A 288358-nucleotide genomic window follows, 5' to 3' on the forward strand; every position below is an offset into this window, starting at 1 on the left:
TTGCCCTCAAAGTAAAGAAGTCTTCTTCCAGTTGAAGGCAGTTACCTGTGTTCCAGTTTGTGCCTGTTGCCCCTTGTCCTGTTGCTGAGAACCACTGAACAGTCTGGCCCCATCCTCTTGCCACCTGCCCTTTAGATATTTATAACCATTGATGAGATCCCCTCTCAGTCTTCTCTAGGCTAAACAGACCCAGCTCTCTCAGCCTTTCCTCATAAGAGAGGTGCTCCAGTCCCTTGATCACCTTAGTAGCCCTCAGCTGGACTCTCTCCAGCATTTCTCTGTCTTTTTTGAACCGGGGAGCCCAGAACTGGACACAGTACTCCAGATGCAACTTCACTAGAGCAGAGTAGGGGGAGAAGATGACCTCCCTCTTGACCTGCTGGCCATGCTCTTTTTAATGCACCCCAGGAGACGGTTGGCCGCCTTGGCCACAAGGCGATGTTGCTGGCTCATGGTCAACTTGTCCACCAGGACTCCTACGTCCCTCTCTGCAGAAGGATTCTTTAATAAAGAATCAACTTTCTTTTAAAGAATCAACCATCTTTTTACCTTGAATAGCTGATAACTCTGCCAACTACTGTAACTGCTAAGAAATTGTTGAGTATCTAGACCTCTGACCTGGAATGTATTTTGGGAAGCTTTTAAAGACATTGCCAGCCAAAAATACACAGGTTCTAAATACCATCACTGAGTTCAGCACTGCATTCTCTCTTCTCCTACCACAGCCATAGGTATGTAGGAGCAATTTGTTTCCTGACAGTGATAAGTGTGAATTGCCGGTGTTTGTGTGGTGGGGTTTGGTTTTGTTTTGGCATTGGTTTGCTGGGGGGTTGTCTGGTGTCGGTTTGTTTGTTTTCAGTTTCCCCACTGTGATTGAAAGATACTTTCTTTAGCTACTAGCCATTTTTTTTTTTTTATTATTTCCTCCATCTTGCTGTTCTAATAAATGAATTAAACTGACTTTTTCCTTCAGAAGGGGGGGAACAAGGTGTATATAGATCTACCTCTTTTATATAAAATTTCAGGGGTTTTTTTGTTAGTTATTGCTTGCTTGGAACATTTCTGGATTTGGAGAGTTTTCTGGTGATTGAGCTGAAAAACAGGAACCCATTGCAACAGGTCTGTGTCTGAATTCAGTACACAAAAGATTAGGGACAGAAGGATAAATGCTTTTAGAAAACCTGGTCGTTAAAGATTTTGTTTGGTGGAGAGCTGACTTACAAAGTCTTAGAAAGCTATCATAGTTTCGCAGAAAGACAAGATGAAATTAATATTAATGAACTTTGTGTACGTGTGGCCCAGTCTACCCACAGAAATGGCTTTTCTGAGGAAAATGTGCCCAATGAAGCTCAGGCAGGACTCAATTCTTAAAGCGTGCTATCAGGGTAGGTCTGGTGTGAGCTTGTAACTAATTTGTCTTAGAATTTTCCAGTCTGATGATATTAACTCTGCCTTAACAAATGTACGTTAAACCACTAGGTACAAAAAGAAAAGGTAAGTTGGTAAATCACTGGTGTAACCAAAAAAAAAAAAAAAAAACCAAAAAAACAACCCAACCAAAAAGAACAAAATATATCATGCAAGTATTCAAGCATTGTCCTAGTTTGGAATTTGATAGCTTATATTGTTAAAGAGAGATTGCTTGGAAAAAACATCTTTGTGGCCTTTCTGGTGGGAATCCTGTTGATTTCTTGATTTTTCTTACAGAGAATGCACAGCTAATGCTGGTGATCCTTTTTTTGTCCTTCCTGTGCAGGAGAAAATCAAACTTTTAAAATCCTGAGTTTCACTAGATGGCAGCATCTCAATGTTTCAACAGGAAATTACGTTCATACAGAGAAATTTACCAGTCAGACTACAAATCCCACAAGCACAGCAAAAAAAGTATAAAACTTCCTTTTGTACGAAGGTCAGTAAACACAACAAGCTGTTTGAGATCTCTTGGTGAGTGACGATTTTAATATTAATTTTTAAATGCTTCATAGAATCTGTGTAGCAAACATTCATAAAAACTGGTTGTTAGATTGAAAAATGTATTTATAGTGCATTTTGCTTCTAAAGCGTTAAGGTGAATTGGGGAAGTACTTGGACTAATCAGTTTTTTTCCCCCCACTGAAAAGATGTTAAGTGACCATAAAGAATAAGAAAGAGCTTCCTCTGCCTGGAGTGAGCACTTTGAGCTCGTTGTTGAGATACTCGGGACTTGCTACAGTTTACTTGCTCAGACTTTCACAGAATTTTGTGTTTGAGGAGTTGCATTTTTTTAAAAGCTCAGTACGTTAGAGAGACAGTGCAACCTAGTTGTGTGTGTAATCTCATTGTTCTTGGTTAACTTTGTATTTTTCACCTGTCAATGCAAAAAGGTTATGCTAAGACAGGCCCGGTCTCATATAACCTTATATAGCCAACCATCAGAGGCATCCAGAAACATCTTTTTACTTGCCAACCTAAAAAGTGATTTGAAGATATTGTGCTTTCCCCTAATTTGGAAGGTGCATCTCAGTTACTGTTTGCTTAGGAGACTGTTCCTTTGGTTTGTGCTTTGTTTCTTGGTGTGTGTCCCAGTTAAGGGGGAGTAAAATGTATAGTGAAACATTTCAACGTCTTGAAACATAGTCTGTAACTCAGTCCGACTTTAAATCAAAAGGGATAATGTTTTCTATATTAGAACGGAAAGAATTTTTCACTTAAATTGCCTCATAAGGAGTCTGAATTTTTTTTTTTTTCTACCTGTAACCTTCAGGGTTTTGCTGCAACTTTTGTCAGCAAAAGCTGCTGAAAAAACAGAATTTCTGGTCAAAATCAGAGAAAATAATAATCTGGTTTAAGATGTAACACACTAAATTCGACTCAGTAATCTGAGTCATAGCACAGATTTGAGCATCTTTAGGTGACAGCGTTGGCTGCCAACCTGGGGAGATTATGGCATCTTTAACTTCTCAGTGAAGTACTCGGTATGTTGGATTCATGTATACATTTAAAGATTTTGGGTTCTCAGGACACCTTTCTACGTTCATAGCTACATAAACAAATTTTGGTCTACGGATTATAAAAGTGCAGGAAGTTTTGCTTCTTGGGAACCCAGCTAACAACCACCAGATATTACACTCTGTCTGGAACACAGTGACCTTACTTTTTAGGCAGTTCTTTGAAACTTGACCTTTTTTTTTTCTGTCTAAGGAAAAATAAAGTCCAGTTTCTGTTATAATAAAGACTGGCTTTTGAACTCAAATACCTTTTGATCTTTTTGAGGTCTTCACTTATGGAGGAAAAAAAAAAAAGAAAAAAAAAAGTTCAGGTAGTGCCCCCCTCAGAACCTGGATGACTCGGGGTCACACCAGAGCTAAACAGGACAGTCCGTGATATGATTTGATGGCAGAGGTACTCTGAATCACGTCTAGTTTTTGGAATGCATTTGCATGTGACTTGCAGGGAGCGTTGCTGGCTCATCTTTTTGTTAAAGGTTCTGTGACATCTGTCCGCACAGGTCAGCAGCATGGGTCGGCTTGATGGGAAGATCATACTGCTGTCTGCAGCAGCACAGGGCATTGGACGAGCAGCTGCTATAGTGAGTTGGAAAATGTTTGTTCTCCTGTACCTGAGCTGGGTCTCTAATGCAGGCTTGTCCAACGACACGTGCACCAAACAAGTTCCTGAATTAGTAAACCACAGATGAAGCCAAAATTACTCAATATAAAACTCAGGGAATAACATAGTCACTGTACTGTATCATCCATGCTTTGTGCTGTTTGAGTTTCTGAAAGCCTTCAGCTCTGAGGGGTGACGTTAGGCAAGGATAAGGGTGAGATCCGCTTTTCCAACAATATATGCTTGTACTTCTGTACCTTTCATTGTTCTGGGAGAAGATAAGGAGGATAGGTGGAATATTTCCTGTTGTAAGGCTGAATACTGCAAAGATTCCCTACAGTAGAGCCAAGATGTTTTATCTACATTAATACGTGATGTAACCAAGTCTACATGATACTAACAGCACAGCTACAATGTTCTTCACAATGAGCAACTGTGAGATATCCTTTACAAATTTTATTTAATTACTTTGAAACAGAATTCAACATATGTATTAACTCTCTGGTTAACTTTTAATTCCTTTTGACTTGTTCTTCCCCTGCTATTTCCTTCTTCCATAGCAGATAGTGAAACTAATAGAGCTATCTCAGTATCTCTGTAATGTAATCAGTGAGCCAGGAAAAGCTCCTGTAAGTAGGATTTTTGCCGCACTAGTTAGTTTCTTATGCATACGGTTAAGAATGCAGAAAACTGCTATCATGGCACTTACTTTAAAACACTCAGTCAAAGGAGTAGGTAATTTTCCTGATGATTTCACTTTTTAAATACCCAACAAGCCATGGAAGGCTGGCATGTTTGATGCCACTGCCCTCTTAAGCTGCACTTGAGACACTTATTTTGAAGATTAGGGGCTACAGTCTGAGATGTCAGGATACTTTTGACATGGAGGTTACTTTGTTAGCATAGCTGTCGATTTATCAATCATTACAGTGCAGAGAAAACAGGTTTTGAGGGGAGCATCAAGAATGAGGGAAAATCTCTGAAGTATCAAAGTCGTGCTTCTTTTAATATTGCTTTATTCCAATGATTCGGATGCAGAGGATTTTCTTAAAGTTTATATAGCACTGTTCCTTTTTTATGACTCATACCTTTACCTGTCAAATACCATAACTTCATTTAAATCCAACAATACAGACAATTCTAGCCCTACGTGTTTGTAACGTGCTTGCTAGCGCACCCGCAGCTAATGAGGGCAATAATAACACCAGTTGTCTTAGTGTGGTTACTGTTCTCATACATTCCTTACTTTAAGGAAAAGATCTTAAATCTGTCTTATATCAACTATAGTTACTTAGTTGTCCCCAGGATGTGTGGTAATTGATGGCCATTACCTTCTGACATGCCCAGAATGAAAAGTGAGAGATCAACTGCCTTCAGCCAACATCTATTTCAAGCCAAAAAGGAAACGAGAAGAAAACAGGTTTTATTTCTGGTAAGATCTGGAATACCTAACTATGAACTGCTTTTCCTACTTGTATTCTTCAGGCTTTTGCTAAAGAAGGAGCCAAAGTCATTGCTACAGACATCAATGAGTCTAAGCTGCAAGAACTGGAGAAATATCCAGGTAAATGGCCTACAGTAGACATTAGTTCAGCTCTTGGGAGTTTTATTGTAGATTGGCTGAAATATAATTTGAGTGTAGGGCACACTTCAAAAGGCCAGGAAAAAAAAAAAGGAAAATATCCAGGCTAATTCTTTAGATGTTGGCTTTGCTTTCTGTGATGTGGAATAGCAGAAATTTAGTATGTAAAATACTGCAACATCAGCACATCAGACAGAATATTATTCTAGGCATGTGGAATAACTCTGAGATTCTTGTGTGACAGAAGCAGTTATCTCTGCTGCCCAGAATAGCACCCATTTCAATTACCTTTTGAGATCACTCGGCTAATTGTCAAACATATCACTCTAAAAGGCATGGAATGCTTTACTCTGATCACAAGAACTAACATCCAGCTATACAAAAAGTATGTTTAGTGTCTTGCGTTTCCATGGTCCGTACTTACTAAGGAATGCATTAAAAGGATAGCTGTCTAGGAGACTGCATATGTCTTCAGAAACTAATTCCACAAACACTAGATAAGCCTGTTCTGTTTGTACAAATGCTCAGGCCTGAAAGTTCTTTCTTACTGATACCACAGGAACATCCTTCAAGGAGCAGGTTTTGCCTAGCTGTGTTTCTTAATCATGTGACACAAGTGTGGGACATTACGTTAAAAATTTATTTTTTCAATCTTGAAGTAAAAAATAAAACTTGGATATCTTTGACAACTGAAAATGCTAACAGCTTAATTTGGTGGAAGGAAGTGGATTTAATTAATTCCTACTACAGCGGGACACTCAAATATGCAAAAACAATTTTTTCTGGCACAGCTTTTAGAGTGAACTTTTAGAGTCTCTACTGACTGGAGTTCACCACAAGCAATCCCTTTGTAATTCTTTAGGAACTTTAGTACTTTCCAGGTTCATTCTGAGGGTGTTTAGAAAAGTGTTATGTTTTGAACTGTTATATGGACAGAGCCATTTCTGTCCCTTTGACACACGATTAGTTAAGCTATAATTCATCAAGGCTTGGCACATTGTAGTCTTTGAATTTTATCCAGAAGAGGTAATTCCAGTGCTGATGTTAATCACCAGCCTGTAATCTAATTGCATCGTTAGACACAAGTCTCTTCAAAAGTGTCTGTATCATTTAACTAAGGCATATAAAGCCTGTTCGTGGACTTGTCAGTTTGGCTTCAAAAGAAACAGGTTTTCATCCATTTCAAATCGAATTCTCCCATAATTTAGACATCACTCAGATGCTTTACAGCCAGCTTTACAGTCTTTCATAGAATCACGTATGCTGGATGAGACCTCTAGAGGCCATTTAGTCCTGCATACTGCTCAAAGTGCCTCTGGCTACAGCAGGTTGCTCAGGGCTGTGTTGAGTCAATTTCTGAACATCTCCAAGGATGCAATTTCCTCAGCAACCTCTGTAGGCCCCTGTTCCAGTGTGACTGCCCTTGTGGTTTTAAAATAATAATGATATTTTAAAAACACGCACACACACAAACAAACATACAAACCCCATGAAACCCCAAACACACCTTATATTCAGTCAGACTTTCCCATATTCCAACTTCTTTCTGTTGCCTTTCATCCTTCCACTGTGGGCCTCTGAGAAGTCTGACTCTGTCTTCTCTACAGTCTCTCAATAGGTAGTTGTAGACATTTATTAGACTGCGTGTCACTGATTACACATGACTGAATTGTAAAATAAACAAACCCAAAAAAATGTTTTGGGGCACAAGTATGTTCTCCACTAGGTGTCCCTTCACCTGAGATGCAGGATATGCTGTGACCAGGCTGTGGCAAAAGGGTGATCAGCAGCAAGTCTTAGTGCCCTGGGAGCCTGATTGTACCCACTCAGGGAACTACTGGCGTACACCCTGACTCCATTTTTTCCACTCATCCAGGTTTCCTTTGGATGAAAAATTCATGTATTTGAGAAGAGGGCCCAGCTCAATCTTTACACACAGTATGGAGCAAGGGTGCAGGCAAAGCGTATCATGAGGTACGCCTATTCCATAGTAAGCATTCGGCCTTGACGTGGGTGAGGGAAACTAGTTGTGTTAGATTACTGGAAGCTACTTAAGTAAAATGAGATAAAATAACATGTAGATTGCATCGTATCATATTACAGCTCATCTGGAAGAGTAACTCTCTTACTTTGCTCTTTTTGCTTCCATCCAGGGGATGGCACAGCTGTGATTGGCCCTAAAGCAGTTCTATTAGAGTTCTGTTAGAGGGGCTGATTCTATTGAAAAGCGTTTGGAAGAGTTAAGCCTGACCCCGTTTTGCAGTAATTATGTTTCTCAGTCTTTCAGAGATAACTTCTCCAAATAAAATAGAAGGGTTAGTTTTTTGGTTGTGGGTTGGGGTTGTTTTTGTTATTAGTGGCTTTCTTGAAGGTATGGCACAGACACAGTCGGTGCTATAAGCATTGACAGTGACAGCTGTCAGAAGCTGAAATACATAGAAGCTTTTAGTGAAAAGTAACGTGTTTTCAGGCCTCTTCTGTTTGATTATAAACAAATAATTGCAAAAATATAAGCATCATATTTTTCAACGAACCTTTGTGATAGAAGCCATCAATTTGTTACGCTTCCTCTTCACTTCTGTTATCGTGGCTATCACATCATTCCGGGTTATGTAAGATTTTGGCTTATGCAAAATTACTTTTTCTCATTAATTAAATGGTATAAAGCTGATTCATCATATCCTCAACTACACATGGATAGATGACATGTAATGTGACTGTGAGTACACGCGAGATGTGTAACTAGTTTCGTTTAATTATTATTCTATAATAGTGGGCATGAAAGCTTGTTATGATTATACAGGCTCTGTAATTCTTCAGTTTGAGAGCACTGTGGAATTCAAATTGATTTGAAATGTTTTTATGGTAAATGACATTAGCTTATCTGTTTGTGTGATGCTGTATGACAATCAAATCAGTTGATCTTTTTTTAATTCCCTTCTGAAATTTTCAATAGCATACTATGCTGTCTATTGCTGTCCTGCTTTAACTATTGCAGTAATTTAATCATCGAGAATAGCTCTTGCTCAGTGAGTCTCTATGTCGTGGTGAACCACGGAGAGGGGACTGTTCCTGGCAAGCCACTGACTTGAGCCATAGATGCAGTCCTCAGCGCTTCAGAAAAATAAACTGCTGATCCTTAGGTAAATACACTGAAATAAATACCGTGTTTTTCTAGGCATTCAAATACGGGTGCTGGATGTCACCAAAAAGGAGCAGATAGAAAATCTGGCCAAGGACATCGAAAGGATTGATGTCCTCTGTAACATTGCAGGGTAACCAGCTTCTATCGTACTTTTTTTTTTCCAGTTTTCCCTGTCCTTCAGAAGTAGTTTCTTTTACTTAAGTGCATTTTATTTGTTTTATTTTGATAGATTTTTGTATGTTTAATATAATCTTGCATGTGTTTTCATCAGCACTCAGCTCTTTGTGCATAGCTGTGTAACCCAGGCCAAGATAGAACACCTCTGGAATTTGTTTTCCTTCCTCTATGAGCGCCTTATAATGATGGCTTTGGCCCTCCTGGCAAAACAGTGAGCGAAGCTGATGGTCCGCCAGTGCTGCTTTTTTTTTTTTTTTTTTTAGTTTCCCTATTACCAAACACTTATTTGCACATATCAGATCTGTCTTGTCTCATCAGAAGAAATAGTATTGCTTGCTTTCTTCAAAAGAGCTCTTGTCCCTTCTTTTCAAGGTTGGAAGGGTTAGCTATTACGAAATATCAATGAAAAAATATGCATAAAAAGTCATAGAAATGTAAATTACTGACAGTAATTCACTTCATGGACTTATTCTAGGTTTGTTCATCATGGAACCATTCTGGAGTGTGAAGAGCAAGACTGGAACTTCACTATGAACCTCAATGTTCGCAGCATGTATCTAATGATCAAGACATTTCTTCCTAAGGTAAGGCTTGGTTGCTCATGATTTTTAGTCTCTGCTGGGTTTTGTTTAAAGTGTGTGAGGACTAAGTTGTTGCCACCATGACAGCGTGGGGTTTGAGATAAAAAGGCAAGTATGCTGCTTTGTACAGGGAGGCCCTTAGATTATAGCAATCCTACTCTAAAACATTCTCTGCACTGTGTAATCCTCCAAGTAGGAAAGGTTGTGGTACAGAAGATTAATTCAGGGGTTTTGCCCTATGTGATTTGTTAACTAAAATCCTTCAAACGCAGAGCAGTGAGGGAGCCATTGCACTAGTGTTACTGTGTTGTACTATAGCACACAGCTGAACAATACTACTGCTAGAAAGTATTTATAAAATATGTATATTAATAGGAACTTTATGCAAATCTGGAAACTATCTTGTGAAGCAATTCAGTGCCACTGATGCCAACACGCTGGTTGTATCAGAACAACAATCCAATTAGCGTAGCAGCTTGAGGACACTAGCGTTTGACACAGTAACTGGCTTCAGGACTACAAAAATTCGTGGACTGAATAAGGTGTTTGTATTCCTGTAAATGCAAAGGCCAGAAGTGGAAGCTGCGACCACGACTGGATGACAACTACTCTTTTCAGTGTTGTTACAGTCCTTTTTTGTTTGGGTTGTTTGCTGGGGTTTTTTTAGCTGATCTTAATTTTCAAAGATGGTTTGAGATGCCTAAAAAGGTTATAACTTAAAGAAATTTAGCTACAATTCAAAGATGCTAGAAAGCTGGGGTTTAGTCTTCTCCAAAGCAATGAAGAAGTGCATTGGTAGATGGCATGAACAGATGTCTATGTAGAGTAACTTACTGTGGTGACAAGAGGACAGTGATTCAGAGGTGGCTATCTAGGAAAAAAATCCTTTCCTGTCACAGTCTTCACCTCTTCACCCCGGGGATGACTTAGGAGAACCTAGTGAAAATTTCAGATTCTGTTTTACTACTTCAGTCAATAGATCAAAAAGTGATAAGCACCTATTCATGCCAGTTGAGCTTTGTTAGGCTGCATATCAATTGCATGTAGGGCTGTTCTTCAGGTTGTTATGGGCTATTTTGCTGGACCTGCAGAGGGCAAAGTAGTTTGCATTTGAATGACATAAGTATTCTTTTGCAGATGCTTAAACAGAAATCTGGAAATATTATAAATATGTCTTCTGTGGCATCCAGCATTAAAGGTCAGTAGCTTGCTAGAGAGTTCCTTATATAAATCTTTAAAATGATGGAAATGCAAAATAAATATTGCACAGCATCGAATTTAGAGGACACTGCTGATCCTGTGGAGAGACGCAATTAAAAAAAAGTGAACGCATCAACTCATATATTCCTGCAAAGACACAGATGGGAAATTGCAGAAACACTAAGATCCTTGCCTTTGAGCTTTTGAATCTGTCCTGAACTTTTTTGGCACCTTTTTTACCAGTTTGTACTAACTAAAAAGGCATTACTGCCAGTGATATCTTGCTACATACATTCCTCAGAGAAACAATGAAGAAATGACAGGTAAGCGCTGTAGCGGTGCTTCCCAAGGAAACCTGATGGTGACTAATAGATGGGTCTCTGCTATTCCTATATCTTTGGTTGCTTTGTTAACTTTTCTAGGCTACTCCCCAAACTTAAACTATCAAAAGATTGTATGCTTTGCTCTGGTGTGTGCCTGGGTAGAATTCCAGCAGTCAGCATTCTAGTTAGCCCTTATGGAGAGACTACAGATGCTACAGGAATTGCTGGAGTCCAGAAGCAGGTGCATATCAAACAAACTTGGGTGTCTCTTTTTTTTCTTTAATATGTTTCTACGCTCCTTTCACACTGACCTTCTGTTAGGAGTTGTGAACAGATGTGTATATAGTACTTCAAAGGCAGCGGTTATTGGTCTAACAAAGTCTGTGGCTGCTGATTTCATTGAGCAAGGCATCAGATGTAACTGCATATGTCCTGGTAAGTATCCTTACATTATTTTGTAAACTAGGAGCAGATGCTAGAATGCCTGATTTAGTTTGATATTATTAACAAAGAGTAGACTTGCAAGTGGCAACTAAAGTTACCGGCAATCAAAAAGAACAGGACATGCTTGAAATGCTTCTGAGATTTAAAACGGAAAAGCTGTTACTTTTATAGTAAAGCTGTATGTTTAGTCTGTTAACCCAGCATGTGCACACTATTATACACATTATTTTCAAATACATAATCTGGAAGTTCGAAACAGGCAAGGGCTAGCTAACAGGCTAGCCATTGTTCAACCATCTGAAAGGTACTGAATCTAATTCTCAAAAGTCTTGCCTTCTGTTGAAATTGAGAGTCCTATGCTGTGTTGATAGTTTTGCAGTCTTTCCCCTCAATGATATGATGAAGTTACACGTAAGTGTTAAGACATACAAACAGAACCAATGAACTGCATTTTTTTTCCATGATTGTTGATGCAGTTGATTTCTAACATTGAATTTAAAATTTTGCTTAGGAACTGTTGACACACCATCTTTACAGGAAAGAATCCAAGCCCGGCCTAACCCAGAACAGGTAAGAAAGCAGTTTATTAGTTTCATGTGCATACGTATATTTAACTCCCTCTAAAAAATAAAAAAGCAGCATTTCTACCCAGATTCAAGATTGTCCCCTATTTCGGAGTACCAATGACAACATAACAGTAGTGTCTCTTTGTGATAGTTTGGTCAGTTTGTAGTCAAGACAGAAGTCTTAAAATGCCTCAGAAGGATACTATTGATCAGTGAATACAAAGGGTCTGTCATCTAATGGCAGTATTTGAAATCATTGGTTAAAGTATCTACTGCAAAAGCAGAGGCATTTTCTACTTTGGCATGTGGAGGTCACAAACTAGTGCAAAACCATGACAGAAAGGGCATTCTGGCCTATGTGTTTCAAAATTATTTGGGATCCTTAACCATACTGAGTAGAAAACTGTGAGCCTTCAGTTGAAGGGCCTGGGAATATCCACCACCAAAGGGAAGAAGGACTTAATTGGCTTTACTCTGGAACCAGAGATTTAGGTCCAGTCTCCTAGTATTTTTCAATCCGAAATTCATACCGCTGTTAATCTTGCAATTTCTTTTTCTAGCATAAATTCCTTCCTACTAATGGAAGTTATGACTCATGGCCTGTTTCCAGTATTGCTTTCTACACGTCAGTCTAATTGGATTAAAATAATTGTTTGGGGTTTTTTTTATATACTAAACGCTCTTGTATATCTAGGCATTGAAAGACTTTCTGGACAGACAGAAGACTGGTAGGATGGCTACTGCTGAAGAAGTGGCCCATCTCTTTGTGTACTTGGCCTCTGATGAAGTAAGTATGGAACGATTAAAATTCCCTATAACAGAATCCCATGCTACTTTGCTGCACCACAACAGAAAGAATTTGTTTTAGGAGGATTTATATTGTCTTTGAGTTGGATTATTACAAAAATAGAAAACTGATGATCTTTTACTGAGTTCAACCTGTGATACAAAAAGTACTCTGAATGTTGACAGTGATTGTTAAGGCATTATGTATTTGGTACCACAGTCTGGTGGCTTCATGTCATCTGAGAAAATTGACCAGATTTCTGAATGATGGGAGAAATGGGGGCTTGTCCAAGTTTCACCATGGCTAGATCGTGTTTTAAAGAGGCAGAATTAGTCGTCATCACCTCCCTTCACTATTCAAGAGCAAATGTTTGTGTAGAACTGCCGGAGATTTTAGCTAAAAAGGCAAATGCTCAGAGTGAATCTGCCCTTTCAGCAGAAGGAAAACAATAGACCCACTGAGGTTGTTATAGACCAAACTCTTAATGACCACTACAAATATCACCAACACTAATGAGCACACAGCAAGGTTATTTCAGATGCCATAAACTTACTATGAATCTAAATTGGGACTAGATTCCTCTGGACTTGTCCAGCAGCCCTACTGAGCATAACAGAATATTTCAATGGAATTAATTCAGTCTTAATGTTGCTATCTATCAGTAATCTGTTTCTCATTTTCATCTTAGCTTTAGTGTTTCTGTAAAGCTACTGATTTATTATTTTTCTCCCCAGTCTGGCTATAGAATTTTCAACCATGTCTAGACAGAATTCCATTTTTCCAAAATATTCCAGTGTGCTTCAGTACTGGTATACAGAGAAGAATGTCAACAGCTCAGTTGCTTACCGCACTTTCCGCAGCATCTAAATTTTCAGTTCGGTTCTCTTATAATTATTGGCTGACCTGGTCGGGTTTTGCTCAGCTGAACAGCTAATAACATCATAATGTGAGGTTTTATTCCTGCAGGTGAGGTATCTGAAGTCTACCTTATGTGAATTTGTACACTCAGGATGCATTCTCATCTTAATGCCTCTAACAAAACTTTTGCTACAGTCCCCTGACTTAGCAGGAAGTCTTCCATTTCTAAGTTTGTTTATATTCTATTTATTCAGATATTTTTGTAAAAGAAAGTGTTTGTATAAGAAGAAAGCAGTTTTTTGAATTGAAAAAAAATTTTCCTTGTACTTAATAGCCATGAAAAATTAATTAAAATTATTGGGTTTTTTATGTAATTTCAGTCTGCCTATGTGACTGGTAATGAACTAATCATCGATGGAGGATGGAGCTTGTGACTGACCCTACAGGCAAACGGAAATTCATACTATGAAAGGCAAAAGTGAGATTCATGTTTTTGAGTTAAGATAGTTTACAAAGATTTAGGTCACTCACCTGATGCCTTTCAAAACAAATTTGGTGCACTTTTACTGCTACGTGATCTCTTTCTAGATTGATGTTACTGATTCACTTTTCCCTAAATAAAAACATACTTCATGTGGTTACATTTTATGGTAACTCCAGAAACGTGAAAGAAAAGCAATTTAACATTTAATATTTTAGAGGGCAAAAAATATTATTTAAGGTACAAAATCTGAGTGAAAGGAATTAAATACTACCTTTGTTCTCATCCTGCAAAGTATTTGTAAGTTAAATATTCACAATTAGATTTCCTACTAGCATTGACAGACTATCTAGAGAAAAGGGAGTAACTACTATTAAATCGGCCAAATGGGTCCTGAACCAAGTGCAGTTTAAAGAGACAGTGGCAGAAATAATAGCAAATTAGAAGATTTCAATATCTGAATAATTTTGTTACTGGTAATAGGTGTTTCTGTATTAGAGAACATACTATTTGCAAATTGTACTTGAAACCACATTCTGCTCTGCAAGTTACTTTAAGTTCTCTCTGCTCTACTATCACTAGCAAAATATTTTAGAACTGCAATAGCTGTAGAAAAACAGTCTAAATTGTTGAAAAGAATATGTCCCAAGCCTGACAACACTTACAGATCTGAAGTGAACAGTGCAAGACAGTCAAAGACACTGTATATACATGGTGTATGGGCACATGAAAGTTCCTGCACATATAGTAAAGAGTTAGTGTACACGCATAGCTGGTTTGTGCAACTGCAACATCCATTTTGCAGGTCCTGGGCAAGTTAGACTGTTAGAATCTGGAAAAACAGTGGATCAGCACAAAAGGTAGGGCAACAGATTACCAATAGAAGCAGTAGGATTGGCCACTTTCTGGAATTTGGGTGGCTTTTTTTTAAGCACTTAACGATTACAGACACTGTCTTCATGAAGGAGAGGAGCCTGCTCTACTGGCTGTTAAGACTAAAGCTTGTAGCATGTAGAGATCATAGAGAATCACACGTACTTTTACAATCAGCTAGAAAATGAGTACATTAACTAGTACAAAAGAGGCCCTAGTGGGAGAAATAGAGGCCAGAACTGTTTCATTAATGGAATAGATCACTCCTAAAATGGTCTTGGAAGTATCATTACTATGTATATTTATTTTTTTTCCCCTTCCACGTACAGAAAGTATTATGCAAGGACATCACTCTGGAAGGCATGGATGGGGGGATATGTGGGAAAAGTATTATTAAATACACAGGCGGATCTTCATGAGTATGCTTGACTTCTAGCACACAAGCAAAAGGAGTGGATTTTACCACTTGAGACAGAGCCAATATATTCCTTTTCAAAAGGATGTACTAATATCGAACAAATATTGTCAAATCTGTATGCTAGTTTTTATTGTGATATAGCACATGGTAGGTCTGATTTATGAATCATAAACCTATTATTATGAAGTCTCATAGTCTGGAAAAAAAGAGGTGCTGAACCAGAGATGTGAGGCAATGAATAACCCGAGTTCCAAAACTATTTGTTTTGCTAACATACTGCTAGATTTTATATGAATGACGTGGGCTGACGGCCTATAAATATGGTAGCTTTAAAAAACTGCACACAGCTTATTTTATCCAGTTTGTGAATGAAGCTGTATGCAATTTCACATATATTAAATACATATATAAGTGGGGGAGGAATTAAAGAATAAATGCTACTGAGTATGATTGATCAGTAATCAGCACAGGAAAAAAGGCTACAATATTATTTTGTTTGTGTTTCTGTAACAACTGCCATGTTTTTAAATTTATTGCTTAGGCTTTTCAATATTAGCTGAAGCAGTAATATTAATTACTTGATTTCAAAGATAATGGAACACGTCTAGTTAAGATCAGGCTTCTTATTTGTAAAAGTTACATTTACTTACTATTTTAAAATGATATTGTGGATATGGATAAAATGATATTGTGGATATTAGAATCATAGAATGGTTCAGGTTAGAAGGGACCTTAAACACCATCTAGTTCCAAACCCCTTCCATGGGCAGGGACACCTCCCACTAGACCAGGCTGCTCAAAGCCCCATCCAGCCTGGCCTTGAACACTTCCAGGGATGAGGCATTCCAGGATATTGTCTTCCTTAGGCTCACTGTGAGTTTAACTTTTACTTTTAATCATGGTTGGAGCATTCTGATCTTGTGTAGTTTGTTTACAGGTTTTTGCGTATCTAGTATTTTAATGAAGCGACCCTGGCAGCCAAGCAGGATCAAGTTGAGGCAGGAATACAAAGTTATCGAAACAGCTCCACCACTGTTGACTGACATAAAGCCAAATGTTAAAAGTTCAGGCTGGCAAGATACTGTTTCAATGCTTTTAGAGTTTAATATGAAGGCCAAAGTCCTTCCTCTATAGTAGGTGTAGCAGGCTTATGTTGAAAAGAGAATCTCCCCACTGCAGCAACATGGGAAATTCAGTGTGTATTCTGAAAATATACTTAAGAATCTGAGAGAATAATCATTATACATATTGCATATTGAACTTTATTCATTAACACTTCTAAGCTCGCTGGTGACTCTAATATACAGGTGCTACTCAAATGTTTTTTGAGTTGCAAGAAAAGGAGATACCTACCACCCGCTTTTTCCAAAAGCGCAGAGATATGGATTTTTCAGTGGCAGTCTGAGAAGCTGGTGGACAAAAAAAAAAAATCAGTGGAGATTGTCTCTTGCGTTATTAGCAATGCTATTAGCAATGGGTGTGTTAACAGCTACAACTCTGAAATGTGTTCTAATGCCTAGGGGTTTTCCAGCAGACTTGCTGGAATTATTAAAGGAGAATGCTTCTTAATGCTCTTGCAACCTCTTAATTCTCTGCTCTGTTTTTAATGGAACTGGGTAATTTTTATTTTTTTTTCCTTCCACCCCAGTGATAACACAAGGAGTTATTTGACTTTTCAGATTCTAGGTCAAACTTTTCTCTTGTGTGGTTGGGGGGAAGAAACTTCCCTGATCCAGAGTCCTTCTGGAAAATTTAATCTGATCAAAAAACAGTGGTGTGGTGGCTTTTATTTTCCCTCAGATTTGTAGCCAGCTTAATTCTTTGTAATGCTACAAGAACAAAGTAGCAACATGTTGCATTTGAATCTGTTTTCACATGCAGCTAGTGGAGCTCGCAAAATGAGGTCGAGACAGAAGGTCTGTCTCATTCCCTGATGCGCACTTGCAGATGAAGTGGACACACACTTGTTTCTTCTTTTAAGGCGTAGAAAAGTCTTGATGGGAACACCACAAATATGCAGGTTGGTTTTTTTTTTGTTTTTTTTTTTTTTTATCCTGCTGCCTGCCCTAATGCAGTTCTTCTGCATGCATCCAGAGCAGAATTGTGTAGAGATCCTTATACTTTTTTCACATCCTTATCCTTTCTTCGCCCCTAACCTCCACTTGCGGTGCTGCAGTCTGGGTAAGAGGATTGTGTTTAGCTTCCCCACAGCCACGGGAAAGGCAGGGTATAAAGCAACCTTTTTAATGTGTACAGGTTACAATGAAATGACGTGGGAAGCGGAGGGCTGGCTGTATGAGACACACAAAGGTACCCCGCCTCCCGGGGGCTGTGGGCTCAGGGCTGGTCCATTTGGTGGCCCTGACACCTGTGTGACAGCTCGGACACGGCCACCCCCTCACTCGCCCCCACCGTCCTGCCGCCTGCCCGGCGGGGACCGACTCACGGTGCACAGGACGGCATCCGGGGAGCCCTTTACGGTCTTCCCAAGCTCCAGACGGAGGTTTTTGCTGCTGGGCTAGCAAAGCTGTGGCTTTGGAGGAGGAACCGTGGCGTTAGCGGCAGCAGCGGGGAGGAGGAGCCAGAGCTGGCACAGAGCTGCCGCTGCCGCTTGCGGGGAGCGGATTATCGCCTCCAGGAGGGACCGGAGCCGTGCGAGAGGGGCTGCACGGGCAGCGGCTCCTTCTCTCTGATCCCTGCCGTTCCCCAGGTAAATTTTCTGCCCCTCTGTCTCGTCCTATCTCCATCCCCTGCGGCCGGAGAGGCAACGTGGGGGACTATTAGCTGGCTTTGCAGGCAGGAAGCCGCGGGGGGAAGCGGGGAAGGAGGTTGCATCAGGGTTCGGTTTCTTGTGGGTGATGACGATGCGAGGTTTTTTCCTTTCCTGCCTCTGAATATTAGTTGCTGTGGCAGTGGCTGTGGTATTTTATTTGTATTCCTTTCTGTACTCTGCGTGTACAAAGCAGAAGGTTGACAGTTGCCAGGGCACTAGAGCTAATAATATAAGCACGCACATGCTGCCCTGTCAGTCATCTCTTCAGTTCAGCTCTCCCTTTCCTCCTCCCTACCAACTAAAAACAAGTAAAATGAGAGGATCTAATAATAACCTATAGTAAAAACTTTTCTCATTTCAAAATAAGGAAAGTATATTTTACAGGGCGGTACTGAAATAAGTCTGTCACTGGCTGGTTTCCATGGTACAGGCCTTAACCCTGTGGTATGAATTCTGCTCTATGATTTCTCAATCGCTGATTTTGTTTGTATAGGGGGTGAAGTTTAAAATACAAAACAAACCCACCAACAAAACAAAACAAAAAAACCCCACACAAACAAATACCATGAACTCAAAAAAACCCCCATTCTGATATGACTGAGGTAACTACTCCCTTTGGTCTCATTAATCTAACCGGCTGCTGCTTTAAAATAGGAGTATCAAGAACCTGAGAGGGTGAAGGCCTGTCACAAAACAGGTAAGGACAGTACATCCACTATCAGACAACTCATTCACACCTTGAAACCATTCCTGCTAAGCAGAACTTCCAACATCTTTGCTTAGTCAATATTTTCCTCCCTATATGCTACTGGGAACAATACATTCAGGAGATGAAGCTGTTGCGAGGTGGACCTGGGTTTCTCAGAAGTATTAATGCGTTTCGTGCCAACAACTACACGACCCCCAAGAACTGGGATGTCAGCCATGCAAAGCTGGATGGAGAGCAATATCCTTCTGTTCCTCACCCACACCCATCCCTTTCAAAATTACAAAAATAAGTACCTGTGCCCTGGGAAAGTGGTCAGTGAAGGGAAGGAAAGAGACACTGGTAGGTCACCGATACTTTCTATTCCCATTAGTAGACTGGCATTTGTGGATTTCCATCCTCAATGAAAGAATGAATAATCCTACGAAAAAACCTAAAAGTATCACTTATTTCATTAAAAAACTTTGAGACCACAACTATTTGGTTCCAAAAGTAGTCGTTAAAAATATAGAAAAGGACTGCAATTTGAGTAAATTAACACTTTACATTTTAAAAGGAAAGAAAGAAAAACTATTATCTTAGAACATATTGAAAGTGCTTCCCTATGGCTCTATATTCTTCCTCTATGCCTTGGCCATGGCTCAAGCCAGTTTCATATCAGAACAGCTCAAACAAAACCACCCAGGTGTTAAAATAGCCTCTATCTTTGTTCATGGCATCAATCGTTCGCAAATACCAAACATATCATTACACACTGAAGGCTTGATAATTGTGAGAATCAGCGCTCTGACTTGCTTCCAGCAATTTAGCAAGGAATTCCTTGGCTCAGAACTTCTGGCTTAACTTGAGTGGTGTTTTAGATGGCCAGAGCCATGTAAAAGACTTCAAGAAAATGCTGTTAGCACTGAAATGTAGTTGGAGGAGAATATAGGCACACATTTGCTGTAACAAAGAAGAACACTAGCAAGCCGTGTCTTCAGATATGTGCATGCGACTCTCGCTGGCTCAGACTTGTGAAACCACAGTAAATATTTGCACAAAGAAAATTCGGACGTACGGAACCGTGCACTGCCATATCTTTTGTTAGCATCTATGGGACAAGAAGTCGACCAGTTAGACTGAGTAAATCCGATGACCATTACTCACTTGGACCTTACTTCCTGCTCTGAGAAGTATCTCCATGGGATATAAGCAATAAAAAAAAGTCATGTTTTATCAGCCTCACCCGAATATAGATTGCAAGTTGTGCATGGTCCTGATCTTTATTCAAACAGGCATCTTCTGTTTCTTAAATATTCAGTCAATGTGTTTGTGAATAGCGATATCTAACAGAACCATGTTCTTGAAAATTCCCCTGAAAATCATAACTGGATCTGGTCAGGTTTAAGTTCAGGAAAAAGCGTCCCCTTGTGTGTATGCTTTAGAAACTGTAGTTGTTGTTCTTAACTTTATGAAATAGTCACTTCCACTGCCATGCACACAGGACCTGTGACACTTTCAGAACTAATGGTCCTGGTAAGTGATGTTGATGGCAAATAACCTTTATCTTGTGCTGATAGGAGGCACAATATTCATATTACAGCCATGCTTTTAAGCAGGAAATAACAGGTTAGCACACATCAACGTGATTCTACAACTCAGATTTTTTCATTTTGTTTTTTGTTAATCTATAACTTGGTAAGTTTAATACTGTTCTTCTGTTAGTGTCTGTCGTTCTTATGTACAGCATACACAAGCATGCAAAAAACATTAAATTCCAAATTGGGCTGTGAGGGTTTTTTCACCTGATCTATGGGAAAAGAAACAACATCACTGACAAGTCTTCTATCTGGAAAATAATATTATTTGTTTCTCTCCAACTTTTCTATCTTTATTGCTTTCCTTAGGTTTGTAACAATGGTAAAGGCGGATATTGTAAATGACAATGAAAATCCTGAGCCATCAGTATGTGACAGAAGTGGTACGATTCCCATGCTTGAGCAAAGCGAGGTAATTAAATAGGATCTCAAAGAACAATTTTAGTTAGAGGTAACCCTCCTTTTCCTTTCCATTTTCTTCCCTCATCTGTTAAAATCTCTATATCTGAAGGGAATAGAAAGAGAAATCTCCTCAGTGGGAATTTCTTACAATTAACAAATGTTCAGTTTTTAAAAGTCTGTTGTATGTTGGATTGCTGGAAATCAGTGGCTGCAATTTCAGCTGGAAGCGGGAAATGCATCAGCATACATTTTATAATCAGCTATGGAAGAGAATTACATGGACTTATGATTGCTTCTTTGCTTTTGAATTGCGCCTATCAGTCCACTTGCTGAAAGGTGTTCATGCATGTCTTCCTTTTCATATCTAATAAAAATAAAAAACCCCAAACCATTATTTTAAACTTCTCTATGCATATTTCCAGTGTTCTTGGAAATGCCTATGGCTTTAAAAAAGATTTGCAGTAAATGCAAGTAAGAATAAAATTCTTAACATAAAAGGCACTTTAGAGTAAACATATAATACTAACTGTAAAGATACTGTGTGGTGTATATTTATACACATGGGTAGCTGGTGATCGCAGAATCACAGGGTAGAGAAACAATTCCCTGCTGAAAGCTCACAAGATTTGTGTTCCAACTGTGACTTTGAGTAAGGGAGATATATATATATACACGAATATCTAGAGAGAGAGATGAGACAGAAAATAATGGGAAATGTGGAACTGTTACTGGAGGAGGGCCAAACCACAGCATAGACAAGAATTCCATGTCCATGCTGTGACAATGAGCTGACATGAAGGTGAATAATCATAAGGGAAGGTAGATGATTAACTTGTCAAAAAAAAGGACCCTAAAATGAAATGAGACACATATCCAAAAATGGTCAAAAGGTGCTTTGGTTATGAATATGGATAAGGAGATGAATCAGTATAAGAGAGCAGCTTCAAGGAACTATTCTTCAAGGAATTAACTCCCAGAGTAGTATCTCTCCATCTCTACCTTGACTTACCAGCTTGAGCCTTCCAGCAATGGATCATGTGAGTAAGGCTTACACTGGCCAGCTGTTCTTTGTGTAATCACAAGTTGGTTTTCTTATTTGGTTCAAGGCTTTGCAACAGAAGTTATTTAGGAGTTATATTAAAGACCCTGCCTCACTGGAATGATGCTAATTGTTAACTGTATTGTGGAATCCAATCTGGAAGCAGAACCCTATCAAATTGCAGAAAATATTGATAAATATTTAGCTCGTATTATGAGATAAGCTGAACCTGGCCTATTAATATTGTTTCTTCATCAAATATGATGATATTGCTGCTGAACAGGTACAATTTTATTGAGAACAGGAGTCCTGTCAGTTGCAGATAAAAAGGCAAATGTCTCACAGTCTCTCATATGCAGCTCGCTGTGCCATGCAAAACCAAACAGGTAAACAAAAATCCTAAATACACTACAAAGCTGGACCATTCCTACAGCAATTGTGTCGTTAACGTAGCCATCTATAGATAGTGTGGATCTAGTGCATCACAGCTGATTTCATGTCTTATACGCTACTTCAAGTGCCACATCTGAAAGAGTCTCATTGTTTTTATTCAGGAGGGTCCAACAGCAGATGCCAAAGGTGGCGATGGGAATATACAAACAGAAGAAACTGCTCTCTTGAATCATTGTGCTCAGCCACCGCCGGAACCAATAGCAGGGTCTTCAATACCTGCGAGAACATGGAGGCAAATATTTAGTTGTCCTCCTCAGGGTTTACTGGCCCAAACAGTGACAAATGGTATGTAAGGACAGAGTTTAATTAAACTGAGAAACGGCAAACGAGGTACTAGTTTCTCTGGATGTGATGATACCTGTCCATTGTCCTTGAAAACAATGAAGGGAGATAGCTATGTTTTATACATCCCACTTTTGTTTCAACGTTTCAGTAGGAAACAAAAAAATGAAGCAAAGAAAATATTTGAATGTATAGTTTTTCTTCCTCCATCCTCTCTTCTGTGTTTAACATGGTAGGTATGCTTTTGCATTGCAAATTGTTTTCATCAGAGGAAAGACCTCCTAATTCTCATCTTGATAGTTCATTTTGGTGTGACAGCATTAAGATTATTATAAACACAGTGGCATTTTTGGCACACTGGATGGCTTTTTGTTGAATTAAGGTAACAAAGATGAGGCTTTGCAGTGATACTTTCTTTTGTTTCTTAACACCCCAGGCTTGCGAAGCCACGAATCCTAACTACAAGGCAAAGTGACCCATTCTGTTTAAGATTTACCATGCACTGAAGGCTCACAGAAGAGAATGCCTGCCTAACCAGTTATTTCAGACTTTTCCTAACAAAAGACACTTCCTGTGGCTTTGACTGTTTCAACAGCCTCCATTCTTTCTCATTTGGGATTCTTAGGCTTTTATGTTTGGAAATCTACTGGTCTTCCCTTCGCTACCTGTCACCCTCAAATAAGATTAAGAAAAATCCAATCTGAAAATGCAGTACATTTTCTTATAATTATGAGAAGGGGGATTTATTCAACACATTTTTTCCACTCCTTCGGCCTTCTGCTTTTATATCTATGCATGCCTGTTCTTGTTGGATAACTGTAGGAACAGATTTGGGAGCCTGAAAAGAGCGTAATATTTCCACATGTTTTATAATATTTTCATTTAATGTCCTCATAATATTTTTCAGGAAATTTTTTCCTGTGTGTTATCTCTCTTTGACTGCTGTATCAAGGGTAACATCTGTACTACTTCAGGCTATCCAGAGACACAACCTTCTTCAGATTATTTTTTTTTTTTTTTTGGTAGAGATAGCGATGTATTGCACAAGCACATCCAGCTAAAAAACTATACTGAAATTCTTTTAAAAATTAGACTGGAGCTGCAGTCATTAGCTTGAAGATGTGCCAGTCTATACAGCAGAAGGTTCTTACTGCAGTTCTGGAGTAGCTGAAGGAAGATAAGCAAATGCAAGATAAGTTAGTGAAACTCTTTGCTTTAAGTTTGGGACTTGTTAAGTGCTTTCCAGAGTGACCCAAGGCTCACTCAGTACGTTTTGGATCCCTGATGATGTTCCTGTTACCATCTTAGGATCTATAAAATCAGAACATCAGTTTAGGGATCATCAAAGACTAAAGACATTGTTATAATTAAACTAATTTTTAAGGTAAATGATTTTATTTCTGAAAGTCATGGTACCTTTTTCCTTAGTAGAAAAACAAATGTGATCTAAGAGCAAACAAAGTTGTGCCAGGGAGATGATTAAACATGAGTATTTCTTGTTTTGTTCCAGTTGCAATTGTGGTCCTGGTTTGGGCTGTGGTTTGGTCGATCACTGGGGCTGAGTGTCTCCCAGGTGGAAACCTGTTTGGAATTCTGTTCCTTTATTTTTTTGCTGTCATCGGAGGTAAAATTTTTGGATTCATTAAAATACGAACACTTCCTCCTCTCCCTGCTCTTCTGGGTAAGATATCTTTCCTTCTTTTCTTCCTGCATATTTGTGTTGTTTAAACTGTACAGTAATATCTGCATGCCAGATATATTTGGATTGGGAGCAAACAAACTGTGTCACGCTCAAAATCTGCAGCTTTTCCAAGTGACTTTTATCTGGTCCTCTCTGAGAAGGTGCAAAATTCTCCAAACTGGCTCAGATAAAATTGCCTGTATGTTACTGAGGCTCTCCTCTTCATTCTTTGGGGCCAGAGAATTGTATACCTACAGATTCAAGGGTTATTATCCTTCAGTGCCCTCTCTCAAAGTTACTCAAAATTTGGTTTTAACATCATTAAACAGGAGTCTTAATCTGGACCTCCTATTACAATGGAATAATTAATTCATAAGGAAATTATTGCTGGGCTGTTTCACATGTATCTTGCACAATGAACATGTTTTCCAAAGAAAACACTACAGGAATTCCCTATTACTGGTAATCCAAAGCAATTTCTTTCTTCTCCTTCCTTTCTCTCAAGATAATTGAAACCTGAGAAAATAAATTCACTACCAGGAATAATTGTTCTAAAGAGAGATCTTTTGAATCAATCATAATACTGTTTTTCGTATCAACATCTTATTTTATTTTACACAAAAATGAAAATGACGTTTATTCTGACACCATCAGAACCTTTTCAGACTTTTTTCCTAGAGGAGGTTTTGGTTAGATCAGTACAATATTGTGAAGTGCTGTGATGTCACCGAAGCTGAAAAATGAAGCTCCAGGTTCTTCTCACCAGCTGTATACTGCCCCCTTACTATGCTTAGTGCATAAATGAGTAAAGCTGTTGACAGACAGTAAAACTTCATGGCAGAGTGGGCTACAAATATCTGCCTGTAGTGCACGGATGTGATTTTGTAACCTGCATAGTTGGTGTTGTGCCTCACAGAGGAGCGCTGCTTACAGAAGGGCCCTACAGCTTCGAATACAGCTCTGTCCAGGCAGCGCACGCCTTCTTGCACTACTTAGTTTCACCAGCGAGAAAAAATTCAAATGAGAGGGAGGGAAGTTTTGCATACAGCATGCATATCTGCGATAATATGAACACAGAACATAACACACAGGGAGTCTGTCCTTTCTAAGTAAACACTCCCCCCTTAAAAAAAAAGTTTCTGACCATTTGGATTCTGCTTTTTTAATTACATCTGTACCTAAAAGTTAACACTTGAGCATGAAACTGCTTTGTCAGACAGGTCATACTGAACAACAGAAACTTAAGCATGACAGCACATGTCTGTTGAGTTGCTTAGGACGGAGTTCGTTACTCAGATCCCCAGTCTGAGGAAAGCTGGAGAAATCTATGAGTCAGAAGAAGAGATAGACAATGTCTTTGAATATTCTTTTCAACACAAAAAATACAAATCTTGTACTCTTACGTGCCTTAATCTACTTGTGCCAGGTGTAGTTGAGTGTAATGTGGCTGGGTGAGTACTTATGCAGCTTATAGTGAGCCTCAGAGGAAAGAAGGAGTGAAATTGCTACAGAAACGGTCACACGGTATATTTTAGGTATACATTGCAGAGAGGTTTCTGCAGCAGGAAACATACAGCAGAACAATGAAAATATGCTTTGAGGTGCAGCTTTCTTTGCTTTAAGCAGATTTCTAGATTGGGGTAGCTTTCGTGACTTGGACCTCAAGCAAACACTGCAAAAAGCATGTGATCATTATGCTAGCCTGATATAATTGTCATGAGGTACCACAGATTAATTATGCCACAGTTTTTTTCCGGGAGGTGGTGGGAAGAACAATGACCGAAAGTTTAGCGTGCTCCAGGACAAATCAAGTCCACAGCCAAGGCTCACACCAAGCTGACACAAACCTAAGTGCAGTGTTTGTTTACTTTTTGTCTTTTTTTATTTCCTGTTTCTTAACATGGCTAATATAAATTTACGGCACAAAGATGTACCTTTAAATCATCAGGACCTACAATGCATCTCCGCAGATCTATATTTAAAGTCATCCTTTCCTGCACTTGTTTGTGTCCTTCCAGAACTACAGTTCCAATAGCTTCGAAGGAAGTCTATGATTAAACAGTTTTACTAATATTTGCAAAAGGTTGGATCTTGCAAGCTCAAATAGAGAATAAGAGCAAGTTCCTGATTTTTTTTTTTTCCCTCTTTGCATGAGTCATGTTGCCCAAGCGTTTTAAAATATCTAAGTTAGTCCATGATTAGCTGTTCTAGATTAGATTTCCCAATGAACTCAGCATTACGGTTCCTGTGATACCTGCATTTCTTAGGTCTAAGAGGATTTTTAAAGATTTCTAACTTCTGAGATAAACACGCAGCACTAGACGATCTTCCTCTTCTCATGTTAAAATAAGCTAACATGAAAAATATCTTTAAGGATGCAGAAGTGTCTTTTCTTATGGTAAGTATCACCTGCACCTAATGAACAAAGCTGAATCCTGTTGACTCACATTAAAGCTACGTGTCAGCATCCTGCGGATTTATTCATTGGTGACCTGATGTATCCTTAGGCCACTTTCATTGCTTTAAACATCTCTCTCTTTCCACACCTCAGTCCCCATTGTTAAAACATGACTAATAATTCAGAACATTAATTGTTCCTTTGTCTTTCATAAATACGGTGTCTATTTTTAAGAACGCTATGCAAGCTTCTTTTGTGCAACAAAACCAGATCATTTGACAGGAGCTTATTTTCTTTCACTTAAGGGATGCTACTTGCTGGTTTCCTAATCCGAAATACTCCATTCATTAGTGACATCGTCCAGATAAACCTACGCTGGTCTGCAGCACTGAGGAATGTCGCTCTTTCAATTATCTTGACCCGAGCAGGACTTGGCCTGGATCCAAAGGTATGGCATCAGCCATTTGTGTGAGGCAAAGTATACAACAGCCCTCCAAAAAAATTGAATAATTTGTTCTGTTAAAAATATTGAACGGTTCAGCCTTAGAGGATCTGCAAATTAGAGCACTAAAGAAAGCATAGTTTCTATTGTATAGTCATATGTTAATATTGGCAGTTGGATTTGTAGAGTAGGCAAACAACCCAAAAAATAACTGAAGAAAACTGATTTTATTTTCCCCCTTGCCTTAAAGAAATTTCCTGAATTTTGTGAGCAGAACATCTTGACGATGTGCTCAATCATGGTCTGTCTGGAAGAGTTTACATACCCTGACAAACTCCCTGTCAGTTTACACTGACAGACTAAAACAAGTAATGGAAGAGATCCCCAGTCCTTGAAAGAAAATGTTGCTTGTGTTGACACCAATCAAAAAAACCCCAACCAACCAAAAAATCCAAACCTATGTGTCTTTTTTACTTTTTTTTTTTCTTTTCTTTTAGTTTTTGGTTTGTTTTTTTTTGGAATCATTGCCATTTTAATGCAAATATATTGGTTGCAAAGATGAGTCCTGCTGTACTACAGAAACAATGCTTCACATCACAATAAAGCCCATAAAGCTTCTGTGAACAAAAAAATAGTCTTGCTCTGCACACTATGAAACATGAGGTTCCCAGGTTGCCCAGAGAGGTGGTGGAGGCCCCATCCCTGGAGACATTCAGGGCCAGGCTTGATGAGGCTCTGAGCAACGTGATCTAGTCGAAGATGTCCCTGCTTACTGCAGGAGGGTTGGACTAGATGACCTTTAAAGGTCCCTTCCAACCTAACAGATTCTATGATTCCATAAATTAATGAAGGCAAGGATCTGCTTGACCTAAATCAGCTGGCTGAAATAAAGCTGTACCATATTGGCCCCTCTTTATTTAAGTTTAAGGGACTGCTTAAAGTTTATATAGAACTTAAGTCAAGTATAGCTAGTTCAGAACAACTAAACTGATTTTCTTAACCAAGATGAAAACCAGGGAGTTGCCAATGCTTCAGATATTTACAAAAACAGGGGTTTGTCGTTCTTGAAAAATGTCTGGTTTCCTAGATTATTATCATCCATTTTTCTAAGACATTCAATCTTGTATGAGCATGGACTGTGTGTTGTTACACACAGCTTGGATGCTCAGTTCTGTGAGATATTGCTTTTCTGTCTACTCTGTGACAACTTTTTTTGCCAAAGGAGCTTCATCTTTGACTCATTTTTCTCCCATGTGGCAATCGAAACTGTCATTTGGACTCTGTATGTAACAATGCTTTGATGCAGTTACAATTGTTCCTCATGTAATCGAAGCTGTGAAGACAAAGATGTCGGTTGCTCTGGTGATTCTCAGCCCTAATTATGCTGGGATAAACTGCGCTGGTAAAAATTGCAACTCATTGTGGTGTTTTTTTCCATGTCAAAATTAGGGACCTGTCCTAACAGAGTCATGTTTGTGACTAACTATTAATAAAAGTAAATACTCTGTTTTAGGGATTTTTTTTAATAGAAGTTGCTGAGCCAAATGGAACTTAATCTGCTCTGAATATCAAGTGAGAGCTGAAAGAGATGCTTGGCTCCTTTCAGGGACTCTATGTAGTTCTACAACTTTTCATTATTTGTTCATGGATTTGGGGATAACTTTTTGGGGGTGCTAACACAACTTGTGGGATTATAGCAAAATCTTTTGTGGATGGAGCAAATGACCCCAAGTAACTGTGGGTAAGTCAGCTGTGTTGAGGATGCACTTTTCAAATGGATTCCAGATAGTCCAGCCTTTCACATTTAGTCTGCTCTGCACAAGAAGCCAAACAGAATTTTCTGCCTCTCCTTCCTGTGACCTGCAGGAGCCTTGTTGAACCTGGATTCAGTGGGTTTCACTACCACGCTTGGAATTTTATATCCAAATCTGGTTGTGCTTGAGCCTATCTCTGGCTTAGGCCACATAAAGCTGTCACATCCTGTACTGTGACTCAGGGGGGATTCTTTCAATAAATCATATCAGATCATAAATGTATTTCCTCTCCATAAAGCCAAGGGTATTGATACTAATGTCTGAATGTGCTTGTATATTGCAGGCTCTTAAGAAGCTCAAAGCAGTCTGTTTGCGGCTTTCTTTCGGACCGTGCATCTCAGAAACATGCACAGCTGCTGTTCTTGCCTACTTGTTCATGCATTTGCCGTGGCAATGGGGATTTATACTAGGGTAACGTGCTCTCTTTTCTCCTGTGTGACAAAGTGTCTGCTTTCATGCTACAGTTAAATGACTCAAGTGCAGTTAGTTCTCTGTGCCAAGCAGAGACCTCAATTAATGACAGTTAGGAAGCTGTGCTTAGCCCCTGTGGTTGTTTGCTTACCATTCATGTCTGGCTCTCTGGTTAATTTAAAGGTCAAATTTCCAGGCTGTGGAGGAGTACTTGCAATATTACTTTTCTGTGTTTGTGGTCTGGGCACTTGAAGAGGGATGGTGCAATCCCTGAGTCTTTAACCACAACACAAGGGGCTTTGAGGGACAGAAAATGATACCACAATTTGGAGAATCTTCATGCTGGAATTCAGAATTTCCCCATAGAGGAATGCACGTGGGACAGCCTTCTTGTCACAAGTCAAGGATAAGGATATAGCATGTTGTATTCTGGAGTAATATCCTTGAAGAGGAAACTTTTTCCATTTAGTTCTGCTGAAGTGGTGAACTTGGTCTGGACCCATATACTGGAGCAAGATGGATGAACTCCTACTCTGCCACACACTGATTTTTATGACGAGGAACTGGGCTGCTGAGTCATAAGGACATCTAGACCAGGTCCTAAATGGGACAATCAAGGCATGTATCAGGGAGTATAACTGGCCTGCAGTGTAGACTCAAGTCGTAGTTGTCGGAGCCCTTTACTTTTCATACTATTGAGTGGGGCAAAATGTAAATGCTGATTGCAAACCTGCATAGAAATACCCCTGCTTGTAATTAGCAGGGAAAGGTAAAGAAAACACCTTATGTAAAGGTCTGTTTATTTACACTTTAAAAGAATTGGGGTGAGAACGTTTTGAGTTTTTTTAGTTCAGTGCTTTCTTTTTAAGAGAGGCTGAACCTATGTGCTTTCAGTTTTGTTTTAGGTGCGGTCTCCCCTGCTGTGGTGGTTCCCTCAATGCTGATTTTACAGGCTGGGGGATATGGGGTAGAGAAAGGTATCCCAACTTTGCTAATGGCAGCTGGCAGCATTGACGACATTCTGGCTATCACAGGCTTCAACACTTGCCTTGGGATGGCTTTCTCTTCCGGTATGTGGTTAATCTGTATGTAGTGAAATCCAGAACAAAAAGTGGCATTTTGAAGAACGTGTGCTCTGTTATGACTGACTGGTTTGTAACTTAATGACACCTCCTTATAAAGTTCATGTATGTCATGTAAGGACTTGAATATTGAGAGGAAAACTACCCATGATCAAAAGTCTTAGTGTAACATTGTCTGCTCTGAGTACTGGGTCACAACAACTTTCAGAGAACATTTTTCCCTGTCTGCTCCCTTAGCTGCCAAGTCTGGTCCCTGCAGGCCCAACATAAGTGCTTTCAAATTTCCCTGGGTTTGGCAATGCTCTTGCAGTGGCTCTTTCTCTGGCTTCTCTGGCACACTTTCTTGGCATGAGGTTTCAGAGAGAGAAAGTTGCACTATCCAGTTCTTTCAGGATCATAGTTTGCCTCCTGAACCCCTTTGCCCCAAAGTAATTTAAAGCAGGCGCTGTCCTGGAATCACCCCCGTAGGTCCATGGTGTGGTCTGTGGGTGAAGGATCTGTGTATGGCTTACTGAACCCGTTTTTCTTTTGCCACATAGGTTCTACTCTTTACAATGTGCTCCGTGGAGTGCTGGAGGTTGCTGTTGGCATAGCAGCTGGGGGGATTCTGGGAATGTTTGTTCGATATTTCCCAAGCCATGATCAGGTAAAAAAAAAAAAAAACAGTAAAAAATATTTTTAGAAAATAGAGATGATTTGCTAAGGGATGATGTTCCTAAGTTATTAATTTTCAAGCCTCATGTGAAGCTGTTTTGGGGGAAAGCTGTGAGCAGCACTAACAGCTTCCAGGATGCAAAGCCTATCAAGTGAAGATGTTTTTTAGGTGATTACTTGTTTACTGCAACAATAAAAATGTATGATCTCATAGTCCTTCCTGATCCAGAGTTTGGAACTCAGCTCATCATCCTGCTCTCATTGAAGGTGGTGGAAATGCCCACACGTAAAGTAGGAAGTGTCTGATATCCATTTCAGACAGTAAAATAATCATCAATTAGATTGGTGCGTGGCACATTTACTTCTATAAGATGTTTCCACTAGGCCTAAGATTAAAAACAAGTAAAGTGGACAGATTGTAGGCTTTAAGTGATTGGGCATATCATTAGTGCCAATTAGAATGTGTTACTTTCAATAAAAATTAAGCTTATGTAACGTGGTAGATGAATTTACTATCAAGGGGCAATTAAGTGAACAAAAAATTGTGGAAGAAAGTAGATAGGTTCTGGATTACTGAAGTCAATTTGCAAAGCATCTATTGCCCTCAGTGTGACAAAATTTTCTTATTAAATGACATAAGAAGTGTGATACAGGAACTAAACAGATAAACAGAAATGGGGACCAGTGGCAGAGATATAACTGTCTGCTGTGAGACTGGATCAGACAAAACAAGACTGTCCCTGGCAAATGTTTGTTTAACTTGTCCTTAAAAACATCTAGTGGCAAGGATTTCACCTCTCCTTGGATAAACTGTTTTACTACTTGACTGCACAGGTAGAAAATCCTGTTATCAGAGTTGAAGCAGGGCTCTTAAAATAGAGCATCGTGTTCCTTGTGATACAAAAAGCCTACTGGAAATAAGATTTTGAATGTGCAGGAGAAAGAAAATATTACATTTCCAAAACTTAAATTTCTTAGGAATTAAAGTAAGAAAAAATACCCTCAACTCAACTGAACAGTTGAAGTCTCACTTGAAAGCTTTGATTCTTTCACAATGGTTAATAGCAATTGTTATTTTCAAAATTAACAGAAGTAAAATTTCTCCTCCATTTCTAAAAAAAATTTACTTTTTTGTTTGTCTCTTTCCTGGCTGCAGGCATCTCTGGCATGGAAGAGGTCGTATTTTGTACTTGGGCTGTCCATGTTTGCTGTTTTTGGCAGCATTTACTTTGGCTTCCCTGGATCAGGAGGGCTCTGCACATTAGTCTTAGCTTTTGTTGCAGGTGTGGGTTGGTCTGATGAAAAGGTAAATGTCTACATAAAGAAGTATACCATACCAAAACTCCTTTGAATATACAGCTTGACAGGATTTTGAATTTCTGTCAGGGGTGGTAATATGGTGCATTTATGAATCTCTAGGAAGTGTATGGATTAAACAAAGCATTCTACTTTTATTGTGGAAGTCTTTAACATTTAGCATGACAGAAAGTTACCTTGTATGTGAATACGCATCGATGCAGAGCCTAACATACTGACAGAGAAATGCTCACAAGCTTTTCTTAGACATCTTAAGCCATGTAAAGGAGATTTACTTATCAAGGCACTTGCCTAGGAATCTAAAGCTTTATGTCTCGGCTCTGTGACAGTGTCTGTAACCTTACACAGTCACTTTATGGTAAGATTTACAAACAGGTGTCCAAATGCAGTTGTGCACATGGCCTGAATACCCTGAGGTTTTGTCCCCTGTGGTTTTGCAGGGTGAAATGGAAAACAGTAATTAACCACCCTTTCTCATCTTTCCCAGTCTCATCTTTGCCATCAAATTCCAGTCAGTGTGTTCTGGATAAATTAGAGAGCAGGGTGCCCACAATAAATGGTGATATAAGGCCATACAAAAACCATACAAAAGACTGCTTTTTAGTCACTTTCTCTTAGCTGCTAAGCCTGCTTCCTCTTACTGTTGCTGCCCCGCTGCATTTCTGTACCTTGGCATGTCTCACTGCCTCTTTTGCTTGATACCATCTACACTTAATGTTCTTAGGGCGTCTTTCTCTTCTGCAGCTGTAGCCTTGTGACATGCAGTAGGAGAAGGGGAGAAGAAGAGAAAGGAAAGGGGATCAGATATAGCAGAGTCCATATTATTATCCCCATCTAGACCCTGACTTCGTTAAGATCTCAAGGTTTGTTAAAACAACGAAAAAGAAACCATGGTTTCTATTTAAATTATTACATTGTTGTCCGATTTTAAGAGACAAAGAACGCATCTTGGGACTTAACTACTTAAGGACATTACAACTGATAAAGATCTCCATTGAAAAGCTTTTAAAGAATTTCAAAAGGACCTTAAAAGAGTGTATGCAGTCTATAAATGCTGTTTAAATTATTCTGATCCATGAATGAAGCTTCTTGGCCTTAAGGATGCTGATTTCAAATGCCTCTAGCTCTTTTTTATCAGATACAGCCAGAGATGTCTGCATACTGTATACTCAATATACTACCAAGGTTTTCCTGCTGAGCTTCTCAAAGGCCACTGCCTCATACTGTCCCCGGTGGAAGTCACTTGGCAAATACTGTCCACAGACAACAAGGAACATTGTACCTATTGCTGAAACAGTTAAAAAGGCAGTAAACAGACTGAAATAATGCTAATGTCTGTAAAGAGGATTGTGGTTTTTTGCCAAAAAAGAAAAGGGTGAGATAACAGGGAGAAATGAGGCAAATAAAGAAAAATATTGAGAGGTCTGTATATTTTCACCTTGTTCTCTTTAAGGTTACAGAAGTTCTTGTATTGCAGTTATCTACCATTCCGTTGACTGAAGAGCAAGAGATGTTGCAGGATGAGTCCCAGACAGTACACCAAGAACAGGACACATGTATCCCCAGACTGATTATTAAGAGACAGAGCACTGCATTTATATTTTCCGCACATGCCAGCCTGAAGGTTCATTTGCTATTGTAGAACTCACTTAATTAGAAAAGAAGTGCTATTAGATATGCTACATGTACTACTTCATGTAAGTGAAAGATTCCCGTTTATCCTGGCAGCAGCTGTTTTAGAAAACTTGTTAGGTATAAAGTTCAAACACAAGGAGAAAAGATGGCTTTGTCCTTATACAGTACATCGCACTGGAAAGTTCAACACTTTTTGCTAATATGGGATTTCAGACTTGCTCAGTCTAACTTTGGTCCTGCCCACATGGAGACAGGCCTCTGATGGAGTACAGCACGAGTGGAGTTAGGTCAGGACTGAAACTTTTGAGGTTCTGTCTCTGCTCAGATACAAATGGAAGAACACATTTAAGTATGCAGTTCCCAAGGGCTCAGAAACTTCATGGCAAAACTGTTCAAATTATGCCTTCCTAAATATTGAAAATCAACTATGCTTTATTTTCCTCCTCTTGTCTGCAAACTGCTCTGTTACTGTTCAAACATCAGTGATTTTTGCTTCTCTTCTTGAGATAGCAAGCATTTATTTACCAGCAGAGCAAGACACATTCTGACCTTTGAAAGGTGCACAACTGATTTTGAATCTTTTAGTATTAGGTCAAAGAAGTAGGAGCAATTCTGGACAATCTTTATGATACATTTTCAGTTTGTCCTTTGATAAATTAAATGTTGTGTCTCCTTGGCCATATTTTTGTGACTTTACAAATGTACAGTTTATTTTTGTTTTGATTGCAGAGGGAAGTAGAAAAAATTGTTGCAGTTGCATGGAATATCTTTCAACCTTTTCTTTTTGGTTTAATTGGAGCAGAAGTATCTGTTACATCTCTTAGGCCTGAAACTGTTGGTAAGATCATTCACTGATTATCCAGCTTTCATTACTACCTTCCAAAGTATCTCTATAAAGAAAGAGATGCTATATAAAAGCAAAATACATTATGACTGCTCCCTACCCCAAAAAAATCCCACCAAAAACCAAACCAAAAAACCAACACCACTGTAAAGCAACAGTTTTAGGAGGCTTTTTCCACTCAGACAGCTATGCACAAAAGTACTGAGAAATGTTTGTCTTTGTTTCAGGGCTCTGTGTTGCTACATTAGCCATTGCCCTAGTTGTGCGAATCATAGCAACGTTCCTGATGGTGTGTTTTGCTGGGTTTAATTTTAAGGAGAAAGTATTCGTCTCATTGGCATGGATGCCCAAAGCCACTGTCCAGGTAAACAGTCCAACATCACTTTCATTCTAGGTTAAATCTATTGTCTTTGGCAAATCTCCTCGTAACTAGCACAGCAGTAAACGGGGAGAGGATCAGGCTGAACAACAGCACAGCATAGCATATGGACAGTTTATCTTCTGAACTGCCCCTAAGTCTGCTTGAAAAGTGCATGGAGAGCCTTCTGTGGGAAGGTGTATTGCTTGCATCCTGGGTTGTACTCTTAATAATGACAGAGAATTGTACATTATCGTAGGAAGTTTAACTATTTCTCAGCTATTGCAGGTTACTGTGCCTTTGCATACAGCTTCCGAGAACTCTCAAAACAAAGGTAAAAACGTTTCCCTCTTACAGCACATGAAGTGTATGCAGGGACAGTCACACCAGAGGCTCAGAATGGGTTTTCAGTTTGTGGTCATTTTAGTAAGGGGTAGTCTGACAGCTGTATTGCTGCGGAAGCCTCAGGCTCACTGCATTCCTACTCCTTTATTTCAGTGATCATTAAGTCATTTAGACTTTGCCTCAATAGCATGATTACTTGCAAACAAAAGTAAATAATCAGAACAGGCGAGGGTTATTGCAAGATTTGTGAACTAAATTTTCAGAAGCTGCTACTAGTTGACTGCTTTCAGGATGCATTCTCAAGGTGTGGCATTTTAATAGCTGCAATATTCTGGCCTGTTTCAATAATCACACATTCTCCAAAAATGTGGATAAAATGGTAGCTAAGCAATGTTCTTCACAGGAGGGAACCACCCAGATAAGCTCATGAGCTTAGGAAATTCAAAGTGTAGCCAAGTGAAAATTGTTCTCATAGGTGTAACATAACACCTATGTACTCCCTAAAAATGAATGGGTTGAATCTACTAAAAATGTCAAATTTATGTTAAATGTTGACTGATGATTAGTCCCTTTCTTTCCTCTTTTAATGCTAAAGGTTACTTGATCCATCTCAGCAACGTTTGCTTTCCTGCAGGCTGCAATAGGTTCCCTTGCCCTGGATACAGCGAGAAGTCATCAGGATGAGCAACTGGAAAAATATGGAATGGATGTACTGACAGTAGCTTTCTTGGCTATCTTGATCACTGCTCCAATTGGAGCCCTGGCTATTGGCTTGGCAGGGCCCAGACTTTTGCAGAAGGCTCAGACAAATAGCCAGGACGATGAGAAAGGTGCTGAGGCTGCAGAAGAGGCAGAGGCCTGTGAACCTTCGTAAGAGACAACTACAGGAATATGGTCCTTCAGCCCTTACACTTCTGTTGAGTAAACACAGCGTGTCTGTAATCTTTCTGGAGGAAACCAAAACAAGTGTCAGTTATGTCTGCTATTTTAAAAGCAGTCCTGGTAGAGTTTTATAAAATATTCTTATGTGTTGATGGTGCCTTAAGAGATGAAATAGCTGAACATACAGTGAATAGGCTCGTCAGGCAGTGAGTCACTGAGAAGTTAGCATTCAACAGTTACTTGAAATGTGTGGGTGTGAGGCCAGGGAGAAGATCAGAATTTTTCAGCCATGGAGTGGAGTCATGAGGTGGAATATAAACAGAAGAAAATGGAGACAAATGTGAGTAGCTTCTTGACAGTTGAAACTGGGCTATGAGATGACAAGTTCAACAGCTCAAAGAATGCAACTTGTGAATTAGAGACTGCTGACATACAGTGAACAAGTCCTGCCATGGGTTGGTGATTCCCTCTCCTTCGTCATTTGGGTTCCAAAACTTGCCTTTTCCTATTGCTGTTCTTCCTCACAGCTCACGCACCCCTTTGTACCTTCAAGGGTCTGTCAGCTTTGGTCATAGCAAGAAACAGCAGGTGGTGCTTATGTGCTGAGAGACAGTTGGGTCTGTCAGAGACTGTGGCAATACAGGCGTTGCTGGTGCTGGTAGAAAAAAGGACAGAGCTTGAAAATGGGATGAGGGTTGTGAGGAGGCTATAAAGACTGGGAAAGGGTTGTATGTTGTATGGGATTGGGATGGCTGCTTCTTCACCTGCGTACCTCAGCCGTTGCACAACACAATGTCAAGGGAGGGAAAGCCAGCTCTTCAGCCACTGAGAGTGGCTACATTCTGGTGATGGCCACTGCAGGACAGAGGGCAGAGCTCCTCTTGGGTGGGGTTTGCTGACAGGGCAATGTTGTCCCTTTCTTCCTCAGCTCCTTTTGGGGAACTTGGCAACAGCAGCAGACCTCTTCTCAAATCAAGATTCATGGGTCAGCTGGATGCCCTGTTGCTTTGTCCTAAGTTAATACTCATCTGGCTGAGAAAATGCCACGATGAGGTCCTCACATCTACATCTCCTAACTACAGCAAAGAAAACCAGGTATTTGCTAAAAATATAACCAGTTAGTGCTCATTTTTCCAAGAAGTGGCTGGCTGTATTGGCTGCGGAAAGTGAAGGCCTCTTAGATTTGCCAAGGTGTTTTTTTACCTATGATGCAGAAAACCAATAGACTTTAGCTGAACAGCCTTAAGAATGCAGTGCTGAGAGGGATGGTACAAAGCGAAAGGAAGGCTGCTGTGTGAAGACAGGTGTCGGGAGGAAGCGGTGTTCCTGGCAGTGCTGGTACCCTCAGCATGTACCCTCAGGTCCTCTGGGTCTTCCCAGAAACAGAAGTTGGGTGCGGCTGTGGATCACGTTAATGACTGGCAATGCTTGTGTCAAATATCTTGCCAAAACTTTTCACCAGGGGGAGCAAAAAGCTCAAATGTGGTTTTCTTCATTTTATTTAATATAGATGCCTCCTGCACAGTCAGTTGCAATATAGCTCACATTTGATTTTCCCATTCCCAGAAGACTTTCCTTTCTCTTCTCCTTGACTATCCTAAAGCCAGGAGTAAACCACTTCTGTGGATCAAAATCCTGCTCTTGCCTTTAGCTTTGGTATCAGTCAGGGTTTAGTATTGACCTGTTACAGGTACTAGCAAATCTTTCTTATTCTGCCATGTTTTGTGCAAGTAATTAGCTGTGAGTAGGTCATTCTAAGCCCCATTCTGAGGTAAGGAGTCAATACAGCATCACTCAGAAACTGGAAGTTTTGTTTTGTTATTTTTTAGTAAGAGTGTTAGACTGTGCCTATAATCAAGGTGGACAATTCCTCCTTGCAGATTTCTATGCTGCAGTTCATGGAACTTGTTTTACAGGATACTCTATAGAATATAGTTGCTGTGTCTAGATATTTTTGGCATTAGTAAGAATTAATCAATTCTATTTTAGCTTTTACACTTTTAATATGCAACTCAAAAATGTACAAAAATACTTTTTAAAGAAAACTGAAACTGTATTATTTGCAGAGTGTCCATATATGCCTCTGTATACAGATTAATTATAGCTCAGTATGTATGCATTTGTATACGCCTTCCTCTCCAAGCCAAAAAGAAAGCTTACTGAGAAATATTTAAGGTTCATAGCCTGCAATTCCAGACCAGGGATAAAAATATCAGGAAATTCTTTGGCAAGCTTTCCCCCAACAGTTGTGAAGTACGTTGACATTTTTCTTGCTATACACACTGCTGTTCTCTCCGTTTCCTGAGGGAATGTACAATATTTAGTTCAGTTCATGTTTGTCCCCTGACCAGAAAGGAACATGCTTTCAAACTGTGCACTGATTAACAGTTTGGGTGCTGCACTTCGTGGTTCTTGTGTCAGCCATTGACTTCTGTGCCTGTTCTGCCTTCTTTGTGTGGATAGTTTTAATAGGAGTTTATTGTGTTTGGAAACTGTAATGTCTGTAAATCTAATTGATAAAATGAGGGACTATGGTATTCGGTTCATCAGTGACTGTCTATAAAATAATTGTACTTGAGCAAAACTTACAGGAGTAGAAACTTTATATAGTTCACTTTTTCATAAAGTTTTATAAAAAGTAGAATCCCCCTGCAGGGAAGGATCACTATGCCAAATTTGGCACCTATTCAATAACAGAACATGTAAGGATTACAGCCCTTCAAATTTGAACACAACCTTAAGTATGCAAGCAAACCTCTGACAAACAGCCCTTGTTCATGATAGCCTCTAATACTTGCTCACCATCATAACAGCACCTCATAAACTGGATTTCTCTTTTTCCCTTAACCTCAGTGCGCTCTCAATTTATTCATTAGATCACTCCCACCGTTCCAAGTGCCTGAATAGCTATACCAAAAAAAAGCATCATCTTGTTCCTAATCTAAATGAAATTGAATCAATCTTCCTTTCCTCGCCACCATATGTGGATGTTTCTCAAAAGACCCCCTTCCCCCAGCTTTATTAAATCTTCAAAAAGAATCAGGTTGAAGCTATTATATAGACCTGCAGATCTGAAATGAAAAGCATTAATGTTTTATAATGCTCCTCTCCTTGCCTTCCAGAAAGGAATAAAAAACACTCGCATCTTGTCATGAAAAGAAATGTTATATCGGGGCTTTTTATCAGAGTTTGTGTAGGTGAAGTCATGACATTTAAGACCACCTCCCTTTCAACGAAGTCCCATGAAATCATTCATGAATAATGCATGACTTCAAGCCAATAAAATCTTTATGCCATGCCAGCATCTTATTTGCAGGAAATAAAATTAGAGCACAATGTGCAGTAAACCATAACCAGAGGAGTCCCGCTGTCATGCAGATATAATCACAGGCATAATGTGAGAGAGCACTGAGCATAGTACGTGTGTGCAGTTCCAGAAGGTTCACAAGAACCTCTGCAGCAGAAGGGTCTGACAGCACTGCACAGTCCTGGCGGCAAGCAGCGGGCAGAGTTACAGCACTCAGCATATGGAAAAAGACAGAAATTGACCATCTGGAAGCAGGGAGTTGCACAGGCCAGGGGATGCAGTGATAATGTAATTATCATCACTGCTTTCTCTCTCTTTTCCAGCCAAACTGAGCTTTTTAGGGAATTTAAACTGAAGTCTAAAATTAACTGTGAAACACAGTGTAATACAGCTACAAAACAATGAATGATACAGGTTTTGCATTTTGCTTTTTAAATAAATGGAGTGCAAGAGATCAAAATTTATGCTTCAATTACATTTACTTTGTCTAGTAGTTGCCACAAGCCAGATGCCTTTCTCTAAACATATTTGTTTTACAAGTTTATTTGTAATCTATTATAACTATTGTTCAAATTCATAATCAAAAGAAAGGTAAACATTATTATTCTTGTAGAGTAAAAAGTCCTGTCATGACATGCCAAGTTCAGCTTCCGCTGATTTTGCATCAAGACTGTGACCTGGTCTACTGCCTTAGTCCTGGTCTTTATTAGCATCCCTTTGTGTGGAGCTTCCAAATTAGGTTAAGGAAGTCATTCAGTAGCAAGACATGACCAACCACATCTTAGCAGGTAATTAGTTCCGCTCTCTCAATCGCTGGTGAGATACAGGGCTCATCAGTTCTTAGCTACCTATCCCTGTAGGCTTTAGGTAGGTAAATTGAACCAATTAATAAATTCGTTGAGATTTTCTACAGAAAATTCCTCGGCCACGAGAGACAGTATTACCTTGACAGATTTTGAAATGCAAGGAAATGGTTATTTATGTTGCTTGTGATCTTCATTTTCTTATTATCTTGTGGAAATTACTAAAATGTGCTTTCTACAAAGGAACTGTGACTGAATGCTGCTATTGCAGGCCCATACTACAAATGTGTTCCATTCCCCTATAGACATAAGCAAAAACAAAAGAAAAAACACCCATGTTTGTTCCATAGCTACATTCTTAGATAGTTTAGCAGCAATCTCATCTAACCGCAAGCAGGGAGAAAAAATTAATTACAAAATCAAGCCGTGCTAGAGATGGATTCTAGAGGTTAAACCTTTGTTGTGGTTTAACCCCAGCTGGCAGCCAGGACCATGCAGCTGCTCGCTCACTTCTCCCAGTTGGGGTGTGGGAGAGAATTGAAAGAGTAGAAGTGAGAAAACTCATGGGTTGAGATAAAGACAGTTTAGTAGGTAGAGCAAAAGCCACGCACAAGCAAAGAAAACCAGGAATTCATCCACTGCTTCTCATCAGCAGGCAGGTGTTCAGCCATCTCCAGGAAAGCAGGGCTCCATCACATGTAATGGTTACTTGGGAAGACAAATGCCATCAGCTGTCCCAGCTGTGTCCCCTCCCAACTTCTGGTGCAACCCCAGCCTACTCACTGGCAGGGCAGTGTGAGGAGCAGAAAAGGCCTTGACTGATTAGCAAGAACTAAAACCATCAGTGTTTTCGCAACACTACTTTCATCCCAAATCCAAAACATAGCAGTATACCAGCTGCTAGAAACAAAGTCAACTCTATCCCAGCTGAAACCATGACAACCTTACACTGTTGTTCTCCTTTTAGAGGAGATTTGTTGGAGAAAAAAAACCCAGTTTTGCTCTATTACTTACTCTAACAGGGTTCGTCTGAGTAGAGCAACAGAAGCAAGAACAGGATTGATTTATGTTGTTTATGGATTGATTTATGTTGTTTACTTCTCAGACTTCATGGGAAATCAAACTATTTGAATGCAAAAATATCCTGATAAAAGCTGTAAGCACATACAGACTTGTATATAACAACAGCCTGCTACAATAGGCTGTGGATTTTAAAGCCTGGGAAAAAAAAGTCTGAAGATAGGCTTTTGGATTTCACACAGTAATTTCTTCACCAAACCCAAGACTTGGGGCTTGGTGTTCAATATACAGCATCTGTAAGTGAAAACTGAGTAACATTATGGCTTTTCCTTTATTATAAATGTTATATCCTAATATGTCTATGGTTTGCTCATCCATTAAGGTAAGACCACCGAGAAGCATTTAAGCATTTAGACATTAAAGATTGTACCCTGGTTCTGTTACACGCTTTGTAAAAGCAGGCTTTTACCATACAATCGCATCCTAATCTGCCATCTTTTGCTGCAAGGCAAGAGGTTTAGGTACCCAAAACTACAACTGTTACAAATGCAGGAGGAATGATCTACCTTAGTTCTACTGCTGCTGCAAGAGCCATTATGTGAGAACTGCTTTCTGACTTGCTTACTGTTTCAGCACTGCGGTGATCAGCTTTGGCAATGGCACACCGCTCCGGGGCTTCTCACCTGCCTAACAACGGGTCAAATAAAACACTGTTAAGGAACAGTTGAAATCTGCCTTAGTACAATTGCCTAAAATTCTAGCATGGATCAAATTTTTTATTTTTAAACTGATGGATACAGACTTTCAGTGGAGAATAAAGCACTTTAGAAGAATTAAGTAGAAGTCTAGCAGTTAGTAGCAATTATTTACCTGCATCTGAAATTAAGCCATCCCACAGCAAAGTTCTGACTTGCCCAAATAACCATTCTGAATGGGTAACAAGCCAAGAATACAGTCAGCTCTGCTTTCTTGGTTCTGTCATTTAATCAATTCCTCCTATGAAAGTTACCGCTACAAAAAGCGGCAGCTACAGTGCAAGTGAACTTGCTAGAAGCACATTTGTGTTTCCTTACAAGAGCTATAAATGATCAACACAGGGGCCCAAAATAAAGGGATGTTAATGGCTGACCTGCTCAATAGTTTACATGGTCTGGACCTGCAGCACTCCACCTAGGATGCTGTATGAGACTTTCCAGCTGTGTGGGGTTTGTCTAAGCTGGGCTGCTTTGCATGAGACTAACAAGCTGCCCACTTAGGCACTGCACAGGCCAGACCTGCACCTAGCATAACTTAACATCGCTATTTTGCCTGCCCTCAGTGGTACACTTAGGTATGTTCACAAAGGATGAATTTAGCATCTTTTCTCTCCCCGACTTAAATGCACTTAAATTTGTTCCTGAAAAGCAGAATAAAACATGGTTTCTCAGCAGAACAAAATCAACAAAAAGGGGCACTTCTGTCACTTGGAAATAGTGACAGCTCTATAATTGAATGCTCACACAAAAAAGGCTTAATTGTAGGAAGTCATTTTACTGTTGAAATAAACGACTTATTTACAAGGATAGTTACTTTACAGTTTTACAAAGCAGATATAATTCTTCTCAGAATAAAGTATCAAAACAGTGACAGATTTACCACTGTCTAAGTGAAGTTTATTCCAAAAAGAAATCTACAGCAATCATTAGACTAAATCATACCAATCACATAATAAAATGCTGTCCCTTGCAACTACAACAGTATAAAAAGACTTTTTATCAGTCATGATCTACTGGATTAAGCATCTGCTATACTTCTTTCTTCTTGAGTATTAGCGGACCTACATTATCTCCTGTTAATTCATTGTGCTTGTTGTGGGAGCCATCACAGACAGGGAACTGGAAGAAAACATACACGAGGAATTAGTATAACTCTGTACATCAACTGCATGGCGATTTTTATACTTCCTCCTATGCCAAGAGCACTTTGATAATCTTGCTAGTTCCTCCTACTATGTCCCATTTCAACATCAAACCCCATCTCCTATCAGACACAGGACACATGGTAGTGAGGAAAAAAAAAGCACTGCTAACAGGTAACTAAGTTTGTGAGGTCCTAAAATAGCTGTTTTAGACACAAAGTTAGGGACAAAGCCTGTTCTATGAAAGAACAGAGAGCAAAGCGGCCACCATAGACACAAACAGTTTAAGGTTTATTGTGGAACTAGCAGAAGTGCTCTTAATAGATTTAATCATTTGCAACCAGAAAGGATGGTTTTAAGGAGAACTGAAATACTGTGCTGAAGTGATTAGTTGACAGGCTTTCTTAGGTCCAGAGCAGATTTTTTTGTTAAAACAGGAAAGCATTTGATCCAGAGAGGACAGAACCAGAACGCAGTCAGGAAATTCCAAAGAAATTGAGGGTAGAGGAAAAATACTTATGCACATCTAGTTGATTTGGGGGATATGGACTATCCAAACCAGTCATCTACCGGCTGCTCTGGACCAGATGGGGATATGCTCTCCCTCACCAACACAGGTCCAGCCTTGCTTTCATTCTAATATGAACAACTTTCTAAGCATTGTTTTTGAAAAACAGAGTAGTTATCTTCTAATTAGTTGCAATGTATTTCCAAATATTAAACAAGGCTTGCTTGGTTTTAATCTACTCACAGATGGTCACTCTGTGTTTCTAGAAAAACCCTACTGTGTTTCTACAGTTTCCTTCTGCATGTAGATAGGTTTAGAATGGAGAAAAATAAGAACTGTGCCATTCTCAAAAACCAGGAACATGTTCCACCTCCAAAGAAAAGCAACAGGTCAACATGTTGCAATTTACCACCGAAGCACGGATAAAAAGATGCAAGTTTCAATCTCTAATCCTACAGTAGCACAAAGTGTCTTACCGTTTTAGAACGCCAACATCTGCAGTAAGCTTTAGTGAGGCACAGATCTTCAATGTTTATTTCATTCACTACTTTTGGATTTTCCTTCTGGATCTTGAGGTTAATCAAGCTATCCTTTTGCTGTTTCTTCTTGGGGAGGAATGGACGAACAGCGAGGTAACCGAGCAAGGCCAGCACGCCCAGGAAAGGCAATAACCGCAGCCATTCTGAAACTAAAGACAGGTGGAATTTAGATTGGCTCTTGACACCACTTCAGTATGGTGCAGCATCAGCTACTCTCAAATGATTTAGGCTTACGGCAGGGAACAGAGTTGGCTCAGTCAGCAAGGCTCTGAGGGCAAACAAGACTGCGTGGGTAAATCTTAAGCAGAAAAAAGAGCCAGATTAAAACCTGGGTATTACTGTAGCCAAAGTAAAAATTTGACTCCTAGAATTTCATCTGAAGTTTAATTTTAACACACTAGAAGATGACTCAATGGAAGGGAATAAATCCAAAACAAATGAAAGATGTACTGAAATGAGGAACCCTAAAATTACAGAGGTTCTGCTTACTCAAGGTAAACCAGCACTGCATACTAGCAAACTGGGCATGATTACACGGGGTAAGTATATTCAACGCCAGTACCTTATCATTCTGCATATGAAAAACAATTCAATATGTTTTATAATGCCATTTTTCATTATTTATTTCAGATTTGTAGCTTCAAGTTTTCTTGATTTTTTTTTTTTTTTTTTTTTTTTAGAAACTTTTGATAGAAATTATACCGATTACTAGATAAGCACTAGCAAAACCTTCACTAATTTTTTGGTTTTATTTTTCAGAGCTCTGTTTGCTCAGGGATCTGTAACCAGTTTCTACAATACACAGAGAAAGAAAGAGCCCTGAGATCAGGTAAGTCAAACCACAGAAAACTGCTTTTTACCAAGCTGAGGAACTTAACTTCTAAGTTCAGGTAAGAGATTCAAGTACCTTCTGCAGATTTAGCTGCCTTGCTACATTATTATAAATTTTCTAGACATACTGATGAGAGAAAGACTTACTGGACTTCTTAAGAAATTCATCAGCACCTGGCATAAGATCCATATATACTGAAGGTCAATCCCCTTTTCCAGCAAAAGATGCTGTGACAATACTCCAGTGTAATTTAAATACCACATTGCAATAAAGGACAGAGCATTCTTCTAAATTTCTGGAAAATACATTAAATCTAAACACTCCTATAGAAATGGAAGAGAGTTTAAAAATACTTTAAAGTGACAAACAAGTGTAATGACCTGGAGCATTCCAACACGTGCAGCGTAATCAGAAGCAGGGTGCACCTATCAATTGTGCGACGAATACAAGTGGGCTAAGATTGACACATAAAAAGGAAATGTCTCACATCAGAATTAAACCTCTTTAAAAGAGACTGGCAAATAAACAGCAGGAGGCATCTCAATACAACTTGAAACTCCCTGATATGACAAAAAAACCCAAAAAACTGGAACAGCAGTCATGCCTATGGGAGACTCATGACCACTTGGGTTCATCCAAATGAAACAGGAACATAATAGCTGTAACCTCTGAAAAAGGAAATCAGAAACAAACAAGATTAGGAAGTACAAGGATATTATTTATCATGGTTATTATTTAATATTTGTATCATGCTAACTGCTGATAAAGAGTTTTGTCCTCACTAGCCAATGATTTCTTTACAGATTTCTAATCTGGGAGTCTCTGGAAGGCCCCCAATTACACCAATGTGTACACGAATAAAACTGACTTGTTATTGCCAAAGACTACTTTTAGATTGGAAAATCAACATGACCATGCTTCTGGGGCATGAGAGACAAGATACTCTCACAAAGTAAAAAAAGTCACAGATCTTTGGGCTGGTGGGCGGGAACAGGTACCCAAACTAATGCAGTGATATCTTCCTACAACTGTAAGCTGCTCTGTGTTCTTGAAGCCGTTCATACCTTTCTGAAGCAGATGTAAGGCAATTCACAAGACTTTATTTTCACAGCTGATAACTCAGAATTCTGCAATTACATTGATTCTGGAGATTCTTTATCAGTTCAGCTGCACAGGAAGATGCAGTCTTTGGAGCCAGAAATGGAGAGTAGAGTATCGAAGAAGTTAGTCTTCAAACTTGACTTGTGTTAGATAGAGACCAATCCCAAAGATAAGTCCTGGAAAGTATCAGGAACATCACTGAAACAGGAATGCCCAGAGAATACCAAGAAGCTGAGGCCACAGACCATAGGCCACAGTTACATTTTCAAAAAGAGGTTGTCTTAACTTTTAGTCCAACAGTAACAAGTCCAAAAAACCAAGAAACACAAAAACTGTGAACAGAAAGGCACTGGCTGGCCACTGAGAGTCAAATAAAAGCAAGTGGTCCCTGCTTGATTTCACCAACTATTCCTTTTGGTATCTTTCACTTTGAATTATGTTTTAGCTAATTTCTGTGGAAATGACCCTGTGCAGACCCAAAAGCAGCTTCTCCCCATAACAGCTCAACTGCAAGCCAAAATTTTAACAAGTATTAGCTACCAGTCAAAATGAAGATTGGAACTGTGATTGTGTATATTCTCTAAACTGATGAAATTCTTAACGCAAATTGAAATTACTTATTCAATTACATTCTCTTCAGAACTAATAAGCAGTTCTGTTTTCTGTTGTTTGCTTGGGTCTCTTAAGGGTGTTCTCATTGCTACACAAACTAAACACAAAGGACTCCACACACCACTTACTTTAGTATGTCTATTAGCTTATTCAGCAGGTATGAAGTTAGAGAGGTGACAGTCCTTTTAGTGACACAGCACACTTTAAATAAACTAAAAGCCAAAGCTACGGGTAGGTTAGCAAGCCACTCTGCGAATGACAAATTCATTGTTCTAATGGGTTCTGAAGACCCCGTTATCATGGTATCACGCTTCTTTCCCTCAGTCCTGTAAAAGATGATCCACAAAACTGTCCTCTTCCTGGACGGCAGCTTGTTAAAGTCCCTCTTAACATGTAGGCCAAGTGTAAGACAGCCCACATAGGACTGTGTCATGGTTATGGCAAGAAGACTAGGACCTAGATTCTTACATAAACCTTGAAATTCTGACCACATGCTATTTTGAGGTGAACATCTATGCTGTTTTACTGACGTCTACCAGAATAAAAAGCAACACCAGCATGAGACAACACTGTTCATTGCAGCAAACTTGAGAAGGGAAGGGTAAAGCAGCTATGACAAGAAACTGAAAGAGGCTTCTGAGCAGCAGCGTGACAATTTAGATATCCACTTTCAAACCCAAGGTCAAACATTCTTTCCTTCCTCCCTCATTGCTTTTACCTTCAGGAGTTTTGCACTGGATGTTAACAGTCTTCCTCTCTCCAAACAAGCAGTTTTCCATGGTGATTTGGTGAGGTCATGACAGACAACAGGTGTCTCAAGACTTTTAATCAGTACACTATACAATATCCTATACAAAAGGATCCTGCCTATGCTTTCGTTCTGTTGTTTCTACAACTGATGCACTACAGGAACTGAACCTGCATCTGCCTGGAGGGCATCTGCCTGGAGGCTTATGAAGGTTTACAGAAGCAATGAAAGAGCTAACAAGCAAAGGACTGCACTCTTACAGATTTGGGTTCTGGTCTGCCTTTGCAGACAAGGTCTATGCTAGCGAGTGTTTATAGTGCTGGTCCCTGACTAAGTTCAGCAGATGCCACCAAAGGATAAATACTAATGCACTTTAAATGTTTTAAGATCACTATTTTTTCTCACCTCCCAAAAAGAAGCAAAGAAGAATGCTTGACATGTTTGATATGTCATTTGACAAACAACATGCTCCTCTGTAATTTGTAATAAACACAAGACAGATGTTAATCTCATCTTCTCTATTATCTAATAATCTTTCACTAACAGTAAATTCAACAGATATGATCCTGTAAATTGCTGATGCAAAATAACTGCCAGAATTGGGAATCCTCTGCTTTTAGAGGCTTATGACTTTAGGACAGGAGAGACTAAGACCACAACAACAATACAGAAGAGGCACTTGCTGAAGCAATCCGATTTTCTCAGATGAAATTTTAGACTGACAGCAGCTCTGAGGGCAGATAAGGACAAGACTCTTCAATGAGCAATGAGGTTTCAGTGACTTTCAATAACTTTTAAGCACTAAGACAGGGATCATTTTTTAATTTAGGTGCCTAGGATGTGGCATCCTATGATCTCCTACTGAAAAACCTCACCATATTACATTTACCGTATGCCATAGCTTTAAGTACCTCATACAGTTTTGGTTTTTCCTCCATATTCACCTTAAGAGGAAGATACATAACAGCAGATATTAGTCTAGCCCTACTGTTCAAAAAAACGCGAAAAGTGTCAAAATGTTACCTCTGTTGCTCTTTTTGGAGTGTTTAGCACAAGAGGAGTAAAAAAAAAAATCACCAAGAACTAGAGGCAGTGGATGTTTTAATTAAATCTTCAAAACAATTTCTGACTCGGTTGTTTCTTTTACCTTTGTTTAATATTTTTGGGACTGACATTTCACGTGTTTGGTCTCCACTTAAAGTTTTAGTTGTTTGCTTCTTGCCCTCCCTCCAAATTCAAGGAAGTACTGGTCAATGGGGTAAATAACATGACAGCAAACCAGTTCTCCCCCACTGATCATTCTATTAAAAAAAAAAAAAAGAAGTTCTGACCAGAGGTTTTCAGAATAATTTATATTACTGCTAGGTAACGTGAATAAATACAGAGACTGCACAAATAATCCTGTCACAGAAATGTATGTTTGGACAAGCAAAGCAAGAAGAGATTAAACTCAAGCATTATTAAGGTTAAGAAATTTTAAATATAATTTGTGGCTAAAAGGGCAATGACTTAAGCAGGAAACTGCCAACTGCTAGGAATGTGAGAAGCTGCACTGTTCTGTAGCTTATTGTATCCCCTTTCTCCCAACTTTGTAGCAGCTGAATTTCTCTATTTGGTAAATAGAGAATCACAGAATGGTTTGGGTTGGAAGGGAACCTTAAAGGTCATCTAGTTCCCTGCAGTGAGCAGGGAAATATAATTAACAGTATTTTCAGATGACAGTGTAGTTGTGGGAAAAGAAGAAGGGTTCATTTAAAATGGGCTTCCTTGTCATGGGAAAAATAATGGGGCTTTAAGTTCACAAGTAGCATAAATATGTTGGGAAAAAAAAGTACTCAAATCTGGTTTTAAATAAATTGTGCCTGTTCTAAATGAAATCATTTTCCAGCGCTATTAAAGTCATATAGCTTAGTGCTGCAAGATAAACGTAAAAGGTTGATTCTACACCTTGAAGACTTTTTCTATTCCCAGAGAGTTTCCGTTACAGCATTCCTCTTACTATTGCCAAACTAATCTTGTCATTTGAGACTACTCGAGGTTCTGCCTGTATTATCACAGCTGAGTCTGGGCTCTGATAGTTCCAGTTTGCCAAGCACTGAAATGCACTGCACACCTAAAGAATTTGCTCGTATCTAGTTTTCTTTCTTGTTCGCCCTATGATAGGGCTATAATTAATGAATAGGTTTTTTCACTCCCTCGTCCAGAAAAATTCTTATAAACGTGATTAAATAAAAAAACCTCTGACTTTGTAAATGTAGCAGGCTCCCAGAAACTGATTTATTTTTTTTTTATGAGTACAGACGCTCCCTTTAACCTTTTAATCAAATGAAGAGGCAGTGTTTTAGGCCTTCAGCTAAAATCCCATTTTCCTTATGTGTGCGGCCTCTGACTTGCTGGTACTTGCACAGAGAGGAATTTTAAGTACAGTGCAAACGAGCTGGGGCCGAGAAGCCTGGTACGTTTTACTCTATCCTCACGTTTTACACTATCACCATTTACCCCACAGGGTTGGATAATTTTCCTGATGAAACAGTTGAACGGCGATTTAACCGATTAACGGCTCCCTCCCGCCTGTAACAGGTGATTTGTTTAGCAGGGCCGGGAGAAAGGGAGCGATGCCTGGAAGCGGCAGCCCGACACGGGGCAGGCCCGGGGGACGCGCCGGAGCCCAGGCAGAAGCGCTCGGCCGAACCCGGCCCCGCCGCTCCCCTCACGCCACCCGCGGCCGACGGCGGACCGGGAAGGGGTCGAGGCCCCCCCCGCTCCCCCCACCTACCTGTGAGGCGGATGAAGCCGCCGACGCTCTCGGGCAGCGGCAGGCGCTTGAGGTACGCGGGCAGCTGGACCTTGATGATGCGGGCCAGGCTCTCCAGCACCATGGCAGCGGCCGTGAGGGGATGGGAGGAAAGGGTGTAGTGCTCCGCGGCCACCCGCCGCCGCGACCCGCGCGCTTCCTCGGGCTGCTCCCGCCGCGCACGCGCCGGAGAGCGGGGCGGGGCGACGCCGGTACCGGCCCCTCCGGCGCATGCTCCCAGAGGTACGGCCGGTGTCCCTCCGCTCCGGCCGCGCTTCCGGCGGGCGCCGCGCGGGGGCGATGCTACCGCTCGGGGCGGTGCAGAGGGGCGCTGCCTCCGCCAGGCGGCGCGCGGGCGGCGCCGGCCGTTGCAGCCTGGAGGGAGCGGCCGGGAGAGCGGAGCCCGGTGGGCAACGGGGCGGCGGCGGGCAGGGCCGGGGCGGGGCGGGGCGGGGCGGCTGGGCCAGCCGTCGGCCGTCGGCCGTTGGCAGCCAGCAGGGCGCCCCCTTAGTCAGCCGCTGTCCTGAGGCGATCGCGGGGGGTGGGGGCAGCGCCCGGCCTGTGGTGAGATCCGGCCGGTGGTGATGTCTGGCCGGTGGCTTGGGCCTCGTTTCGCCCGGGCAGGCCTCGCTTGAAGGTACAGCTAGGGAGGTGAGGGAGCGCGACTTTAATAATGTGTGGCTTATGATTTATGAGGCTATATATTACCTGTCGTCACCCTGCTCTCTTATAGTGGGATCTCGTGTCGGCAGTCTCAAAAAAGCTGAAGTAAAAGACTGAAAATTTTTTCTTCATATGGGTGATGTTTTTCATATGGTATCGTAACTCTTCTGAGGTGGGATAAAGTGAGTGCTGAGGGGTTTAATATTTCAGGGAGAGGCCCATCTGCCTCATGTTTGGCAGTAGTTTGTGCAGAACAAGCTCTATCTCCGAGCATGGTACTTAATTTTATTTAATTTTATGGCAAGGAGACTGGTCATTTTGGCATAGAAAATTGCCCCTGTATATCCAGGTGAACAAATGAGAAATATGCAGCTATTCTGGGCCAATTTAGACAATCCAGCCAGACTTGAAATCTTGCATTAGTCTCTTGGTCATGAGTCCAGTGCTATTTGGTTCAAGATGCTTTGCTACTGTGAGTGAATCCATCAAGTGCCAGCAGCATATAGCACAGAGCGCAAGCATCTTCAGGAGAGCTGAAGCAGCACAATCCTCCTAGATGTATCTCATTCCTTATGTAATCCTTACTGGAGCACAGTTCTCGCTTCTCCCTCAGTGTATGGATCTGACCGTATCAACTGTGCACTTCCCTGTCAGCCCAGAATTTGCAATTAAGAAGTTTTGGGGTAAGTTAATAGGGTTGAGCAAAGCAATGAAAGAGTAATTATAGGTATTTCTTGAGTCAGATGAACCCACTGGTCTGTCTTTAGCTGAATCTACTCTGTAGTCCTGTTTGCCTTGTATTGACTAAGATATACAAGTCCAGTGCTAGATCTCTCTGTTTCACTAGTTTGCTTTAAGGATCAATTCAGAGCAATCTTAACCAAAAGTTAAAATTACCATAAAGAACTAAGACAAAAAAAACAAATAGTGGAAGCTAGGTTTAAGACGAAGAAATCCAGCCTGTTTGTGCTTCTGGCCTGAATATTACTTTTCTACCTGTCACTCTACATTAACATTTCCTGATGAATCATCTTTAGCTAGTGAGAATATTCCTGTGATCTCAGAGTATCTTAGTTCCCTACCTCACCTAAGTTTACCCTTGTAATGACTGACTGATGTCCTAAGATGATTCCTTCTTATGTAGGCAAATGCCTGCTATTAGACAAGATAATGAAAGAGCAAAATGCTTGGTTATTCTGTAAAGATTACACATCAGATGTCATGATCTAACTTTGTTTGTGAAACTTTCTGAGGGAAGAATACATAAAGCTGAAGATACATACAGTAAATCCTCCATCTCTGAATCAAACAACTTCACATGGCTGTCCTTCTCTCTTCTTCCCTTTCTTCTGCTATTCCAGCCTTCTCTGGGTGCTAGCTGTGATACTGGGAGCACAGCTGACGTTTCACTGAAGCTTCTGCGCCCCGCTGTGCTGCCTTTGATCAGTGCTCCACTCAGCACACTGCTAGACAATCTGCACATATTGCAGAGAGGAACCGTTCTCACTGCGCCTCGCCTGTCTGCATAGGTATCAATTGACATGAGTCATAAACAGTTTTGGTATATGAAAGGCTGAAGTCATAGATTGTGGAAAAACTATAAAGAAAATGAAGCCTGAATGAGATTCTTAACTGAAGGGGAGGCAAAAGATGGTTTTTAGAAATCCAGTTTGAACTGGAGCTCAGGAGATGCGTGTTCACTCTCCAACTTCGCTGCAGGCTTCCTCTTTGAGTTAAGGGGAAAATGTAAGTTGCAGGCTTTGTCAGTCCTTTAGAAAAGAACCGGGTTTTACACAGTAGTCCATCTTTAGGGACCACGTTACGGGGTCAGAACTTAAGATCAGTCAACACCAGGAGGTTTACCAGGCAGGTGTGACATCTTCCTCCTTTTACACGTTTAACACCCTACATGGATGTTCTTATTCCACAGACAGGTTGCTTCTTCAGGATTTTATCAGCATCCTTTTCAACGTTGCCTCAAATCACAATACTGTTGGGTATCTGGAAAATTTTCTAGCTTTTTGGGGGAGTAATATGCAACAATTCATTCTTGCATATTTAGCTTCAGTTTGTGAACTGTTAAAAAGTAGAGGTTGCCTCTGCTTATGTGTTTCATGCTGAATATGGCCACGGAAACCCTGGTATTGGGTAGGATACATAGGAGTTGCCGTAATAAAAATAACAGCACAAAAAGCCCAAGCATAGATACTTCAACAGAACCTAGGTCACCGATACTGAAATGTTATTGCTTTCAGCAGTAAGTATCCTCTATCACTGGGATTTTTCATCTAGCAAGAACATTACAGATAAGATGGAGCATGGAGCCCACATCAAGAGATCTACATAGTTAGTGCTAGCTCAGGTCTTTTACATGGAATTCCCAAAACACAGCCCAAAAGAGAACCAGCCCAATTAACTACTACTATGCATGCTTTGATGAGAATGGTAGAAAAGTTTGTGGTGCAGATGCAGGTAAAGTTTGGCAGAATTTATTCTGCCAAGCATAATGTCACTACAACACAGCTGCATTGGTCCAGCTTGCAGTAGAAATAAGAGTTGCCTTCAGCATCCACAGCTGGTTGGTCCTGGTCCAACAGACTGAGCATAGGTGAAAAGCAGCCAGTTGTGTTCCTCCTCTTGTTACCCTTCAAAAATTGCTTAATTTCCCTGTGCCTTTAATTCAGCTGTAAAATGAGATAATACTTAACCGGTCTGTCTAGAACACTAAGATTTGCAAAGGAAAATAACATTTATAAATTATAATTATTTGTTTTATTTTACCAAGTACGCACCAGTAAGGATAAAAGATGAAAGGTTCTGAGGTAGCAGACACACAGTACTTCCATCTCTAAAATAAGCCTAAGTAGCACAGCAATTTGCTCAGCGCTCTTTCATGCTAATGAGCTTTTCTATCAACAGGCTGTCTTGTGTTGTTAAAACCATTTTCTTGGAATTGGCATTGCCATTTTCCATACTGAGTGCCTGGAATAATCTCTGCAGCAGGCAAAAGTACTATTGTCAACTAAAAATTATCCTGTCACCAAAGGGCTGGCTTCTGTGATCAGCAAACACAAGCCTCTGTCTAGGAGGAAGCTAGATCTCTCCCTTTGTATTTGAATCATTTCACAATAGGGTTTGATTAGGTGCTGTTCCTGCTGTATGCAAAGATCTCTCTCTCTTCCACTTCCTCAAAAGTGAGCAAAATCATTACACCCAGAAGGGCCATAGGAACTGTGATTCATTTCATGCGACATCTCCATCAGTTAGTTATGCAGCACTGTCAACACACAACTATTAAATAATTGAATCTCAAAAAATAAGGAGACTGGCTTAAAAATGTAAACCATAAGACTGTATATATATATTTTATGCATATGAACTTTCCCCTATTTTATGCATATGAACATTGCAAGCAAGTTGCAATTGCATTGCATGCAGGTTAGGTTTTAATTTCTTGTTTTTACATCCAGAGGCTGAAATGCCTTTAGAGGAAAGCTGAGGTTGTCATGCTTTCCCTTGACTCAAATTTGGCACCTTCAGTGGCTTCTGCTGCTGTTTATTGAAAATATCTACTATTCTGTGGTGGGAAAGCGTTCAAGACAAAAATGAGTTAAGGAGAGAAATCACATAATAGAATCAATAGGGTAATTTTGTGGTAGCATAATTCTCATATTATAAAATTAGTACTAAATTAGCATGATATTACTTTTATAATCTAACTAACGTCCAAGAATTTTACAATGGAACTATTACATTTTGAAAGCAGGTGCTGTTGTAATTGCCTAAGGAACTGCAGTGTCCTACTAATAGCATGTATTATTGTTGAATTTTAAAATTCCCTGTGGCTTAGAATGCTATTTGTTGTCGCAGATTGTAGCGAATTGATTTGTGAAAAGAATGAAATCAGGAATGTAAAGAAAAATGGCAAGATTTCTAAGAATAGGATCAAGTTTCAATGTGGCAACTTTGTGCGTGAGACAACAGAGCAGTAGACACTCTTTTTATTTATTCAAGAAAAATACCATGCTTTGATCTCTCAGCCACAGGTTTAACATTTTAATTTCTTCTTCTGACTACTACTGCTGGGGAATGGGAAAGTTTGCCCATGAGTTGGGTATGAAACAAAGTTGAAGAAAACACGAACTCAAGAAAGGATAGGTGTATTCAGTACTGATTTCCTAGATATCCCCAGATAAAGTTCAGTTACTTTCTACTTGCATTGTATGTTTTTTCCAAGCTGGAAAATTGCTTTTATGCAATGGTTAGCACTGGTCCACGGTAGTGGTTTCTACAGCTACTAATATTTGCAGAAATAGCACAAGATGAAACTATGAATATCCACTTGGTTACACTAAGTTACTGACTTCAACTGCCTTTATTTAAAGCATAGAAAGTAACAAGTTGTATGACATCATAAGTCATGCATAACTATTGTAAATAACATCAGTCAAGTAACACTAACGATACACAGGACAGAACATAGTAAATATGATATTGCAATGAGTTTTATATTTTGATGCATTACATGAATCATCCAGTCTTTCCATCCCCATTACGTAGCTGATCCGGTATGTGCTGCTCATGAGGATCCAGACTGATCTGATCGCTGGTCGCATACAGACTTGCAGAGATTTGGAACTTCATTGGCGTCCGCGAAGTTGCTAATTCACAACAGTTTTACTCAAATCAGAACAAGTATCCTTAGGATTCACTAATATGTTTGTAAAAGACCAAAAACATTGCTGATTTGTGGCAGGTTCTGCCTGGTTTGTTGCAATAAACGAGGCTGCAAAATCCACAGATTGTCCCCTGGGAGGAAGCTGCAATGATGGAAAACAGATATATCCTCCTCTACGCTAAAGGACCTACAGAGGACAAAACCGACATAATCTGGGAAGTACGTGCTGGTAAATGAACAGATGTGAAGTAAAACCACTATCAAAACACTACAAGCTGTTCTCTTATGGTGGGAATTCCAGGGAAAAGAAGCTATATATATGTCAACATATTCTCAGCAGGGGACCACTGGCCATTCCCTTTTAAACTGCATTGATCTTTGCTATCAGTGATGACTGTATATCCTTGACCAGGCAACTAAGGGTATATTTGTTTCCTTAGTACTTTAATCCTGTGGCATAATAGCTGTCACTGAAAGATACTTCCTTAATTTTGGAAGGCAAAGGTGAGAATGCCACAAGACTAATTCCTGTGATGCAATGTGCATTCGTTGGCAGGGGCTAATTATAGCACAGAAAAACTACCAGCTTCCCCTGCTGAGGACAGAGCGTATGATCTCTGTAATACGACTGCACTCCGCTCTTAAGTTCTTCCTGTGTCATGATGCCCACTGACACTGCAGTAAAACAGCAGTTTATCATTCCTTCTCAGGCTGCTGTGTAACAGCAGCGCTGCGGAGATTTCTGAGCCTGTCTCCCCTTTTCAAGGTTAGCCAGGTCTGGCATTGACAGTAACTCGTACTCTGTCATCTCACAAGAATAATGAGGAGCAAGGCGAAAAACTAACCCAGAACACCATGCCTCTTCAATTTCAGACAACAAATACACGTATAACGGATGGAGCTGAAAGCAGGGAAAAAGTGGCTATCTTGATTCCAAGGCGATGACATGGAATAGTACTACAGCAGGTAAATATAGCCTCTTTTCTGCCTATCTTAGTAACGCTTTTTTTCTACTTTTTCCAGGCACTCCCTGTCCTCTGGACTGCAGGTCAGCTATAGCACAGCGCACTTCCGGATCTAGGTAGTTGGCTATTCCCTAGAAGATCTGTAAGTTACTTCCTCACTTACTTCTCAAGATAATGCCAGAGTTTTATATAAATTCTGTGCTTCACCACAGTACAGGGAGCTGTAAGGTCTGTAAATACATTTTTAAAAAAAATTGTTTCTTTTTTCCCTTTGAATCAGCTGAGAAAGCAACCAACACAAGAAGTAGAATACAAACATTACCTCAAAGTTTTCAAAACTTACTTTACAGGAATGTAAGCCTAATGACTGTGAGAGACAAAACTTAAATGAAAAATAAATACATGGTAATTAAGTGGCATTCATCTTGAACAACATGCTAGGAGAGTACTTTTGGAAAGCAGGAAAAGATCCTAGTGTCCCTTTTTTTTTTTAGAGCACAAAGTCTTCTATTGAAAACTAGTCTTGTCATAGGTCTCTACAGTTAATTTATTAAGACACTTGAAAACGTTTTAAATGGCTTCCCCAAGAGGAATTAAATTATTTTTATTCTTTTTTTTTTTACACTTTTATGTGAGTTGTTTTGATGGCTTCTGGGACAGAAATGTTATAAGTATTCAGAAAACAGGTATGGTAGAAATGGATGCCAGATGCCGCACAGAGTCCCTCAAATTGCCTGTCCAATATGATTTGATACTGTCAAATATTGTGAACAATATAAGGGTAAGCATGTCATTTAGTTTCAGAGTACCTGAGTGCTCCATGCCTAATTGCAGCAGTGTGTGTTTTTCTAATATGGGAGCTAAACAGCGATCATAAAATCACTTAACATAGGCCACCAAATAGTCAGGAAGGACTAAGAAATTCTCTTTTTCCCCGTTAAGCTGAATTTAAATCACTATGACTGAGAAAACTAGTATCTTGGATCCCACTATCAACTCCTTAAGCCAGTATTTTTCCGTGTTTTTTTTTTTTTAAGATGATGTCCCATTATCCAAACAAAAAAAAAATTGCAGCCCTCATTGTCTGTATAAAAACGAATTAACATCTATTGCTCGTATAAGTGACAAATCTATGTCATATTTCTTGAAAGGCTGAAAAGCATGCTTGACCTTGAAGAGTAAAGTCACCAGGAGTGCAGAAGCTAGGTTGCCTTTGCTTTATAATTTGCAAAATTTTCAACGACTTGCCAACACCTGACCATGTTTCATGACTACCATGTGTGTCACAACCCATCCTCTCAGAAGTGCTGCCCTGATCCATCCCCCTAACCGTAATGACGAACAGTGTAATAACTGGCTAATTTCAGTATTAGTGGTTTAGAGTCATTAACAATATTTCCCGAATTACAATATGACAGCAAACAAGAATAATATTCCTTCCTTCTAAGAGATATATTTGGCTGTAATTACCTGGATATTTGAGGTCTAAGCAAGCTCTTGGACATCTTATGGTTAACTGCAACATAGCAAAAACTGAAAAGATCAGCCAAATCTTTAAAGATGAGGTTGCTCTAAAGGACAAAAAGTTAAGTTCAATGACTCCTAGTACCAAATGATAGTTGGCTAGTTAAAGCCATTATCTAAATACATGGCATATACTCAGTTCAAAGACAAACACAACAAACAAAAGAAACCCTGAAGTATTTCTGAGGACTTTCTTATTTACTTAAATCATTATTTTAAATTAAGTCAATACAGCATCAAACAACTAAAACACTGCAGTCTACAAGACTATGTAATAATATCCCCAGGGAAACAGCATTATTTTGTTTAAAACAGAATGGGGAAAAAAAAAAGAACGTTCTACAAGGGAGAAAAAATTCTAAATGAAGAGTGACAAAAAGTCAACCTGCTACCTCTCCTGAAGCGTAATGTTTATTTAGCTACTCATATGTGACCGATTCACCATCAGGACTGCCTCAGAAGAAGGGGGAATGGCCAAGAAACTTAGTTTACTGCAGGCCATTTGAGAAGTCAATGGTACTAGGGTTCCTAACTCGGAGATGGTGCCTGCCGCAGGTCTTCTGGAAACACTGGCTGATCTCTGTGAGGAAACCTCCTAAGATAAAAGGTGGTTTATGTTTCAGTATAAAGTACACCATCAGCGTCCTGATTAGCTCAGGCTAACTAATTCCCTGAACTCTAATCAAACAATGAAAATTGTACTTAGCACGTAGCAAGCCGGATGAGTGGAAGCCTACACTTCAAATAAATGAACACAGCATGTTGTGAAGTCTGAACAGCCTTGACTGTACTAGGGAGCCTGTGAAATACGTTAGCTAGCCTGTTTGAATAATTAACTTTAACCCTTAACATTTTATCCAGATGAGCAGCTTTTATAGTGTATTAGGTACACTCATCAAATCATTTGTTCAACCCAGAAACTCCTCAAAGGTTGTGGTTTGCTTAGTACATTTGCAGCCTGGAACAAGCATTGGAGGGGCAACCAAATTAAGATGGTCCAAATCTGACTAGTAATCAATTATGTCAAAGTAATAAAAATAGACGTATCTTGAAAGCACTTCAGAGAGTTCTTTGATGTCTCCTTTACTAAACACAATAGGCCAAATTAAGTACTGGTGAAAACTGCCATAAGAGCTTGGTCATTTTCGGTAACCGTGTAACTCCTACAGACTTAGCATGCAGTCTGAAGGCAGCCTGAGGGGTCAAAAAACAGGTATAACAAGGAAAAGTAACCACCTCCAAAGGGATGGGGTAAAGTAGGTCACCATTAAACACCTTCTTGAAGAGATCTCCAACTGATGCACCCTGGCCTACTGAAATTGATAAAACTGATTTCCTCCATAGAGGGGTTTCACCTGCTCAGCCTGTGTTACCTTATCTTAGCAACTGTGACTTATTGCTCAGCCCTTCACACCCCTCTTTTAAGATGCTATTTTGCCATGCATGTATATATTATCTATGTTTATTCAGGAATGCAAAGAATTCATACGAAAGAAGAAAACAAAGGTAGTTAGTAACTGCACGACAACAAAACTTTTCAGTTTTCAAAATTGGCATCCTAATGACGCCATGCACGTGCTCATCTGAGTTTCATGCTTCAGTATCCATAGAGTTGAATCAGCACAGAAAATTAACATTCTTGTTGACACAAACTGCTACTGACTTGAAAGGAGTAATCTTTCATTTAGATAAAATGGTAGTTTTGCTGGGAAAAAAATGAATATTCTGCATGAATACTAATAAATATCCTGTAGCAATTTTCAGAGATTTTATTGTTTAGGTCTGTGAAAATAACATAATGAATTTTATGTCATCAAAACTGTCTTCTTGTAAAATAGCTCTTAATTTCTGCAAGGATTTCAAGAGACAAGAAAAATCTTCAACTGAAAGAATACTATGTTGTCACTATGAGGCTAAAAAGTGCTAAACAATGAAGTGCTAAACAAAATCCTGAAGACAGGAAGATTTTGGGGAGAAACGTGGCCTGTTAATCTCAGCATAAGTTACTGAAGTATTTTATATTCTTGTGAATCCCACAAGACCTTGTGCAAGCCACAAAACCTTAGCATGCCGTTATTCAACAAAGCACTCAGGCTTTTCACTGGGACTCATATGTGGACATTAGATCTTACAACTGCCTACATAGAGCAGCAACAACTTAAAATGGAGCAACATAGGGACTCGGTGTTTTGCCCCATGACCCAGCAGTGAGACAAAAAGCACTACTATACAAAGGAAACATGTGGAATAGCCTGGAAATTGTTTCAGTGAGAATGTCAGAGAAGCTGTTGAAGAAACAATGGGAGATGAAGAATTGCCAAGCTGGAATATAAGACAAAAAGTTACCTTTTATCTCATATTCCTTAGAAAGCTAACTGCTGCCTAACACATTGACCTTGGGCTGGACTCCAGATGTGAAAGGGGTTTTTGCTACCTCTTCTTCCTAACAGAAGGAGAAGTAATGGTCCCAGATGTAACAGCCAGGGAACTGAGCATGCGCTACAAAGGTTTTGACTATGACCTTGCTGTCCTTCTTGAAGGGCAGAAGCCCCCAGCTGCACAGGAAGGGCTGCTGGCCTTCGGTGTTTCAAACATGGATCAGGTGGAAACCAATGACATCCCCAAACCTGTTTTTCTTTCACTGTCAGGAAATGGCACTTGGGTTGGCAAATTCATCCTTTTTATTTGTTGCGTTAAAAAAAGCCAATGGAAGAATTTTATTTTACCAGCTTTCTTCTGTGATCTTATTCTTTGTGGTCTCCACTGAATTAGAAGGGTCCCCAATAAGGTGAGTTTTGCTCAGATTAAAGAGGTATTTGACTGCAAGCTTGATTTATGATAATTAAGGGAAAAACAAGTTGGACAGGATGCTGAAGAGAAAATTGAGGCCTGGTAATACATGCAGACAGGGAGAAGCTGTTGTTGTTGTTCATCTTTTTAGCACTTTGTTTTCCAGCAGCAGGAGCTGTTGTGTTTTGTTTCCTCCAAACAGGAACTAATAATGATGATCTACTGGATGGACTAATAAGAAGGACGTCTTGCTTTTGTTGAAGTAATTTTTTTTCTTTCCTAAAAAAAGCGGATCTTTTTGGAAACATTTTGCATCTTTTTTCCTCTTTTCCTTTACGATATATGAAGTGTGCTGTATGGAATGCTGCTTGGTGTCCAGGGTGCTTGGTTGCTCCACCTGTTTTGAAGACAGGTAGGACAGCACACTCAAAATGTAAAAATGGCTGGTCTCAGGCAAGCAGAAGCGAAAAACCGACACTGATGTGCAAGCCACACTAACCTTTCAACTAAGGCTGGGCTGCTTTTCCCTCAAGTCCCCTTTGTGTTGAGGGGAAGTTCTAGAACAATATATCGAGGCAATCTCCATTCATGCTTGCTCTGCTGGACCATCACAAAGCAGCTGAAATGGACTGGCAGGTTCAGCCTTTGGAGGTTGTTGACCACTTGGCTGCAGAGGGCTCTGTAACGCCGTACTTGAAAAAGCAAACAAAATTCAAAGATGGACTTCAAGTAAGCCGGTCTGTCCTCAGTGTTTTTGTGCAAACTGTTTATTACCGTGCCACATCTAGTGAGCTGTTTTGCATAATAAACCTCTGAAAATCTAACCCGACTCCACTACCATATGAGGATTATGGTATGGTAATACCTCGCTTCAGCCACTTCTGAGGATTAGCTTCAAAAATCAAATTAAAATGAAGCAAACCCAAATAGACTGGGTAGTTCCACAATAAGTTGCAAAGCCCGTATTCAGTAACCATCATCTGTGCCTCCTGCATTTTATTTATGAGGTATTTGTGCAAATACCATTACAGTACCCCTGTACTACATATGGTAAAGGTGAGAAACTCTTTGTGCATGGCACATCAGTATTCTAAGACTACGAGGCCTTACTTGCCTGAGTATTCCTACTGAAGCAAAAAAAATAAATCTATTTGTTTATTTCCAAATGCTGAAGGGAAAATATGTGATGTTTACCTCACAATTTGAGGAAAAAGAGCGAGGGTGAGAAGTATAATGCCCTCCAAGCAGGACTGTGTGCTGTGACTTGAAGAAATGGCCACAGAACTGTGAGTATGCATCTTGTTTTTCATTCCTACACAAGTCATTGTTTTTTATTCTTTTCCTCAAGTGTATGTATTTGTTTAAAAAAAATGAACGGTGAGTGTAATGAACTGTTTGTCTAAACAGGTATACTAAAACAAAATATGCAAACCTGTTTCTGAGCAGTCACTGTAAACAAGAGCTATCCAATACATTTTAAATTCTATTTGGGGTCAAATGCTAATAGAGATATTAACACGTAACTGGTGAAAGGCACACAAACAAAACTTGATCTACCAGATTAACAATTCTGTTGTCTTAAATTAGCAGGGAAAATTACACACTGTCAACAGTATGTTTGTGCTGTTCTTCATTCCTTTCATTATACAGTAAAATGTGAATCGCGAGCCAGATCAAAACTCTTACAGAGTGATGTTAGAGGTCAGTAATCTCAAATAATAATTAAAAATGTAGAACTGGAATACTGTTAACTACCTAAATCTCCTGAGATGACAAACAATAATGAAAAAATTCAGGAAGTCTGTAAGCAATTTATAAGGCAGAGGCAGATGTCTGTGACAGACACGCTGCTGATCTGAAGCAGTTTGATAGCATCCGTAATCCAGAACTGGCAAGGAACAACAAGGTGTTTTTCAGCAATAGTCTTGATTAAGACAGTAAGAACATTAACGAAATAGTTTGAGACGACACTTCCTGAATATGCTGTTCAGTACAATTAAAATGATAAGCAGAAAATGAAGACTACACAAGGAAGTTGCTAGGAATGGTTTAGGTGATCACAGAGAGATAACTGGACTTTACAAGTACGAGGCAGTTTTCTCTCCAGCCTGTGCATGATCTGAACACTAAAAAAATATGGCAGTCCTGTATTTAATAAACAGAACTACTTACCTACAGTACTGTTTTTAAAATAAAAAAGAGCATTGCTCCCCTAATTCACTGCTGTCTATTCTCAAACTTCATACTGAAAACTTCGTTACACAACCAGGTTTACTGAATATGCTGCCTTCTCCAGCCAAGTAATAATTAGCATCCTAGATAGCAAGAAAACTAACAGTAGTGCAATAAAGGCACTGTAATGAACGTGAACTTGGTTCAGTGCAATGGATTTAGCTAATTACGTATCCATACTCCCTGGACAGCAAATGACACGTTTATTAATATGATACATCCCCTCATTACAGCAGAAAGGCAGTCTGGCAACCCTTCTCTGCTTGTTAATTCGCAGCAGTGGAGTAGGAGTCCCACAAACGCAACTGTGTGTAAATCTACACAATTTATTACTGTGAGAAAAAAGACCCTGGCAGAGAGTGGTTTATTGACCTGTGCTGCACAAAATAAAAAGCCTCCAAGCACCTGGACATGTCGCAAAAGGTATCACTGCAAATTAAAAAAAATTACTTGATGACCCTGTGCTGACAGTTTGTGCTACTATATCTTCCCTTCGGTGGTGGTCTTTAAACTCGGGGTTTGGTGCAGTCGTCTGTGCGCCACAGTAACTGAGACGGAGTCCCCAGGCCCATCGCTCTCACTCCGGGCCTGCGCTCCTTGTCGAGGCTGCTGCTCTCCCGGGCGAAGGCAGGCTTTCAGCGGTATCACCAGCACCGGTGCAACCCCCTTTGCGTTCAGGCCCCCGGGATCCCGCTCCCCCGCCGAGCCGCCCTCCCCGCTCCGCTTCCAGGCGCTCCGCGTCCCGCCGGGCCCCGCGGCTTCGGTGTCATGTCTTCGAGGCGTAAGAACGCCTGAGCCGCGCTCCTCGCCGCGCCGCCACACGGACACGCGGCCAGGCGAGGGAACGAGGGGCGGAAAGCGGCTCCGACGCCGAGCCGGGGGCAGGCGATGGCCGGCCCCCAGAGCGGCCCGACGGTAGACAGGCCGCGGACAGGCCAGCCCCTCCTCCCGCGTCAGTCGCTGACAGACAGCTGGGGAGACCGGTTAACGCGCGGAAGGATACCGCTCCGCCGCGTCAGCGCGGATATGTAGACCCGGCCGCCGCCGCCGCCATTTCGTGGGAGGGCGGTAGCAGCTCATCGCCAGCGTTGTGTGCTGCTGGCCCGCGCCCCACTCCTGGGCAGCCCCGCTCGAGCCGGCGGCGGCGGGAAGCGGCGCGGCGAGCGCGCCCCAGAACCGTCCTGCCCCGCCCTCTGCGCCTACCGCTCGCGAGTCAGCGGCTCATGCCTCAACGCGCGCAGGCGCCCGGCGGCGCTTGCCCCGCCCCTTTCCCCCCCTCGCTACCGGGGGGGGAGTGCGGGCGGTGGCGGTGTGTCCCGCCCCGCCGGCTCCGCCTCCTGCCCTCCCGCCGCGTCGGGGCCTGGCCAGTGGCGGCGGCTGCGCGGGGTTCTCTCCCGTGTCTCTCTCTTTCTCTGGGGCGGGCGGTGCCTCTCGGCTTTGCACCCCCCCACACACACCCTTCCTCCTCCCGGCCGCGACGGGAGGCGGCGAAGCGTCGCGGCGGGTGGAGCGCTCCCCCGGCAGCCTCCCAGGCGCACGGCCTCGCTGCCCGCAGGCAGGCAGGACTCCGGTCGGGCGCCCCCCTCGGCTGTTTCCGGAGGAAGGAGAAGCGCAGCTGCCCCCTCCCCCCTCTCCGCCTTCCTCCCCCACCTCCTCCTCCTCCTCCTCCTCCTCCTCCTCGCTTGCGCCCTCCCTCCCGGCCCCCCCTCGGCGCGAGCGGAGCGCGGAGTCACCGCGGCGCACAGACGGGCCCGGCGGCGGCGGCACTCGCACACACAATGGCGCTGAAACGCATCAACAAGGTGAGCGCCGCGGCTCCTCCTCCGCCTGCCCCCCGCTCCCCTCACCCTTCCCCACTTTCCTCTTTTTTTTAATTTTTTCGTGGTTTTTTTTTTTTTTTTTTTCCTTTTCTCCCCCCTCACCCCCGCCGCGGGAGGAGAGGGGCACGGCTTCGGGGGCGGGAAGGGGGAGGCGGGAGACCAGGGGAGCGAGGCCGGGCAGCGGCCGGCTCCTTCCGGCGAGGCCGCGGCCCGGCCCGGCCCGGCCTGGCCGGGGCGGTGAGGCCGCTCTCCTCGGGCCTAGGCCTGGCACCTCGGAGGTCCGCCACAGCCCCTGGGGTGGGGGGGGCTTGGTGGGGACCGGGACGGGGAGCGGCAGCTCTTGGGGACGCTCAAATGTCAGCGCAGCCCGGAGCCACCCCGGCGCGGCGGTGGCGTCGCCGCCGCTGCCCCTTCGCCGCCGGCCGGCCCGGATGGTGCCGGTCCGTGTGTGCCGGAGAGGCTTTCGGTCCGATGGCGGCCCTCCCCGGGGCAGGCAGCCGGCCTCCCGGGCCGGTCTCTCCCTTCTGGCGTGCAACTTCTTTCCCGCATTGTAAGATGGCGGCGGGTTCGCCTAGTTCGGGCTCTTTCCGGGATCTCTCGCTTTCTGCAATAACATGACACACACACACACACGCATGTCCGCGCTCCCGTCGACTCTGGAGCAGCTGCCGCCGTGCCATCCTCTCCCCGCGTTCCCCCTCCCCACCCCCCCATACCCCTCCGCCCCGGGGCCGGCTGGGCCCTCCCGCCGCCCGGCCATCGCCTGCCGGCCTGGCCTCGCCTCGCCCCCCGCGCCGGGCGGGAGCGCGCACCGCGCCGCCGCCTCCCCGTTGCACAATCGGAGCCGGGTGGAGTAACTTCGCGGCTAACTCGGAAAAAATGCTGAGGTGATGAAAGGGTTTTTTGGTTTGGTGTGGGTTTTTTTTTTTCTTTAAAAAAAAAACGCAACACAAAACAAACAAACAACCTCTCTCCCAGGGAAGAAGGCTCCCGTCGTGAGGTTGCGCTTGGGCAGCTTTATTTAGGGTTTCTCGGCGGCAGCGCTTGGTGTTTGGGGGTTGCTGAGATGTAATTTGCAAACGCGATGGGAGCGCAGCGGCGTTACCGGGAAGTCGCTGTTGATCTGTGCCGCTACGCGAGCTACGTGGAGCGGTTACGTATTTGAAGAGCAGGAGGGGAGTTTCTTGGTCATCTCCGTAGCCTGCCAAGATGGCAGAAAGTCAGTGTGTCCTGAAATCGATGAACTAAACTTCGGTGCACAAAACACCTTTTATAGGCGGTGTGGAAAGTTTGCTGCCTATTAGTGTCCCTGTAATTTCAGATCTCTTCAGTAGTGCTTGTGAGCATGTTTTAGTCAAAATGAGGTTACTTACGATGTATTAGTGAAAGGATAGTTCTGTTATCCCTGAAAATTTAAAATCTGTTCTGGATTAGTGATAGCTAAATGAATTGTGTTCGAATTACGACTACGCTCTCACAAGAGTTTCAAAACAATTCCTTTTGAATCTGCCATCAAAAGTTGTTCCCCTGTATTAGTGGATGATATCACTTGAGTTGAAACACAGCTAGGATACTCCCTGGTATGCTTTGTCATCAACTTATGCTTATGAAACACATTCAGGCGCTGCAGGTAAAAATTTATTGTCAAATATAAACCAAGGCAAACCCCCACTTACATAGTAATCTGGTGGTCAAAACCTTAAAAATGCTTCTAGCATGACTCTTGAATGAGTAAGTCATCTCTTTGACTTCAAGGTTTGGGCCTGTTATGTGCAGTCTCTTGTGCTGTATTGGTCCTTGTGCTCTGTGGCACTGTGTAGTAGCAAGCTTCTTCCTTTACCCAGTGCTGGATTTCAGGGTTGGTGAGATGGTTAGGCTAGGTTTTTTTGTTGTTGTTTTGGTTTGGTTTGGCTTTTTGTTTGAGGGTTGTTTTTTTTAAGGTGCTGTTTTTAATCAATTTAATCACACTGTCCTACAAGATATGCTTCCAAAGTCACATAAGGTCTACAGTTTTGATTTTGTATTTGCCAGCCTGGAAAGTCAAAATGCTGATGTTTTGCTAGAGTGAAACCATTGCTTGCAAGTTGCTTTCTTCCTATGCATGGCTTCCAATATGGATATTTACTGGGATTGAGGCTGAAATACAAAAATAGCAGGGCCAATTTTCTAACAAGGTGGTTGTGAATTTAGATTTCAGTCTTGCCAACTGGTAAAGCCAGAGAATGGCACTCCGTCACCAGTGAGCTGGGATCTTGTGCCTTCTAATCGTAAGGTCACAGATCAGACCTTGAAACGCTCTGCTTCCTTGTAGTACGTTGTTGGCACTAGATCAGAACAGGCTAAAGAGAGAGCAGGACCTCAGAACATTGTAGTCACACGTAGCTGATTTGGTCTGACTTGTGGTATTACCTGTCAGGGCTAAGATTCATTGTCTCCTGCAGCAGATGACATCCCAGATGCACTAACGAAGCTATTTACAGTCTGTTTGGTCGACTCCATCTTTGTGGACTTGACATATCAAGCAAAATAAAATCTTTTATTATGTTGGGTAAATCAGACTTTCAGACTGTGTTAGTGTGTGTAAATTTAATCTGAAGTTACGTTACACATTCAGAATACGAAACCCCCTACTTAACACATAACTGGCAAATTCTACTTTTGGTTTGGAAATGAAAGCACATGAGTATTCATGTGTTATGTGTTGGGTTATCTACTTCTGGAACACTCTTTATAAAGCTGTCTTCAAACTGAAGTAGTTGTCAGGTATATAGCCAGTCCTACAGTGATTATGTTATGCTGGAATTCATCATCACATCTGTGCCATCTGCCCTGAGGGTAGGCTGCATTCGATTGGCAAAACTCTGCTTTTATTGATAAGGCTTGCTCTGCACAAGAGTGGCAGTTGTTTTATTATGACAAGCAAGTGCTTTTGCCATGGAATAATGTGAACCTACATTGTGATTTTAATTGTTTCTTTTCCTGAAGATGAATTTTTTCCCAAATTATCATAAAGGCAATGGAACAAATTCATGTCGATTTATGAGCTTGCATCGAAATGCTTGATACATGCCTCTGGCATGTCGTCTTGGTCTGAAGTGTTGAGTGGTACCCACTAAACGCATGTTCTGTAATTGCTGCGGCATGTTTACGCTTCCGGTTCAAACGATGATGATCTGGTAGTAGGGAAACATTTATGTAGGAGTAGGGAATTGTGAATGTGTAAAATTGAGACAATTTGGGAAGTTACATCATTGATATACATCCATTTTATGACTGATATACACATTCATTAAAGCGAGGTAGTATAAAAGACCTAAGTGGTGATCTTGATACGCTAAAAATAGAATTAACACAGGAGATGTATGTATGAAATGTTTTGTCTGTGAAATCCTTAAGAAAACTTGTGCCTGCTGTGCTTATGTCCATTTGGTTAAGCATAGCACAAGCCAGCGTCATTATGTCGGGGTATTTTATTAGTAAATGTTAAGTGGAGTTGGCATCCTGGAAGCTAAAGGCTGAAGGTGGCAAAACCATTTATCACTACTTATGTACAGATAGAAGGCTTCCGTTGACAGTGGTGGAGACTAAATAACTATTTTGCTAAAGGCAATACCCTGCAGCACTATTCCTAGATGTGTAATTAGTTGCAACTTTAACCCCACTCCACCAGATCCTCCTAATAGGAAATGCTACTAACCGTGGAGATGTCCATAATATTTTTCAGAGACAGGTGTAATATGCAGCACTGAAGGCAGCATGAAAATCTGCATTAGTTTAACCAAAGGTGTAGCTTTTGTAGAGGTGATTGAGTTACAGTGTTATAAAGCCTGCATATTACTTTTGTTTTAAGCTGATACTCTTTTCTTTTGAACTTAATATGAAATTTTTTAAAAATAGCTTAACTAGAAAAAGCTGTTTGGAATTAACTTTTCTTCTCTGGATGAAACATACAATATTTTTGCAGGCAGTCTTGGATTTAGTTTGCTGGGCTTATTCAAAATAGTTAAATAACTTGAAGTTACGTGATTGATCTTATGCTTTGAAACAAGTCTGGATTTGTCTGTTTAGGGGCTCAGAAAGTTAAGATTAACTAGCTAATGAAATGCAGTTGATGTAAGCTTAGTTAAAATGCTTTCAACCTTTGTGAATGCTCTCTGTATGTATTGAATTACCTTTTTTACTTTAATTCACCTTAACTATTGATGGTTAGAAGGGTCATGTTGAGCCACAAGGCAGTGGTTGACTTTTAAACCATGAGATTTCGGTAGTGGAGTTTGGGAGGCACTAGTCTTGAAGAACTTTAGTGTTGTGTTTGGATTTTTTTTAAAGTAAGAATAAAATTATTCAGCATCAGTTGAAAGCTGTCATCACTTAAATTCTGTTTAAGATTTAGCTTATATGAATAGTCAAAAGTTACGTTTATACTATGAAATGGTTATCATTAAAATGGAACTAATGCTTCTTAATTGGGTAAGTTTGCCTGTATTCAAGTCCAGCATTTACTTACTATTAAGGTCTTGGACATGTTTTAAGAACTAGTCATTTTTTATGTGAGAAGAAAATTGATGCTTCCTTAACTAGAAAATTTGGACTGCAATAACGTAAAGATTTCTCCTGTTAATTGGGTAGTGTGCTTATGAAACAAGTTCCCAGTCAGCGTAGATCTTTAAATGTGTGCATTGGAATGGGGGGAGAAGGGGATCATAATCTCACTTAAGTAATTTACAGAACTTCAGAGATCAATATTCCATTAGATGGGTACTTCTTGCAGACCTTAAAAACAGCGTTGTCCAGTATGTTAAGGATTCGTGTGGGGTAATGTACAGGGTAAAAAGGTTGTCCAGCCAACATTTTCTTTACAATCATTCCAGCTTTTAAAGATCTGTTTTTGAAAGTGAGCCAGTGCTTTTGCTGTTACTCCCTGTGTGAGTTTCTTCTACAGAAGAGCTGATGTAGAACTCCACAGAATGAGCTCCCTTCAACCACCTCCCCAGTCTGTAACCAGCTCTGAAGCACTAATGCCTTTCTTTGTGCTCTCCGGAATTAATGGGTAAAGGGCAGGGGAAGGATGTAAACAGCTGTAAGTAGCAGCTGTTGAATACAGGGCACTTAAAACTGTGGAGGCTACCTCTAGCCTGGCATCATCCTCTACCATGGATGTTTTCTGTGTGTCCACTGGGTTGAACTGTAGAAGGAGAGAGAGGATGGAGGTTCTTAACCTTGTCTGAGATGTCAAGTGACAGCTGGTAAGGAGGAGTGGAAAAGGGTAGAGCTTTTGTCTAATTCAGATTAGAGTATTGATACATGATCTCCGATAAATCTTTCTGTTGCAAATACGAAGGTTTTGCTACTTTAACTGTCTGCCCTGTGTTCTTGTGTAGGTCCCTCCCCTGTGCGTCAGAGCTGGCAGATGGGAATGTGTTGTCTACACTTCAGCATTAGGTCGGATGTCTCAGTATAAGCTGACTTTTGTTGGTGGTTTAGGCTAAGATGCTATAGCTTACATTGAGAAAGCTGAGGTACAGGCATGCATTTTCTCTAGTGACTGATGTAATGTAGTAATCTGCTGGTATAATATGCAGAAAAAAATAAATTAGGGTAAGAAATAAAAGCAGTGAGAATGTGTATATGATTGCAATCAGTAGCGTATTTTTATATGCAGTTCCTTTTGTCAAGTTGGCTTTATCAGAAAAAAGTCTTAAACTGTGTTGAGTTGCATATGATGGACAGTTTTGTAAACTTCTTGAATCTCAATTTAACACCTCCAACTCTAAATGTAAAGTACTGGAACTTTTTTTTTTTAAAAAAAAGACCAGACCTTTCTATTCAGTGGCTTTTTTGTGGGGCACTGATCTGATACATTAAATGTGGTAGGGTTGTGTTGGGAAAGCCTTGCAAAAAAAAAAAATCAGCTAAAATTACATTCAGAAGTTTAAATTGGCACTTATGCCTTTGGCAACTCTTCATAAAACACTTGGATGTAGACAAGGTTTGATATCGAAAAATGAGCCAAATAGAGCATTGCAGGATTCAGGACTGAAATCTAAATAGATAGAGGGGATTTCTTTTTATTTTGTTTAAACGTTGTTCAGAGCCTTCTTACCAACAGTAAACTTCAGTATTAAAATTTTGTGTAAACAAAGCCTTTGTTCTGAACCTCATCCCTTTGAGATGCATGATATACTAGACATCTTCAAGATCTCCTGCAGCTTTTTGCTGTGTAATTGCGATGATGTATTTTATTTTATTCTGGTTTTAAGAAGGCGAGATGGGACTACTGCCGACTGCTTTGCAAATGTTAGGGCCCAGTAAACAAAGGAGGAGACAAATGTTTAATCCTTTCCACAAGCATCTGGACACCAGAGTTGCAAGCTGAACTGAGTGCAGATGCTACAGTGCTTTAGGTCTTCCTAATAGAGGGAGTGAGGATTGTGTTAAGCACTCAGTTAACTTTATAGTGAGTTTTCTCTGTAACCTGGAGTTACGTTGGCTAGGTGCTGATCACTTCTGTGAGCTCTTCTAGGTTTCTAGTAAATATGAGTGTGCTGCTATAAAGAAATATTTCCCAACCTTTGCTGGCCTGTTTGAGTAATAATGCCAGATAATTCTCTAAATCAAATAACTGCAAACTTTGTTTTTCCTTTTAGACTTAGTTTTAGTTTCTTTTTGCCTTGAATAATATAGCAAAATCTCCTGAATGACAACTTGCCAGATGAGCAATGTCCGCTTTCCATTGCCATAATTTAGGTTGCAGTCTGTTCATAAATATGCTTTTAAACACTTTCCTTCATCTGTTTTTTTTAAGCTTTTTAGAGACCCTTGTGGATATCATTGTTCTCTGGATAGGTGAGGTGGAACTCAACTGTAAGAGCAGCTGCACTCCAGAAACAGTTTTTGATTTTATTTTTTTTTATGCTCTTTTGGCTCGGTGTGAGCTGATTTTCTGTGTAACTACCTAATCCTATAGGCAGGCCCTTAGTTTTGCATCTCTACCACTAGCAGTTCAAAACACAGAACTATTATGAAGGGTATTATACGCAATAGCATAATATGATAGGGTAATTGTACAGCTGTAGATAAGCTAGTGTAATTATCCCCACATAGTTGTATTCATAGAATATACCCCTATGGTATATTGCAGTAGCTTTCACGTGCATCTTTGGATTCATACAAAACATGGGCTGATAAAAGTCAAGGCAACTTTTTAAAAGGAGAACTGATTTTCATAGTTCATTAGGTTAAATAATTAAGTTTCAGAATAATATATCAGCCTTCATTCATAAACAATGAATTCACCACACTGATTACAGATGTGGTGTTATTTGTTAGAATAGTACTTTGGTAACTTTCTGTTATATGATCCTCCTTTCAATACATTTCCTGGAGAACTTGGAGAATTCTTGTGCCTTTACTCAGAAAATGCAGACTTACTGAGGTTGTGCCCCATTGAGGTCACTTGTGATTTCTACAAAAACTTGTCTTGTATGCTACAGGATTTGTATAGTGTGTGTATAATGTGCATGTGTCACATCGAGTCCAGGGCAGCGTGTGTACAGATGCTGCATCTGGTTGATGTGTCAAATGCTGGTGGCTGAGGTTCTGCTGTACACTACTGTGTCCTTCACAAGCTGCGGGGCAGTGTTTTGGAAGGCTTTCATCTAACGCTGCCAAACCCCAGCATCTAATGAGTGTTGAGTTAGCATTTGTGTGAAATTGTCTATCACAATGCCAAAATCTCATTCCTAAGTGATAGCCATCGGGTCAGAGTGTCTTTGAATATAAACTTCTTTCCAGGTGCATCACTTCACATTTGTCTGTATTGAATATAATCTGTCCCTTCATTTCCTGCTCATTCTGTTTCATTTAGCTAGGTGCATCTTGCTGCTTCTCTTGTGGCCTGTTTACACCAGTTGCCACGTTCTCTGAGGGCTGCATGTAGTCCTGGGTTACAGAACCAAAGGTCAGTGTGGTTCTTACAGGAAAAAACTCCCAAGTGAAAAGTATGCTAAATTTCAGGGTCCAATATTCAAAAGCTTGGAAACGCCACAATTAAAATAACCAGTTATCATTGAAAGGGTAGGTAGTTAACCAGTGCTTCACTTCCTTTTTACCTTCGATGTACTTTAGTCAATGTGCACAGCCCTCACCCTACACTGAGCATGTGTTTTAATAGCTCTCTTATTTTCAGGGAATGGTAGTTGTTGTAATACCTCAGAATTGATGTGTGTAAAGCAGTCAAATTTTCTTCACCTTGAGTAAGACGGCTGCTGTGTGTTTTGGTTACTTTGGGAGAAACAAGCCATGCCTCTGAGTTCAAAGCACAACTATAGGTGTGTCATTGCCACCTTTTTTCTAAGTTTGTTCTGAATGCCTTTTGTGAGTGACCAGGAAAGCAAAGTTGGTAACTGAGCTCCTTTTCCAGTTGTATCTGTCCAGCTACAGAGGTGAACTTTGCAAAAGGTTGGAATACAGCAGAGAACCGTATTAGTTACAGTAACTCTTAAATTTGCTGAAAACCATGACCTACATTGTACGTCTTCCAAATTTCAGAACAGATGAGAAGGACTGTAGACAATAGTCTCATTCACAAAGGGCTTGTGTATGAAAGGTAGCTTCTTTGAAAAGATACCATGTAGTCATCTGAGTAGTTTGTATCACAGTCCCAAGCGCACAAAGTGACTTAATTACAGTTGCGCAGCACTCTGGCATTTCCTTCCTTCAGTGTGAGGCTTAAAACATGAATATTTCTATGTTTGTCTTTTAATATACCATTATGATATTGTTGCTAGACATTGTACAAACAATATGCAGTGTGTAGCCTGAAAAAATCTAGTACTAAAGGCTTGAGAAAGGAGAACCATGAAAACCAGACCAAGCAGAATAATCAGAATGGGGACAATCACAACTGTTACATTCCTCATCGTGTTTTGGGTTTCTTAAAAACCGTCCTGCGCGCATTGTCCCTTGCTATTTTCTGCGACTGGTCTTCATGTGTTTTCTCTGCATATTTGCTCTAATGCCTCTTTTTAAATGGCAGGAACCTACATCTTTCTGTACTGTGCACTGTCACTGTACATTGTTTTTATCCATTTATTAAGTGTTAGCCAAAAGGCCAGCTTGTTTGAAACCGATAATTTTCTGCTGGTTACACTTGTCTTGTGATGTGCATTGTGCTTTCTTATTCAGCTTAGAAATCCACATTCATCGTTCTTTCAAACTGTTATTTTCTGCTTCCAGGGGTAGTTAATTTTTATGCTGAAATGAATGTTGCAGATACAGGTGTGTGGGATGAGGCAGTAGTTCTTTGCTGGTTGACACTTCTTAATCTTCAAACAGGCTTAAATGTTCTTCCCCTCCCTTTATAGCTGCTTCCAGTCCTTCCTTCTTTTTTTAAAGCCCTTTTCAGCTGTGAGCTAATGAGTAAGACCAATGCAGTGGTGAATTTTTGGATGCTTAGAGTTTGAAATACCCTCTTTGACATGGACAACATTAGACAAGCACTCAAACTAATAAATGTTGATTTTTGTTTGGCTTAAGTGTTGGGGTTTTTACTTTTCTTTTTTTTTTATTTAAACTTCTGATTTAACTGCATATTGTCTTTCATGCCCTCCAAGGTAGAACAAGTTATTGTCTGGAAACCTAAAATTAACCCCATTTTTTTCCATTTTGCTTTCTTGACTACAAACCAGAAAGCTGCAATTTATAACTTTAACAAATAGTTCTGTTACAAACCTATATTAAATCTTTACAAACCAGTATCAAATCTAACTGTGAGTTCATGCCTGTGGGGGAAAATGGGTGATCTTCTGTCACTCTGTATTCAAGTCAGCTGCTGCTATCATTAAAAATAAACCCTGGGTATTTCCAGCTTAAACTTGAAAAACGTAGCAGTTGTGCCACAGGGAGTATGAATTCTGACAAATGGGAAGAAAAGGAGCCAACAGCGATGCTGCTCTACTTGGTACCTTGCAAGAAGGCAGCTTGGTAGGCATCATGCTGTCATTTCTTGCTGAATTTGCTGAGACCTGAAAACTTCTGTGAGAAAAGCAACTAATTCCCTTAAATATTTTCCTTTACTGTCTTGCTCATGCATATTTGAATGAGGTTTTCCTTTGTCATTCTTTTAAGTTTTCTTCATCCTTTCAGTGACTCCTGTAATCTTTTAAATAGCTGATAAAGAGGAGTTATTTGAGGGGGTTTTAGCAGCTTTTCTATCAAAAAAAAGACACTTTTGTGGTTTATAATAAGAATGTAGTCCTGCATTCACACTCACATGTCAATGTTTTGGATCATCATTTGAAGTGTAAGCCATATTTCTGATGTTAGTTATGATTATATTTGTGCAAAACAAGCAGATTAGTTAGCTTTTATAAACACTTTTCTTGAGAATAGTGATTTGGTTCTTGGTTAGCTTTTTGATGAATTTATAGAGAAGGAGAAGATTAAGAATGGGACTGTTTCATCAAAAAACCTACATCTTGCTACAGGCTTAATGTGAAACTGGCAGAAGACCATGGTGCTGGATTCCTGTTAAAGCAGGTCTATCTGTTGCAATGACGGTGGTACTGTTGCGGAATTTCCAGTTTTCTCTCAGTTTTCCAAAACTCTGTTGCAAAATTGTAGGTGTATTGCCACTTTTATGTGCTACATTGCAGTTGTCCTCTACCAGTAGCATTGGTGCTTGCTCCTTAAACAATGTTTTAAATCTGTAAAATGCTAAGTGACTAATCATCCTTGTGGAGAGGTAGGAACTATCACAACTTTATATTTGGAAACTGGGACGCACGGTGATATGCTGGAGCTATACCGGAAACCTCTGGCAGTGCCAGAGACTACTAGTCATGGTTGTAATTCAAGACTAATCCTTTCCGATAGGCATATAACACATCAATCTGAACCAAATTTGGCTTATTGTTTCTATATAAAGTCCTTGGAATTTGCTTCTTCGGAATTGATATTTTTTTTCTTAAGCCACGTGTAAAGTGAAAAGCTGTAGCAGCTGACTCCAGGAAAACGCGGGTTCTACTTGGGGGATTTTTAAGAAGGTTTGGGATGTAGCTTAGTACCCCTTGACAAAGGACGGCACTGCTGAAACAATGTAAATAAAAAGAAGCAAAGTTGGAGATAGTATTGCAGCAGAAGGAATATTAGAAGCATAAAGCCCTTATAGGTAGAAATTTTACAGAACAATGCTTGGTAACATTTTTAAATTCTAAAATACTAGTTAAACTCTGCTTTGTAAAGTGAAAATGTGGTCTTCACATTCTTGGTGAGAAATAGGTGAAAGCAGGGGAACAATTATGAGCTGATTTCTTAAAAATTATTTTTCTAATCATCTCATGGAAATGATGAAACTTAGTTTTGATGTCAGAAATATTTTCAGATTAAATATTTTCCTGTTACAGAGTAGTTGCTGTTGATAGCTAAGCTGAGAAGGAAGGTCAGTTTGTGTTTCTGCTGCTGAGTGGGAAGCTTAAAAAAAAAAAAAAAAGCTCCCCACTTTCCTTAAATGAAAAAAAGAAATGCTTCAACTGTGCTCCAGAATATCCCAGCCCATGTGCCTCTGCTTGTTTAGTTTCTTGTTATTCCAGTTTGCCTGATGGATTCAGTTGTAGCTTTCAGAAGGAGGCACTTCTAAAGTTACACAGAGAGAACTTTCTGCTCCCTTGTTGCAGAAAAGCCTTCCTCCTTTTGCATAGATGTGAAGTGTCACACACTTCACTGGGAGGTGAAATAGGTCTGGTGCTAACTGTAGGCAGGCAAAGCTTGCCAGTGGTTGTTCCATGTTTGCCGAGTTCTTCCACAACATTTCACACTCTGCTGAGGCAAACAGCTTTGCTACAGACTTTACTCTTCTGACCATAGTACCTAAGAGAAGCAAATACAAGAAGTGTATGCCACCTCAGCTTTGTTTCTTTCTGAATTTAGTAGGTAAATTACTTGTTCTGTGGTTGAAATGCTAAATGGTGTGTCAAGTGTTCCTAACCTTATCTGTATTTTGGACTACTTTGTTTAGCACAGTTAGTTTTTTTTTTTTACTGAAGTGTTTTGGGACGGATAAAACTTTAGTCCTTTACTAGTGAAAAATCACTGCTTATTTGTTCTCTAGAGCAGTTCCAGTGGTTAAAAGGGGTAACTCTGTATGGACATGTATTTTGAAACGACTGGAGACTGCAATATTAAAACTTATGTGTTTCAGCCTGTAAATTATTCCTAATTTACTGGAGGGTTGTTTTTTCCCAAATTTTTCACCAAAGTTATTAAATGTAATATTTGTTTCACATTTGCAATCCTACTTATATTTGCTTTTCCTGGTTGGATTATTGATAGACTCTAATTTTCCTTCTGTATTAAAATACTTTATTCTCATCTTGAGTACTGATTTCTTGTTTTTCTGAAGATCATAGTACCTTTTGAAGAGCTCTCTAGTCTAATGCATACATCTCCGACTGTCCACTTTACGCTGATCTTTTCTTGTCCTTCATGCTACTCATTTTTATAATCTTCATAAACCGCATGAAGAGCCTTTTCATAGTTGTTAGTCCCTGCGAAAGTTTTTTCAACTCAAATAATCCAGTATTTCAAAAAGTATTTCCATTTTTTTCAAATCAAATAATCCAGTAATAACTACACACCTATTTTAATATAGTTAACACTTGTGTCTTTCTGCTTATTCTATTGCTACAACTTACTTAAGGGGGAAAATATCTCTTTTTTTCTCTCAGATTTTGGATATAATTATTTTTAGAACTGGAGAATGTATTTAGATGAGAAATAAGCCTGATAAACAAAACATGCTATATTTGTTAAGTGGAAAAAACCCCACCCTGAATATTAGAAAAACTTTCTATCTGAAGGTTCTTTTACACTTCTTGTTTGTCTTTGCACAGATAATATAAATCTAACTTAGTAAGTTTTTCTGGAGACTGCTGAAGAATATACAGACCTAATAAGTGATATTTCGTGACAGAAATAAGTCTATCACAGGGACCCCCAGTAATAACTAGGGAGTGTAGAGAAGTGCACTGGAAATGGATTTACTGGGATGATCTGGGAAGAGCTGTTGCCCATGCTTCTAAATAACAGTAGCAGTGAAATGAGCAGTAAGATTCGCTTCATTGTGCTATTGCTTATGAAAACTGATACAATTCAATTTTACAAAACAGTCTGATTCCAGTGCAAAACTGAAATCTGGTTAATTGCAAAGTTCGTCAAAATTAGCAAGCATAGGGAGGGGGAATGCAGGAATAAGTTACCTTGGTGTTGGTTTTGGTGTGAGTTTGGGGTTTTTTGAACATATGGACTTCAACATGTTGAAATAATGTTACTCTCTTGGTGTTTGCAGTAGCTATTGCCTTACCAAAGAACAAGGTGTTTAAGTTACAGGGAATGTCATTTTTTTCCCTCATTTTCTATTGGCTTACACTTACTAAATTTTTATCAAGTGCAGAATTTGTGAAACTTAAAGGATGTACATTAGGATCATTCCAGGCAAAACAGTTAGCTGTCTGGTCCAAATACGCATGTGTTTCAAGCATAATAGGTATGTCTGGGTTTCTTAAATGTCTGACAAAGTAATGGAAATGGCTTGTATAGACTTATAGCAAAATCACTTGGGTGCAACTGTTAATGCATGGGGGAAGGACCAAAGGTTTTATCTTTTCTCGTGACTTCTAGATGCCTTGACAAGTGCAGATTTATAGAAGTTCCTGAAGCCGTTTTTTAGATTCAAAAGAGAACAGGGAAGAGGCAAGGTGTCTGTTACACACTTCAACTGAAAGTGTAAATTTAATTTTAAGAGACACTGTTCTAACAAGTAACTTGCAGAGCGTTTAGATAAATTAATGCTGAGCTTCTTTGATTCATCACAGCAGTCTTGATACTACACAAGGAGTCCTCTGTCCGAAGTTTCTGTTTTCATTCCCTCTGTAATGGGGGAGGGAGGGAACTGTTTCTGCAGCTCAGTCATTCAGAATTTTAAAGGCATAATTGTCTTAAATGTGAAGTTTGAGCAAAAGATGTAGTTATTTTGCCTGATTACAACACTTATCAGCTTCATTAATTTTCCTGTGTACTTCAATCTGTGCAAGATATATCCCTGCTGGAGGTAGAGGGGAAAACAAAACTGAGTTTCTAGGTTGGTTGGTTTGTTTTTTCCTTTCTGTTCTGAGTTTTAATGTCAGATGTTACATATGTAGTGTTTTTTGCTTCATGAAGACTCATCAATAGCTTTCTCTCTTCCTGCTTTTCTGACTAAGACTAAATCCTTGATCAGAAAGTGGACTTTTCCTGCTTTGGGCTCTTTCTCCTGCCCCTCTTTCTGTCCTTCAGCAGGGCTGTCCTTAAGGTAGTGATACTTGTTTGGAAAAGCAGTCATTGTAGCTGTTTACCTTCATAGCCTGTTTTGGTGGTCGTCTTTTGTAAAGACAATTTTGGTACTGGTCTAGTGGTTCTAGTAGTTGTTATTGCGCATTCTTCTGTGTTTGTATATGGAAAGCTGTTAAAGGTTTTTGATGGACGTGAAGTGAAAATGACTGAGTTCATTAGTGTTCCTTCTCTGAACAGTTTTTTTGTTGTTATTCTTTTTTTCCTAAAGGAACTTAGTGACTTAGCCCGTGATCCTCCAGCACAGTGTTCAGCAGGTCCCGTTGGAGATGACAGTAAGTAACCCTTAAGTTTTGTGTTTTCCTCTGCTAACTCAAAGCATATCATGCATAGATAATAATGCGGAGTTTTTCTTTTGTAGTGTTTCATTGGCAAGCCACAATTATGGGACCTGTAAGTATTCTAATTCTTGTGATGTAATATTAAGCTAGTAGTTCTTATTCCAGAGGAAGCTGTGGGGTTTTTTGGTTTACCTTTTTTAACTCCTCTTATCAGACTTAAATTCTAGAGGTACTCCATATAGTAACAGAAAATGAAGGGGGGGAGGGGGGAGGGAAATCAATCTGATTATTTTATTGCTGAATGTTTTATGAGGACATGTATTTCAGCTGAAATGATCTCTAGAGCAATGTTAGGCATTATCACCTAATACCTACAAACTTTGTTTGCATTTAGCTTTAGAAAAGGTTTGAATCTAGCATGAACGTTGTAGTAGGAGCTGCTCCCAGTGTCAGAAATTAGTTGGGATGCTTTTGTGTGGAACTTGTAACAGAACAGGGAATCCTTATTTGGTCTGGTGTCATGTACTGAGATCTTGAATACTTTTAGGAATAGAAGGGAAAAAGCCACTGAAATGTGAGGTTCCTGTTATGACTGGGGGTGGGGGGTAAGTGTGTGTTAAATGTACAGTAAGCATCTGAAACCGGAATGTGACTTTTTCCTTGTTAAAGAAGGCGAATGTTTGCCTTCACTGAAAATGTAACCTGCAAACACCTGACATCTGTAGTTCTCAGGACTGGTTACCTATATTTAGAAAACAAAACCTTCTGTAACTTGAGAAGACAAATATTGGATGCCAGTAGACCTGCAGCCACAATGCGATGCTTCTGGTGAGGCTACAGAGTAGGAATTAAGTATCAGTGATGCTGAATTGCCCTGACTTTAGACACAGCTACAAGTGTGGTTTTAGGAGATCGCTACAGAAAATGTGCTTATTACCAGTTCACCTGACTGGAAAAATGGCTCTCCATTCCGAAGTATCTGGTCCTCATTGACTGTAACTAGGTGCCTCAAAAAGATAAAATTATTTAATAGCTATATTCATGTTTAAAAGGCAAATAATGTTTTGTGCTATGCCGAGTATGATTTTACATGCCTGGTGTCTGCATGGTCATAAGGTATTAAACATCAATTGAATTTAAATTGGGGTCATTATTTTTAGCTTCCCATTCTAGTTTAATAATGTACAGATCCTTTTTTTCCCCATATGTGTTTTATGGTGTCAAAAGGTCTGCATTCCTGTTTCAAGACTGGGCAGTATGCTGTCAGAAGCGTGGTGTTAGTAGTTGCAGTGCTCCCGTGGTGTTGCTTAGTGCCTTTAATAACAGATGAGGATTGTAGAATCAATTATCTGCCCTTCCACCTTTGCAATGTGATGTTATACAGGCTGTGATTTTCTTAGATAGATGTAAGACAGCTTGCATTGGTTTAGCACACTGTAAGAGGGGTTTCTGTAATAGCTAAAACGTATTCCCAGAATATGTGCAGTTAAAGGGGTGCTTTCTGGTTCCTCAAGGCCTCGCATAGTGCCTATTGATCAAATACGAGAGGTTATATCTTAACTGCTAGGTTTTCAGCAGAGATTGGACAGGGTATAACCTATATGTTTTCATGTTTGAGTCCTTTGTCTTGTGTTGCAGAATTTAATTTTCTGGTATTTAAGAAAGAAAGATGTAGTTACTTCCTTACATTGGTGAAATGTTTTTGCAATTAATATGCAAATTCAATTTGCAAATAATTCAGAAGGGTACTCAGTGTATCTCAACTTCATTTTCCCTAGCCCTTAGTTTGGAATTAAAAGTATTGTAGTCTTCAGTTTAAACAATGTAGTTGTTTCGAGTAATAACTTACATCTTTCTTCTCATAACTAGGAACTTACACGATCCCTATTTAGTCACTCCATTTATTTGCTGCTTTCTATCAGCTTTTTTGCTTCCAAATGTTGCTTTACTGCTAATAGTTCACGCCTGAATGAATTATCCCCGTAATTGTTTCCTTGGAGCAGGGAAATGTAAAGTACTCTTGCAGACCAGATTACAGTGAATTTCTAATACAGAAAGGGAGGAAGGATTCATTTTAATCTTGATGAGGGTGTTTTTGTTTGGTGGTGCTGGTGGGGTGAGGGTTTTGGTTTGGGTTTTTTTGCAAGGAACAAGGAGTTGGCTATATATTTGTAGGTTTTCTGCAGGGCTGAGCAACCCCTAAGCCAAAGATAACACTTACAGGGGATGGAAGGCCCTTAGAGCTGACTGTTGCCACTGTGAGCTTGGGTGGTCATACCAAATAAGCTCCAAACACAGAGTTTTGGGTTTTAGGGCCTGACAGCACCCCTGCTTTAACATTGCTTCTTGGAGCTGTCTCAGAGGCATTTGGATGCTTTTGACAAGCTGTCCTGAGTGGATTGTCAGAGCAGCCATTTTCTATGAAGCATTAGCTCAGAGAGGGCCATCCGGACAATGACCCGTGTGTGTTCTGTGTCACTTACCTTAGGAAGTAGTAACTGAAGTTTCATTGTATCTCTCTTGTATTGGTGGATTAAACAGTTCAGTTGTTAAAATTAATTTCCTCTCATTTATTTAAAACAACATCTTCAGTGATATTTAGTCCTAAAGATAATAATAGGAGAATTATTTGTTTGCTTTGACAGAATGACAGTCCGTATCAGGGTGGCGTATTCTTCTTGACAATTCACTTTCCTACAGATTACCCTTTCAAACCACCTAAGGTAAGTAATGCTTTCTCATTTGTGAAATTAGTGCTCTTCAAAGAACCAAGTATAGGACAGAAACTGTCAGCATCTATGGTGTAATATTGTAAAGTTCTCACTGCTTTTACACATTCTTACAGCATCTTAGGTGGCTAGGTCCCTCTGACTACCACAGGAATGAGTGCGTTAGCATATACTTGAGGAGCAAATTCATATATGTGAATTCTGAATGTCTTGGTTTTATTTATGTTTTTCTTGATTGATAGGAAAACTCATTAGCTTTGTGTTACTGTAATAGAATTATTGTTGTGGGGACTGAGTCTTACAGTGTAGCTGTTTGGGTTGGTCTATAGGAATGTGACACTATGGATTGGAATTAACTTGCTGAGTGACTAAAATCAGTGAAGATGATTTCTGTTAGAATTTGGTAGTTATTGTGAAATACGCTTTTTTTTTTTTTGTAGCTTTATCAGTCACTAGCATTGTCTTCCAATTTTCAGTCAGTATGAAAGCGCACGCTTGGAGTCACCACAATCTCTGAAGTGTTTTAGCTCTGTGACAGCAGTGTTACCGTGGTTCAGGCACTTCTGTTGAGTGTATTTGTCATGATGTGGGCACCTTTTATTATAACACAGCCTCATACTTTCCCTCTCTCTGTTTGAAATAGAGTGCCTGGTAATTGGAAACTGAGAGGTTGTGGCTTGGGTGCATTTGCATGAATTTGATATAGTTTAACTGCTTAATCCTTTTCTTTTAGAGTAAATTGAGTTGACTAATAGCTTGACTGAGAAGAAAGGGTGACATCATTGTCATCATAGACCAAAACACACTCTTCATATTTTTTTTGTTGCAGGTTGCATTTACAACAAGAATCTATCATCCAAATATTAACAGTAATGGCAGCATTTGTCTTGATATTCTAAGATCACAGTGGTCTCCTGCTTTAACTATTTCTAAAGGTAACTTTCATGAAGGAGAAATGTTTCCATCTTGTGTTGAATACTGTGCTTATAGCTTTGGTTGTCTTGAGTTCTTACCCATCTCTTGTTTTTTCCCTTACTCGTTCTAGCCTATGTTTTGCCAATTTGATAATGATATCTTACTGTGGGTTTAATGGATATTTGTTGGGTTTTTTTTCTAACACCTTCTGCTACATGGCTGTTTGAGGCCTTGTCAGGCCACTTATTTGTTTCACTACTCTTAGCAGAGCTTACTAGCTTGGTCCCAGAGGAATCTGCCAGCGTTTGGGTTGAAACAGGCCTATGGCGGTGTATTTGAGCTAAGGCTGAGAAATTGCTTGTTTGCAGCTGTCCATGTAGATACACACTTGCATATTAAATTAAAGTCAGTTTTTAGTAATGAAATCTGCATAGCTTTTTGTCTGAGTCTGTCTAGAATTGCATGCAGTGTTATATTGGCATATCTCTGGTAGCTGAATAAAGAAAACTGTTATTCATAGGTATTGCTTTCTGACACTGTGCACGGGCATTGTATTACATCATGAACTAAGCTTACTGATTCTACTTCAGGATAAATTGATGTTGTGCTGCAATAGAAGCTTTGTAGCTTTCCTCATTTTACTATAGTAAGTAACAGTTAACTCGCAAATTTTTGTATGATGATAAAATTTTGTTTTGCTTCACAGCCACTGGTCACTGTGGCTTCAAAAGATCTATCAAAGTGCTCCTTTGTCTAAAGAACTTGTGATTCCTGTCTGTCCAAGGAGTAGGTTTGTCATTTGAATATGGATTCCCTACATTTTAATGCTGTCACTATTGTTTTTCTTTCAAAGCTGCTGTGAGAGTGGAGGATGAAGTCCTCATAGCTGCCTACAACAGTGTTACTCCTTTATTTTACAACATATGTGTAGTTTTATCAGTGCAGACCAGGGTGTTGCTACCTTACATACAACAGAGAAAGAATTCAGTCTGTTTGGGTTTTTTGAATAATAATTTGAAGTTCCAGTGATTAAAACCATGGAACATGCTGGTCATCAGAATACATAATAAGATGCTTTTGTTGGCTCCTACGTTGCATCATAGTGCAGGGAACAACAGTGCTGTTATCGTGTGTGCTTACTGACAGCTGTAAGTATTGGGAAATAGGAAATAAAACATTCTCACAAACTTTTAAATCTTCCTGGGCTTTTTATTTAGAGTGAGTTACAAAGTTATTTTGGCTGTATATCATGAAAAAGCTTGCTAGCTTCTCTCCTATGCCAGCATTGTGCTAATGCAAAGATCTCTGATCCATTGTTTCTGAGATTGTTGCTCCTGTTTTGCTATTGAGAATCCTTTTTTTTTTTTTTACAGTTCTCTTATCCATTTGTTCACTGTTATGTGATCCAAATCCAGATGACCCACTAGTGCCAGAGATTGCACGTATCTATAAAACAGACAGAGACAAGTAAGTACAGAGTTGCGTAAGGCTAATATTTTAACAAACTTTGTGAAGAGTGCATTGTCAGACAGGAATTCTGTTGAGTGAGCCTTTTGTGAAAATCTGGGATGGAGAGAATTTGTGTGTCAAAGTAGTACCTATTCTTCGTAGTGCATAATTTAAAACCAAAGGGGCTTCATATCTTTGAAGTTGTGGGTGAAGGAGACTACCTTTTTCTCACATGCGTGTCAGTATTCTAAAGTATGCATTGCCCACTTTTTTGCTTGCTGCACATAAATGGGATATAGTTAGATCTTAATTTTGAGGAAAAGATAGCTTTGTTATTTTGGTGCTTTCTTTTGGTAGCAGCTTGGTCTTTAATTTTGGTGCTCCCCTTAGAAAAAAAGTTATCAAGCCATTTTACATCTGTGTTGAAACAACTTTTTTTTCCTTATGTGTTTTTTAACATTATCCACAGGTAGAATTATATGAAATAGACTTTGCTTGGTTTATATATATATATATATAATAATGCTAAATATACTTGTCCAATTAGGTACAATAGGTTAGCAAGAGAGTGGACAGAGAAATACGCTATGCTGTAGGGTAAGAATATCTGCACAATACGGTGCATTTAACAAAATGGAAACTTGTCAGCACTTGAGTGCTGCATGCTCTAAGGCACTGGATTAACTAACAGATAATGGATGCACCAGTTACTGGACTTGGATATTTAACAGCTTGATCTGTGGTTAGTGTGAAATGTATTGGCTAGTCACTATTTCTCACAGATACTGCTCTTGCATGGCCAAAAAAAAAATATAAAAAAGATAGTATGAAATAATTATCAAGTTTTGAGCCAGCTTGTCAACTTTTTCTGGTAAGTATTTACCCAGATTTTGTCAGAATTTCGTTAAAAGTGATGCCCTGTATCAAGACCTCATACATTGACATGGGTGAATTTAGACAATCCAAGTTTCAACTTTTTATTGTTTAGCAGTGTCTGTCTTCTACATATAAACTAGGAAAACAAATGAGGATTATTTTCTGCTTGTATAATTGAAAATTAACTTCTTACTGACAAGCATGGAGTTAAGTATAAACTAATTGTCAGCTCAATTCCTGTGGAACTAGTGTACTTAAATATTCTTTTAATGTCCTTTTTAAAAATTGTTTGAGCAGTATATTCATATGGAGAGAATATTAAGTGTGAAGAAATGCTTAGTGCTGTTTTACTCTAAAATGGGAAATGACATTCTTTATCCAATTATATTATTAACCAAGTAATCTTTACTTATGGCATGTGATACTCTGTAATCTTTACCTAAGGACAATATTTAAACAAAACGCTCCCCTAGCCTCTCCCACCCCAAGTGGTCTCTATTCCTTTCCCATCAGTAGTTTTTCACAACAGCCTTTTAGCAAATCTGCTTGTTTTGAATTTGAAGTGTTTCATATAAATTAGAGAATATCCTAGTTACTCTAGGGAGGGATTTGTTAACTTTTTTCAGTTCAAGTATATCTTAGTATAGAAAGAGACTTCTCTTAGTGTGAAGAGAATAGGGAGATGGGAATAAAATGATACGTAATCATTAACTGTTTAGGAGATTGTAATTTTCTTGCTGCCATTAATTCAATACCTGTTTTTGTTTGCAGGTACAACAGAATATCTCGGGAATGGACTCAGAAGTATGCCATGTGATGCTACCTTAAAGTCAGAATAACCTGCATTATAGCTGGAATAAACTTTAAATTACTGTTCCTTTTTTGATTTTCTTATCCGGCTGCTCCCCTATCAGACCTCATCTTTTTTATTTTTTTGTTTACCTCCTTCCATTCATGCACATGCTCATCTGAGAAGACTTTAGTTCTTCCAGCTTTGGACAATAACTGCTTTTAGAATCTGTAAAGTAGTTACACAAGAACAATTGCCCAAGATTCAGAATTTTTTTTAATGGAGCATGTGTATTATGTGGCCAATGTCTTCATTCTAACTTGGTTATGAGATTAAAAACAAACAAACATTCCTCACTGCTCTAACAGATACTGAAGATATCACCTGAAGGGGGGAGGGGAGATGGATGTTCAGTTTTCTCCCATCAAAGAAGTAACATTGCTGTAGCAACATCCATCTTGTTCCAAACCTTCCAGTGTTAGAGAACTGAGGTTTTTATTATATGCTTTTGCTCATAACTGATGTGTCTGGAGAATTGGTACTGAATCTATAGCATCAGCAGAACAGAAAATGTGATGTATCTTATGCATGTCAATAAAGGAATGACCAGTTCTTGTTTTACAGAGAATGGAAATTGGAAGTCAAACATCCCTTGTATTCCAAAATAGGGTCTAAGAACATTTTTGTAATTCATTTAAATTTTGTTAGGAGGCTTGGAGCTATTAGTTAATCTGTCTTCCAAAACACTGTTTAATATAGCACTGAATAAATGATGCAAGTTGTCAATGGATGAGTGATCAACTAATAGCTCTACTAGTAATTGATTTATTTTCTTCAATAAAGTTGCATAAACCAATGAGTTAGCTGCCTGGATTAATCAATATGGGAAACAAAATCTTTTGTAAAAGCAAAGCTGGTTTTTGTATATACTGTTGGGATTTGCCTCATTGTTTAACATCAAATAATGATGTAAAGTTCAATAGAGTGAATCTTTTGCCATTTTCAGTTATAATGCTCAGTCTGTTGCAGGTTGACACATTGTTCGGCCTGATGTATGCAGAATTAATAAGCTAACATAGTAGTGTAGCCTTAGTAGTGTGCTACACGTGGTGCTGGGAGCCCAGCGTTCAAGGATGGACTTGGGACCCAGCAGATCTGAAGTGGTGTATTTGTGGATATCCTTCCTGATGCACCTGTGTTTGCTGACTGAGAACCTTTTTCTTCACCCTGTACACTTGACAGCTGAAAGATCTTAATGTGGGAGTAATGATGAGGCAAAAAAAAATATAAAATAAAGTACTGTTTTGATGTGGGAATTGTCATGAGGCTGTGTTGAAGTGACTTTACTATGTGGGATGTTCGTTACCATTGAAAAGGACTTGTTCAGCCATGCTGCCATTTACATTGATGACTATTTTAATGCAACAGACACTTTCCTCATGTCAGGTGACTAGACGTGAATAAAGACTCATTGCTATTGGATTTCTGTTCTACAAGAAACATTGTCTTGTGCCATTAGTTTATCTTTGCAGCCACAAGGGCATTATTAAACATCGGGCTCTCCTCTTTCCTGCCCTCTTCCTTCATATTTTTCCTTGTTTGATTATTATTATTTTTTTGGTCTCCATTCTTAACATCCATAGCTTCATTTTCTCTAGTCTTGTACCATCAGTTTATTGTGCATCTGTGACTTCGCACTGGCACCACTTTTGCACTGCTTATAGTTATGTACATTCTGATTCCTTGTCCCCACATGGATGTGGAAAGCTAGATGTAAAATAAATGTTAAACCTTAATTTTTATAAAAATTTGAGTATGTAGTTTGGACATGGTTTGTTCTGGTTCTAATCTATGAAAGTGAACTTATTTTAAAGTCTAGTTGGCTTGAAATTTAGAAACCTGGGCTTTCTTCAACAGCGCATGCCTCATGAAATGACATTCTGAAATTTGTTAATGAAGTTGCAGTTCGTGCAGTATTTCTGCTTTGCTAACCAAAGATTTTTTGCTTACACCATTTTGCTGGAAAGTGGAAATACTTAAAATGCAGCTGCCAGTAGCATTACATCTGAGGTAAAAATTTATATTTCCAAGCTTGCGAACGTGTTGCGCTCACCTCTGTGGTAATTGTGTTAATTTGATGCTTATTACTTTGTCTTGGACTCTTACCCACTAAAATCACTTACATGGTAAACTAAGAAGATGTCTTGTGAGATGTAAGGCACCAGGCTTTATAAAACTCAAGGAGGTTTGGATGAGGGAAGGTCAGTGAAAGAGAAGATAGTAAAATATTATATGGAAGATGGAAATCTTGTTTGGAGCACTCTATAGTTCTCTTGTACATCTGTAATGGTACTTCTGTGATAATTTTCTGTAATTAGAAGGTATCTATTTTGGTGAATGGTGGGTGAATTGTAGACGTACATATGCATGCTGGAGGTCATGCTGAGACTTAAAATCATATCTTTTGTAGTGGGAAATGGCAGGTGTTTTGACCTTGAGACAGTCTCAGTAGTGCCTTGTGCAGGCTTCCTGTGGAAGTTGTATTTGGGCTTGCTGTTCAAGCAGGGGGGCAAAAGGAGGAGCTGGTTAACGTGAGCTAGTAAATTGATGAAAGAATTTAGGAACTCTTACCAAAACAAAAAGCTGAATTAGTGATTACCTCTTAGTAATCTGCCTACCAAAACCACAGATGTCTAAAAAGCACATAATAGATCTTGATTACTATGAAACACGTGGAGGGGAAAAAAGACTTTCCATTTTTTTAACTTCATGTGAAAACTGAAGGTTTTAGAAAACACTGAAGTGAGTTTTTCTGTCCAGCTCTGTGAAAAGACTTATTTCAGGATGATAAATACAATAATAGCTTCAGAACATAGGTGCCAGCTCTATCCTGAGTCTTGCATTGAACAAAATATCTTCTTTTTTTCATTTATTTTTTAAATGGCTGTGTTTATAGAGAACAGTGTCAAGCCAAGGCACTGAGATTTAACAAACTTGTAACAACGAAAGAAACTTAAAATTCAGTGTTGCTTCTGGAATAATTTTTTTTTAAGGTTGCATGCTATGTTTAAATGGGGTTTGAATTGGTCAATGTGATTCTAGTCAGCTTACTCAAATTTCACTCGAAAAACTCAGTAATTTTAAGCACACTTTTGAGTCTTTTCAGGATGCAGGAAAAACTTGATCTGTAGCATAGGCTGGAGCTTGTTTTTTGGGTTTTTTTACGTGTGTGTAAAAACATTCTACTCAGCTGCGCTGTGCATAATTTTGGTATGAAGATTGTAGGTGCTAACTCTGAAACAGAAGTCTGGCTTCACGCACACCCACAGCAGTAAGGTCTGATAGTTATGGAGGGATGGAACTACGGTCTGACAAATGATTGGAAGACAACTAGTTAGTAACACTAGTTAGGGGCGCAGACATACTGTACCAGTTCTGTTAGATTTGATAATTGGTTATGCAAAAAGGAATTAGCATTAATTAACAGAAAACTTAATGGTTTAAACGTGCACAGCCAGAAATGTCCTAATTAACTTTTTTATTGTGTTCTTATCTGCAGCCTCCCCTCGATTGTTCTCTCTAGCCATTTTATTTCAAATCCTTTATTGTTATAAAAAATAGGTTTTTACAGGTGTTATCATCTGAAGCAGATAACATAGGTCCATCAGATGTGGCTAGCAATTCAGAAGAAATCTTCCGTCTGCAAGTTTCTAATAAAACTTAAAAGCATAGTAGAATTTGCAGTTCAGCTGAAGATTTATTGCTATGTTTATAGGTGTCCAAAAAAATCTAAATTGACTTTCTTTCCCTGGCTTGTGTGTAGTTTTGTATATGAAAACTAGGCTTAGACGACTGTCTGTGTTAGAGCTAAATGAAACAAATTAGCACTAGAACAATGGAATGAGATAAATAATCCATGTTCAGTAAAAGATCTTAAGGTGTAAAGGTTATTTCACTAAAACACAGACTACGCTAATTCCTTAAAGGCTGAAAACCAAAAAACTGCTACTCATAGGAATAATTTGCTTTATGCTGTTCAGTTCTCTATGTCATTGAAGGTATGCTGTTTTACCCCAGTCAGTGCCTTCAACGTTAATATAAAATGGGCATAAACTGGAGAACTGTTGGATTCTTATCTTGATGGCCAACAGTGCAGGACCAATGCAGAGAACACATGGTAACACAGGAAACAAAACTGGGTTAAATGTATGATGTAAAGAGAAGGTACAGAAGGTCAAGAGCAGCTGCCCATATTACTGTGAAGTGAAAATGTCTTGCTGTCAATTCATGCAAACTGTGAAACCAGCTGGCTTCAAAATAATCTGGAATAAGATATCTGATAAATTGTGATTTTAGGTGTCCAGGTTAGCCTGTTGAAGAATAGCAGTTCAGATGTAGCCTTAGGAAGAGCAATTCAGAGTGTAGATCAATGCGCTTTTGGAGGCGTGTATAGAACGGTTCATAATTGGTGTCTGATTGTTTAGCCAGTGCCCATAAATTGTGACTTAGCTGTTCTCCCATGTTAATGCTGCAGTAACTTTGGTCTTCTGTGTCATTTAGAAGCAAGCACTCAGTCTTCTGCAGGCATAGTTCAAAGTTGTCAGCTTTTTCTGTACTGCAGTGAGGTGACACATGGTTTGTTTAATGTGAATCAGTTGTGGGGGAAAGAGATAAGTAGCTTCCAGGTGAGCAGCAGTAACTGCTGTAACTATTTCTAGAGCAGCGGTCTGTCTCGGTTAGGTTAGAAGAGGTGACAAGCGTAATCTTTACAGCGACAGGTGCCAGAAAAGGAACAGTGGATTTGATAGGACATCTCTGCATAAAGGAATATTGAGAATTTTTTTAAGGATGTCTGGTAAACATCCCTGTTTGCCCGAAATAGTGGATTTTGTCTGTTTGTTGGAAATATTTGTGAGATTCAGTATCTTCTTCAAACAGTTAAGGTTTTTAGTTTGTGAGGGCAGGAAGCTTTGTCAGGAGACATACAGTGTTGATCAGAACGTGTGTTTCAACAGCTTTGATCTGGGCTTGTACCTGGTTGACTCTGGGAGGGTAGGCTGCTGTCTTTAAATGACGGCTGTTGATATTCGTTCCCCTTCAGGAGCTTCAAGCAGAAGTACTTAAGCTCTGTACTTAAGAATGTTAGGTTTTGCAAATCATCTAGGTAATTGTGGCTTTTGCCACTTCATTAATCTTCCTATTAACTGTATGTTGTGCCATCGCAGACTTAACATGTCCCGAGTATGATCAGTTGCTTAGAAGACTGTGATATTACTTTGTCCCCATGGGAGGAATGGTAGCTGGAGGGCTGGGCTTGCTCCAGCTGCTTTGGCATACTAGGTTTGTGGAGACCAAACTTGGAAATGCCTTCATGTTTATCTGGGATGGGAATTTTGACTCAAGTTTAGTCACTCAGATGTGATGTCACGATTCATTAGAGAGAATGCATGAATTAAGCTATTTCCTATGTTCTTGAAGAGCTGCCTTAACTGGTGATGTTCTTGTCTTAGAAAATATTGATAGGCACTGAATGTGATAGTTTAATTTATGCTGAGGAAAGGAGAAGCCTTATGTTGTTTTTAAATCAAGCTTATTTTTTTCCCCTCTGGCCAGGTAAACCACAGCACTTCCTATCTGACAGTATTTGATGCAAGTCTGAAAAGGAACCACGTTCATATAGTCATAAATCCTGTCTTATTTTTTGTCTTTTTTTTTTTAAAGGGAAATTTCTGGAACACAACTTTTTACTGACCATGCAACTCAGATCCTCTTGGCATCTAAGAGAGGAACTGCAGTTTGCAACCGTGTGTACAGAGCTTAGTGTGAGTCTATAACATCTTCCTCCTCACAAATTTGTGAAGGTAAATAGTAAAGATTTGTGATAGCTCTGGCAAAGACCACTGTTCAGTATGAAGTTATTAGTTCTTCGGTGAAGAATACCCTTGCTAAAATAAGGTTTACATATTCTTCGCCGTGGTATTAATCCTGCTCTGACAGTCAATGCAGAAAAGTTAATTAATTCACAGATATCTTAGAAATTGAAGGATCTATTCAATATAACCATTATTTTATTCTTTTTCTTATTGCAAGGTTTGGGATGTTACTGGAGTAAGAGGTCCAGATCTCTTCATAAGGTACTAGATTTTTGTCTCTAAACTCGGAAGAGTATTGAAGAAAGTATCACTGTTTGTTACCGTAGTAGTTCTCAGGTAACAAACTTAGTGGAGATCAAGGCAGTTTCTGGAACATGGCACTGATCCATGCTTTTATAAATTGGATTAGTGCTGGCTGGAGAATTGAATTTAGTATTTGGTACCGAGTGTTGTTCAGTCTCTATGTCTGTGAAAAGTCCCGTAAAGTCTTGCATCTCTTAAGCATATCTGTCTGGTCTAATTGACATACGTGCCTTGACAAACTTAGAAGTACGGATTTTACTGGTGTTTTTGTTCATGTGTTTTGCTCAGCTTTTGTATACCTACATTCTTCCACTCCATTCTTTCTTCAGTTCTTACTGTGAAGCCCAGTGAGGGTTTCATTCCTTAAAGTTTCAGGAGACTTCTATTAGATCCCACAGTACTGACCTCTGAGAGGTTTGGGATTTTTATTGAAAGGCCAGAGGACAAACCATATGGAAATACATTAGCCATTTCAATTAAAATAGGTGCAAGTGAGATGCATGATGTTTGGTGAAGGCTTTCTTGCTTCAGTGATGCTATAATGAGTAGAAAATCTTACCACATAAGCTTTTAAAGGCAGCATGCCATTAGTGTGTATTAAGCCACTGTGTGATTCTGCAAGAGAATGAATGTGGCTTTGCATAGACTTACTTTGCAAACTATTACGGTTTTTTTTTTTTAATGTAGTAGTAACGCTATAACAAGCTGCCATGGGACTAGTGCAGATAGTGTCTCTAACCAGCATAAGAGGTAGAACTTTCTTGTGTAAATGAATCATGACCCCTTGTTTCTGTTGTTGACTGTACTAACAGCTTCTTATGTTCTTACAGTTTGAGTTTTATTTCATGAGGGTATCTCTTAAGTCTTGTTTATGTAATGATTTATGTTTCCTGAGAATCCATTCCAAATCCATTGAAAGCTGCACTTCAAGGTATCATCGTACAATCACAAGCAATTGAATTGGAGCAGAGGTAGGTAGGTGGCTGTTACTTAATTTAGCTAGGCTTTTTTCCGCTCCTTCGTATGTGCTGCACTTCACACTCAGAATTACTGTTTCAGTGCAAAGGATGTGGATTTTCATAGCCTCAGCTTTTTATTTATAATTCGGGAGAGAAGTAAAAGCACATTCTGTTTGGATTAATTGTAAATCATATGAGAAAACTCAAGCTTTAAAATGCAGGTAACCCTGAAGCATATTTTTTCACATTAATATTATTTCTGATACTGATATGACTGATGTAGAAGAATATTCCAACTTTTCATAACAAAAAATGTGAAAAGACAGGCTTGTGGAGTGCCATTGACTAGTTACCTTGAAACTTTTGGATGTAAAACTATTTCCTTGAACAGCTGTTTTTTAACATGGTTGATGTGGCATCTTACTGGGCACACGTGCATTATGTTGTACTTTATGGCGGCGAGCGGGGAGAAGGGAGGAAGATGAAGAGAGAAGTTGCCATTTGCTGTTTAACTGATGCTAGAACATACCTGGTTCCCAGGGCAGGAGACCCAATACAGAGATTGGTTGTAGTTGACCATTCAGCCCTCTTAACCTTGTTTTCCTTCCCACAGCCACCAGGCAATGTTTGTCTGCACCCTTTAGAGACTGGAACTTCTTTTTACCCATTTCTTGCACGTACAACTACCCTCTGGATACCCTGCTTTCTGCTGCCTTCCCTGATCTGATAGGGAATCTCTTTTGTGTAACTTAGCTAGGCAATGCCTGGGGACTCTTGAGTGCTTCTAAATTATAGAGCAGTATTTTATGCAATTGCTAGGGCAAGTAATGCCTCTTAAGGTGCAAAGCATGAAAAAGGTGGAAGGAGTAACTTAGAAAATAATCTTTTTACTGTATTAATTGCTGCAGTGGTTCTCGTTGGGAGAAGAGCTTGTAAAAATACTGAAGAAAAATAAAAAGGTTCAGGATCTTTATGAAGTTCTTAGGTTAGATGAGTATAGGTGAAACAACTGCCATGTATTAGGGTTAGGAATCTAGAATGCAGATACGTGGGGACAAGGAGTGAAGGGGAAGAGCTCAATGTTAGTCTCCCTGAATTTTAAAGAGCATGTAGCATATGCTGACACATACATCATGAATAATTTAGGGTGTGGACAGTGCAGAGGGCAGCCAGCTGTACCTTCTGCGCCAGCTGCAGCTAACTGATAAGCTCTTCTAGAAGAGTTGTGTTAGGAGGAAGTAGCAGTAATCATAGTTTGTGGTTACAAGATAATGGGTCATTGCCGGGAAGCTGGAAGGATAAACAGCAGATCAGCATCCTTGGTATTAAGAGAACACAACAAAAGGTCTTGAAAAATCTCCAAGTTCAAATTGCCACCAAGATGCTCACTAAACAATGAGTGACTCTTTCTAGTCATGCAGTGGCTTTCTCTGTCCACTGTTAACTGTCAAAGCAGGAGGTGGCAGAAGAAAGCTTAGTTGTACCCTTCTGTCCTTCCAAGTAAACCTTCATGGCTGTGACCAGGTATGGAGGACTCCAACGTGAATATTGAGGAAAAATTGCTGTTTGTCAACTATTGAACTACATCATCAAAGTTGCCTACATTATTATTTTTAAATAGTTTCAAGTATCTTTTTAGTGTGATTGAAATTACTCAGGGCATAGTTCTAGGCCTTTAAAACTGTATTTGTCAATGCGACCACTGCTGATAAACTGTATTCAAAAAATGCTGAGAGAATCTACATAATGGAACTTGTATTGACAGATAAGTTTTCAAGATGATTTTGCATCTTAAACCTTGTAAGTGCTTAATAACTTTTTGGAGTCATGACAGCTTTCTGTGGTGAAAAAGCCCTTTTAACTGAGAGCCATAGAGCCATACCTTTGGAAATGATTGTTTGCTGAATGCTGTTTATTTTGCTAGTATGTAAAAAAACAAACAAACAAACAAACAAAAAAGCCAAAAACTTAGATGGCTGTTCACTTTTTAACTCACTAATTAAAACTTTAAATACCTTCAGAATATTGTGGCACTTTATGAAATACTCCATAGACATCAAAATACATGCTGAATATTTACATACAAAGTGTTAATTTAAGTTATAGTATAGCTTCTCTCCTTGCAGAAGATCTATACCAATTTAGACAAGCTGATGAACTTTGCACTTGCTGAAACAATCTTACAGGATTCCAGGCAGTGATCTCTTGTGTTTTTCAGATCCGTTCTTATAGGCTGCCATTTGCCTCTGCCTATCTGTAGCCCTAGTGGTGAGAATACAGAGCTCTTCCATGGAACTCTGACACTTGTAGCAGCTATCAAAGATACAGGCAATAATTTGAGCACCAGATTATTTGGATCCACTGGGCTGAGAATTTAACTGTAAACAAAGTGAATGGGAGTAGTATCTTAACATAGCTGCTCCCTGAAGAGGTTGGGGCCCTTTCATCAAGGACTGAGCTGAAGAGACAAGCTTCTTTTCACATTCCTAAGGCTCTTTACTATGTTTCTAGCCATAAAACTACTGCCTGCCTTCCCTGCTTCCAGTGCAAGTATCCAAATACTAAAATTTTGACTAATACCAAAACAAGAAATTTGTAATCAGGCAGTACGAGAGTATGACAGGAGACGAGGAAATGGAATGAAGCTGCGTCAGAGGAAGTTCAGATTGGACGTTAGGAAAAGGCTCTTCACTAAGAGGGTGGTTGGTCACTGGAACAGGCTCCCCAGGGAAGTGGTCACGGCACCAAGCCTGTCAAGTTCAAGTTCGAGTTCAAGGAGTGTCTGGACAACACATTTAGTCATATGGTTTAGTTTTGGGTAGTCCTGCAAGGAGCATGTAGTTGGACTTGATGATCCTTATGGGTCCCTTCCAACTTGAGATATTCTGTGATCCTTCTAGTACTCTTTATTTTCTTTATTTGCTGCAGTAGTCTTTCCTTTTTGTTACAATGAGAATCAAATGTGTAATGCTTTATTTTTACAGATGGGTATGTATAAAGTAGTATTTTTAATGCTGTTTATGTACTAACTCACTTGGAAAAACAAAAAATAGAGCCCATATTAAAGTATGTCTGCTTGATGAATGTGCATGAGTCAGTTTCTGTAACTCTTAGTTCTCGGACATTTGTACCAGTGCAGTGAGCAATGTTGCTTGTAGCATCCTGGACTGTAGCATGAAGATACAGTTCCATTACATAAAGGGTTTGCACTGGAATCATTTAGACAAGTGATGATTTTTTTTTTCGTATGTAGGCAGGGTCTTGGCTTATGCTGTTGCATAGGTGGGCCTTGAGTCAATTCAGTGGGGGCTTCATTGATTAAGAATTCTGGCAATTCTTGTAGGTTCTGCAATAATCATTAATCTTTCAGGAGCAGGGAAAAAAGTGTCTCTTGAGTACCCACCGTTTTCAGTAAAGTTATTCTGAATATTCCCTGGTGCTTGCATCAGGGTCACTTTTGCAGGAAATGAATGGACAGAGTTTGTCCTAGTGCTGAAGCCAGGTGCATCACCCCCACTAAAAGTCTGAGAAATGGAGGTCCTGACTTGCCCCAGTAGTTTGTCTGGAGTGACTGAGCTAGAAGAAGAAATGCAGCTCCCAGCTATTTTGGCAACTCCAAATCCATTCAAGTTTACTCATCCAATTTATCAGCTATAAATTTTTGTTGACATTCTCATAATACTCACCTGCACAGAAAACATTAATTAAAACACTAGGCTGGGTATATGTTTCATATTTAGCATAATCTCTTTGGTATGTCCTGCACTCAGCTGGCAAAACACCAAGAGAAGTATGCAGTAAGACTCAGCAATGCCTCTCAAACCTCTGTCATGGGAGAAGCAGTTTGTTACCTGCGATACCCACATTTTGAAGGATTTAATTTTAGGTGTTTAGGGACGAATCATACATTGTATTGTGGTCACAGGTGACTGTCTAGTTTTAGACCTTTAAGAACGGCTAAGCAAGCTGTTTTGTAATGTCTCCATATGCATTACTGGTTTCCTGTAAGTGCCAGAGAATCAGTTCTGATTCTAGATAAGTTTTAATCAGACTTCACAGGGAGCTTGGACAGCACCATACCTAGTCTTAAGAGAGTGACTTTGCTCAGGAGACAAAGGGTAAATGACAATGGTCAGTGTTACATAATCTTATAAATAGACTAGTTTTGTTTCAAAATTGTTTATAAATTGAAGAGAATAAAAGCTATGGGAATTCATCTTCTAAAGAACTTACCTTTAGAAATCTGGTCATGCTGGCTTTTAACATCTTCAGGCTTTTTGTGTCTGTGCTATGCAAGGTGGTGACCTGAAACCTTAAATCCTGTGGTTTGAGCCCATCTCAAAACAAGCTGTTACATAGAGGTATAAATACAGGCTTTTGCCCTGGCATACCTGATGAAGTTTAAGAGTATGCTCAAGGTATCACCTGCCTTTCTGCTTATGCAATTTAAAAATTATTATTACCTATTTTTTGCCCTTTCCCCTCCGTATAGCATTTGCCTGGAGCAGTAGCTTCCCTTCCACATACTTATTTTTAATTACTCATGATTGTTAGTGTTGAGTGATTTTTGTTTGCTAAGGAAATCCCCTTGCAATGACCTACAGACTTTACAAAAATTATGAAAGAAACTTTAGGCCTACCACTTATATTGTCATTTTGTATTTTGCTCATGATAACCTAGTACAACGTTCTCTTCTAGTGATGTATTAATAGCGTCCTCATCTAAAAGCAATGTTAATTTATTTCCTCATTTTATTTCTGACATCCTTTTTGGATGGAATTCAAGATTATAAAATAATGCCTGAAATGTGTTCTTTCTGTCTGTCCTTTACAAATCCATAGCTGGAGGGCTCCCTGCACCATATTGCCTTTACACCAGCCCAGAGGGTAACTATTTTGCACAGCAGTTCTATGTTTTGCAGAGGTGGACATGAAACAGAAGACAGGCATTATGTTGAGGAGCTGTGGGGCTTTCATACAGATGTGCTGTACTGTCTGAAGGTATCTGCAGTCATGCAAACCCTAGTCCAGTTTTACACCAGTGTTTATCCAACATGTCTGCATCGATACCACTGCATCTATGCAAAACTCCCAAAAGCAGGCGATTCTTTAGTTGTTTTGTGTCTTTGATAAATGGTCTGTGGTGGTGGTATCTACAGGGGTGTACAGTTACCAAAAGAGAGAGCAAGCCCCAATATGGACTGGTGTGAACACGAGTCCTGTTTTGCTTCAGAGGTGGTAACCTTCAGCAGAAGAATGGTACAGGGTGGACAGGTGGGGGCAGTAATATCTTAAAGTACTGCAGCCAAATCTGTGAGAACCTGTTTGCTTAAAACCTTTGCATGAACTTATTGAGCATGAATTTGAAAGAGAAAACAGCAGCAGCCTGTCGCGATGATAGAGATTGTGAAGCAATTGGAAACAAAAGACTTCTGGATTAACACAGCAGAATTTGGGCAGCTTCAATGGAACTACTCTGAATTTGTTCTAATAGAGCCAAAGGCATGGTTTTGCCTTCAGCTTTTTTGTCTTACTGCAAATGGATATTCTTTATCAAGTATTATAAAGTAAGAATTGTAGTAAACTCCTAAATTTGTGGTATTACAGAAATTAAATGTGGTACACAGCAAAAGAAAGCTACACAAAAGATCTTGCTTTGCGTCTTAAGATTTTAAAAGATAAAACCATAGCCTTTAAGACTTTAGTATCTTTAAACGGTAAAATATCATTTATTTAAAAATACTCTCAAACAAAAAACAAACCCTAAAACTGGGACATGAAAATGAGACATGATTTAACTTAATTATAAGCCTCGAACAAGGAAACAGCATGTTCTCAGAATACTTAATTACAGCATTGTTTTTAGGTTGGTGTGTGTGTGTTGCTCCAGTCAGTCTTCAGCTGAGAGAATAAAAGGCAAAGAAAACACGGAAGTACAGTAAACATCTTGAAATGCAGTTTCCTTCTTACTGGGAAGCTATCATGTGACTTGCTGAAAAAGATTTATTAAAAAAAGCCAGCTTGCAGTATTTCTTTGGTAGCATTAAAACTTAATTCTCTGTAAATCTGCTTCTTGAGAAATAATATCCTACAAGATCTCTCAAGTAGCACTACAATGTTAAATGCTTTTAGTGTTGTATGAGTGAATTTAAGGAAAATACACTGAATTGTTTGATTGTCCTCATTGAAAGCATTACTCATTGACAAATGAGGGCAGAAACAGAACAAGGCTTCCTATTATTAATGTGTAATGATTTTACAGTCTGAACTTGTAAAGGTGAGAAGATACTAATTTTGACTGAATTCTACAACATGCAAAGCCAGTTGGGGTAACTCAGTCTTCAACGATGATAGTCTTTTCTGCCAATCTCACTAAAAGATGTCTGGGAGTTGAACTGAAATGGGATTTGCATTTCAGTTAGTCAATATATTGAATGTGGGTTGTTCAGTCTTAAAAATACACACACAGTAACTGTTCCAACAGCTAAATTTCTGCATGACTTTTGCTGCCAAACAGTATGGGTCCCAGCCATCCCTTTTTGAAGTTGGTAGCAGAGATTTTTTTCAGAGTGACAAAAAGAAGATCAGCTGCTGTTTCTGCCCTTGGACCAGTATTTCTCAGAACTGTGCCCCCCTCTGCTCTCACAGGTGAAAAAATCACCTGTGGTTATATTGTGTAGTTTTTCTTTAAATGGTAGATGAATGGAAGGACTGGGATTTTTATGTTGTATTGAAATGAAGGGTTGTCAGCTCAGAAGGATTTGGATCAAAAATATAAAGGCATGTTGACCATGTTCAATAATCTTCTAAAGATACATCTAAGGTGGATTCTTATAGTGTGTTGAATTAGGTGTGTGAAAGCAAGAGGCTAAAACAAAACTCTGGTGTCCTTTTTCTTGTCTGCAGTTCACTCTTGCACTCTATGCTGCATACCAGGAGCAGCAGCATGTTTTTGTGTCAGTCACACTCTATTCTTAGATGATTTGGTGTATGAATTGTATTTATGCTGTTAAAGTAATTAACTCTTTAGCATCCCAAGGTGCTTTATGTATTCTTTCCTCCTCTAATTTTACAGTCTATAATTACAGACAATAAGAAAACATAAGGACAGAAATGGAAAAACTGAATAAAGTTCTGCAGTTAATTGGGGCTTCTTTGAATGCTATTGGTTGGTTGCATTTCTATACAGAATCATGCGTACGGACCTACATGCAGTTAGTAGTTTGCTTTCTTTGTATGCACAGTGACCTGACTCTTCTGTTAAGAGAAAAAAAATTATATAGTAACACTACTGCTAGCATTACTTCTTTAAAGGACTTTGCAAGATTTTCTGGTTTTAAAGCATATTTCACCTTCTCACTTAAGCATATTCTGAGACAGACCAAGATTTTCACCTGCTTCATAAATGAAGTAAAAATGACACAAATCCAAACAGAACGTTCACTTAGTCAACTATTCTTTAAGAATAAGCAACACCACCCTTCCCCCCAACACAAAAGCCAAAACCCACCCCAAAATGCTACGAACCATCATCTAAGGTCACAGAGTAGCTGCTGAAATTAGCATTTTCAATTTCAGGTTGAGCTGTGTGAGGGAATAGCATCACTTGTATTTGAAGAAAAGCAAACCAACTGCTTTCTAATCTGCTCACAGCTGAGCAGGCATACAAGGCATCTAGACTTGAAAGTTCTTGGATACTCTTCTGTTTTGTGCTGTCACAACCCTCACAAGGTACATGGGCTAGTCACTCTTACAACTGCGAGAGTCTTTGAAGTCTGAGCACTTACACTGTGAAATAAGATGCAGTAGATTGCACAGCTGTTTTCCACCTTTTGTACAGCTTCAGCTGGAGGAACAGCTAGATGAAGTTGCTACCATGCTGTGGTGTGAAACATCTGCAAGTGGTAGAGGTGGTCTAGGCCTCTCTGCACCAGGGTTCAGCGGAAGCAGAGCATGAAGCAGGGCGGCTGGCTACCCCAAGAATAGCTCAGGCCACTGGTTGCCTTTTGCTCCTTCCACTGGGCCATTTAATTCCTGCTTTAGGGCTGTGCATGAAGGGATTAAGCGAGCAAAGGCATGCAGGAAAGCTACAGTGTGATTTAGAAACCATACTTCAGGTTGTTTCCTTGGAGCTGACCCTTCTGCTCCTTTACAGATGACCATACTCAATTTTTACAAACAAAACCCACAGCAACAGTGCTAGCACTGCTTTATAAGAAACCAGAGTACTTTTTTAATGAGATGTTCATGACATCTGTTCTGGTTTTACACACCTCTAATTTTATGGGAAAAAGGCGGTGGAAGTTTGAGGCCATGTAAAATCATGACTTGAGGGCGCCGATACTGAAAGTTACCTGTTGCAGTGTTGTCACAGCTCTTCCTCATTCCTCCCACTTCACTGCAGTTTTCTAGAGCTCGAAGTAAATGCCCTACATCTGAAAGATTTGTAACCTTACACTGCTCCTATTATCCATGTTCCACTGTGCCTCTTCTTAGAGCAAAAAAAACACGCTTTTTTTTTTTTTCTCTTTCTTTCTTTTGCTGGTAACGTGTATGCCCTGCTCCGTAAGCCTGTTTCTCCTCAGGTTGTGCCGCCTTGCTTGAAAAGTCGCTCGGACGGGGGTGTGTGGTGCAAGCGCCCATCGCTGCTTTGCTCGGAGAGAGGGCGGCAAAGCGGGGGCGGCCCCTCGCTTGCTGTCAGGGACGCCCGAGGCGGGGGAAAACCCCTCCCCAGCTGACTGGAAATCCTCTCAGGAGCCGCACCGGCTCGTCCTCAGCAGCGCCATCTTCCCTTCCCCTCCTAAAGCGCGGCGGTTGAGCAGCCCGCCGGCCCCGAGCAGCCGTTAACGGCCGGCGGGAGGAGGCGCGCTCCCGCCCCGCCCCCACCCCCAATGGCCGCTAACGGCCCGAAGCGCCGCCCCAGCCCTCCGAGGACGTGGCTGCAGGGACCAGTCCCCCACCCCTGTCTGTCTCTCCGTCCGTAGTCCCGCAGCGGCGTCTCCGCGGGCCGTGGCGGTGAGGCGGCAGCGACGCGGGGCCGCCGGGCCGCCCGCTCTCCCATGCCGGCGGCCATGTCGGTTGTCTGGGGGGCGGGCGGGCGTCGCCATACGCCGAGCCGCCCCGCTGCTGTTCCTACTGGTGGCGGCTGCGGGCCGGGTCAGCGCCTCGGCCGCGGGCGGCCCGGAGGTGCACAGCCTGCGGGGGAGCTGGCGGCTGGGCAACGGGAACGGCTCGGTGGTGCTCCGAGGGGAGGTGCCGGGCTGCGTCCACACCGCCCTGCACCGCCAGGGCGTCATCCAGGTACGGTAGGCTGCCGCGCCTCACACCTCGCCCGGCCCCCACTCGCCCTCGGTGGGGCCATGTCCGGCTGCGCCCGGGGTCCGAGCCAGGCTGCGGTCTGGTGGCGCCCGAGGAGAAGCCTGGCAGCCGCCATGCCGCCCCGAAGTGGGCAGCCTGCCGCAAAGGAGAAATAACAGCCCCCCCCGTGTGAAATCTCCGAAATCATGGTTAGAGGCAACCCCCTCGCCCCTGCAAAACACTGTTAATGTCCCGGGAGCTGCCTCAACCGCTGCAGGTTTTGCTAGCGTTGCTGGTGCAGCAGCCAGGCTTGGTTTCCTTAGCCCCTCCAGTGGCTAAGGGTTTGGCGGCTGCGATATCCTCAGGGCAGAGCGGTCCCAAATATGGCCAGGGGTACAAATGCAAGCCCGTGCTCTGCGGTGTGTGAGATTCTGTGACACGAAACCAAGGTGCTGACACCAGATACCTACAATATCATCATAGCATGTAAGTCGTGTTTACCTACAGTATTACCTCAAAAGAGTGAAAAGTTAAACCCACTCCATTGAAGTTTGACTTGTTGATGCGTGAAGTCTAGGGATTTCAGGCACTTCAGTCCATTAAAAATCCCTTTTAACACTTGCAGAGCACACCAGAACAGTGGAGATTGTATACTCCCCTGCTGCCTAAGGGAAGTATATTCTGAAACATGAGTATAAAACTGTTACATTTAAAAGACTAGTTCCTGCCTTAACGGTTTTAAGAAGCTTTGCTGCTTCTGTTTACTATTGCCGCTTTTGGGTTTTAGATCTATGAAAACATAGTGACCACTTTCTGGGACAAATGATCAAAACTGCAGCTGTAGGTTGGTACCAAGTACACTGATACCAGCCAAAGCTGCTTGTCACTTAGACCTGACAAGAAACATGGCAGTAACTGCGTCATTGTTAAAATAAGGTGATTTTTAAAAGGAAATCTGTGGAATGTGAAATGTGTACCTGGAACAAGGAAAAGAAATAAAACATAGTGAAATTAACAAAATTGACTATAAGACTGATAACTACACTTCTGTACTAGAAAACGTGAACTACTGATATATATCAGATAAATCTATATATGGTATTTCTTGTGGGCCCGATGTTGCATTTGTGTAGCATTTATTTAAAAAGCACATTCTGGATGCATGCATTTTGTACTTTCTATTCTTTAATTTTTATTCTTCAGATTATTATCCTGCTCTGCTCTGACTAAAGTTAGAGAGGTATAAGGAGAAAGTGACTCCACTTCAGGCAGGATAATTTTAGCATTTTTCTGTGTTGGCGTAGGTTGGGAATCCCAGTACTAATAATAGATTCCAAAGAGTGCCATTGGCAGATAAAAGAAATAGTCAGCATTGGAAAAGTAAATACACTAAGAAGCGATAAGCTGGGCCATGGTGGTCTGTTGTTTCAACATCTGTGTGCTAAGTCACGTGACATTTTGAACATACACAATTAAGGTTTTAAAATGGCTATTCTGAAGTTTTAAAAAGTGCAGTGGGCAGGTAGACTGTATATGGAGGATCAGTGAAGAGAACTGTGCCAATTTCTCCCATGCAAAAGTGCCTAACATACACTGAACGTCTCAGATGTTCGGCTGTGCTGGGAGATGTTGCTGTAAGAAGTGTGAATAATCATTCAGGAGAAACTGTGACCAATGCACTGACTCACTCAAGATAATGACGTAGCGAGAGACTCACATTTAACTACTCACATTAAGTACTCTTACAAAGTGAGAAAATGTGATTGCTAATTTAGCTGCATTGCTGTAAACTGACTGGCAGTTTTAGTCATCTTAAGCAGCAGTGTGATACTTGGAAATGAGGCTGCGATCATGAACTCTCATGTGCCTGGGCAGAATCCCAAGCCTGCACGGAGGCGCGAAAGCTTGTTAGTCTGCTGGCCAGCAGCATGGGTCTTACTAATAGGTAGATGGGTGCTTAGCTAATTAAATCGATGATGGTTGGTTGTGGACACTTGGAACGCGTTTGTGTGAATACAAGTATGAACTTGCTCCCAACACATGCTGATATGGCCGGGTGTGAACCCGCCATGACCTGGAAACTGTTGCTAAATTGGTGGTGTTAGAATTAGTACACTCTGCCAAGGAGCGAAGTTAACTGAAATACCTCAGTAGTGTGGTTGCTTGTCCTCTGGACTGGACTCAGCCCTTGTCTGGCTAGTTCCAAGCTCAGAATGAGCTAACTTGTTTCTATGTATAGGTGTGTACAGGTAACTTAAGGTCAATTTAAACCCATTCTTACTCAGTTCAGCAAAGCCCAGTTTACAGAAAGAAGCGTTCGCACAAGTATTTGCACCAGGATAAATAAATTGCCTTAAAATAATATTTTTTATTAAAAAGATAGATAAAATGGAGAGCATACAAAAATATGTGAGCAGCCTTAGAAGATTTCAAATCTATCACAGATAGTGTTAAATGTTATCAATCCATGCCACCATAGTTGTAGCAAAGCGGAAAACCTGGGTTGTGTGGAGGGAGTCAGTGACGTAATTCATTATTGCAGTGCAGGGCTTCATGCTACAAAGTGTGGCTTAGCTGTTTGTCCTGAGGTTTCCTCATTGTGGTGAAAATGCTTATGACCAAATCTTTTCAAATGCAGATGATTAAAATTATATTCCTATATCCCTATTTATACAGAAGCATGCACACAGCCTGAATTTTAGAGGCATAGAGCACTGGTTGCTCCGTTTCTTCAGCACTCATTTTTCTCTGGAAATTGTCCCTTTTTGGGGTTGTATCAAGTGTAGAGTTAGGAGTTCTATTATAGTTGCCTAAATACAAAAGCATTGGTCTTGAGTATTTTTTTTCATTTGCTCCTTTTGCTCTTTGCTGTGGAGTGTAGGATTTTTATTCGTCCTACTGAAAATGTCACTAGACCAGCAATCCAAAAGCTTATGGCTTGTAATCAAAAGTGAAGATTGGTCTGAAAAGCCATACCAGGAAATAGGAGAACAAAGATAGTGGGAACTAAATTATTCTGGATAGCAAGACCCATATGTTCAGCAACCTAGTGAATTCTATGCACCATTTTTCTGTGTGATTTGCAAACGGCAAATAGCACTACATCCTTTGCTTCTGTATCTTTGGGGGTTTTTCATGGGTTAGCACCCAAACCAGAAATTTAAACCAAAATCTGGGAGGGCCTACTCCAACAATCTAGCCTAGTGGGCCTCTCACAAATAAGGGGAAGGAGGGCAGCAAGAATGAGCTGACAGATATTAAACCTGCAAAATGTGGCTTAGGTTGCAAAAGCAGGCTGCAAGCAACTTATTTATCAGTGTGTGGTTCATTTCAAATTTGGGTCAATGCACAAACTGTTTTTGCCCAGGAATGCGCTAGCTGATTACATGTCTGTAGCCTTACTTTAATCTGCTGTGTGGGCTGTACATTTGAAGTGAAAGACATCTCCTGACACTAAGGGTTCATTACGCATCTTTCTGGATCCTCTTAGCATTCGTTCTAGAGATGTCTTTACTCTTTGGCGTATAAAATATACATTGGATGAACACATTTTTCTGAGTGCACCAAATGCACGTATCTTAGAAAATGCTCTTGGGAAAGATACTTTTGAGTTTCCTATTGAAGTATCATTTTCTTCCGTGTTCAACCAACGTAGTTCAAGCGCTGGATTAACTGTGATAAAAGCTCTAAGGGCCAGAAGTAGCATCAGAGTATGTGTTCAGTTGTGTTGTTTTAATAACATTTCATTAGGACTCTGTAGCTCTTACTACTATTTACATCTAAAATTTAGAAAAGGCATGAGAAATGCACATAAACAAGGGTAATAGCCACTTGAATAAAGTTAGCGCAAAGTTTGGGCATAAGTGCAGACATTTTACAAACTTGCACCAAATCTATTGCTAACCCTACCTCTTTGGAAAAAGATTTACAGAAACCATTTTGTCTGAAGATTTAGTTTTTAACTACTGTCAGCATAGTATTTTCTTTCAGGCACAGTTCTGATAAGCAATATGTGTCAGCAGGTAACTTGTGCATTAAATCTTTGTGCTAGAAACAGTCGTCTTTAGCATGTACTGTCCAAGTACTGCATGATGCCATTTCTGCTGGTAGGTGATTCCTATAAAATTTCGGTTCTGATGAATATGGCTATTGTAGCTGGATTTTCTTGTCTGCCAGCCGTTTGCTTTCACGCAGAAAGGCTGTTTTTTCTTATTAGCTGTCACTTTGATCTGTAAAGAACTATTATGGGGGGTCTGCAACTGTGATGCTAATATAAGGGCTGGATAACACTGCAGTTTCTTCCCCATTATACAACAAGGACATGCACTTGACACAGAAGGTTACAGTGGTCTTGGTCATACCTGGATATTAAAACATATTAGAAGAGACAGAAACTTATGTATCTCAAGTAAGATTTCTGCAGTTCTGTAAAGTAGTGTGTATTTTTTGTAGCTTGTTCTGCATTTGTATAAAATATGCTGTTGCATTTTTTCTGATGCTTCATCATAACTTAGATTTTTGAGGGCAAGCCAGGTAACAATTGCATTGGGTATTGTATGGTTCTAACACGTTAAGTGGCATTCATTGATGAAATAGTTGATTAATATAAATATATTATTTTCTGTTAAAACATATGTGCTCTGCTGAGTTGTGCGAACATATGTGGAAGCATTCAAAAGCCTTAGTGAAACTTAGGATAAATATTAAATTGCACTCAGGTTTATATTTTGAAAGCTTGTGAAGTTAAAATAGATAAAAGTTATAGTAGCCTGTTAAATACAGCAGAGTATTCAAAGAATATTAAGCGATGAGTATTAATATCTCGTTAATTAACTCTTTAGTAGTATTTGGCTTCATGTATCAAACATCTTGAGCATAAGGTGACATTCAGTTTACTGCTTTGTTAGAGTAACTACTGAAAATGAATTACTTTAGGATGAACTTCCAGAACTCATGTTCCAAGAATATGATCCATTTATCACTACTGTTAGTTCAGCTTGACTTCAAGCTTTAAATATTGTGAAACTGGGCTTGCTGAAAATTGTATAAATGTCCTGATTGCTATCTCGCTTGAGATATCAAGAAGTGCGTGGATATAGGTAAGTATCTTAACTATTTAGCTTCCAGCCTGAAGTTGGCAACAGTATAATCATTAAACTGTAAATCATGAAACATCACTTGCAAGTTTTATTTTGGTAATCTGTTACATCAGCAGGATTTTCTCACAGCATACATTATAAAATATCAGGAGAGCTGATTTGAGAGAGAAGAGCATGCAAGGCAGTTTCAAATTAGATCATAACAAAAGTAGGATAAGGTGAAGGTTTTTGTTCCCTTTGTTACATTTTATTATCACAGAATCACAGAATGGTAGGGGTTGGAAGGGACCTTTGGAGACCATCTAGTCCAACCCCCCCTACCAAAGCAGGCTCACCTAGAGCAGGTTGGACAGGAATGCGTCCAGGCAGGTTTTTAATATCTCCAGAGAAGGAGACTCCGCAGCCTCTCTGGCCGTCCTGTTGATGTTGAGATGTTCCTCATGTTGAGGTGGAATCCCTGTGTTCCAGCTTGTGCCCGTTACCCCTTGTCCTGTCATGGGGCACCACTGAGAAGAGCCTGTCCCCATCCTTTTGATACCTGCCCTTTAGATATTTATAAGCATTATTATATGCTGATCTTCCACCTGGATCTAGCTGACTCTGTCTAGTGTCATTCAGGTGTTTGTGCCATGCTCCCCTGGACACCAGGTTGTGTGGGGGCCTGAGGCTGGCCCTTCATGAGGCCAGTGTGCCTGGCACAACTCATTTGGGCTTTGAGCCTCACTTCTGATGTGTTCATGTCTCATCCATTTCCTGCTTAACAGGAGAAGCTCTTAGCTTGTATGACTGTAGCTTTTCAATATCCCCTTAAAATCATTGCAAGGAGGAGTTTCCATCTAGCCGCTTGGCAGGGCCTTCAGTTTAGTGCTGCCAGTGTTTTTGAAGTCCTGCTGATGTCCTGTTATCCAAACTGGAAAATGCTTCCTTTTGATGCTCTGTAGCAGGGCTTTTTACCTCATCTTAGCAGGTGATTTGCTGCTTGCTTACAGCATTGAAGTTGGGAGCAGAGAACAAACAGGGAGGGAGCTTGAGCAGTTCAGAGTTTTTCTTCAAATTGCAGGGAGCAGGAAAATGCACGGCTGTCATGTTTGGTGGGATCTAAAAATAGCTGTAGTTGACTCCACGGCTCTCTGACTTGCTTCCAGGAACATGTTGAGCTAATGAATGTGAAGTATATTTAATATATGTGCAGTCTATTTCCTACCATCTTTCAAATTGTCCCAGTGCCCTTAAGAGTTTAAAATTCGTCTTTTTTTTTCATCCAGTTGCCTGAAATAAACCTTTAATTTTAATGTGAGCTGATTTAATGTGGGATGAAGTTCTGTTTCAGATAAATCCAAACAATTTGACTTCTATTGGTACATCTTCCTGCACTCAAAACAGTTGCATTTAGTAATGAAAAAGTCAATAATCTTGCAAGTCTATTGGAGAAGTAATTTTCCTTTCTTACAGGACTTTGTTGTGGTCGTACATTTTTCTTGAACCTTGAGAACTGCTTTAAAAGCATTGCTTTAACATTGCTACGTGACTGATTTTACAAGCAACATTTGTCATGCTTAAAATGATGAGCCAGTATTAGCATTTAGCAGCTTTTCTGTGTGATATATAAGCTGGTTTACTAGTTCTGTAAGCAATGATATCAGTAAGCTGTTAAGTTTTATATAAAGGTACACAGAACTAGGAGCTTCCCATCTGAAAAGCTGGATGCCTGTGAGGAAGAAACAGTATGCGTAAGTGTCAGAAGGGGCTAATTAGCACCTTCTAAGACACATATTTTAGCAGTCAATACATTTCTTGAAGCTTGAAGGCTTTAGACTAATACAGAAGAAGAAACCCCCTTTAGGAATAAAGATCTGCAGTATCTCTGAGGAGATTTAAAGAAGCAGCTCTGTTTGTAAACTGCTGTAAGAGCCTATCTGATGATGTAATTTCTGCCTCTGATGAAACATTCCTGCATTTCTCTCTGCTGCTAGACAACCAGTTTTGTGTTCTCCAGACATCAGGTCATCATTAACATCTTAGTGTCCGTGCTTTCGTGGAGAAACAGTGCAGGTTTCTTTTAGGCAGAGTCTTGATCTTCGATGAGACACTGATGTTGATTGTTCGACCACTAACCAAATTGGTTTTGGCTTTCCAGTCTGCTGTTGCTAGTGCATTTACAACTTCCATCTTATGCCTTTTGTTAAGAATTTCACACATACAAGTGGAAATGATTGAAATTTAACATGCAAATTTTCCAAAGCATAACCTAAAATAAAATAGTAAAAAATGTTAAAGCAAGACAGTTGTTAAAAATGTACTTTTAAGGACATGTTGTGGGTTTTCATGATCTCAGACATTTGACACTTGCATTTTGTTGTCTCAAACTCTTAACAGAGTTTCTTTTATGAGCCTAAATTTTGCATTTTAATATGCATTTATTAGCCTTAAATTTTTCGTCATAATAAAAGTCTGAGATAGATTCCCCCAAGCATTTTGCGTATGAAGGTAATGGTATGGATATCTTAAAGTTCAGTAATTGTTCTAGTAAGCTCACGATGACTTAGAGAATACACTGGATTACCAATACAGAGGTCACAGTTTTACTGAGGTAACAGGACCTTTCCTTCTTGACTCCTACTTCCTTGTAGTAAGAAATTTGATTGATTGAGCATAGCATGATATAGAGGCAAGGTGGCAACTTTCCCTCTATGTGGGCTTAAGGAATGATTTTTATATTGCTGAGGGACTCCTGCTGCTGAGGACAGTCACATAGATGTTACGATTTTGCTTTGCTATGTAAATAGGTTTGTGTTTATACTATGGAGCCTGACCCTCTTAGTTGTAAAACAAATATGAGATATGAAACAATGTTTTTCAGAAGATTTCAAATTCAGAAGTGTCATTTGTATCTATACAGACTCCTGAAATGGGGAGAAAAATTGAGCTTCAGCAAGAATTATAAGAAAAAGCTGGGCAGATTTTCTTCAGTGTGAATCTGATATTCAGGGCAGATAGTTAGCTATGCTGGTACTGTAGAAGACTCACATCAAAGGGAACCTTAATGCAGCAATGTCTCTCTTAGCTGTAGTCCAAAAGGGATTGGTCTTTGTTTTGGGAAAGCAGTTTAGCCGTGCAGCTGCTGAAGACGATTGAACTGAGCTGTCAGTCACTGCCCTGGATACCTGCACTCTGAACTGTCTGACACGGGGATGTAACACCATACCTTTCTGCTGCCTTTGTATGAGGTGCAAGGCGGTGGGTTGTCAGGTCCACGTAACTGATTCCTTCAGCCTGGGTGAGGAACGTTGTGACCCACCATAAGGTAATAAATACAGCACGAAGCCGAAAAGGTCGAGGACATAACTGAGACCAACTGTGCCTTTATTCTTCCTGGGTACGGTGACTAAAGGGAAAAGAACACATTTGGTATAAATGCACCATTATTCTCAAAAGCAGTCGTTTAATTTTATAGAACAAACTAAATTGTGTTGCTTTTCTTTCTTCTCTTTCTCCCTCCAAATATAACCATTTCAATAACCATACCACATCAAGACTAGTTGACAAGAAACAACTGGAGTATTTGCAATTATTTTAAACTGTAGAGATTTGTTCACTGCTGTCCCTAGAGGCCTAAAATGCCTTTTCTTTGCCTCTTAAAATCCTATTAGTCTTACTTTCTCTGTCATTATGAAGGTTATCATGTTTCTGTTCCTCTCATTAAGTCACAAGCTGTCTTATTTTTTTTTTCGATTTCCAGACCAGTCACTTCTTATGTAAAACAAATCCTGCTCCTTCTAGTTTGAGTATGAATGGTTATAGCAAACAGGTTTTGACCTATATAAGTGAAGTCAAATATTACCAAAGCTTTGCTTTCGTGTATTATTTCAAAGGTGAAAAGGAATATTAGGACTAAGTAAGTAAGGTGGATTTTGCATTTGCAGACTGTCTGAAATAAGAAGCGCTCATCTAATGGATATTATGATGCATTTCATGTAGTAACAGTTTTACTAAATGACTCTTGTAATTTTCTTTTTGTTATTAGGATCCATACTATAGATTTAATGACGTGATGTACAGATGGATCTCACTAGATAACTGGACTTACAGTAGGACATTCAAAACTCCTTTTGATGTCAGGTATGCAGTAAAGATACATCTAACAGCTCTGTGCCATCTTTCATGCAGAACTGCTAATTAATGCATTAGCTCAAACTCTGCTTAATACTTTTGTATCTAGTAAAAAAAAAAATGCAATAATGTGGAGCTACAAAGCTGTTGCTAAAGAACACTTCAATAGTTGCTTTTTTGTATTTTTTTAATTGTTAAAAATTACTTATGAAATGCCAACTAAGGAAGGATAATACTTAGGCTAATTGGAAGCTAGCCCATCTGATATCTGGTGGGTATGTGAACATGCTGTGTGAGCCACTTCAGCTGTCATCTTAATTTGACTATTTAAAGATATAACGTAGCCACACTAAGTCAAACATTTTTGGAGGTAGTTGAGACAAGTGCTGCCGAAGAAAATGGCAACATGCATTTTTATATTGTCTGTCTCCCGTGTGTTTTTAACTCTAGGTATTTTAACATTTTTTTTATGCATATGTTATCTTCTGTAGAAAGTGGCAGAAAGTGAATTTGGTTTTCGAGGGAGTAGATACAGTAGCACAGATCCTGATCAACAATATCACTCTTGGGAGAACAGACAACATGTTCAACAGATATGTAAGTAATGTGTTTATTTCTGAAGGTACTTCTGTTTTTTCTTCAAAGCCCTTTTGTGCTGAGCACTTATAGTGCATTCAAGTACACATAAAAATAGGTCCTTGGATGCAGAAAATGTTGACCTGAGGACTGCAAGTGTAATTAAATAACTGTTTGAAAGAGAAGTGTAATTACCTTTTCAGTAACAGCAGGGTCAGATCTAGAGGTGAACTGTCTGGTTCTAAATGAGTGGACCCATGCAAGAGGATCAGTTCAGCTAATAGTATAAGTCCTGCTTCTTGGGATCTGTCACAGCTCCAAGAAAATGTAAGCTTAAATCTGTTATATTAGCTGTAAATCTGCTTACTAATTGTTATTAGAATGGTTTACATGTGAATACTGAAATGAAAATGCACGTGTTGCAAAGCCTTTGTGTTTCCACATTTTTTATCTAGGGTTTTTGATTTTTAATATTGGGCTTTTGATAACATTGTCTTGCGTTTTTGGGCTTAGCCTATGTCAGCATGAGAGTACTCATCATGGAATGATGTTGAGAGTGACAAAAACATTCAAACTAATTTTATAGCTTTCAGATATAAAATTATTCTGTGTACTAGCATAAGGGACAATCCTTACTTTTATCTTAAAAGAATCAAAAAAGGAAAAGTTATAGGAAGAATCTTATTGGAATAACTGAATTACAAAGGAAATCTGGTGTCTTCATATCTCAGTGTTTAGCATTCTGTCAGGTTTTATTGTAGAGGTACTGGCCTGAGACATGAGAGCTAGATCCTGATGCCTGAGACTGTGTGACCTGGGACAAATCATTTAGTTTCTCTATGACTTAGCTTTACCATCTGTAAAATAAGAAATTTCATAGAGCTTTTATGAAATTGTTATTATTTCCTGCTTGAAGAGTATCTAAAGGACTGCCAGTAGCAGTCTCTGTAGAATTGGGAAGTGATATTATTTTGCCCTTATTTCTGCAACTTCATTCTGTCTCAGATTGTAATGGTTCATGAAATGGCCTTCAGTGTAAAACCAGAGCAAACTCTATTAGATTGATCTAGGATTACTGTGACCCAGACTTCTGCTTTGTTCACCTGTTCCACATGACAACTCTGTCTGCAGGAAGGACTCTGTGAAGGCTCTGTATGGGAGATGCTATTTGCTTTGTAATTTTCTGCTCTGTGTTACAGACATAAGAGATGCTAGCTGGGCTGCTTACAAGTTGGAAAAAATTGCCAAGACTTGGCTTGTCACAAATGAACGCTGTGAAGAAGAGATGGGTATTGGCCATTGGAAGCATATTATCTTGATAGCACAGGATAAGTCTGAAACCGAACATTTACCCTTCTATCCAGCCACACTGAAGGGGGTTTTGTGAGCCAGTGAGGAAGCCCCCAAATGCTTTATTTGGTGCTGGCATAGAATGTGTATCTACATTTTGGGGATGAGAGTGCAGGTGGCATGAAATACAGCTTTGCAGCGTTCACGCAAAAGGTAGCTCAGTGTTTTGCGATAGATAAGCTGGCAGCACAGTGTGAGTTGGAAGGACTCCTGCATAGACCAGCTTTCTGAGTTGGAACAAGGTGTCTTTCTAAAGATGCAGATGAGTTCTGAGTGAGGAAGGAGGGTAAATATTCTCTTGCCATCCTTATCCTTCAGACACTTCTGTGTGCAAGTGGAGTGCTGCAGCCTGCAAGGGGAGCTCAGTATGGGGAAAGTGGTTTGCCCAGAAACATCTTCTTGTATCAGTAATGTTACTGTGTATTTTCTTTTTGCAGCTTAAGAAGTATCTTTTCTTTTCCTCCAAAACCAGAGCCTGCTGAGACTGTAATTCAAATGCCTTTGAACAATATATGTATGGTATTAAAATCCCAATGTAACAATAATTATAAATCTCATAAATAAATGTCAGCGCTGTAATGATTTTGTTCTGTTTTCTTGACCTAGAGCTTTGATATTACCAGCGCGATCAAAGAGGTCAATTTTGTTGAAGTCCATTTCATATCAGCCATTTCATATGCAGCAGAGCAGAGCAGATGTCACAAAGCATACAGCATCCCCCCGGCGTGCCCTCCACCTGTGCAGAAAGGAGAGTGCCACGCTAATTTCATCAGAAAGGTAGGGGCAGAATTGTCTCTCTCTGGCTTCAGGCTTGGAAAGAGAAATGCACCACGTGCTGTCCTTACAGATGTATTCTGAAACCTGCAATGTCATTTTATAAGTAGGGCATATTTTTCATTACAGCTTCCTTCTTCTGTTCCCCCCTAGAAAGCTGTAACCTAGCATGTCGATAACACAAGAGGCATAGGAAGGCCAGACTTCATATCTAGGTGATAAGAGCTGTTTTCATCAAGGAGTCAGCAAGGAGACTTGCTGCTAAGAGAGCAGGATAGCATTGGGAAATGTGTAATCATTACGTTTTGATCCACTGGGTGGGTTTTACAATGCATACTGACAATTGAGTTCACTGTTGCAAATACCAATGTATATTGCCGAGGCTGTAAAAATCCCAGCCAAGCAGCTTTGTGAGTGTTTGCTGCTGCTCATGTGCTGTGCTATTTATACTGGGCAGCTCTGGCATGTCCCAAGAAGTGTTATCTAACAGAGGACCTGTTCTCATCTTATTACAATGTTGTGAAGTGTGACTTATAAGTACATATTCAGTGAAAACAACAATGTAATGTACAGTGAAGCTCAGAAACTCTGATTTCAGACATGGCTTCATTGCTGTTAAAACTTACTCAAGGCAAACTATCATTTGAGTAGCATCTCATATATTTCTGATAGCTTTGCAGCAGCTAGAGGCAACGGCTAGGTGGTTTTATTTTGGAATTTCTCTCTTTGGGTGTTTTTGCATGTTTGTCTCCTCTTAAATGCTTTTCTTGTTAATAATTTTTAATCTTTTCAATAAAGCCCTTTTAGAGCCTCCTCAAAAAAATGACTGGAGTCCTGTTAATCTAAACCTGGATGTGATTTCCTTTAAAATTTTTTAATGGAAAGATGGACTCTACTTTGTCCTGTGAAGATCCTTCAGGATTAAGATGTTGTCTTTATTACTATTTGCTGCTATTTTTATTTTCCCTACATTTTAGAAAGTTGATTAATTCTTTTGAGTCCACTGTGTTTCTTAGAAATCAGTGCAGGGATGAGCTTGGAAGGAAGGAGACACTTAAACAGCTGTAGACCTATTTATAGAGCAAAAATGGCCAGGAATGATTTTATGCTTTACTGAACTACGCCTTTAAATTTGTAAGAAAGTACCTTAGTGCTTTTCCTCAAGGGAGTTGTTTAACTGTACTGGGAAGCTGTTCCAGACATTTCCAGAAACATTTTTAGTTCCAAGTATATGGCAACAACAGCAGCAATGTCACATTTAAAAGTAAACATACTAGGACATTGTTAAGTAAGCTGGCTGCTTACCATCTTAAAGTAATGGAGAGCTGTTTAAGGTTCACTGTTAAGTGCAGTAAACATATCTAAATCTTAACAGGAATTTGTGGCAAAATGCAAGCTTTTCACTGGTAATGTACTTCAGTGACACAAGCAATACTACTTCTGATAGCAGTCTCTGCAATATTATTAGTGAAACCTGACAATCTGTCAGTGATTCATTTGTTTATTTTTTATAAAGGGAAAATTACTTTCAATCTGACTTGTTTTCTAAGAATGTGTTGTCCCTGTTTTCACACTTGAAATAGGTACAGTGCTTGCTTCCTGGAAGGCTCTTTTGCAATTTGATAGGCAGGCAGGCTGACTCCAGCTATGCAAGGGATAGGCCAGACTTGTGCAATGTGGTTTGCCGAAATTAGTATGCCTCGGCTGTAAGTTATTAGTCTCTAAATTTAGAACTGTAGGTCACTGTACAAGACTTTAAGGAGATCTATTGTATTTGCTTTGGGGGCTGGGGCTGTGTGAAACTTGGAGGGCAGCTGAATAGATGTCTTCAAGGGATTTGTTAACTAGAGGTCTGACCAGGTTTGGAAACGGCTAAATAGAAAGCAGTGTAGGTACTTCTCTGCCTGACCAGCATTTTATAATTCTGGTAGTTATTCTGATGTTAGAACCAGAACTAAGCTATTTCTCAACCATGTTTTTGTTCTCTTTGGTTTTGTGTAAGAGAACCATAAAAAGCGGAGAAACAGTGAACATGACTGAACTATACAAATGCACCAGACCTACGCACGTCTTTCCTTGTACTAATCTGTAGTTTCATAACAAAAAATAGGGGATAAAGTATTTCAGATATACCCATGATTTTTAATTTGATATTGTTCTTTTAGAATTCTTTAACATTTGTAACCATCAGCTTTCAGCTTACTTTGCCTTTTAGGTATACAATTAAATACTGACATTACAAACAGATAATTCAGAGCTGAATTGAAAGTTACTTGCTGTCTTGTTTTTTTGATCTTTACTGTTTTGTTTTTTTTTTTAAATGGTGGGCTAGGTGGTTTTTTGCTCTCTCACTAATATAAAATTTTGCTATACATGGATGTTTAATACAAAATCTATTTTTAATATAATATAGGTAGTAGCAGCAGAGTTCTGGCCAAGAAATAAGAGAAAAAATACTGCGGGCTCTTCTGGGTTTATGGAAATTGGAAAAATTGTTTCAGGGCATGGCAATATTTTATTTCTAGATAGCAAATAATTTTTATTCCTGGCACAGCATCAATGTCTGTGTGAAAAATAGGCAATTGTAACGTAACCATTCTGTATTCCAGGAGCAGTGTTCATTTAGTTGGGACTGGGGCCCTTCTTTTCCCACTCAAGGAATCTGGAAAGATGTTAGGATTGAGGCCTATAACCATTATCACCTGATTTACTTTTCTTTGACTTCTTTCTTTGGTAAGTCATGTTACTAGTTTTTACTGTTGTTTCACCTTTGGAATACAAGTCATTTTATTGTTAAACTCAATTAACTGTCAGTTGAGGGAAGGTTCTGTTGCTTTATTATGACTGTGTGTAGTTCTTACACAACACACCTTTTTAGATCTTGAAACAGTACTTCATGTTAGAAGAAGTTAGAATATTAGAATTCAGAATCTTTTTTTGCTTGAAGATTGCCAAATAACTGCAGAAATATGTGTAGCATAGCTGAGGTTAGCCCGTGTTCACCTGTTTTTAAAAATTTCTTTTTTATTGGCATGTGTTTTCACCAAGACTGCCAATAAATACGTCTCGCTTTTGTCTCACCTTCATTTAAAACAAAGGCAAAGCTGCTATAGGAATTTAGTTTTGTGTTGGGAAGACAAATACACAATGAGCAGAGTTTAAAGAGTGCTGAGTTTTCAGGACGCAACATGAAGACTGAGAGAGAAAAGCAGTTGTGCTATGCAAGGATGATTTGTTAAAGGCTGCAATTTGAGAGGGTAGCCTCCTGCATTCCTGCTACCTAACTTACTGAACAGGTTTCCTCCCTTGACATGTGGTCTTTGATTTTTCTCTCCTTTGTCCTGAAGATCATTGCAGCCGAGCAAAAGTAGTTAATTTTCTGTTGAAACTTTCTGTAGACGATAATATGCCCCATTGTAGACCACCCGCATGCTTTCTTTGACTGCCTGTTGAGCCCAGTCTTCATTGGAGTAAAGGCTAGCACGTGAGTCCTCTGCACTGGGTTGAATTTCAGCCCTTGGGAATAGAGTTGTTGTGTATGAATAAAAGAAGAAGACGTCACTCCCTGGCTGCTTGTAAAGCTTCCTGAAATAGCTGCAGGTCTTAGCTAGAATTAACGTGACTGGAATTTCCATGGAAAGCCCCAGCACAGACTCTATGTGCTCTCTAAAATTTAGTTACAGTAAAAATCTTTTCTGGTCCCTCCCACATTCCCACAACTCCACCTTCTGGTAGGTAAAGTCTTGCTCTCTGGATAAGCAGAAAGAGCAAACCTCTTTCATTCAGCAGAGAGTGGTTTGGAACCAGAGCCAGAGCTTATTAGTATTCAAACATAATAACATTTGAAAAATAAAGAGTGAATTAACAAATTGCATTTAAGCTGCCTATGTCGTTATATTGCTCATCAGATTTGGTGTCATAGCCTTTTGATCACTGAGTCTGTAAAAGATCCATTGTTCTTGATTTCTGTGCCTAGACCCTGCAGTTCATGCAGTTAAGTGTGGTCTAGAATGTCCATATGCCCTTGGAGGGGAGGGAAACCGCACTGTAACAGCTGACCCTTGTGTAGTGGGGTGGATGGTTTTTTAACCCCTTCAACATTTCTGAAAATTGGTCTCCCCTGGGTAATGCTGGGTGTAATATAAACTTGGGAACACGTTCATTGCTCTTCATTCTACAGAGGACAGTGAAAATCACACCAGGGCTGAATGTAATTCTTTGCTTTTGGAGGGAGCTTGCTCTCTCTCCTGGAGGAAGGAGAGCTAGAATATATACATGAAAAGAGAAAGTAAGTGATTAGTAGTTTGTATATACAAAATGTGTCTGAGTTTGAGTTTTCCTTGTTTTCTTTTATGTGCTTTTTCTTAGGTGTTCATCTGTAATATTTGACGTATAGGATTATCCAGGCTATGTTTGTAGATAGGTAATTTAATTGCTGAAGTTAATGGGAAATTTACACATCAATCTTGAGTACTCTTGACCCTGGCTTGCCTTATTCAGTAAGTTCTGTAAAGGAGAGGACCGTCTGAGGTAACTGTAGAGAGATTTCAGGGAAGTCATTAACTTGTTTCCTCCACCACACTTCGGCGGCAGAAGGGACATAAAGGTCAATTCTAGACACAGTGGGCCCAATTCATCCCCAGCATAACTCCATTCATTTTGTCTAGTGACTCTGGGATGAATTCAGCTCGTTTTCTGTTAATACTGTTTTTGTTTCATCGACAAAAGTGATTGTACTGCCTTGTGATTACGATCTTTCCCAAAGAGTACCATGTTCATATGAATGCTGACTAAAAGCAAATATAATGTCTGTGGGAGTTGGTGGGAAAAATATCCTTCCTAATGAAGTGACTGGTGTCATGGTCTCTGACTTTTGTACAGAACTCTGAAAAAACCCTGTATGGCTTTCGAATGAAAAAAAGAGTTATAAAACATAAATCATGTTGCGTAGTTCTCGTAGTTCTCTAAACACAGATATCAAATGCGCTAAATAAGATTAACCTTGTAGGTCTGGTTCAAACACATCCTGAAAATTGTTACATTTAATGTGAAGTGTTTTAATTGTTTCTTTGATGAGAGATCATGTTAACTAATAGGTATATAAACACAATTCCTAAATTCCCATTTTTTTCTCCCCCTTCACTTAGTAAAGAGTGCTCAGCAGTGGAGTCTTGAAATTGAGTCTGTTTTTGATGTAGTCAGCTCCGAGCCAATTGCAGGTCTTGTAACTGTGAACATTCCCAAATTGCAAACGCAGCAAACATTCAGTGTGAAGCTTCAACCTGGAGAAGGCAGCATTGTGCTGCTTGTAAACATCAACAAGGTAAGGAGGTGTGTGTGGACCGTAGGCAGCTGCAAAATGTTTCCCCTGGTTTCCAATGTGTCTTTCTGCCTCCATGCCAGTTTTAGGCCTCCCTTCCCTTCCTTACTGTGTTCCTGACTTTAACAACAGTTCTGTACACCTTACAGGATAGCAGAACAGTTCTTTTCCTCTCTAACAATTGATGTCTGTGGCACTATGTAACTCAGTGTCAAAAAGACGATGAAGCCTTTCACTGACTGCAAAACAAAAAGGCCACTGTTAAATTAACTACTTACTTAGGTAGATAACCTTTGGGATACCCTGTGTCACTTCACTTAACTGTCAGAGGTATCTTGTCTCCTGTGCTATTGTTTACTGGTCTGATTGGAACTAGAATGCACTACAATATGCATGGCTCTCCCAGGAAAGAGAGGAAGCGTTCATCAAACCACTCAGTAGATACTCTTTCAGGTAAATAAAAGCAAAAGAGCCCTATAAAGAACTTGACTGGCAGTAAGGTTGGTGAAAATTTTGTGGAGTAGTACTTCCTTATGTTGTCTTGTAGTCCCTTGGGTACACAAAACTCAGGAGGAATTTTAAAGAGATAAAGGATGCTCTAATGAGGAGAGAACTCAACTGAAAAATCATTAATATGGTATACACCTCAGTGATGAAAGAGGAAAGAATTGGTCTGTTTACCTTCAGAGGTAAACAGCTAGTTTCCTAATGTATCTGGTGGCAGACTTAATTCACCAACATTATTTCAATTCTATAGAATTTGTTTTGTTTGTGTTTTTATTTAGAAACTTGAGTTTTATCACGCAGGTGTAATTTAGATACGTAGGCTTGAGAGGTGAAGAAAATCTGTTCTCATTGACAAACAGGTAGGTCTCTTGAATTAGGCAGTGTGCCCAGTGTGGTAAACAGAAGCATGAACTTTGTCTTGACTTCTTGCTCAGAGAGCAGGGCCCAGTAGAGCTGACTGTGCAGAACTGAACCTGACAGCGGCAGGCCCAGGCCAGTGGGCAGGGTGGGAACCCTGGCAGGCGCAGCAGCAGCTTCAGCATCTCCACTGAAGCCAACAGCATAACAGGAGCTGCCATCTGCTTCACAGGGCATAGTTAGGTTTGTGGGTGAGCGATGTGCTGTGAGTAGGAATTTGGGGCTTCTGACAATTCTGGGAATTCATAACATCTGTATGTTTTACTGGCTGTACTGATTTTCTCTATTGCTGTGTAACTACATTTGTTTTCCCAGTTTGAATGCATTATGCATGTATTCTCAAGTTCTCCTGTCAGTTATTTGAGTGGAGTAAAGGCAAGCAGGGCATTTAGGTTCTAGTATGCACACTCAGTGACTTGCATACTTATGTGCTTTGTTTTATTTTGACATGAAAGCATAAAAGCATACAAACATATGATTTTTGTTACTGTTGTCATCTGACATGCAAGTTGCATGAGCAATTACAAATACCTGGTTTCATTTAAAATAATCATTAGTCTCTGCTTAGCCTTTTCAGGGATTACATTAAGCAAGCACTGCAGTGTGAAACTTCAAAAATTATTTTGGTTTATTTAATTGCCCCACCCCCAACCTCGGAAGAAATCTGTTAGTGGAGTATGACTGCAAGTTTGTGGGGAAGCACCTCCTTCAGAGGACAAGCAACAGTGTTTTATTATTCTTTGTACACAAAAGGCTTTGCTGCATGAATTCACATCAGCTGATTTTACGAGAAACCCTGCAATGTGTTCTCATGTATCGGTGAGCTTAACGGAGCCCTTACTCTGTACAACAGACTTGTGTGGTGCATGTTAAATAGTGAGACTTCAGCAGAAATTTAGTTCTAGTTGAGAGCTTATTGCAGATCGTGTTGCAAGGTCAGTAGGTGTTTGAGTGGTGCGTATCACCCGAGATGTAGCAGTCTTCCTACAATTGCCACACAAAGTGCTGTGTTGCTAACATGACAGCATTTTGCTTATCAGCTAATGGTGAGCATGGGGATGACATCATTAATGGCCAATGAGACACTCCAGGCTGCTGCGAACACTCCCTTGCTGTTGAGGCACACGCTGATTTTGTGCTTCCATTTGTATCTGTACAACACAGAGATTAAGACTTCTGCACAAGCGGTTATGATAATTCTGTATCAGGAAGCTAAAATGTTGGTAGACACATGCATGGTTGTGTCCAAGTATGGCTGCAGCAAAACATATTTTTAGGCTGCTCTCTGGCCTCTTTTTATTTGAAAAGATTGAGGCACTCCTTGTATGACTCTATTCAGTGCTGATCCCTCCATTGTTTGGTTGCATGCATTATTGCTTTCTTTCCATGATTTTTGTGTTGTGCGCTCAACTGGCAAATGTTGGCAATAGGATTGCGCAGCAGAAGTAGGCTGCTGGAACGAAGATATAAGTATTACTCTGTGACTAGAAAAATGAGAAAATTAAAATTTCCTGTCATCCTAGAGGTATTTTTTTATGTTTGAAAAAATTATGGAGTACTAATGAAGTGATTAGGAATCCTAGAGAAAAAGCAGAAAACACTGAAAAGAAAGAATGAAACTTATAATTTTACTTAAAAGCTTGACATAAGTGAAGCAGTCAGTATAGTCACATATTACCAAAGTCACAATTGAAAAGTGTCACCTCTGCATATTGATTGTGGTATGTTATATGTAAAAGACTCAATGAGAGGAGGGGTATGATGCAGAGGCTAGTGAATAATGTCTGCTCCTTACAAAGGAGAATTTGAGTTTTGGAGAAATATTCTGTCATTGTACCTCAGCTGAGGGGTAGCAGCTAGACATGTGCATGCATGTGTGTACATGCACGTGGCCTGTTGTGGACACAAGCTGAAGTGGTAGCCTGGACTTCAGTGGAAGAAATTGTACTTCTCTCTGTAAATAATTTTCACCTCAGAGCTGCAGCTGGAGAGATCCCAGTTACCATGGCTCAGCTGAGGCACATAAACTCATTAGACTTGTGGTAATTCACTCAAAGACGTCTGAGTCCTTAGGTGTGTGTTATGCTTCTTTTTATATGCATTACTCTGACTTTCTCTCTTGCGTGTTCAAGAGTTCTACAGTGGAGGCTTGGTGGCCAAATGGGCATGGAAAGCAAACTGGATATAACATGACAACAACTTTCATCATGGAGGCAGGACACCAGATTGAGAAATTTTCAAAGGTGAGCCCTTCAGCTTGATTACAGCTGGTATTGTATTGCTACTTTTAGGATATCTGCTCTGCATAGCAGGTATCTAGAGCTCTTAAATATTTTGCTGGATTGTAATATGCATGTGAAAACACTAATAAGAAACAAGAGAAATTTTTAATGTCACAATGTATGTTTACCTGTTTTCTGGTAGCCTTAGCTTATATGGAAGCCTTTACTTGCATTCAGGCTGGAAGGTGGCTTACATTTAGTCAGAAACCTCAGAAAGGAGAAGATGTTTACTTCTTAAGTTTTCTATCTTATGAAAAAAAGTACTTTTAAATTTGTTATATCATGCTGATGTTTTCTGTATCATACTCTGAAAAACCCTTTTAGGCTTCTATAGATTATGTGAGGGTTTATTACTGAGATTTTTCTTGTGAATTCAGTTTTTAAAAAATTTGTGGGATAGACACATTCCTAAAAAGCTAACATACATTAATTTATTAGAATGTGATAGATGTACTTCAGGTTTAAGAAGAGGTAACATCTTAAATATGACCATCAAAGTAATATTCAGGAGTATTTGCATAAGGGGTCCTGCAACACACTGGCTGTATAATTATGTTTGTTTTTACTAAAGAACTCCAGAAGAGGTAATTTTCAATTGTCCATTTTAAAAAAAACCATCATACAAATTAGGCTGGGCTCCTTATGCCATCAAGTCATGGAAACAGACAAGTAAATTTACATATTTATTAGGTGGTTCTGTTGTGTATTGCTTCACTGAAAGGTAGTCTGGTCACCCAGCATCTAAACCTGCTATTTACTGTAACATTTGTTCATGTGAAATAGCCTATGAAAAGCAGTAGCTTCTGGAGTCCTAGTCTTTATAGGGCTAGCCCTTAGTTTGATTAGGAAGTCGTAATAATAATTCTCCACCATTATTAGCGATTTAATTTTGAAACAATTAAAAACCACACCAAATTAACCCCACACATTATGCTTGGAAAAACTGGTTGTAGGAAATATGCCTATAAAGGTGTGTTAAAAGGAAAATTCTGTTACTGTGTGAAAACTGTAGAATGATAGAAAAACTAATTGATTCCACTTGGGTAGTTGCATCAGGGTATTTCATAGAGCCCTGTGGCATATAATCACAGGGACTTCAGGGTCTATAAAGGAACTTCAGAAGCCTCTTCTTTTTTTCCTCCTTAAGGGGAAAGAGGGGAAAAAAAGCAAATGCACCGCATAGCAGGCATTACGAATTAACCAGCATAAGAAGCCTTTACAGATTCATAGTATAAAGGGCTAGTCTTCCTTCATGTGTTCTGTGAAGCTCTGTCTTGGATTCTGATAGACACATGCACAACCACCCCTAGCCCCGAGCTGTACGACTGGAAAAAGGCTTCATATGCAGTTCTAGCACAATTTGCTCTCATGTCAGCAGGACCGAATAGCAACATCCGTATGGCTTAGTAAGAACTCTGAGTAGTTCAGGAGTTGCAATCAGGGATAAAAGTTCCTGAAAGTTGTTCTGTTGTCAGTTCTGTTGTCCGCCTAGTACTGTCTTTGGGTGGAATCCATTTCACTCCCCCACCTCTCTTTTTAAAAAGAAAAAAATTAGGGGCGAGACATTTCACAAGTGGTTTGTTTCCATATGAGTATATATGTAACTTTGGACAGACAAAAACTAAGGTGCAAGAACTGTATATGTGAGGAAACACAGCTTGGTCTTATGTCAGATTCGGCTACTCTTAGCTTTATCTACTGTCTGGTTTCTGACGTGTTAGAGCAGTCTTCAAAACACTGACTAATCCTTTGGGAAAATTGCTGGATAGCCTCCCAGTGTGTACTTGTGGGAGCTCTATAGAGCTCTAGCCAGCCGTACTGGGAACTTCTTTGGCTGAGGGAAGTACCTACTCCTATTGAGAGTAGCAGAAAACCAAAACAGGACAGGGTTGGTTTTGTTTTTGTTTTGTTTTTCTGTTTGAATACTTTGGTTTAGAGTTTGTTTCCCAGGATAATGTGACACAAAGTCATAGCCAGAAATTATCTCAGAATGAAATCGGTTTTCTTGAGGGAGGGTCTATCCAGTCCTGTTTGCTATTGGTAAGTTGCTTTTCTTCTTGCCATGACTGCATCAAGGAATTTATTACCTCTTTCATTGCCTCATGAGGCATTTGTTTGCTTTTTGATTCTGTTTCCCCATCTTTCTGTATGCTTATTTCTTCAACGCTATAATCAGTTTTTTATTTCATGAGGCTGTTTTAGTGCTTGGAGGATCTTAACCTCTAGCTGTCTTTCCCTCCTTCCCTCTACACCCTTGTTTACCTCCCTGGCATTTTAGCATGACTTCCAGAAGTCTTTCCTTTTAGCTTTGTACTTTTCATACGCTTTCATGCTGCATGTTAATTTGTTAGATCACTGGGGTGTTCTGTGATCTTATTTCACGGGCATCTTCATCCCCATTATTTTTCCTACTGCTAAATCTGGGAATGCCAAATGTGATCCACACGTCATTTAATGGGGTACGCAGCCTTTGTATGTGACTCAAAAAGACAGGTATCTGTTTCTTAATTGGTGGCTAGAGATCCTCTTCTGCCCGTTCCAAGACTGTGAGAAATGTTTGGTCCTCAGGCAGCAAGGTCTATCACACAAATTTCAAGATTGCCAAGGTCTCAGTAGCCAGAAAGGCATGTTACCAAACATGCTAGTTGCCTCCCCCTGTCCTTTTACCCCAGGAGGCAGGAAGCTGCTGTAGGAACAGGAAGAGGTGCTGTGTTACCAGGTGGGCCACTGGGGAGCAGTGGAGTAGGAATACAAAGGCACTATACCGTGGAGGCCTGGGAATGTGAAACAGGGCTGAGGAGCTTTTCCTCTTGCTCCTGCCTTATGGGTGGTCCTGGCTGGGTGTTTCAGCCTCTCAGATGGCCTCGGATTTGGCTAGTTGCAAGATCATGTTCCACGTGAATATGAATAAAGCAGTATCACATTACTTCTGTTAGTAATATAAATATTCCATTACAAATGCACTCTGAGACAGTCCCAACCTTCCTGATGACATCCATTAAGAGGACCTCACAAATACTTTAGGAGCCCCAGCAATAAATGCCATTCCATTTTATCCCACAAAAAAGAGCTACACTGGAGACTGAGGAGATTTTCTGCAAATAATTGAATTCACTGTAGGAAGGTCAGAACTTTTTTGCCAGTGTAGTACTCTTAATGTAGTTTTTCTTTCGTAGCCTTCAGTAGTTAGGGTAACCATAAAAATTGTATGAAATATTCATTATTTTTTAATTCAACTTCTCATGTTAAAATAAATCTGCAGAATTCGAGGAATGGATGTAAGAGTCTTGTCCTAAAGCTAAGTTCATCATACTGGTCTATATTCAACTAACCCAGCGGACAACAGGATCACAGTAGAAAAAAGGCAGGGTCCACTTTCCTCAGCACGTGTATGCACACAGAGGTATTGGATATGGAGTCCAAAATATCCTCTTAGAGGTCTGACTTTGTAGTTTTTCTCCAGCTGGGAATTTCTTTAGTGGTATGGATGCTGAGCCCCACTTGCCACTGTTGTCCCTGGGCAAAACTGTAAAACACTACAGGACTTGGGGCAAGTCCCCTTTTTTTTTTATTATTTTTTTTTTTAATTAGTCAGTCAGTTTCTATGTTTTGGTCATTGCCATGATGCAGAGGGGTTTAGTTTGAGATCAGTGATCTGTGGCCTCCACTCATGCATCTAGTTTGTCATGGGCATTGTCGCTGTCCAAGTGTTTAATTAATAATTGTCCAGTTAACTAAGAAACACCAAAGAGAAAGCAAAAAACAGTGATTTTTCTTTGTCTTCTCTACCACTAGAAGTAATTTTCTGTCTATCTCTATGGTTTTTGATAAGCTGAAAGTTTAAAAAGCACAGTCCCACAGCAGGATTAGTCACTTCCCATTTGAACTTCAGCCTTGTCTGGTGTGTGAAATAAAGAATTACATTTTATTTTAAAGACAGGTATGTCACTTGCACTTAACTAGGTTAATTTTAGCCTGATTTACTGACAGATAGTTATCTCAACTGTAGCTTGTGGCAGAGAGAGAACGGGCTGTACTCTACAAGCTGACCTTTTGAAAAAGTATATAGTGAAGTCATCTGAGGGAGGAGTGGTAGCTATCTTAGGGGTAGTCAAGAAAAAACAAGGTTCCTGCCCACCTGACCCAAACTTGTTGCTTGATGTGAATTGGTTGAAACTTGCTATTAGCTTCCCTTCGCTTTATTTAAGCTCCCTGTTATCTTCTTATGACAATGAGCAACAGGTACCGGAAAGAAAAAGAGTTTTCTTTCTGACCTAGATAAGGTGAACTGGAATAAAGATGCAGGAGAAAAAAAAAAGTCTAAAGCCTCCCTGAAAGCCATGTTTTCTGTAACGCTTTGCAGCTGTGCAGGAGCCTAACATTGCAGCTGCTCTGCATCTGCCTCATGGCAGGTGAGGAAGACATCTCTACAAATAAGAAGTCAGTGCAAAGTATTACTGCAGTCAAATAACTGCGCTGTCATGACTGTGGAATTGACTATGTTTATGTCAGTGCGATTAGGATACCCCTCAGAGCAGCAATGTTGCTTTGACTGAAATAAAGTCCCAGAAAATGTCCATAATGATTTCTTGACAATTTTTCTTCCACCTGCAGCAGGAAGGAGGATCGTTTTCTCTTTTCAGCGTTTGCGGTACACAATGCCAGATATTAGGCTGAATGGGTAGCTGTAAAAGTTTTCTTTCTGTTTGAGATGTGCTTTTATCTGGAATGACCTTTAATAACTTACACAGAGTTAGTGGTTATTTAGCTGAAATGGTCTCTCTGAAACCTTATTGTTGATTGTGCTGTTCAAACACAGCTGGGATGGCCAGAGGGCCTGTCACTTCCAAGCCAGCATTTGTGTTTGCATGCATATCTTTTTCTCTTTAATTGCTACACCTATGAAAAAAGTTATCATTTAAGGGCAGCAAAAGAAGATTTTGCTTTTACTGGGTGAACTTGAAGCTAGGCATTCAGGGACAAGCCTTACAGTTGAGCTCCTGCAGTCTCCATCTGTGAAGAGAAAACTGCAGATTAAATGGTGTATCTGATCCAATGCAACCACTGCATTCTTCTCGCTGGTCCCCAGCTGAACTTTTGATTGAATTCTGCAGGAAGCAAACACGCACCTGTCTCTTACATGCATATATACACACGCATGTGCACACATGCTTTTTTGTGCTTGCTTTCTCTTTTACTATGATAGTAACTTTCTAAAGTGCACAAGCTTATCAGAAGGATTTGTTTTAGCTGTGTTACAGTGTTTTGTAATCAAGCAGGAATTTAGAGGTGAGTCCATGTCTTTTGACTTCTTGACAAATTCTAAGCTGTTAGAGTTCAGTTGAATCCCTCTTGTAATTATTTTTTTTAATTTATTTTGTTTTAATTCATTTTTGTCTGCTTTAAACCTAAGTTTCATGTCTTTGCAGGCCTATTTTCGGACAGTAGAACTTGTTCAGGAGCCTATTCCTGGCTCACCAGGTCTGAGTTTCTACTTCAATATCAACGGCCGACCCATTTTCATTAAGGGCTCGAACTGGATTCCAGCAGATTCTTTCCAGGACAGAGTGACCTATGACACGTAAGCCACGTTTGATGTTCTCTAAGGAGAAAAGATCATGTTTTCCTTCTCGTGATTCTCTGTCCTCCTTCTATCAAAGGGTGGCATTGAGGGGTGGAACTCCTTTCAAGGAACTCCTTTCAAGTCAAGTTTTACTAATTGTTGTGGGTTGGAGGCCTCAGAATTAGGGCTTAATTAACTTTAATAGATTTGAGTGAAGTTCAAGGCACGTAAGTGCAACTGATGGGAAGTGGTTGGTTGCTTTCCACAGGTTACTGGCCTTTCAGATATTTTTAGGGATGATCCTCAGTCTGTTTGATCCTGTTGCCTGGGACACATTCAGTGATACTCAGAGGAAGTGTACTTCAGCGATGTCCTAACCCATCTCGTGCAGGGAGACATAAGTACATAGTAGCTTCTTTCCCCTTTTTCCCCCTCTGGTCCAGGCTGCTTGGGTTTCAATGCCACAGCGCCCCAGAGATGCAGATGGGATGAGGGCCGTGCTGTACGTTGACTAAGCTTTGCTCTGGGTAGTTGGGGAACCAGGGACAACAGGGCACACTGCAGTGTGCATTCACATGTAATTTAGAGGCCTCCAGCATGATTAAAGAAAACTTAATGTAGCCTGAATCCTTTAAAATGAGATTCAGAGTCTCAGCCTTTCTCCTCCATTTCTCTCTCCCCCTCTTCTCACTATGCATTGCGGAACTTAGAAAGAAAATACAGATTTTGGAATGTATTTAAAAGATGATTAGAACTCAAGTGATTGATATTCAAAGCAAGTAATATATAAGGAGGAAAGAGCAACCTGATTAATAAAATGTAGTATTTCTAAATCTGGTCCTGCCAATACTTCTGGAAAAGCACTTACTTGCATGTGCCACTTCATCTATTTCATAAGTGTTAACAGGACTAAGTAACATTTCCTGCAAAAAAATTGCTTTTTGAGAGCTCTGCCCAGACATGCAGGCTTAGGAGGTATCAAAATAGTCTGGTTTCTATCAGAGTTTTAAGTCTTAGATTGTCTGCTAATGATGAATGTTTGGGTTGGGTTTGTTTTTGGTTTTTTTCCTTTTTTTCAATAACTTTAGAAACTCCTAAGTGATACAGTTTCACAAAATTTGTATAAATCTTCTTTTTGTATTTGACAGATTATGGCTACTCTTGAAGTCTGCAGCAGATGCTAACATGAATGCACTTCGGGTGTGGGGAGGAGGAGTATATGAACAAGATGAATTTTACGATATTTGCGATGAACTAGGAATAATGGTAAAAACGATAAACACAGAACACTTATTTAAAAACTGACAAGAACTTGTACATAAAGATCCACTCTAAATGAAGAAAATAAGAGAAGTAATACAGAAGTTTTAGCTATTTTTTCCAAAGGACGTGGTAGAGTACCAACCTGGGAAGTCAGATCAACCTGATTTTTTTTTTTTTTTTTTCCCCATTTCTTTTTAATTTGAATGGTTCCTGATTACTGAGGCTGTCTGTTGAAAATGGGAGTACTATTTTAGAGACTTTATATTAGAACCCCAGATTGTATTTTCTCCTGTAACTAAGGCTAAAAGCCTGTTCCTCGCTGATCCCCACCTCCCTTCCCAACCTGGAATCTCCCCTTCATCTCCCCTTTGTTTTCTCCTCACAGTCATTTTTTCCTCACCTCTTTTACATTTCCCAAAATCAGAGCAACAGGACTGTGGCTTTAAGTTTCTGTCTTCTATCTCTTTTCAGATCAAAACTCTTATCTTTATATACTGTACTTCTCTCCCAGTTCTACATTTCCTGCTCTCTTGGGAAAGAATGAGAGAAGAAATGAATGACTGAGGGACTGGTAGTAGTGATGTTTCTTAATGCAGGAAGATGATGTTTACATTGTAATGATGAGCACAACAGAAGAACTTTTGTGGACTGTAGGCATCAACAGGGACTTGCAACACTCAGTAAAATAGTTGTGAAACAAGTAGCGCGTGGGAGGGGAGTTCTTCACAAGATGAAATAATATTTTTTCTGTAGCAACCAAACTGGGGGATGCTGTAGCTGTGTTTAGGGCTTACTCATGTGAAAATAGCACTTCTGAGGAACCTGAGTGCTTGAGTATATGCCCCAGATTGAGAGCAAAAGCCTTGCAATCTAACCTCAATGAGGATTTAAAGCCTGCTGTATTTGCTTTCAGCCACCCCTGACTTATCAAAACACCAAAGAAAGTAGTCATGCTTTTCTCTGCTGTGGAAATGGATTTTATTTCATTTCAAAAGTATTTTCTCCTTTATAGCAGTAGCTGAAAAGGTTTGGGGTTTTTTTGGTTCAAACTCTTTAAATCAAAATATTTCACTTGGCCTGAAGCCAAGCATGGAAGGCCTTTTCCAAAGGGCCATTTTGAACAAGCTATAGTTGAGTATAAATGTAGCTGTAAGGAGAACACCTGCTGCAAACACGGATAATTCTAGATGAGTGCTTCTGATTGTATGAGTTTGGAGGTACATGTTAATAAGTTTTGATGAAATAGTGACTAGAAGAGTGAAGGCCAAGTTGCATCTGGTATTAAAATCCCATGAAATGTGTTTTGTCTTATTCTGCAGCATAAAAAGCAGAGAAACAGAATTGATACCTTGCTGCCTTCTGCTGTGCGTGCTTGAAAAAAATAAAATGTTACATCTATTTTAGTCATCTGAATGAGTGCCCTGATTTTCAGGGCTTCTGAGCACTTACAGTTCTTTCATTTTTGACACTAGGCACCTAAGTAGGCTACTTAGATCTGTATCTGTACAGTGCTCAATGCAAGATTTAGATCTTATTTGGTAGCCAAAATAGCAAGTAGATGCAGAAAATCAGACCCTTATTCTGGAGGGGTTGGTGCCGGAGGCTTTTCATTTTGTTTATTCTGATGGCCTTGCAAAGGCTTAAAAGTGCCTTAGAGTCTAACTGTGCTTAAGGAAGAACAGTTATAGCTCACTGAAGGGAAATAGCGAGACAAAGTTTCTTTCAATAGAGTTTTGACTCTGCATGGTCACTGAAGGATTCTGAGTGATTCTTCAGCAATAGCTTTGCTTTTTTTTATTTTTGTACAATGCTACAAGTGTAATAATTATTAATGGATCTGTTACCTCCCACTGTCCTGTTCCCTGTCTTCAGTTTTCTTAGGGAATGTATACTGAAAAGAGTCATGGAAAAGCATGTTCTCACTGCAAGGAACATGCAATTGTATGAGGAGCTGATCTGGCTCTCTCCATTGTTTATGTAGTATGGTGTTTGGAAAAGCGTAGTCTCCTACAGGTTCTTTGGGTTAGTGTGCTGCTTTAAAAGATCTTTCCATTAACGTTTGAGAGAGGCTATCAGGAGTCTCTAAGTTACAACAATTTAAAAAACAACACCAAAAACCAACGGGTAAACCAAGAAATCTTGCCTATATCATTGGGCTTCTTCCTTTCCCCGTTCTGTAATTTTTCTCCTTCAAGTTACGAATGGAGTTCATTGTTGAATTGGAAGGCCTGCTGTTCTCTAGTGGTATCTACTTGATTTTTCTTTTAAGAGAAAGACCGCTGTGTTTTTAGAAAATCTAGTTTGTTTCTGCCCCTCTTACTGGCTAAGATTTGCTCTTTTTAAGATCAGTTTGTGCTTTCAGTATGGAAGTATTTTGTTAACAAGTACACTTTAACAAGTTAAGTGTGCTTGATACCATATCAGAAGAATGACTGTCTCTTTTTTTAAAATAAATAATGGAGATTTAGCGCTGCACCTGCAAAGTAGTAAATACAAAATTGTTCTGTTCGGCTGAAGGTTGCCCCACATTCACATTTGAGCAGTGCATGTGTTCTAATTTTTCCACTTGTCAGTGAAGACTGTCAGGATCTGATTCCTAAGGATAAATACATTGTAACTGTGATATAGAGGAAAACCATAGTGAAGCACGCACATACTGAACCCCGTGGAGGAAGTGATTGTTTTGGTAGTACTTTCCAAGAATAACAAATAGAACATTTCAGTTTAATTCTTTTTGAGATAAACAACTTCTGTCTGAACAAAGGATTGTGGATCTCAATAACCATATATTTTTTTCAAGTATGTAAAATGATCTGCTAACAGATTTTCTTTTTTGTATTTTCTTTCCTTTTCCCTGTAGATTTGGCAGGATTTTATGTTCGCATGTGCGCTATATCCAACTGACCAGAATTATTTAGAATCTGTAAGAGCAGAAATTTCTCATCAGGTATGTTGCGCGTGTGTCGAAGCTCTATTTCCTATTACCTATTTTTGATTGTCTGACTGTGTAAGTTAGCTTTCCAAAAATGCTTATTTGTAAGTGTTTGTTAGTGTACCTTTATGTAGCAGACGCAAAATGTAACCTTGTTAAATCCTCTTTAATTTACTTGCAGGAGTAGTCAGTCAAGCAGAGGTACAGGCCTTCCTCATGTCCAAACTGCCCCTTCTCAAGGATGTTTAAGAACATTCGCTGAGAGTGAGATCTAATGATTGCAACACCCCTTAACACAGAATTTACCATTCATATATGGCTGAGTAGATGGGGATGGAGGTACACTTGCATATGTGGATACATGTCAGCATATTAAAAGTTTGCCCCTCTGTAAGTGTACGTAACAAAAGGTTGGAGCCTGGTGAAGAGCTGAGGGAATAGTAAACAGTGTGGACAAAACCAGGAATTGTAGGCTTAGTATATGCATGTGGATTTATAATTCAAGTAGTAATAAAATTGTTATAATTTTTTTATTATTATTATTTCTAAGAGAACTGACTTTGTTTGACTTCTGAAACTGTAAGTTGTATTTCAGGTAAGGCGTTTAAAATCCCATCCATCAATTATTCTGTGGAGTGGTAACAACGAAAATGAAGCAGCAATTGCAAACAACTGGTTCTCCATACCTTACGCTGACAGAGAAGTCTATATCAAAGACTACGTGATGCTTTACGTGAAGAATATCCGAGAAATAGTTCTTGCTGTAAGTGATCTCAAGAAACTGTAGGGGGATATGGCTTGGCAAAAGGTTTTTAATGTTTGCAATTTGAACAACCTGGGGTTTCTTTTTTTTGTGTTTTGTTTTGAAATCCTTTTGGGAAGTGAAAAAACAGCACATTACTGAGGAGATGCACTTTCCAAGCTCTTGTAAATTACTCTCTAAACTCAAGGGTTATCCTCAAAGTAAAACCAAAAAATTACTTATGTCTTTAACACCTTGTGATGTGTCTTCCTTTGAAGATCTGAAAATGTAGTGGATCTTGTTTCTTTTTTCCTTCCTATTTTTAATACCTCCACAAATGCCTTTGCTTCCAGTGGACAAAAATCAACTTGCCCATTAATTAATTAATCTAGATGATCAGATTTCCTTTAACCTCATTTTGTTGAAGGATACTCTTAAGAAGAATTTAACAACCATCAGGCCTTTTAGTAGCAGTTGAAGAAATTCGTAAAGGTTTTATTTCTTCACTGTGCTCGTCCAATATTTGACATGAGATTTTTGGCTTAGGCAGGTTAAACAAAAGCTATGCTAAAACTTGTCTTCATGATGTCTAGTCGTTATATTGTGTCTTTTTGAAAAACAGACTAATGGTATTTTACAGTATGTGAACACAAAATACAATATTTTAAGATAAGACTTAAACTGTGAGCATGCAGACCAGAAGCACCTGGAATTTGTGATGAAATCTACTGTGATTTGGCACTACCCATTTTGTGCAGCTTTTGTAGTTTTATTTCTTCTACTAGACGTATTGCAGTTCTTCATTATTTAATAGAATCTGCTTTTAACTAACTTTTATGTGTGTATGTAGAGTGAAATTGATTTAAAAGTCTCAAATTGATGTCGCATAACCGTATAGGGATTAACAAACAATTGTGTGAACCACAGGTAAGTATTCTTAACTCCCCTGTTAGGTAAGAGACAAAATGTTGCAAGAATTTTGTCCAGTCAGAACTTTCCTCTTCAACTAGAGTATGAGGTTTTTGTTAACCTAAAATTGCTAGTGGCCTTTTTCTACCCGGTTATCTCTTGTACAGCATGATCTTATTGACTTTAGGGTATGATAATTGTAGTCTCATCTCTGTGCTTTTCAGGATGAGATACATTTCATATTATGAAGCTTATGACCTGAAGTTTCCCTTTGCTAAGACAGGCACTCAGTATGTAGGTGACAGCAATATTATTGCTTGTTATTGGAGGCTACTGGCATTGTCAGAGTAGTTGTACTTTGAGAATTTAGAATAAGAATGCCTTTTTACTGGAGAAGTTGAGATAGGAGGAAACAATAAAAATGAGGCCAGGTTTGAAAGAACCTGCTGAAAAGGGCTTGAGGGCAGTTATGCATTCTAAATGGTAATGGGGTCTTATATTCCTACTTAACATCTTGATTCTAGATTTCTGTATTTCAGTCAGGTTTGTTTTGGAACTGAGTTGCTTGTAAAAGTACACTGTGGTGTTTCTGTGATTAGCTATGTGAGTTGGATGGCCAGTACACGTGCGGTAAGGTGAGCTGTTCCAGCTTGATACTGTTTTTTAGTTACAAGTCACTTGTGCAGCGTTGGTGTTCAGGACGGACCCTCTTTTATTTTAAACCCATAGAATAACTATTTTGAGCACCAGAAGGAAGCATACAGTGAAATAATTTCAGGTCCTGTGTAATATAAAGCAGCTGACGAAACCTGTAATGATTAGCAGTAATGGACTGTATAACTTAAAAAGACTTCTAAGATTGAGGATATCCTGTAGTGAATTGTTTCAGTCAATTATTAATTACTCCTGTCAAAAAAAAAAAAAAAAAAAAAAAAAGACAGGGGAACAGGACTATTTCTTAAAACGAAGCACATGTCTAAGTGCTTTGCTGTATTGGAGCCAATTGCTATAACTTGTGACTGGTAACTAACTCAGGTCTCTATCCTACTACGAGTAGGGTGCTAAATTAATTATACTTGCAAAAGGATTCCTTCAGTACTTTGTAGGGTACTACTAAAAGATTTAGTATACTAAATCTACTGAGGCTATAAATGAAGGCATCTCTGAACAATTTGAAATGTAACCGTTCTTACAGCCTCATCTATCTTAAAATGCAGAGCCAGCCAAAATGACAATAATCTGTAATGCTACCATGCAAGCATTAGTAGCAGAATACCTTGGCTTTGTTAGGACTAAATTTAGGTGACTACTTAATAAGGAAGGGGAAAATCGTGGCCTTGTTCCTGCAAAAACACTGTAAAAGTAATGATTTTCCGTAAAGAAGTCACAGTACTCAATTATTAATGTTCCTTGAGTTTATTTTTCACAAGGCATACTTTAAATAGCTTTCATTAAGAATTTAGAAGCATATAAAGTTAGAAAATCTTTTGATGGCAGGAGAGAATCCCTTAGAACAGCAGAACAAGCAATATCATGCCCAGCTGTCCTCCAAAAACATAAATAAGAAGCTAATTAAGGAAGTAAAGATGATGAATGTCAGGACAGAAAGGGGAATGTTTTGTAGGTGGTGACTCAGAAATCTGGAAAAGGCACGTTCTCCCTGCCCGCCTCTTTTCGAAATGTGGTCTATGCATTCAGATGATAAAAGCCAATCACTTTGCGAGGAGGTTGTGTTTTTGTGTTGTTGTTTTTAAATCCTAGGAAGACAGAAGTCGTCCTTTTATTGCATCCAGTCCTACCAATGGCTTGGAGTCAGTTAAAGAAGGTTGGGTCTCCCAGAATCCTTATGATACCCATTATGGTGACACTCACTTTTATGACTACAGCAGTGACTGCTGGAACTGGACAGTGTATCCTAAAACTCGTTTTGCTTCAGAATATGGATTTCAATCCTGGCCTTCCTTCAGTACAATCAAAAAGGTAAGGCTGGGCTTCCACACATTACTGTCCCCTCTGCTCTGATTTAATGAGGGCAATGAGTGTCATCACAACCAACTACAGCACCTGAACTGTAGTTGGGATAATGGATTGTTGGGTGTGGTATGACCCAGGGGGGATAGAGCTGTGTGCTGCTGTGGAGGGAGGGGATAAAATTGGACTGTTTCCCTCCTCTGTGCTCAATATGTTTGCCTTGAGGTTGCAAGAGGAACCAAGTTTAGATGAGAGACTATTAATTTTAATATAAATTCTATTTAATATATAGCTTAGTAATGATTGCCTAACATCTGTTTCTCTTTGCTGTGTCTAAGGATATGTGTTCATTTAGAAACAGAAGAAACATGACAAATGCCGAATGGTGCTGAATTCTAAAATGTATTGATTTTTATCATTTTTACCGATTTCTTTACTTAAGTAATTTGTTTCTTTATGTATTGCCTATAGGAGGATTTGATTTTTGTCTCCTGTTAAATATAGCTATTGCATATTTTATCTTATTTATCCACTTGGAACAGAGACACATCATGCTGTTTTTCCATTTGTTCAGAGAGATGAATATCATGTTGATACTCATGCATGCAACTAAAAGGAGTTCAGAATGTTCCTTTCAATTTGTTGGGCAAAGTATATTATCTGAGACATAATCAGTACATTCATCCATATTAATAACAATGAAAATTATTCAGTCCAGCCTAAAAAGGAACAAATTTAAATAAAAAGATTTTATAGAGATTGTAATTACAATGAAGGCTTGACAATAATAACTGCATGAGCCATGCTGCATTGTTATCCTTAGCTGAAAAAACCCTGTTTCATGATCATTTGTTTTCAGAGGCAGGTTTTGAAAATGTACACATTATTAGAATTTATAGCCATAGTAACTTCTGTAACTTATGCCTAAATGTGATTGATTAGAGCACGTTCTTCCATCTTAATCTGGGTTGTTTCTGATTTGCTATGAATACAAGCAAACCTCTGAGGTCCCTTGGCCAAACTGAACCTTAGGACAAAAAAGTTAAGTGTCCCTGAGCCAAAAGTCGCTCGCCTGGGTTCAACAGCAATGTCTGTTTTCATTTATTTGTACAAGGAGTATAAGCAAAGGGTGTTACTGATTCAAAATCCTTGCATGACTGCATGAGGCTGTACAGAAATATACTACCAATTTTAAAGGTTTTGGATGATGTCAGCAGGCTGTAATGGATATCCTTTCCTGAATATCCTGTCAGTCATTAAATGCGCATTTTGCCTTTTCATTCTGATCTCTTACTTTTGTGGTTTTTAAAAGGTTTCCTCCACTGAGGACTGGTCCTATACCAGCAATTTTTCTCTCCATCGACAACACCATGAAAATGGCAATGATCAGATGTTCCAACAGATTGGGCATCATTTCAAGCTTCCCCAGACCACAGACCCCATAAAGAAGTTCAAAGATATGATTTACCTCACTCAGGTAACAGCAATGTCTTCGATATAAAGTAGCTGTTAACATGCATTCCATTAAATACTGCCAGTGGCTTAAACTGGGCCTATCCTGCTAGGTATTGTTCAGTCATACAGAATGTTTCTGCATTGAAGCATTGGAGAGTCCAGTTTCATTTGGAACTAGCTTGTCTCATGTTTAGTGGAGAGAGACTCCAATTTTCATCATAGAAGGGCTGGAATACTTCTCAGGGAATTTCCCAGAAACTGGCTCAACTGGGAGAAAGTCTGGTTGTGCGTACTACCTTGGTCCCTGTCCCCAGCTGTGCTGGCCTTCCTTGGTACACAATTATTACTAGTGCTACACTATTACTCCCTGTTCCAAGGTGGATATGTTTTGTTCTTCAGGTGGCCTCTGTAGGCTTACTGCTTTGTTTTTTTGCCACAAGGAATACATGAGCTTTTGAAAAAAGATTGTTTCTAGAGAATCAAGTTGTCTTTGAACGAGATTATTAGTAGCTTTCATTTTGTTATGTGTTCAGATATTGATATTTTAGATAAACTATTTTGAGTTTGGTTTTTCTGTGTCTTTTTTTTTGTTTGTTTTTTTAAAATCAGTAGGTTATATGTTGTTCTTCATTGGTAGTAGTTTACCTCATGTTTGTTTCTTTCTTCATGATTTCTATACGACTTTTTAATGACGTTAAGTGACGTTAAAGTTATGTGCCATTGCTGTGAAGTCTGTGTTGTATGTTAATATATACACACACACGCTTTGAAAGTAAAATACAAAATGCAGTACAGCAACAAATATTTTTTGTATGTGTTTGTTGACCAAGGTGATGCAGGCTCAGTGTATAAAGACAGAGACTGAATTCTATCGCTTTAGTCAAAGTGAAATAATCAAGGGAGAAGGACACACAATGGGAGCTCTGTACTGGCAACTCAATGACATTTGGCAGGCACCTTCGTGGGCTTCCTTGGGTAAGTTCTGTGACAGTCTGGTAAAACGCTATCCATCTATCCATCTTGTTTTGTTTTGAAGTATCAGAGTAAGAAGTAAGGCTCTGCTTTCTCTCTTGGGCACCTTTGCAAACTTTGAAAATGTTTCTGTCCGTCCTTTAGAAATGCTTTCCAAAAAAGTGTTTTTCAGGATCATCCTGTTAGTCTGTGGAAGTGGAAGAGGGTAAAGAACAAAGCAATTCCTTTCCTATGGAAGTTTTGGTGTTTTAAGTTCAGATGTAGCAGCCGCCAACTCTTACCCTTGTTTTAGCAAGCTTTAGTTCATAGAATCATAGAATCATAGGGTTGGAAGGGACCTCTGGAGATCATCTAGTCCAACCCCCCTGCCAGAGCAGGGTCACCTAGAGCAGGTTACACAGGAACATGTCCAGGCGGGTTTTGAATGTCTCCAGAGTTGGAGACTCCACCACCTCTCTGGGCAGCCTGTTCCAGTGCTCTGCCACCCTCAGGGTAAAGAAGTTCCTCCTCATGTTTAGGCGGAACTTCCTATGTTCAAGTTTGTGCCCATTGCCTCTTGTCCTGTCCCCGGGCACCACTGAAAAGAGCCTGGCCCCATCCTCCTGACACCCACCCTTTAAGTATTTATAAGTGTTGATAAGGTCCCCCCTCAGTCGTCTTTTTTCCAGACTGAAGAGACCCAAATCCCTCAGCCTTTCCTCATAAGAGAGGTGTTCCAGTCCCCCAATCATCTTTGTAGCCCTCTGCTGCACCCTTTCCAGCAGTTCCCTGTCCCTCTTGAACCGGGGAGCCCAGAACTGGACACAGTACTCCAGGTGCGGCCTCACCAAGGCAGAGTAGAGGGGAAGGATGACCTCCCTTGACCTGCTGGCCATGCTCTTCTTGATGCACCCCAGGATGCCATTGGCCTTCTTGGCCACAAGGGCACATTGCTGACTCATGGTCATCCTGTTGTCCACCAGGACTCCCAGGTCTCTTTCCACAGAGCTGCTCTCCAGCAGGTCAGCACCCAACCTGTACTGGTGCGTGGGGTTGTTCCTTCCCAGGTGCAGCACCCTACACTTGCCCTTGTTGAACTTCATAAGGTTTCTCTCTGCCCATGTTCAGAGATGTTAAAGTCGTATGTAACTCCTAATTTCTTAAAAATATTTTTTTTTTTCGTTTAAGCAGTATTCTCATTTCTCCCAAGGAAAAAATATAATTGACATTATATTTTATATACAAAAAAATATAAGCTGCCTATTAGGAAGCATCCATGTTTAAGGTTTGAGGGCACAACCCGCTTTGTGAGGTAAACTTTCATTTACCCTTGCTTCTCTTATTTAGAGCTGGGTCTTCCTGAAACTGCGTGTGATATTCGCCCTGGTTTTTCCAGAGAAATCACGCATTTTTTGCAAGTTTAATTCTTTTAAAATTGGAAACTTCTAAGAAATTCTGTTCCTGCCCTAGCAATTCCTGATTATATTTATTGGCTCAACTGTACAGATGCATATATGTACCTAAGCCACCCCGGGTGAAAATGGACAGAGAGGGTGCTAGTGGGATAGGAGGGTAAGAGGAAGCACCCATGTATAATTATACCTTCCATAATCCCAGCAAATTTGGTTGATTTTATTGCCCCTGCACCACCCCCCCGCCATGGTAAAATGATCAAAACCACTGCCTTCAGTTAGGTAGTAGTGCACTGTCAAAAAAACCCTACAAAACCGTGATCCTGTTCTGAGCAGGATGAGATTTAGTCTGTAAAGGCAAGCCATCTAGATTTCTTCTGTAGTCAGTTGGGGAGAGATGGTCATCTCCAGAGTGTGATTCATTGTGTCCTTAGCTGTCTAATAAGTGGGATGAATTATCTTCTGCACACTGAATTGATTTTCATAGAACTTCATATGACACCTCTTGCCCAGCATAGCTTCTGAGAAGCTCCTTATAGGATAAGATGAATCCCTGAGATTTGGTGTCTAACTTAGTGTCAGGTGAGGTGAATCACTCTTTGTGACTAAATAGTCTGCTAGTATGCTGTTTATGCACATGATATCTCCTTATATATATATTTTTTTTTTTTTCTTTTAGAACACAAAAATGGAGTAATCAGACATATAAAGAGATAAGTCACTTAGGCAGTAAGAAATAGGGGAGGAATGTGTGGTATGAGGAAAGTGACTGTGCTTCGTGTTCCAAACATTTTTGCTAGAAGTCATTTTGAAATGGAGAAGCTGTTCTATGGCAGCTCTATAGGACTTGGGTAGATTCTCTTTCAGTTTTACTTATTTCTCATATATTCTGTTTTTGAAAATCTTTCTTTAAGAATTTAATGTGTGAAGAGATATGAGTAAACTAGAAAAAGCTAAGAGTTAGTGTGAAGTTCTTGATCTGTCCTTAGAACATTTGGCCTAAAAAAATCAGCATACCTCATCTTCCCCCTTTTTCTGTGGGAGATGTTTATCCCTCTTCCTTTTTATTTTTGCTCTTCCCACCTTCCACCCCCCGGCTTTATTCAACCAAGCAAAGTAACTGCAACCAACAAAGAAAAGCAAACCAGCAGAAGAAACAAGCTGTTTTATTTAAATGTTAAGGCAGTGGTCCAACTATAATGCTCATCTTTCTGGACTTTCTAGACTTGTATTAGGAAATGGAATATCCCAATGTTCATTTTTATGATTCTAGCAATAGCTGATGCTCCTAGGCTTTAAGTGCCTCAAGAAGAAGATGCTTGGAAAAATGTCTCTTTGTGAAGACAGGTGTATTGATAGATGAAGTGAGTGTGGAGACCATATAAATGTCTTTCTAAGTACAGAGCTGACGTCATTGTAGAAAATATATCAAATACTTGAATTATTCATATGTTGTTGAAATTAGTTTACAGAAAAGAAGCTCAGCAGAGATACAGCTGTCCCTTTGTTTTGTTCTGTCCCTCAGTGGAATGAGGAAAGGTTTAATATTCATTTAATTAGGCAGCGTGGTAGAGGGATTTTTGAAATGCTAATGGCTGAAATTATGCAAAACTTCAGGGAAATTAGTTTTATTTGCACTTCAAAAACACGTTTCTGCATCTTGTTAGATGGCACAGTAGTACCGCCAATGAGTGCTTCTCATTTAAATCTGTTATTTCAGGGAGCCATGGAGGGGCTTACATAATTTCCTGTACAATGTGGAAGTGTTTCCTCATGAAGTGGGGAGGGAAGAAAGTAGCAAGTGTTTCTCCTTTTAACTTACCTTTAAGGTGTTTGCTTGGGATTGAATGAAAATACAACACAGCATTCCTGAACGTCTTCCTTCAGTTCAGAACTAAACAGTTTTTACCGCAAATGGGTTTTGCTCACTAGCACCTAGTTGTGGAGCTGGTTGTGCCATGTTGGACGTTTTAGCATCTGTGCAGTGTATTTTGGTGAAGAGTGCGGTGATGCACGTGGGAAATTACCTCGCTCCCACACAAGTGTCACCTTGAGGTACCCAACTCGGTTGTCATGAGATTCCCTCGAACAGATAACCGGCTTTTATTGCAGGTTCAATATTTAGAGCCCCTAGCGAGCTGAAACCACAGGCTATTATGGAGTATAATAGATCTAAATTCGTGAGACAGAGGTGAGGAAGGACTAGCAGCATGTTTCTCAGGTTGCATTTAATGGTGTGAAGTGATTAATTTAAAATCTGTTCCAGGGAGAACTGTTTGTTCTCCCTCCTGCTATCAGTGTGGAAGGCTTCAGGGAAGAGTCAGAAAAAAGGGTACTGGGGTCTCATTACAAAACTAATTTTAGTTTCCTGTTTTGAAGTTTCATGCGGCAGAGAGTGCAGACCCCATGTTATTAACAGGAAAAAAATTGGGGTTTTCTTTAAGAATTAAAAATTTAAAAATTGGATTTCCTTAACAGTTCATTTAAATGTGGGGGGAGGAGGAGAAAACCACACTATGGCTGTTTTGAATAACTTTTGACTGTTGCCTTTGGGCTTGCATGTCTGTAACAGGAAAGTTTAAGCCCAGAGATCTCTCATGATAGCTACCCGATCTACAGATTTCTTGCATCCATTTTTGGGGCAGGGGGAGTATTTTATATGCAACTTGGCTATTTTTAAATCGAGAAATGTGACTCTGGTCTTAAGGAAATCAAGACAACAGATGAGCTGAAGAATGTGGCTTTTTTTTTTTTTTTTTTTACCATTGAACTTCAGTTTTCTGTGCTGTCTGAAGTTACTTTTGACAATTGTATTGTCAAGATCTTGTTGCTGGAAAAATTGTCTGCTTACCTTGGATCAAAGATTAGCAGTGTTTTCAAACATCCCAAAACAATAGCTGTAGTAGTTGAGCCCTAAGATGAGTTTTGAAATGGTACAAACTTCTAAGTGTGTGGTTTGTTTGCTTTTGTTTGTTGGTTGGGCATTTGTTTGTTTGTTTGTTTTTCCCTGCAGAAGTTCAGTCTGAGTTGTTTCCTCCCTTGCTCAGGTTTCTTGAGAATCTGTGTATCTGCTGCTTAGGTAGCAAACTTTCTCTCTTTCCCTCCAGTAACCACTGCAACGGGGTTATGTAAACCAGTTGGAAATCAAGGCACAGCAGAACTTTGAGGGTAGGGCCCATTTGAAGAGAAATGGGATTTTATATTACGCTAAGTGGCAAAAATGGCTCTACTTCAATTGCACTATTAATTTTCATATTTAAGATAGTTGAAGCCTATATTTTCATCACGTAAATTAAGCTGAGGAAAAAATTCAAGTCAGCAGGCACTGAAACCTCAGCCCATGCTGGGTAACTTGTCTGAGCTTGTGGTGGGCTCTGTCTGAGTCCTGCAGTGACAATTGAAATTCCTGAGAGTCTTGTGGCAGTCCTGAAGGCTTCAGAGAGTCCAGCCCCTCCCAAAGCCTGAGGTTAGGTGCAGGCCCATTTCACGTACAAGGCCCAATGCTTTTATTTTTCAGATCAGATGCTGTCCCACAGTTTCCTCTGTTTCAGATAATCCATCCCCAATCCAAATCTCTTCTCATGTTTCACGACCCTGAAAAGTAATTTTTTAGCACTCCCTGGTTTGGGCAGAATTGTCCTTTAGACCACCAATGTTTTCTGCCAGGAATTGTCCTTGGAATGCAAGAACATAGCGTTGTTCATATACTGAACAACACCAAAATGCTGTGTTCATCAGTTTATCAACAGCCTGTCTGTTTTGAAGAAACTCAGCAGCCTCTCCTGAAGTTTTTGTTCAGACTTCATCTCTTCAGTTTGCTTCAGTGCTATTAACTTGCATGCCAGTAGTGTTTTGTTGACAACAGTCTGATCTCATAGCACAGTTGAATTTTGTATGGTTTTTCGAGCAGATATGAGCTTTTCTTGTCTGTCCTCCAACAAAACAAGGTGATGTGCAAGATGCTAAGCTGGAGCTAAAACACTTTGCTGTCCACAAAGTTCATTCATGTCTATGTGGAGTGCAGGCAGAACATGCTCAGGTCTGCCAGTGAAAGCCACAAAAACACCCTTTAAAGACTACATCACTGTGGATGAAGTCCTTAATTATGAGACGTTTGAAAGAGCTAAGAGCTTTGTACAAGCACCAAAACACAGACAGGTAATTAGTTACAACAAAAAGATGTTACTGGAAACAATCCATGGACTTTAAACCTGTTGTACAAAACAAAGAGCCAGAAACAAAAATGAAACCACTATCTAATCCTCTGCTCTCATGAGACCCCACCTGGAGTACTGTGTCCAGCTCTGTGCCCTCAGCACAGGAAAGGCATGGACCTGTTGGAGTGGGTCCAGAGGAGGGCCACGAAGATGATCCAAGGGCTGGAGCACCTCTCCTATGAGGACAGGCTGAGAGAGTTGGGGTTGTTCAGCCTGGAGAAGAGAAGGCTCCAGGGAGACCTTATAGTTGCCTTTTAGTACTTTAAAGGGGGCCTACAGGAGGGATGAGGACAAAGTTTTTAGCAGGGCTGGTTGTGATAGGACCAAAGGGTAATGGTTTTAAACTAAGAGATATTTAGACTAAATATAAGGAAGAAATTTTTTATGATGAGGTTGGTGAAACACTGGCACGGGTTGCCCAGGGAGGTGGTAGATGCCCCATCTCTAGTAACACTTTAGGTCAGGTTGGACAGGGCTCTGAGCAATCTGATCTAATTGAAGATGTCCCTGCTCATTGCAGGGGGGTTGAACTAGATGACCTTTAAAGGTTCCTTTCCAACCCAAACTATTCTGTGACACAACATTTGATGGCTTTTCCAGTTTGTTAATGGCAGACTTTCAAATTATTAAAAGTAATGAGGTACTGCTTTCCATTAAAGAGGCAAAGCAAACTGATTGGCACATGTCTACATCATGTTTACTGACTCCCATAAAGTAAGTGTTGTCTAGATCTTGGCAAATTCATTTTGCCTAACTCAGAGCTGTCTTTGCTTTGAGAACTTGGGGGTTTTTTTGTCTTCACTGCTACTTATGTTCATCTAAGGAAGAACTGAAAGAGGACTGAAAAAGGGTAAGAGAGCACTTTGTATAAGCACGGAAAGTCAGACTGTATTGTCTCGTCGCAGTGGTAGTAGTTGGTGACAATGCCAGCATGTTTGTCTGGATTCTCAACAACATAGATACTCCGGCCCCTTGCTTAACGTGTGGTACGCTGGGTCAATTTTCTTAATGTCACTGTGTTTAAGGCTTTCTTAAACTGAATAACAGCATACCAATGATAGGACCAACACTTACAAATATAACCTTTTGATGAAGCTCAAAGAAAAGCTTGAAAGAGCATCAGATCCCTTCCAGAGCAGACCCTTATCTGGAAGGCGACAAGAGTAACTTCAGTCATTCTCTGCGCTTGATAGAGGTGAAAAAAGGTGGAGGGGGAAATTGTATTGCCATAGCAGGACCAGAGAGACCAAGGAGGGATTATGTGTCCAGGCAATGTTGGATTCAATCTGAATCTTTTTTTCCTTTTAATCCTTTTCAGAGTATGGTGGTAAGTGGAAACTGCTTCATTACTTTGCCCAGAACTTCTTTGCACCACTGCTGCCTGTGGCCTATGAAGACAAAGGTGTGTTGTATATTTACGGTGTCTCAGATTTTCATGTGGACCACAAGCTGACTTTGAGGGTAAGTGACACCTGTCTTGCCACTCTTGTATCCCTCCCACAAAAAAGTGAGAGGCTGAAATGAGCGTATCTTTGTATAGACAAGCTTCAGCAAGTCCATGCTCAACCGCAATGAGGTGCAAATCTTGTCTTTAATCTTCTTGGGGGAAACTGTCCTTTATTGTAGTTTATTTCTGGTCTGAGTTATTGTAACAAGCTTAAATTCATATTTTCTAATAACATCAGAGAAGCATTGGCAGTAGGGTAGTTGTGATGAATAATATATTTCGCACTTCAAGAAAATTTGGAACATAAAAATTTGAAAGGAGTTAAGATCCGTTCCTAACTGCAAACCCTTGTTTAGGTAAAAAAATAATCTAAAATTTATGAAGAGAGAGAATGCTGTAATTCTCATTAAGTGCCTGTCTTCCAAATTATGCCTTGGGGTTATGTGTTTTGTTGTTGGGGTTTTTTTTTTTTGTGTGTGGTTTTTTCTTTTTTTTAACATAAAAGTGCATTCATAATGCATGTGTGATCTCTGGGAATGTATTTTACTGTATTAATATAACTTCCATAATCCCTTTTAAGATGGTGTAGCTTGCTTCTATTTAATGGTGATTGTGCAGAAGCTCTAGATTACCCAGTTGGGTTACATCAGATAACGCTGAGCAATCTCCAGAAAAATCCTTTGTTTGACTTTTTTTTTTAATCAGGGAGGGGAGTAAAAGGAATCAACAAATTAGTCACTCACTAATTCCATTTCCCAGAACTCCCTTGGCAGGAATTGGAAACCCCCTTCTCTCAAAGAGCCTAGAGAAAACAAAAAGTCGTGTAGAATAAGAACAATAACAGCTCCAGACTGTTTGAAATGGACTTCTTGTTAGGTTTATATAATGATCTAATTATCATGCCGTATTGATTGTTTAAATCTTTGTGGAGTTTCTTGCTAGGTGGAAATCGGCTAGTACTGTCAGGAGAACATCTCTTGCAATGAGCAATCTGAAACCTAGGATGCTGGGCTGGGCTGTTTTCACAGATGTAACTTTTCTTCTATGCTTTGTGTTCTCTCAACATGCTTGATAGGTTGTTGTCTATGCCTGGAGTTCTTTGGAGCCAGTATGCACCCTTGCCAAAGACGGTGTGACTGTTAAAGCACAAAGTGCTGTCCCCATCCACAAGGAATCCATAAATGACTTGCTGGAAAGATGCAGGAATTGTACCAGGAAAAGCTGCGTTATTACTTTTTGTCTCGTGGGAGAAGGTGGGCTCCAGAGCCCTACGAACCATCATTTCCTTTCATCACTAAAGGATGCTGTAGGATTACAAAAGTCCCAGCTTAGTGTAAGCATCAGTCATGCTAAATTACAGTATTTCATTTTGCTAATCTTACTGTTTTGAGTTGTTTGCCCGCTATGCGGTGTCTGATTCCACTGAATGTTCTTTCTCCTTAGCTGTTGCAATTCTAGCTTCCATGTTGAGTTCAAAATCAGATTTTATTTTTTTTCTGGGGGGGGGGTGGGGGTGGGGAGAGGAGAAGAGAGCAGGGTGTTACTATATGCATATCTAAATAAGACTTGTGGTTTGGTTTTGGTGGGGTTTTTTGTGTGTTTTTTTGTTGTTTGGGTTTTGTTTTGTTTTAAATAATGAAGTTGCCATTTCATTTGTTCTGTCTGTCTTTCACCTGGCTGCAGCACCATTGCTCCTTTTAATTCTTTTTTTGTCCCTAGATAGCAAATAGCATCATGGCAAGTGTTTTGGCTTGCAGACAGTACTGTATGCGAGTACTGAGGTGATGCTAGTTCAGTTGAGTGTGGAGTGCATTATTGTCAGCAGGATTTCCTCTTGAAGTGCTCAAACTCTCTGATCAGTGTACCATTGCTAACATGCAATATTGCATGCTCCTTTCCTCCTTCTGCAAATCCTTGCCCTCCAGCTAAGGGTTCTGATTTGCATAATAGTGATTAGTTCTTAATATCTGGCAAGTGTGTCAGTCTACTGAACAGGCACAGAAAGCATCAGTGTTGTATAACATTGTCATTTAGTCTATTTCCTGCTTTTCCCTAGATTTCTTTGCTTCTAGCAAGCGTGCCCTGTGTGTGTGTACACGCACATTTTGCTGAGCCTTACTTCTTAGCATGTAAATCTTACTGCAAAATTCTTAATCAGCAGATTGGCAGGATGGCGACCTGTGTGTTCTCACATTTGGCTTCCAAAATGCAGCTTCGCTCTGTAGAGCTAAACTAAACAAGGGGGGAATAGAGGTCCTTAATCTCTTTGAATCTGGACCAGCATAATTGCTTTACAAAAAGAAAATGGGCCAGATTTTCCTCTCTTATCTCTTTCATGGCAGCATGGTCTGCCTCCTGATTATACAAAGGAAAGAAATCAGCCTATTTTAATTTTTTTTTTTCAGCTGGTGGCACAATCTGGAGTCTGAGTCATGCTGGGTTTTTTTGTAGATGACATCAGCAATAATAAAAGCTCTATAACTGGAGCATCGTTGGGAAATTTCACTCCTTTTTCCCCATGGCTGTGTTGTCTCCACAGTACTAACTAATAAGGATAGCTAGCAAGGATAAATGCAAAGTGGTTATTTTAAGAAAGAATGCAGCTGTGATTTTAAAAAATTACTCTGTTTTGCGAGAAGCTGGTGCTTCTATACATAGTAACTAATAAACTAACCAGACTTTCAAATACATTGCTAATCCAAGTGCTACTTTTCATAGCATTGCTTTTAAAAACATGAAGACTTTTGTGTTCTTAAGAAAGCACAAAATGTAAAGTATGCGTGCTTTTTCTTAAAAATGAATGGTGGTGTTTTTCTTGTAAGCAGGATGTGATTTCTGCACTTAATATAATTTGTCTGCTTTTTATATATAGTTAATTGGTATCTGAAAATGATGTAGCATAATATTTCATGATAGTGAATGGGGAGTGCTGTGTGAAAACGCATCCTAGTTGTGCTTTTAAGCCTCCCTGAGATTAACCACTGATAGAACTTAATATAAAACGTTGTACCTTGTCCTGATATTTCACAACATAGCTGCCTTCTAAATGTAGTGTAAGGATTTCACTGCCTTGTTCCACTAAGATGAGGTGACATCCTATGTTACTGTGACTTTTACCATCTTTTGCTTCTGTGTATTTCTATTAGCGATGTAATCATGAAGGCCAGCTCCTTCAGTAACTGTGAATTTATAGGTTGAGTGAAGTGTGTTGGTGAAAGGACAAATCTCTTCTGGTGCAGTAAGTATAGGGTACCAGTAGTACGTACAAGTCAGATTACCATTTGTTTGGTTATTTTCATAAGAAGATGGCACAGTGATAATACTTCATGGTATTTTTCCACAATCTGCAGTATTCTGTAGGAAAGCTATAATAACACTTGCAGTTTTTGCATGATTCTTACATATGAATCCTGTTGGTTTGACCTTTTGTTCCGTAGGAGAATAATAATTTTGGTCAAATGTGGTTGTTCACTCTGTTTTACTTACATGCAGGTCTTTCTCAGTTCAGGTGTAACTGGGTTCTTCTTTAACATGTATATTTTCTTTTATTTATTTATTTATTTATTTATATTTCTCTTCTAGGCCTCTGTATCCCAACAAGATGACGTTTATATATTCACTCTTCAGACCACTGCAATTGCTCCTTTTGTTTCTCTGGATGTAGGGAGTATAAAAGGCAGATTTAGTGATAATGGTTTCCTCATGACTGAAAAGAAGAAACTGGTTGTGTTTTATCCTTGGGAACCTACCAGTGTTGAAGAACTAGAAAAGTCACTAACCTTGACCTCTCTGGTGGATGTTGTCTGAGGATACTTCAGTTCCTTCTAAATGAGGAGTGAAACAGGAGGAGGGGAAAAATGAGAAGAATTTGACTAAAGTTGAAACAATGTACAATTTGAGCTGACTGGAGAACATACTGTCTATTCCTGTCATGTGTGAATTTTAAATGCTGGTTCAGTGTAAAGATACCAAGAGCAAAGCTTTGCGTGTAATATATGTGGTGTGTTGAAAGTAAGGCTTTATCGGGGAACAAGAAAAATAATCCCATTTATAAAACAGGAGGGGTGAGTCAGTGCAAGAGAGCTAGTCTGGGTTCTCCAGTTCACATGAGATTGGAGTTGTGAATTCATCCTAATTAAGAGGCAACACAAATATGTGCCTCCAGACTATGGTTGTAAAAATCCGTATTTTTTCCAGTTTCATTATGCCGTAAGTGAAAATTCATCTAACAGCAAGGTATGCTGGGGGCAAGGGGGAAGAGCAGGGAGTGAACCTGGGATCACCTCCACAGGTGTGCCCCACTTGGAGTGTTTTGATCTGTCTACACCCAAAATGGGAGAACGCTAGTCCTACGCTTTCAGATACGCGGCTGTCACTCCGACAGGTATCCTGCCTGCCTCCTGCAAAATAGACTTCCAAATAGACACGAAACCTGGGCTGTCTAGTCAGGCATCAGGCACATCTGTTCCCCCTTCTGAAAGGGGAATTGAGTACAAGACTTGTTTTCTTCTCTCCTCATGCAACATGAGGAATAACCTTGAGAGCTCTGCATCAAGCTTTGACTATTCCCAGAGAGCTGCAGGTACAGTCTGGGTGGGATCCTGCATAACGTGGCATAGTATGAGATATGCCTGGCCATGGGAAAAGGAACAGGGAGAAGAGTTGACCAAAGGTGCAAAGAGAAAGGAGGCAGTACAGAGAAGAAATGGTCGTGTGAGAGGACCACAGAGTTATAAGTGACTGCTTTTTCACTAGTGTATGCATAATGCAGGGGCTGCTCTTCTCACTCGGTCATTGCTGTGCAGCTGTTCTGTTACCTCCTGGTATTTCTGATGAGTGGCCCTGTGCTCCACACTGACCCTCCTCTCTTTCCAACAAAGGAATACCTCAACATCTTAATTTTGCTTCTTTGTGTGTGGCTACCCCGTAGAAGACACTGTTGACACATGATTAGATCTGGTGGTACATTGAAGTCCTTAGTCCATACAAAGTAATGGTGCTTCAATTTCTATTCTGTTTCTGGGTAAGTTGTTTTTAAAATGTTTAGGTTTCCCATAGAAATGTCATTTCACTTTGGCGTTTGATACAAAGAAAATAAGCTTGCTTCAGCATGGGGGGCTGCTGTAGGCTGTGGAGCTGCAAGCCTGAGGGTTTCACCGTTGGGAAATCCAGGCCACCGGTCTACGCTGTGGGCAAGTTGCTAAACATAGGGCTTGTCTATCAGGTGGGGATTGCAATGCAGCTGGGATCTTGCTGGGGTTCTACAAGGATCCTCTCACAGTCCAAGCAAGTATTAATTTTCTTGCAAAGCATCTAGCAGTTTCAGCACTTTACAGTAGAAGGTGTTTGAACAAGCACTACTACTGATGTCCTCCTTCATTGTAAAAGCATCACATGGGTGATGCTTGCCGGTGGGGCTGAAGGTCTGGAGCACGTGTGGAGAGAGCGGCTGCATGTTCCATTGGTCAGTTAGAGAACTTGGAACTGGGGGTTGTTTTCTTGCAGCAATCACCGTGTTAATGGGCAAAGAGATGAACATATTGGCTGATGCTCGGCAATCTCTGGTGCTTTTTGAATTGGGTGTTAAGCAAAACTGACATACTCCTGAGCAAGAAAAACTTAAAGATGAAAGGGAAATGATAAACGGGAGTTGCTTACAAATGCTTTGCTAGGTCACCAAAAAAACTAACTGCAGTTGCATAGGAGGGCTTTTCTGATTCAAAACTTGTCTCAGTTGAAAGAAAACAGGAAAGCAATCAAAATATGCATGTGTATGTGCCAATGTTTATGGGTTGTATAAAATAAGTAGGGAAAATGATAGTCATGAATGAAACTTAACAGTTAGAAAATGCAGACGTTGATAAAGGAATTTAAAAGTTATCTGTGAGGCATCTTGGGCAAGAATACAAGAAAAACCCTTCAGTTTTTTCAGCATCCTGGTATCAAAGTGGAATCAAAGCATCAACAGAGCCAATATGAGGTAAGGATGGAAAAATGTGGAGAAAATATGGAATAAATATGATTAATAAATATTGCAGCAGTGTATTAGGAAAAGGGCAGGTTCGTTGATGTCTTTCTCTTACGTTGATGTAAAAATACCTCTTCCAGCAATGTCTAGATAGAATATCAAAATGGCACTTAAGAATGTTAAATAGATAAAACTTTGACAGAATTCCTTCTTTCAAAGACAATCAAGAAGACTGTGTGAAAGTTGATGATATTTGTTCTTAGTGCATCTCAGAATATGAGTGAAGTTTCAGAGATGTAGAAAAGAGCTTTTGGATTGCTGTGACCTTGTTTAGCCTGTCACAAATTTTAGGCAAAATCATGGAAGAAACAATGTGGTCCATGATCAATAATTGATGAAGTGGCTAAGCAACCGATGCCTATCAGCACCCTTATGCAAAAAGCTTTCTTTTATAAAACATATTGGGGTTTTGGAGTTGGTTTGCTTTTTTTTTTCTTCCCCCCTCCCCCGCCCCCCCTACCCCTTGCTTTCTGCAGTTTCCAGACTGGCATAAAAATGTTCAGACAATTTTTAAATTATTGTTATTTTTGAAGGTCAGAATCTCCCTAAAGAGTGGGTCCATTCTTCCTCGCTGGAAAGCTTTAATTCAGTACTAGGTGCTGTTATGAAAGATTAGCAATTGCTTAAGCCAAATGCTTGAGCTCAAAGCAGAATTTTATGGGGGAGGTTCACTTCCATTATTGTCTTAATGTCCTTAATATGTTCTTTTGGTTTCCTGGTGTTGTAGTAGGTGTGTATTTATAGATGCTATTTTCTTCTCTTGCCTGTGCAGCAGCGGCTGTAACGTGTACCTTGGTTAACCATTTCCCCTTGGTACTTTTGCCGTTGCAAACTGTGCTGTACTTGGTTACATCGTTCTGCCTTTGTCTCAGATCAGGGAAAAGATAGGAACGCAACAGTGAAGAGATCTCCAAAAACTCCTATGGACACATCCATCTGTAGCCATGTGAGTGCTGTTGCAGCTACTTGGCGGCACCTGTATTGCCAGTTGTATCTGATGGGCTGGGGATCAGCAGCAGGAGCATTGGGAAGAGCACTTGGTAAGTGTCATGGTGCTTCTCCTCAGTGTCATTAGATTATTAGTGGCAACAGTAGAGGGGAGTGGCCTCATCAATATTCTTGCAATGTTTTGTTCAAGGCATCACAGGGTTTCCTTGTGCTGATGGCCTTTGTTTGCTTCCGGGCTCCCTCTGGGCTGTTCTCCACAGATGGCCAAAGCAGCAGAGTTTCCCTCAGCAGGAGCCATGACAATGCCCTTCCAGAACAGAACTTGAGAGCAGGTTTTGGAAGAAAGCTGTATGGCATTGGCTAATTAGTTGTCCTACAACTGGTCTCTGGCAGAGATTTGACTGAACCCATTCAGGACCTGCAGAGACCATTTTGAGCTTTAGAGGGCACCTCTTTGTTGGTACTTTCTGCCACACAGGGAAGACTAAGTGTGCTCCAGTTTACTAGAGCGTGCTTCCTTGGAAGGTCTTCCAAGTTCTTTTACATCCGTTCCAGGAAAGAAGCGTGTATAAATGTATCTAAAGTTCCTCTCTAAGTAAGTGTTCGCAGCTACGAAGCTTTGTCAGATTTTGTTGTTACCTGCTGCTTGCATGCCATGGGGCTTGGACAGTTTTTCTGCCTTAGAGGCATGTCTGTCTTCAGTACTTTTAGTTCTATTATTCCCCTTCTGATTTTGGAGATGTGTAGCAGAGACCACTTCAGTGACCTGTAGCAGTGTCACGTGCAGAGGAACAGGCCAGCAAGTTTCTTATTCTCAGTAAAGGACAGGTTTTGTTTTGTAGCTTAGAAGGCAGCCTTTGCGTTGTCAGAATAGCAGTTTTCTTTCTTACCCTCTGAGGGGTAAGTTGAGTCATCCAGTAACTTGCAGTTTGAATGTTTAAGGACATGTTCCAGTCAACTGGGTTTACATAACTCTCTTTCCAGTCAGATGTTACAAGATAGCAAAATGAAAGCCCCAATTTAGTTGAATTAGGGTGGAAAAACAAAACTTAAGTGAAAAATATAGAACCTTAAAATTACTTGGTTTTGTCCCTGCTACCATTGAGGAAAGGCCGTCTTACTGCAGAAGTAGAGTCAGTTAGTAAAGACCTGTAAATGTCAGTTCTAATTATTGGTGTGCGTCACAGCCAAAACAGAGAGGTATCTTTGGCCACTACAGCAAAGGAAACATGCTGCAGCATGAAGGGAAACAACAGCCTGAGGACTGGTCAGGAGGAAGGTGGTGAGTCTGGTTGCTTGCCGGGACCTGCTCTTTGGGGGGTCTGCTTTTGGAAGTTGATCTTGAGATCTCTTGATGGGCTCCGTGAGTGCAAAGTGGTTCAGTATTTCTCTTCCTTTGCGTAGCACTTTTACTTTGTGGCTGACAGGGGACCTGGTTGATTCTGTTGAGCAGAATGGCTGTGGTAAAGAGATGTTACCCTTGTGTATTAGAACCACTGGCCTGTGGATTGAGCCAGGCTGTCTGGCCCAGGGAGGAGTTGGGTAATCCAGAACAGGAGCTCTAAGTAAGAACGAGCGTGGTCTGTCGAGCTGGTGGCCTGGTGGGGAAGCATGCTGTTGTCAGAGGCAGGAGCTGAAAGTTTCGGTCCTTTTTCATGGTTGTGAAAAATCAGAACCTTAAACGCTGGCCTCTGATATCTTTTTGCAAACATTGTGATGGACAGGCTTTTGCCAGCATTGCAGCTTACCCCTCTCTTCTTGTGTTGTAGCAGTGCTCCTTTGCCTGTTGTAAGCAAGCTGTATAGGACTACCCTGGCATGCTGGCCCTGTGATTCTGGCTTACCAACTAGCATGTCCTATACCAGGATTTAAGCTTCAGCTCACTTCCCCAACAACTGTTAAGGAGCGATGGCGTGAGCCAGCCCTCAGGTGGTTTCCTGTGAAAGAAGGAGTGGAAAGCTTTATCTCTTGTTAGGAGTTTTTGCTGCATTCCACAAGCTCCTGGCCTTTATTACTGCAATACAGTAGCAAAATAATGTAGCAAGTTCCAATTACTGCAAGGGCAGATGAAAGTTAGAATTATTTCAGATTTTGATCGTCACTGTAGTAAGCTTAAAATTCAATACAAAACTTGAGGATGCCCGAAGGTTACACCTCTCTACATTCCAAGAAAAAGAAAAAGCTTAATTAGATAACCTTTCTTATTTTAATGTTGATCCATTTGAATATTGCAGGTGTTTCCAGGTAAATCTGTGCCGTCACTGTCAAAGGGACAGGAAACATGACTAGCCTCAGAAGGACAAACCCATGAAATTGGCTTTTAAGGATCAGTTTGACGTTGTTGGCTGATGCTTTTTGACTGTACCTCCAGCCTCAGTGCTTTAATTGCTCATGGAAATGCGCACCAGGCTCCTGTGGTATGATGCAGTGCATTAGAAGAGCCTACTGTGGCATGGGCCTAGTCACTACTTCTGTTCGTCCAGCTACAGTGCAGAGATGCCCTGCTCTGAGTAACAGCTTGACAGCTTGCTGGGGAAGCTTTCCTAAAACTTCTAATGGAAAAAATTTAGCTCAAGAAACTGATCTTGCTGTTCACGCATGTATCTTAAAAAATACCCAACCTAATCCTGACTTTTGAGACCTTAGTGAATAATACCCTTCTCGGTTTTGCTTCCTCGGAGGTAATATGGAATAGAATGGGGACGATACCCTGTGCCTACAAGGCACAGTGAGGTGGACATGCTCACTTACTGTGCTGAACAAAAATGTTAAGACTGAGTTACACCATTACCACCCTCTTCTTAGCAGTTAAGCGAGAGAGGTTTCTCTCAATCAGCCAGGTGTAGACAGGAGCTCTCAGGCAGCAAATTCCTGAGTTCCTGCAGGACTATTTTTTAGTTTATTCCATCACACTTGTGAAATAGGAATGGTGCTTCCTTTCTGGGCACGAGGTGTATGGATAAATCTGTGTCTGAGGTGAGCAGATACAAGGACGAGGCACGTAAATGTATCTATCTTTACAGTTATCTGTTAGGAAGAATTCAATCTGCTTTAAATGTTTCTGTTAAGACTTGTCTTCATCACTTACTTACGCTTTCTCTTGCTAAGGCTGGTTCCTCTGTATGCTGCCTTCATCCTCATACCTGCAAGGAGCCTGACCTTCTCCCAGCTGCCATCAGTACAAGAATCACCATGCCCTTTACAGGACGACCACCTACTAATATGAAAAAAGGTAAAGCAGACATATTTTTGTTTTTAATGAATTGAGCTGTTTGAGGTAAACACTAGGCTCTCCAGTAGGTTTCCTCAGCGAATAAGAATTACACAAGATGACACAAATGTCTCCTACTAGCTGTCATGCCAGTTTCTGTAATGTGTCCTACCTCCTCGTCTGCCTAGTTCTGACAAACTGTGTGACCTGCCTGCAACACATACTTAAGATGCTAAGGGTTAAGGCAAATGGGAAAAGTTGTCCTATTATGTGACTCAACTAAAAATCTACTGTTCCTGTTTGAATTAGTGAGAATACTTTAAAATTAATATTTTTCTATTTCTAAACAAAGAGGGGTAGAGGCGGGGGGGAAGAGGACCAAAGCCTCTTTTGTTGAATAGACTGAAACTGAGGTGCTGCAAGGAAAGAAGCTGCCAGACTGCCATTTCAAGCACTTGAATACTCAGGGCCTAGGGGAGACGTCCCGCTGTTCATTGCATGATCACTAACCCGATGAACAGCTATTCTGCAGCATTTGGTCATGAAGTGCTTAAGGAAATACAGACCCAGGTGTCTTCTGGTGGTTTAAAAGAGCAGGTCAGAAATAAGGCTACAAGGTGTGAATCAACAGCCCGGATGCCCTGGTGACCTGCAGGACTGTAGAAATCTCAATGCAAGTCTCTGCCAGTCCCCTGAGCTGTGCTGGAAATTGTGTGGCAGCAGAAGCTGCATTTGACTCAGAGAGCAGCTCTATTAAGGCTCAAAAACCTCCTCCACCCCCAGAACATGAGAACCTTTGCCTGCTTGTTACAGCTGGAATGCAAAGAGAACACTAGACAAGTACATGAATTGAAAAAAAAATAAATAATCCCTATGCCTTTGGACCTGCATATGAAGGTTATACATACAACAACAGAACGAAGAATGGCATTTTTACTATTATGCATCTTGGTTTTTAGGAAGTAATTAACATACGCAGTAATTCAGCTGGATATCAAATTATTTCACAAGGTTTTTTTTGCATTACTCATTGTTTAATTCATTGTAGCAAATACTGCTTTAAATGTAACAACTCTCAAGGTTTACCTTGATTCATTTTCTCAGGAGTGACACATGGGTTACTGAACTGAGCCAGGAACAGCACTGCTAATTTCTATCTTTGTGCCAAGAAAACTGGCTACAAGTGAGTGACAATGGTACGGTGCTGCTCATTGCTTTTTTATCATGAAGTCTGATACCTGTTTTCTCAGTAGTGCCAACATGTGGAACAGTTACACTCAGCAGCTCAAAATTTACGTGCAACAAGAAGAAATACTGCTCAGGAACATGGTTATTAGAGAAGTTTCTAGAGAGCCCAAAGAACCGTCTCCTCAGAGTTTTGCTGAGATGCAAAATAGTTGGTTTCAGTATAAATGATTCTCTGGTGCCATAATTATGAGAACAGAACTAAAAGAGACCCTGAATCAGTCTTTAGTTCCAAAGCACAGCTGCTCAGCAGTAGCCAATGCTCCTGGTCTCCCACCATAAAAGATACTTAACTTTAGGACAGGTGGCTTGCAACCCTTTGTTTATTTCAGTATTTGGAAAGCACTTGCCTAAATCTTCAATAACTCTACTTGAAAGATACATAAAAATTACAAGAGTAGACAAGAGATTTCATTTTGGGTTTTTATTATAAAAGTAAAATAAAAATAGGCATTTAAAAAGCACATTTTTTTAAAAGGAACAGATATAAAAAAAAACCTATTTACAAATAGAAAAATGCCAAACTTGAAAATTTTTTTGAATAAGAGGCACCAAAGTTTAAATACATTGTTTGAAATATACAAGATTCTTTTTTTTTTTTTTTTAGGATTCTCTCTTCTCTCTGAATTGTCATTGTGATTATAGTAATGATTTTTCTTTGACAGCTATTTTATGAGCTTTTTTTCATGCAACTGTGCTGCAAAAATTATAAAGAGAGCAGCTAGAAACTGTATCCTTTACTCGCTCTGTGTGCCTTACCTCTTTTAATTGAGTTGGTATTACACACTAACGAGGAGTGACTTTCACCTATAAAAGAAAGTCCTTGCAAACGAGAAAAGCTTTGTCAATCACTCACGGTGTCCAGTCCTGTGTATTAATGCAGCAGCAGAGCCCTGGTTATTGTGTATGGCTGGTAAATGAATGAAGTTAGATGTACTTGGGGAAGGAAGCAACGGTTAGGAGTTGCCTGCTGAAGTCGCTGTTTGTTCAGGTTCCTGTGTGGTTCCTCCAGCGCCTGCTTTTTGGTTGTGAATTCACTTCCCTCTGGCCAGGATGACACCAATGTAATTTTAAATGTCATGTTTGTTCCTGTAACTGCATATTGCTAATTGAGTATTACTAGTTAGCTATATAACTGCTTTGCACTGAACTTTCATGTCCATAGCCCAGGATCATTTTGCTAAGTGTTACTGATGGCTTGCTGTTCAGAGAGTCTGAATAAGTAAAGCTCAGTTTGCGGAAGGAGGTCTCCACACCACTGTCACACGTGCTTTCGTTGTCTTGAAATTTGCTATTATAAAGCTCGCCTGAGGGAAAGAGAAAAGGGAAATACATTATCGTTTGTGTTGCTTCGGTAATATTGCTTTCAGAAAAGTCTAAGGAATGCAAACCAATAGGTTAAACCTCTTCTATGGGAAAATAATGCTAACTTTAGATATTATAATACGAAAAGCTGTGCTCAATGGTTTCAGTTGACCAAAGCACGTGATCTGATGCACTGCTGGCAGAGATCGACTGCACTTGGAGCTTGGAGGGGATGAGAAGCCTGGTGCTCTGCTGACACTAATGCTGCCACCGCACTAGTCAGCACTCAGCGCGAGTGTGGTAGTAGCAGGGCAAAAGGTTCTCTGGCTCTCAGATTCTCTGTGCAAGTATACAGCTCCAGGATGAGGGTCCTAAAACTTTCTCATGTTATTTCACTTACAGATTTATTTTTGAGACAAGTACTTGAACAATTTTAATCTAGTAAGTGAGCCTGAAGTATGAAGAAGTCAGCAGCAGCTGTCACCTGTGCAAGATCCACAAAAGGAGTGCCTGACTGCAAGAGAACACTATCTGAGTTGAAGGTATGATGTGGGCAGCATACTGGAGTTTACTACTATTTTTTTAAAAAAACATCATAAAATAAATGATGTGATGCAGTCTATTTATGTTGCAAAGGAGCAGAACCCCTCTTACCCTTCAAGATTAATCTAAAGGGGCAATACGCATACAAGCACATTCTCGGATAGGTGTGAAGGTTCATTCCATGACTGAATAAACAGTTTTGTATAGAGTAAATTGGCAATGTTAGACCAGGATGGAGTTACTGTGGTGTTTCTTTTTTCTTTTCAGAAATATCTACAATATTTTCACATAGGGTATAAGTTTCCACTTTAGGGCGTTGGCAGCTCTACTGGTGTTTGAACAGGGCATCAGGAAAAAACAAAGGTTTTTATTACTTGACGTGGCCAGGCAGTGACTGAACATTCCTGATGACTTCCTGCCCTCTCACAACGTTTGATTTTCTGCTAGTAGAGTCCCCTACCCAAAACCACTGTAGGTCCTCCATTGTTGAAGATGCTCAAAACTCATCTGGACATGACACAGGCAGCCTCATGTAATGTTACCCTGGCCCTGCTCTGAGGAGGTTCTTGGACAGCATGACTGCTGGAGGTCCCTTGTAACCTAAACCATCCCTGATTTCTCTGCCTAGAGAACACTGGGTCATTTCAGAGTGCCACACGCTGTGGAAGGAGAAACATACTACCAAATCTTACTGAGAAGTTTATGAACCCAAAACATTTTTGTTTATCCAGATATGAGGAGAAAAAAAAAAACCACCTCAAAAGGTAATGGCACTTGTACAGGCCTGGGAGAGCATGGCGTAGTTTGTCTTTTGAAACTTATCCCCAATACATCCAAGGAGTTATCATGAGTAAGTGGCAGATGAAAAGAGAGGCAGTATAATGTACTGTAATGAGGGCTACTGATTCCAATGGCCCATCTTTCCCCCTCTCCTCCAGGCATAGCAAAAGTCTACGACAAGAAAATTGTGCTGCAGTAAAATATTTCTGAAACAGGTAAGCAGCTTGGGCATTGTGTTTAAGAAACTATGCAATCTATCAGCAGTTCAAGGAGGAGAGGGGGGGTAGAATTGAAAAAAAAAGTCTTAAATGCAGCCTTTGATTTTTTGCTGTCAATTTTACCTGTCTCTCCATTTGCAAAGGTGGGTGGTGGTGATGACGGAAGAGCTTTTGCTGTATTTTCCTCCAGGCGAGACGGGCTTTGTGAGATGGATAGTGCTTTCTGAATGATTTCAATGGCTTCTGTGTGATCCATCTGTCTCAAAGCAGCAATCAACTCTTGAACTGTACCACCAGAAACCTAAGAGAGAAGACACCAGATGCTCACCATCAACCAGGCTGGCTAAAACCCATGGTCCATCTTACAGGAGGACAATGTTCTCTGTATGTCTGAGTGTTCTTTATAACTTGTTACAACCACATTACCTCATAGTTATCTAGCAGAGTTTTCGATGGGGAAGGGCTCAACCTGAAGGCATTATTAAGTATGCCAAGACCCAGTTTTTGCGCTAGAGTGGTCCAGTTTTTGTTTGGATCGGGCAATTCCAATAGTTTGTAAAGCTGCATCTTGGAACTTTCATTCAGCTGTCTCAAATGTCCTGGGGAACGGAGAAATATGTTAGTCTATTATTTATACAAATCACACACCAGTTCATTTCTAAGCAGAAACAAAGCCAAACTAAAGAGTATTTTAGTGTCCATCAATCCCCGTGTTTACTAATGTATTGCTATAATATTGAAAATGTACTCCTTTGTGCCCTTGTGACCTACCTCTTGACAGAACCGTGCCCGTTCTATGAATGAGGGGGTGGGAGGGTACCTCTTTTCCCTCCCCATTTCAGTTACAAGCTATTGCAGGGCAATGTCTTTTGCAGGTACACTTGCAGTACTCAATTACTAGAAGGATACTGTCAAGTCTTCTTTATAGATATTACCTTGTGTCAGTATGTCCTCCGAAACCACTGCTGACTCGTAGGGTTTGCCGTTTAGTATGTCATACACCTAAGAGAATACATTAAAGTCAGTATTTAGCAGAAACCTGGTTAGTGTCCTTATTTTGACAAGTCTCAGTAGTATTGTATAAAGTCCTAATTCAGTCTGTAAATGAGCAATTTTCTGCCCTAGGATGACTAAAGATACTGTGGAAGACCCGTGCAAAGCTTGAGGGAGAAAGCTGCCCTTTAGCTATGTCATTGGGCAACTGTTTTCAAGATACGAAGGAAGTCTCTGCAGTAATTAAGTGGCAGTAGCAGTGAGGAGTTATTGCCTGTCTGCAACTAGTCATTTAAAACAAAGCCTGGGTTACATTTTCACCTAAGGCTAGTACCTCTCCCCAGCATCATGTGCTTGGAGATGCTGGATGCTTGTACCTTACACCAAACCAATTGCACATCATCAGCTCCTAAAGCAGGGACAGCGCAACCTAATCACTCTTTGGGTAGGACACAAGAGTGTCTTACACACAAAGTCTGCAACTCTGAAGAACACGCAGCAAAGAAACTCACTAGAGAGTGTCTCTGAATATGGGCCTTCAACCACAAGCTGCCCAGCCAGCTCAATACTTTTCTGTATGTGCAGACTGTAGTGCAGCTACTTCAAGAAACATGTGGCCATTCCTGCTCAGTAGAAGTAGTCTGTTAAAGTGGAGCTATTTCATGGGGTTTTTTGTGGCTGAATTAGTTTATTTTTTGATGGCAAATTGTAGCTTATCACCATTGAAATAACTGTGGATGCAGTGAAAAGAGTTGGCTGAGAGCTGAACTATCATTTAGTTCAAAAAACAAAATAAAAAGAAAAAAACCAGACCACATACCTCACAGTTGGCCGCCATATCCAGTGGTGTCGTTCCAGGCACAATCCCTTCATCATCATCTTCATCACCTTTCATATCGTCTACCTCAAACAATGGCTCAAAGTTCTCAACATGAGGATTTGCACCTGGAAAATAGGCACAAAAAATTCCTAAGAAAAGACTGCATGTTGCTTTTCAACAATATTTAAAATATGTATTCTAAGTTCTGAATGGCAAATCTCCTAATTTAGCTGCTCAAGCTAAATTACATTGTATATTAAGTCAGCAAATAACTTTTTCTATGAGCTATAGTTAAATGCCGTCACATCTCTATATAATGTTACTCTCCATTATAAAGAGGGAAAAAATGCCAAGCAGCGTGTTAGGGCCCAAAGAGCGAGCTATGCCTCTATCAACTGCCTTCCCGTTCCCTTCTTGGCTCACACAGAGCGTGGCAGGTACATGATGAAAGCAGTGCTCCTGCTTTTTATAGTGTCAGAGAAAGTGTGGATATTATTAAAAGACCAAGCACACAGCCAGAGCACTGGGAGGTTTGGATTTCTGTTTCAAAGGAGAAAAATCAGGTCTAAATACAATTGAAAAAATGTTCCAATAAATATTCAAAACTAACTCTTCCACAGTGAAATGAAACAGGAGATGCTAACAAGCTATCTTTTTTTGGTTTTTAAAGAAGTCCAACACTTATCCCAACTACATAATGAGGCCTCTTCTCTGCTTCTTCAGCTATAAAAAACTACAAAAGAAATACTCAAAAAACTTCCAAAAGTGCTACAGAGATTTTTTTTTTCTTGACTAACATGATTTGCTTTTTTAGCCATTAGATGGTGCTAAAGAGCAGCACAGCACCCGAAAGCAGGACTTCCCTGAGGAAAACCAAACCTTCCTTTAACATCTGATTTCATCTGCTCGTTAAACAAGCTCACTGGCACGTTCTTTTCTGCTTGCAGCCTTCTAACATGAATTGTCACTGTGAAAGAAAACTCTCCAGCAAATATCTATTTTCATACCTGCTGCTTTGAGAACTGCTGCCAATTTCGTAGAGCCCCTTCCAGCTGCTATGTGAAGAGGAGTTGTCCCATCATATGTAGTGCTGTCCACATCTGCATCACCCTAAGTTTTTATCGAACGACAGAAAGAAAAGTGCTACTTGTCGATACAATACAGCTGCAGAAACTATGTCTGCATAAACATTGCTACTGTGCAAATAAGCACCGTTCCACGCCTCTTTGCATAAAACCTCTAATCATTGTCTAAAAAGAAGGAATTAGAAAGTAACTACAACTGCCTGCGTGCAGGAACAGCTGGTGGCTGTGTGCTCCAGTGTTACAGCAGGAGGCACAGCGTATAAACCCAAATAGGTCAGGTAGATACCAGCCACTTTGCATCGCGGGTAATAGCTCTGCTGTCTGATTACCCGCCGCCTTTGGAGCCTGAACTGGTGTGCAGAGAAGTCTGCCTTCCCGCTGCTCGTCAGGAGAGCGGGCAGGCTGCTGGCACATGTGTACAGGGATACCGAGGAAAGCTACCGCAGCCAGCTGCGGATGTGTAGGATTAAAAACACTAGGATCAAAGCGTTAAAGAGATGAGACAAATATTTATAGATATACACAGCTATGCTTCTGTGCACATCTGTACACACATTCCACTTCACACAGATGAACTGATTAACTCAGAGCAATTTAAACACAGCATATATGCTCGGGTCAGGGTCACAAACTGTAAATTCCTGTGAATTCCTCCACTCGGTCAAAAGGTTCACCAGCAGTGCTGAACAAGTCATAATGAATAACATCAGCAATAATTTTGCCATTATACTAATTTAAGTAATCTAGTGACTAAACAGGAAAAACCCCTTACTTCTCTTCCTCTGAAGCACTTAAGGATTTTCAAGATTTTTTAAATATGTAAGTGAAAAGACCTGGGAGACAGAAATTCTGCCCTTACCTCAAGCAAAAGGCAACCGGCCAAAGGGATGTTCTCTTGTTCAACAGCTAAATGCAATGCAGTTCGTCCAGATTTTTGTTCCTGAGCATTGACATTAACTCCAGCAGCGATCAGCTGTTTGAGGCAGGACATGCTATTTGCCATCACCACCATGTGAATTGCACTGAGACCTACACAAAACAAAACCCGTCCACCACACCCATTAAATATTTGAAAAATATGGAAACGTCAGAGTAATGAGAATTGTAAAGTGAGTGAGAGTCACTGTAGTTATCTGAGCAGAAGTGACTTATTTTGCCTGCTTGTACACTAAAAGATGGTGTTAATAAAAATGTTCTTTGTACATAAATTGGAACTAGTTGTGTTATTGATGATGAGACAAAACCATGCATGAAAAAAAAATAAATCAGCAGATGACAAGGTGGAACAGATTGCAGGAACTAAAGAGCTCACCTAGAGCGTCTCTTTGCTCTAGACACTGGTCCAGAAATTATTTTTGAGGGGATTTCATTCACTAGAGAGGAGGAAACAGTTTCTTCTGGGGGGATTTTTTTTAAAAACAGTGGTTGCATAAGGTATCTCAGGAGGAACACAGTGCTTGAAGTTTTGTGAGATTAAAAAGAATATACGCTAACAAAAATTCAAATCCATGCTGTGTCATGTGGCCATTACCAATCATGTCTGTATAACCAGGCAAGCTACACCTCTGTGTTCTCTCATCTGTGACTGCAGGCATGGAAAAGCCAAGGACAGCAGGTACAACATGGAGATAGATGCCGTTTCCAAGGTCTGTATCTACCTGTGTTGGCAGAAATTGAGGTGTGCTTGTCCAGTAGGTGAGTGTAAAATACAGCCATTATCTTTCCATACCTTCACCATTGGAAAGGTCGACCATTGGAGATATCTTCTTATGCTTGAGGAGTAGACTCAAAATCTTGTCGTCTCCTTCAGTAGCAGCTAAATGTAAGACAGAATTACCATGGCGATCCAGAAGGCTGACATCTGCTCCAGCCTTCAGCAGGTCTTCTACCACCTCTGCCTGCTTTGTGATTACTGCCAGGTGCAAGGGGGTCTAGAATTGACAGAAGTAAGCCATGAGAAGATAAACAATGGCTACATCACCTCTACAGAAATCTCTTAAATCCATAAAAGCTCCTAGTGTCAGAAGATGTTACTCCACTTCAAAGCTAACAGAAATGAAAAGCTGGCGTATGTGTACCTTTTTTTTCTACTGCATACTACAAACAGGGTTTCTACTTACTGGAAATAAAAGCTGCCTGCAAGGCAGTGGCAGCAGTTGGACTTTGGGAGGAACAAAGACGTTGCCTGCTCTGTAAACCAGGGCACTGATCTGGCTATTTGAGCATTGTGGTGCAAGGGACTTCGGAAATGCGGTAATCCCTGTGTCCCCCAGACACTCTAACCCTGCTTCCAGCTGCCCCATAGCCAAGTTCATGCCGCAGAGGGAACCTGCTCTTTCCAGGGCCTGCTCAAACCCGCCTTTGGCGCTCAGGCCGACAGGTTTCCAGCATTTCCAAAGGTAAATTGTATACTGCATACTTGACAGTCTTGCCAGTGAACAGCATCATGTAGAACATCCTCAAAAATTTATGTATTTAAACAGTAAGCATTCTAGTAAGGTTTGGGAAATCATATTTCCAACACTCAATCTAAAAATTGCGTAAGATTCTATCTCTGTATCATTTTCCTTATATTAACAGAGGACTATAAAAAAAACTAATTCCAGGTCTGTACAATAAGCTTCTGTTTGTCAATACATTTGTCAACATATTTGCAATTAATTACTGAATCTATAGGGTACATGTACGACTCACTTTCGGAATACCTGTACAGAAGGAAAAGTCTAGCCCAAGCCCACATTCCCTCCTACCACTGCCTTAAGCTTTAAGTAGAAGGTAGGAAGAGCTGTAGAGGTCCCGATACTTAGAGATTGTGTAGAATTTCTTGTGCTCCACACAAGAAATTGTGTGGAGCACAGCTTTGCTTCCTGTTCCTGTTACACAGAGGGCGCAGGATTCAGTTCAGAATCTTTGCTGGCTTTCATCAGCCTCCACATTTCAAACTTGCTTTATATAAGCATAAAAATGGAATGTGAAAGAGAACAAAAAAGTCAAAATAAACCCTCTGGGATTACCTGTGTAGAATAAAACCCTGCCTTTACTGCTCACAGAAAAGAAATTACACAAATGTCGGAGTGCTGCTGTGTAAGGTCCAGCTGGTTACCTTTGGGACAACCCAATGGTGCACACAGTTGAAGAGATTCTTTTCCAGGCAGGTTTCCACGCCTCTTTTTAAAGCCTCTCTGAGTTACAATACAAAATCCTCAGACTCTGTCATAGATATTGAGGAGACAGAATTGTGCCTGGCAGATAAGAGTTCTTTTCCTACTAGGTACATGACGTGGGGATGGGCTTTTTTTGGTTTTGCTACAACACGAATCTAGAAGTGAAAGGGAAATTTTGGTGCTCATGTGATGGGCACAAAAACCATTTGGGCTATAGGAAGGCATAGGTTGTTACAGCTTCCACATGCCTACAGATAACTGATGACGCAGCCACTGACTCATGATCCTGAGTTATCCTATGTTAGAAAGGTCAGAAGAGCGCAGAGTTGGCACACTGTAATCCACACCGCTGGTTTAATAACAGAGAAGCCAAATAATGAAGACACAAACTCAAGCATTTCCTATTTTTGGCCTGTCGTACAATTAACCCATGGAGCGTTTCTGTTAACATCAAGGGGAGTCATGAACTAAAACAGCGAAAAAAGGCTCCTGCTCCTCCAACCACCTCACAATACATCATTGTGATTCTAAACTTGTTTGTAGTACAATCTGAGCTGGGCTCAGCCCAACAACAGAAGAAAAATAAGAGGGTGCTAAGTTCTGTAATTTCTTTTTTGCTGGCTGAACAATCAACAACACTTACACCACCACAACAGCTTACCTGATAAAGGTCGTTTCTCATGTTAATGATGTCATTATAATTGAAATCAGGTATCACTTCCAAGAGGTTTTTCACCAGCTCAGTACGAAGATGGATAATTGCTAAATGAAGGACACTGAAACAAACAAAAACCAGATGAACAAATTCATACTATTTTCAAATTTATTAAAAAAAATTTAAGGTTTTGCTGTAGATATGATTGAATCCTTACTGATATAAACACTTGACTATTAGAGGTCACGATTTCAGCACTAAATATCAGCACCTAAAATGAATCCCAAGATTAAAAAAAGCTCATCAGAAGGTAACTGTTTAACCCTTCAATCACAAAAGTAGCGTCAGGATGGCTTTTGTTGTCCCTGAGCAAAACGTTAACTACTAGTCTAATAAATACAAACTTCCTAGCACAAAATAATTGTTTCAGAATTTGTTTGAAATCCACAGATTCTTTGGCAGTTTATTTTTTTCATGCTTTGAATTATGCAGCAGATGAGCACCTCTTACTGCCAAAACCTTCCTTCAGAATTTCCACAGGCCTCTCTGCCATCAAAGCAGATTTTCCCTTGGGGCTTTCCCCAGGTCTGTGGGTTTTTCTTTTCTTCGTTTTCAAACATCAAACAGAAAAATGACTAAGGACTCTGGCCCAGTGACTAACAGCCACAGGATTTGCAGCAGTGGCCAGAGACGTCATGCCAAAGGAAACACCTGTTGTGGGACATGAGTGACTCTGCATAGCAAGACACTTCACCACTTTGACCAGGTTAATGCAACGGCCTTTCCCGTGCTCTTCTCCAGAGCCAGGTCCTTCACCACCAGCCAGAGCAGCTGTACTTGCAAAACCGCACCAGAAAAAAAGCACGTTATGAATCCCATCACCCCTCTCCAACAGAGATGGAGTTGTCTTGTTCCCTCGAGACTTCATTTCAGAGCCATGCCCTTTGTTTTGAAACATACCTTGCCAAAATCTCCCTTAGCAGATGCTGGCCAACTTCCAGACTCGTCTTTTTAGCATACTGCTGCCGACACACAATATCAACACAGGACATGTGGTGTGTTTGTTACGCTGCTCCAGAAATACCTGAATATACTCAGATCTACACTTTCATCAGAAAAATAAAAAGAAGTTCCTTGCCACCGGGGGCATAGAGTCATCTTGAAATTGAGACTAAGAGCACTCAAACCCGGAAGATATTTTAAAAAGCGAAAAAACAAACTCACCCTCAAAGGGGCCGTTTATTGGTTCTGGACACTGCCACAGGCAGTACCACGGCACTTTCCCTCCTTCAACTCTCCTGTGCTGTTCAAACAGTCCCACCACTACCGTAAAACACCTGTTGCTCTGCTCTCTGGTAGATGCTTCTTATTATGCTCTAGCATGCTGACACTATTTCCAAATCTCACTTCAGAAACAAATTTGCTCTTCTACTGAATTTAGTTCTCTTTCCTGTAGCAAGTATTTTAATTTTACCCTGCCACTACACGTGATGCTGGAAAGACATGCTGGCTAGACCATGAAAGGGCAGGCAATTCCATTTCTTAAACAGAATCATAGAATCTTCATGGCTGGAAAGGACCTTTGAGATCATTGAGTCCAACCATACACACACACACACAAAAAAAAAAAACCACCAAAAAAACCCCCAACACCCTACAATCTCTGCCCTTCAGAGCATGCCCTGAAGTGCCACATCTAGACGTTTCTTAAACACCTCCAGGGATGGTGACTCAACCACCTCCCTGGGCAGGCTGTTCCAGTGCCTGACCACTCTTTCAGTAAAGTAATTCCTCCTAATATCTAATCTAAACCTCCCCTGCCACAACTTCAGACCATTTCCTCTGGTCCTGTCCTTAGTCACCTGGGAGAAGAGGCCAACACCCACCTCCCTCCAACCTCCTTTCAGGTAGTTGTAGAGGGCAATGAGGTCTCCCCTCAGCCTCCTCTTCTCCAAGCTAAACATGCCCAGCTCCCTCAGCCTCTCCTCACATGACCTGGTCTCCAGACCCCTCACCAGCCTGGTAGCTCTCCTCTGGACACGCTCCAGCACTTCTATGTCCCTCTTGTACAGAGGGGCCCAGGACTGAACACAGGACTCGAGGTGAGGCCTCACCAGTGCCAAGTACAGAGGCGCGATCACTTCCCTGCTCCCGCTGGCCACGCTATTCCTGATACAAGCCAGAATGCCGTTGGCCTTCTTGGCCACCTGGGCACACTGCTGGCTCACGTTAAGCTGGCCGTCCACCAGCACCCCCAGGTCCTTCTCTGCCGGGCAGCTTTCCAGCCACTCTCCCCCAAGCCTGTAGCGTTGCTTGGGGTTGTTGTGACCGAAATGCAGGACCCGGCACTTGGCCTTATTAAACCTCATACAGTTGGCCTTGGCCCATCGATCCAGCCTGCCCAGGTCCCTCTGTAGAGCCTTCCTACCCTCAAGCAGATCAATTCTCCCACCTAGCTTGGTGTCATCTGCAAACTTACTGAGGGTGCACTCAATCCCCTCATCCAGGTCATTGATAAAGATATTAAACAAAACTGGCCCCAAAACTGAGCCCTGAGGGACACCACTGGTGACCGGCCACCAAGAGGATTTCACCCCATTAATCACAACTCTCTGGGCACGGCCATCCAGCCAGTTTTTAACCCAGCGAAGAGTACACTTGTCTATGCCATGATTCACCAGCTTCTCCAGGAGAATGCTGCGGGGGACGGTGTCAAAGGCCTTACCAAAGTCCAGGTAGACAGCGTCCACAGCCTTCCCTGCATCCAGAAGGTGGGTCACATGGTCACAGAAAGAGATCAGCTTGGTTAAGCAGGACCTCCCTTTCCTAAACTCATGCTGGCTGTCCCTGATTCCATGGCTGCCCTGCACTTGCCATGAGAGCTCACTCAAGATGATCCTCTCCATGATCTTTCCTGGTGTCGAGGTCAGGCTGACAGGCCTGTAGTTCCCCGGATCCTCCTTCCGACCCTTCTTGTAGATGGGCGTCACATTAGCCACCCTCCACTCATCTGGTACCTCCCCTGTTGACCAAGACTGTTGATAAATGATGGAGAGAGGCTCGGTGAGCTCTCCCGCCAGATCCCTGGGTACTCTTGGGTGAAACCCATGTGGCCCCATAGACTTGTGCGTGTCTAGGTGCAGAAGCAGATCATTGACTACTTCCTCCTGGAACAGTCCTACCTCAAAAAAAATGCATTTCAGCACTGCTGCGGAGGCAGAGTGCCGTAACACCATCAGGCTTCTGGAGAGCAGTGGTACTGGTATAAATGCAGTAACAGCTGCTGTTACCCAGTGCCCACTGTAAATATACACTGATCACAGATTAACTTTTGTCTCAAAGCCATAAAACACAATGGTAGAGTCCCATTAAAGGTATTTTCATTCCCTACATACTACATGCACAAAAGATGAGCAAAATTGTTGACAGCAACATTTCTTTAAAGGCTTAAGCAAAAATTTTATGGTTTTTGCCATATGATTTTAATGATTAAAGTGAAAATTAGAGAAATTGATTTATGATTTTTGACCTTTTTTTTCTTTCACACCAGCTCCTGGTTGGTTAAAGAAGCTGGAAGTTGGTAAGGGGCTGGAAGACAGTCACCAAAACTTTGTTTTGTTAAAAAGCTGCAGAGTAATTTAGATGTATTACATGCTCACAGACTAAAATCCATTCCAGGAGGAAGACGACATGAGCTTGAGCCTCACATACTTGCAGGTACTTCTTGATTCAGGAAGAAAACAACTATTTACCATCATTCTGAAAAGTATTTTGACTTTGTGGAAATGCCCTGCAAGTCCAAATCTGAGGGACACTGTATTGATATTTAAATGCAGGTCCTACTTGCTCAATACTCCTCTACCCCTGCTTTTTCTTCTGTAAAACACAGAAGCTGTATTGTCCAAAGTGCTAGCAGATTTTGTTGCTAGCTCCAACCTCATTCATACTCCTGTTTTCCTCAAAGCAGACATTAAGTTGCCAATTGGAAAGCAAAGCAAGTAAAGTAGCTATCTCCAATTTTGCAGTCCTTAGTGTATGTTGTTTATCAGTCATCTGAGGCCTATTTTCACTGAAAGTGGAATGAAAGCAGTAGCCTCTCAGAGTAATCGAACAGTGGGATAGCACGTCTCAGTCACTTGTAATTTTCCATATAGCTAGACACCTTAAGGCTTCTATGGCTTCTACTGTACAAAATACTGCAGTTTAAGGAAACATAAGTGATTGCACAGGGCCTGCCCAAAGCCTGCCAGCTAAAAAGTGAGGATGTGATAACGTCACTTGCTTATTCAAGAGAGATTATCTTTGCGTGCATTCAGAGCCACTTCCGTTGATTTTGCTTTTACATAACTACCAATCATTAGTTTGTCACTGTATTTCACTATGAGGCCCACAAAGTCTGCTTAAGCTGCAGAGGAACAAAATGGATTACTACTCCAGCTCACGTTATTGAAGGCCTGATAAGCAAATACTAGCAGCCAAGTCTGCCCCAAACATCTGTGCAATCTCTTAGAAGACAACAGTACGGCAGAGATGTAAGCAAAAGCAAAACGCTGTCCCCTGGGAAGAACTTGGTGTCAGTGGGAGAAAAGTGGCATGGACCCTCCAGCTATTATTTCTACATCTCCCAGTGTACCAACTTAAAGCTTCCTACGAAGACTTAAGGACTTGCATGGAATAAAAAGCAGGGCACTCTCCTCCAGCACCAAGCCGAGGATTCCCATCAACTGTGTATCACAATGCAAGCATAGCACTTCATGCTCAGTCAAGATTTTAAGTAAAAGAAGTCAAACAAACTCACAACAAGCTCAACAATACCCTCAATGACCAGATTACTTTCTGACAGGTAATCAGTGAACTTTGTGGTGTGACTTTCCAGCAAATGCAACAAAACTGTCTACATTGCAGCTGTACCTCTCCCAAGCAGCACAAAGGAGAATGGTATGTATTTGATTAGAGCAGTGCTGCAATCCATGATCAGAACCGTTAGGGGACAGAACAAATTGACTACACCATTCTGCCACCAAAAACATGACAAGAGGCCAACTTACTTGTCTCCATTATCATCCTGGACAACAGTGAGATGGCGCTGAACAGCCAACAGCATCTTCACGTCCCCAGTTACAGCATAATCAAAGAGAGCATTGCAGTGACGCTTGGCAAGCTGCATGGCCTTCTCCAGGAACAGACCATCTGCAACACAAAGTTTTGTCTTCATCAGTTTGGTTGTCTTCCTTGCAACACCACCTTCTCTTGACAAGCATTTGTGCTGCCAAAGAAATACGAAGTGCAGACCACCAAACATTATTTACTGATTCACTGAGGCAGGTTACTAATTACTCCTGAGAGGTAAGGATAGGGGGAATGAGTCCCTGGGAAGTAAAACTATGTGCACGCTGAGCATTCAGGCAGCAGGAATCCTGAGAACAAACTCTGGAAGCTACCTTTATTTTGCATGGCACTGAGTAATTGCGTTGATGTGCACTTGTGTGCAATGAGACAAAAGGAGCAGGAACTTGGATTTGCTTAGAAACAACTGACATCTAAGGCCACTTGTCCATAGTGCACTTAAAAGAACCTCCCATGCAGTTCTGAGTAGTTTAGACTTGAGGAAACTGAGGCACAAGACGCCCAAGTGACCTGTCAAATATTGCACGGAAACTCACAGAAAGGCTATGGAATAAACACAGGGCTTTGTGCCCCCTCTCCTACTCGAACCATGCAGTCTCTCCCGCTTTGCAGCAGCAGAGAGTAAAGCAGAGAGCTTTACAGCTCCCTTACAGAGAGTCTGTTCACCTGTTTAAAACATTCCAATGTTTACAATGCTTAGTATTTGTAGTATCCTGATTTTAGATTTATAAAACGTACAACCATTGAGATTTCAAAAACCAGAATTTGTCATGGTGGGGAGGCAAAAGGGAGAAAGGGGAAGAAAGAAACTCATTTGTGGAAGAAAGTCACCCCAGCTACTCTGTCAATACCTTCCTGGTTCTGTATCAGCAAGAAACTAGCGAAAATGAAACAGATGAACTTTCAAACCACAATCATCATTCTGGGAAGCAGTATAATCTGAAAGCAGCCTGTATTTTGAACAGTTTTGTGTTTCTATAAAACCTTGTAAGGTTAGAAATTACTAACAGCAAACAAGTATAACAGACTTGGTCATTTAAAGCACACAGAAAGAGAATACCCAGGATTTCCAGCTACACAAACCCAGGCATTTAGACTGGGTTAGAAGCGTATCCCTGATGAACATGAATACATCATTTCTGTAAGCCAAAGACATAGTCAACTATCCATGAAGCTTATTGTTTTAGCCAATACATCACTGCAGTTCCCATATTATATGCCCAGGCTGATACATTTATATTTGCTATTTATTTCTTACCATGAAATAATAGCATTAAATGGATGTTATGTTCAAGATATATATCCAGGGTAAAGGGTGTTAAGCAATTCAGTCTTTTCTCATTACAGACGTTTCCAAAGTCCAAAAAACTGGCTGCTGAACCTCCCTGGTTTCTCATATCAAGCACACAAAAAAGATATCCTTCAAAATACTATAAGATTGCATCTTTTAGTCTAATATCCAAATGTTCTAACCTGCAGTAGCCATTTCATACAGCCTGTTCTGCATCTGTATTTCATGTAACATGGAGTTTGAAATTGCCTCTTTTCATGCCATTATAATAGTTAATGAAAAGAAACATTCAACTTCCTGCCTACAATGTTCATTACCTGGAAACCAGGTCAACAATTCAGGCCCCTCCTTGGCGGCTGTTAAATGGACACTATCATTTCTTCACATATCTGCAAAGGACTTTGCTCTCTAAATCAGTCATGGGATTTATCACAACCAGAACTGCAAACAGCAAGTTCTTCAGCTTTGCTCAGGAGCACCATCTGTTTCTCAGATCACAAGAAACTACACCTCAGAGGTTTATACAACTACAACTCATCTACCGCGTGACTTGGGTTTCCCAAGCCACAGCTTCTAGTGGTGTTGATAGCAAGTATCGCACGGTGCTGGTACACACAGGATAATGTGCCCTCTCCCTGACCAAGGTGGGAACAACAGAAGTGGCCTGATCATATTGCGCTTGACAAAATCCAAAACCAAAAAATTCCTTCCTGCTCAATTCCTACCACTACCATGTCTCTCTAGTCCAATTATTGTCTTTTTAATTTTATGAGAGGCATGATTACTCAAATCCTTTAAAAAGTCACCATCAACTCTTTTAAAAAACAATCTAGGAAAAGGAAGTCTTACTGTCTGGGAAAGATTGATTTGTAGCCTTCACATATTTTACAACTCTACTGCTAAATCATTTCTACTGACTACTCTCGCCTTCCTCCCCTTTTGTTCACCAGTTGCATGTATAAGATTTCACTACCCAACGGTGTTATTTTACTGTGCATTTGTCACATGGGGACACATACATTTACATTTTAAATTCAAACCTTTAATGCTACTTTGCATGCAATTTAACAGTAGAATTGCAGGGAAGAACCACTGCAAAAACCTCGCCAACATCAATTTCCTCATCCATTAAAGCCCATCAAATATCAAAGCCATGTCAACTGCTGAACTGTATACTGTGTACCTTCACTGCTTTCAGTGTTCCTCCTACAGGTTTATTATAAAGCAGTGTTAAATGCACCCAGCAGGCTACGCTACCTCTTCTCCTTGCATGACAAGCAGCAGCTCAGTTGCCCAGTAGGAGTAAAAAGGTGGAAGATTATATTCAGAACCATGTATGGGATGGGACCTTAGATTTGGGGGAATGGAATCCCTCCTGTTTCCTCCAGGAGGCATTATCATATTTTGAAAAGAGCAAGCAGACGTTTATGGAATTTCCAGGCCTTTAACAGCAGCTTTGCCCATACTACAGTTTGATCCACCCTAAATACATTTACTTGTTCACTTACCTTGCCACCTGTGATCTGCTTCATTTACTTCAGTTTTACAGGAAGAAGCATCCTCCTCCTCCTCCTCCTCATCACCAGAGGTTCTGCACTCGTTCCTCTCCATAGTTACCACTTTCACATCACGTTTCATGTCCCATTTGTCACTTTGTTTATCAGAGCTCTTCCCATCTTGTTCAGCTGTGCTATTTGATAGTCCTTCAAACAAAAATTAGTGTCATTAGTGTCCAATACTGTTGCTTTTTTATGCAAGTGATAAAGCTCAACTAGCCAAAACCAAACCCTAAAGAACTCAATACAAAAATTTACTTTAACATAGGTGTTAGCATTAAACACTAATGAAACATAATGCTCCAGATGCCAACGCACATGGACAGTCATAGCAAAGTAACTTGCTCTAAAGTGATGTTATGTTTTTGACAGCCCCTGCTTTAAAGATAATCTTTTATAAACAGTAATAGATATACCTCTCTTTTTATGGTACAAGAATCCAAGTCTGAAGTATTCCCAGGAAATCTAACAGAATTATTCAGATTTACTTTCATTTTTCTGACAGCAAATTCAATCATAAGACTTTGGAAATAACTACAGAGTATTCAACTTGTAGACTTGAAATGATTTCCCTACTTTAGGAAGCCAAGAATGCTCTTCTTATTAACTCAACCTTTTCCATTGACTTTTATGTTATTTCTCTGCACTACCGTGTGGTACCAGACTGTGGCAACAAAGGCAGATACCTTTTCTCTGGTCTGGTCCTTGGGTCACCTGTAATCAGCATGTTCAAGCAAGCAAGAGGGCTGTTGCTCAAAACATACACTGAACATTGAAGCACATGGAGGGGTTTTGGTGACTGCTTCTCAGGAATTAGCAGTAAAAAGCAACATGCACACAGCTTTTAAGGCAGACTCAGAGAGAATTAAAGAGAAGCAGGGCAGTATAATCTACACAAACCCCTCTGCTGCCAGAGATTCTAGAAAAGAGACTGATTCTAGTGAAAAAAAATAGTCCTCCTCAGCACACTAAGCTAGACCTGCATGACGCTTCAGAAGTGTACTGTAGAATAAAATAAAGATGGTCAAAGTCAATCCAATGACATTTTAACTGTTACCATGTTTCATTCCAGCATTGGACTTTGTTGTGCCAGGGTGGAAATGCATCCCTCCGAAAGCAGAGTATCCATATGAAGGGTAACTGAACCCTAAAGAAAGGAAAAAGATTAAGAATTAATAGAATTACACCTTAAAGCAATGAAAACACCATCTGGAAGAACACTGATCCTAAAGAACTGAAATGTTTTCTACATACATTCTGCTTTATTCCATCTGATTAAAATGAATTTTCCAGACTGAAGGCGAACCCTCCCCCACTTCAAAACTCCAAAGAAATTCTAGATGGTTGGCTAGTGACACTCTCTATCCCAACATCCATAAGACCATACAAACGTACTGTCACTTCATCTAAAACTCAGCTGAGATTCACAAGCTACCTCTCTGCTTTTGAATCTTTGTGATTGCAACAAATTTGTATTCTGGTGTTGTTATAGATGCGCTGCTAGCAACGCATGGAACAGTTTGAAAAGCGCTGCTCTACAAAAACGTTTGCAAAGGTATTGTGGTTCAGATGACATTTGCTGACCTAGAGGTTTTTAATGCTCTGCTGCAAGAATCAAAGGAATGCTCTTACGGATCCTGCATCTCAGATATGCTCTGGCTTCAACAGGTAGAGCATAGTAGAAAATTTACTAAACAGTATCCAGAATTTTTTAATAGTTCTTTACACTAACAGGGTTCATTTGCCAAATTCCATTCCTGGTCCCAGAAATAACTAAGAACCTGTGTAATTGTGAGCATCCAAGATGATACTTAGCTGAGCTGTCTGTCCTGGTTTGAGCTAAGTGTCTTTGAGGCCCTAGGAAGCAACAAAGCTAAGGTATGATGGATTTCTGACTCAAACTCCCTCAACTAGAAAAGCCTTATCCGTGACTTAAGGCTTCAAGGAAGAGGAAAAAAAAAGTCACTACAAGCCTCATCTACAAGTAGGAAGGCAAAGGGGCTGCAGAATTATTTAGAAAACAAGGAGATGCTTGACTGAAATGAGTAACACTGCTACAAAGACAGAAGAGTCAGGTTTTATCTACCTAGAAAACAATGAAATCCTCATCACATTTTAAAAATTGGAAAAAACATCTGTCCTGCTCTCAAAGTAGAAGCCCTTCCCCTCTTTGTCCAAAACTGCTGCCTTACCAGAGCCAGCACCGCCACCTCCCCCTCCATACATGCCACCGCCTCCTGCACCACTGCCTCCACCATAGCCATCAGAGAAGTTTGGCATGAGCTTCTGTCGTTTTCTTTGCACTTCTTCTTTATCTGGGTTAGAAGGAATAGATGGGATAAGGAGTCACTCTTACTAACGGCCATGCACAGACTACAGAAAGCATTACTAAAGTTTACTAGTTTATAAAGGAAAATACAGAGTGCTGTAGAAGAGTCAACTCTCTTCTGGCTCCAAATAACAGAACAACTTTGTATGTAATGGAGCAGTGAGAATTCCTGTGAGAAACAAGCTAGTGCCAAATCCCCAGCCAGACCATCAGGATCACTTGGGCCAGCATGGTCTCTTTAGTTATGTCAGGTGCCTTGCGCTCAGACTGGGAGGGAAACGTGCAGAGGTGTCTTATGGGGCTCAGAGTTTCCTTCAAAAGTGTCTCATGTACTTAGAGCCCTGGAAATCAGTGGTCCCCAAATTCTTTTATGTCTAAGGCAAGTCATAAACCAGCACAAGTCCCCCGAACCACAAACTTGTTCAAGAAAATTTCCTTTGGGGATTATACACACAGGCTCTTCTGCTAAGCAAATCTACTTCTGAAATGGACCCTTATCAAAGGGTCAGCAAATCACAAGGCACTTTGATTTCCTGCAACTCCAGTGCAGAGTACCTGCAGTGCCCTTTGGACTTTTGTTGAAGGGTAAGGATGGCAAGAAATGGTGAAAACATCTGCTTGACATGATTTACTTAAAATATCAGAAAAAACACTAGAACAAAGATAGCTTATTTTCAGGCAGGACATAACACTGTCAAACCATGCTGAGCAGCAGTAGAAAAAAAAGCCTAAATATTTTATAGCGTTAAGTACAAAATAATACTTAGCCCCCCTGGAAAGCAATAAACAGAGACTTAAAAGAAGTACCCCAGTGACCGGGGAAAGTGAAAACATCACGACAACAGCAACAAAAGTAGGGATACAAACATTACAGGAGTTAAAATCCAGTAGAACTGTTGAAAGAACAAAATATCCTTTGTTCATTAAACGATCTAGTAGTTTTCAACAGCCATATGACACAAAGAAATTTCATGCACAGGCACACCAGTCAGTGCACCAAATGAGGGTGCTGAATACATGAAACAGTACATTGAAAAGTACAAGTGCGTTATTTCCAGGCATACATGATCTGTAAGTATGTATGCATGCACGCACCAGGCATACTCACACTGACGAGGAGAGAAAACTCTACAGAGCAATCTAGTCAGAGAAACAAACAAAAAATCCACATACGCGTGTCTAAGTTTGTGTGGACACTTGCAACAAGGGGAAAAAACAGGCCCTAAATGGTAATTTTATGATTAGGTTGTGTAGGAGATCCAAAACCGCACATCACGCTGAATTAATTTTACTCCATTAAGAAGCGCATAAAAGAGGTTTGCTTCAAATCTGGAAACTTTGCTCTGCAGTTGTACACTTCACTTTCAAGAAAATTTGTGCAAGAGAGTCCTGAAATCATTACTGATACAAAATTCTCTAGCAACTCTGGAAGTTTTTCTGAATACACGCTTTCTGCTATTTTATTATAATAGGGGTACAGTAGATTCCTTTGGACATCAACTGACATCCCTCCCTCCTCAGCTGACCTTAGTCCATTATCACTGATGCACACATATTTAGAGATTTTGACACGGTATTGATTTCAATACAGCTCTAAGTTAGGCACTGAAAACGTGCAAGATTAGGACATAACAGTGTAACCTGCAGGCAGGTAAACTATTAAGCAGAAAGACCGTCTTAGTACAATGAAACACCAATTCTGACTTGGGCCTCAAGGCATTTCCATATCACTAACATTATTGATATTTAAAACCGTGATTGGTGCTGCTATTCATGTCAAACATTCCAAATATAGGCTTTAAAGGGCACAGATCTGCTAGTTAAACTTTTCACTAACAATTTAGGAAGCAGGTCTGATGCCGCCAACTATTCTACTTCTGCTAATGACTAATATTTTAACACAAGAGCTTGAAACAGCACCCTCCCTGCTCTCACAAGAAATGCCTTGGGCTTACTTAACTAGTACAGGCAATTGGAAAATTCAAAAACAGCAGTGAAATTGTGAGGCGTGATGTTAAAAGAAGAGAACTGCAAAAGCCGTACTTTTTCCACCAGATACCAACTAGTCTTTGGTTTATGGTTTCATCTGAAAGTACTGACAGTAAAATGTCCTCAGATACTATTTTGCAGAAACTCAGAGGAAGAGAGTGCCATCTACTGTATGGACAGGCATGCATGCATATAGGAAACTTGCAGGGAGTAAGCCTCACTAGGAACATTGTCGTGGATTTACTGCCTACCAGTCCAACAAAAAACCTACAAACCCATGACAGAGCTACAGCTTTTCATACTAGCTCTGCACAAAACAAGGAGGCAAATATTCTATTTTCTAAAAATAACTACAAAATAAATCCCTCATCCAGCAAGTCCTATCCTATTAAAAACATTCCTAGGGACCCTGCAGTTTCTGTTTCCAACATATAAAACAGGTTTAATGAATTACCTTTGATTTCCGGATAGTAGAGAAAAGGCTTTGGTTCGCTTGTTTCTAGATCAGATTTCCGACGCAATTGTACAAATACAGATGCCGGCTTTGTGATATTGACATCTCGATACTTGGGTGTTTTGAACACAATAGCAAACTGTGAAGGAAACAATGATAAGCACATCTATGGTGGAGCATGGGTTTGGACAACTTTGCTTTTATATTTGTGTTATTTTGTAGCAGTTGGTTCATGGCTTGGGAGGCAAAATTTCTTGGCAAACGGCTGCTACAATAATAAACTTCCATTTTAGTTTTCAGTTGCACTTTTGAGTCCGAGTCCTAGAGCCTTTTGGGAAAGAAAGAACTGCTGTGCAAAGTACCACCACATCACGTATGTAAGTACTGCACTGTTTGTCCCCATATCATTTAGTATCTATTCTGTGGCTTTCTCAGTGTGTTCACAGGAGCTCTGAGAGACTTTTTTTTTTATATATCCTATCCCAATTTACACTGCTGCATGTTAAAGCAGTGGGCCTATCTCCCAATTTCCTCGCGCTCTATTCCTAACCTGCCTACTTACCTAATGTGCGTCTTTAAAGAACAGTTAAGATCGTATTATTATTAGGAAGTAACCAACAAAAGAAGAAGTTAGTAAGGGATACAGATGCTTTCACCTAATGTACTAATTATAACAGAATCCCACTTTACAGAGTTGAGAAGATCATTAACAAATGACCAGTGCTCTGTTACTTACCTGTCTATGTACATCTGTAGGAGAAAAGTCTCCAAAGCCTTCCCACATACCACCATTCTCATCCTCTTCATAGAAACGTATTTGAATATCATCTGCAAAGAGTGAAAGAAGCACTCCTTGGGCTGTTTGTGCATTTTTTTTTACTTTCAGCTAAGTTTATTTCAGATAAAATCAACATGGTTACTTTTTGGCTGGGTGATTACATGAGTAATACATCAATTATCTCTATCCATTTTATGAAAACATCATAAATAATCCAGTTTTGACATCAATTTTAGATCAGCAATGACTTCACTGAAGTTGCTCTCTATTTACTGAGCAGTAAAAGGAGAACTACGTTCACTACCTCTTCCTATTCTAGGGCTATAAAACATTCCAGAGGAGCTTTATTTGGAACAAACATGTAGGGAGGGGAGAACTTGAAGCGTGAAACGTAGAAACCACCCTCTCTCCTCCAACAGTTTCAGTTCAAAAAAACTGTAGCAAAACCTGAAGTGCCACAGCTCAAGTTCCGCTTGCTGCTGGCAGAGCGCCACTTTGGAGCTGCAGCTCAGAGAGACGGCAAGGGTGTGAGTGAGCGGCACGTCAGCAGTGATCCCTCATCCCCCAAACACAGCACAGGCCAGAAACACATGATGTGGCTTCTGCTCCTCTAAACAAATTTTCTTTCATTCCCTTTGTATTTATTTATTTATATTTTTAGGAGAAGCTGGGAAATATCACACTAGCATATTCCTCCCCGAGCACACCTATGAGAAAAAACTCAAAAAAGCCTATTCTCTCTTAGGGTGACTGACACAGGACAGGCTTTTGGAGCAGACAGACTGCTTCCTCTGATCCACCACCTGCTTGTCTCAAGACTGTGAAACACCACTTCCAGTCCTGCTGTCCTGCATGCTCAAGTTCCTTCAGGCAGGAGGTTTCTGAGAGCAATGAGGTCAGGGGAAACCCCGATCCAGCTGAGGGGAAACCCCACCTCAGGGCTTCCACTGAGTCAGACATTTATTTATTTATTTTGTGCAAAAGAGTTATGTTTCATCTCAGTCCTTCTGATAGCAGAGGGTATACACACTACTGAAAGAAAACAGCTTTTTTCAAAGGCCTCTTTTTCCTAAGTGGTAAAAGAACATTTGCAAGAAAGAGAGGTGGAAAAGGACAGCCTGTATTAACAACGAACATCAGTGTAATTTTAATAACATGTGCAGGGACTGATTCCAAACAGGCGAGAACAGGGCACCTGCTCCACCATGTAATCTATACCAGGGAGTCACAGGTATTACCTAGAGCTGAAAAATGCAAAGGATTTCCCTCACTCCCATTTCTTCTTTTTAGTTCAGCCCAAATACTACAACCAACCACATTAACCATTACCTTCCTATCCAAAAACAAAGCATCCAAATCCACACTGCCCAATCCTGACACACTCATAGCCACGACCAGAAATTACCAAAAGGAGTCTGTGAGAAGAATCTGTTTACACCGAGTAATCTCTACCACTAGCATATACATAAAAGTGAAGTTACTAGCAGCAGTGCTGAACACATTCAGTTCCCATTGGTGGTTAGTAGAGACTGCTCATACTTACTCTTTATAATCAGGAACTTAATAATAAATCAGAAACTTCAGAATAATGCAGAGCAGGTGTTACTTAATGGAGTCAAACGTTACCCAGGACCCACTACCCACAAAAAACCCAGAACATGGGCAAGGGCAGAAATTTGAGAAGAACAAATGATCACATGGTCTCTGTGGAGGCAACACAAGCTGAATTTGCTTTGAAACAGGCTATTTTGATTTATTCATTTTCTGGACTGCTGGCCTGGCTTCTAGAAAGGCTGAGTGCTTACAAATCCTGCTGCACTATCAGGGCAGGAGAATACTAAGGCAGCAGAGCGGGTTTCACGTGTACTCCATGTGAACACCCTGGTGTGCCTTACGATACTTAGGACTCTTACCTTTCTGAACCTTGTCACAGAGAAGGTAAATCTCTTCCCCTCCTGTTACGCACCCTGCTGTTCTGTCCATTCTTACGATTTTTAAGTTGGAGGCATTGGGAGCTTCTATTGAAAGGAAAGATTAAAAAAAACGCTTACCTTCATAACAGTTTTAGATTTCAAAAAAACCTAAGCACAACACATAGAAATGCATTAGAAAGACAAGCCTCCAATAAAACCTACCTAAATTTATCTATGTTTTTTTTAAACATGAATAAATCAGCAGGTATATATATATTTTATATATATATTTGAGAGATATACATAGCTCAAATACTGACAGGTCTAAAGGAAATGCATTGAGAACTCTGGTTGTGTTAGGCTCACAAAACAAGGACAAGCAGATAGCCAACAAACTGAAAGGTGTCAAATTCTCAACAGGATTGAAGCAAAGTTGGTTTTTTTCCCTTCACATCTTGTGTGACAAACCGTTTGTCATAGAAACGAACTGAAAACCCTGCAAAATTCAAGCACTTCTTATGAATATAACAAGAGTTTACAAAATCCTCATAACAAAAGCGGCAGGATTAAACGTGCTAACAGCAAAATAAAATCCTCCTTTATGGCTTACATCACCATCTATTAAAAACCAGAATGATACCATATGTACTTGGACAGACATGGAGGCACTCATACATCGACCACTTGTTATTGATCAAATAACAGGAAAGCAACAGGGCCACATGAGTCTATGTATAGCAATATCTACATATCATTTTTGTACATACAAAAGCTTGCCCCTTATTAAAAAACTAATTAAAGCCATATATACTTACTGCTGTCATATATTGCATCTGATATAACAGGATCAAGTCTCCTTGTGAAACTACCGTTACTGTCAGGGAGAAAAGCTGTAAACATCAGACGCACCACACTGAGATCCATTTCTTTAGTCTGCTGTACTGCTGCCTGACGAATAATTTCTCTTTCACGTTCTGGAACCGATAAGTAGACAGGTGAATTAACATAAGCGGCAGGGGACTCGTAACAAAACAGAGAGAGCATTTTCCAAACTGTCATTCCATTACAATCAAAAGGCACCAATAGCGAGGAAATGTTTTCCTCTTCATTTAGTATCCATCAGCTTCTCTCTTTTTAAGCAGAGAGGAGCAACTATTCACAATATACTGCATTCATCTCGCAGTTTGTGCATCAGATGTTATTTAAGATAAGGTATACAATTAAGAGACATATAGAAAATGACTGTTTTCTGCTCTCAATTTATAAAGGTTGCGAAAAGGACAAAGGCCACCACTAAGGACATTTGAATTCCTGGTATTAGAGTGATGAAGAGAAGGCTGGCCCCTCTATACAGTGCCTGAAAGAAACGTAGACCACAGGTTTGAAAGCAACGTAGACCACAGGTTTTACAGGGATATGGGTGAAATGCAGCTGAATGGAACAATATTCTCAAAAGACGGTCCCCAAATTACTGAAGGATATCATGTCTTGCAGCAATAATGCAAAATTATTCTATTTATCAGCTTATTAAACAGGATAAGAGCAAGGAAATACAGGTGCAGAGGTGGGCAGAGGCAGCTATGGAAGGAAGTTCCTCCATTCTCAAGCGTGTGTTGACAGCAGAGATTCTTTCTTTCAGATTCTCTAAAGCACAGCAACAACACACCACCTCTTAAAGCACATAGCGATAGGCTGTTTTCCTACCCAAGGCCCTTTTCTGGCTAAGAATCTGTATTTTCAGAAGCTAAACCTGTTTTTAGTAAAAGGCCTATTAAAATCAGGCCATCATTTCTACATACCAGTTAGCTGTCTGTCTCCACATCCTTCTGCCTGCAGATAGTCAAGTTCAGGATGCACCAAGAGTCCCGGGTTGTATCCTTTTTTGCAAGCATCTATCATGCGTGTTTCCAGAGTTTCAAACACTTTCTTCTTTGTGACATGAAGTATTCCAAGATTCGCAAACCTGCCGAATTTTGATCACGGGAAGTATTTTCTTAAAGCTTTACGCCAAACCTGCAGCAGGCAGTCTCTCTCTTACCAGAGGCAGCTACACAACTGAAGTCAACGGAAGGACTCTATAGGCTTACTTAGGCACTATTAATTCTTCAGGGCAAATTTTCCAGCAATAAAAATTCATCCAAGCTTACAAAACATGTAAAATGTGGACAATTATATGGCAGCGATTGCACTGGTGCATGGGATTTCCCCATGGCATAAGTAGTAATCTATTAGGTTTCAGACCTGCACTATGGAAGCAACTTACAAAACATTTGAAAATCTGGTTGTCACACCTTGTTTGCTCTGTCTTGGCAATGATATTAATATGTCATTCTATATGGCTGTTATGCAGAGCAACTGCTCAGAATAAGCTCCATCCGTTCAAAATGATTTGGAGAGCAAGCAAAGAAGCTAAAAACAGTGCAACATTTTCCAAAGGAAATGTTTTAAGCAAAGCTCTGGACATTCAGCAAGACACTTCAGGTATCTATTTGAATGAAAACTTCCATAATATAGGATTCGCTTTTGTAAAAATTTCCTGGCACATTTAAAAATCAATTAGATCTGGAAGTATAAAAACAAGACAATAACTCAATTTTCATGTGGGTCAATTGAGGATAGGAAAGCTGTTTCTAAACATCTGATGAAAAACAAGACAGGTTAGGAAATGAGCCAAACTTTTCAAGATGAAAAGGAGCATTTCAAATAAAGCTATTTAAATTGTTGTGCTTGGTAAAGTTAGTGCACTGGGCTTGGACATCAAAAGTTACAGTTTAAAAGAATCTCTCTCTCCCAGCCCTCTCAGCTTTTTAAACTTCATCTTCTTCACCAACAAAGACATTCTTGAGATCACAGAACTAAAACTCACAGCCAGCATGAAACCTGATCTAAGCCTGAAAACATAGACAGGAGCCTCAGCTCCCATTTACTGATATAAACAATTATTCTTTTAAATTAAACAAGAACAGACCAACTACAATTTCACTACAACCTTACTGCTTTAAACTTAAAAAGTTTGACTCATTTAGTATTTTCATGTTTATACGTGTCTTGCATTAATTTCAAATTTACTAACCCTATTTTCTTAATGCTCTTCTCTTCCCTATATGCCTATTGGCAGATTTCAGCAAAAGCAAAATATTGATCAAAATGGTAACAAAAGCTCTTCTTCAGTAATTTCATGGTCCCTTCTCTTTGATTGAAACTACTTATGTTTTAAAGAATGGGATTAGAATACAAATTTGGATTGTGCACCAAGGGATTGAAACCCTACAAATCCTAAGTGAAAATTATTCGCTTAAATCTACTTAGCTTGCTTAGGGCAAATTCTACAAAGGTAAACACAAACCCCATTTATTTTTCTTTTTAAGATACAAACAAAACGCAGATCAGAGCATGAAGACTAGTGCTCCACTTAGCTGCCTCTTAGTAGTATTTCTGTATTGCTCCTTACAGTGTTTACGCTTGATTCTCTCTCCCTTAGCCCGGCTTTACAAATGAGTTGACAGACTTACCCTACAACCATATCTTTAGGTCCTGCGTTAACCGTGCATACTCCATCTTCACAAAATTTACCCACCAAACTGTGAGCGTGTAAGTGGACGTATTTCCCATTAGTAACTAACTGGACGATTACTTTTGCAGGTCCAACGTAATTGCAGATCTGTAAAGAAATATGAAAAAAATGTGGGATTGTTTGTTTGGTTTTTAAAATGGAACAAGTAATGATTCCAGGTGAGTGTTTTCTGTCAGTTAAATACAATGAGACTTACACAGGAGAAACGCGTATGCATTTCCTCATTTAAGACAAATGAAAAACTAACTGTACCAGATCATCACAAAGAAAAGCCAATACTTTTTTTTGTAATTAAACTTGACATACAAATGACAGGAGTAGTGACCAAAAAAGCTAAGAAATAAAACAAAGCTAAAGGAAAGCAACCTTCTGTTTCCCAAATTATGAATTTGAGTTTTACCTCCTGGCCAGTTAATCCACATTGCTCTCCTTAAATTTCAATTAGTACATTGAATTCACAATAAACACTGTTAAATGTTAAGAAGCATACAGAAAATGTACATATTTAACAAAATCCCCTGCATTATTTTGTCCAATTTAAAAAATTATTATTAGATTTTAAAAGGAATTAATTCTATATTCATAGGTATTTTCTTAGTTCAATATGCTACATCAATACACGTTACCCAGTCCAGTAAATATTTCCCTTAGCATACATGAGGATATACGCTAAACCCCCACCTAAGATTTTGCAGGACTGGAACTATGATAAACTGGGTTCCTTAGTGTAGCCAACTCTGGCAGACTACAAAGCTTTTTTTCCCCCTGTTGTAGTTTCTAATCACCATACCTTTTTAAATAGCTTTTTTAATTTAAATTTAAAATTTAAAAATCTAAAATTTTATTTTCTTTCCTCACAAATAATACTTTTCAAGTCAGTTATTGGTTATGCACCACTTTCAAATTATGCCGAATATAAAATTACCCCGCTTTCAAAAAAGCAAACATTACCTTCCCTTCCAATTCACTTAATTAACCCTTTTATCAATGTTGGGTTTTTTCCCTCCTCCTCTAATTTTTCTTCTAATTTGCCTTGGGCAAAGTTCTTTGTATTACAGCGGCTTATAGATCTAATCAACTACAGTATTAAAGGATCACGGTAAACATTAAAGTGATGAAACAGTGATGAACTGAATACTTAAGGTTATATTGTTGATAAAACACTGATAACCAGGGATTGCCACAATTTCACCACATTACTAAGTCCTGCTAGCTTCCTTCACTCCAGTTAACCCCTCTCTTGAACCCATTCCATCACAGCTAAAACACTCTGCATACATACAACGTGTGCCCTCCCCATCTTCCCATTCACTGCTAAAAGCAAAAAAAAATCCCAACCATGAAAAAGCTGTTCCAGGAGGAACAGGTGTGCAAAAGTTCTCTCATTACTCACTGCCTGCTAGTTAACTGCATAATACTGCACATTAATGTGCATTTTACAAGCGTCAGTTTCTAAAATACAAAACATGGGGTACTCATGTTTCTCTCTTGTTTACAAATTGTAATGCCTCCTGGACTGAAACAACAACAGAGATGCAGAATAATCACTGCTTCACCATTCTCCACCATTTACCAGCAGTGGGAAAATGAAGAGATCCCTATGTGAGTTTCACTAAGTCATCCAAAAAGAAAAATGATCCTGTTTGGTACTGCATGTCACCACCACTACTACAATTAACTTTTCAACAGGGGAGCTTTAAAAAAATTATTTTCATTTTATCCCTCACTAAACAAGCCTTTCCCTGCTATAAAGTTCCCAGCATATCTATCTATAGTGTTATATTCATTATGAGTAACATGCGTGTTCTAGTATCACATCAGAAAAGTTCAAGACAATCCTTCATCAGCTGTAGAAACCACAGTGAAACTGTAGGTAGGACTGCTGCACGTCAAGGACTTTCCAGTCTCTGAAAGCAGAACATGTAACTGCGGCGGTAACCAGATTGCGATCTCCCCCTCTTACTCAGCTCAGCATGATCTTTGTAGTCTCTTATCTCAGGGGAAAAACAAAAGAATTCTTAAAACGTAATACCTTATGTAGGTCGTAAGGCAAGAAAGGACTATTTTTGTCATCCACTCTGATGTCCTATGCTGCAAAAACTACAGAATGTCCCTGAATTTTTTCCTACCTGTATTTCTTAGAGACAGACTTTCCTACTTGATTTTGAGATATCCGGGTTATCTCGGCGCCCAGCAAACTAGCCTCAGGGGTTAAATATCCTTAGGTACTACAAATTAAGTCTCAAAGAATTTTTCAGTGTTTCTGAATCATTGACACCACAATTTCAGAATACCTTAAAATTTATTCTGTCACTAAGATATACAAATAACTATCACCTTTTACATAAGAACTTAAAAAACACATCAAAGGCATTAAAAGATAGAGGGTATATTATAATGCTGAATATCTACAGAAAACTAAGGATTATGGTGTTCACACAAAAATATATACTCAATATGAGAGGGAGATAGCATGTCTGTACTGTACTGCTCAAAATCAGAGCTGTGGTCTGAAAAACATAGCTACTGAACTTCAAATTAAAGATAGGAGAGAAAAAAGAAAATAAGGAGTTCCTGGGAAGAGCATAGCTGTAATACTTGATTACATCCTGTACTGAAGCAGCATTCGATTGATCTAATCTGATAAAGTTAAAATGCTGCAGGCTCACATTTATCTGCTGTTTCTGTTTGAGAGAGATTTGTCTGAGAGATTACAAGGACCCTGTGAACTTGAAATTGAGTCAATTTCAAAACAAGAGTTGAAAGTTTTTTCAGTTATTTCACATCCTCCTGCAGTCCGGACCCTAGCCAATTTTTTATAGTTTCTGAAACTTGACAAAAAGTTTGTAAGAACGTTTTCCTACTTCAAACATGTTTTTTCCAGTTACTCTCACAAAGCAAGAAGTGAAACCAACTGGTCAACGACAGAAAGCAAATGATGGAAAAGACCACGTCAAACCTACAAAGCCAGCAACGATTTCTCTTTCTAATTACTTTGTTGTAGCACCTATAGCCCCAATCCTGCCTAACCTTCAGTGTGACTACTGCTGTCCTCAATACACACGTACAAAAAGTCTTCCGTGGATGAGGCATCACTCACTCTTTACAGTGTATTTTCACAGAGCAGCATCTTTTTTTTTTTCAGTTGCTAGTTTAAGACAAAATATTTCAGATGTGGTAAAATCATTTAGGCAATTGAATACTTACTCAGAGGTCTAAGCAGCAGCAATGTAAAGTAACTTAAACCAACGGCAGCTGAAAATCTGATCCTCTGAATGTGAGGTTCACTCCCATGCTAAAAATATGAGTTAGGTGCTCTGCTTTAGAAGCCCAATTCAAGGGACTCGGAGCCCCGTGTTCAGCCAAATTAACGACAACAGTGAAAACCCACAAATCTCACTGCATTTAGCTTTGGCTGAATTTAGTTCAGTACAGGCTTTTAAGTGGGGTAAGGAGTTATAAAAAAAAGTTTGCTCATTCTTGTCTCATGTCTATTCCTTAATTCAGCTGTTAAATGAATTTTTAACTTGTAATCAGTGACCTATCACTCTACAATTTAATTCCTATGGTGAGAAAAAAAGCAAATATGCTGCTCCTTTCTTCACCGAGAAGGCTCATCAACAAAGTAACTTGATTAATTTTCCATAAGTTCCCCTCCTGAACTTGAAGTATGTGCTGAAATCCCCGATTTCAATACGAACGCTTATCTCCAAATTGCGGTATAATTTGGGATAGCCCCAGGACATGCCTGGATGGGCAGTTCTCCTGTTCAGGGGCCTGGGTTTAGGGCTGCCTAACTGGTATGCAGCTTCGATTCCTACGCTGAACTGCACAATGTCCAAACTCATCCGCAGAGAGATGGTGCTCATTAGCTCGGGCACACCTCTGCGCAATCGGTTACTCAGCCTCTGGGATGGAGCTGATTTACATCCAGCTCACAAAGAACAGGCAACTTGAGTTTGCAGCCACCCACGTAGATTTGCCCCCAAGGAGATGAAAATTCAGGACATTTCCTTCACATCGCTATTTTCAGCAAATTCTTTTCACACCCAAAACTGGATCAAGTACTTTAGTGTAAAACATGAATATGCCTACACTAACATCAGTATGCAAGATCAGGACAGACATGGTAAATGTGTAAGAAGGCCAGTGGAAATTTTCAGCGCAAGTTTTCTCACAGTTTTTCAAATACATAAAAAAAAGCAAATTATGAATAAAAAATTTAGCTAGTTAAGTAAGCCAGTGATAATATTAGACAATCCAGTTTTATTCTTTCTTCTTATACTATTGATCGTTTCTTCCCCTGGACAAAAAGCTAATGATGAAACAGCAGCTCAGAAGCTTTGATTTCAACTGTTCTAGATAGTAAACATTTCCAGCGTTGTGTTACTACTGTTACCTAGACACCACTTGCCACAACTGTGCTGTCAGAAGAGGTTTTCAATCAATTCCACCTTGCTGGCCAGTGCAGATTTGTCTTAAGTGTGAAGACAGGCATTGCAGAACTGCTACACTAACTCCTGACCTACACCATCTCCTAATATACCATACAGGAGGTAGTTAAATATGTAATTAACTACCAAAACATCTTGCTTAGAGACATAGTGAAGCCTTCAGCACTCCAACCTTTAAATGAAAGATACATCTTGATGTGTTCCAGCTCAGCCACAAGTTAGTGAGGGAAAAATAAAAGGGTGAAGTTGAACAGTTCACATTGTGCAAGAGGTCATATAAAATAAATGTGTTTTCTTTTGGCCTAAGAAAAGGGAGTAGGGTGTCTGCAATGTTTTTTTGTGCACTGAAGATGTCTATTTTCAGGATGTCCCATGGCAGCTACTGGTAAATTACATCAGCTTTCTGTGCAGAGTTGGCCAAGCAGAAGAGAGATCCCAATGTGAGCTGCACTGACCACACCATGGCCAAGGTTTAAAGATCTGTCACAAAACCTCCTTTTTACAGTACAGCCAAAGCTCACACTACTGTCCTTTCACAGCACTGTGATCAACCAATGGAGGTTTTATGGTGAAAACCTTGGCACAAGAGTAAAAAAAACCCAAACAAACAAAAACCAAACAAAAAACCCAAAACAAAAAAACCCCAACGCAACAAAAACCAGCAATCTTCAATTGTGCTCACCTCAGTTATGACAAGGTGAGCACCCTTTGACAAAACACAGAAGAGGCTTACAGGAAAAGGTGTGAAACACTTCTGTCTTTACTGGCATCACTTGAATCAAGAACAGGCACTAACAAGCAATGGCCTTGAGGAATTTACTTGTTGTGTTCCCTTGCCAGCCTCTCCCAGCAGGTGTTGCCATGTGGGGATTTGTACTAGAAAAAACCCAGATGCACACAGTAGGACGCGAGAGAGGGAGGGGAAGGGACACGTGTGTGTGTGTGTGTGTGTAAGCTTTAGATGAAATTAAAATCTGATGATCAATGAAAACAGAAGGTTTGATGGAAAGCCAAAGAACATTTTGCTTTCTAGATTACTCACAGAGAAATTCCATTTTCTATATAACTCCTCACTGCGTATCTGCTTTTCATGCTATTGTGCGACGCATCACACCTTTACAAAGTATCATTTGTGTTATTATCAATACAGATTGGATTGGAATTCAAAGATCTGGCTCAACTGAGGTAAATTATTTTATATCTGAACACACCAGTGAAATTTCATTCACTGGTTCATCATTACCGCCCCAATAGGAAAGGGAAAAGCAAGTAGATCCTTTGCCTGGGCTAGTAAATTTTCATAGGAGTTTTGCAAGGCTATATGAAATCAGCTTTCCCAGCCTCTTCTCAATTTGCAAGACTAACACCCTAGGCTATCTCAGCCAATGCTGATTATTTTCCATTGAGTCATGCTCATACTGATTCATTATGGAGATGCAACTGTTCCAAATTCCAGCCTTTCTCAAGAACCGTGGAAGAACTACACACGTACTGCAGCGAAAGCTGAGGAGTGGCACACACCAAGACAGAGGCCGACTGCTTGCCACTCTTCCCTCCCCTTCTCTCCCCATAAAGCAGAGAGTATAAAATACATTAACCCGGCTCCTCATGAGACAATCTCTACTGTGATATTTCAAAGAGGTAATGCAATACCAAGACTAAGACTTTCATGAAGTTAAAAAGTAACGAAAAGACACAGCGTATCTTTTCTGCAAGAACCATAGGCAAAGACAGTTCTCTAATCCTACAGTGATTAATCACCACTGTTATAATCTTCATATTGCGCTAGCACAGAATGTTCTTTGATTAACATCCTTGAATTTTTTCCAGGGGAAAAAAGTCCCAAAAAAACGTTCGGCGAAATCCTGCTCCTAATATAACGCTGCTCCTATTAAAACAATAATTTTTCCGTTGCCTTTAAAGGAATTATGTCCTTAAGAACTGAGTGCCCTAGAGATATTAAATAAGGAGTAACGTGAACAGGAAAAGAAGGAAAACTTGATAAATAGGATCTTAGAGTGAAGTGGAATAACTAACCAGACTCATGCTTTGCAGTATGCTAGAGTTGGAGTAATTGAGCAGCTCAGGCCTCGCTTTACGCTAAAACTGCACCTTAAGGAAGTGCTCTATTAGTCTGCATGACGGCAGTGAGGTGGTAGCTACAGGAAAGCTTACTGCTCAATTGCTGGCAGACAAATACAGTGCCAAAATAACTCCACAAATCTGAAGACACCTTCCTTCTCAAAAACAATTACATTTTAAAAGTTGGGATTGAAATGCAGTCAGTCTTGAGTAATTTATTACAAATTTATGTTGATACGCAGTAAGGTCATATACACATACATATGACAATTGCATTCAGGTTGCAAAATTAATGATTTATGTACTTACTTTGACCTGAGGGTATGATTTTTTGTTCTTTTCACTAGAAGCACCAGGAAGTCCACCATGTGAAGGCCCTTCGCACACGTATCGGAAACGAAAACCCCTCTGTGGAAATAAAGGAAAAGAAACTTGAAAGCTGTTTAGAAACAAAACTAAAAAAAAAAAAAAAGCACACACACACACATACAAGCAAGACTTGCCCAAACACAACCCACAAACAGAAAAGTTACAACTGTTCACTCCTGAAATGCTGCCTGAGTGCTGGTTAATGAAGCACCACCGAACTGTAGCCCTGCAGAAACTGTTCTATTCTCACTCTTACACACAGCAGCAACCTGAAATTTTTCTTTCAGTAATTGAAGATATTTTGAAGCAGAGATCTATTTATACCCTCAAAACAAAATAAAAATTAAAAGATAGAGAATGCGAGAGCATATATTCTCTCCCATGATTGCTGCTAGGTAGAGAGAATGGAAGCCAATAATAATCAAGGAAGTCCAAAGCATCAGAAAGAATAGAACAGGGATGAAGCAGAAATGCTTCTTCCTTCTGGGAAGAGCGTGTGAAAGCTGTATCTCCAAGTGGAGTCCAGCAACAGCCCAAAAGCTTCAGGAGATTTGAGTGGCTGGGTTTTCACCTCAGCTACATAAATAGATGTCTGAATATACTTTAGGGAACTGCAGGGTATTAGCAACCACTCTAGAGTACAACTGTCCATTTATTCCATTTTTATTTACAGAAAGTAACATACCCTTTGCTTCACAGGGTAATCTATAAGGCCAAAAGATACAACTCGTAAGAAAATGTATTTGGTAGCTCTACCTCTACTTAACTATATTATTTCACGTGGCCACCAACTTTGAATACTTTCAGATCTATTTCCCAGTCCTGCAATTTCCAGCAAAATCTCCATCTCATATGAGGCTCCCAGTAACTGTCCCAACAGCATCAGTTAGTGTTGTATCCCCCATCAAGAATCATTCAACTTCTTTCTAATAGGAGACAACTCTGAATTCAAAGTCTGTATTAGCTGACAGTGAACAATGCAGTTCAAAATTACTCTGTAATCATTAGCTTCAATACCTGTCTCGATAAAGCCTTTTCAGTTTAAGAACTTGTTTCCCAGGCAAATGTAAAGATCTGACTTTTATTCAGATACTGACCAGACAACGTAACTCATCCATAAGCATGTTTTTGCCTTCCTACAGTGAACTGAGTGACCGGCTGTACTGTAAATGAACTCAAGTTGCCCAAAAGGCAAAGCAACCTCTGCAGTCACGACACCATGAGATGACCAAGTCTTCTTTCACCTCTTTGCCTTTGATCCAATAGATCCAGCAGTCATCTGTGTGGTCTTCCCCAGTCTATTGCCCTTACTATCCTAGCTATGTTTTCACACATAGTGTTACTTTCCCCAGCTGTCTCTTTGCTCCAAAAATGGTCACAAGCACAGCACTCTGCTGATAGATCACCCTCATCACCCTGTTATAAGCCATCGCCCAACTTGCCCCATGGGTACTCCACTACAGGAGCTGTTTGCTGAGAAGTCATCCATGCAAAAAATGGCTTCTCCTTAGGTACTGCACACTGTAGGCTCCACCATTCAAAGACACAACAAGGAAGAAGCAGTGTATTCTTCCAAGAGTTCACAATACACTGCTGCTTCACCTGTGATCATGAAGTGTCCCTATTCCTGGAGGGATACTCAAGCACAAAAACGTCTTTGGTGTGTGGCTGAAAAAAAATGTTCTCTACTGCCTCCTACCAGGAAGACTGGATTGCACCATGCTTCTGCAGAAGACCAAAAGGAGGATGGGACAGCTTTTAGTCACCCTCTCCCCCTGTCTACTTAACAGCTCCATAAGGTAGGATTTTATGCAACTGATTGAGAGAGGCTGAAAAAGGGTCTCCTTAAGCTGTAATAGCTTCAGGAGGAATACTTGTAATTGCTGATGCCACCAGCCAAAAGGGAACAACACCCTGGCATACTTCAGGGCAATCTTGACCCAGCAATTATTTGTACATCAGTTGCATGAAAACTATCCAGCACACTGGGATGACTTTCATACTATCAGAGAAGCGTAAGCATTTGCTACACAGTCACAAAAGAGTTACATTCAAGTATTTATCTTCATTTTTCTAAGGTTATTCAAAACAGGCAACTGTGACAAAAGGAATCTCAAAGGACAACTGAATTTCTTTACGATGACAAAGCACAAGTCAAAAGTTTCTCTAACTTGGGAACAGAATGAAATGTTTCTATTTTTTCTTTCATCTATTTCAAGAAACGTGAAACAAATTCTAAAAATCTTCCATGTTTTGTCTAATAATTTACATTTCAAAATACTGGGGTACTGTAAGAGTCACTTCTAAGATGAAGAGTCTATAATACTTAACAAGACATTTTCTTAACACACTCAGGTTTGGTTTTTTTTGGTCTTCTGACACTTCCAGAGAGACACAAAGATGAAAACAGAACAAAACAGGAAACAATTTAACTACAAAAGTGACAGGAAAGACTACTCATAGTTAAGTACCACATTTGTTATGAGAGTTGAACCTCTTCAATATTCTTTTTTTCTCATCTTAAGTCATAATTTTATTCAAAGAAGAATATACTGACATAGCTACCTTAAAGATTTTCAAAATGCAGTGTTCTTACCTGTTTTGGCTGTTCTATGATTTGAAGATATGGTCCATCTGCTAACATAAAAGAAAAGTCATAATAGAAATCATATTTCTCTTAGAATGACATGAATTTTCCAGGGGTAAAATTGATGTCCTTGAATGTCTAGAGATACAATTTTTGAAAGCACCTAAGCATCTTCAGAAGTTAAATTTTAATAAATAATTTAATCACTTGGCAATCTGTCATTTCCAACATTCACAAGACCAGTGGAGTAAGAAGGGAAGGATTAACTCAAAAAAAGTTAATTTTAGCTCAGAGGGCCTAAATGGGCAACTCTGATCACTCAGTTAAGAATCAAAAGGGTGAGTTAAGAACAGGATCCCCCCCTTGCCACTGACAAGCAGCCTGGCCTTCCTGAGCTAAGGTTAACTTTTGTATTTAAGCCCCTTGGGCTCTAAAGACTATGCTCACAAGCTTTTGGCCTTAGGGCTTCCTACTGAATAGGTGCTTTTGAAAGTCTAGAGACAGCCAATGGGAAGCTCTGAGGTATGGGAATACAGGAGGAATTTAAGCTGTTTCAACATGTCCTAACAGTCAGAATTGCTTTAAAAAAAACCAACCTGGACTTGAGGAGACTAAACAATTTACATTCTTTCAATAATTTCAGAAACACTTTTAAATATACTATTCTGCTGTGCCTCTAAAAAACACTGAACACACTCTATTTGACCACAGATGTAGACTCTACAATGGGATCCAACTTTGAGCATGATGCCCATACATAGGATTACGTTCTACTAAAATTCTATTTGTGTCTTTCAAAGAAGGCTTCCTTAAACAACTTCCAATCTTGCACCACTCCCTGAACAGTGGCTAACTTCATACCATAAACCTCATTCCAAATTCACCAGTTTAAATAGCCCTTGAGCAGGCCCTAAATCCAATGAGAACTCTGGGCCACGAGAGTTAAGAATTCATCACCTGATCAAAGCTTAGCTCCAACTCTGATCGTTTAGATTATTTGCATCAAGAAGGAAAGCTCTCTAGGTGAATAGCTCTTAAAATACAGTTTCCTGCCTCTTTTTAACCAGAGAAGAAGATCCTTATTTCAATGCTAAAAATTCAATTGTTATGGAAGCAGATCCCAAATGACAGCTTCACTGTGAATACCTACACAATATTTTACCAGCTATATTCCAGTTGGAATTATGTATCATCACTTATACTCTATTAAAAGGTATTCATGCCAAGGAATCAACCAAGCTCACTGGGACATGTGAAACCTCCAAAGCAGACAAGCCACAGCTATGTGACGGAGCCTGCAAGCATATAAAGCATACCATGCCCTGCCAACATCCAGGTGCAATCTGCCTCCAAATAACCGCACCATCTGCAAGTACCATGCCATCCAGCTACCTCAACTAGGTAGTATCTGGCTTCAGCACAGAACTACATACTTGCATCGACTTTAATTTGCCAATAAGCCTAATGTTCACCGATAATTAAAAATGGCAGAGGATTCATTAATTTATACTTCATTGTATGACCACACGCATCCTTCTCAGCTCCTCAATACAATTTCACTTTAATAAAAGAGACCTTCATGTCTTTAGTCAGCACAGGTCTTAACTGAACAGGCCTCTCAAAATGAAAGTTTTGATAAATATGCTAATAGATGGAACTAGTATTTTGCTGTTGAAGTTAGCTGACTCAACAACTGGATTAGCTTCATGCTGAAGTTATATTGCAAATGCTGGTCACAACAATTTCACATACAAAGATAATTTATTTCCAAAGTCCAACACTCTTCCTGTGAAAAAATAAACAGTGCTACAATTAAAATCTTGAAGTCATGTAAAACAGTTGCCTCAAGATACATCAGCTTACTTTAGAAAGCAAGAAAAGCAGTTTGGACTTTAGAAACTTTAAAAGATGTAGAGTAATATTTAGCTTTGGTGTGGTTTTATGTTTCAATTTTTGTCTGTAACACAGACTCAAGATGAGTCGAGTTGGGCTTAAGCATTATATTGGCACTTAAATTTAAGACCTCTGTTCACAGACCTCTAACCCTCCTCATGCTTTAGGCATCTAAAATTTTATACTTTAACAATTCAGAAGCCTTCCATCTTCTAGGCACTGGCAGAAATAACGCACCTAAAATACAACTGTGTAGTTCAACTTTCAACCAAGCCTCCGGGGCAGGACCTGCCAAGTAATTGTTCTTTGGCTGTTCTCCACTTAGGAATTCATTTTCAAGGCATATACGTTGGGTCAGTATCAGCACTAAATACTACTGCTTTCTCTTAAACATTAGCCAGAGAAGGAAGCACTCTTATCCAACAGGTAAGTGGCTGCAGCAGTCCCCCAGGACGCAGCAGACTCAGGTTCCAACTTTTCCTCAGCATAAAGAAATTCAAACTCCTAAGAGAGGGATATATGCTATATCAATATATCTATATATCAATACGCATATTGCAAAGCTCAAGGGCAATTCTTTGTACCACTGAAATGGTTTTACCTTGCATGGCACTTGTGAAAACTCAGGAAAATTAAAAACTTAGGACTGTGGTTCTTATGCCCCCTTGGAAAAAAGCTTATAAAATGCATACAAATATACTGATAGAAAAAGCCAAAAATATCTTACATGCTAATACTAGAAAAGTGCAAAAAAGGTACAGTGTAAATGTACAAAGGCAAATTAGATGCCTGTTATCATTAATCCAAATTATAGAAATCATATACCAATGTATTTAAAACAAAGTTTTAACCTTTGAGTTTTATGAATAAATATTTTTCTTTTTAACAATGGCTAAGTAATTCTCTGGTATAGCACCTGAACCAGATCCAAGTAACAGTATATAGAAGGCACTCTAACACAAGACACTTGATTACATCTGAAACGCTATTTAAAAATAAAGCAGCAATAGTCAAGGTAACTTCCAAGCATAAGTACCATGTTATTTTGACTATAAAAAGGATTTTAGACAGTTAAAGGTCTCATACAGCTGTCTTCATTAAATTCTGAATACCTTCCAGAAGTACATTAGATAGACAGCCTGTTGGCTATGTGTAGTTCCTTCTTTCTCTCTCTCATCCTTTCCCGTGGGGGGAAAAAAGAAAAAAAAAAAAAAAAATGTTTAGTGCTTTGCACAGGGAAGTTTCTAATATTTCATTTCTAGTAGTAGGCATATATGGTCTAAACAGACAGCAGGAACTTGAAAACGTACACCTTGTAAGAGGAACTAATAGTGATGAGATTTGTGATGAGTTTTTGCACCTCTGTTCTAGGCTGGAACGTTGCTTGCTTCAAGTTCTTGTTTAATGAGCAACCCCCTTTAAAGTGTTAATCAACCACAAGAAGGAACACTACTTAATGCATAGCTTAAGTTCCACTTTTGCCCTACAGAGAAGCCGAAGCGGCATACAGTCATGGAGCTGGCCTCTACGCAGGGATGACTCTCATGGTTGCCAAGAGCCAAGTTTTGACATGAGCACTCCTCACGATTTGCCTGGCGCTGCTGCAGTCGGGAGGGCTAAGAATTGCAACTAAAACATGCAGTCCTCCAGCCTGGAGGGGGTTTGGTGCAGGACGCCACATCCTGAGTATGCTTCAGTGCTTCCTTTTCTGTCTTCTCGCCTCGGTTGCCACAGACCGACTCACATCCCACTGCCTCTCCTCCAGCCTGAGTCACAGTCCCACTTCCCCACGTCTTCTTCAACTGCTACATTTCTTCATTTTCCTTCCTGCCTGAGTCAGAGGCCCTCCTGCATCTTGACACTCCCACCACTTACATTCTTTCTTCTTCTTGACAGGCCTCACCCTGCACACGCACTTCCCAAAGGAGCACCCATCTTAGGCTCCCTCTTTATTCCTTCTTCCCACCATAGCAAAGTAAAGAAAAAAGGGGTCTGTGAAGTTGGTGGGATATCCCTGCAAGCCAGGCAGCACCGTAGGACTAGTGTGGTCCTTTATCTAACAGCTTACCTAGTACCTGAAGCCACTCAATTTAACCTGCAACCAGCTGTGGTCAAGTCCCCACCCCTCACCTCCTGTCTGTTAGTGGGTACCCCAAGAGCAGGCCTCTCACCCTTGTAACCATGTGCTGTTTTGCTCCCTGAGCGTGGATGAAAACACTCATAGCCTCTAGGTTTTGACTGTTAAATCCAACACAAACCCTCTTGTGTCCCTCCTGGTAGTGGTACCTTGCTGATAAAAGCTCAGACTCTAAATCTAGTGTCTTATCCTTCCTGAAAGGTTTATTGTAGCATTTGTATGTCCTCCCCCTGACGGATTCACCCGCACAGGAACACTCCCTTGCATCTCAGCTCTGCAATGTTCAAAGCATGATGTTTAAAGCAAGCAGCACATGGGTTTGCTTAACCTCTCTCTCCCCTCACTTCATTTGTCAAAATACAAGCACAGAAGATCTAGAAAAAACATCAGAAGCAGCATGCAGGTCTGCTCATGCTTTGCCACTGCTATGGGACAGGGAAAATGAACACTCATTTAATTTTTGGTGATGGCCAGACTTCCTTGAATCTCTAACATTAACCCTCTCTGAAAAAATATGAAATAAAGTTTTTTATAAGTGCCTTCATTTTCCCTCTATGCCCTTCTAATTTCTCAACAGCAAGCATCACAGAGGGTTGGGCAGAGGAGGTTAAAGAAATACCAGAACACTGTGATTTTAGCAGCCTCCAGGCAATACTCTCCAGCTGCTGATGGCCCTGCTTCCACTTTACAGGCTTAAAACCACAACACCTTAATGCCAACAGCTAGTTAGACTAGAGCCCCTAAAACCCAAAACAATTAATCAGTTCCAAAAACCATCTCTAACACAAAATTATAAAATGCTTTGCTCAGAGCTCTGCCCATGTTCTCTCCAATTTAGAGGCATCACTTTGTCCCTCGGCTACGCAGTGAGCATCACACTGATGCGTATCTGCCTTTACACTGCTTAAATATATGCCATGGATAACACTCCCTCCATCCCCAATGCCACTGAGGATTAGTACTGAACTCTTAAAGGCAAGATACTTCCCAGCAAGCCAAAGAAGAGGCTGACTTCATGACATACTGCCTTTGCTGTTGGCGGTGTTTTAAACACACAGCTCAGTCCTGCAGTTTGCGCTGTTTTGGCACTTGCTACAGATACGTCCTTTTGTCACTCAAGGCACACAGAGACTACTTCTCTTTCTAGATTTAGATGTAAATGTAGAATTTGAACTACGTAATTATCTACTACAGCTTTAGAGACAAAATAACCAAGCCAAATTTTTTACTTAAAACTAACATACGTAAGATAGAAAAAGAAGTGAGCAAAGACACTTGAGCACTGATAACCTCATTGAGAAAATCCTTGTCCCAACATCTCAAAGGTTTTCTACCATTACTGTAAATATTAACATAACAGCAGAACATCTATAATCAGAAAGTCCCCAAATTCCCCAGCTATTTGTTGATTCAACTACGCTGGCATGATACAGCAATCCACAGTTACATATTAAACCTGCCTGCCAATGTGATAAGTCTGACATTGTGTGTTTATGAATGCTCAGATTGAAAGATGTAGGCACCACATCAAATCACGAGGAACAATTAATGCCTTCAGTTCTTTCTGTTTAAATCATCCAACTGTCCTAGAGAAAAATCCTTTTTAAGACACTTTATTTCACCCTCTCCATACCTCACCTGGAAGTACTTTTGGAAAATCACACATGATTTTTTAACCAGCCTTGCTGTGTAGAAAGAAATAATTAGTTCCTCCTTGTAAACAGCTAAAGCATAATATATAAATTATTATATTACCTTACAACTGAAGAGCTAGTCCATAGTAATGGCACAACATAGTTTCAAGCAGGGGAGAAAATAAGCATTATAGTGGTACTACTCAAGAAACAAACCATTATAGTACCATTGGATGCTATTGAAATGATCAGTCTTTCCTAAAACTTATGATTAATTTTCTTGTTTGTGATAATCTGAAATCCATGATCCTTTATTAAATCCCATTTTGTACACAGGGAACTTGCCACCTACAGTGCAGCAGTAGACAAGACCAGTGCCACTAAAAAAAAGGCCTTTTCTTAAGCAATTTTGCGAATTAAGGATAGAGCTAGACTTAGTCCAGTTAATTTTTCTATGACTGCAGAACTCAGTGAATTCTTTACTTCCCCCCCAGTTTTAGAAACAGCTGTTTTCTAGTTTAGACAGGACACAGATACCTGAAAATCAGTTTTATATATCTGAATAATTTGTATGAAACAAGTCTGGCACAAGGAGTACAGAGTAAGCTTAAAATGTACGTGTAAGAGAGATCATTATGGGGAAATCAAAATTCCAATAACCTTATTTGTTCCACAGAAACTCTGAGAGAACAGTTAAAAAACCTCTTGGTATACAATGCAGAAGCCCTTTAATCCTACACAGATGAATTTTACCGAACAATTTTATCTGCCTTAATAAAAACACACTACAAACAAATGATTGCAACATTAATTTGTTGGATGCTTGTCCATATTTGTCAAGAGCTTTACTCATCAGAACATTTTATCTTGAAACAAAATTATCTGAACCATATGTGTTTCTTAACCCTTCCTCGCTACTATTCAATCAAGAAAACTGAAGTATGGTTCAAACCAGGAAACATTGAAACAGGAAGCATGCCTCAATTTTTATTTTTCAATCAGCATTTCTTGTTACTTTAGGGTGGAATTTTACCTGTGAAGTAAAAAGTTAATTGCTTATTTCATTTTACCCTTCACACCTTCACTGCTGTCAAGCATATCAAATAATGCAAACAAAAGTGATTTGCATTTTCAACAAAAGAAAGCAGTCTGCAATACAAAAGATACCAGCTACATCCTGATACAAGAGTCAAACAGATCAACAACAGAAAGTTGTCATGTTAAAAGACATTAATAACTATATTGGAGACATGTATTGAGAAAAACCTCATATGCTTAAATAAATTTTTACTTCCTTCCTCCTTTCGTATCAGCTATTCTAATAAACTAAGCAGGAGAGTTTTCCAAATTCATGCAAGAAGTAATACCCATAAAGAAATTTAATAAGTAAAACCAGACCAACGTTGATCAACCAGCTAATACTTTCTGAGATATAACACACTTCTATTTGATATTCCTGTGCTGGAACCATACTGTAAGAACCACATATCAGATCTTTGCAGAATACTATTTGCTTATTTTCAGCAGTTGGTTGCAAAATTTGACTCTGAACTTTCAAACTAGGGTTATTATTCAGGAAATTTTCAGGTACTTTTAATATCAGACTGCCCCTTTACAGGAAACAGAGAAGTCACCGAGAAGGAAAAACAGGTTCAAGTGATACAGGAAGTTGAATATACTCCACATTTTATTAGTGAAAAACAAGTACCTTAAGAATTATTACAACAAACGAAACACTGTTCAAAATTAGAAAAAAAAAAAAAAAAAGAGGTACATGTTGCAGTCTGCAAACTGGCAATACAAACACGTAGGTCACTGAAGATGCAAATTTAGATAAAAATACAAAATAATTTATAAAAACAGGTCCCTCAAACCTCTTTGGTAACTCAAACCATTTAACTAATTGAAACTTTCAGTTTCTGTTCAAGCCAAAGGAAAAACAGATTTGCCTCACTGTTGAAAGTTTCAGGAGGATAAGAAAGAGATGTGTAAGGTGTAAAAAAAGTCTAGTTGACAACTTTGGGATCAAGTATTATGAAATACAAGAGTCTAAACAAAAAGCCCCTGAAAAGAACTTCATAAAAAACCAAACTGGAAGAAAAAACAGGACAATAGCACAATCAAATAGCAATGAACAGTTCCTACCTGTTCGTAGTGGTAAGTCTGAAGTGATGTAATTTGTATTGTTAAATAATGCATTCATTCCCATGAACTGCTCCATTGCAAACATCTATATTGAAAGAAAATATACTCTTCATTATTACACATATACATAATTTCATAAAGCATCTATCAGCAAAGAACTTCAAAGTTCTCTGCAAATATTGAGACTGCTAACACCCTGGTGCAGTACGTAAACATTCTGTATCTATTTTATTTTTGCTGGCAACAGCAGTGCAAGCAAAGCTGATAGTACTGACCAAGTTTCATCAGTATCATGAGACTGCCCTGAGCTCAGCACAGTTTCCAAGCACACATTTTGCTTACATGTGCTAACAGCTATTTTCAAAAGAGCTTTTACGGTAAATTGTGAAAATCTGACCGTAGATGTCTTACCCAAGGCCTTGCTGAGAACCTGTAAGTTTTTGTTTTCACTTCTGTGATTAAACCCCACCAGACTACATTCCTTATGTAAATATATTTACAAGCCCTAATGCAAGAAAACAGTATACTCAAGTTGAAGTTGTTTTTCTTTTTTTTTGAACACACATGTCTTAAATCACTGTAATTGTTGTCATGTATAAATCTATCTCCTTTCAAAGTGGAGCAAGCATAAAGGAAAAAATAATTTCTTTTTGGAAATTAAGGTGAGTAGAAATGATCTATTCTTCACTCAAACTTTTCGCTCAAGCACCATTCTCACTATTCAAATGAATCACGCAATGACTTAATGAGATCAGGAAGAGCTTCTGAAGAGTCAGGACAACTGACCTGTGTGAGTGAAGGAGCATTTTAGCCATCAATGCCAATGCAAATTTCACAAAAAAATGATACCAAGGGACCTTTTAGGGCATCAGGGGCTTTATTTTCAGATAAAGTCCAATGTCTATTACAGAATACGTTTCAGAGCAAGCGTCACAAGCAGACAGGGCGTAAAAATGAGTATTTTTCTAATTGCTTCTTCTAGCAGGCCTAGCTTTCTTTTTCATTTCTGCCATCTCATCAGTGGCAAGGCACTTTACAGGTCACATAAAAAACACGTTAGAGAAAAAAGAACACCCTAGATTTCCCCAAACCTGATTTCTGCCAATAGCTATAATGCTTTTATATGTCCATGTTGTTAAGCCTAGGAAATGACAGGACAACATGAGAGGAAGCCAAAACAGAGAGCTAGGAGAGAATACAGGTGTATTGAAAATAAACAAATCTACTTACTTGGGGATCAGACACTCCCATAATATAGGAATCTTCTCCTGCCATTTTAAGTCCTGAAACACAAAAACATGATCAGAACTCTCATTTCTTTCAATGTACAGCAATAGAGAAACTTGAAAAAAATATCTGACACTTCCTATTTTACTCATAATGTTAATGATTTCTAAAATACTCTTAAAATTCCGTAGTATTTGCAAGGGGCAGGCTAAGGACAGGATAGGCTACAGCTAGGATTTTCCATTGCCTGCTCCCAAGCAACTAAAAATTACAGTCAAAGTCCTGAAGTCAAAATTTATTAAAATCAGGAATTAATTTGTTTCTCTCTTTGCTCTGACTATTCTTCCATTAGAGTTTAGGCAAAATCATTACCATAGTTTAGCAAAAGCAGGACTCTGCATTTTTATACAACAAAAAGATTTCTGAGTCTTTTTCATGAATGAACCCTAATGGTTTTCTTGTGAAGTATTACCAAATGCAACATAAAAATGCCTGAGAAAGAACATCCAGTATTTGTTTCTTTAAATAAAAACAGGAGTCAAACATTGACTAATTTCTGACACCTTTACTTCCAGAGGTTCACAAGTGCGTGGCACCCACAACAACTCAGTGCTGACACTGACAATTATGAATGTACAACATACCTAACCCTCTCTCACAGGTCTAAATGTAAATGCTGGACACTGGGAAAGTTTACCCTGGCTTAGTTTTGCTAGGGCTGTAGCAGAGCCTGGAAATTTTCTTAGGAATTTATTATGACTATTATAAAAGACTAGTATCATTCCCTTTCATGTAGATGTTATTGAAAGAATTACAATTTCACTTCTGTTGATCTTGCTAAAAAAGGCTTTCCAGCGAACATCTAAAAATAACTGTAGTGACTATTTCAAGAGACTCATGTCTGCATGCAAGCAGACACTTTAAATAAGGTTAATAACTAATAGAAAATAGAAACAAGTCACTGGCCCTCATATTCCACCACAACAAACATGAGCCATGTTTTCCAGCAAAGCAAACTGTGAAAACCTACTGCCCTATGAAAGAGAGTGGCAAGTGATCAGTAAACCAGTAAAGAAAAACTGAGTCACTATGTACCTTCCACAGGAACTAGAGAGGCAAATATCAAAAAGAAAATTGGAATACTCAGGTATTCACTTTGATGGAGGCTCAACTCAGCTCATTAACAAGCTCCAAAGACAACATATCCCACACAAACAGAAAGTGAAAGAAAATTTAAAATTGAGAAATACGAGACACTTAATACCCAGATGACTTCCAGGAAAAAGGTCCACGAGGACAAAATTACTCTTTAACTTAGAAAAATAAAAGTACCCACCTGTTTGTAATTCAATTGTAGAGAAAAATACTTACTGGGTAATATTTATTTGTAGTATTTGGGCAAATATCAAATAAAGAGTCATAAGATTTCAGACAAAAATGAGTAACAGCTATCACAAGCTGCCCATGATGGACTTTTTAACCTAATACATCAGGGTTTCAGCAATAAATAATATCAGTCAATCACATTATCGCACAGGCACATTCTGCATAGCATTATTTTCATCAATAATTTGTTATTGTTATTACGAATCTTTATGGAAAAAAGACAGCATACAAGGCATAACAGAACCTTCAGCATACAATAAACTTTACGAAGATGTTTTTATTTGACATTTCATTCCACAGAAAGAATATAACCCTCATCACCAATTGTCAAGTTACTGAAATCACTGAAATAACTGTAATTTAGTTTTTGACAAACACTTCCCAGTTAAATGTGTAGATATTACACAAAACAATCTGAAGACCTCAACAGCCAACATTTTCTAGGAAGCATCAGAAATTACCCACCCTGCTGATGCACACTGATTAGGTAACTGTGAGTGCAAATGCCAGATTTCTTCTGCATAAACAGAATTAAAACTGGTTCTAAAAGTCTTGTTTTGTGATCTCTCATATTTAATCACTTACTCTTTCATGAGTCATGTACGCAAAATTGTGTTCAAAAATACTTAAAGTACCCAGATAACACGATAAATACGCTTGTTCAGAAAAAAAAAAAGATTCTGAGGAGCTAATATGAATAGCATCTGCCCACTTGCCTGTTTGCTAAATGTATACTTCTTTACAAAACTTTAAAACAAAGCATCTCACAACTTTTTTCTGTAAGCCCAATAGGGCAAATTTAACAGCATGTTCTATTGTCTTTGCCCTATTCTAGTTTCTCAGACTACATCACTCTCAGTCCAGCAGAACTCTGTGGGAGAAGAGCAGTTCTCGCACCTGTTAACACTTCCTGGGCTTTTTGGCTGCTACAATGAACAATGCCATGAGAACAAACCAGCAGTCATTAAGGAGGAACGTTACACTCAGGGGCAGCAAGATAACTACCCACATAATACCCAATTGCTGTAGGTATGTACTAATGAATTTCTAACCAGGTATCAAACACAACCTTTCTCACACCAAAAGCACAGGTGTCTCTTACTTGAGATCTTTTGTGTTCAACACTCAGTTGCAGTGTTTGGGGGAGAGGTTAAAGACATTCTCTCTGGCTTGAATGCTAAACCAGTTTATTATAAACACATGATGATTTAGATGTGCAAACATATGCCTTTGTGTATGTAAACTGACACTTGATTGCTTTTTCAGGACCTAGACAAAAATTAACCCAGCAGTTTAGAATGACCCCTCTAAATGACTGAAAACACTCTCAGTTTCATATATTTTCTCCTCTTTCAAAGCCAAACAAAAGACAAAAATGTTCCAGGAGCCCTACCTCCAAAACAGAATTTGTTTCCTTAGGATTTATTTAGTTAACAAAATCTCTAAACTTCCTTTTCTTACAAGAAAATTAGGGCAAATCCAGGGAGTCAGTAACATGATTAAAAACCAAAAAGACACTTGCAGAAAAACACTCCAGCATTAGATGTATGACTTTTAATTGGCCTTTTCCCTTATTGCTTGAGTTTCTAAGCACCTTTCCTACATGCATTAAGTGGCAAGATTAGATCTACCACGAGTAGCTTTGTTCATTCTCTCTTTACATGAGCTGTATTTTGGGGCAGAGATTGTTTTTAGACAAGCTGTATTTGCTGCTATATGCATCTTACAGAAGTCAAGTCAAAACCACCCACCTCTCTCTCAGCTGAAGATGACTGGGATTAAAATTGTTTTGTGGAAGTTCATATTACTGCATATGCCTGCTTCCCACATGATCTCCAATTCCCACAACCTGTACTGCAAACTTGCATCTACAATAAAAAAATAACCCTACACCTGCAGACCACAGTCAACAATTTGACTGTGGAGACCACAGCCTCCACCCTGGAGATCGTCTGAAGTCTTTCAGATTAATGGGGCACAGGAAACTGAACATTTCAACTCACAGTACTTTTTACTATGAAAATTCAAAGGTAGGTAAAGGAACATAATTTAGCTCCTAGTGCAATGGGAAAACGTAAAATACAGCTAAATTTGTCCAAAACCACACATCCGTGCCTACTGAGGGACTGTAATTGTATATACAAGTAGGCACAGCTGGAAGAACATGAGTTCATTTATTGGATTCTGAATATTTGTTTTAAAGCTTCAAAAGGATCAGGCATTTAAAATGGAAACAACAGAATTAATTTAGGAATGCTCTCATCCAGGAACAAGACTTCTCATTTCTGTTTATCTCGACCATTTGATTTCAGATCTCTCTCCTGCTGTTTTCCAGCATCCAGTGTATCTAACTACCTCTTAAAAACCAAGTTAGGTTTCTCTAACCAACTTTTTTTAGCCCTCTGAGTTTTTGGAGTCCAGATCCTTCCCTCCACTCTTTCTCTTCAACTTTCCAGCCTGGATTTTAAAAATGAGGTAAACCATTTTCCTCTTTGATACCAGTATCCAATCCCATACCTACAAACAGGGAATGGGACTTCTTCCTATTACCTTTCTACAGACAAGCATAGTCTGATGAAAATTTCATCATCTATGAGGAATCAAGACTTAATATTTGATTTGGATACGAATAGTCCAGTTACTTCTGAAAACACTAACAGACATCTCACCCAGAAGCTCCATGCCTTTTAAAAAACTAAGAGTTTTAAACTTCATTCTTTTTCTTTTTAGCTTTGTTCTCACATTGGCCTAGCTAAAAACCTGAACAGTATATATACTAACAAATTAGGAAGACTTCTTATTCCTCCGAGCAGGAACTAAAATAATTTGAATATTACCCTAAATAGTTTAACATCCCTGCTGCACACCGCACACCCCCCCCTCCAAAAAAAAATAAATTGAGCTACGGTACCCCAAACCTATCTATTCATGTTTTAAAGTGCACCAGTGTGCTTACTGATGAAGCTAACATTTCATATAGGACCAGAGGAAAAACAAAACAAAACAACACATGACACATGCTTCCTTTCCCAGACCTTCAAAGAGAGACACGGTAAGCAGGTCCCTACTTTTAATCTGTGTTCTTTGAATATAAACCCATTTTTTAAAAACAATTTGGAGAGATGAAAGATGAACAGTATCACCAACTGCTCTACACCACAAAGCCCTGCCTGATTACAAGAGTGTGATGCCTGGTAGAAACTCTTATCAGACACTCATCTTTAAACTTTGGTTTGAGCCAACCAAACAAAATTAAAGCATAAAACCTGATGTGACAGGATGCCCATTATATCCTCAGAAAATTAATGCAAAAGACTAGCATCAGGGTGTGTACCTGCTGTTGTGTTTTAAAATACAAAGTATCAGCTCATTTTTTCTAAAACTTGTCCATTGTATTTTAACTAGTTCAGTATAAAGACCGAGTTCAGAACAGATTAATATTTTATGGAAGAAGGTTTTGTTATAGCAAAGATCAGATTAACAGGATGGAAATTAAGGCATATTCTGTAAAAGGTACACTGAAGATATGTATGTTTGTGAATCATGATCGTTATTACCCAGAGTTCATTATACTTGTGAATTGGAATTAGCCTGATGGCTTATATAAATTTCTATGTTGAATAACACCCATCTCTTACTCTATGAGACATTTTACATCAACCTGTTCTCTCCTTGCAAGGCTGGGATTTAGAAAGCAAGCCTCAAGATGAGAAACTCAACTACTATGCTTTAGCTGACTTGATATGTTAAAAGCATAGTTCTTCCTGCAAGTTTTCTAGCAGAGCGTTTTTTCTCTTTAACTTGGCTTTCATTGGAACTTACCTGTTAAAAATAAACTTCTTTAACTGGACACTGAATTAAAGTAATGAAATTCACTGTGATTATGCTCTTAGCCTGTTTATTTTGCTTATTAAAAATAGAGAGGAAAAAGGATGAAAGAGAGGCAGAGACGTTTGTGTTTTATATATTATATTGTAAGTATATTTTTGCTACACCAAGGCTATAAAACATGGCAGACTATATGATTGCAGAGAACTATGTTTTTAGGAATAGCATCACTTCTCTGAAATCCTGTAGCAGCTATGAAATACTGAGGTAGAAACTGTAACTGTTGTACTGTACATTCTCTACAATGTGTTATACCTGGTATTGTTTACTATCTATCCTTGAGCTTCACTCTTCTATCCTTTGCAAAACATAATCTATACCTGTATAGAGAGAATTGTTTTAGAGATCAGCATTTCCCAAATGGAGATGCTGGGAAATGTATTGTGCAATAGACGCTGTGTGTTGCTGGGTCAGGGCTGGAAGCAGGACAAGAGCTGCTGAGATGATTTTGGCTAGCGGACAGAGCAGGCTGCTCTGACAGAACAGAGATACCCATCCAAGATGTTTAGTCTCAATCCTTCATCACTGCAGTGCTTTCAAAGTCAGGATGCTGCCCATCCCTTTCAATGCCTGACCTTTTCACCTTAGCTCTGGCCATCTCCTCTCAACTTCATCCAGCACTTCATTTCCCTTGTAACTCAGTTATTTTTTTCCAAAATACTGGAAGTACAGCTCTAGAGCAAAAGCCTTTGGTGCAGAATATATTCTTAGAGAAGCACAAAAAGAGAAAAAAAAAAAGAAGAGGTCTGAGTACTGCTATTTTCTACCTCTGCACAAAACAGCAGGCCATACATAAACACAGGCTTAGGTCTTCTGATGCTTCAGAGGACACACAAGTTGGGTCATGAGCCTACTGCAGCTACATGGACAGCCCTTAGTTTGAGCTGTGTACGTCCTTCTAACCACTTTAATTTTTTAAGGCTGAATAAAAGATGCTTTTCGTAAGAAAAATACAATGCATTTTTGTTAAAAGCAATGTAACAACAGTGGGAACATTGTACAAGCAGGATTCCAAACAGTTGCTGGCATTTTAAACACATATTGTCCAAACCTGCTTAGAGCAGGTCTACACAACTGAACTCTAACAGCTGTCAGCTACCAGCACCTTGTACTTCCATTACTGTTGCCATGAATGAAGCTGCTGCAGAAGAAAATTTTCTGGAGAGGGAGAGACATCCCCTTCCCAAATACTAATCAAGCAAAATCTTAACACAGAAAAGGTTTTACCCATGGTTATTTTATTTACATTGTTCTCAACTACTTATTTTGATTGCATCCACTTTAATAAATTACACTGTTTCTGAAGTCCTCTGGTAAAAGTTAAGACTGGAACAAACATTTATCTTTTAGATGAACACTGTCTGGAAAAACTGGGGAAATGGAAGCTATACACATACACATTTTCCTTTTTAAAATAAAAGGAAAAAATTTGCTACAGACAACCAATCCTTGGATTATTCAAAACAAGAGGTGATAAACAGCTATAGTATTCTGAAATATATTAAGTAAATAGAACCAAAGTATTAAGGGAACATCATGCATACTTCCACTCACATTACTGGCACAGATCTCTTAAGGACAAACAAGAAAGACCAGGCATTTTAAAAAACAAGAGAAGTGATTGCTAACTTGCTCAAGTTGACAAGGAGCCCTATCAACTATGGTTTTTTAAAGGGATTTTAACTCAGTAATGAAACAGACTTGAAATGTGAAGTTTCCCTTTAAATGTTAAAGGTTTACTAATATTTCTTCTTCCTTCTATGACTTCAACACCGGGGGCAGGAGGCTTTTTAAAGGAAACTGTATGCTCAGTATAAAACTCAACAATGCTCAATTTCCACAAAAGCATCATACGGAAGTTGTTTGCTTTGTTGTTGTTGTTTGGTTGTTTTTTTTTTTTAACTTTCCTTCAGTGGCTACACAGACATGTCATCTCTGAATAAAGATTTGAGTACAATTTTTCAGTATACAGGTGAGAAAAGGTTTGTGCAGAGAGGCATTTTTATCAAAAACACTACTTTCCTCTGCAGACTTTTTCTTATCTGCTGACTGTTGCAGCTGCAATAACACTACGTAACCCTAAATGACACTGTTTGTTTTTCTAATATAACAACACAAATTGCCTCCTCTTGTTATTAAGTCTGCTTATTATTTCCTGTTGGGTGGGACCTGGGAGTTCTGGCTGTGTATTTTTAAAATTAAAAATCCATTTAAGTTACAGTTTTCAAACATTTTCAGTCAGGAGCAGATGCATCATTGGACCACAGTATAAAAACTACAAAACATTTAGGAAATTAAATCAATCACATGTATTAAAGAGATTTCAGAAGCGTGATGCTCTGAATCAGAACTGTTGGGTCCAGAATTACTGTAGGAAATCTAGAATCAAATTTATTACACCGGGTAACTACTAAATTTGAAGAAAAATTCATAAAATGAGGAAATTCACTTGGCAGAGTAACTGGCCTACATGAATGGTTGCTTTATTATGTATCTTTACAAACAGAATTTTTGTGTACATGTTTTATTCCTTTCCCAAACGTCAAAGTAGTAAACTAATACAACAAGAGGAAACACTAAGATGCCATAAACATATGAACATATGTTTTTCCAGGATATTGCTAGAATAAAATTAGAATGTTTTTGTTAAAACTCATTCAAAGCAACTTAAACCAAAGGAATAAACAATATTCAAGTTTATGGCAAGCATAGTCTGGTATATGTATAATTCTAATTATATGTAAAAATACTCAGGTTCAACACAGCAACACAACTCTGGTAACTACATTTTATTTTAGCCATGTGGGGTGGTAATGCTACTTGAACTAACCTGAATATGTTAAAATGCTGTTGCTTTTTTCTACAGATTAAAAAGAATCACTGAGTGCTCTAGAAATAGTTTGTAATTCATACAAACTTGTTTATCAAAGTCAAGTTTTAACTTAAACAGCCACGCATAGCCATTTCGTAATCCTTAAATCTAATGAATCATCAATATTAAACAGCAAACCTTTTCCTTTTGCTGGGAGGATGGGGGGTGGGGAGAACAGCATTTCTGAGAAACTAAGTAACAAGCAAGCCCAAGATTCCAGAAGGCCAGTTCACATAAGGTTTGCTGTATCACCAGATACTTTCACACAGGTTCTGGGGACTTACTGAAGACACAGTCCCTCATTTCATGAACAACGGTGGCAGAAGAGGGCTCAGAAAATAGCAAGGACTGTTGCCAATGCAATCACAAAAGTGAGCTACGGGATTCTTGTCATCCTTTTGGTTTTTAACCGCCACTGAAAATGTTACATGACAGAAACGGTCAGTTAAACAACACCTGTAAGTGGAACCAAACAGGTAGAACTGAGTCCAGCACTGTTGTAGTTATACCCTACATTTCAAATCTGCAGATGCAAAGTGGTTTCTAAGGCTTACTTTTTTTGTTTTTTACAAAGAAATAGTAAAACTCCTGCAGCCTTAATTTTCTACAGTAACCTATGACAAAACAAAAACTATTTAGACTAGTGAGACCCAAAACCCATCTGCTTGCTTTGTTTCTACTTCATTTGTGTGTTAAAATCTGTCCATAAGTGTTTAAACAGATAGAAATGTGATCTTTAAAAGAAACCAAAAAACCAAACAAAAAACCCCCAACACCACACAACTCAGACCTACTTTGCTCTTGATCTGTTGACACCAGTACAATTTGCTTGGAGGATGCAATGAAATACAGAGGTATTTCAGTTTAGCTAATTCTGCATTTTAAATGAAGAAAAATATGTATCTGGCACTGCTTTTCAAAAGAACATAAAAGTTGAAAAAGGGAAAAAATGCTAATAGAAACAACAGTAGCTTCCTCCCCATGCATGGTCTGTCAGCTCTATCTAAATCCTAAACATAGGATTTCACCTTGAGAATAGCATAATTTGAAACATCTTTTAATGCCTTACTTCTGAAACTGTCAACAGTGCTTCAGCAAAATATATACGTTTGAATTAACGTACTGAAGACTCACTGAATTAGCTCTATGCTCAAAATCAGACGCAAACTTAGTGCCTGACTGACCTAAGGGCACAGTTAATGACAACCGTAATTATGATCTTATCAATGTAGAACTTCATAAAAGGTTCACAGCTTATTTAGAGGACATCAAATTAAAACTTCCACTTCTAAAATACCTGTGTCAGAGCTAAAAGTGACCAAGACCAGGAATTTCTTTTTCATTATTTGCCTGAAACATTTTCTCCTCTTTGTTTTATAATCGTTGTGTTATTTTGTGTCTGAGAATGAAAGAAGAGCTATCAACATGTTAAAAAAAATTTTTTTAAACTAACTTGAGAGTTTTCATTGGTTACTTAGGGAAATGAGTAACAATTTTCTTTAAGACTAATACTTTGGAATTTAGAGTTGGCAAACATTTACAGCACCAAAAGGTGAGAAGATTTTAGCGAGTACATTTTGAAGCGACCTATGAAAACACAGAGTAACCAGAACCTCTGAAGACCACAGAATTTTCTCATCACTACCTACATCAGAAAGCCGGCTGTAAGTCACCCAAAAATATATTGTCTTTCACTGTATCTTTGCAACTTCAAAACAACATTCACTTCGGGTGCATTTAAGTACTGAGGGAGACCTGAACTTTCTAGTCAGCATAGTCATCCTCATAGGCCTTCAAACTTGCTTCCTGTCCTTCCAGACTTAGCAATGATAAGCCTGATAATGTGAATTCCTAACTGCACTTATTTCTGGAGTCTGTGTATATACATGAGAGGCATGGGAAGATTTTGAAAAAAGGCAATAATGAAAAGTGGGACTATTGTTCTAGGAAAACTCAAAAATCTATTAATTAGCAAATTTGTGTCAGTGATATTTATTTGTAGGTATCCATTACCGAATTCACATAAAGCCACCTCAATGAAAAAAGTAAATTCAAAGTTATTATTAAAATTGATTTTACAACTCAAATACATAGTAACCGAGAAACAATTAAATTGCTGGTTTTCAATAAATTAAGCAGGAAATTTTTGAATATGCATATAAATATAGATTATTTTTATGGATATACATTTTTATATGCATATACATTATTTTTTAAAAACACAGAACATGACACACAGTGATACAAAGCCATTTCAGTTTTACAACCTTAACTCTACTCAAAGTGCATTCATTACTTGCATGAGAAAATAATGCCATTTTTTGATGACTTTACCACTGATTGACACATTCTTTAAAAAAAAAAATAAAAAGGAGACAAAGGGTGGAAAGAAAAAGGCTGTTTCCCTTCTGTTTAATATTTCAGATTAAATTATTTAACAGATCTTGCACATATTTCAGCACTGAGTTTCCTTGAAATCTCCACATTGACAATAATATTTCAAGATAACTGTCAGTTAAATTCTTGAGCCAGGGAAGTTTACAGAACAGAAGATCTGCCTCTGGATAGTTACAGGCTGCTTTTTCCTCTTTCGCTTTCTCAAATTGTAGTAATTTCTGTAGATTACAAAAGACTGCAGACAGGATGACGTCTTAGAATGACATCTTGCTTAATGCTTTCCTAGAATGGGCAGCTACGTTCTCTTCTGAGAGAATACAAACGCTTTGACTGAAAAACTATTTCAAAAGTTGATACTTCACAGTACATAGCACAGAGACACTGGATGTCAATAAAAAACAAAGTTCTATATTTTCAACCCTGTTCTGTGAGCTTGACAGCAGTGATGTAACATCTTACAGCTCATAAGGAACAAGGTGATACGGTAGAGAATTCATCCACTTAGTACTTATTTTCTCTGCGAACAGAATAAATGACAAGAGGACTTCTAAAGCACAAAACATGTGAAATATGATTTGCACTTTAAAACCATTTTTTTAAGAAAATAATCTGTATTTCCTTTAAAACATTATTCTTTAGCAAAGATTTTGAGGATTTTAAAACAGGCAGTTGAAATGCAGCAGATGATCCCTTGCCTATAAAGCCTTAGTCTGCAAATGATTACAGGCACTCTAATTTACTTATTTGAATGGAATTACATAGCAGTACTGTGCATTATGATAACGGCCAAGTAACATAGCTCATCTGTACTACGGTTCAGAAACAATACTCCATTTTATGTTCACATAAAATAAGCCAACAGGTGCTTCTTTATCGAAGTCACTATCAATAGTGTCAATAAGTAAAAAACAAAACAAAACAAAACAAAACCAACCAATTGCAATGATGAAAAGTTGAATATTCTTTGGTTTAAGGTCAAATGTAACAGGACACTCAGTCTAATAACATTCCTTGTCACGGAGAGAACTCTTCAGCTCCATCGCTTACTACTAAATTGCCTTTACAAACCTCACTATTTACCATCTTTGAAAAGTAACCTTTATCTATACTACTGGTGACACTTAGCGAGCCCCACCCAAGACAAGGACACCAAAAGCTGCCAGTAGCAAACCTGTGTTCGCATGGTAACTGCCTGCTCTCTGAAGGCCAGCCGGCGGCTACACCAGGGCAGACACCCTGAGCTGTGTCTCAGGTTAAGCACATACATGTCACCTTCCAAATCAACGGCGTAAAAAGCAGCACCCCCTTCGCCTACGCGCACCCATGATACGGTCAGCAGGCGCTGGGCTTTCAAACTTTCTCACTTTATTTGAAAGTCCTTTGCAGACACCCCTTCCCAGCTAGGCAGGACTCCTACAACACGTTAGCAGAAAAGGCTACTACGTGCTTTAAAAAAAACACCCAAATCACCGAAGAGGCGTGAGGCGGTTCGTGCACTAACAGAGGGCAATTTTTCAAGCCCGCAACAGAAAGGAAAGTGAGGTGGCAATCGCCCCTTTTGAGAAACGCCGCACCGGGAAGAAGGGGTGTCCGCTTGCTCGGGTCCCCCCCCGCCGGCACGACACGCAGCCCCGCAATCCCCCGAGTCCCCTCACAGGGCGCCGGCCGCTGCCGCCAGTTGCCCGCCTCCCCCTCGGCAACCGCTCCCGGCGCTTCCTTCCGCGGGAGCTCCGCGCCCGGGCCGAGGTCACAGGCGAGCGGCCGTCCGGCGCCACGCGTAGGGCTGGCCCAGTGGACACGTTTCCCGTCGGTAAACCTCCCCTCCCCGAGCCCTCCGGGGGGCCGCTACGCTCTCCACAGCGCTTCCCCGCCGCCCAGCCGCTCCCGCCCCGATCTCGCTCCACATCGGGCCGCAGCCAGCCCCAAACGGGCGCCGAGGTAAGGGCAGGGGAGAAATAAAGTGGCGGGTCAGGGGCCGCCTGGGGCTCACCCAGGGCAGGGCAGGGCAGGGCTGGCGGCGTCTCCTCCTCGTCGTCCTGGTCGTCTGCTGCTCGCGGATCCCGGTCGCGCGTCCCCTCAGCGCCGCGCCATGTAACCGGCGTGACGCCGCCGGCGCCGCCCGCGCCCTAGTTCCCCGCGGACTTTCCCCCTCCCTCCCGTCCGCCCGCCCCACCGCGGGCCCGCTGGCAAGGGCAGCCGAGCGGCACCGGCCTGTGCGGCGGCCGCCGCCTGCCTTAGCCGCCGCCCCCGCCTGCACCGTCCCGGCCCGCCGCACTTCCTGGCTGGAAATTCCCGCTGACGCTCCGGCAGCGCAAACGGCGGGGCGGGGCGGGAGCGGGCGGCCGTTGGGGGGGGGGGGGTGGGCTCAGGGGGAGCGGGCGGCCGTTGAGAGGGGCTGAGGGGGCGCGGGTGACCGTTGAGGAGGAGCCCGTACACTTCCGAGCCCCACCGGCCGCCTGTGGGGCTCAGCGCCGCCCGCCGCCTCAGGGCTGAGGAGAAGCCCACCCCGGGCGGCTGAGGAGGGAGAAGCGAAGCGAGCAGGGCAGCGTGGAGCCGAGGAAGCGCCTTGCCACCCGCCCGCCGGCGACGAAGTCCCTCTGCCAGGGACAGGCCCTCCGGTCTGGAGGAAGCTGCGTGAATACGGGGGAAAGTACCGCCGCCACAAGAATAATCCAGTCGTCGTCCGTGTTGCTTGGCCCGCAGCGACGTTCCCAACACTGCCCGTGGTGTCAGGCCCGACCTGGCGGCTGCCCGCCAACGTTTTCTTGTTGGTTGACCCCTAAAAAGCTTCAAGGGGAAGAGGGACTATGTGCACAGAGTGAATTTAAACCCACTTCCGTAGTGCCTGGCTGTTGGCAGCCTTTCATGGGCACTTCGTAAAAGGAGGTTTACTGATTGACTACCACCTGATGTCTGACAACAGCACTGAGCAGAGAGTGCAGGCTACACACAGCCATTTTTCTGTGGATTTATACAGCTTCTGGCAGAGCAGGCTCCCAGGTCAGTTACTTCTGTTAAGTAGTGCCAGCCGTCAGTCATATGCTGGTCTTCTTAATACTGAAATCCAAGTTTGTACTACAGTAACGAAGTCTCCCAGACACACCTAACTGCGGCTGAAGAAAGTCAATTAGTGCTATGTTTAACAGTCACAAATACTGTGTGAAACATTTATGTTCAAACATCTTTATGCTGCGTCTCAAATGTCTGGCTTGCTAAGGGTGAAGAGCATCTCAAATCAGCAGCCAGCATGGCTCATCTGATGTGTGTTAGCCCAGAAATTCTGTGGTGCACCTGAAAGCCACCTGTGGAGGACTTTGTTATGCTAAGGCCACATGAGGTGGAACTTTTTATTTATTTATCTCAGAATTAAATCACACTAACATAAATCCTAATTTATAAGAATTATTTAAAAAAAACCCAACCCTATACTTATAAATGAATGAAACGGTGCAACTGTTGCTTCTTGTACTGAAGCAAGGAACTGTAATCTAGAACAAAAATAGATTCAAAAGAAATAGGGTCAAATCATAAGCCATATATTGACTGAGACAAGAAGAAAGAAGTATTTTTAGCAGAGAGCCTATCTTTAACACTGCATCGATAGTCTAGTCGTGTCATAGGAGATGATGCTGCTGAACACTTCCAGTCTATCCAGATAGCAGCTCATTTCATTCCTGGAAAGGGAGTAGATTCAGATGTTACACTTTGTGCTTCATCTCTGGGTTGGAACAGAGGTGTACCCATTTAAAATGAGTGCTGCGGCTGCGAAAGGAAGCTTGGAAAAGCAAAGGATTTTCGGTCCCCTGATAAGAGAACTGAAATCTCATACAGGTTACACATACATATGTATGAAGAGAGTCATTTCCTTTATTTGGATTGCTGCTTATGCTCTGTGATGCAGTTCTAAAAATGCATTCCCTCGTTCTCTTCTCAATCCAAACTGGAAATTGAGAATGACTTGGTGTTTCTGAGTAAAACATGTTTTTCCTTATTAAATGGGACTACTTTCTGGACACTCAAGACCCAATATCGACCTTTTCTGTGGAAGCAAGTGCACTGAAGTAAGCAGAGCAAGTGAGGAGAGAATCAGGCCCCAAAGTCCTTTAAGAGGGAAGTCTAGATGGATTTGAAATACAAGAAGTTTCAAAATAAGATTCATTTGAAAGGAAAGGTGCCATGTCACAGCTAGTCAAAGGCGTGCTCACAGGGCAAAACCTGTATGAACAAGTACCAGGAAATCAGACAAGGTGGAAAAGATCCAAAACTCAAAGAGACTTACCTGGTAGATTTATTTTAAAAGGACACATTATCAAGTACTCAGGCTGAGCTTTCCCTGTGAAATACTAATCAACTTCCACAGGCATCTAGGTTTTAAAAGAAAGTCCTCTTCACAATTATATTTAAAACATAAATTTGTCTTTCTTATAACTTAACACCATAACAAAAATGCTATTTCTACCAAAACCCACAATAGTACCAGCCTGTAAGCCTGCAGTTTGGTAAAATTACTTTCACAGGATACTCTAGATAAATGAACTGCTTTAAAGCACAGGATTCTCACCTGGAGAGCCAAACAAGCAATTATTTCTCTAATCCTGTTTCCACCTACCAGGTAAATTAGGCAGATAATATAGACTCAGGTGTGAGTGGTTTGCAGTGATAAAGTGGTGCCTCTTTCCTGGATAATGCAGGTTTGCACTATTACCATCAAGGTACTTCAGTACTTGGGCAATATCAGCTCACAAATGAAGAGCAGGTGATTAAAGCTGAACCCAAAGGAGCAAATGCCTAGGTTGCTAAACTGTAGGGGACATTATGAAATGCTTTTAGCCACGTTACAGTTTCTGGTAGCTGAGGAGATGGACTAGAGGTAAGACTTTCTAGTTGTATGCTCACCTGGGCTGTCTCACCTTAGTAAGATTGTGTTCATTTAAGTTTTCTGATATGTAAATGCAATCTAGGAGCTCTGGGAGTAGAGATCCCTTTCTAAGGTCAGAAGTTTTTGGCATCAGTACTTTTTAATCCTGTAAGTAAAGCTGTTTGTCCTCAGGAGCAAAGTATTATTTCTGGAAAATTAAGCTTTATTTCTCCATGAATGTCTGAAAACAGGTAAATGTATAAGACTGCTAGAGACTTTAAAAATAATCACTTTTTACTTTAATTGGTGTGCCTGAATCAGAAAAAAACTTATTGAAGTTTGCTGCTTTATTTTTTCCCTGTTTCTGAGGTATTTATTGGAATCAGGGCAGGATCTTTTCATTCCCTTTGATCTAGTAGCTTTGATACTAAAACAGGAAGAGATGAAGGAAAGTCTAAAATAGCTTCTGAGAGGTACTTCCTTTTAAAGCTTTCAACTGCCTGTCTTCATTGGCTTCTAGGCCATACTATCCAAACCTCTTTTTGGTTAATTTATTATTTCTTTATTATCTAGAAGTTCTAACTTAAAAATTGATTTGCATTGGATAGCAGCCAATGATTGTCTTACGCTGCAGCCCTCATAGATGTTACCAATGTTAAGCCAATATTTGCTGTTGGCATTGCCATTATCTCCTGTAATTTGAATCTACCAGGAACATAAGAAGACAATACATCTAAAAAACATACATTTTTTTAAGATGGTGCTGTCATTCTCAGACAGAATATATATTGATCTCTAGTGAAGTAGACAATAGAAACCGTATAAAAAAAAAAATCTCTAAATAGAGAAAGTACATGTGCAAAGCCAACCAATTTGAACTGCAGCTAGTGCAAAGTCTAGAGTTCAATGATGCTGCTGAATCCCCATGTTGTAGCATTCATGAGAAGTACTTTCTGTCATCTTTGCCGTTTTCTGGTGGATGAGGCCTGGCCTCAATTCATGATGTATTTCAACACCCTACAAAACTCAGAACAGTGTAGTGTCTCCTGTAGTTACACAGGCTGTGTCCCAAACATACCTTTTGTTTGCTTCCTACAGAACTGCGGATCGAATATGGGATCTCATCTTACCTCTGAAGTGCTTCAGACCTGTAACTATGCTAACAGACTAAATTTTTAGTGGATTGGGTATAAGCGCCAGAGCTGAAGCAGGAGAACATTTCAGTAATGAATAGCTGTTGGAGGGGGGGAAAAAAAGTAGATTTAGTAGGCTTAAATAAGAGAACCGTGAGGCTGTAGACATGGCTGATATGTATAATTAATAGAGAAAGGGTAACATTTGGAGAGAACTAAAAGTAAACAAGAAAAGGAAGATTAAAGAATTATAAAAAAAAATAATACAGAAGTGATCATGAAACCTTGAATAGGGTGTTACCAAGGATAAGCACTAATCTGAATAAGAGTGTGAGTGAACCCATATTTGTATGTGATAGCTGACTTTCGTGCATGAGATACAGATAGAGGTAAATAACGGATTAGCTTGGTCCTATGCTCCAAGTGGGGAGAAGATCTGAATAGATGGGAGTTTATCAGATTGCTGTTTCTATATTTTCTCTTCAGAGTCCTATAGTTTTCTTGCATTAGTAGTTGATAGATACAGTTATGAGTCTACTTTTATCTCTTTTTCCACGAAGTAAATCTGCCAATTAATTTAGAAAATAGATCTAGGCATAAACACACGTTAAGTGTTACGATAACAACTTTAACTCTGACATCACCTGCTTTTTTTCATGTGTGGCTGCTCAACATTTATAGCTATGATACAGTATAATGTATCACTTACGGAAAGAACCAAGCAGAGAAGGGAATTTTATGTATACAATTTTTGGAATGGTTAGCCTAGCGTCCCCTCAGTTTGGCTGTGTAATGCCAGGCCTTCTTCCTTTCTTTATTTTACACTGCTAGACAGCAAGGAGTGTTTCACAGCAAATCTCTGGTTACACTGAAAACGGTGGGTTATATATTCTGTATGAACTTGCTGCAAGGTAGCTGCTCTCGATGGAGAGCTACCCAGAACACTGAGAAATTGTTAACTGGCTAGCTCGCCTGGGCCCTGAAGCTGCCTCATGCAAAAGGTACAGACTACTCAGAAAGTGTTGCCTAGGCTGGTCCTATTTACCAGTCCAGGTTTAGAAGCTGAGCTATGTAATAGTGTACAATGGTATGTATGTGTATTCTCAGAGTATGAACGGTTATGTTTATAGAAACTATTTACAGGACCATTAGTGGTATGTAGCAGTGTAACAATGTGAAGGACGTGCACCTTAGAGCCAAAAGCAAATTGCTACAGCAAGTGGAATCACAATTAAGAGTTGTGCTTTCTGGTAATAAATCTAATAGTCTGGCAGTCAGTTCTTCAGAATCTGGACCTAGCACAGATTATGAGTTAGTCACTCTTCTGTCACTCAGCTACCTAACAGCTTGGACAGCCATTGAAGGCAGAGGGATGGGTTTTTGCCATTTGAGTTCAGTGACAGCAGGTTCTTACCAGTCCACTGCATTCACTCCCTTCTCTTCCCACCTACCCTCCCTCTGTTATGATTAATACTGCATTATGTTCAGTATTTCGTACCTGAGTGGGTCGGTTTATCTTCATAGTCTTTTGCGTGCCTGAATGATATGTACTTACCACTTTTATCTGATTACACCCATCAGAACTCAGTTCAGGCACCCTATTGTTTTCACAAGAGACCTAAGTTCTTTTATTACGTGGCTGCAGCTTTACAGCCTCAGCAGTGTTTCACCCAGTTAGCTAATGCAAACAAGAAAAGATGTTTTGTTCTTGTTGTCTTTGTCACTTTTTGTTAATTGTCACTTTATTTAAATAAATGGTCAGTTCAATTTATGGGGCCATTTTGGGGCAGGTGTACTGAATAGGACCAATGTTAACTCTGTAGAGAAAGCAGAATTTAGCTAACTTGACTTTACATTACTGCTTTTTTATGCTGTAGCAGCTCTTTAAGGCCCCAGTAGAGGAAAGAAGTTCCAGACAGCTAAGCATAAGCACTGTACAAATATATAGGGAAGAGATTTTCTCTGCTACAGAACTTTCAACTTCTAAATACATAGTGGAAAGCAGATTATGGAAGCACAAAGTGGCAGTCTCGTTACTGTTTGAGCTCATGCAGTGAGTCATTTAAGTCTTCTGCTCAACTGTTGGTAGAAGTATACTGATTTCCTGAACTGTTTCTGTTGCAAGTTTTGAGCCTTTACCATAATTTGTGATATTCTTCTTAAAGTTCCAGGCCTAGAGTCTCTGGATGTATGGCTAGTTTTCTATCATGTTTTGATGAAAACTTAAAACTTTTATGTTTAAAAACCCCAAAGTATCAAAATTCAAAAGGTATATTTTAAATTGATGTGATTCTCTTTAAGCAGATCCTGTGGGTTTATGGGACTTCATTTATAATTTTGTTATGATGGGGGTTTAACAACAGTCAGTGGTGAGCTACTACAAATCGCCAATGTAATGCATCAGGCCTTCTAAAAATACAATATTTGGAGGGCAGTAGGAAAAGCAAGTTGTCTCATGGATCTGGTTTCATAAAAGCTCGTGTTCTCTACCTTTGCTCCAGAGCTGTGAGGGCTAGAACCCTTTTTTTAGGAAAGTATTCTGTACTTAAAGCTGCAACATCAGAAACAGTACAGGTGCTATCTAAGATCGCAATAAAATGCGATGGGTTGAGGCTGATGCAACAGGCAAGCGGGTATGCTGTAACAAGAAAAAGAGCCTGTGACAGAGCAGGGTTTCAGGAAAAGAGAGTGACCTCAGTCTGTTTTCTATTCTACACAAGAAAAGCAATGACGTGATGGTAGTAGAGGCAGCAGAGTGTTCTCCTTATTCTAGTTTCTTTCTCAGTTCCCCTCTTGATTTACTGATCGAAAGCTGAAGCCTGGGTGATAATGGCACAGAGTCTTTTATTATTCCTCTACCTATGTAAGAATGGTGCAGAGGCCTTTAAGCTGTAAATAAACATCCCAGCACCGAAGCCAGAACCAGTATGACTATGCAATTCTGTTGCTGTTCCCAAGCGTGTTGTCTTGGATGCTGTTGTGCTTACATGGCCTGCCTTGCATTCAAGCCTAAGGATCCCCACACGGTGCTGTAACAGATTAGTAACGTGTACTTGTAGAGGCTCAGGGTCTCTGTGCTGCTGAGACCTGAGCTGAAAGTGCATGTGACTCTTCTCACCTGAGGGTAGGGAAATAGAATTACAAAGTCTTCAAATGTTGCTGTTTACCTAGACATCCAAATAAGAATATGAGACTACTGTTTAAGCCCTTGGGTGTATTTACAAGAGCTCTTCCCAGCTTCAAGGATTGTGCTGCCAACAATTGGCTGCACCCAAAGACACTCCCTTAGATAGCATAGAGAACTCAGTGCTGCTTGCATTCAGATCAACAGCAAACTCTTGTTGACCTACCTGGGTGTAGGGCTGGCGGCTGAGGGAGGATCTTTGCCTTCTCTGCAGACTTGGAAAGCATTGTGACAATGGGCTCATGTGATTGTAAATAGTAAGGCTGGACAGCATCTGCCAAACTGTTCATGTTAACTTTCTTAAAGCAAGAGTTAGCTTTGTAAGCTGTATATTGATCTGCAAGAAGGTAAGGGGAGTGTCCTGGTGACTTTATGAATGCTTCTGGGTAGGTCCAGCTGAGTCTGCTGGAGTTCTGACAGTGGTCTAGACAGGTTAGAATGATGTTCTTGTGACAAAAATGCTATATTCTAAGGATACAGAACAAAAGATAAAGAAATTAAGTTTGAAAATATGAATGTTAGGATACATCTGAAACACTGAGAATCTCATTTTCCCAACAGTTCTTAATCACTAGTTAGGTGAATATGCCCACCATTATCACTTACGATCTGTGCCACACTCTGACAGTTCATACGGCCTCGGAGCCCACTGTGTCTTGTTCCATCCTATCAGAATACTTGGAGGAGGTGGCTGTGCCGTTAAAAGAAACTAATCTGTCATTGGACGATACTACAGGACCTGCCTGACTAGAAAAGTTGGACACACTGGTATGGTACTTGCTATTTTCAAAACATCTGCCCCCGTTGACTTCAGTTCCAGATGTGAGTGTTTTTAGTACTTCTGCAATCAGGCTTCAGTGTACAAGTCAAGCACCTAGAAAATGAAGAACACCGATTACCTGTGAAAAGTTTGGTTTAAGTGATGTGACTTGCATCACACAGGAACTCTAGTACAAAAGAGGAGATACAGCCCAGCTGGTGAGGATTAAGGGTATAGTCCTGTCTCTTCCAGCAGTTACCTGCTTGTTTGTTACAATCCTCCCAGCTTTTGCCAGGAAATTCATGGAGGCCCTATGGAAAGCAGTCTCTTTAACATATAGTTCTTCTCTAGAGCAGCCCCATCCTAATAACTCAGCTTGATACAGATGCCGTGGAGTGGCAACTTTCATACAAAGCAAAGGAATCTTGCTAAAGTTATAAACTGAAAATAATTTCCTGTTAATTAGAAGTTCTTATCAATAGATTATTATTAGTAGTAATATAATCAACCCCATTCATAACATAAAGACAAACTTGTGGTTAGAGCAAAAGTCTCAGAATCTGGATTCTCTATGTAGACTTCCAGTATAACTTCAGAGAAGAGAAACTGTGACCATTTATGTTAAAGACTGGAGAAAGAGTGGGAAGAGCTAGAATATAGGTAATAGCCAGTGACCAACTCTTGTTCTGTATTGCATATAATCCTTAACTATTTTCCACTTTGCAAAAAAATGAGCAGCATCTCAAGGAAACAAATCTCCAAATCCTGGTTTTGCTGACTTGGATAGCAAAACAGTTATTCTTATTTTGGTCCTCCACTGACATGCAGTAGTGTGATTTTTCTCGTTGCATGAAAACGTGTTGTGCGAAGCATTAAAACTGAATAGCTACTATGAGTCAGTCTCCTGATCTTCCAATAGTTTCATTAAGCTGTGTCTTTTAAAAGAGTGGCTTTAAAACCTTGAAAGAGTCTTGAATAAACCTGAAACTGGAAGAGACAGGGCCAGATTTAATCAAAGTATATATGACTCATCTTCCACTCTTTATCAATATTTTGTGTGACAAAATCACATAAACAGCATCTCTAGCTGAAAAATACTGTCTCCCTGAAAATGGAGCTAGCGATTCCCTCTCTAAAAGATGCTCTGCTTATGAACAGCACAAGTTGAAACGGAAATGCTTAGCAGGAAGGTTAACCCAAAAACTGGACTACTGAGCTATAAAGCTCTTGATGCCTTTTATCATGATGACCTACATAAAAAAGTCCACCCCCACTAACTTCCATCCAATATGACCTGAAACTGTCAGGCACCACGGCCTCTCAGGCATTTATTAGTTCTTTGATGTTACTGAAATTGAAGAATTCTCCTCATCCTCACCCTTTTTAGAAGAAAAATATTTCTGAAGTCATTGATGGTCTCTTCCCCACCCCACCCCCATATGAAGTATATGCCTTCTTATTTGTCGTAAAATAGTGTAAAGTCATGAAATAATTAAGTAGCACTGCAAAAGAGGATGCTGTCATCTCAAACTGTCATGAGCCTTATGGTTTTCTGAGGATTCCAGCAGCATTTCCCAGACTGTGATTCATGTCTTTAACAGAACAGGTCAGAGATTTTGGTAGAGAAGCCCGATCACATGCAGTGCATGCCCAAACATGTTACAGTTCTTTACCCAGGGGCCAAACCCAACCACAAGTGTTTCTGTTTCGTCACCTTACCCCTTAACAGTAAAAACAGCTATTTAGATTTATTATGTTTGTTATTAAGTTCTCTTAATAGCTATGCAAAATGCCTCTTTTTCCATGCATAATCAAAGCCGTATCATCATGAAAAAAAATTAAAAAATCAGTTCTGACTCCTTTTAACTGCTGCATGTGCTTCTGTGCCAAGACTGCCATAAGGGCCTGACCTAGACTCTGTTTAGAAAACATGCAATTGACAGAATACTTTGCCAAATTCTCACTGGCCATTTCTAGAAAGGAAAGCTCCCATTGATTTTGAGTTCTAGATCTTTTCCACTTTGGCTTGCATGGAAATGCTTGAAAAATGAGAGCAACCGACATCATCTACCTGGACTTACGCAAAGCATTTGACACTGTCCCACACGACATACTGGTCTCCAAATTGGAAAGGCATGGATTTGATGGATGGACTGCTAGGATAAGGAACTGGCTAGATGGCTGCACTCAAAGGGTTGCGGTCAACAGATCAGTGTCCAAGTGGAAATCAGTGACGAGTGGCGTTCCTCAGGGGTCAGTACTGGGACCAGTGCTGTTTACCATCTTTGTTGGTGACATGGACAGTGGGATTGAGTGCACCCTCAGCAGGTTTGCTGATGACACCAAGCTGTGTGGCGCAGTCGACCCGCTGGAGTGAAGGGATGCCATCCAGAGGGACCTGTACAGGCTTGAGAGGTGGGCCCTGTGTGAACCTCATGAAGCACCCCAAGTGCAAGGTCCTGCACCTGGGTCATAGCAATCCCAGGCACAAATACAGGTTGGGTGGAGAATGGCTTGAGAGCAGCCCTGAGGAGAAGGACTTGGGGCTGCTGGTGGATGAGAAACTCAACATGAGCCGTCAGTGTGCACCTGCAGCCCAGAAAGCCAACCACATCCTGGGCTGCATCAGAAGTGTGGCCAGCAGGTGGAGGGAGGTGATTCTTCCCCTCTGCTCTGCTCTGGTGAGACCCCACCTGGAGTACTGCATCCAGCTTTGGAGTCCTCAGCACAAGAAGGACATGGACCTGTTGGAACGGGTCCAGCAGAGGGCCACGAAGATGATCCAAAGGCTGGAGCACCTATGCTATGAAGACAGGCTGAGAGAGTTGGGGTTGTTCATCCTGGAGAAGAGAAGGCTCCGAGGAGACCTTATAGCGGCCTTTCAGTACCTAAAGGGGGCCTACAGGAAGGATGGGAAGAGACTCTTTATCAGGAAGTGTAGCGATACGACGGTTTTAAACTGAAAGAGGGTAGATTTAGATTAGCTACCAGGAAGAAATTATTTCCTGTGAGGGTGGTGAGGCACTGGAACAGGTTGCCCAGGGAAGTTGTGGATGCCCCATCCCTGGAAGTGTTCAAGACCGGGCTGGATGGGGCTTTGAGCAGCCTGGTCTAGTGGGAGGTGTCCCTGCCCAGGGCAAGGGGGTTGGAACTAGACGATCCTTATGGTCTCTTCTAACCCAAACCATTCTGTGATTCTGTGCATTAAAGAACAGACACAATGGAAACAGAGTGACGCATACAGAAAAGTCACACCTAATTAATGGAGACCACCCAAAACTTAGTTCTGCCCTGAAATCTGTAGAAGAAATAGATGTATTCTGGTTTTATCATCTAGTTTAAAGGGCATTTGAAAATTTCAAGAATTTCCGTAATTTCCACATTTGGTAATATTCACATCAGATATTAGGGAAGTACTTCTGAGCTGTGAACAGCAGCTCTGGAATCTCCAGACTTGCCGAAATAGATCTAAAAAAAACCTAGGCAGCATGGCAGATTTCTACATCAATCTAAACTTGTTTAATGAAGACAAAGGAAATTCTGAGTAAATGGAGCCAAGACTTCTCCATGTCTGTCTTGGCTGCACAAGAAAGCAGACAAACTTGACACAGAACAAACAGAAAAATCCCCAGTGGATTTCCATCTAATCCATCGCATTAAATGCTAACCCACACAGGCTACTGGGTACAGTGCTCTGCTTGCCACTGCTTGAAAGTTTTCCACAGTGCAACTAAATGCCAGATTTGTAGTACAAACGGAAGGTCACAGAGGTAAGGAAATGACTCCTAAAATAACAGCTTTCTAAACATTAAATACATTACCACAGAGCAGAAACAGTATGCTTGGGGATACCAGTAGAGGCATACTGTCACTCAAGCCACCTGATGAAGATCTCATCACCTGATAGGAGGCTGCGTAAGGAGTCATATGACAGAGAGCCTAAAGAGCCCCTAACAGGAGTTGAGAATTCAGTTTTCTCTAGCTGCTACAGTGTATGGTTTATCAGCAAAACAGTGATAACAGAAAATACCCTGGGGTTTTTTCCACTACATTTGTTATCTTTGAGACGCTTAACAACAGGGTGAGTCTGAGTCAAGGTGTTTGTTTTTAGGGGCTGTGCTTTTTTTTTTTTTTCTTTCTCCCTCAAGAGCTGCAAATGCCCCTTTTTTTCAGCGAAGTGTGGTGTGATGAGAAAGATGCGAAATCTTTTGCAAAGCCTTTCTGTTTCTGGGGAACTCATGTACTTAATGATTCCGTGGGAAGGAATGTATTTAAGCTCCTGAGACATTTAGGGCTAGGATCTGTGGAGAGAATGTTAAATTGTGAGCCTGGCTGCTATAAGAGATTGTCTTTACCCTGTCAGTGTTTTTAGGCTGTGTTTCGATAGGATTTACCAGAAGTGAGCACTGATGACAAGCACAGCAAGCTTGTGTCCAGGGAAAGCCTCACCCTAGAAAATAAGTAGAGCAATTGAACTAGGTGATTCTATGGGGTATTTGGTGATAGCAGGAGCAATGTGATCCAGCCTGATGTGATAGTCTCCTTGTCGGGGCAGATAACTGACTTTGAGAGCCTGGGAAAGACTTGGTTATGAGTTGTCTGCATGATGCAAGGGCAGGGGGTCTTGTTTCCAGTTATATGGACAGGCTTTTGAGAAATGCCAGAGAGGAACTGACTGTTGTGGTAAAATGGATAACACTGACGCGGGGATGTTCTGCAGTCAAATGTAGGCTGTGATGTAGAAAACCAGAAAGCAGAACCTCCATACATCATTTTCTGAAACGCGCTTAATATTACATGCAGTGCCAGTCAGATTCGCAGAGCTAGCTTCAACATCCAGCTGAGAAAATGTCATCAGAAGGAAAGTTTGAAAGTCATTGGGAAGCGGCCATGTAAAATGTGAGAGGCCATAGCAAGTGCCTGCCACTGGAAAATCCTGGTCCTCCAATTGCTTCAACTGAGGGCGGGCCCAAAGTCTTTCTCACCACAGAAACCAATACGGCAGAAGCCAACAGTTTTTGGTTTTCATTTGCTGGGGTGTCAGGACGCTATTGGATGTGATCCACCACCCACAAATTGGGCTGTAGCCAGAGTTGTACCATTGTGTTTCTTTCATAAGCTTATACAGAGAGTCTCCTAACTCTTACTTTAAGAAAATGAAGGCCAAAGATTTCCTTTATAGCTCTTCCAAGTAAGTTCCCCTATTTTCATTGATCTGAAATGGATATTTATTATCAATACAATATTATACTGTTAAAGACCTCTCCATAACGTTAGTTACTATTTGGAGAACATGACATGCAATAGGTTTATGAAATCTGCAATCCACCGGTTGGATTCATTGTATAACTCAGATAGCAGGCAATAACCCATATAGATAAAATTGCTGCTAAGGGTAAAGAGAATCAGAGCTTGCTTTTTTTACTGCATATGCAGCAGTCTTGTTTACGGGTATGAGAGCTAGCTTCAGTGCTGAGTGCAGCAAAGGGTTCATTACAATTTGATACAAACTGTTTCGCTTTTGCCAGTATCTATACAAGGGTCCAGCATTGGCAACCATTGTTTTATTTGTGGTAAGGTCAGGTTATTTTGTTTGTTGCATTGCTTTTCCTTGCGTTTTAATATAAAACTAGTTTTAACAACAAAGCAGTTCCTAAAACTGCTCTCATGATTAGTTCCAATTCTTAACAGAATAAATCAATGACGTCTTCATAAAAGACATTGATCCTAAGCCTAACCGATACTTAAAAAGCAACAACAAATACTTAAGAGTATAGTGTGTATGAGTGGGAGGGAGGGAAGCAGTTCCTCCTGTAGTATTAGAGCTACGTATAGCTAGGCTGTAACTTTCAACCTTGCTGTGCTTTGACCTCATCTTCTGTTTGGCAGGGAAGGACCAACTCAAAAGGTGATTGTGAGGTTGTATCTAATAATGTTAGCATTTTTTAATTGTTATTATTTATTGTAGGGATGAGTAACATAAGGCTGGGAGAGAGCCATGGGCAAATCAACACTGCCTCCAGCTGAAATTCTAGTAGGTCTCACTGAATGAAGTATGGGAATGCATGTAGAGTAAGGAAAATAGAACAAGATGTTGCTGCTCATTTGATGAACAGTGACTTGGAGAGGGAGGAATAAAAGATGATATCATGTAGATAAAGGCAGTCATGGTGTGTTTGGATAAGGTACAGGTGTTGTTACATGAAACAAGGTTATACAGCCTACTTAAATGCTGACATTCTTGTGGCTGAGTCTCTGATATCACAACCATAATGTTCTTTTATATAACTACATGTACAAAAATTGCATCTTAACTGTATTAAACTCATTAAGTAACTTAGAAAGGATTTAATTTTAGTTTGGTCTTACTAGCTCTAACCCTCTGGCAACTAGTGTCACACAAGTGCCCTCACAAGTACATACTGTCCGGGTTTTACCACTAAACTGGGTTTCTCACTGTCTTCACCATGAATATCGAATCACAATCCATAAAACTAAATTTTATGGGTTTAAGTTATTTTTTTAAATGCCTATTTTAGCTCTTGCCGCTTGTCCAATATTAAAAAAAAAAAAACAAAGTAGAATGATATACTTGTAAAGGAAAACTGTACAGTATTGCTTTTAGGTGTCAAAATAAACCCATGTAACTATTAAAAATCCAACCATAAATTATGTTCTGAAGAAGTTACAACACATCTCTCTCCCCTGAGAAAGATGAATATAGTAGCATGCCCTGAAGAGCATTAATTCTACTCTCTCAGACCCAGAACCTGATCTAATTCCTGGGGGGGAAGGAGGGGAAAATCTTTGGAAATTAGAACATTTTCATCCCAGAATTTTGACAAGCAGAGGGAGAATGTTGCTTTTTTTCCCTTGATTATGGCTGTCCTCCCACCACCTATTTCACAAGAAAGGAAAAAAGATTAATGTTTGCCTGGGGTTTTGTGTGTGGATTTTTTTGTTGGTTTTGTTTGTTTTGTTTTGTTTTTACAGCTAAAATTGTTTGCAAGAGGGAACCAGGAGAAATAAATAACTATAGAGCTACTGCCACCTACAGCCTTGCTGAAAAAATAACAGCTTCAGGAAAAATACGAACGTAGTAATAACTGGGTCTTAAATGTCCACCCAAAACTCACTACAATATAATGCAAATGATTTAAAATATATTTAGGATCCACCTAAAGATCCTGAAATACCTTTTGGAAGGAGATCTTAATCAGGTCCTATTTGCTTAGCCTTCGCTCTCTGATAGTTGATTTTTCTTGCAAATACTAATGATTAACACTCTGAAAAATCCTTACTTTCTTTTCCCCACATTATGGGGTGAACCACTTTAATAGACACCAGATGTAAAGAGGAATGAGTTACTGCTGATACCACAGTGATGAGCGCTCGCACCGGCTGAGCAGAGGTGAGGTGTGTCCCAAGAAGCTTGCAAAAAGATCACGGTCAGCTCTACAGTAGCTGTCCCTTCTCTTCCTGACACTGAGGAAGCAAAAAGTTGAAGCAAGAGATGAATCAGAAGTAGAGTTCTTATAGATCATGCAAATAAAAACTGCAAAGAGGGGAATTTAAAGCTGTACTCTTTGTCAAGTGCCTTGTTCCTGCCAGTAAAGAACATTTTTTTTTTTTTTTTCCTTCTCCCTCTGCCCCATTCTTTTCCAGTGTCAGACAGCTTTCAAAGGATTTAGTCACAAAAAGTCAGGAAATAGCATGTCTTTTGGGAAACTGTTTCTCACCTTTAGGGAGAAGAAGATACTGAAAACCAATCAGACTAGCTGCATGATTTATTTCCCCCCTCACCCTCATCTTTAACCAGCTAATATGACGAAGATGTGTTCGGTGGTGATGCTTGTATCATTCTGTTCTGAAAGTCACATAGGCACTTGGACCTGTGTTTCATTGGTAATGTGACACAAAACTTAACTTTCTGCAAAGGCTTTTTATTTAACATGTATTTATTTTCAGTCTTTAGGCTACAGTAATAGTATCTTTAACTCCACTTGATGGCGATATATAGAAAGTATGGGCTAGTTTTCTATTAATTCTAGGAGGTCTAGCTTCAGCTGTTTTAAAAGTTTTATTGTCAGACTATAGCCTTCTTTTCAGTGTCTTAAAAATAGTGGTTGATCAAATCTAACTCACATGGTCCTAATTAGTCATTTAGGCTTCAATTTGTCACTGGGTTTGGGCAATGATTACTTGTATACCTGTGTTCTTTAGAAAATGAAGGCCTTACAAATAATCGGAGCATACAAATTGGAAATCAAAGGTAAGCCAACAGGACAATGTGTACCCTCTCCTGTTGCCATCATCTAGGAACACTTGCCGTAGGTTTGTGACTGACTGTAGATGGAAGAAAGTCAAGCCATGAGCAATTCAGGCATCAACAGGTGAGGCATCTATGGCACTGAAGTGTCTTATGGCTCTGTGTTTGATAGGAAGTTATACACTTAGAAAATGTAATATTAGTTGGGAATTTGGGATGCTTCAGAAATGGATTCAACCCGTATCCAATATCCTTCTTTTATGGCAGTGAAACAATTGTTGAGGTTATATATACAAGCACAAAGATGATTCTGTGTGGTTAATGTGCTACAGAAGGATTTGGACAGCATGGGTTCAGCTCATACCTCTGTGACAGTCTGTGTGACCTGGAGTATGCAGGCCAAGGCCAATCAAAGGGCTTAAAAACATAGCTCGTATTGGAATTTAATGAGTATTAGACACTTGAACTTAATTGCAGATTTGTCCCTTAATCTGTTTGTGTCCAATTATTTAACCTGAAATAAGGATGGTATTTACCGAGAGGGTGGTCAGACACTGGAACAGGATTCCTAGAGAGGTGGTTGGTGCCTCAAGCCTGTCAATGTTTAAGAGGCATTTGGACAATGCCCTTAATACCATGGTTTAACTTGGTCAGCTCTGAGTTGTCCAGCCAGTTGGGCTAGATGATCATTGTAGGTCCCTTCTAACTGAAGTATTCTAGTCTATTCTATTTCTCTCCCATGCTGCAGTTTTGCCTTTTTGTGCAAGCTCTTCTTTAAGGACTGTTTTTCACCAGCAGAAAGACCAGTAGTATCCTAGTCTCAATGGACAGTAAGATAATTCACCATGATCTGTAGGGGTAGTGATAATAACCACACCCAGCCACAGAAGAGAGTTAAGAGCTTTCTGTTTTGTGCTTGAAAGATATTTATTTTACTGACAAGGAGTGGGGGGGAAACTAGAGTGACATGCTTTCCCCAGAAAGCAAGGGGTTCCTGTTACAAACCTGTTGTAGCTTTTGCTGGTGTCTAAAGTGCCTGAGTTCAAAGGGTAAATGATTTGTGGAAGACAATGAAACTGGGAATGCTTTTTGAATTCTTATGACTCCAAATGAAGGAAAATCATTTCATGAGTTTGGATTTTGGTGTTTCGTACTGTAAATAAGTCACTCGGGACTTTTCACTGCATCAGTTCTATCTAAAAAAATCATGATGGGATGTCTTGCCTTATTGTAATACTTTAATTTTTGCTGAGTGAAAAGTTGAACAGAATAGATCCTGCAGAAAGGTCAAATCTCAGTTAAGTATCGCTTTGTGGGGAAAATATTCATTTAAACACTGCTTATTTTTAATGGTATCCTCAGTGATGGAAAGCTTCTGAGATCGGTGGCAAGGCAGAGAGTGTGACTGGTTCCTGTAATAAACTCAGACCCTGCATCACAGACACCTGTATCTGACACTGTCACATTGCTTACATTCCTCTTTTGATCATTAGGGTGTCCTTTGAGTATCAGTAGTTTCTGCGAAAATTGACAAATAAAATATGATTTAATGACCTCATATTTTAACATTCCAGAAGAAGAGTCAAATAGCCTGACTTTTAATATTACTATATTTTATATTTTTCATTAGGCATACACTGTAAGTGTAAATGGATGCAAACTAAAAACCACATTTATTCTACTGGTTGAGTTCTGCTTTCATATGCTTTAAATTCACAAATGCATCTCATATTCTTTCTGTCCTTTGTGCGATAACAGAAAGATGCACTACAGGGAAGAAAGATCAGCATTCAGATGTGGTGTCCGGGAAGGAAAAAACAAAGCTAGAAAATACACATCCAAAATGTTAGCAAGTTTTTCAAATATAGTATCTACTTAACTAGATAGTGAAGAGAATTACATTAATTTATTTACATCTACTTTCTGAAACTTGTAGAATATTTCCGTAAGCTTGTACTGAGGACTTAGGAAATTGCATGATTAATTTAATGCGAAACTGCTTACATCGACCATAGCATTCTTCAGCATTTAGTTTTTGTAATTAGGTAATCAAGCCACAGTTTGACCAGTATTAAAATTATTATATTTAAGTATGATTTTTTTAAAGCTGATTGGAGAAATTAATCATAAGAGGTGTCTTCATCTGGCCTCTCATGTACTCTGTAGCAATTCAATGGTTTCTTCACTTCTCTCCAGGAAGTGCTTTATTTTTAAAAACAAAGGCTTCAGAGACTTAGCTGGAAATTGAACCTTTATTCAGTGATCACCAATTAGCATGTCTGAGGCAGTAGCAGCCTACCTACCATACCAGCTCACAGAGGTTATATTTCCTCAGATGTGTAAGAAAAAAGCACGCTCTGAGCCTTTCAGTTTTACAGCAACTGAGTAGAAATCATTGGGTCATTCCACTGTTCATCCGGTCTACACAGATTAGGTAGTTTAAAGGGACAAGCATCCTAGTGTTTACTGGTCACCTTAATGGCACTGTGATCTTAGTTGGTTGCTCTTAAGGCTATTGAAAGCAAACTAAGAAAATTAACTGCCTGTTTTTGTTTGGATTTGGAACTTAGCATTGCCATAAACCTGTGAATGAGAGCTGGTGCATGGTGAGTTTTGCTGAGCTGAGTTCTGAACCTGGCCTACTGGAGCTGTTCCTTGGGAATGTGGTGTGTTGCCCTTCCTCTGAACCTCTTAAGAAGGAAGGTAAAGATATGTGTTTTAGTGCTATAAAACACCTGGAGATGGCACCTACCACAGTTTGCCTGTTACTGACACAGCAAACATCTCATGCTCGGACTCCATCGTGTCGAATTTTAACGTAGTGTACTAGGTTACAGGCTAGTAACCTTTTGCAGAACAGAAGAGTTTACATTAACTCCCTCCCCAGATCTACATCACAAAGAGGATTCAGTTTTACGCCTTCAGCCCAGGTGAGCTACTTAAGGAAGAAAGTATGAGATGCTTCCCCTCTTCAGGTGTGCCTCCAAAACTACGTTTAATCTACAGCAGTGTAACTTGTTATAGCTTCACCATGATTAGTCAGATTGACTTAGATCAACTGGGGAAGTGGTCAAGAATATTCTTTCTATGGCAAAGTTTTATAGTGACAACTGGGCATGATCCTTGATGTGAAAAATGTCTGGAATAATTAAACCAGTGCAGGGCTGTAAGCTTATGTTAAGGGGTTTCTGGATTTTCTTCATGTCCGGTTTTAGGAGATAAATGGCAGAATACAACTACCGTAGGATTGTTAGAACAGGAGCTTTGTACTTTTTAAGAAACTCTAGAAATTTTGGATCCAATTTTACTGGATATAGGGATCTTCCAAAAGGGACCTTACTTTCATGTAGGAGATTCATGGTAGTCCATGGACTTCTCTGTGTGAGAAATTTTCTTGTATGTTCAGAAAACACATGATAGAAGTCTTTTCACCTGGGGAGGGTGACTTAAAAAAAAATAATAATCAAGCATATTCCAAAAGTAAAAAAAACACACCAGGACATCAACTTATACCTCATTTATTGTATTTTCTGGGTAGGCGTAAAGCCAAACACCTCAAGCATTCACGCAGTGCCTGCAAGTTTTCACAGTCCTATCTGAAAACGCTTCAGTAACGTTAAAATTCCATGCTGAATAATGGAAAGTGAAGAAGTAATGGTACTAAGTTGTTGCTGGCATTATCTCTTGGCAAAAGACTGTTAGCACAATGCTCGGGAATAGGCATTCTCTCTGAATTTAAGTCATCTGAGTGTATCCTAACTGAGTAGTTGCAAGTGCTTCTATTTCTTAGGATTGTGCCTCTGACATACAAAAAAGTCATATTGTAAGAGTTCCTGTGGTACTGTAGACTGATACAGGACTTGTTGGAAGTTAGAGGTTGACACAAATAAGTAAACTGAAGCTGGTGCTGATTTATCTTCACAGGCTGTCTGTAAACTGCAGTAGCTCACGTTGCTACTTTAGGAGCAGCTCAGTTCTCTATATAACAGTAGGCTGTTTGGGGGCAAGATAATGAGCTGGGGCAGTTATCTCCTCACGCCTTCGTATCAGACAGAGCCCTCTGTGCCTGCTCATGACTGCTGCTGGTCCTTCTAAACACTGAGAAGACCAGAATCTGGAGTCTGTATGGGATGACTTAGGCAAGTGTGTGCTGATGTTAGTGGGCTTCTGTGTGTTTGTCCCGTATTTATAATGTGAGTGCAGCTACCATCCATGACTCAAATGTGATTTTTTTTTTTTTGGGGGTAGGAACTGGCCTTGCTCTCTCCAGCTTCTAGTACAATGGGATCTTAGTCTGGGGTTTACATATTGCTATCAGAAGACAGTCTGATGCAGCAATATCCTAAGACAAATCTAGTCACAAAGTGAAAAATAGAATACGTATCATTAGTGATGTTGAAACTAGGCATTTTTAGGAGTGAAGTGACTAGTTGAACTGTTGTGATGCAGCCACATGCTGGTCAGTGCTCCCTGTCTTGATTAAATACTGGTACATTTAATATTGCTGCACTTACTGTGACTTCTGTTATTCTTGCATTTCAAGCCTGGTGCAGTCATACCTGTGTTGAACTGTTAAAGCAGGAGCCACTGCCCGAGCATTCACACACAATTCAGGGAGTTGCACACACACCACCTGAATCTTTAACTGCTAGGACCACAGTCCCTTCACAGTGGGCAAGTCCAGTGAGCCGATGGGTGCCCCATTCAACTCCACGCACAGACACATATACTCTTGGGTGCGCTTCCTCCTCCTTCAGGCTCGACCCTAGGTTTTCTGCAGCAGAGTCTCAGGCATCAGATTTTATACAGTAATTAATTTAATTGAAAGGTACAGAAGCAAGGACAGTCTGGGCTGGGTACCTCCAAAGAGAGGGACCCTGAACAAAGAAATCCCTGGGCAATTATACCCTTGTGATCCATACACTCGCCCCTCACGCGCTCTTCACGCATTGTCCACATGTGTCTCAGTCCAATGGTGATTTTTGGTATGGGGTCTTCTAACATCTTACTGGATTCTTTTTCTGTGTCCAGGCAAGCAGGCTCTTATCTTGTTGATTTACAGTTTCAGCTGGGCGTTGGAGCCTCCTTATCTTCTGGTTTACACTCCTTGTGCACCTGCACTCACTGGCAGAACATGGAGAACCGAAGAGTCCCAGACTTGGGAAAAACACTACCAAGACTTCAATGTGATATCAATATCTTTCCCATACTAAAAGACTAAACACAGCACTGCAGCGGCTGCTAGGAAAATTAATAAGAAAAAACCTACATGTTAAGAGCAACAGAACTGTAAGAAACATCAGCTTGCTATCTTCGGCTAACCTGATTATTTTTAGCAAACTTTTTCCACGATGACATGAAAATTTTATAGCGAGTTTGTGTCAGAGAAATGCATGCTATTGTTTTAATGCAAATCTAATTACTCTGTGGGACATTTCGCATGCTTAGCAAGTCCTTATCCAAGGATGATTGCCTCAGCTCTTTACCAGCTCCAACTTCCGGGAGTAATTCAGAGAAATTAGTGCTGCTTGGGTTAGAAGGCTTCCTGATGCAAAACTGCCATTCATGCACTATAATTGAGCCCTGATTTGAATGAAAATTGATGACAACAAGTAATAAAACTGGAGGCCCCCTTAGAGAGTGCAAAGATGGTTAGAGTCTATGGAAAGTGTCAAAGGAAGTCAAAGGTGATACCAGTAGAGGCTGGTTAGAAAAGGCAACAGGTACCACTTCTTCCTTCTCCTAGCTCTACACAAAATATTTTCTGAGCATTATGCATGTTCAAATATTGTTTCACATGCTGCAAATTATTTGTGCCAATGGGTTATATAATTATTTGGCCACATACAGCCCCGCAAGATGCGTATTAATAACTGTTTTGGTTATTGCATATGGAAAGCTGATTAGAAAGAGCAAGCACAGTTGGCAGTGCTAAAGTGTATGTGCTTTGTTTGTACCATCCTTTGCAGTTCCATGGTATCTTTCAGAATTATTTCATTTCTTGTAGTTGGTAAAAGGAAAAAAATGTGATGCATGCTGATATGAGATGTAGGAAGCTAGAGCAATTCAAGTCAGTGAAACAGTCGTAAAACCAAGATAAGCTAAGAACACTCTCAGCAGAAAGGATAATTATTTAAAGTATTTCACATCTCCTAAGTATGTTCATTGCTTCCAGAAAGTACGTTTCAGAAGTACTTTCTTTCTCCTGAAGTTTGCTAAAATCTCCAACTCATGAGGATATGCTAGGTGCCCTGAAGAGCAGGGTTGATGTAAGGTAGTGGTAAGCACGGTTTTGAGTGGTCTGTTTAACACCCAACACATCTCAGAACATATCATGTTATCCAAATCAAAATGTTAGTCTTTAACATTATTTTTAAAACATTAGATCTAATTTTAAGGACAATCAGTGTTTTGATACAATGAATTTTCACCATGACTTATTTACTTGGATAATACTTTCTCTGCAATATCTATTCAAGAATCTCAAACATAAATTCTGAATTGTAGTAATGGCAGTCAAAGTCTGGGGCTTGGTTTGTTTGTAACATAACTGAGTTAAAGAACCAAAACATCTACCTAGATGGAGCATGTGTTCTACAGGTATCTCTGCTTAATTTGTTTATAAAGATAGGAAGCTTGAAAAATTTTTAAAATTTGCTACCATGGAGACTGGCTTAGCTGAAGTGAAGACCTTCCATGCTTTTAGATATAATAGTTTCTTGAAAACTATTTTGTGAACGGAAACTGAACTATTTCACTTACAGAAAGAAGATGAAATTAAACATCCATGGTTGGTTAGATTCAATTACACTGTGCTTCCTAAGAAGCAGAAAGTAACATTGTCAGTATTTAAAAAAAAAAAAAAAAGAAAAAAAAAAAGTAAAGATATGTTGGTTTTCTTGTGGAATTCTTGCAAGAATTCCCAGAAGGATGAAAAAGGTGTGATGAATGAGCAATAACAGAAATAGCACTGCTGATAGCAAAGGTATTTTCAAAGTGTATTACAGAGACTTGGATTTGCTCCAGATTCCATTTGTAAACACTGATGAAACTTCAGAAATTGCTAAATAGAAGTTTGCTTGTGCCTGTTATTAAGAGCAAGGCTCTTATAGTCCAGTTTTCAGTGTTTTTCATAAAATGCATGTTTTGCTACGCTGAAATGACAAGCATATCAAAATAATTTTATAAGTTAGCTGATTACATTTTATTATTACTTATGTTGTACATCCAGTTATGATCTTTATTTTAAGTTCAAGGCAATCAAGGTAATCACGCAACTAAGTGAACAACAGAGACCTTTTCTTGCCAAGAAGTGTCTCCCCAGTTCACACATCAGAAAACCTTTGATCATATGTCCTGTTGAACATCACTATTGGACAAGGCAACTACTTCAGTCATTGAACAGACTCATTTGAACAGGTTGAGGTGTTCTAAGCGGAGGAAGCTCTTTTTCTGACATCTTCCTTGGCAAACCCTTAGTCTCACAGGCATGCGTAAATTAGTGCTACTTGTACCTTTTGGGGCATTTGGGAAGAACAAAGGGAATGAAGAGAACACTGGTCATTCAAATATAAGTCTAGGTAAAAATAGTATGATGTAATAATGCAAAATCTTTCCCTGTGACTTCATGTGTTCTTGTCTCTGACAATTGATTGGGTTGTGAGGGTTCACTGTTCTTGAGGGTCATGTCCTAAAACTACTTTATGTTTGTTTGTCAGTTGACAAACTCTAAATATTTACAGATTCTGAACTTCCCTATCTCACTACTATTTGACTGTATTTCCTACCTGGGAACATACAAAGGGTTAGTCCATTTGCTTGAGGAAAGACTTTGCTGTTCCCTATTCAAGCTGTTAGAGGACCTAACTGTGTGCCTCACTGGACGTCAGGTGGTTTCATCATTGAATTTTCTGTTAATTTCCAAAACTGGATCAGGTTAGATATGTCTGAAATGTGAAGAAGTAAAAGGCTTGAGGGAGAGTACTGATGGTAGCAGAACACGAGATAAACAGGTAGAAACCTCTCTTCCTTCTGCTGCTACTTCAGTGATGCTGCTTTCTAGGTTTAAGTATCTCTTGCATTCCCCAGGGTAAAGTCAATATAAAACTGGAAAGCTGTCTGGTCCTTTAGAGCAGGACTGGAGGAAAATCAGAAATTGGGATCCAGTATTCTCAATCTAGGGCAGTGGCTTTATTGGGATGATTTAAGGCTCAATCCTTGAACTCAGGGAGATAGATAAGAAAGAGAAGCCAGGTCTCTAAGCTGTCTGGTAATGGAGACTCTTAAGTAAAGTATTGAAATGGTTTGGAAAAGCCTCTTGCCAGTAATTGCAGCTGTTCTGTTGACTGCACAAATGAACTGGTTCGTTCTGTCCGTCCCCTTAAGTCTTTACTGCTATCTAGCAGTTGATCTGATGATTTTTATTTTTAAGAAGCCATTCTGTAGTTCAGGACAATACTGTTTGCAATGTCTATATAGGGAAGGGAGGAAACAGTAAAGTTTTATTGTGTTTGCAAGCAAGTCCGTTGTGACCTTGTGGTATAAAAGCAGGAGTGCAGCCTGACCCTTCAGTGTAGGAAGACAGTGCTGAAGTATAAGTGTATGGATTTCTCTCTCTACGTGTCAACGTAGAGAAGAAGAAAGATGTGAAACCCAACTTGTTCTTTTGGTTCCTGCTGCCTCCTTTCACATGTGTTTTGTAGGTAGCTGTCTGCTTTGCCAACAATATAACATACAGAAAAGTAGTTTCCTGGAGATAGTGTATATAACATGTAAATCTAGCGTTATCACCATCATCACTTACAAAAAAACAGAGCATGCCACCACTTCAGAAAGTACTGGCCTGAAGCTAAACTTTCACCAAGGTTTAGTTTGAGTGCAGTTGTAGTGACAGAATGGCTGATGAGAGCGTAAGTATGAACTGCTAGCAAAGCTGTACACCACAGTAGGTATCTCTACTCGAAAATCCGGAAGCAAAATGTCAGGTTCATTTACCTTAACCTGGGAGGAATGCGTTCTAGACTTGGGCATCCATAAAATGTGTCTGAAAGTTGTTGTGTTTATGCGAGCTGTAAAATATCTCCCAATTATTGAGACATAATCGTGTCACAGGTGAGGCAGTCATGACTTAGAGCCCATGTGCACAAGTCCTGGCAGAATGCCTTCCTGGCTTCTGGAACTAGGAGCATAGCTTAAGGACACCTGAGAAGCTGTAGACTGAGTCAGCTTGGGTTGCTACTTGGTCTCAGGGCCCATACTGTTAGAGCGGTAGGACTGGAGCAGCAGCAGAAGAGAGGAGATAGTGATGGTGTGAAGGAGAAGCACTGTTTGGGTTGAAAAAGCATGTGGAAGAGGAGTCAGAAAGGGAGAGGAGGTGGGCTGAAGAAAAGAACACCAGGGAATTGGACCTGAGGAAGCACAGAACACTGCCTAATTTCTCAAGTGAATCTTCACAACAAAGCCGAAATGCTTGCTTTATAGTGTCAAAATAATTTTTTACTCCCTCAGAGTTGCTGTGTTTGTGCAGAAGGAAGGCTGCAACAGGGACCACCAAGTTTTCAGTTGTCCAAACAAACCAAAATGTTTCAAATTGTCCTTTTAACAGCATGTTTCTATTAAAACATCCAGCACAGTCAGATTATATCACTAAAAACAAATATACAGTCAGGCATAAAGCCAGAGGATTAGCTACAGTTCTGGTTTATCCAGAACAACACCACTAGTATCAGAGCAGAGGGAACTGAAATACTCTAGCGCTTGGGTACATGGTAATTAATGGCCCCTTAATAAGTACTTGGTGAAAGGCTGACGTACTGGGTGTTCCCAGTAAGTGACTGAAAGACACATTGTTGGCGTGGCAGAAACTCAGATCTGGGTTTATAGCTGAATTCTTTCATTAGATCCTTAGTTCCTTAGCAAGTGGGGTTGTCTACATGCCTCTACGTTAATGCTAGTATTCATGTGTATTGTTAACTGTGTCTAACATGGGGATAAAATGGTAATGGCAAAGGCCTTGCCCACCCTACCTGTCCTTCCCCAAGGGGTTTTAGAAGTACAAATTTTCTCACTAACATACTGGTGTCAGTAGCTAGTTGTGTGCTGCATGTATGCTTTTAGAGTCTGGGTTGGGGTTAACTTCTTAAAATCAGCCCTATAGACTGCGCTAAAAATAAACCAATGCTCCACTCACATTTGGAGGCTTTCAGATCCTGGATTCTAATCTAAATTTACAGCATGGTTACTCCCTAATTAAGGATTGTGTGGATTAGAAACTGTGCCATGTCTAACCCCAATGTAAATAAGATATATTAGCTCTTCACCTAGCAAATATTGAATAACTGTTTTCAGAGTATTAAAAAAAAAAAAAGAACTAGCATTTCTCTCTATACTATAAAAAAGAACAGCTTTGCCAGGATGTACTTCATCTTTTCACTGTAATGACAGACTTTCTTCATTTACTTCCATAGGAAATATTAAATTTTATGAGTGAGTCTATCAATGTTTGCCAAACTCTCACTTGAAGATACATCAGTTATCTCCACTGATAAAAGGCTATACGATTGTTATAAGTTGCAACTTTACTTTGCATAGCTAAGGGCAAATATTACAAATCCTACCAATCTGTCTGTATTTACTCTGATTTCTTTTACAGTTCTGTCTCGTGCAGTTCTATGGCTATAAAGACCATATTGAGTCTCAGGTTGTCCCAGTTAACAGGTCCCATATTTATACTGTCCCCTCGTGTAGTTTTTACACTTGTGCAAGCTGCTTGTACAACTTTGAAATAAAAGTATCCATGTTGATCTATATGTCTTAGTTAGAAGAACAAAATCTTTCTGCTTTGAATCTTCTTGGAATATTAAAGTAGCTGCAAATAATCTAGTGTGGTTCTGACTGAAGTGCTTTTCCAGACAACAATGTCTCACTTCTCTAGGATGCCCATTTTCTGTAGCAAAGCCCCACCCAAACAGACAAAACTGCAACTTGAGATAGGATGACAGCATCACGTTTTTTTAAAACAGAATTTTAAACAAATTTTTATGGAGAATGAATCTGTCTATGGCTTGTTAAGCTGCATCGCATAGGTCTCCTGATAATATAACTCTTTGTTCAGTGTAAGGTAAACAAGCAGTTATAGCATTAGTCCAGGGGAAGGTGATGTGCTAAAAGCAGATAAAGTTGTCTGAGACGACAGGAAGTAACTTCTCACGGCTTCTCTCCCTGATTACGGTAACCACCCTTTGAGCATTGCTGCCTATGCATAATCAAGAACTTTAATTTAGTAACCTGAGGTACAAGGCGATTTAAATTGGTAACTATCCTTTCTTGCTTAAGTTTAGCCCAAACTTCCTAATCGAGGACTGCTCTTATGCCAATATTCTGGAAATGTGTGAGCAGGGAGAGGGTGGGAGAAGCGGAAATAACTTGCCCCACTGCTCTATGTGTGCTTATACATAGGATCCTCAGCATTTAAACATGATGAATTGAAAGAAAGCTCAGTCTTGCAAGTGGATGTTCTTTAGTGTTGCTAGCAGCTTCAAGGAAGCCCTACCTGTTGGTGTAGCACTAAAGCTGTAGGGTCACAGTTGTTAAACAGTGGAAGGAAACCAGGTCTTGCAATTCCAGAACAAAGTGGAGAGCTGGTGTCTGATGTTGGAGGATGGAGAGGCTAGATTTCGCTTAGAGGAAATACTGTAGGTGTATTGCTTCAAGCCAGATCTGGAGCTGCAACTAATCCAGACAGCGTGATTTGGGCAGCTCAAATAATTTAGTGTGTCATGAGCTGGAAGATGATGAAGAGCTAAGGGGTGTCCTCTGGGTTTTCTGGTAAATACTTGGCTACGATTAATTTCAAATTATTTTTTCTTGTTGGTGTTCTAGCTCCTGTAAAAGAGCCTGCAACTGCTGGCAGCCAGCATAGTTTAGAGCAGCCTTTGGCTGTTCCAGGATTGTGAAAACACAGAAGGGGTTTAACACCTTTGCATCCTCCGGATCCTTCCATGCTTTGCATGAGCTTGGCTTTCTGACTTGCAGCCAAGTCTTCATATCTCTGCAACTGTCTGCTTGCTGGGAATACTGCCAAACGCCAGCACCTGGCAGAGCAGAACAAACTGCACGGGCGCAACCCTCGCTCTTGATCAGCAGGGTGCTGGGATTCAAGGGTAGGGGCAGGCCGAGAGGACAGCTGTGAATCTCCTCCTCTTGGCAGGAGCTATGTCACATATTCTCTGATACCGTGGGTTTGCTGTAACAGGACTAAGAGGTAATGCCCTAAAAAAACAAGTTAGTATTGCATAGATGGAAAGAAAAATGCAATATAGTCATGAGCCATTACTGCATGAAATGCGTTTGAGTTTGTACAACATGCTAGGGAGCAAGTGAGAACACTATTCAACATAATACCATATTGACTTTCTTAGGGTGACTCCAGTTGCCTGCTCAGCAGCACACTTGTTTATCAGATCTTTTGTGGATGTATGTCCCGACTTTCCTCTTTGTCCCTTTGTCTTCTAACAGTCATCTATGACTGCTCTTTGGTCCGTTTCCTTGCCTGTCTGCTGTCTCTGAGCATCTCCTAGAAATGATGTAGCTTACACTGCAGCTCTGTAGTTTTGTTTTTTAAACATTTTTTTTTTTCTCCTCACAAATTAAAGAGGGGAGAGAGTGAAGGGACCCCATCCTTCTCCAGTCCTTTCCCTGGAAGATAAGCTACAAAATCCTGTCTCAAGATGGTTTCTTTGGTTTTAGTGAGGCAAAGCCTTAGTCTGTTCAGTGTTAAACACAGTAGTAGTTAGTGATATTAAATTAAAGTAATATAAAATCTGAAGTTTCAATTGAAGAATGTGAAATGGCTTTAACACCAGAGCAATTGCTCGTTTTTAAGAGCTAAGGTGAATAAGTGTTCATGGTAGTTTTCTGACAGAAGTTTATTTTGGATAAATCATTTGGAAATGTTTCAGTTATTTAACACAATCTTTCTTGAGTGTTGATAGTTGTTTTCACATACTGGAATGTGGGAATAACTTCACAGTTAATATTAACTGATTTATTCCTTGAATCTTGTAGCATGAGATGAAGATTTTCTACTTCGATTTATCATTATGATTAACCCGTATCTGCTTCCAATTTGTGTATGAGGACCATATCTTTGCCAGATATTTCATAATCAAGGAGTCAAATCCTATTACTTCATTAAAAAGACCAAAAGGGAAGTTGTGTATGTGTACAACCTTTGCTTGGCAACACTAAAGTTACTGTTGCATGTGAGTAGTATTATGGCAGGTGCATTTTTCCATCGTGAGGCTAACACCTCTTTCCTGTATTTGTAATAGCCATCAAAATGTTTCAGAGAAGTCTAATATTTTCTTTTTAAAAATACAAACAATAAAATAACTTTCAACTTGCAGTTTACTTGCCAGAAAACTCTGTAACAAAGTATAGAGAAGGAACTGGAGACAAGTGACCTAGAATAGCTGCCCTTGAATGGCCTCTTTAGTGTCCTGTCCTTTGGCTTCTGTCAAAGGGGGTGGCGTAAGGTACTAAGAACAACCTATTGCTCTAGCTACATCTTCCTCCGCCCCTTGTACTCTCAAGACAAGGAGGTTTTGTTCGAATTTCAAACGCTCTCATATTACTTACTACCAAGTCAACTGAAGGACAGAGAGGGGAAAGGTTTGCTTTATAAACAGTAAGGAAAATAGTGTGTCTGAGAAGATGGAAGTATTGAGATGCAAGTATTTAAGTACATAATATTTATTAGCTGATGTGACAGAATCTCTTCTCCATAAGCAAAGGTATGTATACTCATCACTAAATTACCTGAATTTTATTTATGTTACTTTCAGTCACCTAGATAAGCAAATCCGTTTTGAATTTGTGCTGCATGTTTAATAACTGATCTATAATTCTGAAATTATAGATCAGTTTTTCATGACATCAAAAATTTTAACTCTTAATGAAAAAATGCCAATAAAATACTCTTACAGAGTGAAGCATGTATGACATTCCATAGCACTTCAAGGGTTTAGGCCTTGGAAATTCCAAAAATGTCACAGAATTGATAATTTTACAATGCAAAACTTGTGTGTGTTGTTGGGTCTTTAATGATGTAATGTAGGATACTTTGGCAATACTGTTCAAATTCTCTAAAAATTTAGAACATGAAAGTACTAGAAGGTATACCAATACAATGAAATGAATCTGTCCTTAATAATGTTCTGTATACATCTGAGAAGAATAAGGTAGTACATAATGCTGAGCCTACTAGCCCTGAGACGATATATGTAATGGGCACTGTAGGGATATGTTGGCTGTTTTTGCTCTCTTAAACACTTCTGTTTCGGACAGCTGATGTTACCAGTCTGTGTGAGATTGTTTCAGATTTCTGAAACACTGTCTGAGTGGTTAAGTTAGGACTTGGTACCATTACGTTTCTTACTGCGGTAAGTATGTTGGAAATGACAAAAGCATGAAAAAATTGAAATGCAGGACGACACTTGAGATCCATTATTTAATTTTGGATTCTTCTTGCAATGTAGTTACAGATTCGACACCCCCTTCCCTGCCCCCCAAATAGTTATTTGATGCTTTCCAAATCCTTCCCTTCCTATTTCTTCTATGCTGTGAAATCCAAAGATCATGTTTTAATGCTCTGCTTCAGCTGGTCTTTGGAAGAAAACTCATCTGGCCTCTGGGCAGTTGGCACTTGACCTGGTGACAGATATTTCAGTGACGTGGCACCTTTGCCACGTGTGAAATCCTTTGCCTGCCATTCATCTCACAGGTGTTAGTGATGAATGCTTTCCCTACAGAAGAGATCAGCTGAAAGTCTGAAACAGTTAGGGAGGGTCATCTCTTACCACAGTTAAGTAATGTGTTGCTAGAAATAGGAGTTACTATTGCTTCTCTGACGTTATTGTGAACCAATGTTTAACTTTACTTCCTTACTTCCAAGCAACAAAATTACAGTGTGTCCTTAAAAATCAGGGTTTTCTGCGTGCTAAGGTGAATTTATTTAAAAAAAAAAAAAAAAAGGTTTGGTAAAGTGCTTAACATGCCTCACAAATTTTGAGCAAATTTCTGCTTCTCTTGTTTAAGAATTTAATCCTATACACAGCCTTGCCCTTGTTGAATAGTGTTTTTACAAGGAGGGAGTGGTGTGCAGTGGGAGTTAAAAAAAGTAGATTCCATATACTTGTTTGCATTTAAATCATTGAACTTCACTATCTCGTAAGTTTCCCAATCTGTAAAAACTAACGTGGTATATCCTTCACCTACAGGTTTGGGGAGGATGAACTTGTTAAACTTAATGTTCTTGAAATTCTCAGACAAAGGTCATGCTTGAGGTGCCTATTGCTGTTAAGCTATTGCTTCAGTTGCCCTTTAGTGAGGACTGAAACTGTATTTAGTTATAAGGATTAGATGGTGAATCTTTCTTTCCTAAAGAATCATAACTAACCACCAGCAATTATGTAAGGAATCTCAGCAACTATGTGGTGTCAAGCAGTAGACTGATAATTGTTTACTCACAAGCTTTCTCACTGGTTGTGCTGTGCTCTTCTATCGTGTGGCGATCTATATTCACCACCAAAATGAACCATTTCTGGGGCAGTTGCTTAATGCCATTTGGGTTTTTTAATTGGTTCTCTTACAGTTACTAGCATTTGCTCACTAAGTTTTTCAGTTCTTCCCATATTTGCTAAAAATAAGAATTATTTTTGAATAATTAGGAATAATTTTATAATCTGTTCATGTTGGTATACTTAACAGCTGCGCAGGTGGATATAGAGAGGCTATTTCCTCATTTATAGCTATTTATTGTCTGCTTCAGCAGCCTAGAGCTTGGAAACATGCTGTGTCCACACATGTGCCTCACAAGCTCACAAAAACAGGGAACAAGCTGACCTGAACTGTTTCTTTATGTTTCTTTTCTCCCTGCTGGCCTGGCTTGGGAGGACACTTTTTGTAGGCCAAGCAAATAGAGACTGTGGACTCTCTGAGTTTTTGACTTGTAAATCATGATTCTCATTCATCCTCTGTTCTGCTTTGCCAGAAAGATTCAACTCTGATTTATACCAGAAGAGCATAAATTGACTCAAAGGACTTAACATAATGTATTCAGTCTTCAAAGACCTTTAAAAATGTTAATGGACTATAAATCCTCTAGAGCATTTTAGAGTTAGGATGATAAGAAACCAATGTGTGAACTGAGATGTAAAATTATTGAACGCTTATGCAGCCAGCTTCCTTAAGTTAATAGTATTGAACTACTTGTCTGATTTCTTTTGTGAAATTTTTTTGTGACCCACAGTTGCAAATCCCTGAGCCTTTTTTTTTTTTTTTTAATCTGTAACTTGTTCAGGAAGTATTCTCTGTCAACTGTTTGTACTGTGTTATCCTTTAGCTATTTTAACACTTTCTGTTCCACAACTGATAGTAAATACTTCGGAAGGTTGTGGTATTTTTTGTTTGATTGGGTTTTTTTTTTCCCCCCCTCACTTTTTTTTTTTTTTCCTTTTTAAGGTTTTGAGTCACTTCTTTCCATGTCTGAGTTATGGCAAACAAAGGCAATGCTTCTGTGGAGGTTTTCTAGTATTCTGAACTGATGATAAGTTAACATACAGCTTCCAAAACCCTTTTTTTTTTTTTAAGCATTTTTTTTTGTCATAGAACCTTTCTGGTTCTCTAAATTCATGACTCCTTTAAAATCAGTGCTCTAGTACATTCATGACTTCAGCCTTGGCCTTCTGTACACATTATATATAAAGACTACTCAGCAGAGCTGGCAGTACTCCTACCTCAGTAAACTAGGCTTAATGGCATTAGACTTAAATGAGACTACAAGATTTTAAAGCAAAAATAGTTGAATATGAAAAGAATCTGCAGTCACTCACACATACACATACACTCTGTTACTTCCAACTCCATCACTAAATAAAACTCTTAAAACAGATGAGCCATGATGAAGTTACAAATGGCATTGAAAATTCTTACATAAACAGCAAGCATTCAAATCTGAAAATCACCACCCCCATCTACATAGATAAACATTAAATATTTGCTTGTCAGAAATACCTGTTTCATTAACTTTTTGGCACTTCGAGTACCAGTGAGAGAAGGTTCACACTTATGCTTCATACTGCCAAGGGCTGTTGCAGACATGTTGGTCAAATAATACTGAAATGACACTGTGCGTATACACAACTTTCCTCTAGTGATAAGTGAGAATGCCAAGGGAATATATGAATTTTGTATATTCTCTCATACTTTGCTCAACAGAGGACACATCTTGGAAAAGAGGGCACTGTGGGAAGGGTGGATGCTGAAATATTCTGCTTGGCTAGAAAATATTTTGTGAAGAGAAAGGAGAAACCAGTGAATGAACATTGCTCAACAGCTACTTGCTACTGGAAGTATTGTTTCTTTCTGCATGTGAGGAATCTTCACAGAGGGGCGCTTTTCCCCATAAATTCTAGGGAGCTCTAGAACATGCTGTTACATAAATTGAATCTGTTTCTTGATTTACCCATGTAACTGAAACAGGTATTTGTTTGGTCCTTCTGCTCTAATTGCTGAAGGAAGACCTAGTGCCAGCATTACACTGTGGCAGGGCTTATTCTACTCCACTGACTTCTAGCACACAAGCATCGGTCAGTTAAATCCCTTAAGTTGGATGCATCCACAACCTTTGTGAAAATGTACAGAACATCAAAAACAGTAAGAGCTCTCTGTTTCACTGAATTGTGTATATTCTACTATAGGGGACAAACATTCTAAAAATACTTGAAGTATATAAGTTACTAATAGCTTTCAGATTCCTAAGATAACTTTTAAAAAATTTGCAAGTTCTAATTACAATAACATTGAATATAATCTTCTTTTCTTCTTTCTTTACTAGATACTTCAGACACTAGGTTTCGAGTGCTGTGCATAGCCTATGGGTGTTCTTGTACCTCTGGCTGCATACGTTAAAGATTTTTCTATAAATTATTTAGTGGTAGGATATTCTAAACACCTCTCTTGTTTGTCTTTTATGCGCACTCATATTTAGTGAAATAAGCATGGAAATGGATGCCACTGTTGTGTGAACTAAGGCCATAATAATTCATACATGTAATGCTGCTTATTTGAATAACCTCGAGATGAAATAGGAGCTGCCTTTGGTTTGATCTAATGTGCTCCTTCTTTGTATGGTATTAGAAGCTTCACCTTGGCATGTATGAAATCCAAACTTGATCAGGTTGTCTGTAGGCAACGTAATACCTATATGTAAGGGTTCATACCCTTTTCTCTTTCATTTTTTGAAGTCACATCTGATGCACCTGAATGTTTTGATTATCAGTATGAATATTCAGTCCTGTTTAGTTCTTATCTAGCCTCAAATGCATTCTGTGTCTGTATTTTACAGTGTAATTATGAGTTATGAGAGTTTTAGAAAATGTATTTTCTAATACTTTTCAACAAAACAAAACCTGTTTTCTTGCCAGGCAGAGTTTGAGTATTAAGCTAGGCTATAAATATTTGTAATCAGTTCATGAAAGTACAAAGAGTTCAAAAGCTGTGATGAACTGCATGCAACGCTGGTGTTCCATTGTGATAATGTTGCTGGTCTTGCAATCACGTTAACACACTTTGTTACTTGCAGGTATCTGCAGCTAGACGCAAAAATACATTCAGGATAGAGTTAAAATTGAGATGTGTTCTGTGTTCAAGTAACATGCCCCAAATGGCTGAACTAATATTTGACTGAGAGCCATCTCTCAAATTTTAAAACTTTGTCATTTAGGGGATATTATTTAATAGATTAAAGCACCACAGTTTTAAGTGTATCCTGAATTTAAACTTGGCATGGCAGCAGTACATACTTAAGAATTCATGCAGGCTTGGAGGACTGTCTGTTAATTTGAACTTTTAAAATTTCAGTGTTAAATAAGTGGGTAGAACAGAAGTGACTGAATGCTTAGCAGCTGTGTTTCCAAGCAACAGAGAAAAGGGACTGATGTATTGAAGGCCACTGATCTAGAAAAGCGTCCAGAACAACTGTTTTCTTCCTGGGTCCTGTAATGGGAGCTGGTAAGGCCGTTCTGGTCCCTTCCCAGAAATTCTACTTACTTTTTCACCCTATGGGATTATAAGGAAAAAATTTAAATTACTCCTGCAGCTGATTTAGCATTGCTCTCTCACAGGGTTCATCTTGATCCCTGCAGAATCCAGCCGGTAAAATACAACGCCAGCATGTTGTGTCTCAGACATCCTGCTGACACTACTCTGCTTATCTAATCATACTAATATTGACATATGACTGTTTCTCCTTTATTCTGTGGCAACCCTTGTTCTTTAGATACATACAATTGAGTGCAGATATGTCAATATAATCTGGGCTTTTAGCTTTCAGTCATGTATTGGCCCTCCCCTGGAATCCTCTGGCGGATTTAAAGGTCATCACCAGGTAAGAGGTCATTATTAGGCATGTTCTTAAAAAACATGAATTGTTTCATCAATGATTTTGAGACTTTAAGGTTGGTTTTGATCTAATTTTAGAACAATAGAAAATTTAAATTTCAAAATGTGTCTGCAAGACTTGGGGAGAATAGCTGAAATGTTTAACTTTGAGTTTGTAAATGTAAAAATTCTTCTTGTGTACTGCTACAGTTCAAAATAAGGCTACCTTGAAAAAGAGCTCCAAACTTCTGAACCTTCCCTTTTCTTATAAAATGAAGTTTTACTGATGAGAATGTGTAGTGTCTTTCTGCTTCTTAAAAACCTCTTTTTTTCTTTTTTTTTTTTTTTTCTCTTCAAAATTGCAAAAGACCTATATGTTTCCCAGAACATGACTCTTCTGGTAAAGGTTTTTTGAGCAATGCAAGGTCTTCACAGTGAATACTGTTCTCTTTGAAGAAAGTTTATTACTTCCTATCTCTCAGCACAGCTATCTTGGGTACTTTGAATCATGACCCACAGCTGCTGTAGGCTGGCTCAGCTCTCCAGGCACCAGCTCACTTCTTACCATCCAAAGCTGTAGCCCAACAGTTACTGGATTTGTAAGTTAGAAGCCTGTTTACCAACTGAAAATTAGAGATAGCCCTAGGCCAAAACTTTAGATTCAAAACAACTTTAAGCTTTGACACTGAAAATGCAATCTAGATAGTTTTGACCCTATGCTAACAAGGTGGGGACAGATAATGTTTCTAAAGTGTCAGCAGAATTTTATTAATCTTAGTTTTCTAATGAGCAGCTATGAACTAAAGATAATTTAATCTGCATATCTCCATTAAAGAGATATTCTGGTTGTGGTTGAAGATCTTTAAATATCTCTAGAATCTTTACTGCATATATTTTCAAGTAATAATATATAATCTGATATTTTATTATAGAGATATTGGTTTTAAAGATACTTGCTTAAATAATATTTAGTCCTAAGGAGCGAATGGATTGTATTCCTTATTCAGAAAAAGGGTGTTTTAGAGTTTCACAGAGAGAGCGCTAATGAACTGGCTAGTAGAGGGCTGTAGAACAAGTAATACCTCTTGCTGGGTGAAATCTATTGCATAATGTTAACCTTTTGTGTGAGCCAAGCTTGTCAGGACAGTAAACAATATGCAAACTGTACCAATAGTGCAGCCTCAGAAAAGAAGCAAGTTATGATTGATTTACCATACCAATGCCATTATACCTCTCATTCACTGAGGTTCATATCATGCCCCTAGCACTTGTAAATCACTATTAAAATTACAGAGTCAACCTCTTTTGTAAAACTTGAGATCCCACTTTTCCCTTTAAATGCTTTACTGTACCAATATGAGGTATTTTGGCCAATGTGCCTTAAAGGAAACATTCCTTTTAATTCCGTGATTTCAGAAACTTTTCTATTATAAGGATGAGGATATATTTCTAGTGCCATTCTATGAACGCAAACTTCTAAAAATGAGTCAAGATCTGCAGATTGAGATTCAGGCTTTTTTATTATAAGATTTTTAAACCAAACAGTATTTTTTTTTGTCTGGCTTCTGTGGTTTTCAGTCTTCACAGTACCCTTTAACTGTGTTCCTAGAGCTTTAATCCCTGAATTTCCTTTCAGTATTTGCAAGAGCACAGAATTGAGGAGAACTGCAAGATTTGTGAGCTGGCAATACTGAAAACTGAGTATCTATCTTAGCATGCTATTAATCTGTAATTTATCTGACTGTGAGGCACTGGAGGTTAGAATATAGTGGCTGTGAGTGAGTCTGCCTCGCCAAGTTAAAAATGAACAAATAGAGCTGCTGGGAATTCACTTACCATAGTGAAGAAAATTATTTAGGGGAAATACATGAAAAAAGGTGTCAGTCCAATATTTTTACATACCTACCTAGATACTTTCCCTAGAAATATCCATTGCTGTATGTCATTTATTTCAAGAGTGTTTAGTTACAGGATATAATTTTTTTAATCCTATTTAGATAGTTAATCCAACTAGGAGTTAAGAGGAAAAAAGAGCAAATGTTAATACAAGGAATGGGTGTGTCTACTTTACCTGTCAAATGACAGAATTATAATATGACAACTATTTTCAAATAGGTTTATTTCAATTGGTATGAATGACAATAAACAGAGAGGGTTCTTCTGACTTTGAAATAAGTAAATAATACATACAATTACAAATCACGCTAGCTTTGATGTAATTAGCTACAGCTTCACTGAATTTCCTGAGAGAAACCCACTTCAGAGAGGATTTGGCCCTTTAGAAGATTGGAGAAGCTGATTATGTGTCATCTTGCCCACTGCCAGTCACCATCTGGTGTGCTGGCACCTTGTGGTGGTTTAAATGTGACAGTAACATTACACGGCTGTAAGAAAAGCAGGAAAAAAAACACAATAGCGAATCAGGACCATGAAGTACTGTCGGGAAATACTTGATTTACACTGTACAAACAGATTGTTCTTCAGTTTGAGAAGGAGAATTTGGCTCTGTTATGTATTTGTCTGAGCTTTATCAGTCTTGACATGAACAAAGATCAAACTTTCTGATTGGGTCTGTACATGACAAGAAAATAGATACAATCTGGAGTAGTCCTTCAGGTGTTACATAGGCAATTTGAAAGGTACATGATGTCTGGCCTTATTGTTAGTATGCCCTTCTAGCTCTTGCAGTCTTTTTTTGGTAACACTGAGTTTAGAAACTTTTTTTTCTTTTAAACTAGAGCAATATGAATGCATCACTCCTTGAGGAAAAACTTTGGCTATCTGTCAGAGCAGGATTTTCATTCTGCAGAGGATTGGCAACAGAGAATAACTCTTAATGGAATTATCCAGGAATTCCTTGAACTTACTAGCATTATGCAAATTCGGGCCTAAGAACTAATGTAAATATGAGTTTGTTTAATTACACTAATTTAAATAATCCTTTATACTTCTGTTACTGATAAAAGAAAGTCTTAAAATAATCAATTTTGGTATTAACCCTTTGGTCCTGCGCAACAGAGCACTGACAAATCTTTTTAATGCAACCAGCAACCTGTTTTGATTTACCCGATTTAACCAGTTTGGAGTTGTTTCCAGTTTATCTACTGGTCATAAGGCACTTTTCAAATATGGGCTTTTTAAAATTTCAGAATGTCTTCAATAATCAACTGTTACTAGAGCTGTGCTTAGACACGCTGTAGAAGAAAATATAGGAGGTGTCGGTTCTGCTACTGACGTAATTGCCTAAAGAATGTTGTGATTCCCTTAGCAGCAAAGGGAAATCTTATGTTGATTTCTCTGGAAGAGACCCAAAACGCACACATAAATGGAGAGGTGGGTAGGGTGGAGCATCTCCAGCCACGGCTGGTGGTATAACCAGTGCAGATGGGGACTGTCATTTGCAGCAACCTGCAACTAAATTGTGCCGGGGCTGTTTTAGCTGCCACCAACCAATTACGAGGGACGCATGAAAGTATCTTAGCTATTCAGGCTCCAATTCAGAAAGAGTAACGTTTAGGATTTAGACTTTTCAATAGTAGAATTTATATGATTGTAGTGCTCTAGATTTCTTTTTTTATTATTATTTTTTTTTTCCCCCCGCTGGTAGTGGGTTACGCTGCTGGCATTTTTTTTTTTTCTGCTAGGTGCTTTGTGCATTGTGGTATGGAAGTTGTTTATGAAGAATTTATCCAAATGAGTTGCACTGCTTGTGAAGTATCTTTAACCATGCTGCCTCTGTTGTACTGTTACCCAGACTGCTTGGCATGCACAGTGCAAAATTCTGGTTTCAGGAAACTTGGAATCAGGGACGAGTGCCTCAGCTCACGTAATTCAGCACAGTTCCACAGAGGTCTAAATGAGAATATGTTTAAAAAAATATATCATTTAAAAAATGCGCTATCTCTGCCTACTAGGAGGATATAGAAGAAATTTTGTAACGGGCAGTTACAGGATAACTTGTTAATAGTACAAATCTCACCGGAGCTGCTACTGCCTGTCAGCTGTGCTGAAACACGAGGACCTTTATCACAAACCACTTGAGTGACAGCCCTCAGGAATATGCCTGTGACCAGTCACAATTTTCTCTGTTTGTTAACAAGGATGCATGAAATCACATGCCTTTTTTTGGTGTGCATTAAACCTTCCTAAAAAAGGGAGACTAGGCACAAATCAGTGTCTCAACCTGTGGGAGGGAGGGAGGGGGCCTGAGAGAAGCGAGTTGCCGAACGCCTGGTTCCAAGGTCCATCCAGCTGGCTCGACAGCGGAGATACTGCTGCTGAGGTGTGCGCGCCTGGCCGGGGCCTGGGCCTGGACCTTGGCCTCGACTATCCCACCGGGCGGGTGTGTGACGGGTCACAGCAGGTGGATGGCTTGCGGGGCCCGGGCAGGGGGAGGTGGGGAAGGCGGGGGGGCTGAGCTCGGCGGGGGGTAACGTCTGGAAACAGCTCTTCGGGCAGTTCGGGAAAGACTGCATTCCTCTGTGGACGTGTCTTGATGGTTTTGTGACCCTGGGCCAGGGCTGGCAGCAGCCAGGAATTTTGCAGCCTTCCCCCTTTGCCCGCGCGTGGGGCCGTCCCCGGGCAGCCCCCTGCCACCCTTCTGTCGTGACACAGGGTTATGGGGAGTCCCTGCGGCTGCCCCCAGCCCCGGGCCGGCGGGACTCGGCTGAACGCTCGGTCAGCAGCCAGACACCGCGGCGGCGACCGAAAGGCGGGCAGGGCTCCCGCCCGCCCCGTCCGGAGCCGTGGGACACTGCCACACTGCCGCCCGCCCGCCCGCCCCGTCTCCCCACGACCACCCCCCCGGGGAGGGGCCGGGCGGCAGCCGCGGGCAGAGGCGGTGCCGGCGGGAGGGCGGTGCGGAGGGTTTGCGACGTGCTGGGCCCTCAGCGGCACTCGACGCGTCCCGCGGGGCTGGAGATGCTCCCACGCGTGGCGGCGGCGGCGCGGGGCGCCCCGGCCACGGCGACCTTCGCTGACGACGTGCTGCGCGTCTTCGGGGCCAACCACAGCCTGTCGGCTGGGCAGCTCTCTGGGCTGCTGCGGCAGCTGGGCGCCGCGCCGGCCCTGGATGCGGTGCTGCCGTTGACCCACCTGCACCACAACCAGGTACCGCGGTGGCCCCCGGCGGGGTGGCGGCGGGAGCCGGGTTTGTCCGGGTGCGGCGGCGCGGGCTAGGCTGGAAAAGCACGTCCAGGAACAAGGGCGCCGAGGCGGGGTGGGCAGCTCCCTAGTTTCTTAAATCTCATCGCCGTCGTGTTTCCTCACGTTGAAGCGGGGAGGGAGGGGGGGAACAGAGTTCTCCTGAGGCGCGGGGCCCGAGTTTCGGGTAAAGGTACTGGTCCACTGGTGTAGACCGGTTTGCGGCAGGGGAGAAGCTGCCATCCATCAGTGAGCTGCTGCGTGCTGCCGTGCCCCGTCTGTGGGGTTAACTCTACCTCTTCATTGCTCGGCTCTTAAACTGGCACTTTTCCTGGGTAAATAACACCTGGGCAACAGCAAAAAGTGTACAAGAATCAGCTAGTGTTTCCCTCTGAGAGTTGTATAAGCAAATCTTCAGGACTTGTTAAAATACAGTTGTCATGTAATAACACAAACTTGGTTATAGACACATCTACTTGTGTAAAGAAACCTTTTTCAGAAACTTTCACATCTTTCTTCTAAGTTGAGTGCAAAGTGTACACCCATCAATGCATCTACTAAAAACTGTTTAAAATGATGTTTAATTTACTGACTAAATATCATTGTAATACCAGTTTTCATGAAAAATCTTACTGTTTAGTGTGTCTATACAGAACTCGGAGTTCATTGTTACTTTTATGTACATTGTACATATGTAGCTATGTACATCACTGTACATATGTACATTGTGTACAGAGATAATTTCATATCTCTGTAGTGTCCTAGACTAAGTTTGTTTCCTTGAAGGGGAATTTTGAGGATGGTGATTTCCTTACGCTCAGGAATCAAGGACACAGTCACAAAAAATGAAAGGAAAGCAGGGATGACTGTTTGCTCTGGTTTGGTTCAACTCCCTGAAAAACAGAAGGGGCATGGTTTTGGGACCTTGAGATTTTTTTTTTTAACATTTGTAGTAGTAGTTCTTTTGCATGTTCTGTGAAGAAGACAAACCTTGGATGAGCTCCGTTTGTTTCAGAAAGAGTGCAATGCTAATATCTTTACCCCTACCAGAGGTTTAATTGGGAGTTAATGCTACTGAAATCAATGTAGTGTTCAGTATAAGCATGGCAGTATTTGCCAGAGTCACTGCTTTCAAATCTCACAAATTGAACGCTGTTCCAGCACAGTGTATTTAAAACATAAACATTTCCAGCCACACATGCTAAATACAAATTTACAGTGTTGAATATGGCTATGAAAAGGACCTTTCTTTAAAAGGGCATAGAAATGAGTAGATTTAGTCCTTCAGGTTTTCCTTCTGCAAAAGCACGTAGCCCTCGTACACAGGCTTTGGCACAAGCTACAGAGGGGGAAAAAAAAAAAAAGTAATGCTCTTTCTTATCACTTAAATGAGTGTTCCTCGTAAGTCATCTGAAGTTTAACTGAAACAAATTTTTTTACAGGCCTGTTCTAGTTGTGGCCATTTTGAATAATATCTAGGGTACCACACTAAAATGTGTATACTTTTTTGCTGAGTTACTTCTATTCTTTCTTAAAATTGGCTTTATGGCTGCTCCATCAGCTAGTGCATGCATTTAAGCAAGTGCATTTTGCCTCCTGGCTTTTGTTCCCTCATAGATATTAAGTATATCAATGACCTTGGTCAGGTAGTGCATGGAAATGCATACTCATACCAAGTAAATCAGACGGGATCATTTTCAAAGTCTGTGACTCTTTGTGCTTACAAGCTGATAATTTAGAGTATCTACTGGTTATGACAGAAAACATAAAGTGGCCTAATCTAACTTTGTGTGTTGGAAAGCACCAGAGGCCTAAGGTCTACCAGTTCTCTAAAGGAGGAAAGTAAATACATCTGGAGAATGATTCAGGTCTTTCTCAGACCTGAATTGTTCGTTCAGGCTCCACAAATATCTGATGTAGGAGGAAACAAGGTTTATCTTAGACTTTCAGTTCTTAACTTCAGTGTCCAGACCTAGTGAGTTGACTCATAGGCCTCTCTTCCAATCAGGATAACACAGCCCTCCTCTATCAGCGAGTCTCTTGTCCAAGCCTGAAGTAGTTTTTAGTGGAGAGCTAATCTGTAAGGGAAAGGTGATACAGCAATTCAAAAAGTGGCAGGAAGGAACAGTTTCTCTTGGTTTTGTCCCAGTATTAGTGTTTAGTTTTAGTGTTTCTTTCATAACAATGATCCACCAGAAGCTGTTCCATTCTCTTAAAGATTGAATGAGTTTGGATGTGCAAGCCAGAAGAAGATGGATGCTTGATTTCTGTTTTACTTTGATAACCGGATAACTTGAGGAGAAGAAAAAGTGATTTAATTTGTTGATGATGGTGTTTGAACATATACTCATGTAGGCATTTATGGTAACTTATGTCCTATGATGTTCATGAAGATGCTGATTTTCTTCCTGTAAGAGGCAAAAAAGAAAACAATTTTTTTGAGTACTGTTCTGGAATTTTTGATTAAACTGTCTCCAATTCCTTATGCTTTTGGTCTCTTTTTTTGTCTTTCATCATGCACTTTTATAATTCCCTTGATTTTGTGTTTATATTTTCTTTGCTCTTCAATTTTTGGTATCACGTTTATTAATATATAAGCTAAGACTTCCTGTCAAGAGAAGTAAGTAGTAACTGAGCAAACTCAAATACTGGTCACTGCTGTTTTTTCACATTTTACTGTGGAATCCCAACACATTTTTGTCCTACTAATAGGGATAAAATTAGCAATTTCAATATAATAGATGATGGCATGCTTACTCACTCTGTATTTTACATTATTAGCAAGACATAAAAACATGAAACTATACTTGATTTTTTGTCATTGGGTTCATCGTAATATGATAGCTGTACGTGTATGTAGCAGGATTAAATTATATGCTCAAAAGTATTAGTCAAAAAACACATGGAAAGTAAGTCAGCATTGGAAAGATAGCTTGTTAACAACACCTTTATTTTGTGCTTTGACTTAATCAGCTTAAATCATGCTCCCGTTTCCTTCTTTGACTTCTCTAAATCTATATTTATGCCAGTCTAGATGTTACTCCTGAATACTGTGCCTTAATGTAATGCATTTTAATTTTTAAACAAAACATTTGGACAAAATTAAGTTAAAATCTTTATTAACATTCATGATCAGATTTAATTAATTTTCACCTCAAGATGAGTCAAAACCCAAAAATCTGCTTTGATTTTGGCTTTTTTGGTAGTGTTCCACTAGTTACAACTTGTGCTTTTTGGAAGAAGGGGAAATGCCCTGACAGAGTGTGGCTTATAGTCTTGATCCAACACCATGATCTGATGTTGCCTGGCCAGTGATAAGCTAAATAGGCTTATTTGTTCTACCTGCCAAGTGTGTTATTTCTACAATATCTTCAGCAAATTTCAGCATTTATGGACAGTTTTCAGCTCCCAGCATGAACAGCTGCCTTAACCATGTCGGGGTGTGTGTGAAATCCCTGAAGCACATCCGTGTATTCAAGCAGCTTCATCTGGTCTGATGACTTCTCATGGAGTGCTGGTTATTGAAGGCATGGTCGTCTCCTAGAATCCAGTTCTTACCTGTGCTGAGTGACAAAAAGGTGCCACCACATCAGTATTAGATGCTTTGATTTGTTACAAGTAAGTTGAGGAAGACATACTCATATGTCTCTATTTTGCCTTATCCAGGCTCAGGCTAAGTAAAAAAAAACCAAATGCTTGGTCAGACAGGTTGCTGTTGCTACTGTCTGGCCCAGTGCTCAGCCCTGGTGTGGGCTAGGCTGGTATTTAATCTGGAAACATCTAGAAACTGCAGTCCAGGTTGCTGTTGGGTATCTTACTACTTCACACGTGGAAGCTACGGATAAAACAAAGGTAGAGCAAAAACAAGAACGTGACAGAAGATCAGAAAAGGGACTAAAGCATTTACAAGATGGTTGGTACTGTAGCATTTTTTGTTAATTTTGCAGTTAGAGGTCCTCTCCGCATTATTTTTATCTGACCAGTTATCCCATCCTTTCCTTCAAAGGATGTGGTCAGCTGGCATCTGCTTTTCATTTATAAAGACACTGGTGTAAAGAGATTCTAGATAGTTGGGTGTCACTTTGTTTCATTTAATGTCTTAAAAAAATAATGCCATATTGGGCAATCATTTTTGGAAGAGCTTTACCAGGAGAAAAGTAAACGTGTGTTTGAATAACCCAGTTGATGGTTTAATTTTTTTTAAGTCTGAATACTTTGTAATTGTGTAAATTCTACTGATTTAAGTCCTCCCTAATTTTGATTAAAGCATTTTTAAAAGTATTTTTTAACCGTTCAGGGACATGATCAGTTATGTCATACTTTTTTGCAGTTGTTTGTTAAACATTGGGTGACAGTCACATTACAGCCAGCCCCCTCACCTAAGTGCTATGACAAGGCTTACTGAATAGCAGGGGACAGACATGATGGTAGACTCGGTGAGCCAGGACCTTGTTCTCAGTCCCCTGTTCCATGAGGCTGAATTTCCTTTCTGCTGAGATCATCTGTCAGTCTTACAAAATAAATAGCTTGCGTTTTTACAGCAGTGTGGATGTCTTAATGTATTTATCCTCCAAAGATAAATGCAGAGTTTTGCAGTGTGCAAACATGAGTTGCTCCAATCCAAGGCTTCCAATAGATTTAATCTTTTAATTAATCCTTTTAATTGTGTCAGTGAACTCATGCAAGCTTGCTTTTTAGCTCATGCATGTATGTAGCAGTTTATTGAGAGGATGAAGTGGCTTAAACCAATGAATCATTTATAGGAATCATTATCCTCTGGGATTGTCCCTGATCAAAATAATAATAGTAATTAAATAAAATGCTGTTTCTCATCCTTACATAAAAGAGTTCTTGTCCAATGGTATTTCTTCTTATTTGTTTGTATGTAGCCGAAGTCTCAAGTTTACTAATTCATGCTGTGTCTGGTTTATTTTCTCTCCGTAATCTGTTTTTCTACCTATAGCATGGTTTGGATTTTTGTAAGCCAATATTAATATGAATATATTAGTATTTTAAAACAGTAGTAATCCATTCGGTGTTTCTAGGAACGAGATAGTTAAAGATTATTTCTCTTAGAGATAGTTATGTTATGAATTCTCAGCTCCCACTGGCTTGTTTTTCTTAGGGCATTTCACTGTAGACTTCCAGAAATGGCTCTATAAGCCATTAATACAAGAAGCACTGTATAGGAATATTCCTATAGACCTCAACTATCCTCTCTTTGTTTCACACTGGACGTACTAGCCATGTATTTTACATTATTCCATAATGCAGAGTTAGCGGTAAAATGATTAGGCACATAACCAGTTTGGAAAGCTTCAGAGGTTCATGTATGTTAAAGACTGTATCTTCAGTGCTGATTTCTCTGTACACTACTTCCATTGAGATTACATGGAGCAACAGGCTTTAAAAAGAACCACAACATTTTCTGTTATCAAGCTATATTTATTTTATATGTGATACTTCGACATTAGCATTGACATTGGAAGATGAAAGCACACGCACATTGCTTGTATATATTTGAGTCTTCAAGGTCTCCTGGCCTTAAAAAAATTTATGCTTCTATTTATTTAGGTTCAAGCGTGTACTTGAGTGCTCTGCTAGACTGAGTTGTTAAAGAGGAAGGATGTAATTTAGCTGAAGTCACTTGAATTGGTCTGCATGTTCTCTTCCTCCAAGCTAAATCAGAAATAGTCATGTTCAAATGATGTGTGCAAGCCTTTGACCTTTTGGACAGTATTAGAAAAATATTTATTAATGGAAGTGGAAGCAGCTCTGTTGAAGTAAATGACTTGCAGTTGCTTTGGCTTATCTCTAGAAGGAATTTGCTTTACAAATAATAATCTTGAATTATTGGAGAAGTGCTATGGAATCTGAAGGCTAGCAAAACTGCAAAGAGCAGGGAATGACCTTTGTTTTTATTTTGCTAAGGCTTCCAATGCTCTGCTTCTGCAATCACAGAGATTTGCTACAGAGAGAGTTAAGCCCTGACTTGATGTCTCATGTAGAAGGAAAACATTTGACTTGTCTCGAGACTCAACCTTGTACAGCAATAAGCCAAATCACTTTTGTTTATACCCAAAAAAGAACACTCTTTCCTCATTGATCATTGTAGGAAATAATGAATGTGAATAAACAGAAAGTGTTAGATGAAAGACTTCAGCAGTACAGAACATTTCATATAAAAATACTCAGTTTTTCTGTAGATGTACGTTTTAAGATATTTCGTGGTTTGTCTTTTATCTTTTTTGTTGAAAATAACAAACAGAGCAACCATCCCTGCCCCTGTCCTAGTTTAGCACTAAGTACCTTTATCCTTGACCCATTAGATACTGTTATGTCCTGAGCCGAAGGCAAAGTGAAGATTACAAGTAAGAGTTTATCTCATTGGGGTCCGGGATGGTTTTATAAAACAATGTTTGCTGTTAACAATTATTACTATAAAATGAATGAAGAATGTTGAGCACTGATAACATTTAGACCATTTTTAAACAGCTAATTGGGGGTGATAAATGAGAAGCATTGTTGTAAAGTAGAAGTGGTCGCTTACATGAATTACATTACACTTATGTGAGTCACTGATTTACCAATCATTTTCTGACGCACTCAGTCACTGAGATTTTAACTGTATCTGGTCTGCATTTAATTTTAATTATTTTGTAATTACATGAGATTTTAATTACTTTGAAGCTATTTTTCCAAATACGTTGTAAGGTGTAACTGTTCAGGTTCAGAGAGCGTAAGATTTGCAAATGTCTATTTAAAACATGTTTCATTGATTTGTGATTTATCTTACTTAAAATTCTTTGAATCACTTCTGCTTCATATTAAGCCATCAGAGTGTTTTAATGCACAGCGTACAAACACTGTGTACACTTCCTTGAAAATGCATTACAGTATTTTCATGTTGTAATTCTTGGGTTTCTTAGTGTATGGCTTATTTTTTGGTTTTGCATTAATATATTAATTTGGCAAAATCCCTTTTTATTACAGTGCTTGACTGGTGAGGAAATTTTTTCTTTGCATGGGATACCAAACAACAGCCACATATCAAATTCAAGCTTCTCTACAGTATGTCCTGCTGTTTTGCAACAGCTTATTTTTCACCCATGTGATCATCATGAAAACTTTGAGGATACGTCTAAACCACATTCTTTACAAGGTTAGTTAATATTAATTGCATTAATACTGCAACTGGAGTGGGGTTTTCTTAGGAGAATAGTAAGCATTTATGTATACATCACAGGAGTTCTTGTTTAGGAAGATATATTTGTAAAGTGGGAACATAAACTTCAAATGCTTTTTCAGGTCAGCGGACTATCTAAACAAATATCCTGTCTCTTAACAGTGATCTATTCAAAGTATTTTGGGGAAAGGAGGAAGAACCGAGTAGGTAGTTGTGGAATAATCTGTCCATTAAAGGAAGAGTCTTTCTGACCTGTTTTATTTGGATAATGGTTTGTGCCCTGAAGCATAAGGTCTCTCGCTAATAGCTGGTTAATAAGAGAGAAGATGGGAGTACTGAAGGGAAGTTTGTGCAGGTGATTTGCAGTGGGAAATCAGACTTAGCAGGATGTGTATGTATCAAGGCAACTCAAGGTGATATTAAATGGGACTACATTCGAGTGGAATTATTTGCAGGTGGGGGAATCCCCCATCATCAGGGAAGCCAGTGACTGTTTTACTGAGGAAAATGCGCGTATTCTTTCCAAACTCCGACTCCTGCTTTCATGTCATCTTCTGTGCTGCCTCCTCCATATAGAATATCATCAAATGGCTGAGTAGCCTTAGTATTCCTTCCTCCTATTTTTCTCACTATTATTTCTGTATTCATTGTGCACAGAACTGTACAGTGCAGTACAAAAATGTAGGACAGGGAAGATTCAGCTGGTTAATGAAGTCAGTTGTTGCACTGACAGTTACAGGATCAAATATGTAATGGCCTATTTATTTGTCTCAGTATTCCAAGTAAATGTATTGTTCCAAGAGACTAGCTAAATTAAAGTTAAAAGTTAGGATGCTGGATGAGCAGGTGCCTGATGGCAGTATTTATGAGCAGAGATACAGCAATGTTTTTCATAACTTTTGAAATATTATTGTTAATAACATTCTGATTAATCACAGAATCACAGAATGGTAGGGTTTGAAAGGGACCTTCAGTGACCATTTAGTCCAGCCCCCCGACAAAGCAGGTTCACCTAGAGCAGGTTGGACAGGAACACATCCAGGCAGGTTTTGAATATCTCCAGAGAAGGAGACTCCACAACCTCTCTGGCCAGCCTGTTCTAGTGCTCTGTCACCCTCAAATTAAAGAAGTTTTTTCCTCATGTTGAGGCAGAATTACCTGTGTTCCAGTTTGTGCCTGTTGCCCCTTGTCCCCCTTGTCCCTTGTTCTGTTGCTGCCCCCCCCCCCGAAAAGAGTCTGGCCCCATCCTCTTGGCACCCGCTCTTTAGATATTTATAACCATTGATGAGATCCCCTCTCAGTCTTCTCTAGGCTAAACAGACCCAGCTCTCTCAGCCTTTCCTCATAAGAGAGGTGCTCCAGTCCCTTGATCATCTTTGCAGCCCTCAGCTGGACTCTCTCCAGTAGTTCCTTGTCTTTTTTGAACTGGGGAGCCCAGAACTGGACACAGTACTCCAGATGCGGCCTCACTAGGGCAGAGTAGAGGGGGAGGATGACCTCTCTTGACCTGTTGGCCGTGATTTTTTTTATGTACCCCAGGAGATCATTGGCCGCCTTGTCCACAAGGGCACATTGCTGCCTCATGGTCGGCTTGTCCACCAGAACTCCCACATCCCTCTCTGCAGAGCTGCCTTCCAGCAGGTCAACCCCTAACCTGTACTGGTGCATGGGGTTATTCCTCCCTAGGTGGAGGACCCTTCACTTGCCCATTTTGAACTTCATTAGGTTCCTCTCTGCCCAACACTCTAGCCTGTCCAGGTCTCATTGAATGGCAGCGCAGCCTCCTGCTGTGTCAGCCACTCCTCCCAGTTGTGTATCATCAGCAAACTTGCTGAGGGTGCACTCTATCCCCTCATCCAGGTCGTTGATGAATATGTTGACCAAGACTGGACCCAGTACTGACCACTGGGAACACCACTAGTTACAGGCCTCCAACTAGACTCTGCGCTGCTAATCACAACCCTCTGAGCTCTGCCATTCAGCCAGTTCTCAATCCACCTCACTGTCCACTCACCTAACCCACACTTCCTAAGCTTACCTGTGAGGATATTATGTGGGAGATAGTGTCAAAAGCCTTGCTGAAGTCAAGGTAGACAATGTCCACTGCTCTCCCCTCATCCACCCAGCCAGTCGTGCCATCATAGAAGGCTATCAGATTGTTCAAGCATGATTTCCCCTTGGTGAATCCATGTTGACCACTCCTGATAAACTTCTCTTCCTCCACATGCTTAGAGATGACATCCAGGATGAGCTGTTCCATCACCTTTCCGGGGATGGAGGTGAGACTGATTGGCCTGTAGTTTCCCAGGTCCTCCTTCTTTGCCTTTTTGAAGATTGGCATGACATTAGCTTTCCTTCAGTCCTCAGGCACCTCTCCCGTTCTCCATGACCTTTCAAAGATGATGGAGAGTGGCTTTGCAATAACATCTGCCAGCTCCTTCAGCACTCAGGGCCCGTGGATTTGTGAGCGTCAAGTTTGCCTAAATGGTCTCTAACCCGATCTTCCTTGATCAAGGGAGAGTCTTCCTTTCCGCAGGTTCTCTCTCTGTCTCCAGGGTCTGGGATTCCTGAGGGACAGCCTCAGCAGTAGAGACTGAAGCAAAGAAGGCATTCAGTAACTCTGCCTTCTCTGCATCCTCAATTACGAGGGCACATACCTCATTTAGCAGCAGGCCCACATTTTCTGTGGTCTTCCTTTTACTACTGGTGTAACTGAAGGAGGGTAGTTTACTGATGTAAACTGAAAGCAGGTAGATTTAGATTGGATATTACAAAGAAATTCTTTATTGTGAGGTGGTGAGGCAGTAGAACAGGTTGCCAAAGCAGGTTGTGGATGACCCACTGCTGGAAGTGTTTAAGGCCAGGCTGGATGGGGCTTTGAGCAACCTGGTCTAGTGGGAGGTGTCCCTGCCCATGGCAGGGGGTTGGAACTAGATGATCTTTAAGGTCCCTTCCAACGCAAACCGTTCTATGATTCTACGTACTTGAAGCCTTTCTTATTGTCTTTGATATCCCTTGCCAGCTTTAATTCCAAGTGGGCCTTAGCCTTTCTCGTTGCATCCCTGCGTACTCTGACAATGTTCCTATATTCCTCCCAAGTGACCAGACCCTTTTTCCACATTCTGTAAACTTCCTTCTTCCACTTGAGTTTTTCCAGAAGCTCCTTGTTCACCCATGCAGGTTTCCTTCTTACTCATAGGGGTGCGCTGATCTTGAGCTTGGATATCACATTTATATTTGATAATATTTATTAAGAATGAGAGATCATTCCTAAAACTTAGCTGTGTCAGTAAATAGTTAGAATTATATTTGATTAATCACTGAAACCATGGCATCAGTTTACCATGGTTGTTCTAGATTGCTTATACCATATGAGGACACATATTGTCAAGAAGTCTGTAATATTTGCACCAGAGGGTAGGATCTCTCTTTCTCTTTTTTTTTTGTTTGGGGCTGTTTAAGTAGATTGTACATGGAAAGTCTGACCTATAGTTAACCTCCTAAGGTATTTAGACCATCCCTCTTGTTTTTCTTTTATCCTGACAGCTCAGAAGCAATGTCCAGTAGCCAGATAAGCAAGGCAGTCTTCTTCCTGCCCCTCCCTTGGCTGCAGTGCAAGAAATCTGTAAGGCCCATGGTTAGGTTTTTTAAAACCACAACCTTATAAGGCTGAGACATATAGTGGTACCTATTTTGAAGGGAGATTCACAGAAAGGCCCAGTGCTAAATGCAGATGTTGATTTATGCACACCCCCAGCCCATCACAAAATGAATCTGTATTGTGGCAGCATTGAGACCAGCTGATTTCACTTACTGCCGATGAAGGAAAATCCTCAATGCGTGTTTCCAGCTTGCTTATGTGAATTTTCTGCCCAGGGACTCTCATGTGCTTAACAATATTCTGTCTTCCAAAATACGAACAGACGAGACATACAGAAGAAGTTAGTACAATAAGCTTTATGGGACAGCTACTTGCAATTAAAAAAAAAGTGCTGCCGAAGCAGAGTAAAAGTTAAAAGGCAGCATATAGCATGTCCCTTTTCCTTGGTGTTTTTTATATCTCATATCTAACCTAGCTGACCTAAGGAGCACACTCATGTCCTTCCCTTTGTTGCTTTTCTGAAAGGTAACAGGGAGCTGCATGAAATAGCTGGAAATGCCCAGTGGCATTCCTCTGTCCAAGGCGAACAGGTTCTTTGCTCTCTGCTTGCTACTTCAGAAAGGTATTCATACCCGTATTTCATCTTCATCCCAGGACAGGGCTCAGGAAGAACCCGAGCCTGCCTCAGGAAGGCCCAAAACAGTTGTCCCCACTTCTTATAAGGAACAATGCTGAGTAATGGTGTTCTAAAGAGGGCATCTTACTTGCAGTCCTGCCATTTTATTTTTTTGTATTTCCTGTGGCTCTGTGTATCTTGGCTGTCTCTCTGTTTGGGACACAGTTCTAGAGACAGAAAGAGTAGTGGTCATTGGCAAAAACTGACTGTGCCACCAGTCTCCAGGGAAGAGAGTGTGCGTCCTAAACAGTCTTCTCTGATCCATGAAGTCAGACTAGCCAGCTTTCTGAGGTGCATGGAGACTTGAAAATCTTAGTGTGGATGGAGTCCTAGTGAATAAAACCAATTTTAAGACAGCAGTGCATACCTGATGTTGTGAAATACAGTCCATAATGCAGTAACTTTGGCAAGATTGGTTGTCTTAGAATTTTGTACCTTTTTATTTTTTTTTTCCCCAATCTGTGGTATTTTTCTTGGAAGTACCTCTTCCTGTAATTGTGTAATTATGGAGTAATCTTTTTTCTTACGCTTCAGGCCCTTCTGAACTCAAAGAAAAGTTTGCCACAAGGCCCAGGAGTACCTTCCTGGAGAACGTATAGGAAAGATCTTAGATTTGTTTTATTCCTTTTAAAATTTAATTAATTTAGACTAGTCCCCATACTACTGAGACTCATTGCAGGATCTTTGGAATGTCTGGGATGGCTAATACTTAATTTATTCTTTCATTGTCTGAGGTTATTTAATAACTTACTTTAATTCTTTTTTATTCTTCCACTTTGGGTGAGTAAATCAGAAACAAAGTGTCAATATGTAAAATCCTGAGTTCTTTCGACCATCCAGATCTAGGACAGAATTTTAAAAGTAAAACCACATATGTCTTTTGGCACCCGTAATCTCTGGTAAATCAGGAAGGAGAAAGACTTTTTTCCCCTTTTTTTTTTTTTTTTTTTTAACTGATAAAAGGGGATACTACATATGTCCCCGTTTGTGAGCATGTGTCCTTTACAGACCTTTTAGTCCTTTTAGTATGTTATGAGGCATCTCCCATTGCATTAAGCATACAAAATGGTGGAAGCTGTATCATGTATAACATGTACTTCAAGTTAGGTGTCCTGGTATGTTTTGTTGTTCTGAACAAAGAGTGCCGGCATGAAAGTTAGACCATTGGTTAGTGAAGCATAATAGTATTGTGAGAACTTCTCTCACAATTTGGGAATAACCTATTTTTCTGTGCTTAGTTTTCCACTCCATTCTCCTATCATTTTTGTCATCCACTGATTTACACATACAACTCATAAATTTATCCTCTTTGTCTTTTGTTGTAAAAAGTAATTGGTACTGGCTTTTTGTATTGTAATTTTTGAAACTTGTTCTAATTTCCTGTGTCTGATGAAGTAATTTGGGCAAGTACACTAAATGCTTCTCATCTGATAAATGGAATTTTTATTTTGTTAACTCAGTTTAAGATGCGCATTTTGCACAGAGTTGTCCTTATATAAAACTGAAAGACACTTGTGCTTCTATATTAATCCCAAACTGTAAACAGTGGTTTTTGACTTGTGATGGCATTGGAAGTCTGTTTGTTTATTATAGACTTGATTTCAAAAAGATATTTACAAGCTTAATTGTAATTTATTTTAATGGAAATTAATCACCTGTGTAGCTTAGTAAATTTACCTATATGTAGTTGTGTGGTTTTTCCCTTCTCTCTGTCTCTGTCGATCAAAAATTCTGGGCTGTTTAACAGATTGAGAAAACATTTTTTCTTACAGAGTGAAACCTTCAAGTTACAGAAACTATATGTTCACCTGACATGACAATTTGAAGATGAGTCCCTTAACTAGACATGGAAAGACATAAAAGTCCTGGTTCCTTGTGCTTTATACTAGCTCCAAAGAAGCAAGTTTTTTCATGTCAGTAAAGATCACAGACTCTCCAGTCCTTGATTTTGAAAAACTCTGTCTAAAAATACTCCTGTGCTAAATAGCCTAGTTAATTCTGTTACTAGTTGTAGTTGTTGGTGTTGTGTTCAACCCTAGAGGTGTGTCGTTGATCAGAGCCATTGATCAGAGTTCTATGCTAAGTATTAAACAAAAGTGTCCTGAAAAGCTTTCATAGAAAAAGAGGTTCAGTTAATCTCACCTAGCACAAAAGATAAATTTTAAGATGATGGTGTAGTTTGTTGTAGAAATATTGATACATGCAAGGAAGATATTCTTTTTAATCACGACTCCATGAAGATTCTATGATTCTATTCTATTCTAAAAATGGTAAATGAAATGTTCTAATTGGCACTGGTTTACCTTCTGCAAATGCTTTAAATGTTTCTAATGCTTTCTGTTCTTGACATAATATCAAATTCATTACATAGAAAAATTGTTACACTATGTGAACAAAGTAGAACCACCCCAGTTGCAGGTGAGGAATCCAGCTTAGTGTGTTTGCCAACTGTGTTGCAGGAAAGTTGGGCTGCAGATCGTAATCTGATCTGTTAGTTTCTGCTAAGCAGGTAACTTCTCTACATACGTATTGTAAAGCTTATAATGATGCAACTTCCTGGATTACACCAAGCTGTTCTCGTATAGCCAACATTGTGTTGGCTTTGATTATTTTTTGTGGTTAATTTTTATATACAAACCCACTGTCTATGTGGATAACTTTGTGGTTCTGTGGCATCACTTGAGGGGCAGCATTATAGACCTCTTCAGTGCAACCTTTAAAGCTTTTCTCTGTACTCAGAGTGATTTGAGATGTCACTGGGAAAACCAGTAGCCATACATAGAGGCACAACTTTGTGATGCTTATGAATAACAACAACAACCCCCTCGCCCCCAACCTATAATTCAGACTCCAGAATAATTATGCTATGGCTTTGTACAAGTCCTGGTGCCTGAACTCTAAAAATCTGAGACTAGGTTTATGGTGAAGGAAGCTAAATTATGATGAACCCTGGTGCATTTGACACTTCTTAGGAAAGGTTTTTCCATGTTGTGTACCTAAATCATGTGTCCATCCTTTCATTTCTCTATTATAATTGTCTCTACTATGAGCTGTCCCTCCTCACCTGTTTGATAAGCAGTGGTGGGCAGTGTTTTCAGGTAGCAGAACTACTTTGAATTAGAGAAGGAGGAGTGTTAAGAACAGAAAGTTAATACCTTGGGATGATTTGAAGGAGTCATCCTTTATCAGGAAGGATTTTGGGGTCTAGTACAGCTAAGACAGCAGACTTTCTATCTTGGAGTTCCTTAGGAGTAAATGACAATTGGACCTAACCCTAGGACTAGTAAGAAGTTTTGTCTTATGTCTGTCTACGCTATAGATACTTTGACTGTTGGCCTAAGCCTTAATTTTTACTCTTCACTGATTGTAGAGAGACCTGATTTATACTAGCAGCAGATAGGCTATTCCGGATCTTATGCTACCACAGTTTTCATTTTTAATATGGTAGTACAAGACTGTTTCCAGATACTTCCTTTCTGCAGGTGTGCATCTTAAGTATCTATGCATTTTAAGATTTTTATATTTGTGAAGTATAATTTCAACCAGGGAATCGCTCTTTTTCCCAATTCCATGACAATTTAGCTGTTAGAAAAATCACAAACAGCCTGAAATGAGTGTTATACTAAAATATTTTATACTTCTGCTTGTTTATCCACAGTTTGGGGATTTGGGTTCCTGGCTGTGACTATCATTAATTTGGCATCACTTCTGGGACTGATTTTAACTCCCCTCTTCAAGAAGTCATATTTCCCCAAGGTTTTAACTTACTTTGTGGGCTTGGCCATTGGCACTCTCTTTTCTAATGCGATTTTCCAGCTCATTCCAGAGGTAAGCAAGAGGAATCATTATTTGGTTTGCATACTAGTTTCTAAAGTGTATTAATTTTAGAAGCATGCTGCAGTGGGGTTCTGCCTGTGGGTTGCAATCTCCCAAGAGTTGTGGGTGGGCTTCAGTGACATTAGCTACCATCTCTTTCTGGATGGGTGAGCAGACCCATCAAGATCCATGTCTAGTTGTGCCATGGGAAAGACCAAGGGCTATTCTGCCTCTAGACAGGAGGAGAAATGCATTGGGTAAAATTCTAGTGAACTTTAATGGGCTACATGGTAGACCCTCCTCGTCTTGGAATCTACTACTACATTCCTCATGTAAAGTTCTACTGAATTAAAACACTGATAATATTTAATCCAAGTTAAAAAAAATCTAAGAAGATCAGGATCTTTGATAATTTCAGCTTCATGGAAACTCGTGGTGGGTAGAGAGACAGTCTGTATTTTAGAGGACTGCGTGGGTGGGTTGTTTGTTTGTTTGTTTTTCTGGAAATGTGCGAAGATTACAGACTAATTTGCATTGCTTTTTTGTTCACTGTTAGGCATTTGGGTTTGACCCCAAAGTAGATAACTATATTGAGAAAGCAGTTGCTGTGTTTGGTGGATTCTATATTCTCTTCTTTGTGGAAAGGATTCTTAAAGTGATACTGAAGATCTATAATCAGGTAATGAAAAGGTATCACTGCCTGAATGAGCCTTGCCTTAAAGTACTTGTTATATTTTATGACATACTTGATAATTTAATGAAGTGTGGGGTTTTTTCCATTTTATCTGAGGAATTCAGCCTTGCCACACGTTCTGATATGTCTGTTTAAAATTCATGTGGATAGGGGAAGCAATCTCCCTTTTTCAAGGGAGTTACAAGCAGAGTTGGGAATAGAATCTAGACATGAGTGTAGTCTGCTGTCACTGGCTTATACTCTAGTTGCTCTCGATGGCCAAGTTGTTGCCGTGCTAGCTAAACACATCAGAAAAAAAGTGGAAATATGTAAGAGCTGAAGCTAATGAAGTCTGACACTGTAGCTCCCCTTTGGGCAGGAGAAACCAATGTGACATATGTACCTTCTTAATCATCTGTAAAGTGTAACTATGCTTAGAATGCCTGAATATCACCTTCAGTAACTTTAGCTCTGTGTTTCCCCGTGCTCTGGTACACAGATCTGCTTTGGTGACACTGCAGTTATCTGTATTGCACAGGGCTCTGCTTTCTACCCGTATGTCAGAGTACTTGTTTTATGCGTACTCGCATGAGTGAGGCTGAATTTGTCTCAGAGAAGGACCTCGCAAACTTTTTGGTCTTCTCTGCTCATATCTTGCCAAGGAAACTGCCCTGTCTTTCTACTCTTACCTCACTTAAGGTCCCCCCCTCCCAAACAGTTGCTGATATTGGAGATTATGAAGATCAACTGTCCATCACTTGTAATAACTGCACCAAAAAAAAATAGAAAAAATGGCTTTTTTGCCCTTTATTTTTTAGGAACAGTTGACAAAGACTAATAAGCTCTGTTTGACAAGCAGCCATGAATAACTAGAGAATGTTGATCACTTATGGTCAGGCATTTGGCTTGGGAGGTTCTGTGTAAAGGTATAAAAATTAAAAATCCCCACATGTATTCTGATTAGCTCAGAGTAAGAGCTAAGTTAGGAACTTAGATACATTTGGAGCTCATTTAAACATTTAAATGTTTATTGCTGCCCATTTGAAAATTTACTTGGTGCTGAAAGCAAGGCAGCATGAATGTGGTGCTTGCACCTTTTCTTTTTTGGTCTCTGTTCTCTTATGTTTATTATTTTGCTTTTGTTTTAATTAGCTACCTACTTACTTATTTATCACCTAGGCTGGCCATGATGACTCTGAAAATGGTGAACAGAATCATTCTCAAGATAAGACTAACCCACCCAAACCACTATCATCCAGCAATGGGGGGACATGTTATGCAAATTCAGCCGTCATAGAAAGCAATGGTTTTGACAGCATCAGTGTGGTCTCAGCACAGGTATGAAAACTGTGTCTATTTATTTTATCCCTGCCAATTGTATAAGCATATTTGAAAGGAGATTTATTATGAATTTTATTACTTTTGTCAAGTTTTTGTAAACATAGTTTATAACTTGCTTGAGCCCTTTGAAAAAAATGTGGTGTTTTGGGGCAAGCTTACGAAAGCTGAATGGTGCGTTCCAATTTGTAGCCAACAGAAAGAGCTAATTACTATCAGTGTTGGGATGGGTAAGACAAAGATATATAATTAATCCGATAATTCAGGTAATTTTGATTTTGTTGCTGTTATTGTTTCTTTAAAGAGTGATAGCATGTTTTAGTGTTGCATGATCCATATTGTGTTCCTGACTACATAAATCCCTAAGTGTGAGAACCTGATTCCTCTGTATCAATGATTAATGAGAAGAACCGACATAACTTTTGTGCAGTATCTTGTGAGCGCTGCTTGTGATAGGTCCAGTATATTTGGATGCTGTGGAAATTATGGAGGTAATATGTTGAGAAAGAAGCCATTCCTCCTGTTTTAAGTGTTATTTTCTTTCAAATTTGTTCTCTATGTCTCTCTATGTTTGTTTTCATGCTACAAATACAACTTCCTTCTGTTTGAGAAGAAATTGGAAGCAGGAAGAGAAAGTTGGTATGCTTCTTTACTCTTTTCCCTGTACAGGGGGAAGCGGTACTGTCCCTTATTTAAAAAAGGAAAAAAAAACCCAACACATAGAAAGAATTCTCTGATGGCTAAGGCAGATTTTTTCATAGTGGAGATTTCTGTTTTACCATCCATGTTCTCTAGCCAGTAAGTTGTTTGTGGGGAGCAGTGAGGAGCTGGAGAGGAGGCAGGAGGCAGGCCCTAATAGCTGGGAGAGAATCTGAGAGTTCTGCTATGACCCTGCAGGCTCGTGGGATATTTAATGCATACAGTTTAAAGTAGCAAAATTGTACTTGTCCTTACTGTAGAAATGTCATGAAGTGTGGTGGATACTGGTCATTTTAAAAACTAGGGGAAACATGCTTAATAATTAAAATTGCATGGGCACCAAGAGGGAATTAAGTATTATGAATGTCCCTAAACTGTATTTTGTAGATTTATAGAACAAACAAAAGAACCCTCCACTCTCTGCAGAGACGATCATTGCCAGTGACACAGGTGTTGTTCTTCTGCCCCGTTTACCAGAAGTTTTAACTGGACTTATTCCATTATTACGTTTTGACTAGCCATCTGCTTATGCATAACATAAACATAACAAATCATACCATAGATTATAATAATAAAATGTATCTATGTAGCATTTATTTCTAGCAACTAGTTTAGTTGCAGTGCCCGTGATCATAAAGTATTGTAGATCACCCCAGGATCCTTTGTGGAATACTCATACATCTCCTTTTACATGCAGTCTTGACTTTAAGAACTTAAAATTTCACAAAGGTTCTTCTCCTCTACTTACTGTTCTCATGAAAATTCATGCTTTCTACTCTTTCTTCCTCTCCATTTCTTCAAAGTAGGCTGTATTAAAACCTCCTGAAAGTAACAGTAAAATTCATTCTAGAGCTAATTTCCTTGCAGGCTGGCTGCAGCGAAATCCCAGTGGTAGATAGCCGTCTGCTGATATTGGAGGTACCAACAAAAAAGCCATCAGTACTCTTTTCCTCCTCCAGGCAGGTTCAAAGGGGCCAAGTAGCCTTCAGAGTCATTAGTAGGAAGGGGAGGGCCAATGCGGAAGAGGGGTTTGGGAACAGCTAGGATAGTGATGTGAGGTTAGGTATGCATTCAGCTTCACAGGCGTTTGATATTTGTGAGGGAACCATATAAGCCAACACATACCTAATAAAATTTTAATGTGTCCTTGTAATCTAAAGCTTATTAGAGAGGGAAAACACAGTGTAGCCAGAAATCACCACGTAGGCTTTAAGGAAGGAGTTTCAAGTCTGATCGGGCCAAAGCGTGGTAGCTGTTTTCAGCCATGGGGATCCAATCATCATCTCTCTATTAATGCTGGAACAGACTGACTGCCAGAGTAAACCTAAAGGTTTAATTAGCGACATATTTTCAGATTTCACTTGCAGCAGTAATTGCAACCTTGGAAACCTCTTTTGTGCTGACCCAAAATTTGTATCTACTATGCTTTAAAATTATATGGCTTGACAACAATAATTTTCAAGAAAAGTTTTTTCAGACACAAATTGCTGAAATGTCTGTATCCTTGTGTCCACAACGTTAAAAGTTGTATAACAGAATTTTACGATGGCCTTTATTTATGCCCGGAGGCAGTGTTAGGATTCCTTCTTGGTCCTGTGGGTACTGCCAGAGGACACAAAAGGACATGTCTCGTTCATGCCTGAGGGAGTCACAGATGCATTAGAAATAGCAATAGTAACCTGATGAGATATCATAGGATAAAATAAGTGTCTGTATAATTTCTTAAGTTTTGAACAAAGGGGAGGCCATTACTTTTAAAGAAAAAATTGTGTCCATAGGAGCAAAAATACCAAGGATATCTTTGGTTTACCATAAACTGTAGAGATACAAATAATACAGAACTGCACTAATAATTAATAAAAGTCAGACCTGATAGTCCAGCTGGGTATTACAGAGCTCCTTAGCTGGCATCTCTTCTGTGACATCTGCTAAACTACCATAAGAAAGTGGGAACAGGCCAGCAGAGACATTGTTTGGTTTTGCCTTGGAATCCTATATATTTGTAGGGTAAACTTGTCAGTTGTCTGCCTTATCTTAAACATTAAGAATATGAATTAGTCGTTCATCTACTTCTATCAGACACACAATCTAGTAAAGTTCAGAATGTAAACCCAGACAAGCAATGTCATTGTACTTTATATAATTTACAAAAGTCAAGACATTATCTAAAATAGATTACAGGCAAGAATTATAATGCTTCAAAGCTATAAAGTAAACAGCAGATAGCTGTATATATATTACAAAAGCCTCTCAGAAACTCATTCTTTGTTTTTAAACTATGATTGTTTCTGCATTTTGAAAGATTGAATCAAGAAAGTAATTTTTAGAAGTAAATCAATACTGTTCTCCTAAATTAATTGCAATTACTTAAAAAGAATAAGTCCATAGATAAAACAACGCAAACGTCAGCAAGTTTCTAGTCAGTTCCATTCTTGATGAGTTCAACAGCTAATTCTTCATAGCATCTCTTACTCAATGTTCATACATGCATAGAGAGTTCAGCATGTATATTTGTAAATTATTTATTTCAACAAAAAACCCCCTTGAGATCAGATTTTTATGTTTGTAATGCATACGCAATGCTTTGGACTGTCAATGGAATTCTCATCTGTGCTACAGGTACCAGAAAATGAGTCCTTTACCTAGTTCTGTGGTTTGGCCGGTTATGCCCCTACAGCCAGCAGAAAACTGTAGGCCTAATCAGGGTTCCTAAATAAAAGCAAATGTGATTTGATGGGAACAAACATAAATAACGATGTACAAGTGACATTTTTGCACATTTGTATTATTTGCTCACTGTTTTCATCACCACCTCTCATTCTCATGTATAATAGAAGTTGCTAATATACCTTTTCAAAATACAATCCCTTGAGATTAATGTTATTGCTTTATCAGAAAATACTTGCTGTTGTTGTTGAGGTTTTTGTGTGTGTCTGTGTTTCCAAAAGAAAAATGTTCTTTTTTAGTAGAAAAATGCATGAATTATTCAAAATGAAAATCTGTGCATTGTCTCAAACTCCCTTTCCTCAGTGAAGCTAGAAACATGCCCAAGAAAGAAGATATGCTTTTGTCAGAAATCAGGATGATCTACAAAACAGTGCTTCCATCAGTTCATAGGCAGCTTGAAGGATTGGCACCAGAGAACAGAAAAAAACATAGGGGAACAGAATTCCTGCTCGTGGAGCTGGATGAATAGGTGGAAGAGCTTCACTAATTGTATTTGGATTTTCTCATACTTATGTTTTTTTTTTTTTTTTACTTCCAGTTACCTAATATATGTATTTTATGTGGCTTGCTTTGTAATATTTCTTTCTTAAAGTGAAGTTCAAGTTGCCTTTGTGGATTAAGAGAGAGGTCTATTACTCATAAGTGATCCTATCCCAAACAGAATTAGTACAGGTACAAATTAATCATCCCAAAAATATGGTTGGCATTGCTTGTATGTTAGATGAAATGTTGAGAGGAAAACCTCCAAAAAGCAAAGGCAAGCATGTAGTACAAGTCTAAAACCTATGTGTTTGAGTCGGCAGGGAATATCCCGATTTTTGGATACCATTTCTCATTTTCAAATCCTAAAAGTATAATTTCAGGATTTCCTATGCACTGAATAGGAGCTGTAGGTGTGTTTTATGGCAGTCGTGGCACTACTTAACCAGGGCTCTATTAGCTACAAGTTCCAAGTAGTGCAGTAGGCACCTGAGTCAGAAATCCCTGACCTGAACTTCTGTCCTGTCCCAAGGCAGCTCCTACGTACAAAGACATACTATGTCAGATAAGAATCTGGTAAGCAAATAATGAGACAGACCTTACCGTTCTGTCATTAAAGATTTTGTAAGAATGTATTAATCATATTTCTTTAAAGTTCAAAATTTAGTTTCCTGGTAGTGTTTGCTTTTGATATGGCAAAACTAAAACAACGTGCAATGTTCGTTTTAACAAGTGACAAAAATTTCTTGGAATAATCTGTGACCTTTTCATAAGGAGGAAGATGAGTTACTCTACACCCTTCTCCTACAAGAGGAGGAGAGGTGTAAATATGTCTGTGGGCACACAGATGTATATATTACTGAGTATGTGTTCCAGTAAGTAAGCACTAGTAAGTAAGCCTTATATGCAAGTCCTGTTTTTAGGGGGGAAATGCTAGAACGCTTGCAAATATTATGTAACTACAATATATGTGTGTACAGAAATTTATCAGAATGGATCACTGGGAATTTTTTATGGGATGTTAGTTTGTGCTTCCAGCGAAAGTGGCAGTTCCTTTTATCTGCTTCAAGTTTTTCATTATTTCATGGAACTGCATGTATAAATTGCTTCCACTTCTGGGAGGAATTATTGAGATCTCTGGTGTGTATGTGCATTGCAGTTTTGTATTAGCCTGTTGTTTTCGTGCTGTGAGACTTCAACTCACGCAGTCAGAATTGCCCACTGCTGTTTTTATTAAACATACACTTTGTAGAAACGGATTTGAATAGTTGGACTTGACTGTCATTGCCCAAAATTAGAAATAAAGTTTATGGAGTATCTGGATGTGTGTCTATATTCACATGTATGTGGCTGTTACTGTGGCTGCTGCTACCTGTGCCTTTTGCTTCTTGGGCCAAGAGTTTTGGTCTTCATGTGCAGTAGTGCTTTATTTTATGCTTGGCTTTCGTTTAATGACAGAAGCATGATTCATTGGCTTCTTTATTCTGTATTTTATGTAATGGCTTTATCGTGTTACTTTTTTACAGGAAGAAGCCATCCAAAGCAGATTATGCAAGTGTCTTAACAGGCGTCCACTATCAAAGATTGGGACCATTGCTTGGATGGTAACACTGAGTGATGCGGTACATAATTTCATAGATGGTTTGGCTATTGGTGCTTCTTTCACTTTGTCTCTGCTTCAAGGGCTTAGTACCTCCATAGCCATCTTGTGTGAAGAGTTTCCTCATGAACTGGGTAAGCAACTTCATTCAACATGTTTATTGTGAAAATCACTGTTGTAGGAGATTCTGATGGCCAAAAGTTGGCATAGATTGAAAGAAAGTTTATAAAAATTAGTGGAAGAAATATTCATCAAAAACTTCCCAAGCCCCAAAATACACATCTAGCACAGGAAATTCCCAAGTGCAGGTGGGTGGAAGCTGGGAATATATATTAGAGAGGTATTAATTGCCCTGTTCATACATGCTGCATACACTGTTGTATTAAATTTTTTTTAAATCATTATAGGTGTTCTGTGTTCCTATGCTCTTAGCTCAATTATGTATCATCTACTTGCTTTAGAATGGTTCAGTTACCTTAGTATTGAAGGGAAATGCGCCTCATTTACTTGAATGAAGAAAAACGGCACTGGTTTATAATTTGTATGCAAATCATGTATTTTCTTCAGATTTCCTTTGAAATCAGAAAATAATCACAGTATCGTTTTCTGAAGACGGTTTTCTTTTTTTTCCCTTTCCTTTCTTTTAGGGGATTTTGTCATCTTGTTGAATGCAGGAATGAGTACTCGACAGGCTCTCTTTTTCAACTTCATGTCTGCCTGTTCCTGTTACATTGGGCTGGCTTTTGGTATATTAGTAGGCAACAACTTTGCTCCTAACATCATCTTTGCCGTAGCTGGTGGAATGTTCCTGTACATCTCTCTGGCAGATATGGTGAGATACAATTTAATTTTCAGTTATTTATTTTTCTGCAAGAGAAAAAAGACTGCACTAAGTCTCTCCAATAGAATTTATTATTTTGTCCCTCTTGTGCCAGTGTCATGTACTTATTAGTAGTATTATTACATGTTAAGTCATCAATCGTACCCTTAGTGGAGGTGCACAAATAGTTATACTTATTCATGAAACATGAAAGCCTTTCAGTTCACAAATAAGGCTGATCAGATTATTGCTGAAAAGGACTTTGAGAGAGACAAGCTTTTCATTAATTTGGGCTGGTTTCATTTGAGTAAAAAGTGTATAAATACTTTGTTTTAGCATTCTAAAGTGGCAAAGTATTTCACTTCATTATTTTTCAAAGATTCATTTGTCTCTTTATTTAAACCACATTTTAAAAGAAAAGCAAAAAAACCCAAACCCAAACCAAAATGAAACTAAATATTTAGTTTTGAGTTGAATGAAAGGTGTTGTGTAACCACAGTTATAATTTTGGGGTTGTTTAAGTGAAAAACCTGACATAAATTCTATTCTGGTTTAAATTAAACAGTGCCAGCCCCAATTTCTTGTTTCAGACTAAAAAAATTGCTGAATTGTATTCAAAACAGTCTGTCTATCGTTTATTTTTTAAATTGTGCTAGAAGATATAAGCCAAAGATATTATGCTAAGATCCAGATCAGATTTAGACGTTGGAAAATAAAATCTAGATTCACAGGCAGTCAGTAATATTCCATATGTTACTCTTATAATGACATTTTATCTCAAAATTAAAGAGATCTTTTAAGAATTTTAAGTTTTATTATGTTTAATTCAGTGTTGCAAGAATAGATATATCTGCAAAGATATTTACACCTGCCACGTGAGAATCCATTTGAGTGTAGAACTGGAAGAGTGAAGCCTGAATTTGAAAAGATTTGAGACCGCAGTTTGGTTCTATACATGTTTAAGAACTGTCATATAGTTATAGTGACTATTTCATTAAATACTATTACAGTCTAGGTAATAGCATTGAATTTATGTTATTAATTCTTCTTATTATTAATTAAATATTTATTATTATTAATTTATGAATGCTGGAGTTAAATGAACAATTTAAATAGTTTATTTTACAAGTTTGCAGTACCTTAACAGCTCGTGCTTTTCGTTTGGTTTCACTCTTACATAATGAATAGTAGTGTACTCAACCATGATGCGTAAAACAGCATAAATTTAGAGTGAAATTAAATCTGCTACTAAATCCATCAAAGTAGGTAACATTCTTTTCTTTGTATCTGTTGTTCTTTTCTCTCTGTTTCTCTCTGCCTTTCCCTTTCCCCTCCCCCTCAATCTCTCTCTCTTTTTATAGGTTTTTGGATTGTATCAGTTACCTATCTGAATTTTTCTTCCCCCTGAAAAGTCTGAAATAGGGCATTCAAGTGCTTTGTACAGAGATCTGACTTTCCACTTTCTGTTACAATTTTCACACACTTCTGGTTTGCTTGTCCAGAAGCAGGTAGGATTAACTAGAATGTCATTCCTTCCTTCTTTCGTTTTTTGCTGTTCTTTTTTCCTCCAGTATTGGCATAGTCCAGCCTTTGCCAGTAAGATCACTGTGTGGTGAGGCTGTAGGCATGTGAGAATGTGTACACTGAGGTGTGTGCGCAAATGAGCCTTGCTGTATGGCATGAAGCTGATCTGGTTTGTTGTCTTTGCCTCTTGTGCAAGAGGATTATGGAGCTCTGGAATGATTTCTGGGAAGGTTCGTCCACTTCCTGTTAACCTTTGTCTGTTCTTCAAGAATTGCATTACCTTCAATGGTTGTTTTTGCTTTGTGAGATCAAAGAAAGATACAACTTTTGGCTCACCCAGCCTAAAGGTTTCTAAACTAACACTGAAATTTACAGTCTTCCTTGCATTCTGGATATGCCACTCTCAGCACAACAGGAGAAGAGTTTAAAGCTTGTTTGAGTATGTTTGTCAAAATCAACTGTAGCTGACTTTATCTGCAGCAAACACATACTCTGAATCACCCCATACGGAGGACTTAATCACCAGTAACCATCTGCCATCACTTCCATTGGCTCTCAGAGGAAGTATCTTTGTTTCTGCAGTTCACAGCAGATCAGTCATCCTTTGCTATTATGTTGCCACTAAGATGCCAGTTACGGAATGAAGAATCTCTTCATTGCACTGTAATGTAATATTGCATGTGTTACCACTAGTTTCACAACATTCTTCTTTTTTCCTTGCTTTATCACTACCTCATCAGCCCACCAGACCTTCTATTTGTAACAGGTTTCTTATTTCTGAGGGGTTGTCTGTGTTTTCAGCTTCACTTAATTTGCATGTAGATAAAGCAGAGAATCCTAATCTTTGATTTCCTCAACAAGGATTTCTCTGTCTGTGCTAGTGAAGGAAGAAACACAACGTTTAGCAATATAAGGGCAGCTGCTCCTAGCAACATATGGGCCAACAGCTGGTCCCTAGGAGACGGCTGGAATCAAAAAGAGGAAATTTGCATGAGAGACAACCAGGTGAAATCACAGTAGAGAGGAACAAAACACCAGTTCATTTTACCATCCTTGGTGAAGTGGGTAACTAGGGTTCCTGTGATTGCCTTCACCCTCTGTTAGTTCTAATATTGAGTCCAAAGTAGCAATATGATTCGGTTCTTAATGCCTTAAGTTATGCACACTACCACGAGATGGCAATACTTACCTAAAAATACCCCTTTTTTCAGTTCCCAGAGATGAATGATATGCTGCGAGAGAAAGTGACGGGAAGAAAGATGGATCTCACATTCTTCCTTATTCAGAATGCTGGTTTACTAACAGGGTTTACTGCTATACTGATGATTACCTTGTATGCAGGAAATATTCAGCTGGGATAATGCAAATGAAAATGGAATCAGTACTGAAGACATCAAGCAAATTACAAATGGAAGACACTTGAAATCCATAAAGGGACATTCATTTAATCCACTTGGTTTTGAAATGGTGACAAGTCCTGTCCTGTCCCCCTTGCTCCAAATACAGGACTTGCAGTCAATCCAAATAGCAGGAGCTGTCAACTTCTGTACTATGACAAAGAACTGATTCTAGTATTTTTTTATTTCTACTTAAAATTATCAGACATATCTGAACTGTCATAAAGGATGTTACTTGGCCAGTAGAGTTATGCAATACATGCAACTGCATGCAACTCAAGACCAAATGAAAGCTGAGGTCTTCAAGAAGGGTGCTTATTTAAAAGAAAATAATGGAGTCTCATATCCTTTTTTAAGTATAATGAGCAAGCAGTTTCAAAGCTAGTTAATTTTCATGAGTTTTGTTGCAGGATTTGTCTGTGTAACATCTCCTTCCCCCACCAAAAAAAAAAAAAAAGAAATCATCAAACTATTTCAGAGCAGGTACTAATGAAGCTAAGAGAAGCTAAGATTGTTAATTACTAATTAACACTGGAAGGAAAGATACCAGTTACAGCTTTTGATCTTTTCTCTTTATAAGTGCACTAGGGAATTGTTGATTTATTTTGAGAACCACTTTTTTTAATTAGAGGGAACCTGTGTTAAATTTACGGCAATTTATCAACTCCCTAATATTTTAGTATTCAGTACTTTAAAATTGAGTATTTTAAAAAAGTTCAAGCATTTTGTATTTTGTGAAAATAATAATGATTTATATTTAAGTTCCACGTATATCCCTTTTAAAAATCAATATTTTCAGTTACAATTTTACAAAGTGGCATATAGAAAAAACTTGCTAAAATCAACATTGCAGTAAGCTTTTTTGTAATTTGAATAATTTTCTTGTGTGCAGTTGGGTGAAAATAAGTGATACTAAAATATACAAACTCCTATCACAATCTGTTGCGTTTGAACTTTCTAAAATCATGCTTATATGTATGAGTTGTTCTGAAATAAACAATTCCGCTACTCTGGTCTTGTAAGATGTGTGCAAGGAAATTAATTAAAAAAATATATTCCATTTCAGTCACCACTAAGCTTTGAAGGCGGTGGTGTTGTTCTCTAGTAAGTTACTTTTTTTTCATTGATTTTTAGGCAAGTTTTACAACTTCAAAGAAGATTCTGTTTCTTGACCTATTTCCTGACAGTAAGAAGGGACAAATCTTTTAATTCACTATTAAAATATATTTTCTATCAGGTAAAAGATTTATTTTAATATTTTATTTGAATCTCATCTATAATTACATTATAAAAAATGACTTCTCTAGGTGTCTGGTTGATAAAAACTCTAAGGCAGAGTGCACAGGAGTTGTAAATGATACTTCTTTTAAAATATGTTATAAATGTTAAAAAGTAATTATAGTAGTCTATGATACTTGCTGTGTGGAAAAAGCATTTATTAGTCATTTTATGTCCTCTTAAGTTTCTGTGAAGAAGAGTCCACCCACTCCATATTCTTTCCTTTAATTCTTTCTTTTGCTGAGTCCTTGGATATAAGCTGTTTGTAAATGCTACTCTTGTGTATGACAAGAGTGTATTATAGTAACTACGAATGTTCATTGACATTTAAAGATCATTTGACCATTCCTAGTTCATGAGATTATTATAATAATATGCCTGCATGGTACTTTTCACCTTTAAATCCACATATTTTCAAGGGAGTCTTGATTTTTGTTATCTCCCTAAGGAGGAAAAACTGAGACAAACAGGTCACTGAAATAAATGAATGGAGGTCAGTGACGAGTGGTGTTCCCCAGGGGTCAGTACTGGGTCCGGTCCTCTTCAATATATTCATCACTGACCTGGATGAGGGGATAGAGTGCACCCTCAGCAAGTTTGCTGATGACACAAAGCTGGGGGGGGTGGCTGACACACTGGAAGGCTGTGCTGCCATACAGAGAGACCTGGACAGGTTGGAGAGTTGGGCAATGAAATTCAATAAGGGCAAGTGTAGGGTGCTGCGCCTGGGGAGGAATAACCCTGTGCACCAGTACAGGTTGGGGGCTGACCTGCTGGAGAGCAGCTCAGTGGAAAGAGACCTGGGAGTCCCGGTGGACAACAGGATGACCATGAGGCAGCAATGTGCCCTTGGGGACAAGAAGGCCGATGGCATCCTGGGGTGCATCAAGAAGAGTGTGGCCAGCAGGTCAAGAGAGGTCATTGTCCCCCTCTACTCTGCCCTAGTGAGGCCACCTCTGGAGTACTGTGTCCAGTTCTGGGCTCCCTGGTTCAAGAGGGACATGGAACTGCTGGAAAGGGTGCAGCAGAGGGCTACCAAGATGATTAGGGGACTGGAACACCTCTCTTATGAAGAAAGGCTGAGAGATTGGGTCTTTTTAATCTGGAAAAGAGACAGCTGAGGGGGGACCTTATCAACACTTATAAATACTTAAAGGGTGGGTGTCAGGAGGATGGGGCCAGGCTCTTTTCAGTGGCGCCCAGCAATAGGACAAGAGCTAACAGGCACAAACTTGAGCATAGGGAGTTCCACCTAAACACGAGGAGGAACTACTTTACTTTGAGGGTGGCAGAGCACCAGAACAGGCTGCCCAGAGAGGTGGTGGAGTCTCCAACTCTGGAGACATTCAAAACCCGCCTGGACGCGTTCCTGTGCAACCTGCTCTAGGTGACCCTGCTCTGGCAGGGGGATTGGACTAGATGATCTCCAGAGGTCCCTTCCAACCCTATGATTCTATGATTCTATAACCTACTTTTAGATCACAGAGCAGGTTAGAGATGGAACAAACTCTGATTTTCAGGGTAGTGCTTTAGTCAGAAACCAAATCACCTTTTCTACTAGTAGAATATTTAGTAGGTAAGAAAGCTTTTTGATATCTGTATGAGCTGATTTGTCTGTATAATCTTTGCTATTATGTTTGTCCAGAACATACAATATAAATCTATTCCAATTCTAGGACTGACAGTGGTTTCCTAGATTTTACTGATATATCCAGGGACGAAGCAGCATGAGCAAACAGTCAAAAAATTGTTGTTTTGTGACAAATAAGACTGCAGTAAGTTACTCCCTAAAAGTTTGGGAATTAGTTGAAGGAAAGATTTTCATATTCTTTTTCATGTTAATGTCATCTGTAACGCTGTTCATCTTATATTCTGCCATCTCTTCAGCTGCCTTTTCAACAGTTGTGTAAATTCTGTATATAATGTAATTTAGAGGGCTCTTATGTGCTTTCGTATTTGTTTCTTCCTTAGGGCAAATTATTTGATATCTAATTTTAGACATTATCTAACATACACTTGGGAAGATATTATGTGTTAGCAGTACTGTCATAGGTAGTATACCGTCATAAATAGATCACTATCATAGTGTTTCCTCTTTTTTTCATGATATGGTTTATGACCCAAGACACACTTCAGTAAATTTCACTAGAGGTGGGGAAAAAAACCCACGACCACCAAATGCCCGTGTCTATAAAAGACACTAAATAGGGAAGAACAATTGATTTTGGAGCCAAAAGCATATAAAAAGCAACAACATGGACAAAGGATAAGCCCTAGAGTTCTTCTGATCCCTTGAAGAAGGGACACATGGAAAAGTGAAATGGTCTATGGAGGAAGCTGTCAAAAATGTGATACATAACCTACTGTCTACGATTTTAGGAAAAATGAATTGAAAAATTGAATTGGTATTTAAAGTTTAGGGTTATTGCTTTTGATGAGTTCTTTATTGAATAAAAATTTGGAGCATCAAACTAAAAATTTGGTCTCGACTATGACCATCTAAATTATATATCAGCCCCATTCTAACAGCAGTCTGGAACTCGTGGTCTTCTAGATGTTGAAGTATTGGCCCTGC

General features: G+C 39.8%; 7 protein-coding genes and 1 long non-coding RNA gene across 20 annotated transcripts; 6 read left to right on the forward strand and 2 right to left on the reverse strand.

Moving 5' to 3' along the window:
* The first annotated feature begins 1831 nt into the window (after window positions 1–1831).
* BDH2 (3-hydroxybutyrate dehydrogenase 2) lies at window positions 1832–13892 on the forward strand. The gene is made up of 10 exons (XM_074589446.1): window positions 1832–1944; window positions 3488–3568; window positions 5074–5152; window positions 8349–8445; window positions 8968–9076; window positions 10211–10271; window positions 10918–11031; window positions 11552–11610; window positions 12301–12393; window positions 13632–13892. Exons 2-10 carry the CDS (start codon window positions 3497–3499, stop codon window positions 13683–13685), a joined length of 738 nt encoding a protein of 245 aa, XP_074445547.1. The 5' UTR covers window positions 1832–1944; window positions 3488–3496; the 3' UTR covers window positions 13686–13892.
* Window positions 13893–17593: 3701 nt separating this feature from the next.
* Window positions 17594–38698, forward strand: LOC141744127 (sodium/hydrogen exchanger 9B2-like). Of its 2 annotated transcripts, XM_074589448.1 has the most exons (13): window positions 17607–17733; window positions 18451–18493; window positions 20389–20491; window positions 22075–22258; window positions 23766–23936; window positions 26640–26782; window positions 28874–29001; window positions 29896–30071; window positions 30623–30729; window positions 31894–32043; window positions 34419–34527; window positions 34761–34897; window positions 35871–38698. In XM_074589448.1, the coding sequence occupies exons 3-13, from the start codon at window positions 20399–20401 to the stop codon at window positions 36108–36110; spliced, it is 1638 nt and encodes a 545-aa protein (XP_074445549.1). In that variant the 5' UTR covers window positions 17607–17733; window positions 18451–18493; window positions 20389–20398; the 3' UTR covers window positions 36111–38698. The 2 variants fall into 2 exon arrangements, with proteins under 2 accessions (XP_074445548.1, XP_074445549.1); XM_074589447.1 differs by lacking the exon at window positions 18451–18493 and having other exon boundaries at window positions 17594–17733; window positions 35871–38185.
* Window positions 38699–42758: 4060 nt separating this feature from the next.
* On the reverse strand, window positions 42759–50486 carry CISD2 (CDGSH iron sulfur domain 2). The gene is made up of 3 exons (XM_074589449.1): window positions 50262–50486; window positions 44130–44341; window positions 42759–43122 (listed from the first exon to the last, which is right to left on the reverse strand). Exons 1-3 carry the CDS (start codon window positions 50362–50364, stop codon window positions 43033–43035), a joined length of 405 nt encoding a protein of 134 aa, XP_074445550.1. The 5' UTR covers window positions 50365–50486; the 3' UTR covers window positions 42759–43032.
* Window positions 50487–50593: 107 nt separating this feature from the next.
* LOC141744135 (uncharacterized) lies at window positions 50594–62334 on the forward strand. Its single transcript, XR_012587344.1, has 3 exons — window positions 50594–50685; window positions 56644–56727; window positions 59948–62334. It is a non-coding gene; the product is annotated as an uncharacterized LOC141744135 (long non-coding RNA).
* A 127-nt stretch (window positions 62335–62461) lies between these two features.
* On the forward strand, window positions 62462–87692 carry UBE2D3 (ubiquitin conjugating enzyme E2 D3). 5 transcript variants are annotated; one of them, XM_074589459.1, is made up of 8 exons: window positions 62462–64933; window positions 79548–79611; window positions 79698–79729; window positions 82263–82340; window positions 83176–83281; window positions 84635–84728; window positions 85258–85307; window positions 86358–87692. In XM_074589459.1, exons 1-7 carry the CDS (start codon window positions 64355–64357, stop codon window positions 85304–85306), a joined length of 1002 nt encoding a protein of 333 aa, XP_074445560.1. In that variant the 5' UTR covers window positions 62462–64354; the 3' UTR covers window position 85307; window positions 86358–87692. The 5 variants fall into 5 exon arrangements, with proteins under 5 accessions (XP_074445560.1, XP_074445561.1, XP_074445564.1 ...); XM_074589461.1 differs by lacking the exon at window positions 62462–64933 and adding an exon at window positions 65768–65838; XM_074589460.1 differs by lacking the exon at window positions 85258–85307.
* A 14578-nt stretch (window positions 87693–102270) lies between these two features.
* Window positions 102271–160816, forward strand: MANBA (mannosidase beta). 4 transcript variants are annotated; one of them, XM_074589454.1, is made up of 22 exons: window positions 102271–102811; window positions 111932–112026; window positions 112509–112614; window positions 114550–114720; window positions 117327–117450; window positions 119865–120040; window positions 123094–123204; window positions 128673–128824; window positions 129955–130072; window positions 132930–133016; window positions 133597–133764; window positions 136414–136632; window positions 137936–138100; window positions 138909–139053; window positions 145977–146119; window positions 147181–147438; window positions 149688–151128; window positions 153006–153173; window positions 156190–156313; window positions 159245–159384; window positions 160324–160380; window positions 160527–160663. In XM_074589454.1, the coding sequence occupies exons 2-17, from the start codon at window positions 111959–111961 to the stop codon at window positions 149910–149912; spliced, it is 2436 nt and encodes an 811-aa protein (XP_074445555.1). In that variant the 5' UTR covers window positions 102271–102811; window positions 111932–111958; the 3' UTR covers window positions 149913–151128; window positions 153006–153173; window positions 156190–156313; window positions 159245–159384; window positions 160324–160380; window positions 160527–160663. The 4 variants fall into 4 exon arrangements, with proteins under 4 accessions (XP_074445555.1, XP_074445556.1, XP_074445558.1 ...); XM_074589456.1 differs by lacking the exon at window positions 102271–102811 and adding an exon at window positions 103179–103294; XM_074589455.1 differs by lacking the exon at window positions 160324–160380 and having other exon boundaries at window positions 160574–160816.
* Window positions 158124–217435, reverse strand: NFKB1 (nuclear factor kappa B subunit 1). 4 transcript variants are annotated; one of them, XM_074589450.1, is made up of 25 exons: window positions 217173–217364; window positions 204643–204695; window positions 203413–203497; window positions 195613–195653; window positions 192957–193055; window positions 186050–186198; window positions 184337–184500; window positions 183353–183511; window positions 182538–182642; window positions 180583–180674; window positions 179847–179985; window positions 178499–178543; window positions 177267–177389; window positions 176132–176221; window positions 175027–175221; window positions 172149–172290; window positions 167107–167221; window positions 165011–165212; window positions 164141–164310; window positions 163204–163306; window positions 162197–162321; window positions 161319–161385; window positions 160810–160982; window positions 160507–160684; window positions 158124–158844 (listed from the first exon to the last, which is right to left on the reverse strand). In XM_074589450.1, exons 2-25 carry the CDS (start codon window positions 204685–204687, stop codon window positions 158657–158659), a joined length of 2994 nt encoding a protein of 997 aa, XP_074445551.1. In that variant the 5' UTR covers window positions 204688–204695; window positions 217173–217364; the 3' UTR covers window positions 158124–158656. The 4 variants fall into 4 exon arrangements, with proteins under 4 accessions (XP_074445551.1, XP_074445552.1, XP_074445554.1 ...); XM_074589451.1 differs by having other exon boundaries at window positions 195613–195650; window positions 217173–217304; XM_074589453.1 differs by lacking the exon at window positions 178499–178543 and having other exon boundaries at window positions 195613–195650; window positions 217173–217435.
* Window positions 217436–257621: 40186 nt separating this feature from the next.
* Window positions 257622–285525, forward strand: SLC39A8 (solute carrier family 39 member 8). Of its 2 annotated transcripts, XR_012587343.1 has the most exons (9): window positions 257622–257935; window positions 264962–265130; window positions 273090–273259; window positions 273804–273926; window positions 275100–275258; window positions 280691–280898; window positions 281412–281596; window positions 282946–283092; window positions 284320–285525. XR_012587343.1 is itself a non-coding variant. In XM_074589458.1 (8 exons), exons 1-8 carry the CDS (start codon window positions 257747–257749, stop codon window positions 284467–284469), a joined length of 1353 nt encoding a protein of 450 aa, XP_074445559.1. In that variant the 5' UTR covers window positions 257622–257746; the 3' UTR covers window positions 284470–285519. The 2 variants fall into 2 exon arrangements, 1 of the variants encoding a protein (XP_074445559.1); XM_074589458.1 differs by lacking the exon at window positions 282946–283092 and having other exon boundaries at window positions 284320–285519.
* Window positions 285526–288358: the final 2833 nt, after the last annotated feature.

Source organism: Larus michahellis, chromosome 5, assembly GCF_964199755.1.
Source record: "Larus michahellis chromosome 5, bLarMic1.1, whole genome shotgun sequence".
Taxonomy (NCBI): domain Eukaryota; kingdom Metazoa; phylum Chordata; class Aves; order Charadriiformes; family Laridae; genus Larus; species Larus michahellis.

Excerpts from the sequence above, each read along its gene's own strand:
- SLC39A8 (XM_074589458.1), top strand. The coding sequence starts at position 257,747 with ATGCTCCCACGCGTGGCGGCGGCGGCGCGGGGCGCCCCGGCCACGGCG. Across the intron at positions 273,927-275,099 it reads TACTGAAGATCTATAATCAG|GCTGGCCATGATGACTCTGA; the intron begins GTAATGAAAAGG and ends TTTATCACCTAG. Across the intron at positions 280,899-281,411 it reads AGAGTTTCCTCATGAACTGG|GGGATTTTGTCATCTTGTTG; the intron begins GTAAGCAACTTC and ends CCTTTCTTTTAG.
- UBE2D3 (XM_074589459.1), top strand. The coding sequence starts at position 64,355 with ATGCCTCAACGCGCGCAGGCGCCCGGCGGCGCTTGCCCCGCCCCTTTC. Across the intron at positions 64,934-79,547 it reads CGCTGAAACGCATCAACAAG|GAACTTAGTGACTTAGCCCG; the intron begins GTGAGCGCCGCG and ends TTTTTCCTAAAG. Across the intron at positions 79,612-79,697 it reads AGGTCCCGTTGGAGATGACA|TGTTTCATTGGCAAGCCACA; the intron begins GTAAGTAACCCT and ends TTTCTTTTGTAG.
- NFKB1 (XM_074589450.1), bottom strand. The coding sequence starts at position 204,687 with ATGGCAGGAGAAGATTCCTATATTATGGGAGTGTCTGATCCCCAA. Across the intron at positions 179,986-180,582 it reads CTACAGATGTACATAGACAG|TTTGCTATTGTGTTCAAAAC; the intron begins GTAAGTAACAGA and ends TTTCCTTCACAG. Across the intron at positions 177,390-178,498 it reads CGTCAGTGTGAGTATGCCTG|ATAAAGAAGAAGTGCAAAGA; the intron begins GTGCGTGCATGC and ends CTTCTAACCCAG.
- BDH2 (XM_074589446.1), top strand. The coding sequence starts at position 3,497 with ATGGGTCGGCTTGATGGGAAGATCATACTGCTGTCTGCAGCAGCACAG. Across the intron at positions 5,153-8,348 it reads AGAACTGGAGAAATATCCAG|GCATTCAAATACGGGTGCTG; the intron begins GTAAATGGCCTA and ends GTGTTTTTCTAG. Across the intron at positions 8,446-8,967 it reads GTCCTCTGTAACATTGCAGG|GTTTGTTCATCATGGAACCA; the intron begins GTAACCAGCTTC and ends GACTTATTCTAG.
- LOC141744127 (XM_074589447.1), top strand. The coding sequence starts at position 20,399 with ATGGTAAAGGCGGATATTGTAAATGACAATGAAAATCCTGAGCCATCA. Across the intron at positions 23,937-26,639 it reads TCCTCTCCCTGCTCTTCTGG|GGATGCTACTTGCTGGTTTC; the intron begins GTAAGATATCTT and ends CTTTCACTTAAG. Across the intron at positions 29,002-29,895 it reads CAATGGGGATTTATACTAGG|TTTTGTTTTAGGTGCGGTCT; the intron begins GTAACGTGCTCT and ends ATGTGCTTTCAG.
- MANBA (XM_074589455.1), top strand. The coding sequence starts at position 111,959 with ATGTACAGATGGATCTCACTAGATAACTGGACTTACAGTAGGACATTC. Across the intron at positions 112,027-112,508 it reads AAAACTCCTTTTGATGTCAG|AAAGTGGCAGAAAGTGAATT; the intron begins GTATGCAGTAAA and ends TATCTTCTGTAG. Across the intron at positions 136,633-137,935 it reads CCTTCAGTACAATCAAAAAG|GTTTCCTCCACTGAGGACTG; the intron begins GTAAGGCTGGGC and ends GGTTTTTAAAAG.
- CISD2 (XM_074589449.1), bottom strand. The coding sequence starts at position 50,364 with ATGGTGCTGGAGAGCCTGGCCCGCATCATCAAGGTCCAGCTGCCCGCG. Across the intron at positions 44,342-50,261 it reads CGGCTTCATCCGCCTCACAG|TTTCAGAATGGCTGCGGTTA; the intron begins GTAGGTGGGGGG and ends ACCTGTCTTTAG. Across the intron at positions 43,123-44,129 it reads GATGTTGGCGTTCTAAAACG|TTCCCTGTCTGTGATGGCTC; the intron begins GTAAGACACTTT and ends GTTTTCTTCCAG.